Source organism: Acomys minous (genome assembly GCF_964271855.1).
Source record: "Acomys minous genome assembly, chromosome: 2".
Classification (NCBI taxonomy): domain Eukaryota; kingdom Metazoa; phylum Chordata; class Mammalia; order Rodentia; family Muridae; genus Acomys; species Acomys minous.
Window position 1 is genome coordinate 1,606,664 of NC_140484.1, and position 243,793 is coordinate 1,850,456.

Below are 243,793 nucleotides of genomic sequence, written 5' to 3' on the forward strand. Positions count from 1 at the left end.
GTGCAGGCAAAACACTCATAGACATAAAATAAATGTATCTGTAAAATATTTTTAAGTTAGGTGGCTGTAGCTGTGAGTTTGTTTCTCAGTTCTTTACTGCATTGGCGTGCGTGCTTGTTTTTGTTCTAGTTTTATCCTATTTTAGTCATTATGGCTCTGTAGTGTAGTTTGAAGGCTGGTACTGCTGCACTCCAGCATTGTTTACTTTTTTCTGCTGAGAGTTATCCTTCTGATACTCTTGATGTATCCAGATTCATACAATAGATTTTCTCTCCAGGTCTGTTTGTGCCCTTGCCCTTCCCAGCATGTTGTCTTTACTTCTGAATAGTGTTTGCTGCCTTGAGCAACAATTCTGAAAGTTTCTGAAGTAGGAGTCAAAGACACTACAGGTGTTCTTGTTCTGTCCCCAGGCTCATCCTTCTGGGAAAAAAACAGTTGAGGGGTAAAGATGAAAGAAGTGGGTTCCCTCACTCAACTTGGCCAGCATGGAAGAGCCTTCCTGAGGTTCACAGCTGGGCAACTTCATGTTCAAAGAAAGTGGAAGCTGGACTCTGAGAAGATTCTAGAGCCAAGGCTGGCGGGCCACATGGATGTCTCATTCACAGGCCAATACACCACCTCATGGTCAGAATTATTAAGGAATCACAGTGCTATGGCTAAACTTTGAAAATAATCTTGCTGGACACACATCCTAAAATTGTCACTATGGAAGATATATAAAGTCTGGGATTTGCTTCAAAATAGCCTGAGATGGAGAAGGCGTGGGAAAGGTAGACAGAGCAAGAACCAACTGGACCATCTGCATTATTACCTATATAAGATAGAGGAGCTAACAGGGTGATTTACACAACAAAATTTAAATATATTAAATATATTAAATATATTATTCTGGAGGCTGGACTCTAAGATCAAGGTGCCAATAGGATCGGTCCAGCTCAAGGAAAGGGTCTGTTCCAGATCTTGATTTGTAGATACGCATCCATAACTTCACATCCATGCCTACATTTCCTCCTGTCCTTTTCTCCCTGAGCTGAAGGTGGAGCCCAGAGCTTCACACACACCAGACAAATGCTCTGTGACTAAGCTGTGTCCTCAAGCCATGTCTCCCCTTTTATAAAGTCACCTTCTTCACATATGTATGCATGTGCAGTTGTGCATTCACATGTATGGGGCACACAGGTCTGTATACATGTGTACATGTGTCTGTACACATGCACACATGTAGAAACCCAGGGTTGGTGCTGGGCGTCTTCTTGGAGCATTCATCACCTTGTATGTTCAGACATAGTCTCTTGCTGTATCATGGACTTACTGATTTAGTTAGTCTGGCTAGCCATCTTGCTCTGTGGTGTCTCCCATCACTCATGCCCATGCACTGAGACCAAAGGCTGGTTGCTGTGATTTATTGGCTTTCATGTAGGCTCAGGGAATATGAACTCAAATAATTGTATGTTAAATCTCTTACCCAGTGAGTCATCTCCTCAGCCCATCAATGATCACTTTAAGGGCTGCATTTTAACATGATTACCCTTTATAGGCACTGTCTCCACATAAGGTCCCATCTGAGCTAACAGACGTTAGAGCTTCGGTCTACAAATTTGAAGAAAGGACACATTCAACTCATAGCATATTAAAGGTGGCTGTCATCTGTGTGCTGCACCATTTCTATGTTCATCATTTATGATGATTTTATTCATAGTAATGGAAAAGAGAAGACCGTTTGGACAATGTTTCCAATAACCACCATGTCACCTGTTTAAACTGCAGTGATAATGTAGGCATAAGGTTATTGTGTAGTTTAAATGTCTGGCTGCAAGCTTTGTTCTGAGAATTTACTGTCTAAATGTTGTGTAAACTCTGCTCCCCAGTTGCCCCCCTGGAGCATCAATAAAGCAGCTTATAGCCAGTCAATGACGAGGGGAGAGAAGAGGGCTGGGCTTCCGGTCAGCCAGGGGAGGAGGAGTTAGAAGAGGAAGTAGGGGATTCAGCCACAGGCAGAGGCGCAGGAGAGATGAGGAAGAGTCAGCTAGAGGAAAGAAAGAACTAAAAAGCTAGTAACTTGGGGATTTTGGCAAAGGTGGAGTCAGGATAACATAGAAGGTTAAGAGCAGACTTAAACTGCTCAAGATTCTTATAAACAAATATAAAAGAGTCTCAATTATTTGTGTGATAGCCAGGTTAAGAAATAAGCTAAGGGAAACAAACACCATTTTATAAAAATAACCACAAACAATTGATGCCCCATTTGATGTCACCTGTAGGCTTTGAACTTTTTCAAACCTACTTTATTTGAGGTTCTTTAATGCTTATATCTCCCTTCTAACCCACCTACCCTATATGAGTGAGAAAAGAAGTTAATGGGAACAGGAGAAGCAGACCTTTTTAGACTCAGTTCCTTGGAGCGATTCTACTCTTTGTGATCAGGACTTCAGCAGACCCATTAAACAGCAAACCAGCAATTCAGTAAAGGTGACTGCAACCTCAGCAGCTGGAACCCAAAGCAGCAAGCAGAACCTGGAACCTAACATTTCTTTCTAGAAGAGTCTTGAAGCAGCATGATGAACAGCCAAATGATAGAATGTGATGCCAAAACCCAAAAGCCCAGCCACTGGTATATATATATATATATCCTGGGATATATACATGTATACATATGTGTATATATATATGTGTGTGTGTGTATATATATATATATATATATATATATATATATATATATATCCTCTCAGAGTCCATACTAGTATGTTTATCAGCTGGAAAAGACCATGCCCCCAACAAGAAGCAGTTCTTTTTCTAGTAGACAAATATCACAAGTCTGTTTTATATCTCATTCTTGGGATCAAAACAAACAAAAAAGCATGTTTATATCCAATACAGAAATCCTAAAACTCTATCGCAGTTAGTTTTCTTTTACTGTGATAAGACACTAAGACTATGGCAATTTATATAAGAAAGCATTTAATTTGGGGCTCATGGTTCCAGAAAATAGTAGAGTCCATGACCATCATGGTAGGGAAGATAGCAACAGGTAATCAGGCATGGCTCTGGGGCAGTGCTGAGAGCTTACATGTGGAGACAATTACAAGGCAGAGAGAATGACAGAGAGAATAGAGGAAAGGAGAGAGAAAGAAAGAGGGGGGAAGGGAGGGAGAACTGGGAATTGGAGTGGGTTTTCAAAACATCAAAGCCCATGCCAGTGACACACCTCCTCCAAAAGGCCACACCCCCTAATCCTTCCCAAACAGTTCCGCCAACCGGGAACCAAGCATTGATATATAAGAGCCTATAACAGTCTCATTGAAACCACCACATTCACAGCTTTTTCAGAAGAGACAGGCAGCTTTGTGAGGTTCTTAACTTTTCAAAACTGAAGGCTGAATGACACCCCAGCACAGCCAGTTGGAGGTGCTTTTTGTGAGAATCCTTCTTGGGGAGAAAGCTGGGCTGGCCACACCCCTTACTAACCTCATGACACTTTGAGCGGTTTCCAGGAAAGAGAGAGAACTGGATCCGCTCACGGCTAACAGGACTAGGACCACCTAGGGCCTGAGGCTCCATTGGGGGGAACCCCACGATGAAGGAGACATTAGTATTCAAGAGGAACTGAGCTGCATCTTGAAGGGCTGAGGGAGATGGAAAGGCACACTCTTCTGCGTTCGAAACGGGTCCTCAGTGTACCTCTGCCAGTGTCCTCTGTGTCACACCCTAGACAGATTCAAAGCAAGTGCCGGCAAATATACACATCTGGTGTATAATCTCTCCTAGGCTGACATAGTCCGTGAAACTCCTTTTTTTTTTTTTTTAATGGATTAATATAGACATGTCGTAGGCACACTTTCTGCTGGTTGTTTTAACTGTCAACCTACAGCCTGGGAAGAACATCTCAATGAGGAATTATCTAAGTCAAGTTGGCCTCTGTTGTTAATTGGTGTAGGAAGACCCTCCTCCCCCCACTCCCGCCTACTGTGGGTGGCGCCATTCTCTAGGCTGGACCCTAAACAATGTAAGAGTGTAGAAATCATGTAAACAAGAACCCACCCGTGCAATTATTCTCTTTCCTCTTAACTATGGGTGTGAAGTGTCTAGTTACTTGAGTCCCTAGGGGTCTTGACTTACCCACTATCAGGAACTATAATCTGGAATTACAAACCAAATAAACCCTTTCCTCTCGCATGTTGCTTTTCGTCAAAGCACTTGCCACAGCAACAGAAATGTAATTAGAACAGCCTCCCATCTTAGACCTCCAGCTATGGGTTACTCTTTTAACTGATGTGCAACACCCATCTTGGCATTAAATGTTTCACCAGTTCCCTCCCAGTGGACATTTAAATAGCTTCAGGAATGTTGGGTGTTGTAGAAAGAAGGAAAGGAATACAGAAAGGATGCCCAGAGAATGGGAAAGGCAGATTTCCACCCTTCCTGGGTACAACGGCTTTCCTGATCTTGAGGCTCTTGTTGCCCTCCCCTGGGATGTTCTGTCACCCCATTGCTCTACTCTAGGTAAAGGGAACAACCCGGGCAGTGAGCAGGAAACCACAGAGTGAAGTTAGGCAGAAACAGACCTGAGGACGTACAACCTGGTCTCCAGTAGGGTTGGGGAGCCAGGAAAGGGGACATGGCTGTGAGGTGCTCGGCCATCTGGCTGCCCACAGAGACTCCTGGCCCACCTATTCCCTTCCCAAAGATCAAGAATCGAACTCTGTCTTCCAGGGCTGTACACAGAGAGCTGATGGAACTACAGCATCAACCTATGTACGCACATCACACGTGGGCACATAGGTAAATGCACGGCTTTCCTCTGCCACCCACTATAGTCTACATAAATAACTTCTCCTTTCAGCTGGGATAACCCGAGGTTTGGGGAAAGCACACGGTAGGATGGTGGGGGGGTTGGGAGGAGAAGAGGGCTCTTCAAAGTGCTCCAGCAGCTGTTCTTAAACTTCAGCATGGAACACACACACACACACACACACACACACACACACACACACACACACACTATCTAAACCCCCTCTGCACTGATCCTGTTCAACCAGTAGGACATCACCATCTGAATCCGAGTGGCATCATTTACTTAACAAAGAGGCAGCCTGCCACTTCAAGTGAGCCACAGTATTACATGCCACTTCTGGGTCTCACGGAAGGGGCATAATTGCAATCACTGAAAATGACAAAAAGGAAAGCCAAGAGGGGCTGAGGTGATCCCCACCACTACCACCACCAGAGATAGGCTGTCTCTGCTGAAAGGAGCACTGTGCAGTGTGAGAAGTTAACTGTACACCCCGTGAGCCTCACTGAGGCTCACACAAGCATGCTAAGCCATGACCCACCCCGTCATTACATCCATGTCCCCCGACATGTTCAAAACACTCACTTCTAATTATTCCTACGTACTTGCAGCTCAGCGTCTATATGATGCTCAGAAACTCTGAGGGTCAGGTGGTGGCAGCAGCTGCAGTTTAGAACATTCCTGCTGTGAGCAGGGCAAGGGACAGCCCTAAGCTAGGTGTGTACCAGTCCAGGTGGGACTTCTCAGAAGAGAACTGCATCTCAGTAAGCAAAGCACCTGCTGGGGACACCACACCCGACACAGACAACCCTTGTCAGTGCAGACTGTGCACTGTGTGAAGAGCCCGACCAAGGGGCAGGGGTTGGAGATTTGCTGAAACCCAGGCCACAAGCCAATCATCCACCCAGAAGAAAGGGCGGCTGTTTCTAAGCTGCACACAGATGTCATACAAGGAACACAAGGCCTCCATATACATGCTCACACAGGTGGCATGAGTCCCACATGCTCAGTGTTTCCTGCTGTACAAGCTTATTAGGGTACGGATACACATACACGCTCGGCCAGCAGCAGCGGGCAAGACATGCAGCAGCTGTAGGCAGGCCTTGAACCCTTGTCACCAAACTCACTTCCCAGAGACCCAGGCACAGATTTCCTCCTCTTCATGACCTGCACTGAAGATGATGCCACCACTCCATGGGAGGGTGCGGGGGGGGGGGGGAGGGTTTCATCACAAGTACCTAACCCTCCCAGAATCCCTCCCTGAGCACAGCACTTAGGGAACAGGCAGCTCCTCAAGCAAGCACACTCAATCAGCTTCCTCTCGCCTCATCCAGGGTGAGAACACTGCTGGGTAGACACTGTGGAGCCTGCTGCGTGATCAAGAACACATCGTGATCAGCTTTCGGTCATCAATGAGTGTAATTGTCTGGGAGAAAAGGGAAGTTCTTCTGGGGAGAGTCCTAGCTCTGAGGACCTTGCTTCTCCATTTTAGGAGGGACTGTCGCGGGATCCTGCTTACCCAGGGAGCACAGGGGAAGCACCCTTAAGGTGCTAGAGACACTGCACTTTAATGGCCTTCCTGGGGAAGCCGAAACTTCCTGGCCCTCCATGAACACCTCCCGTGTATCCAGAGGTAGAGCCAGCAGCTCGCTGGCTCTCCACACTGCACAAGCAGGTGCCCCACAGGCAGATGGCGATGCACAGGGGAAGCTGAGCCAGCCTAGCTGCCAACTACTACCCCACGGTTGAACCCGAGGCCACCAGTCTAGCAGCTCGCTGACCCCTCCAGCTCCTCCGATGGCTCTTCCTCTTCCTCTGGTTTGGGAAGGAGGAGGGGCGCCCACGTTCTCTGGGGAGTAGAGCCCCGCGAAGTGACCCCGTTTCACAATGAAATTGAGCTGCCATTTTCATCTTCTTCCCAAATGTCAGCAGCGCTAGATCAGATTAGGAAGTAATCTCTTGCCCAAATTCATTTCCTAACAGGAGAGGTGGCTGCGGGGGGGGGGGGGGGTGAGGTTTGTTGTTTCTTTCCTTATTTCCACCACCCGCCTTTCCCTCCCTGCACCCGGGGTGGGAAAGAGGAATACACGTAGAAAGGGAGCACTTGGAGGCCCTTGAGGGACCTTATGCAGGCTGGGGCGCCGAGGCAATCCCTCACTGGGGCGGTGGCTGTCATAAGGGCCTGAGCTCCGCAGCAGCAGAGGCGTTGGCTCCCAGATAGCTCCCACAGCGCAGACAGAGGGTGGGGGGACCCTTGGGGCGTCCATCCCTGGCTGCAGAGAAACGGAACCAGGGACCAGAGCGCTCATACCCCACCCCCCACCCCCGGGACAGTCGCTAGAAGTGACAGTGCATTACCATCCACCCTTCAGACTGAGGTCGCTCCCTGTGCCTGGCCTTGGCATCCCGTCATGTAGTCTCCCACCCCAAGGGCCAAGGTAGCAAAAGAGGAGAGAAAAGGCTTAAAGTAAGAGAGAGGAAACCAGCAAATAAACGGCCAAGGAACTGGTCAGTACCTTGCAGGAGCCCTCACTTGACGAGTGACCAGAACGCAGCCGTTGGCCTGAATACCTAATTACCCCCCCAAGTGAAAATTCCCCATCTAATTTGATATTTGGTTCTTTGCAGAAGCTATAGCCTTCGTAAATAATATACAAAGTAAGAAACCTAATCCCGCCTGCTAGAATGTTTAATTCATCATTATGCGAGCTAATTGGAAGGTGATTATATGGTAATTGCTCATTAGTGGTGTATATTTATCGCTGTACCTTATGTCAAGGCCATGGGAATTGTGTAGTCTGTTCTCTCATTTCAAGGATCAGTTTCAGAAGCAGGCATGAAGCAGGCAAGATCAAGTTCTTCCTGACGTCACGGTCCAGTCAGGGCTGCGGAGACCCAAGCTATATATAGGACATGGAGGTAGCTGGGGACAGGAGCGGGCCCCAGGTCCCAGGTCCTATATATAGGTTCAGTCACCGAGATCTGGGAGGTTACTGACAGCCAGTCTACACCAGCCAAAGCTCTCGCTCTTCCTTCTCGCTTTTTCCAAAAGCGACCCCATCCCCTGCCTAGGCACCACCGGGGGCCCTCAGGTGCGTCTTGGTCCTTGGATGTGTTCTGAAAAGTCCCACGTTGTCTCTAGGTCTCCTCTGGCCAGTGTGAAGAGGGGCGGTAAGGGTGGAGTTGGGGGCGGGGCCGGGGGCTCAGGTATGGTTTGGAAATTATGAGTGGGATGGAAGATAGCTGGGTTGGCTAGGAGATAGATAAGCAATTTGGAGTGATAGAGGCCTAGTTTACCTTCCCCCATCTGATCCCTGGTGCGCGCCCAGGCGATTCCCACTTTCCTGACTTGTGCCAGAATTTCTCTCCAGTCACCCCTCTTAGCGAAGTGGGGTGTCGGCTCCACCACAGGGCATTATAAGTTGCTATCTAGGGAGAGGAGAGCAAAGTCTCTAGGGAGGGTGGCAAGCCAGGGCAAAGGAACCGGAAGAACGAAGAACGGCTTAGTATGAGTCCTACTCAGCCCCACCGGCTGCAGCTGGGCTGGACTTGGATAAGGCTGGACCGTAGAGCTGAGGTCTCAGTTTGCAGGGGAAGCAGGAAGGAACAAGAACGGGAAACCAGAGCTTCTGCAGTCCCAGGACCAGGCCCCACTCTTAGCAACAAGCCTCCAGGAGCGCATTTTTGCACGTGGTTGTGATATTTGGCGCGCTCTGGCGCCCCCTCGGAGGAAGGCGACGGCTTTTGCCCTCATAGAGACCTCAGCCCGGGGCAAAGGCACCGGCCCCCAGCTGCACCAGGCACCCCGACTTGCAGCCGCGGGCCCTCCCAAGCTTCCCTGCTGGGCAACAGGCTCTAATGAACAAAAGGCCAATTAGAGGGTGGGGCGCGGCTGATGAATGGACTTTTCGCTTTCAAGCGTGGCACCGCTTCGGGTTTCCTGGCGCACAGGGTCGCGCCTGGAGAAGCTGCCTCCCGGAGCCGGGTCACTACTAAGGTCAGAGGGTTCTCAAAACTCCCACTTCCTCCTCGCTACGGGGCTGGTTGGGGAAAATAAATCAGGTAGCTGAGCCGCAGACTTCTGCATCCGGGCTCAGCATCCCGGTGTAGTGGCCCAGCACTGTGGGCCCGCATCCTCGACCCTGCCCGCGGCTGCTCCGAGGCGGCACCCGAATAAATCAAGCGCTGATTGCTGAAATAATAGAGACCGGCCTAGAAAAAGATGCTCGGTTACAAAAACCGGCTGTTGTTTACCGAACTCCGGGAGCTGGTGGTGCACTTAGACAACACCCCCAACCCAGACCTCTACTCTTCTCATGCGTAGACCCCAAGATACAAAAATGCGACTCTAAGTACTGGGCGTAGATGTTCATCGAAGGAAACACACACACACACACACACACACACACACACACACACACACACACACACAGGAAGAAGCGTCCCCACAAGTTACACACCACACCACCCTCTAAAATGCAAACAGAATCCACAGACATCTTATACAACCAGATTTGGTGCACAGATCTAATAAGCTATATGCTCACACCTTAGCAAATACTTCATTCGCAGCCCTGTGGCTGAAAGTTCTTGCCCTGACTCCGCACAATCTAGAGGCACAAGGAAAGACGGACATCTTGGCACAATCTATGCAGGGATCTCGAACCTCCTCCAGTTTCTGACTAAAGCCAACAATCAGCACCGATACTAACAGACTTGAGTCCTGGGTGAGACCGCTCCACTGAGTTTCCATAATCCACACTGATGAGACCAATACTATTGCAAATGTGCTATCACAGACCGCCAGCCTAACCTGCCCATTTAGCGACTTGCAACTGCCCACTTGTGGACATCCCAGACTGGTCCCTATCTTACCCAGAGCACGGCCCAGAGCCAGGCCTCCGAACCTCCAGGATCCCTCCCTAGCCCCGCAGTGTGTCCAGGACTTTGTTTCCTGAGACTCAAGGCGGGACGGGGAGGAGCCGAGGTTTCCCAAGCCGCGCGCAGGCCCGAGCCCCCTTTTTATCCCCGGGGCCGGCTTGGCTGGCCTCTCTAGTTGCTACAATCCGCCCCTACTACAAAAGCGGCCCGGCAGGTTCCGGGCCTCGGCCAACGCTCCCGCTCCGGCTCGGTTCGGCCGCCAGAAGCTGAGTCCAGGGAGCTGGAACTCCACACATGCAGAAAGTTAGCTAGGGCCGGCGACTGCAGCGAATCCAGGGTATCTGCCAGCACGAGGTGATTTTAGTTGCTTCAGGAAGATGCAGGTTCAAAGGAAGAAACACTCAGCTCAGGTTTATATCACAGGAGAAGGTAGCCCTGTCCTGCTTCCACTTGACCGTATTAGGAAAAAAGGAAACTGAAAACCTGGACTCCTGAACAGTCTTCTGGCACAGGGGGACACACGAGGTTGGGGGAAGCCCCGCAAATATGTCATCAACTTATAACCTACAAGTCACAGGAAAGATACGGGCAACCAGCATACGGTTGGCTGTCCTCTGGAAAGTAAGCACAGCCTTGCCCACCAGGCACATACGTAAAGAACCCTACCCAAAAGCAGCCAGGCCTGGCACCTACGGAACACGAGTGGGCACAGGGCTCCCGCAGGCTACAACCAAGCTCGAGCGCACAGTAAAGGGGACGGGACGCTAAGCACATGCGTCCCAGCTCACCCTGCCCCAGCCCTACGCCCAGATAGGCATCGTGGGATGGCATCTCGCAAATATTTATATTCCTCAGCGCCACGGCAGCCCGCGCCCACATTAGACGCTCTAATCCTGCCACTTTAAATAGATGAATTAATAAAGCAAGCGAGCGGCTAATAAGCTGACTGTCCTGCCTTTTTGAGGCGGGGGTGGGGGGGGAGAAGGACTCGAAAGTGCGCCAAATTTGTTTGCAGTGGATCAAGGCGAGCCGCCTCTGCTTCACTTTCTTTATCTTAATTCCGACTTGAAAAGATATAATTATCTAGTTTGAACAGAGCGGCTATCAAATCCTTCTTTGGGCCGGGAAGGGGGGCATTGGAGTGGATTGCGGCTCTCTGAGCCGCTCGGTGCAGCCGGAGATAGCGCGTAATGAAGATGTGGAGGCCCGAGATACAAAGGGCATTAACCTCATTAGCATGAAACCTTTTCTTCCTCCCATTGTGGGACCCTTTCAGCCGCCTAATCCCCCCTATTTTCAAAGCTTGGTTTGTAATAAAGCTTTTAGGTTTTTTTCCCCCCTCAAAGCTAATAGTATTTTCTGATGATTTTATTGCTGTCACACTGCATAGGACATTTAGAAAAAAAATTCCTCACCTCCCCCCTTTCTTATACTTAAATTTAAGTATATGGTTATTGCAAAAAGCTTTTTATCAAGATGGGACTTTTTTTTTTTTTTACGGAGGGGTCAGGATCAATTTTACCAAGACTATACTCTGTATTCAAGCCACTCCAGGTTTGGGAAGACGGACACAATAAAAAGGTAACCTTGTTCTAGTGGAAAAGGGTGAGGAGCAGCAACTGCCCAGCGCAGGCCCCGTAGGATTAACAGTCACCTGTGGTCCATCCCACTGCGGGCGGCCGCCTAAACCCGGTGCCTGTTTGTGGAGTTCCCGAGTTGCACCTGTCCCTTCCTAAGGCAAGCCTAGGTTTTCCTGAAACCTCTCTGCCAGGGATACCTACCGTACAAACTTCCCAGGAAGAGTCTTTGTGAGCTCAAAAGTATGTGAGCAGCCGATCTACCCAGGGACCAAGACCAAGGGGAGAAGGGTGACAAACAGAGATACGAGGTGGGGGGAAAGAGGGAGAGAAGCAAAGAATGAATGCTACTTTAGAGGAGGGAGGAAAAACAAAAAAGAAAAGATTCCATGGTGCCCTATAGTCCCCACACGTGCACGGAATGTCTAATCTTAACTTTTCAAGGCAGGATGTTAACAAAGCTTGTATTTTTGCCCTGCATTGTAACTTGGCCTTATCACAGTGTAAAGGGTGGGGGAGATTGTCCTAAATTATGTCCAGGCAGCCCCCCTGGATCCGTGGATTAAGAGATTAAAGGAGACCACTGGGCAAGGCCTTCTCTTTTCCCTTCATATTCCTGGTATGATAATTGCTTAAACTGATTTGCACTTTCACAAAAGCTCACAGGACGCTTTGTAGCTCGAACAGAACAGACGAGGTTTCTCTATCAATGGAAATAAAACTGATTAAGGCAGCCTATCAGGGTAGGGAGCAAATGAAGCATGCAAAAACAACCTCATACCCCCAGAAGGGGGGGGGGGCGAGGGAAAGGAGTGAAGTTTTCTTTGAGAATGGTTACAACTTTTTCTTTAATGTTAAAATCAGGAGTGGAAGGTTTCTCAGGACGCTGCCTGCCTTCTACGGCTTCTGGGGCCTTTGGTCTCATCTCCATCACTTTTGGCAGATTAGAGCAAAAAAGAGAAAGGGAAGGGAATGGCGAGAGAAGAGAGGGGAGAGCGGCGTGTCCTTAAGGGGCTTGAAGTCAGAAATGACGCTGGAAGCCTAAGAGCTCAGGTTCTAAGAGCTTTCCTGGGAGAATGGTCTTCAACTCATAACTACAATCTACATTGTGAAAAGGAAAGAAAAAGAAAGCAGGGGCTAAGAGAAGTAAAACATTTTTTCAAGTTTTTTAGCCTGATGTTTGAAACTAAACTCCTTCAGCAAAGTTGCTTGGACAGCTTCTCTCTTCTCTCATTCCTGAAAGAGTTTGGCTGTCTTAATCAACTCCTTCTCCACTCACGTCTCTTTAAAATACGTGCCCCCAGAAGCCACCAGTCTGCCTCTTTTGTGGGTGGGGAGCCAGGGTCTCTTGAGGCTCCTTGGAGAAAGCCCACATCTGATTTAGAAAGTGACTTTTTGTAAAGATCCACTTCAGTTTCCCAAGACAACTACTCTGCGGGCATATTGATAAATCTTTATTGACAAAATATTGACATTGACATACTTCTTGGAAGTATATAGTGTGTTAGAATTCTAACAAATTAACACAAAACACAAAAATATTTACATTCTGGTATAGAAGACACTAAGGAAGCATTTGTCACCCTCTTTAGTAAGTCTATGGTCCTGAAAGAAAGACTCTGTGCTTGAGGTCTCTCCCATGCCCTTGGCCACCATCATCCTGTTAACTACAGTTCTTCCTTCCACTTTTGCAATAGACAGACTTAAAGTTCTGAATGGCCATTAAGTTGAGTGGCTGGATCCAGTCAATTTCTCCAACCACTGAAAGGAAAAGTTGACTTGATGTGGTTTAAAGTCTGAGAATGTTAGAAAAGGAACTATTCAAGAAATGGAATTAATTTAGGTTCTTGTTGTTGTTGTTGTCGTCGTTGTTGTTTTACCCCCAGCATAAGCTCTGATTCCTCTCAGGGGCGCCCTCCCCCGCCCTCCATCCCCCGTGCTGCTCTCTCATATCTCTGTGAGAGAACCACTATCTCCCGAGCCTACTTCATTTAGCTTTCACAATCACTTTGACAATAGAAGGTATCAAAAAGTGTTTTTACAGACTGCACATTTCTCAGAAAAATAAAATTAAAAATACACAGAACCTGTCTCTTAAAAAAGAATAAAATTACAATTCATTTTTTTTAGACACCATTCGCCCAACAACTGCTACATGCAATTCAAGTTTTTTGAAACAGGTGTAGGATGGGGCTAGACATGGAATTCTGTATGTTATTTCTAATTAAAGATGAGGGGGAAGTGCAAACTTAAAAGTCCTGTGCCTTTTTTTTTTTCAAAAAATCATTACATTTCTAAATGGACTTCAATACACGGAATACCTGCCAATCATCTTGTTTCCCTGGTTTGGCAACTGACTGACAGCTCTCCTTGTCAGAATGTGCCTTAGCCTCACAAGGATCGGATCATATTCCCTCTCTCTCTCTCTCTCTCTCTCTCTCTCTCTCTCTCTCTCTCTCGTTCTTTCTTTCCCCTTTCTCTTCCTCCCAGTCTCTGTCTCTCTCACTCACTCGCTGCCTCTTTAGATGAGGGTTGCATGTTGGTGAAGGGACCTCCGTCCTCTGCCATCCCATGTGCGGTGCCCCGTGTCCGGTCCAGTGCCCTCTCTGTCCAGAGTCTGCTGCGAGGGAGCCAGCACCACTGCTCTGACTCCCTCGCTCCCTTCCTCGGTGAATGTGTATGCAGTTTGCTTTTGTTTTGTAGAGTTCTGTTTTTCCTTCTTCCCCTCCTCTCCCTGCCTCTCTTGCCCCATTCTGTCCATTTCTGTGGGGTTAGGTCTGTACTTTTAATCGTCTGAGGTCACATCTATTTCCTCCGGACTCGCCTGCTTGGTAGCAATTCTCCACCGGTTAATGTGGTGTGTCCCTTTTTTCTTCTGTTGAGAATCTGAGCCTTCTTCCTCTAGCTTTTGCCTTTTGAATTTCGTCCTCCGGTTCTGAAACCATACTTTTACCTGTGGGGAGAGGCGAGCAGGCATCATTAGATGCTTCACAGTGCCCTCCTATCAAACACCAAAGGCCTGTGGCAGCCCAGGCCTGATCCTAGTGCCCCCCACCCCATACCTGTCCTAAAGGCTGACCACCCGATGGTCCCCCTCTGAGAGCAGGCCTACTCTAGAGAAGCTTAGTCCCCTGTCCTTCCAAACTCTACCATGGATTCTTTCCCCAAGGGCCACAGCACCCGCATTGGAGCCATTTCTCCTACACACATCCCCACCGAAAGCAAAGGCTTTTTTCAAAGCATGAAAAACTTGGCGGGCGGGGGGGGGGGGTTAAGGAAGGAAAAATATAAAGAGAGGATATTGAAGCATTCCCTTGCTTGCCCAGCCAGTGAGTGCAGAAAATCCGTGACTCTGCCTAGCCTAATATGCTTTCTATTTTCTATCAGTCTGGAGTTGCCTAAATATAGCGCCTCCTCTGCCAGGCCAAGTTTGTGAGTTGAGTATGGGGGCGTCTGCCTATCCTCAGGCCTTGCTGGGGCACACTGGCAGGTAAGCCGGACTACAGAGAGTCCAGAGGAAGGCAAGTAGACAGGGCCCGGCCAAATTGAAACCTTTAGGCAGATTGTGCCAGAGTAAGGAGTAAAAGACACTGAGCAGGAGGGAGAAGGAGATGCCCTCTTTCCTTCGCCCCTGTCGGGTCCCCGAACAAGGTCCGCTCAGCTCTAGCCTCAGCCTTCAAAGAGGGTCTGGCAGCCTGGCCTCCCCAGAGCTTGCAGCTAGGAGGCTAGGCAGCAGTGAGGTTGAAGTCAGTTGCCATCAGTGGCTCCCTGGGGAAGTTGGGTGGTGGGCCCTGCGTCCTGCAGCACCCGCCCAAATTTGACCAGCAGCGCGGTACAGATGCTGAAGAGGTCCGGTGACTGTAGCCCCTGAAGCCCACAGCGGCCCAGTCAGAGTCCCTGGGCTCCTGAAATGCCACTCCACATCCACCTCTGAGACTACCACAGGGTCCTGCTTGTACTCCCTGGCGCCCCTGTCCCCCAAAGTGTCCCCCATGAAAAAGCAGAGTGGGAACAGGCTGATTTTAATTTGCTTTGGGTTTGCTAATTAAGGGGGAGGGCAGTTCATTCCTCCTACCCCCTGCATTTGCCCAAAGCGCGCCTCGGTGTGCTCTGGGCTTGACACGCACACAAAGACTCCAGGCAGTGTGGGCAGCGAGGCGGACAAAGACCACCGACCGCTGCCTGGGCTATCCAGGAGAAAATCAGGTGGGCCTTGCCCTGCACAAACCCTAGAGGCCCCCTTCGTTATCCACACCACACCCACCCCACTCCCGTGGAAGGGGAACTTTAAGACAAAAACAAAAACAAAATCCTCAATTTGAACTTCTGAGGGAAAAAAGTTACAACTTTACTCTGCCCCCAAATGTTACTCTTTACTGGGAACTTTGGCCCTGCCTTGTGACTGAGAGTACAGTAGCGCCTACTGGAGACCGAAACTCCCTCCCCGCCTTGAAACTAACCCAAGCCAGACCCTCCAGGCCGGTCAACCCGGCTGCGCAATAAGACCGTGTCCCCTAAGCCTAGCCCTCTCCGAAAACCTTCTAGTTTTCAGGATCGCCAGCTTGCCTGGCCACTAGCTTCTGACTCCCAGGCATTCCCTTAAGGGGAATAATCTGGTGGGCCCTGTAGCTTTTCAGAACTCTAAACAATTCCCTGCCCTCTCCAGCCTTGAGCCCAATTACCAGAACACCCCGCTGCAATTAGCTGCATCTAGGACCCCAGTTGAGTCTCCGTGATTCTCACTAAAACTCTCAATGAAAGTACAGAGGTGGCTTAGCTTGGAGTTGCAGGGGCCTGACCAGCGGAGCAGAAAAACCAGCTCATACTGCCTTGACCAAGCTGAGCACCTGCAAAGTTACTAATCCGGAGCTCTGACAAGGAAATAACTCCTTGGGCCCTCTCGGAACTCGGCACTGATGGGTGCGCAGGGCGCTGGCTGCCCGGGTCTGAATGGGGCACCCTGGTTGCTGGGCCACACTCACCTGAGTTTCCGTAAGGCTGAGGCTGTGCGCCAGCTGCTTCCTCTCTGCTCCCACCACGTAATGATTCTTCTCGAAGGCGTGCTCCAGCCTTAAAAGCTGGGACGGCGAGAAGGCAGTTCGAATCCTCTTCGGCTTTCGGGCCAGAGCGTTGTGCAAAAGGAAGCTCTCCGGGCTTGTGTCGTTCCCTGCGTGGGGCACAGGAGAAGTATCATTAGGGTGCCTGCCTCCCAAACCGGAGTCGCCGGCTTCTCTGCAGCCGGGCTAGCCCAGCATAGCTCCCTGGGCCTCTGCCTCGTCTGAAGCGCCAGGCCCGCTGGAGCTGGTAGCTCTCCCCAAGCTTTTGAAAAGGACACCGGTCCAGCAGCCAGACCCTGGCCCCGGGTGCTCCAAACTGGGCGGTAACCAACTAGCAGTCTTCTCTGAGGGGCCAGTCCTCAGGCTCCCGACCTTGGCGGGCTCCAGAACTGACCTGACATTGCAGGCCTGGATACCTCCATGCTGGGTGTTGGGGGCAGAAGACGGGCTGGGAGGTTGGTGCCCACCATATAATAATAATAATAATAATAATAATAATAATAATAATAATAATAATAATAATAATAATAATAATAATTCTCTATTTCCCAGCCCATTTTTAAAAATTGGCGCAAGAGTAGAAAGAACGGCGTGGCGCTACCCAGAGTTTTCTCGAGGATTTATTCAGGATTTTCTTTCCTCTTGTTATCTCTCTGGGAAATTGTAGAGGGTGGTCGAGACGTTGCAGCCCGGCGAGACAGAAGTCTAGAGGCGAGTATGCCCAGTTCCTGTGGCTGCTGCCTCCAGAGTACCCGGTTCTGGGGGTCCCCGGTTGCCGAGAGGCAGGAGAGGAGAATGAAGGAACTGAAGCCTCCGGGTGACCGAGCTGTGGGTACTCGCCAGGATGGTCTGCAGCCGCGAAGATCCAGGCTGTCCACGGTGTGGCCGGGGCGACCAAGAATGTGACTGGCACAGAATGAGGAAGCTGAGCTCTAAACTTTGAAAGCAAGGCTTGGGTATTTCTGCTTCTCGTGTTAAAGGAAGTGAATCTATTTACCAAAAGCCCAAACAATAACAATAACAACAACAAAAAAACAGCCGGTAGTCCCAGCGGGAATGGAAGCAAATTCAGTGCGGGACTAGAGACTAAGGGAGAATGGTGTTTTATTATTTTGGTTTGGATTTTGTTTGCTTTTGTTTTGGAGTGTATTATTATTTTTAAATATATAGTTATATATAATGGCGAGGTAGCATCTACCAAATTCTAGGCTCTGACAGGAATGCGAAGGGTTATTGAATGGACAAGCCCGTCGTTATCGATCGTGCTCCCGCCAAAGGTGGGTCTTTTACGAACTCCCGTCCGCAAACTAATTCGAACCCTTTTCCTAAAGTTTTAACTTTCCTATCAGCCTCTACTCAGAAGCGAACAAAATTAATAAAACGGGGGAAAAATGAAGACATTCAAACAGATCTTTCCTTGTCGGGCCTTCTCTCGATTAGGTTTTCTCTTATTTTTCTTAGTTTCTTTCTTTCTTTCTTTCTTTCTTTCTTTCTTTCTTTCTTTCTTTCTTTCTTTCCTTCTCAGGAAAAAAAAAACCACAACCAAACAGAAACCAGCCTTAACCCGTCTTCCTATCCGCGTCCAGCGGGTGCCCCAATTAAACAGGTCGCCCCAGAGAGAGCCAGCGGGGCTTTGGAGGTTTCCACTCGCTCAGTTCCCGTCCCTCCCCGGGCCTCCAGGACCGGAGGAAGAAAACAGTTTGCTCCGAGGTTTCCAGTGCCCCCTTGCCTCCGTAAAGGGGTTGAAGACCTAGAAGTCGTGGGTCTGGGTTGGAGGGGCGTGGAGTGAGTGTAAAGCAGAGTTGAACAGTCCAGTGAACCTGGCCATGTGGCCCGGCCCGAGTCCCCTAGAGGTCCAGGGAAATAGGATTCTGGGGACCTCGCGGCTCAGGGCTTCTTGACAGCGAACTTCGCCCGCCCTGCATCTTGTCCCAACCAGCCCGACCCCGGCGCGGCGCGTACCACGGGACACCTCGTTTGCTCCCCTTTCCAAAAGGCCAAGGGGTGGGCAAGTCAGAGTCTCAGTTTCAGAGACTAGGGACCAGCGCCACTCGGGCCCTCTGGCTGCCTGGTTTCGGAACCGAGCACGCAGGCTGACCCTCCGCCCAGGCCTCCAATACCGCCCACCCGGAGCAGGCCGGGCGCAGTGAAAAGAGGCTTCTGGAGCAGCCAGCGGCGCGCTTCAGTCCCGCGACGTGGCACGTACCTTGGAAGCGATGACCCAGATATCGGTAGCGGTGGATGAGCCAGGGGTAAAAGGTAGATGGGTCCCGCTGCTGCGAGGCGAAGAGGGGGTGTGACGAGTGCGAAGAGGGCAAGGGGTGGGCAGCCAGGGCGTGCGGCGGAGGCACCGGGTGCACCGGCACGGCGGGGTTGGGCGGGTGAGAGACCGCCTCAGCGAACACCAAGTCCGGGTTGGAGTAGACGCCCCTGCCCGCGGCGGCGGCGGCGGCGGCCGAGTGGAAGCCGTTGAGGAACGGATTTATGGGACTGGAATTGGCGTAGCTGAGCGCTGCGGGACGGATGGGATCCTCGGAGCGCGAGGCAGGCAGGGGACTGTCCTTGGCCACCAGCGACTCGATGGTGAAGCAGCGTTTGGGCGCCGGCTGAAACATGCTGCGCCGAGGAGCGGGCGCCCTGGGCTCCCAGCTCCCGGCGACCGCAGCGCGCTGCCTCCGCCGCCCGCTGCCTGCGGCGAGGACCGACGAGAATTGGGGACTCGTTTGTTTGGGGTGGGGGTAGGGAAAGGAAAGGAAGGAAAAAAGAAAGGAAAGGAAAAAGGAAAGGAGGGGGGAGGGGAAGGAAAGGCAAAGCCGAAGATCCCGAGAATCTTGCACCAAAGGCGCCCAACCTGGAGAAAGGGGGGAAAAATCCTTCCAGAAGAATTTGCAGGCGTGGATTGGGGTAATATTTTTTTTTGAGCGAGGTGGCGTGGGGTGGGGGAGATTGGAGTTAGAGGCAGGGAAGGGGGGTTCTCGGGGGAGGCAAAAAAAGTTTTCTCTCCTTTGCAAAAGCGGGCAGGGCGCCCTAAGTCCAAGGACAATCCATGGAAGTGCTCGCTTCTTCACTAGTAGTGCAAACGATTTGTTAGTTCATGAGCCTAATTAGTGCGGGGATCACATAAACAGCTTCCTCCGAAGCCTGGTAAATGGCTTGATGATTGGTCGCTATTACTCGCCCTGAGGTGGAAGGGGGGGAGACTCTTTAAAGTGCGTCAGAGAGAGGCGAACGCCTGGGAACCCGGAGGCCTGGATCCGGGCCCAGAATGGAATGGAGTCGGCGCTGCTTGCTCCGGCCGCGCCTCCAGCCGCCCGGCCGGCCGCCGACCTCTTGGTGCCTTCCTTCTGAGCTCCGGGCTAGCTCCCTGGCTCCCGCGGTGCCCGCTGCGACTTCTCTCCTCCTCCTCCTTCGCCTCCTTCGCTTCCCTCCTCTCCTTCTCTTCCTCGTTCTTCCCCTCCTCCTCCTCCTCCTCTTCCTCCTCCTCTTTCCCCCACCCCCTTCCCCCCAGCCACCGCCTCCTACTACACCAACACCACTCCCTCCGGGGCACCCGGGTCCCTGCAGAGTCTCCGGCCCGCTGCCTTTGCTGCGGACCCCTGGAATCCTAAGCCTGCAGCGCCGGAGCTGATGGAACTGAAGCACCGACGGACGCGCAGATTTCTTCACGCCCTGAGCTCCTCTGCGGCTGTCCCCTTCAGGCCCGCGTCCGGGTCACCGAGGTGGCTTCGGGGCGCCCGGCGAGGGTAAGCGGGCGGGGACTGGTTCCGGGCGAGGGTTAACCCGCTTCACTCATACCAATCCCCACCCCCACCCCCAGCAAAACTCGGGAGGCTTCCTAGGCGCGCGGGGCGGGGGGTCCTCCCACCCCTCCGACCAAGCGTAGCTTCGAGGGTCCAGGGTCCACGCGTTCGCAGTCTTTGACCGGGCTGGGGCTGGTTCGTTTGCAAGTTGAAACGTGAGAGGCCAGCTGCGCCTGTACGATTGCGGTGGGCTTCCAGCTCGCACCCTAGCGCGTCTACTTTTCCTTGTTGGAGGGCTCTCACTTCCTTCCCACAAACGCTTCTTTCTGGGACTTACGGGTGGGGGGTGGTATTTGGGGAGTTTTAGGTCCTAGGTCAGAAGCTGAAGCGGTGATTGCGTTATAGTTCTGTTGTCGTCGGTAGCGTTGACATTGTTGTCATTATTGCTATTATTACTGTACCTATTTTTATTCTGACATCTGTCGTCCCGGGGCTGGGTTGCTCTCCAAAACCAGGTTTCGCAACTAGGCGCTTAGGATTGCATCTCCGGTCCTAGGCCCTGTCCGCATTTTCGAGCTTGCCTTCGGTTTTGGGATGATTTTAGGGCCGACTTCTCTCTTCCCCATTGGCTCATGCTGTGGAATAATTATGATCACATCCCCCCCCCCCAGCCTGCTGGCGCTGCTCTCTGTTTATTGGTGGTTAAAGATCTATTATCTATTCATCAGCCGCCTCCCCCCACACCCTTTGCCAATTACGTTCTTCTAAAGTACCAGCAGGTATTTTGCACGTTTACAATTAATGATATTTTTTTTTCTGGCGTCCTTTAAAACTATTATTCCCAGGTCGAAGCCATTTATCTTAAGAGGAATACAATGTCCAGTGTTTTGGTGACTAGCTTGCCTGGGACTCCGAAGAAGCAGATCTGGAGAAGAAAGATGGGAAATCCTCTAGAGGGAGTGGGAAAGCCACCTGATTCCAAGGGTCTGGGCCTTAGCACTCCAGGAAATCCGGCAATCATGGGTTCCTTGCCAGCTCTCCTGTGTTTGCTTTCCTTGTTTTCATCTGCTGTTTAGGGTGTGTGTGTGTGTGTGTGTGTGTGTGTGTGTGTGTGTGTGTGTGTGTGTCTGTGTGTGTGTGTCTGTGTGTCTGTGTGTTTCTTTTATAGTGCTCATCTGAGAATGCAGACGCTCAGAGCCTCTTAGGCCTCTTAGGTAAAATGGAAGTCCAGAAAAGAGTTTCTGGTGTTGTCCAGGCTCCAGACAGATTAACTTGGAGACCACAGGAGCTATTTTTGCTGCCCCTTCACTTTGAATGCCCCCAATGGTATTCACACATGTGCAAACACACACAGTTAGCCCAACAGACGGGCACGAGCCTCAGCTTCACTCTCACCAGGGCATAAACTTGCCTTTGCCTCAGACTTCTGCACCACCAATCCTTGGGGCCTGGCCCATTTTTCACCTTCTATTCTAGATGGCCTTGATTCTTTGCCCACCCACCCACCCCTTTTTGGGAAGCCCCAAAATTGTTGGCATTAGATTCAGCCTGTGTAAAAGGGTGTGCATTTGAGGCCACACTCTCCTCAGGCCTGAACCATCCACAAAATGTAGCTAAGAAGTCTCTCCCTAGTCTCCCTCATGTGGGCTGTGGAAACAGAGACCAGGCTTCTGAAGCCTGGAGCCCAGTGAAGGGCAGAAGTCTCATCTCTGGCTGTGCCTAACCAAGCACGCTTCAGAAGAGCTAGGGATCAAGTGGGGGCCCCTGAAGCTGGAAACAGACACTCCTGTGTGGTCACACTGCAGATCTTCTTGGGGAGCAAGAAGGTGGGCCTGGGCTTTCAGAATGTGACTCCAAATTAGGGCCACTAAAAGCTTCCCTCTGGCTGTGGAGCCAAATGTGATGCACCCTATCCCCCCAACCCCCCAACCCCACATCCCACCCCACGCCGCCGCCAGGGTTAGCATTAGTGAGCTTGCCTGACAGTATCACAGCCATGGACTTTGAGGGCCAAGGAATCTAGGTCTGTCGGGGAGACTTGATTGAGACACCCTCCCCCCATAAAATGTTTGGCCTTGAGTGCTTAAGCTGTAGTTGGTATTTGTTTAACCCTTCACCTCCTTGTACCAGGATGCACTGGGGACGTATCCTGAAGGAGTGAGTGCTTAGCTTCAGACAAAGGACCTCCCACGCACCCAGTCTCTTGCATGAGGCAGGGACATTCCACCAGTTTTGTGGTATCTTCAGCAAGGCACCAGCCTCTTGCAAAGTGTCCTTCTACCACTAGGACTGCCCACCTGAGGTGGGCCCTGGGTGGTCAGTGCTCATGAGCAGCAGGTTTGGTCCCTGAAATTTGAAGGAAGCCAGAGCATTCAGCACTCGGCCTCGGTTACCTGACTCCTAGGGGGCGCTGTGCCACCCTCACCCCGCCTTCACTGAAGAAGAAGAAGAAAAGCGGGTTTCGGGTGAGTCAGGCCCCCGGGGCGGAAGCCAAGTAATCTATGCTAATTCATGCCCCCAGCCAGAGGCGCCCAGGAAGGTTCTGGCCTCCCCAGCGTGTAGAGGAATTAACTAGAGAGTAACTCATTAACCACACTGGCCAGCAGGGGCGCACGATGGCTCAGGGCTCTCAAGTCCAGGTTGGGACCCAGAGCTCATAGATAGGGACACTCCTGACTTCTGGCCTAGCAGAATTCACACCTTTTCGGGTCCTTAAGGACCCAAGAAGAGACTGTTTGGTCAAGTACCTGTGCACACAATTGAGCTGATACTCTTTGCCCAGTGTGCACTCCAAGTCACTGAGGGTTGGACGCCATGGCTTTTGTAGGCAGAGGACTAGAAGATTCACGTGAACGTTCTAATAATGCATTTGTCTCCACCTCAGTCTTTCCTGCCCTCGTTTTGTCATATGGAAAAAATACAGCCCATGTGCCTAGGAAGCAGACAGTAGCAGTGGCCAGCGAGTTTCTGGATGACCAGTGTGATCAAACAGTTCTTTTTTCAGAGTGAAGGTAATTACATGACTCGTTTTTCAAAACTGTGCAGTACAAAGTGGAATTTTACTATTTGTAATTATACCTGATATAACTGCCCCCTTGCATTCATAGCCTCACTATGTGGCCTCAGGCAAGCTAGCTACCTTCTTTGCCTCTTCTCTTCCTCCAAATGGGAATAAGTAATAGTACAGCAGCATTTAGGGTTGTTGCAAGAGATAAGCACAGTAAACTGTTCAGACACACAATAAAAACCAGCGCTTCTCATGGATGTTGCTGGTCTTATCAGCCCCGAGCCAGGGCATCACATACTGAACAATAAAGTTGTAAAAAGGCATTCCTGCTAACCTCACTTCTGCCATGCTCCCCTGTGGCCCCGCCAAAGGCCATGAATTTCACCCAGGAAGTGCTGGGGGGCGAGAGCAGTCCGGACTCTTGACTCTCTAGAGCCATCAAAGGGCAGAGATTTCTGGGGATCTGCGATATAGATAGCTTCCAACAAGCCCTCTCTGCTCTGTCTGCGGGCTTATCACAAATGGCTGAGGTCGTTGGAGTAGGGGAGTTTGGCTCACTTTCTGTGTTCTTTATATTTTCCTCGTTGTTAGACTAGTGTTTAGATGCTGTAGTGCCCCAGAGTGGTGAGCCCCATGGTGCATCAGTGACCCCGGCTTTGTGACCCTAGCTCTGGCCGCGAAGTTTCTCCGACTCTGCGATCCCAGTCCCTCCGGCCTCTGAAAGCTAGGGCGGCTGTGGGAAAACGAAAAAGGAGAATTAAGACCTTAAAAACTTTTTTTTTAAATTATCACGGTAAATCCCTTCCTGGCGTCCTCCCCAGAGTTCTTTCGTGGAGCAGGCAAGGCGGCCCAGGGCGGTGATCCGCGAGTGCGCAGCGGCGCCTAGTGGCGAGCGAGGCGAGCGGGCGCGACGCCCTCTGAGTTCGCTCGGTGTGCAAAGGGTTTGCAGCCCAGTACCACCAATCACAGTTCACACCGGAGGAGGACCTCTGAGGGAGGCTACGGGATAGGAGACAGCGACTTGATCTTGCGTCTTACCTGCTTCCATCGGCTTCTACTCAGGTCCGGAGTTCATCCTCGCTGGAATTTTCCCTTCTCTAGAAGCTTTCCTGTAAAGGGGAGCAAGGAGGGATGAATAAGTTCCGCTTTAACAAGGACTTGATGACAATGACCATCTAGCTAGGGTGATAGCCAGATACTATGCAAAGGCGGCCACAACTCCGTGCCTAAGGACCTGGGTGTCACTGCCTAACCTGAAGGGACCCTGACTGAGTGAGTGGCGTTGGAAGAACCGGAGTTGCCAGGTGTGGCCATCCTAGATGTACTCCCCCTTGCGGCGGGGCCGGAGGAAGACAGCCCAAGTTGGGGGCGGGGGTGGGGTGGGGGGTGGGGCACAGTTCTTGATTATTGCACAGGTGGCAAGTATCCCCACAAACCCAGGAGACAAGACTGGGAGGCAGCGATGGTGACCTGCCCTTGCCACTCAAGGACTTCATCTTTCATGGAGCAACCAAGCTGAGCTCTTGAAGTGAAGCGGGTAGAATCCGCATAGAATTTGCTGGAAACCCAGATGATTTGAAGAGGGATGTAGAGCATTACTGTTCAAAGTGCAGACTTGGGGGGTGGCATCGAACTCTGGAGAGAGGGTCTCACCCAGATCCTGGCTTCCGCTGCTGCGCCGAGTGAGTGCAGGAAAGAGGCATTCTCAAGGAGAGCCTGTGAGTTTTTGGATCTCTGGAATGTTTTGGTCCAAAGGTCCACACTACTTGGGAGACACAGCGAGATCTCTGAGCTCTACTGCCATCACCGAAGCCTGCCAGTCCTCGGCACACAGTCCCGATGATTCATTACTGAAAGCAAAGAAATCATCAAGAGGGGAGGGGCGCCACCGTTTCCTTCTATATCAGCTGCCTTCAAATGAGAGATGAAGGCCAAGAAAGCAGATGTTCTCATACACAAGGACAACGCAGGAGCTTGTCCAGGTGACTGCCCAGCAGGACATGAAACAGCTCTGTCCCCAGGCACCCTTGGGTGGTAGGAGTGTCCAGGGCACACATAGGTCCAGGATGTGGGGGCGAGGGAGGGGTCCTTCAGGCACCCTCCTGGGCTCTCTGGCAGCTGTGCCCCCAACTGCTTTTGATGAGAAGGCCACAGAGGAGCATGGATCTCCACCTGAAACGCAAGGAAGTGCTAGATGGAAGGAGCTGTGAACCGCTTTCTCTGGGCTTTTCTGAGCTGCCGCTTTCTCTTCTCTTTTTTCTGTAATTCCACACTTTTCTGGAGTAGAGTGCTGTGTCTAGAGATGGAGTCATGGATATCTGAGGGGGGGGGAAGAAATGTCAGGCTTTTTCTTTTGGACTTTCCTTGAAATCAGAAAGACATGGGAACAGCTAACAGTTCCTCTCCTGTGTGGAGTTTGGGCTTTAAGCATACCCGTCCACACCCGGGAGTCAGTGAGCTTTTAAAAGTGTGCTGACAGTGAGATGCCCGTTTTCCAGGTGAGGAAGGTTGTTCAGCCAGTCACTAGGCCCTCTTGCCATCTCCCAACTATAGATGCAGTGGTTAGTCCAGGAAGAAGGCTGGGCATCCCAATCTCTTTCCCACCCACTCTCCAGAGAGCACACTCCAGCCAACTTGAAAGGTCAGCGAAGAGTCCGCGCCCTCAGATGGGTCACCCAAACTGATCCTGGAAACGGGGCCTATTTATGCAGTCTTGTGTCGTTGTCGTTGTAATCCTAGCACTCAGTTGCTTGCACTGGCCCGCCATCTGTTCTGAAAGCCACATTCCCAGCCGGAGCTAGCAAAGCCTGGGAGTTAAGAGTCATGGATGTGGGTAGGGGCCTCTGCAGAGTGGAAGAGCGGCCCTTTGGCCTGTGTGTTCCTCCGTGTCTTTTTCCGTTGGAGTTTCAAAAGGGTCTTGAAAGCACTTCTAGTGGCCACAGAACATCAGCGCTGGGCATGAATCAAGACGGAGACTGGCTGGGGCTTTCTTGCCGCTTTAGTTCTGCTAGCACAGCTGAGAGATTACAGTGACGCTCCAAGAGGGGTGCTCACTCCCCGAAAACACCGTCTCTGATATCTACCCCTTACCAACAGCTCTAGACTTCAAAACCAGCATCTTTCTAGGGCTCAAAGCTATGGCTCTGGTGTCCAAGCTACCCGTGTGCCCCACGACAAACTCACATCGGTCAGGGACCCTGGCACATTACAAGCTGATCTCAGTAGGCCTGGCTTTCTGTTTGCATACCCTGTTGTCGGAGCGCTGGGAAGCGGGGAGCATGGTGCGGCTCTCTTCCCAACAAGCCTCTGGCAGTTGTGGGGGGGCGGGAGGGAGAGCTGAAGAGCCTCTGAGGGCAGCAGCTGCAGCCCACAAGAACCTCTCTGGCCCGTAGTGAGCACATACACCCGCCCCCCAGCGCTGAAGAGGCCCCGACCGCCACAACCCGCGCTTAACTGGGCCGCCGGCAGCTGGCTGGGGCTGCGCAACAAAGGGTGGCATCGCAGCGACGCGAGCAGGGACCGCATTGGTTCAATATTAGCTTTTCATTCCAGTCTATTGTGCCCATCTGAGATAATATTGACTCTGAGGTGACAGCTACAGACTACAGGGCTTGTCTAACACTCCGTCCGCCGCAGGGAGCTCTAAGAAAACCCGCCACCAAGAGTTAAAGTGATTGCAAATAAACGCTCCTCGCTCCTGCTACCGGGGCTCTGTCCGCAGCGAAGAAGGCCTAGGACTCCAGAGCCCGGCTTCGAAAACACGAAAGAGCTTTTGCCCAACACTCAATACCAGCTTTCAACTGATGTTGACGTTCCAGACCTGGGGGACCCCTGAGAAAAGTAATCCCTAGTATTTCAGGTTGCAAGCCCCATCGGAAGGTGTCCTTTCAAACGATGTCCTCCTTTGGGGTAACTTTCTGTGGAAGTGTGTCTCTACTTTCCCCTTTCTGGGGAAGAGCAACCGCATACAGCACCTAATAACCCGCTTTACTCGTGAGAGCTCCCTTAATATAATTTTTCTAGCTGGGCGGCAGCTTACTTTGCTTTCAATCTTCATCAACCTGACCAGGGACCAGACCTTGAAACTGCCTTTCCAACCATCGCGCCGACCAGCCTCTTCCAGCGTTCAGATTTTGGAAAGAAAATTCATTCCAAAGTTTAAACTGACTGTAAGTGCTACGTTGGTTAGCAGCACGTTAAACTGTTCTGTGTGTCTGAGAACGAACACTTAGACATAATCTCTAGATACCAGCCGGGCTTACCGTGGCCATGTTGAGTGTGCCCTCCCCTGTCGCTTATGAAATTTGCACCCTCCCCTCCCAGCTAGATTCTGACTCTTGTGAGAAAAACTGCAATTCCGTTATCCCAACAAAAAAACTGATTTTTTGGGGAGGATATTTTTATCCACCTTGAAGACAGTGTGCCTTCTGGGGAGCTAGGATAGGTGAAGGGTTAGGGGTGCAGCATGCACGGTGGCTTCTCTTCCCGCGGAAACAAAAAATTCCAATGCACCTTGTGTATTTCAGAAGAGGTTGTTGTATTAGGTATACAGGATCTACAACTTATTTTGTTTGCATTATATACTGTTTACTATATAATATGTATTTTCACCAAGTGTTGCTTGACTTATGGCATATCGTTCCTACGTTAACTTATATAATTATATATAGATATAAGATGTATAGATATATAATTATATATAGATATATAGATAATTATATAATTAGTTATCTAATATTTATTATATGCAGTATACATTGTTCTGGTATATATTTCTATGCTCTGTGTGTGTGTGTGTGTGTGTGTGTGTGTGTGTGTGTAGCCTTTACATTACTCTCCCTGTAAGCACATATTTGTTTGTTTGTTTTAATCTAAATTTACAAAGTCCTAATTGGAACCATTTTGAAACAAATACCTTGGGATCCAATTGTGTTTCCAGGAAGATGACTTGACAGTGCAGAACAGCAGGACCCCTTTGGTCTCCCAAATACTCCCTCCCAGGAGTAGCCTTCTCTACTCCGCTGAGACTGTAGGAGTTAGTTTGGTTCTGAGGACAGCTGTTCCCCCAAAGTTACATCATGAATTAAAAATTACTTAGCTGAGTGAACTGTGCACTCAGTTGAGGCATCTGGGAGAACAGGGGAGGCTTCTCACATCTGATTCCGTGTTCTAGGTAACACACCGCTGGGTTCCCATCCGTGGGAGAATCTGTACTGGTTCTGGGTTCCACTGTGGTCCTTCAGCCCTCTAGACCCCAAGCCAGTAATGCCAGCTGCAAACTAAACCCAAAGCTTTCCAATGCCAGGCAGCTTTTCATAGCGATTGAAGGCTAAAACCATGGGTTCGACAAGCAGTCGCCCTACCCCCACCTTCCGTCCCCACCCCACCCCCAAAACATCCCCCCACCCACCCTTCCTGCCAGTGCCAGGCCAGGTGGGCCCAAGGAAAATAAGTAAGGATTTCAGATGTGGGTGAGCTCCTTTAAAAGATTCATCTGGGCCTCTGGGCCGCGGAGAGGAAGTCAAGTCCAGCCAGTGAGGCACTGAGCGTGAGAAATGCCCTAAAGTTACAGCACAAACAGCAAGGTGGTGTTTTAGGGGCCAAAGTACTGCAGAGGGAAATTAGAGGGGGTGGCAGGAGGGGGTTAGGGGTGAGATGAAGACCCTCCCCAAAGAGCCACTGGGTGGGAGGGACTGTGTTAGCAAACTTGCTTTTTCTTAAAAGTACACCCTCTCCAAAATGGTTACCTGTTGCAAACGTTTTGTGCCAGGAAACAGTGAATTTGGCTAAATCCCAGACCAGCTGGCTTCATCTCCCCCATCTAGCAAAACCCAGGAATCAGAGAGGCCCTGAGCCTGCCTGGGAGACTTGGGGAAAAGTTTCTGTGGAGCAGAGGAAGGTTCTAAAGAGGCCCCTAGGTGTGTGCTAAAACGACTGGGGGGAAGGGAAAGGACTGTGACCTCTTGTTCCTAAAAACAAAAAGCCAGGCCCTGCTTCCCTAGGCCTGGCCCGCTTTGGAGCATCTGAACGAACATGCCTTCCAGATGAGGCGTGCTGTGTGGTGCCAACCATGTGGCTGAAGCTCTCCCCCAGATGGCCTCAGGCGTATCTGGCCCATTTTCTCAGTCCAGGTGATCCATCTTGCCCATGTCCAGCATAGTGGAAAACTCCGTTCTAATTGTGTAAGCATCAAAGCCCCTTGTTCTGAGCCCCTGTGACCCTGGCTTACAGGGCGTCTGCTCAGGTGTTGTGGGAAGGTTAAGGAAGAGTTGGTGCCTTTCTCCTCCTTGCCAGGGCACCTCAGATGAGAGGCAAGCCACTCCCCCGCAAAGCTCTTATCTCAGCTGCTGTACTGGACACAAAATACACGTAGAAATTCACTGAAGCTATATAAAGCCACATGAAAAAACTAAGGCTCTGTCATTCATACTGGTCCCAGGTCACACAGACAGTTATAAATCAGCGAGTTGAAATTTCTACCCAGCTCTTTATAACTTTTCTCCCCGCCTCTAATTCACTAACAAACGCCCCTGTTTCCCCAGTGAGAAAGTAAAAGTCATAAAGATGGATTAAACTTAAAGAAAGTAAACGTGATTCAAATCCATGACCCTCTCCGCCCACCGCCAAGTCAGTGATCCTCAGAAACAGAGCCTGGATCCATATCCTCACCAGAGCAGAGCACTTACTCCTGGTCCAGAAGAGCCAGGACAAATAGCACATGTCACTTTTATCACCTCTCCCACTAGCCATCATCGCCCCGTTTTAGAGAAGTGGAGACAGGTTCTCAGCTTGCCCACTGTCCGGCCAGTCCCCTGCCGCCTATGTCAAGCCCCCAGTTCTGGTGGCTGCTCCATATGGGACCATTTAGCCAATGGAGTTGGCCTCCCCATCCTGCTGAGCAGTCACAACACTGCTTTTCCTTCTTTGTGCTTTGAGTGAAGTATTTATGCCTGTGTCTTCGCTCCTTCTCGGCGTGTACACCCCTGTGTTGCTGAGACACAAGGACACAGGAGACGAAATTTTCCCTTACCCATCACAGATGATCTACAGAGGAAGTTATTGACATACAACTGTAATTTTTCCTCTACTGCCATTCGGCTCACACATACCACCCTAACTCAAGCGTACAATCAAGGCTTTAAAATATGCTCATGTATATATATATATATATATATATATATATATATATATATCCAAGTAAACAGTTTGAGGTAGGAGGAACGGAACCTTTTGGTCAAATGGTTCCAGGTTCAAAGGCAAAATCAAGAATGACAACAGGAAATGGACCACTCTCTGTCTGATCACAGGCTCACTTCCCCACAAAGCCAGGGCCCCTGAAAGCTTTATGCTCCCTTGTTAGTACAAAAAACTAGATATATAGTTTTATATTAAACAAGTCAGAGTGAAGAAATCATTAACAGTCCCAGAAGCCACCACTGCCCTGCATTTGGGGTTGTTAACATTATTAGATGCTTTGGAAAAGGAATTGGACTGTGTCTGTACATTTTTGCTGATGTTCTAGTGGGAAGGAAGGGAAAGGAACCAGTGGTTTTCTGTTTACAGGATGCGCGCATACCCAGTAAAACCTGTTGGTGTTGCAGAACTCAGGAACAGAGAGGGGGAGCTGGCAATGCTTTCTAATTCGTTTCCTTCTGGGAAGATAGCAGTTCAGAGATGCGGTCACCAAGATTTTTAAGATTTTTTAAAAATGCTTTACTGCAGATCTTTATACCTTGGCAAAAGAAAAGACTCTTAGGCAAATACTAAAGCAAAAGAAGACACTGGAGGATCAAAGAAGCTACTTAGGTATGACTGTTAACCCATCAGGTGCTGGGCTCTAACAAGCTACCCTACCTTTGCAATCACAGAAGGGTGGGCAGCCGAGACCCACCCCCACCCCCCACCCCCCCACCCCTACCCCCCACCCTTCAAAGGGGAAATCCCCAGCCAGTTGCCAGACTCTATCTCCTTTGGTTTCTTCCCCCAAACCCTCCACCCCACACTGCAAGGAGGAAAACAGAGGGACCTAACCGTCAGAGATTCCAGACACTTCTTAGTGGTCAGTGCCTGACATTCACAGTGCTGTCCTTCATAAAAACAAATTATATGAAGTTGTTAAGAATTCACTGCAGGCCCATTAAATATCTCCTTATAAATACAGAATTTTAAGCTTAACAGGAGCGTAAGCAAACTGAGTAGCAGGAAGAAGAAGAAGAAATATATATATATACATATATATATGTTTTAAAAAAGAAAGCAGCATTTTTCCACTCCCACCCCCACAATGTGTCTGCATGTGACAAGCACTGGCCAGGCATTTGGAATTCAAGACTCTCATGACAGCACCTTTGAGGAGCCTAGGGAACCCACCTGGTGCCTTGTCAATGCTATGCAACCCTACAGGTGGGAGACATCACTTTTTGTTGCTGCTCCCCAGGAGCGCTACAATTTTACCTTCTCCATCACTGCTGGGGTGTGTTGCTTTTGCATTATTTGAAAAGGTGGTGAGCAGGAAATTGCCACTGCAAAGGGCAAAAGAAAAAAAATACAAAGGCCATGGGAAGTCTGGCTGAAGAGCTGACTCTGGGGAAGAAAGAAAAATCCAGCCCCTAAGGGTGAGCCTGGCAGGGTGGCTGGGGCACTGTCTCAGAGCAGAGTGGGCTAGGAGGCCTTGAGCCCTCAGAAACACAGAAGCATCGGATACTTAAAAATCAGATATTTATAGAGGTTCCAGGTCATTTTCACGCCACCAATGGAGCATGCACCATTTACAAGGAAATTTGTAGTTGACCTGCAATTAACAAATTTAGTCAATCCCCTCAAGAGCTGGGGAACCAGGCAGCTGACTTAGTGGGATGTGTCCAAAAGAAAAGTGCTTGAAGGACGCTGCTGTGATTAGGGTTCCTGGAGGCGAAGGAAGGCCAGACCTCGGAAGACTCGCTAAGGAAAACAGGGAGGTGCTCCAGAGGCTGTAAACTTGGCAAGTGTGTAGGTGACTGAAGGACAAGTGGGGCCAAGGACAGATAGGATCAGCTTTTTATTGAGTTTTCTGGCCAAGAGGTGGTTGGTATAGACTGCCACATTTAGATACCATGAGCCCTTCCAAGGGAAGATGAGTGAGTGTGTGTGTAAGTGTGAGTGTGTATGTGTGTGAATGAGTGTGGTGTGTTTGTGTGGTGTGTGTGGTGCGATGTATTGTGTGAGTGTGTGTGTTTGTGTGTGTGTGCGCGTGGATGTGCATGTGTGTGTGTGATGTGGTGTGTGTAGTTTGTGTGGAGTGTGTGGTGTGATATGTGTGTATGTTATGTGTGTGATGTGTGTGTATGGTATGGTGTGTGTAGTGTGTATGTGTGTATTTGTGTGTGGTGTGTGGTGCAGTGTGTGTGTGATGTGGTGTTTGTATCTGTGTTTATATGGTGTGATGTTTGTGTGTATCTGTGTAGTGTGTACAGTATGGTGTGTGTGTAGTGTGTGTGTTTGTATGATGTGTATATGGTGTATGTATTGTGTGTGTGTGTGTGTGGTGTGGCATGTGTGTGTTTGTGTGGTGTGTGTATGTTGTATATGCATGGGTGGGTAGGTGGGTGTGTGCTGTGGTGTGGTGTGTGGGGGATGGTGTGTGTGTGTTTGTGTGGTGTGTGTGTGTGTGTAAGTATGTGTGTGTGTTCACCCTCCCTATTTTTGTGTGCTTAAAAATTGGGCCTGGGTGCAGGGAGATGGCTTATCTCATGAAAGTCCTTGCTTCACTAACCTGATGGCCTAAGTTTGAATCCTTGGACCAGCCAGTATAAAAACAATGCAGTGGTACCGGCCTCTGACCCCAGCATCCTACAGCAACGTGGGATGCAGACACCAGAGAGCCCACAGGAAGCTCACAGGTCACACAGCCTGGAATACGCAGCATAGTGGAAAACAGCCAGAGAAACCTTGCTTCACGAAAAGCAAGAACCAGCATCCAAGCTTGTCCTCTGATCTCCACATGGGCGCTGTAGTTTGTACACATATGCACACTCAGAGAGAGGCACACACAGACACACACATACACACACTAATACTAATAATACTTTTTTAAAAATAACAATAATTTAAGCCCACAAAGGTTAAATAGATTCTTTAAAGACTTACACAAAAAGTCTCAGGGCGAGGATTACAATCTTGACCTTTGCCTCCCAACCCCTGACCTTAGGCCACTGTTCACCAGGAGGTCATGACCCCATGAGGTAGTTCTGAAGTCTGAATATGATTAGGAAATCAAAATGCCTTTGTAAAGTGTGGGTCTTTGACAAACATTAGCTGTAAAAATATTTTGCAACCACACCTTTCTCGTATGATCAATTATTTATTCATCGAATACTTCCTGCATTAAAAACATCACGAGAGGCACATTTCTAGGCACTGGGGATGTTATGGGAGGAACTTCCTCCTGGCGTTCTGCAGCACGCCCGGCAGCTGATGCCGCAGAGAAGGCTACAGGACACCAGGTAGTAACTGTTTTAAATACAGAAGAAGTAAAAACAACTTACATGCCCGTTAATAGGAGATTAGCCTTGGGGAAAAGACGCTTTCTTACCTCAGAAAAGGAAGTGGCTTCCTGCACGATCATGGGGAGATGGCCACAACCCATCAAGGGAGGGGGAAAAAGCAAGTTCTAGAACAGCAGCTCTCAACCTGGAGGTCAGAGGACGCTTTCTCGGGAGCCACCTAAGACCATTGGAAAACAGAGATATGTACAGTACCATTCATAACACTAGCAATATAGAGTTATGAAGTAGCAATGAAATGATTTTATGGCTGGAGGGGGGCAGTCACCACAACGTGAGGAACTCTGTTACAGGGCCGCAGCGTTGGGGAGGCTGAAAAGCACTGCTCTAGAACAGCACATAATGACTCTGTCAGTGCACCATTTGTGTGTGTGCCTGCGTGTCCAGTTGCACACATAGACCCTAGGTGGAAACGTGGAGACACTTTGGGAGAGATTTTCACTGAGCTGGCCGCAGAGTGGCTCTAGGACAGGAAAGGAGACCTGGAAAAGCCCGCTGCGAACCGGGAGCTTTTCCTGGTGACGTCACGCACTTCTTGATTGTTTAATTGCTGACGATGAGAACACACTCCGGCCTTGCCCATGCAGTTAAACAAGGAGGCGCAGGCACATGACCAGCATAGTTACAGCAATATGGTTATGGACGGCAGTCGCTTCTCTTTTAATCTCCTTTAATGTTGCTTTAATGTGTCTACACAGTGATATAGACACACAGATGAGATGGTGCCAAGACATAAAAGGAGGAATTAGAACATGGCATCCTGGCTTGGGAACCTCGCCTCTCCCCGCCCCAGCTGAGGTTTATAGTGAAACCTTTTTTTTTTTTAAGAGCATCGTGGATTGTTGGACAGAAACCCTTGCTCTCCCAGTTCTGAGACACGTGTAATTACTTCTCAGCCAGGTAGCCTCAAGGATCTTTGTGATGGATATGACTTCATTATAAGAGCATCAGGCCTCTCCCGGGGTGGCTGAGCTGGAAGAGTCAATGTCAGGGGTTCTGGGATGAGGGGTAGTTCTCCCCAGGGCCCCCCGGCTCTTAACCCATGCCATCCCAGGTTTTCTGAGCTTTGGCTGATGTCTTCGAGCAGGCTCATACTGCAACCTGTGCCAACTCATGGTCTCTGCGGCCTCGGGCGAGCCGTTGCTGTTTCTAGGTTCCTGAGAGGGGACATTTGCACAGTGTGGCTATAAAGTCATTTCTAGCCCTACACTTCTGTTTTCAACTCTAGAAAACTACGGGAGGATTTCTGCACCCATACATTCATTCCTGGGCGTCTGCCACGGGCTGATGGGGGTGCTAGGAAGACAGACCTAGAACAGAACTGTCTGTGTGGTGTGGCATGGGTGTGTAGTGTATGTGTGTGTGTTGTGTGTTTTGTGTGGGTGTGGCTGGGTGGTGTGTGGTGTGGTGTGGTGGGTGTGGGGTGTTGTGTGTGGTGTGTGTGTGTGTTTGTGTGGTGTGTATGTGGTATGCTACAGTCCGCTACAACCGCGTCTGCATCCTTCCCACACACGTGTTTCTTTTCTCATGGCTGTGGCAAAATATGTTGAGCAAAATGCTCCTCAAAGAGGAGAAGACTTCTTCTGATTCCCAGCTGAGGGTACAGCCCATCATCGGTCCTGGGGAAGGAACAGGGGCCATGAGGGAGCAGACAGAGATGGATGCTGGCGCCCAGCTAGCTGTCTCCTTTAGTTTGCTCTTGGGTCCTGTGGAAGGTTGCAACCCATAGTTAGGGTAGGTCTTCCCACGTCGGTTCAACCATGTACAAGCTCCCTTGAAGATGTGCCCAGGAGTCTGTCTCCTAGGACGACCCCTTCATTATCTCCCCGTGTTGGTGAGTAATATCATCTGTCACAGTTGCCCTCTGACTTTTAGTGTCTTAGTGAAGTAAGCCTGGCAGTGCTCCCTGCCACGTCAGTGGCTTCATACCCTTAAAGACTGCATCACACCTGTGTTGCAAACAGGGCAGGGAAAAGGAGCCTCAGGTGGGAACAGAGATGCCCTGGGGTCAGCATGACGTCTGAGAGGACCAGACATGGGACTCTGGGTCTCTGGCCAGTCCGCAGATTCAACAAACTCCCCTATGACCACCTTCTGTGTGGGAACAGGCAGGCACCAAAGGAACCTCCAGCTTACAGACCAGTGTGTGGAAGGTGAACATCTTCCCAGGGAGGACAGTGCCCTCTGGTGAGAGTCTTCAGACCTATACCCTCCCCAGGCCACCAGAGGATTTGTCTTGCCAAGATTGTCTGGTAAGAAAGCCCAGAAATATCATACAGCAAGTGAGGAGCCAAAGCCAAAGGTCACTGTAGACTGTGGCACCTACATTTCCAGGTGTATAATGTCCTCCTTATAAATATAGCCCATTGAGGGCCTGGAGATGCAGTCTAGCGGGTAGAGGTCTTGCTTGGCATTCAGGATGCCTTGGCTTAGATTCTTAACATCATATAAGCTGGTTGTAGTGGTGAACACCTGTAATCCCACCATTTGGGAGGTGGAGACAGAAAGAGCAGTAGTTTAAGGTCGTCTGTAGCTTGTATAGTGAGGCTGAGGCCAGCCACATGAGAGCCGGCATCAACAACAACAGCAAAACAGCGTGTGAGCGGGAAAACATATGATGGAAGAACCAAAAGTCAAACCTAAGGTTACCTCTCCTGTCTGCTACTGCTGACAATTATGTATATAGACAGACAGACACGCGCGCACGCGCACACGCGCACACGCGCACGCGCACACACACACTTGTTAGACACTCTGAAATTAGAGTGAGCATAAATGTTTTGTTCTCGTTCTCACTTGGGTTACTGCGATGCTTACTGCTGCCCTATATTTCTTTTGTAGAAAGCTTGCTTCTGTCTTCCCAACATTTCTCTTGGAATGATAGTCTTTAGTTTTGGGGCTTTTTTTTTCATTTATTGTTTTGCTTTGTGGTTTTGTAACATTGGAAATAAACTCTGGGCCGCAGCCTTCTGATGGTTCTTTTATTCTAAAAAAAAATTCAAATTATAGTTTTAATTTGCTTACTGATTAATTGATTGTTTTGGGGAGAGCCATGAGCTCTTCCACTCCAGCATGTGGGCTCCAGGGACTAGGCATACGTACCTGACCCTGCTGAGCCACCTTGCATCCCGTATGGCCTTTTCTTGTTCTAAAATGGTGCTTTATATGGGGCTGGGGAGATAGTTCAATAATTAAGAATGCTTTCTGTTTCCAGAGGACACAGCTCAGGTCCTAATACTCACAGTGGGCTGCTCACAACCACTTGCAATCCAACTTCAGGTCTCTAGAGGCACCTCCACAGACGAGGCACGTGTGCATGTGCACACACACACTCACACACATGTACATACACACATACACTCATGTGTACACACACACTCATGCACTCACATGCATGCACTCTTTTTCTCTTTCTGTCTCTCTCTCTCTGTCTCTCTCTCTCTGTCTCTGTCTCTCTCTCTCTCTCACACAGGGACAAATATATATAGATGTAAACGTCTTAAAACAAGAGACATTTTATATGTGCAGGGATGGTGGCACACATTTACAATAAGCTCAGCACTTGGGAGGTAGGTGGATCTCTGTGAGTTCAAGACCAGCCTGGTGGACACAGTAAGTTCCAGATCAGCCAGAGCTACACACTGAGACCTTGTTTCAAAAATAAAAATTTTTTAAAATCATTTTTATATAATAAAACTACTCGCCGACCATGTGTCATAAAGACCGCACTTCCCCCTAGCATGTCTTCTCCACTCCACTCCAATATTTAAGTATCTCCCAAGCAAAGGTGTTGTCCTACTGTGCGGCCTGGGCTCTGTCTTTCTTCAGCTCCCAGTCTCAGGTCCTGGATTTATTCTGTCACTTAGCCTTTCTGCACTTTCCGTGTCTGTAAGCAACGTGTCCACCTCTAACGCACTTGGATTTCTTTCCTCTGTGAATGTGTCATGAAGAAGAAGAAAAAACCAATTTTTTCTTTCAAACAAGTAAACACCTATTCCAACACCATGTTGATAGTATCTAACCTTTTTCTATTGTAGGAAAACAACCTCTACTTGATTCTAGATTCCATATTTTGTACTGATCTGTGGTTTTTATTATACGTTCCCTTTTACGTGCTAGCATACCTGCTATCCCCACAACATTGTTTACTAATTACTTTCACTTTGTAATACATATTTTAAAGTCATCTAGGGAAGTTTCATCTCATTTTTCTTTTTAGAAAAAAAATTTCCTGTTCTCATGTATGCCTTCTCTGAGATAATTTTTAGAATCAACCTCCCAGTTACTGGAATCATAGCCTATACTGGAATCATGTGGGTTGTATAAACTAATTTGGGAGAGAGTTGTAGCCGTTACCATGGTCAAGCGTCTCAAGCAGAAGCAGGTCAGTCTCTTAGAGTCTGATACATTCATACTTTGGTCCTAACCAGGCCTTGTATACTTGAAGCACAAATGAGTCATTGCATTTTCAGTTCTGATGATGACTTACGCTTTGGTTTTGTTCTGGTGAAAGGGATGGTTTTCCACTCTGTATTTCTAAGTTGTTCATTCTAATTCATGAATAAACTTCTGTGAATTAACCAGCCACCGCCCTCACATGTTTCACTTAATAGCGGCTTCGCCTACACCAAAGTAAAGTGTGTCTTGTGTAGAAAATGAAACACACAGAAGTAACAAAGAGGAACCTGTAAAGTCCCATTCTTCAGAAACACTCCCTCTGAAAGTTTGGATGACCTCCCTCAAACATATATTTGATTTCAGTTTAAAAGAAATGTTTAGCCAGGCAGTAGTGGAACACGCCTTTGATCCCAGCACTCAGGAGGAAGAGGCAGCTGGATCTCCGAGTTTGAGGCTACCGGGTCTATAGAGTGAGTTTCAGGACAGCCAGGGCTACACAGAGAAACCCTGTCTGGAAAAAAATAAGAATGAAAAATAGAATTTATATATATGCAACATACAAAGTTTTCAAAGAGCAACACAACAGACATAATATCTTATTATGCCTACCTTCCCCACTTTGTGTGTTATAAATATTTCTCTGCTTTATTTGTAGCATTATCTTTTTCATGTCTGCATTAAGCATCTATATTAATTTATGCAATCTCTTGATGTCAGACATTTATATTGCCCATCTTTTGGGGATGAGAGGTAGGTGTTGAGACAAGGTTTGCCCATATAGCACCATCTGTCCTGGACTCACTTTGTAGACCAGGCTGGCTGCGATCCTTTCCGAGGGCTGGGGCTGAAGGTGTGCACCCCCATGCCTGGCTTAGATTGGTCCATCTCTTAACATTGTAAATAATTACATAGTGAACATTTTAGTAGCTCTACCTTTGTGTCTCTTCACAAATGGTTTCTTTACAAGAAGTTTCTTGAAGTGGAATTTCAAGGACGTAAGGCATCCAGCAATCTTGGGCGTTTTTGACAAGTTGACAAATAGCCCGTGAGAAAGCCGAGGACCATTTATTCTTCCACCTCCACTTTTTAATATGGATTTTTTTTTTTTAGACTCTGCCTTCTTCTAGTAGCAGTATTTCTATCTACCAGCAACTATGTTCTGGTCATCCACAGAAATAAACTCCAGAGTCCCGACTTTCCAACCTCAGGTCTATTTCGTGAAGGGTTGGGTCCTCAGCTCTGAGCGCTGACATCGAAGGTTGAACTTAAATGGTTAACTCAGCCTCTATCTTTGCTTGCAGCAAGTGTCTGAGCCCTGGGGAGATGTAAATCATTCCAGGATGGCTACATATAAGTACCAGAAGATCTGTCTGAGTTTTAAGTACAGTAAATAAATAAATAATGCCCCTTCTTTGTCAGTTTTATCAGGGAAAGGGGTGTCATATTCCCTTCCCCCACCCCCACCCCCGTCAGGTGTTCTCTTGGCAAGAAATGTGACTCATAGAGCAACACTCCCAGCAAGCAAGTGACTATGAAAACATCTGCATTGACAAGTTGAGACTTACATCCTTCTATGGTGTTTTTGCTCTTTTGAAAATGTTAATAAAAACTTAATGTGGAAAAAAAACCCAACTTTTTCCAAATATGTGTACCAGTGGGCCCAAGGCAACTCATACTTTCTTATAAAATAAAGTAGGTCACTCACATCAATCATGTTGTCTTAGCACATTTTTTCCAAATTAGGAATTCTCCATCCATCATCCCACAGTATGGCATCCCGTTTGCAAACATTTCCTTTTAATATGCTCTTTAACATGATAAGCAGATCTAATAGAATACATTAGTGTCACTTGCCAGTGATGGAGTGTTTCCTCCTGTTGCTGTCCCCCACGAGGGGCTTAAGGAAACTATGAGCTCTCTCCCTGACAGCCATCAGTTGCTGAGGCTATGACAGTAGACCCGAAGCTAACTGAGGCCACGTTTGAGATGGTAGCCTTAGGAAGGTCGCCAGCAGTCCTATCTCACCATCACATGTGTCACAGACATAGAAGCTCAAAAGCTACATGTGTGACTCTAAATAATGGGTCTGGATTCTGTACATGAGAAGAGTGCTTCAATTTAGCCCACGGCTTCAGTGATGTCGCACACCCCAGGCTCCATGTGAGAGTCACGTTGCCTGCAGAACACTTCAGAGTATCCTACATCCTGTAGAGCGAGAGGGCCCTTGGTCTTGCATGTGCGCATGTGAGCAGTTCTCCAGAAGCTTTCCTGGGTGGCCTTGGACCCTGTGTGAAAGGCATGCTCTGATTATAACCTATGTGTGGTAAATGTTAACACTGGCCCGTGTGAACGGCAGCATTTACCTGGCGAAAACAGGTATTTGTTTCCACGCAGATTTCTGGTTTCCCAAGTCATGTGTTCAGTGTTAGCAACTGAAGTTTTAGAGGAATTTCTTCTGGACTGGGTCTTGGAATAAAACATGAAGGCAAGTTGGGAAGGCAAAATGTGTGCACAGAAAGTCTAGGAATTCCACTGTCTTGGGCTTTCAGCCACCGAACAGGGAAACATCTGAATGAAGCAGAGAAAGAAATGTTTTCTGAGTGTGCAGAGTGTTGGGATCCTGAAGGCCCCTGCTTAGGTGCCAGCCCTGGTGCCTGGGGAGATGTCCCATGGGTGAAGTGCCTGCCCCCAAGTGTGAAGACCTGGTCTCATCCCCAGAACCCACACAAAAAGCCAGGCATGGTCGTGTGCAGTGTAAGTTCCGGAGCTGAGGAGAGACAATCTGATGCCAGAAGCTAGCTAACCAGCCTGCCTAGCACACATCTCAAGTTTCAAAGAGGCAGCATGTCTCAAGCACAAGGTGGGGCCAGAGAAACAACCCCATGTGTAAGGGTGCTTGCTACCAGTGCTGTGACCCAGTTCATCCTCAGAACCCACGTGATGGAAAAAGACAACCCATAGCTGCAGGTTGTCCTCTGTCCTCCACACATGTAGGGTGGCACCCCTCCCTCCCTCACACACATACACAGGAGAGAATGCCTCATCCGGTAACCATATTAGTTCTTCCTGTCCTGGGGGGGTGGGGTAGGGGCAGAGAAGGCATAAGCTTTGTCAGCCACAGCATAGAGCGCTGTAGCGTTAGGCCCAGAGCTAAAGACTTGAGGCTCTGAGATTGTGTGTCCTGATCAACACCATCAACAAAAAGGACTGTATGTTGGAGTCACAAAAATGAGCCCAGTGCCTGTCCTTAAAGTGTCTCAGAATCAGGTTTGTGTGGGAGGTGATGAGGACAAAGAAAAAGAGAGCTCCAAAGTGGGAGAAGCAACCAAAGCAGGGCACGAAATGACAGAGCACGACCTCCATGTCAGGCCAGTGATGACCGACAGGGAAGGGGGCTCCAAGCAGCCAGATGAAGGGCTGGCAAGGGACAGCATGGGGGGGGGGGAAGTGTGTGCAGCAACATACTGAGGACCAATGGTCACGCAGCTGCACAGAGAGGCACAGGTGGGAGCTAGGGAGCCCAGAGAGCGAAGCCTGCAGGGGCCACAGACGTCTAAGTGGCAAGGATGTTCAGCGGTGTCTCCATCCACGCCTTATCAGCACACCACCTGCTATGGGAAGATTGTTGGGGTCATGTGGCCGTGCATGAGCCCTAAATCCCGCTTTATGTGTATCCTCTTTCACAAGGGAAGTGCTGCCGCAGTGACGTGTCACCCACCTACTGTGGGTCTCACACCCTCAGAGACTTTATAGAGCATAAGGATTCTCCTGTGCAGGGGGTTCTCCATGAGTGGCGCAGTTTTGCAAAGGCTTTGCTTTTCCTGTCCGCCTTAGAAGGGATGAGGGACACAAGGCATCCATATGTACTCCACAATCCCCTGCTGTTGATGGGCACAGTGTTGGGGCTCCCACCTCCTGAGAGTTCGCTTTCTGGTGGGAAGACATTAAGAGAGCAAGAGGGTGTCCGACAGGTATAGAAGTAGAGGCTGGAGGCCGGAGGAGGAAGTGTGCACCAGAGAAGACAGGGGAGGCGACGTGCCTGCCACACCAAGGTCGGGGGAACAGCACCCCGGTGCCCCCAAGCAAGAGTCTGACAGGTGCAGGGTGATCAGAAGACACCCTGGAGAGTGAGGGGCAGAATGACAGCAGCTGAGGGTGGGGGTGGCAGGACACATTTGGGGTTTGGGGACTAATAGAGAGCCAGTGTGAGTTATGAATATCGGGGTTCCCACCCCCAGCCACCATCTGCTCCAACCTCGCCATCATGAACTTCTCTGCAAAGTCAAAACAAGTGTTCAGAGCGCATCAGCTTTTATTTCCACAGCAATCTTTGTGCCCAACCACCACGGCATTTTTAATAACAAGCTGGCAGAGAGTCAGACATCTGTACTTGAAAAAAAAAAAAAAAAGAGCCAGGCCAAGTATTTCTAAATGTTTTATATTTACTTGTAACATTAGAATAACCACGAGGTTGCTTTCTACATAATCGGAACCACTCTCATTAGGGTCCCACAGACCTCGTCCTCCGTGGGTCTGGGTGGTGGTTTTCATTACGGCAGTGACATTGATCTGACGAGAGTGAATCTCTCCTTGAACATTTGTGGAAAAAAAATGGGGACGAGGTTGAGAGGAGCCAGAGCAAGCTAGGAAAAAGAGAACTCGGGAAAGATAACCATCAGCTTGGCACTGGGGTAGCATCGAAGGGGTCCAGGCTTTGAAGTCCAGCAAAGCTGGGTTCACCATGCATCTAGGCGACCTTCAGGGAGTCACGTGACAGCTGCGGGCTTCAGGTCACCCAGGCCACTCTCAGGCCCTGTGTGGTGGAGCTGTGTTGACAAAGGACAGCACCAGTCTGATCCAACTATGCTCCTTGCTGACAACCTGCAGAATTACTGTCTCCATTAGATTGTATCTTGAAGTTTGTCTGAAAGACCTAACAAATAAAATACAAGAGTCTCAGTTACCCTGAAATTCTGGGTTGCAGCCAGCAATTATTTGGTGTGGTCGTGTCCTGTTGGAATACATTTAGGGTTATAAGAAGTACAGACGCATACTTATCAAAAAAAATTTAAATTTGACCAGGCACTTTGCCTGGAAACCTTATTCTAAAAGTTTAATTATGAAAAAGAACATCAAATGGGAGTGACTTTTGAGAGCTGGCCCAAAGTATGTCACATGCCAGGCTTCTGTGGTAGATGTGCTTCACAGCCCAGGCTGCACAGAGTGGGTCTGACATTGAGTGGACGCCCTGAAGACAGGTCCAGAAAGCAGCTCAAGGAACTTGTGGTAAGCCCGTCGGATACCCTTTGTAGACACACCACACAGGGGCAAAGTCCCCAAGAACCCTGGCGTCGCCAGACTGCACTAGAAGAAACAGAATCCTGAGCAGGAAGTCCCATATCCATCACCACTGCAGTCCACGGGCAACCAGGTCTGTGAGCCCAGGCTGTGAATCCTTCCGGACAACACAGACTGCAGGGCTATTTGCCACCTGTTTATTTTGTGCCTTCTCAGAAAAGGAGGTAAAACTCTCAAGTGTGGTGCGCACTCTTCTAATCTTCCTCCCGGCCCACGGATGGATGGAGGACGGTGGGGCTGGGAGCTGGGCATGGCTGCACACAAGCTGAGGGAAGCCAGGCCTGATCGCATCCCTGCAGGCTGTGAGGACTTCCCAGGAGGCCTGGGCTGGGCTTGTAAAGAAAGACCCTGACATCAAGAAGAGCAGCCAGCCAGTAAATTCCTACTTACCTCGTTTTCTAAGACTTCTGAGTGTGTTTTGAATTTTCTCTAAATTAAGATAATCATGAAAGGTTAAGATATTTCAACAGGACGCCACCTGATCCCGGGCTTGAATTGTACGCCTAATTAGTTCCCGAACATACGGTTCAGAACGTCTTATGGAAACAGGGTAATGATTTGGGCATCAGATGGAACGATGCTGAAAGGACATTCAGACGCATCTCAAAGCTTGAACCTGCTCTCGATCTGGCCTGGGACCTTTGTCTGACATCTGTTTCAAAGAGATACAGAAAGAAAGAAAAAAGGAAGGGAAGAAGGAAGGAAGCAAGCAGCAAGGAAGGAAGGAAGGGGGAAAGAAAGAAAAAAGAAAAAAAAAAACACTTTCAAATGGCCTAGTGATAAAACAAAACTCCATACGGAGATAGACATCAGTCATTAAAATACTTTGAATTCATCGCAGCTGGAGGAGTGCGGCCTGGGAACAGGAGCTGGGGGCGGGGAAGAGGGCCTAGGCCAGGGTAAGCAGATGCCCTCAGAATTCGTGGAGAAATAGGCCCCAAGAAAGCGAGCTAATGGGTCACAAATGCCCCGCCAAAACTTTTGTTCCATTCTGTGCTTCAGTTCCCAACAAGCACTGGGTGCACCTGTGTGTGGAACCTGGCCTGCCAGTCACCCCTACCCCCACCCCACCCCCAGTCACCCCTACCCCCCCCTCACCCCCAGTCACCCCTACCCCCCCACTCCCAGTCACCCCTACCCCCACCTCACCCCCAGTCACCCCTACCCCCCCACTCCCAGTCACCCCTACCCCCACCCCACTCCCAGTCACCCCTACCCCCCCACTCCCAGTCACCCCTACCCGCCCACTCCCAGTCACCCCTACCCCCCCACTCCCAGTCACCCCTACCCCCCCCACTCCCAGTCACCCCTACCCCCCCACTCCCAGTCACCCCTACCCCCCCCACTCCCAGTCACCCCTACCCCCCCACTCCCAGTCACCCCTACCCCCCCCACTCTCAGTCACCCCTACCCCCCCCACTCCCAGTCACCCCTACCCCCCCCACTCCCAGTCACCCCTACCCCCCCCACTCCCAGTCACCCCTACCCCCCCCACTCCCAGTCACCCCTACCCCCCCACTCTCAGTCACCCCTACCCCCCCCCCACTCCCAGTCACCCCTACCCCCCCCACTCCCAGTCACCCCTACCCCCCACTCCCAGTCACCCCTACCCCCACCCCACTCCCAGTCACCCCTACCCCCACCCCACTCCCAGTCACCCCTACCCCCCCACTCCCAGTCACCCCTACCCCCCCCACTCCCAGTCACCCCTACCCCCCACTCCCAGTCACCCCTACCCCCACCCCACTCCCAGTCACCCCTACCCCCACCCCACTCCCAGTCACCCCTACCCCCCCACTCCCAGTCACCCCTACCCCCCCCACTCCCAGTCACCCCTACCCCCCCACTCCCAGTCACCCCTACCCCCACCCCACTCCCAGTCACCCCTACCCCCACCCCACTCCCAGTCACCCCTACCCCCCCCACTCCCAGTCACCCCTACCCCCCCCACTCCCAGTCACCCCTACCCCCCCACTCCCAGTCACCCCTACCCCCCCCACTCCCAGTCACCCCTACCCCCCCCACTCCCAGTCACCCCTACCCCCCCCACTCTCAGTCACCCCTACCCCCACCCCACTCCCAGTCACCCCTACCCCCCCACTCCCAGTCACCCCTACCCCCACCTCACTCCCAGTCACCCCTACCCCCACCCCACTCCCAGTCACCCCTACCCCCCCCACTCCCAGTCACCCCTACCCCCCCCACTCTCAGTCACCCCTACCCCCCCCACTCCCAGTCACCCCTACCCCCCCACTCCCAGTCACCCCTACCCCCCCCACTCCCAGTCACCCCTACCCCCCCCACTCTCAGTCACCCCTACCCCCCCACTCCCAGTCACCCCTACCCCCCCCACTCCCAGTCACCCCTACCCCCCCACTCCCAGTCACCCCTACCCCCACCTCACTCCCAGTCACCCCTACCCCCCCCACTCCCATGGGATCCCAACTGCCATAGTTGAGTCTGGCAAGGCTCTTCCTAAGACTCCCCAGCAGGAGTGCCGTGCCACATGGGCATCCTCACCCTCTGATGTAGCGGTGGTGGGGGCATGCCAACCTCCAGTCCACCCCCAAAGAAGGAGTGTGCTGAATCCACGTTGTTTTAAGGATATGATTGGTCTGCACGTGACACGGTCCAGACAAGGCCCCTCCCTAGCTGACCTTTCCATTTCCGCACCAAAACCCCTCTTCTGTAGGCACTCTGGATCCATCCTATGTGTAATATCTGGACCAGATGTTGACAATGGCTGCCCAGGGACTGGGTAGATCACTCAGCGGTGTAGAGTGCTGGTGTAGCATGCACAAAGCCCTGGGTTCGGCCCTCGGCACTCACTCAGCACTTGGCATAACACAGTGTGGTGGTGTATGCCTGTAATCCCACAACTCAGGAGGTAGTGACAAGAGGTCATCCTTGGTTACATAGACATTTTGAGTTTTAGGCCAGTCTGGACTACATAAGATCCTGTCGCACACAAAAATAAAGAAAATAAGCGAGGGAGGGAGAGAGAGAGAGAGAGAGAGAGAGAGAATGAGAGGGAGAGTAAGAGAGAGGGTGGGGGGGGAGAGAGAGGGAGGGAGAGGGAGGGAGAGGGAGGGAGAGGGAGAGGGAGAGAAAGGCTCAGGTACCAGCCATCTCAGTCTTAAAAAGGCCTCAGAGGACATTGCCCATCCCTTTACACCTATGTGGCCTCAGGCCACCCATCCATCTACTCCCATCCTTTAGCTAAGGCCCCTCAGCATCTGTTGGGTGGGTTTGTGATACCTGAGAAGTACAGAGAAGGTTTCAGTGGAGAGGGGTTTGACGGTGGACCGGAGAAGGAGCATCATCTGAGAGCTGGGATACATCACAACGCAGCTAAGGCAAGAGGGACATGGCTCCCAGAGCGTAAATAGAGAAGCTTCCCAGGATGGAGTGTGTGTCTAGCTCTGAGTGGAGTACTGACTTGGACAGTGGTGGCTCAGGGTGACAAGGCCCTGTGGGGGTTTGGGGGGGCCAGTGGGGGGAAAGGGGGATGAAAGATGTGAACAAAATCCCCAAAGAAAGGAAGTCACAGTGTGGTCCAGGAATATGTTGTTCAGGTTACACCCAGCTACAGCTCACCAGCTCGACCTACCGTCAGGCATTCTTGTCAGGTAAGGCAGGTGTGGTCTGGTTTTGTTTGGTTGCTGTTTGGTTGTTGTTGTTGTTGTTGTTTCTATATAAATAGGAAAATAGAAATGCTGCTGCTCAGATGTAGCATGTCTAACATGCCTAGGAGAACTTCAGACAAGGGTCAGATTACAGAGGGCCTTAAGAGCGAAGGGAGGGAGGTGGGAAAGCTCTGGCAAGGAAGCTGGAGGAAGCGCCTATAGAGTCCCTCGGAGTTCACCAGAGCCAGACTGGACCAGGGGCCAGGGGAGGGAGGAACCATGAATGTAAAAAATGTAGGTAGAGGCCTGTGGTGCAGAAGGCAGGAAAAGAGCTCTCAGGACCCACTGCGGCTGCGCATGCAGAGGCTGCTGGCAGTCTTCCAAGGCAATAGCCAGAGCTCAGGTCATATTCACAGAGCTGGGAGCTCTTACTTACACATGCGATGTCACTGGGCCCTCTAACAACCCACAGCAAAACTGTTCTCACCACTGCCATCTTAAAGATGGGCAAACTGAGGCCCTAAAACATTAGTGAATGTAGCTGTTTCCCTCCTTGGCAGGAAACAGCTTCAACTGGAAGGTAACTAGACCCTCCCACCCAGATCCTGACTCCTCCGCCACTCTCTACAACCCCCATCACTGCACAACTCCGAAGGCCAAGGAGGCCATTTTCACTGACCATCAAAATCTGTCTACCTCGATTTCCCAGCCTACAAAGCCCTCCCCAGTTCCTTTGTTCCCCCCTGGGGATCTCAGAGAGCTCCTGCTGGTACAGCGAAGCAGGCAGGAGGTCAGATCTGAGCTGTGGTACTGTGAGGAAGTGAAACCTTGTGAGCTGGGGACCCATCCTGGGGCAACACAGCAGGAGACCTCCAAGCTGGGCCAAGCCGAGTGGGATGAAGATCAAAGGCAGCAGGGGGGGGGGGTGTAGGCTTGTGGCTCCAACAAGGAACAGAAGTGGGACTGCCTCCGTATCATTGCGTGTGACTGCACGGATGGACAGGGCTCTCTGGAGGGCCAGGACACTCCAAGTTGGGCTGCATGGCAGAGTCCTGCGTCCCCAGCCTGCCAAGATATCCTCACCCCAGGGCTGAAGATACAAGGATTGGGAAGGACTGTAAACGCCACCCTCCTTCAGCCAGGCCACTGGTGCTTTGCAGCTTCCTGGGGCTCAGCACAGGGCCTCGTTCTCCGGGAGCGCTGCTTTCTCCATCCTGTGTGATGCTGCATACCATATGCCTGGTGGCTCTGCCACTCACCAAAGTCTTCAGACATGCTTAGCAGGGCGTGTCCCTAGCTAAAGCATTGTCTAGGTGCTCAAGATCCCATGCAAAGCACAGTGACACTGATACACACTGAGGGATGCGAGACAGGGAGCATGGCTTCAGTCCTCCCCCCCAACCTGTGCCCCACCCCACCCCCCCCACCCCCGTGGCTGACCTGCTCCTGCAGAGCACTGGCCTGTCCAATCTGAGTATGTCAGGAAATCCCAGTTGCTAAGTATTTTTATTAAAGGAAGAATGTCCATCTTGTGTCCCTGTGTATTGTCCGTCTCCAGCAGTGAGTGTGGACTTCCTCTTTGTAGCTTATAACTGCCCCCAGCACCAACCACACGTCTTGGCAGAGGTTATGCCCAAAGGTATTTTGGAAATAAAGGGTTTTCCTGTCCTGGAGTGTGCGTTCAATTATTTGGTGCACGCGGTTGCGTGTGCATGCACACTTACACACCAAGAACTGTCTGCCTGACGAACAAGCGCTCTCTCTCTCTCTCTCTCTCTCTCTCTCTCTCTCTCTCTCTCTCTCTCTCTCTGCTCTGCCTTCCTGTTTTAAAAGCCAAGTCCAGTTGCTGGGCTGTCACTGGGGCAGCTCTCATCCGCCACAGCGGGTCCCGTCCGGCTGGTATCATATCACAGCATTCCAAGGGAAGGGGGCGTCAGGTGGGCCAGGCAGCCTCACTGGGAGCGCCCACACTCATACCATCCCAACACACACAACGGTCCTCACCAAGCCTGAAGGCTGCCCTGGATGGCACCATGTGGGATGGAAGGCCGAGGGAGGTTGGTTCCTTCTGGAGACTCCGTGGCAGATCTCTCTCTCCTAGCTTCTGGCAGTTGGTGGCATCCCTTGGCTTAGGACAATGTGGGTCCAACCTTTGCCTTCATTTTCACAAGAGTTTCCAAATTCTCCTCTCCTGAGAAGGGCAATCCTGTGATCCCATGGGAGCAGGACTCCATCTCCACAGGCTGTTTCCAAGCCGGGGCCCATCCATGGGTGGGTGGAAGCGAACTTACGGTAAGAGAGCTGCTGGGGACCCCAGAACTACATGTGGAACCAATAATGTGGAACCAGCAGCAAGATGCCTCTCTAGCCAGTGTGCTGCAGGCTTCTACCCACAATCCTGGGAACAGAGGCAGCAAGTCTCACGTGCCGGGCATGTCCCTCAGCATGCCCAGTCCAGCTCACTTGGCTGGTGATGAAGTTAGCACCAGTGTCATAGGCTGAGGCCTTTTGCTTGGAGGCTCTTCAGAGACCCCTCTGACCAGCACCACCTTCCTGTGATAACACTAAAGTCCTAAGAAGGACTTTCCTTAAGTTGCACTGTTGATGGGTGTCAGAACCAAACCCAGGGTCAGCTGTTGACTCTCTCTGGGTCCTCATATGTGGACATTACAGTTTCTAAAAGCACCTATGTATGGGTTGTTTGCAGGAGTCGGGGAAACACATTTCTCTACCTCCCTTCACTGAAGATACCTCAGGCTGCTCAAAGATAATAATGGTGTTATTATTTGACATAAATATGTTCACAGCCTTGTGAGAGGTGTGAATAAAGGCATCTTTGGAGAAGTGTAAATATATTTTCATTGTCACACAGGACCTAAGCTGATGCAATGGACACGCTCCTTCGAGTGTTACGGCTCCAGGAATAACCTCTAGGAACTCTTTCCATTTCCAACCAGATTGTCCCCGGGGCCACTACATGCCGCTGTTCTGGCAGAGTGATGATGCTGACCAGAGCCTGTGACATGCCAGGCTCTATTCCAAATGCTGGACACACCTTATCTCGTGTCCCATGCCAACCACCCTCTGGGAGAGGCCGTCCTTTCTCCTCCACCGAGGGGGAACCTGGGTCTGTGTTTACTCCACCGGTGTGTTTTTGTGCTTTTTCTCACCAGAACACCTCTGGGTTGGACAAGCGCTCTCCAGCTGCCACAGTGGCGTCATCCCTTCTCACCACAGCCAAACTCATTGCAAAAAAATGTATGGGACGGCTTCTCCAGCCACTTCGCTGGGACATCGGCAGGTCGTACTAGTTCCATCCGAAGCCCGTGTGAAAACCTTCACCGACCGGATTTGGAATTCTCTAGGAGACATGCTTCTGGGCATGTTGTGTCTGTGAGGGTGTTCCAGAGAGGGTTAGCTGAGAGTGGAGGTGTGCTCTGACTGTGGGTGCCACTGCTCCACGGACTAGTGTCCTTGACTGAATGAAAAGGAAAAAGAAGAGAGGCAGCTAAGCACCGCCATTTCTCCCTCTCTGTTTTCTGGCTGTGAACAGTAGCCTCTTTCTTTCCCATGTATTGCCTGCCATAAAAGACTCTATTCCTTCAAACTATGAGCCCAAGCAAACCCTTCCTTCTTCCATGAGGCACCTTTGTCAAGGTGTGAACCGGTGGTTTTGTCAAGCCTTGGACACGCTGTCACCCTAAAGAGAAAGCCGGTGCCAGGTACCAATCAATCCCGCTCCTGCCCGCCCTCGATCAGCCCAGAGCAACTGCCAATCTACATCTTATCTCTATGGAATTACCTGTTCTACACATTTCATAAAAGCAAAAGCAAGCACGTGACCTTTTGTGTCTGTCTTCTCCCAAGCTCATAAACATTGCAGAATGTATCCATAGGTCAGTGGGTGAACAACATTTCGCTGTGTGGATATGCCACATTAGGAGTGACACTTCAAAAAACCCTCCTCCCAAAACACAGATTGATATCTTTACTCAATAAATGATGTGTGAGTAACAAAGCCTCTTAAGGGACATGGTTAGAGGCCACCAAGGCTTCATTCTTTATGTCATAGCAGAGCCATGACCATAATTTTATCAAGAGGCTGTGCTGGGCCACACTAAGATTTTGTTAGTAAACTTTTCTTTTTATATGAAGTGGAAATCCAGAGTATAAACAGAGAAGTAAAGAATGGCTTCAGGCTTCCTCAGAAATCACAGACACAGGAACTGGGGAGAGATGTCAGTAAGGCTTTGCCAGAGCGTACACACACCTGTAATTCCAACTCTGGGCAAGCAGGGGGAGGCTGATCGCTGGCCTCACTCCATAGCAAGCTCCCAAGTTCCAGGTCAAATGAGAAGCACTATCTAAAAAACAAGTCAGGAGCCGGTGTGGTGGCCATGCCTTTAATCCTAGCACTCGGGAAGCAGGCGGATCGCTGTGGGTTCAAGGCCAGCCTCGTCTACAAAGTGAGTGCAGGACAGCCAAGGTTACACAGAGAAACCCTGTCTCCAAAAACAAAACAAAACAAAAATAAATAAATAAATAAATAGCAAGTCAGATGAAGCCTGAGGTACGACTCCAGCACATATGTGCACACATGCATGCTTCCATATGCAAAAAAACAACAGAAACAGGCAGGAGCTGTGAGGCAGGTTCCTGGCTAAACAGTTCTCTCAGGCTCAACAAACAGACTTACTAAGCAAGGCACTGAAAATGCCCTTACCACATATGCCGTGTTTCAGACCCACCCTTGGTTTCTGGGGCCAGAGCCCTGGATCAAGTTTTCTTTTGTGGAAATGTTGTTTTCAGCCAATCAGAAATTTAATAGAGCCGGAGATGAACTCCTCCCTAGCCTCCTAGAGCCATCCCAGGCTAAGAAGCAGCCTAGGGACCAGCAGGAGCGGATTGTAGAGGGAACCCTTGACCTAGAAACTTGAAAAAGCATCCCACAGTCACAAAACCCTGTTGTTCCTTCCCCAGGGGAACTCACAGAGGAGCAGAAATGTCTAAGGCGGGGAGACAAACCCTCATACCTTAAGCTGCTGCTGTCCTGGTGGCCTGTGATCCAGACATTGCGTGGGCTCCTGCAAGTGAGAGTGGGGAGTGTCTACTCATAAGTTTCCAGACAGACATTTTCCACTTCTCTCTAGTATCTTAGACTCCGCGTTGCAGGTTCAGGCCACCCCACCCCACCCCAGTTGGAGCCTCTGCAGCATCCATGAGATTCTACAGGAGAAGCAGAGTGTCAGTGAGCCTCAGAGGTTTGTGACCTCTGTGCCAGCTTGGACCAGCCTGGCTGATGTGACTGTGAAAGGTGCCGGGTGGCAAAGCCAGAGAGTCTAAGCTTGGGTCCAGCTTCCTAGCTGATCTGTGTCTGGCCTCTTACTTCTGGGCTCCTATTTGTCCTTCTCCAAAGTGAAGCACTCTGTTGGAAGGCACTCATATGCTGATTATGATACATTTAGTAGAGGCTATCTAGGGGGCTGTGCCGAGCAGATTTTTAGTCTGTGATCGATTATTAATGTCTGCCCCGGGCAAAGGCGACAGAGCGGGGCACCCCGACTTCCCACGCATTGCCATTCTGGGCATGGCTATCCAAAGTCATCTTGTGTGGTTTCATGCTTCCTCTTGCTTTAGTTCTTTGTCCCTTCCGAGAATCCATTTCTGAGCTGTTACCATCCACCTCTGTCAGCGGTCTACACGTGATAAGGAGTAAGGCTGTGCCATGGAAGCCAGGGGCAGCCCAGGAGAGAGGAGGGTAGATATACTAGAGATCAGAAAGGCTAGCCAACACAGAGCTAGATCCCACAGACCGCGGAGCAGCTGACACGGGCACGCCGCCGCGGACCATCGGGCTGTCTAGCACGGGCCAAGCACACGCTATTGCCTCCATCTACTGGGACAGGTCAGAGAGGACTGGAGGAAGCGGGGAGCGCCATAAGGTACCTGCCGTGCTGTGCAAGCACGGGGACCTGGGTGGGGGCCCTAAAACCTAAAACTTATGCAAAAATGTCAGGTGAGACGGAATGTGCTTAGAATCCCAACACAGGGAAGAAAGACAAAGACAAGTAGATCCCTGGGAGGGGGGCATTAGGGGAGGGGTTGCTGGCCAGAGGTCAGGAGGGGGGAGTGGGGGGGGGGCGGGGTTGCCGGCGGCTTGATTAGCCAACTTGGTGAGTTCCAGGCCGAGTAAGAGACTCTTGTTCCATAAACAAGGTGGACGGCACCCGAGGAAGGAAACCAGAAGTTGATCTGTGACCCCGGTGTGTACACACACACACACACACACCAACATGTGAACATACCTGTACATACACACATGTGCACTAAAAATGGCCTGAGATGTAGTAGCCCAGTGGTAGCAAGAATAGAAAAAAACCAAAGAGATTCTGAGGCAATAGCAGAACGCGCACCTGGCGTAACTCCGCCAGGAAAGAGGGTCTTTGAGACGCTGCATTGAGGACCCTGTCCTAGGGGCTTTGGGGTACCTGGCACTAAGGGATCCTGCTTCCTCAAAACAACCCAGCAGCATCCGGGTGCCGTCCTCCACTCTCGGTGCTCGGTGCTCGGAGGCTCCAGGCCTGGACCTGTGAACTGTTCAGAAACAGGGTGGGTGCCCCCTGAGCAGGGCAGAAGCTTGCTATCTCACCACGGAGGCCCCGGCGTCCACCAGTTCCAATAACACGATTAGTCATTTTTCATTCCTGAGATGTCTGCCCATGGGTGGGTGCCTGTGTGCATGTGTGAGGGTGCATGTGCCTTCCGAGAAGGGAAATCCATATTCTCTCTCTTCTGCCCGAATTAATCACATAAATCTTCTATAAGGAGCTGATAAATGAATCGCAGATGGCTCTGCCCTTTTACAGGTTACAGAAAGCACCCGTTACAGTCCTTTTAATTTATCAGAGGGAAAAAGATGCCGTCCTGTGCCCTTCCCTCTCGCAGTAATAATCAGAACCAGCCTATTTTCCGAGGGTCCGAGACTCATTTTCAAAAAATGTGTATCAATAGATGTAACAGTGGGAGGAATATTTTTGCCAAGTTCCAGCCTCCAGCACAGCAAAGGTGCCCTGGCTGGGGAGAGCGTTTATAAAACCACATTTAATAAAAGAGAGTGTTATATTAAGTGTGTTTGCTAGTGTATTTCAGCATATGGTTTCCATATCAGGCGGAAAGATGGCAAACACATGCTTTTACCTTCTTCCGAAGCTTTCTGCGAGGCGTCCCCTCTGACGGGTGGTGAGATGGGAGGGTTTTGTTTTGGGCTTTTTGTTTTGTTTTATTCTTTTTGGGTTTTTTGTTTGTTTGTTTTTTATTTGGGGGGTGTTTTTATTTTTTTATTTTGGATGTGAGCATGTTATTTTGTTAGGTTTTACAACCTAATCTCAGTGAAAAAGCGTGGGGGGATGTCCGCCAAGTGTGTGGAAACTTTTTCTACTTATATAATTAGCCCAGGAAGTTGCCTAGCTGGCTTTCTGCAGAGGCCCTTGTATCCTCCCGGATGCCGCCTCCTCTCCACAGCACAAGGAGCTGGCTGACCTGACAATGTGACTCCACCTCAGTCACACAGAGCTCCTGGATTTTAAATGCGAACTTTGCAATAGCAGGACAAACAAGCTCTGAGAGTGGCTGCTTAGTTTTGTGTCCTCAAAAGTTTCCGCAGAGCAACCACTCCCCTGTTCAGAGACCTGGTTGGCACGTGGGGCTTTGTGTGTGTTGTATGCATGTGTGTGGCTGCACTTGCCTGTGTGTCTATCTACGTGGAAGCCAGAGGTTGAGGTCAAGTGTCTCCCCCAGCACGATTCACCTTATTTTGGAGATAGGATCTTTCACTGAACCTAGAATTCATTGTTTGTGACAAAATGGCTGGCTAGCGAGTTCCCAGAATCTGTCTCTCTTCATCCCCAACACCAGGACTGTGGGCACATGCCGCTAAGCCTTATTTTTTATGTGAGCGCTGGGTATTTGAACTCAAGGCTTTGTGCTTGAGGAGCCTGAATCTTTTCCTACCACAACATCTCCAGGACTGGGGATTTTATCAGGTAGGACCCTGGAGTCAGAGGCATTTGGCTATGACTCGGTAAGCATGGATTCCTGCAAAGGCAGCTGGGAGCAACCTCTCTAGCCTACCTCCACAACACAGTCTAACAAATTCTTAATTCTAGAATGATCTGAGAGGCCAAGAGGCTATATTCTATCGAAAATGGGGGGGGGGGGAGGCCTCTGAAGCCAGGCTGGCTTGCCCACCCCCTCCCTACTGACCTGAGCAGATCTGCCTGAGCCAGCTATAAATCTACTGGTACCATTTCTTTTTCGTCACTTTCCTAATCCTGTGCCCTTGGTTTCATGTGCTGTAATTACTAACATCTGCTTTCTGAGCCCAGATCGCACGGAGTTTGCAAAGGCAGTTCTTGGTCCTGAACAATGGTCACAGCTGTTTCATTTAGCCTAGGGCCAGCACTTCCTGTTCGGTCTACATCTGCCCTTCTGTGTCCAATTTCGGTTTCGGGGTTGTGTTTTGTTTTCTTTTTTTTTTTCTCCTCCCATCATCTGACCTTACTATATGTTTAAGAAGAATTTTTAACTTAGCACTGTAGCTAGGATTTTTAACACATACGCTTATTCTGTTGGCAACAGGCAGAGAGAGACATGAGGGGATCCAGAATACGCCCCCAGCAGCTAACGTGGTGGGGGGAGCAGTGGAGCAGTGAAGAATTGGCTTGAGACCCTAGCAGCAGCCTCTGAAAAAATTCCTGAGGCCTGAAGGCAACCTCTCTGGAAAATAGGTACAGGAAAGATGGGCTAAGTTGATATGCCCCCTCCTACACACACACACACACACACACACACACACACACACACACACACACACACACGCTCATCTCCTTGGCTTCCTTCTTTGATGGAGGATCACCAAGCATCCTCTCAAGACAGAAGTTCAGTGGTGGCCTCTCACATGCAGAGGCTCCTCTTCTTTGGGCAGCAAAAAACAAAAAATAAAAAATAAAACACTCAAATAAGGAAAGACTTAGACAAGTCCAGCTTCACTTTTACCTTGCAGTCAACAGCTCTGTGCCTGACACCCAGGGAATCCCACAGGACAGACAAGGCAGTGTGAAATGGGCAGAGTAAAGGAACATGGCCTTGCATGAACTTCATGGGCCCCTTAGCATACGTGACTATTTGTGGATGTAAGGGACAAATAAAATGGGAACTATACCCACTCCTGCCCTTCTATACATTCCAGACATCCCATACTCAAAGTCTCTGGCCTGGCCGGCACACAGGTGTCATGTTGTTAATATGAGACCCCCACCACAAGCACCAGGCTAGGTGCTTTCATGCCTTGATGGATGATCATCACCCTGGAAGCGGGGAAACCCCAGTCTTCCTGAGGATAAAATGCAGGAAGGCACAAGTGTCCTGTGATGCTGAAGACAGAAAGTGAGAGTCTTACCGTCTGTGCTTTTGGTTGGATCCAGGGAGGGCAAAGGCCCAGGAGTTACCACTTCTTCCTTTACTTTCCCTAACAGGTGACAACATTGGGCCCCAGTAAGAAGAAGCTGTTAGTCTACAGCTTGAGCTTGTACGGCAACATAGAGCTGTGCAGAGGGCAGCTGCCTGCTGCTCTTCTCCCCACCTTGGTGTGGTGTCACTTTCCACCTTAGCTCTTCTCTGCTCTCTTTGAAAGGCTTGTTCTATCTTAATTACGTATATGTGTGTGTAGGTGTGTCCATAGGAGATCAGGTCCCTGCTGAGCCCTGAGGACTCAGGTCTCCTTAGAGCTGGGATAGCAGGTGGTTTTGAGCGGGTGCTGGGAACATTACCCAGGCCCTCCGCAAGAGCAGCATGTGATCTTAAGCACCGAACCATCTCTCCAGCTCCTCTTCTCCGACCTCCCCTCCGAAGTGGCTCTGAACCCTCTTCCCATGTAGGTAGAGTGAGGCAGCCCAGGAGGACCCTGAAGTTCAGCTCTTACGTCTGAAGCCCACTGTAATAGGCTGGCTTCTGGCTACTTCTGGAGAGCTGTCTCCAAGCAGCTCCCAAGACAAGAACTGGCTCAAATATATATCTGATGAATGGCTGAACTGAAAGCAGGCAAGAGAGCTGGTCCAAGCTAGCAGGCACTCCATAGGGCCCTTCCCAGCACTGGAATCCAAAGTGCAAATCCTAAGCTGTCACTGAGGCTCCTCCGCCTGCCCAACCGCCTGATCTGAGCTGGCCATGCCCAACAGCCATGCCCACTGCACCAGTCCCTGCCCCCACTCCTGGCCCTGCCTCCCCCAACACATTTCCTTCTCTTTCTCACTCACTCCTTTTCTTCTTAAAGTTAATTGCAACTTTTTTTCCTTAGCGCCCTGATCTGGATAAGCCACATCTCATTAGAAAAAGATTTAGTCGGAGCCAAAGCAGGCTGGAGAAGGAATCCCTAATCAACAGAGAAAAGATTTGGGTGTAATTGCTCTCTCCCGCCATTCTCACCCCCTCCCTCTTCCAATCTTTTTCTGCTCATTAATCTGAAAAGAAAGTCACAGGCTAATGTCTTGGTGTTCAAGTATGTGCTGCAGCAGCCAGCAAATCCAGGAGCTTGGGGATCGGGGGGGAAGGGAAGGGGTGTTGCTCAGAAGGCTGTGGTCCCCGGTGGGGTGCATCAATGCAGTGGTTTGTGGGGGCTGTTGAAGCATTCAAGTCGGGAGAGTCTGCTTGTTAGTTTATTTGTGAAATGCTGTTGTTGTTGGGATGTTATTATGATGGTTGTTGGTGTGGAAGTATGAAGTGGTGTGTGTGTGTATGCACGTGTGTGTGTGTGTGTGTGTGTGTGTGTGTGTGTGTGTGTGTGTGTAATGCCCTTTGGTTATTGATGTGGGTTTGAAATATTCTGATTATTAGGTATATAAGTATGAACCCCTTTGTTTTGCTGTTGTGTGTGCTTCCTTCCTTCTTTGGGCATTGTGAATTACCTAATGCATGGTCCCCTTTTGTTTTCTCAATGCTTGAGATATTCTGACAGGTGTGTAAATGTTGACACAGAGAGAGTGAACTAAGGAGCAAACGTCTTCACAGGTAGGAGTCCTGGTCTTTCACCTAGCAATAAAATAGCACCCTATTTTTATGTTCTCTCTCCAAAATTTGGAGTTTTCCCCCCAATAACAAATTATCAGTGGTTGAGGGAGAGTTGTATGTTTGAATTTTTGTTTATTTGGTTTTTATTTTTGTTTTTAATTGAAAAGGTAATGTGTGTTCAAAATGAAGAGAAAAAAAAAAAAACCAAAACCAAAAATACTACACTGCTAAAGTGTAGCTACTAAGAGGGGCTGAATCACAGAAGGTGTCTTCCTTGGCACCTAGACCCAGACACCTTCCTTGGGTCTCCTTCCTCGCTCCTCTTACCCATGCCTCCCAGATGTGGGCGCTGCCAGCTGGTGTTGTTTGTCACAGACAACCCTGAACGTGTCTCTTCAAGTAACCACTCACCTCAGAGGTCATTCTTCCTGAGCACAGACCTGGGCTCTGCTCTGGTTTTTAACACATAAAATAGTTAATTGAGAGGAAATAACAGGGTACCTCTTTTCTGACATGCAGGGCTCTGGGGAACCAGTTCTGCCCAGTGAAGAACAGCCATGTTAGCCTAGCACGATGCTAAGCCTTACGCTCCAGTTGGTGTTCAGGAAAACCCAAGGAACCATGCCCCCCCCCCTTATAGATGAGGGTACTGAGGCATAGACAGATCCTGGTCAGATGCACGTGGCCCACGGCAGAGCCAGAACACGAACCCAGGTCGTCTGACAACAGAACTCTGGGCAAAGAAAGGGCCTCCACTAACCTGAAGCGGTGCCAGCTGTCTACGTACCCCACGTGGTCTCACCCAGGACCCTCCCCTTGTTCTCACTGATGACCCCTTAGTCCAGCTCTGTGGCCCTGACCTTGGCCCCCTCCAGGAGCCCCAGAGATGGCTGCTGCCAGGAGAACCCAAGTTCCCACTACCTCCCATGCAGGTAGGTGAAGCCAGGCTTCACCTGTTTCCAAAGCGTAGACCGTTCGTCACTACAGTCTGTCTCCTTAGTAACTCTCAGTGGCAGGAACGGCCACAGAGGGCACATCCACTCCAGGCACGGAGCTGTCTGAAGCACCATGAGGCAAGCTCCCAAGGACGAACACCATTTACTGTCTCAAGGTGTCCAGGGTCCCGGCTCTGGGGCCCTGGGACCAAGCCCACCGCAGGGAGAGTGTGCTGCGGCAACTGTCAACCACCTCCTTATCCCAGCTCAGCTCACTGAACGTGTTAAAAAAAAATGACAGAGGACACAGGAAATATTTACAGAGACTGTGAAGCCCCCAGGAAGAAGGATTATCAAAGGTTGATGTTGGCCTGCTGAGAGCGAGGAAAAGCCTAGAACAGACTGACCACCTGGACAGTAGTAGACACTGGCCACGAGAAGCTGTGGAGCATCTGAGCAAGAGCCACAGTGAGGCCCATAAGAGCAGACTGCACCAGATTTTGAAGACGCCGTGTGAAATGAAGCCATGAGCGGACAGAGCACCTGGCCATTCACCGGACACCAGCTCGAGCGTTGAAGATGGGACATAAGACAACTTTTAAATAGCAGCGACGGTTCACACCGTGCTTTGATCACTCACGTGCCAGCCTGGCTGCATCCTTATGTGAACAGTGCTAACTGAGAACAGACACCGGAGAACCACTTCAGAAGGCAGGGGTCTCCTCACAAGGGCCCAGAGGCAGCCTACCAGTCAAAAGCAACAACAGCACAGGACTCCGACTGCTGCCTTGTGGCAGTGGTGCAGGGGAGGGCTCCTCCACACAGGTACAGACTAGGAGTCAAGCTTTGATTTGGTTTCATAGGCAGGATCTGAGGACCACCTTGAATTTGGGTTCTCCTGCCCTTGAGTGCTGGGCGTACAAACATCACACCCGGAACCCAGAAAAGCCTTTGAGTGGGTCTGACACGTGCGCCAGGGATGCAAAGTCAGAGGACCCGTCTTTGCGCACACTGCTCAAGCAGGCTGCAGGGTCTGGTGGTCAGGGTAAACTTGGGAAGCTCCCATCCACCCCGTAGGCCTCAGTTTCCCCATCTGTCAGAGACTGGGCTAGATCTATGTTCTCTCAATTTTGCAGGATCCATAGTGACGCCCCTCACCCCGACCCCCACCCCCACCGCGCAGATGCTTCCTCCCACGTGACTGAGGGTGAGCTGCAGGGGCGGCTGGGTCTCTTGGTGAGGGATAACCTCTCTGGTGTCGCCTGTAAATGAGAACAAAGGGCCCAGACTTTAAAACAGTGGCTCTCAAGTTTCTTACTGCTTCAACCCTTTAATACAGTCTCTCATGCTGGGGTGACCTCCCAAAAAACCCATAAAATTATCTTCCTACTGTCGTGAACCATAATGTAAACATTTTTTGGAAATAGAGACTTACTAAAGGGGTCGCGACCCACCGGTTGAGAACCACTGCTTTAAGGGTCTGCTGCTCTGGGAATTCGTGGAATGATGCCACTTACATATCGGTGAGTGTCTGTGGATAAATGCTGTCGTCATCAAAGCGGTGATAGTCGGACCCGCTGATTGGCCAGTTCTGGGTCAGGAGCTCTAGCGACGCCTACCCCTGAAGCCTCCAACCAGACACACTCAAATACTGAATTTGATCTAAGGCAGTTTCACCTTGAACTTGGCCTTTGAAGGTTTTGTTACCGCCACAACTCAATTCCCTGATTGAATCGGTAACAGAGGCACCGGGGGAGAAGGCTGACTGACCCGGGGTGGGTGTCGGGGCTGGTTCCTGGAACGTCATCTGCCGAGTGCTCAGAAGAAGACTAGAGACTTTACGCCTGGGCATGAGTTAGGGGCTAACTTCTTTCCCCAGATAGTAGAGGGCAAACGACATTTTCTGCCCTTTTGGGGGAGTGACGCAGATCCACTCCGCTGGCCGCCTCCAACCCCTCCTCCCGCCGTGGGAGCCTGCCTGACCTTGTTTCTGTTCAACAGTTTCTCAGATTTTTTACACCTGAATTTTGGTAAACAACCTCCTGTGCCACGGAGCCTTATCGGCTCCCTAGAGGCCTCCTACACCAAACGCTTTTGTTAGGGGCAAAAGCCTGCCTTAGAAGTAAGTGGGGCGGCAGCTCGCTCCTCCCGGCGCAGCTATCTGGCATTTGAGAGACTTTGGAGTTCAAAGCGCCGCCGCTCAGCGGTCTCTGGCGTTCCTCGGCTGCCCTCTTCTGGGAAGCCCTGGTATGACGTGGTCTGCTGGCAGGCAAGCTAATTCAGGAGGGGTGAGGCCTGGGTACTCACTCACTCAATCAAGAAACATTTATTGAGAAGAAATTGAGCATGCGTCATAGTCCTGGGCGCTTGGGATTTATCACTAAGCAAAACAGACACATATCTTGTTCTCCTGCGCCGTGGTTGTGCAAAAGCGATCAGCGGGCGAAGAGAAATTAAGCTTAATACGTGACAGGGGAGCTGGAAATAGCAGGTGATACAAAGCCAGCCGCAATTTATTTTCACAGTAAGCTTCATGGAGAAAGTGCCTTTGGACAAAGTACTTGAAGGAAGCAGGGGGCTCTGCTTTGAAAGTAGGAGTCTAAGTGGTAGGGAGATGCCAGTCTGCCAAGGGCTGGCTGCCGTGAAACGCCACGACCAAAAGCAAGTTGGGAATGAAAGGGTTTGTTTGGCTTGCATGGCCACTGAGGGAAGTCAGGTCAGGAACTCAGACTGGACAGGAACCTGGAGGCAGCAGCTGATGCAGAGGCCACAGAAGGGTACTGCTTACTGGCTTGCTCCCCGTCCATGGCTTCCTCAGCCTGCTGCTTATAGAAGCCAGTACCACTGGGCAGTGGTGGCGCACGCCTTTAGTCCCAGCACTCGGGAGGCAGAGGCAGGCGGATTGCTGTGAGTTCAAGGTCAGCCTGGTCTACAAAGTGAGTGCAAGACAGCCAAGGCCACACAGAGAAACCCTGTCTCAAAAAATCTAAATAAATAAATAAATAAATAGAAGCCGGTACCACCAGCCCAGGGGTGGCACCGCCCACAGTGAGATGTCCCGCCCCCCCAGTCAATCACTAATTAAGGAAATGTCCTACAGGCTTGCCTGCGGCAGATCTTATGGAGGCATTTTCTCACTTGAGGGGCTCTCTTCTTACATGACTCTAGCCTGTGTCAAGTTGACATAGAACTAGCCAGCTCGTTGTGTACTCATGCAGAGAGACCTGGGTTGGATTCCCCAAAACCCTTGACTTATATTGGAAAAGCCAAGCACGGTGGTACAGGCTTACAATTTCAGGCAGGAGAAGCAAAGCCAGGCCACCTGGGGTTTGATAAACAATTGGCCCAGTGAGAGACCCAAGGTTAACCTCTGGTAGAGCATGCATGCATGCACACTCACGCACATGTATACTCACAGCTATGCACACTCACACACATACACACTCACACACATGTATACTCACAGGCATGCACACTCACACATGTATACTCACACACACACTCATACACCTGCACACTCATGCACATGTATACTCACACACATACACACTCACACACATGCACAGTCACACACATACACACTCACACACATACACACTCACACACATGCACACTCACACACATACACACTCACACACATGCACACTCACACGCATGCACACACAAAAGAGTGAGATGGCAGAGAACGTGGGGCAAAGGCCCTTCGTTGAAATGTGTGTGGGATCCTGGAGTGTATGGAGGGAGGGAGTCGGGGAGAAGGAGCCAGAGGGGTGACCAGAGGGGAAACACCAGGGGTGGGGCCTCTTGGGCCAGCTTTGGAGGGCTGCCTCTATAATGCTACTCTGGCTGCACCACAAACACCACAGGTTTCGTGACTTAAACAACACACACTTAATTACTTGCAGTTTTAGGGGCTGGAAGTTCAAACTCAGTGTGCCAGAAGTTCTGCTTCTCCAAGGGCCCCCTTCCCAACATTAAGGCTGCGTCCTTGGGCTGTGTCCCCCGCCCCCCTGGAGCCTGCTACTGCAAACATGCAGGCAAGCCACAGTGCACATATAAATGTAGGGGAGGAACAGGCGCCCTCTGCCTACACGCTTTGGCTTCAAGGCTGTTCCAGGGGTGCGGTGGAGACCACGATGCCAAGACACTGGGAGACACTCTGGTGAGTCACTTCATTTACTCAGTGGTGACGTAAATAAAATGGGCCCCAAGTTCAAGATGGACTGTTCATGTTGAAAGTGATGTGAGGCACTGTGGGTGGGTGCGGTTTAGAGTTGTGAGAATGTGTCTGTGTGAGTGTGGGTGTGGAGGTGTGAGTGTATGTGTGTGAATCTAAGTGTGGATAGGTATGTCTATAGAGGGTGTGCACATGTCTGGGTGGTGGGATGTAGATGTGTGCCTGTGTGAAATGCTGATGGTGTGTATTCCCTCCTTTCCCCTCCCTCCCCTCCCCTCCCCTCCATCCCCTCCCCTCCCCGCCCCCTCCCTTCCCTTCCCTTCCTTTCCCTTCCTTTCCATTCCCTTCCTGAGCACTTTGAAAGGCCCCACAAATTCTTCCTCCCTCCCCTCCAGGTATCCCATTCCGTTCTGTCCTTCTGGGTAACATCATAAATGTCCCTTGGGCAGTGAGTCCTTGCTTCCAGTCCTGAATGACCTTTTAGTCCCCCCCCCCACACCACCAATTTGTTCTAGCCTTGAAGTCTCTGCCTGGTTAGACCCAGTCTCCCACCATTTTTAAAGGGAAAGTGACTGTGTTGTTTGTTTTTCCTAATGTCATCCATGACGATGAGAAACTAGGATAAGCCTGAAGTCTCCAGCAGGGTGTTCTTGAGACTAAGGCCTGGAAGCCTGTCTGGACCACCGAGCAGGTGCAGCTCACCCAGCAGAGTGGCTTTCCCAGACCCGCAAACAACTGTGCTGCAGCCCAAGATGGGAGAAGGAGGTCCAAGCCCAGGAACCAGACTGGAGCTGGGAGTCAGCCTTAGAATCTTCTATGATCTGTCTGTCTGTCTGCCTGCCTGCCTGCCTGTCTGTCTGTCTGCCTGTCTGGGAGAAGGAGGTCCAAGCCCAGGAACCAGACTGGAGCTGGAGTCAGCCTCAGAATCATCTATGGTCTATCTGTCTGCCTGTCATCTATCTATCCATTTATTTAAGCAACATGTTTAATTATTTTTTCTAGGTGTTGTAATCAACTCCAAATGAGGGGCTGGAGAGATGGCTCAGGGGTTAAGAGCACAAACCACTCTGTCAGAGGACAAGATTTAGTTCCTAGCACCAATATCAGGTAATTCTCAGTCACATGTAATTCCAGGGGATCTAACGTCCTTTTCTGAACTCTGTAGGCATGTGTGCCCACGCACGCACTCACGCACACGCACGCATGCACACACGCGCATGCACACACACACACACATGAAGAAGAAGAAAAAGAAGAAGAAGGAAGAGGAGGAGGAGGAGAAGAAGAAGAAGAAGGAGAAGAAAATGACTATCGTAGACAACTTGAGACTCTGGGGGAAATGCCATAAAGGACACTGAGACAACAACAGTGGTACCCTCCCCCCTCTTCCCCTCCCTCCTTCCTCCCCCTCCACCAGCTCCTCCCCCTCCCTCCTCCTCTCCCTCCTCCTTCTCCCTCTCCCTCCCTCCTCCTCCCCCTCTTTCCTCTCCCTCCCCTCCCTCCCCCTTCCCCTCCACCAACTCCTCCCCTCCCTCCCCCTCCCCCTCCACCAACTCCTCCCCCTCCCTCCTCCTCCCCCTCCCTCCATCTCCCTCTCCCTCCTCCTCCCTCCCCCTCTCCTCTTCCTCTCTCCCGCACACCCCATCTCCCATCCCCCCCACCGCCCACCCAGTCACACACTAATTCTAATTAAGCCTTGAAACTAGAATTAGAGACCAGTGGTACTTCCCACTGATTCACAAGTACTTAGACACCACATGTGGCCAAAACACAGGACGGGACTAGCAGAAGAGCCACCAAGCCGTCACAGTGACCTTGTGCATACATCACTGAGCCTTCTGGGACCAGAAAAGCAAAGACTGAATGTCTGCCCGTCTCTGCAGGGTACTCTGTGATCCTGAGTGTAGGATTAGACAGTTAAAGTCTGTCTCCATGACACATGCGGGCAAAAAACCTTCAGTCCTCTGGTGCCACTGCACAATGAGGGAACTGCCATGGGCAGACTGTTTTTCTTTAGGGTTCCATGCTATGGTTTGATGTTGGGGGGCTGGGCTGGACCTATGCTGGACCTGAGCTCTTAGCAGTCCACCTAGGTCTTGGGTTACAGGCAATAGACACCATCACACCTGCTTTTGCTTTGCTTTTTTAGAATAGATTGTGGTGCTCCTAACAGCTGTCCAACAAGTGTCTGTGTCTTGCTACTATTGGTGCAAGAAGTACATGGAAGACAATGGAAGTTTCTAAGTCTGGAAATGAATGCGGCCATTGGGAAAATGACCCAGGAGCCTTTGGGCTGAAAACACATGAGAATAAAGCCACCAGTGAGAGGTCAATCACTCTCTGTAAAAAGAAGTGAATTTTCTGGTCCTGGGGAGATGGCTCAGTCAGTAAAGTGTTTGCTATGCAAGCATAAGGACCTGAGTTCCCATCCCCAGCATCCATTTTAAAAAATCCCTACCTGCTTATACACATCTGTCACCCTAGCTGAAAAGGGTGGAGACTGGCCAGCAAGTTTAGCCAATTAGTGAGCTCCTGATTCAGTGGAAGACCTTGTCTTAAGAAATAAGGCAGAAGAAAGGGGTCGATATGATCAAATTATATTACATTGTATGAAATTCTCAAAGAATTAATAAACACTATAAAAATAAGGTAGAAAAGGATCAAAAAATAGTTATCCACTACACATGACCACACTTATTCACAAATGCACAAGCACACACACAGATACACATACTACACATACAAACAGTTTAAGTGAAATTTCTGCTGTTGCAGTAAATATGTAGGGAACGGCTTGTGATGAGAAAAGGTCTATTTTGGCTTATGGCTTTGAAGCTTCTAGTCTGTGTCAGGAGCCTATGGTAAGGCAGCGTATTGTAGCAGATCTAGTGGCAGACAAAAAGTGCTCAGCTGATGGAATCAAAGGAGAGAAAGAGAAGGAAGAGAGGAGAGGAGCAGGGAAGGGGGGAGGGGAGAGGGGAAGGGAGGGAGAGGAGAGGAGAGGGGAGGGGAGAAGAGAGGGGAGGGGAGGGGAGGGGAGAGGAGAGGAGAGGAGAGGGGAGGGGAGAGGGGAGAGGAGAGGGGAGAGGAGAGGGGAGGGGAGGGGAGAGGAGCAGGGAAGAGGAGAGGAGAGGGGAGGGGAGGGGAGAAGAGGAGAGGAGAGGGGAGAAGAGGAGAGGGGAAGGGAGGGGAGAGGGGAGGGGAGGGGAGGGAGAGGAGAGGAGCAGGGAAGGGGGGAGGGGAGAGGGGAGGAGAGGGGCGGGGAGAGGAGGAGAGAGGAGAGGGGAGGAGAGAGGAGGAGAGGAGAGGAGAGGAGAGGGGAGGGAGAGGAGGAGAGAGGGAGAGGGAGGGGAGAGGAGGAGAGAGGAGAGGGGAGGGGAGAGGAGGAGAGGGGAAGGGAGGGGGAGGGGAGGGGAGGGGGAGGGGAGAGGAGAGGAGCAGGGAAGGGGGGAGGGGAGAGGGGAGGAGAGGGGCGGGGAGAGGAGGAGAGAGGAGAGGGGAGGAGAGAGGAGGAGAGGAGAGGAGAGGAGAGGGGAGGAGAGGAGGAGAGAGGAGAGGAGAGAGGGAGAGGGAGGAGAGGAGAGGGGAGGGGAGGAGGAGAGGGGAAGGGAGGGGGAGGGGAGGGGAGGGGAGAGGAGAGGAGAGGGGAGGGAGAGGAGCAGGGAAGAGAGGGGAGAGGGGAAGGGAGAGGAGAGGACATCAGGCTCCTTTACCCACTGAGCCATCCCACCAGCCCTGCTCTAGTCCTGACACTTGTTTGGCTCTCTGTCCTCTGTCCTCCACATTACGGCTCCATCCATCCTCTCCCTGAATACCCTATTGAAGACTTCCTCTCCCTGGGGACCACATTACAGGTTCCTAGCTAGTCTGCCCAGTGGAGGCCAGGGAAGAAGGCTGGGAACGGGTCGTTCTTCCTGTCTCATTTCTCACAGTCATCTCAGGTTGACCACACCTACCACTCCCGCTGAAGGTTGGAGCTTCTCCCAAGGTCACCTCAGTCACTCTCTCCCCTTGTCCCTCAGGCCCAGGGGTTGCAAGAACCCCACAAGAGGGAGTTTGCCAGCTCTAGGCACTCATTAACAGCTTAGGAGTCCCCATCCCCTGTCTGAGCCTTCATAAATGGTCCTTGTATAGTGTGTACAGTACAGTACAGTTTCATCTCATCTGTAAGTACAGTATAGTATAGTATAGTATATAGTATATACTATATCCCATGGGATATATCATCTGAGTGGCCTTCTTGCCCACACTAAATGTAGTCATTTTCTTTCAAAGACTGTGGCAGGAGCGGCTGAGATGAGCTCTACGGCATCTTCCCATCCACCTATATTCTGCCTGGTTCACTTTTCTTGACTTTGCTGTGTAATGGAGGGTGTACCTGGTAATGGGGGATGTGTTGGCGTGTTGATCCTGAAGTAAAAAATGAGTGCTTACAGGGCTGTGCAAAAGCACAGGAGACAGGTGGTGGCTCTTCCACCCAGGACGAGCGAGGAGCCATCATTAGGGCCTGGGATTGACGACACAACTCTTGGCAAATCCTGGGGACACAAACCAGTCAAGATGTTGGGCCATTGTCCAGCTGATAAGTCCCTGATGCCCCCTAAATGGCATACCTGACACCAAGATTTTAATCCCTATGTTCAAATTGAACTTGGGGACAGAGGTCTAATTTCTACTGCTCATGGACTGTCTGGCCTGTCCTTTGAAATTCCACACAGAGCTCAGAGATGCTGCAGAGGGAGTTAGCACCCTTTGCCACCTGGAATCCCCTCTGGGAGTCTTGTGGAATACTTACTGCAGTTCTCCATTGATTGGCTGGTTTTCCAAATGGAAAGTGAAGATGCCTTGGGAGATTTCCAGGACAGCCATCACTTTCCCACCCTGAGCCCACTCCTTAGCTCCACCTACTCTGGGAAGGCGCCCCAGGAGAAGGCGAGCCCTGGAGTCCCAGAGTCCCCGGAAGTGACTGGAAGTTGAGACAATGGGTTGCAGCACACTGGGTCCCAGGAAGGTTGGGTTTGGGCATGTCAAGAAACAGAGCTAGAGGAAGCTTGGGCGGTAATTTGGAAGATTTAGGGGTTCTCCGGCCTGTCATCGGGTTTTACTGGCACTGGTGACATGCCTACGTTCTCTTCAGAGTAGTAAAGATAGGAAGACGAAAGGCCAGGTGTGCCTGTGTGCCAGCCTCCACAGCTGGAGGAGGGGGCACCGTGCTTTTGGAGGCTGCGGACACATGCTGGGGCCTGGGCTAGCACAGGCAGAAGCAGAGGGCCAATAAACTCCCTGCAGTAGGACTTGCCTTAACAACGCTCGTGGAAACGAAAACGCTCTTTTGGAAAACAAGAAAATGAATGCTGTTTCCATCCATCCCCACAAGGCAGAGAGGCGTCTCATTGTCACAAGAACAGCCCGGTTAGTGACAAGTGGCAGAGGAAAGGAACATGGAGGACAAGAAGAGACAGGACTGAACCGCCCTCCAGCCTTGCCACACTGGTCAGCTACTGGATACACACATGGTTTTGGCCACTCCCAAGAGCTGGACTTTCCTTCAGGATTGGCCCAGCTGCAGCTTCTTGGTGACACACCTGCCTGCTCCGGGGTCTTCCGGAGCAGTTGTGCAGTTGATTCCACAATCCTGGACTGAGACTCTGCCTTTTGAAGAGTCCACGGGACACACTTAGATAAGGAGCAAGGTGTCGAGGATACCAGATCTGGCTGGTGACATGCCTGTGCCCCTCCAAATCAACATGAAACCACAGCGCATATGAGTAATATAACTCCCCAGCATGGGCCATGCATGCCTTGGCCTTGCGCCATGTGGCTACTTAGAGAGCACCAGTCTCCTGCCTCAGCCCTCCCCCAAGAGACTGAGCACAGTGCCTACCTATCTCTGGTGAAGGCCGGGCCCCTCACTAGTACAAGCGGATAGGAAACCTCGCCTCGCCTTCCCAAGCTGCCATGGCCCTGGACCTATAGGCCCAGGTATGTGACTCGTCACTCATTAGCTCACCTAATCAGTCAGTCCTCACCCTGGGAGACTGTGATTAACAAGGACACCACAGCCCATCACGGAAGTGCAGGCCATCCTTAGGAGTAACTATAAAAACAGTGAGGGTGCTGGTGCGGGGAGCTCGTGTAAAGCCACTGCCCTGAGTGGCTTTCGAGGACCATTTCCTTAGTTCTCACAGCAGTCAGAGTGGCAGGTGCTGTGACAAAACCCACTTCAGAGTTGAAGCAAGCAGAGCTCAGAGGGCTTTCGCAGGAACATGAGGGAGTCAGGGGAGGCGCTGGGCTGAGTGGCAGGGCAGGCTGCCTCCACACCATGGGTTCCTGCTCCAGTTACCTTCTTTCCCTGTAAGCAAGCTCCTAGGATCAGAGAGGCAAACGCTGGGTGAGCTTGGAGGGAAGCCGTATCTCAGTTAATCTTGCTGTGTAACAAACTATCTGACAAACAACGCAAGGAAGAGTTTAGTCTGGGTCACAGTTTGAAGGTGCAATTCACCACAGCTGTAGCTTGAGGTGGCTGGTGTGTCGTATCCACAGCCGAGGAGCAGAGATCCTGAGTGCCTGGATCCCGGAGCATGAGATGTGCTGCCCATCTCACGGTGAGTCTTCCCCTCTCACGGAGACACACTCACATGCAGAAGAGCGTTTGCACGCTAACTCTTAGCTCCACCAAGTTGACAGTAAAGATTAACCATAGCAGAAGGGCTCGTTGGATGGCGTGTGTGGTAGTGGCCACAGAAGCACCTACCTCTTTACCTAAGATGACCTGACCAGACAGCCCTGCAGCACAGGTTGGTCTAATCTCTCACAGTCGGGGAAGGTCAAGGGCAGGGAAAGGTAAAGCTTGACTTGGTTTTGTCTTGTTAAGAAAAGGCAGTGTCTCCTTTTCCTTGGGACCCCTGGTCTATGCACTCATGTGCACACAGGCGCATGCATTTCCAATCGCCGCGGCAGTCTGGGCGTGTTGACACTGTGAATCGAATGAGCCAGTCTGACATTCTCTGCTCTGGGCCTACCATGTTCGTCTTTGATGACTCTGGAGACAATTCTATTTGCCTAAGCCCAGGCTCCAAAGGAGCCCCTCTGTGCAGTTCAGAATCCCTGTCCACTTATAAAGCCCAGAACGGTTCTGTGTGGCCACTTCCCTTGACCCCTGAAGCACACAGGAATGTTTGAGATGGTCTCGACACACGTAGATGGTGGTTAAAGACGTATTCTCCCAGGAGGTTGGGCAGTCTGCATCCCTCCCTCAGCACAAAGGCCAGGGCTACCTGTTTGATGTGCGGGTAAAGCCCTGTGCAGCTTACACATGCACACCAGGCTTGACCTGGGCTTGCTGTTCCTGCACAAAGCAGCTGCCCAGTGTATGTGGGGCCCTTGCAGGTAGCCAGCATCCTCTTACTGTGTTGGAGCCACCGAGGTCCATCCATTCTTAACCACATCAAATGGGGGGAACTTCTACTGGACTGTGTTTGGTCCAAGGGCTGCCTGTGCTGTACTCCAGAGAGAAGCCCCTTTGGGAGACCCGTACACACCAAACAGGCTGAGGTCATGCTGAACCAAGGACACTCTGTGCTAAGAGAGGACTTGCAGGGACAGGGGGGTACAGAGAGCTTTTGGAGGAGGTGGGATTTCTGGGCCTCATTAAAAGGCTTGGCTCAAAGTTCAGATGGTAAAGCACTTCAGCGCAAGCTTATTCAGAAGCAAGATCATAACAGACAGAATTAGGCTAGCCGAGGTCGTTGTTGGAGTACCAAGGACCCCAGCTCAACAGGACTGGGTGCCTAAAGGGGAGCTCGGTGACGGGCACACACCCTGGGAGAGAGCATCCCGAAAGGCAGAGGCAGGGAAGCTCAGTGACAGGCACACACCCAGGGAGAGAGCATCCCGGGAGGCAGAGGCAGGGAAGCTCAGTAACGGGCACACACCCAGGGAGAGAGCATCCCAGGAGGCAGAGGCGGGCAATGCTTCCACATGCCAAGACATGCCAGAGGCTGGGGTGCGCAAGGGACCCACTCTTCTTCACCACACATTCTATGAAAGGAGGGAGACTTATTGACCTTGACTTTGAGCTTCAAACCCCCAAACAGAGCTTACAGATGCCTGCTTAAATACCTAGCCTGTGACACTGTCCCAGGAGCCCTGGCAGTCACACAGCCTTAGAGGCACAGCCGGGGACTGACGCAGCGCCCGGAAGGAAATCTTGCTCCTGGTTGATGAAATTGGTAGACACTGAGTCCCACTCCCGCCACAGTCAGCATGTATGAGGGCCTGAGTTTGGCCCCCAGAACCCATGCAACAATCTGGGCATAATGGTATGCACCTACAAGCCCAGCACTGGGGAGGCAGAGACAGCCAGATTCTTGGGGAGCAGTAGCCGGCCAGCCTAGCTTCATTGGTAAGGCCCAGGTCCCAGTGACAGACACTGTTTCCAAAACAAGAGCAGCAAGAAGAAGGCAATGTCTCCTGGGCCCCTGAGGAATAACACCCAAGACTTGTACCTACACACACGCACGCACGCAACTGCATATAAAGCCAGGCAGAGAGCTTCTGAGCTGCAGAACCGGGCCGTCATCCATGTCTTTGCCGATGAGCCCCCATGGCAAGAAGAACCTGAAGGGGAAACCTTGGCTCAGTTCCCAGCAGCCTCCCTGGCCCAGGTGTGCTCCTTGCCAGCTGGCCAGACTCCCCACCACATACCTGGCTGGGAGTCAATGGGAAAACAGTGCGTGTTTGTCAGGCCCTGCACCCTGCATCGAAGGGCAGTAGATCAGTGCAAAGCTAATACATTAGGGAGGGAGAGGTGGGATTCGTTGGTTCACGGTGGTAGAGAGCTATGGAATCTAGTGAGCTTGGGGTCTTCCCCATCATCCAGGGCAGCCTCAGAATATGCCTAGGAGAGGAAAGTGCAGGTCTGGGTTGAATTCTGTCACCTGAGTTGAGGCTCTCAGCTGCAGGACTTGGCCCCATTGCTAAGAGGATTCGGGCAGGTAAAAGATTCAGGGCCCAGGGGCTGGAGAAATGGCTCAGAGGTTAAGGGCACTGACTGTTCTTCCTAGAGATTGTGAGTTCAACTCCCAGAAACCCACATGGGGGCTCACAACCATCCACAATGAGATCTGGTGCCCTCTTCTGTGTGGGTGGACACAGAGGCAGAACACTGCACACATAATAAATAAATATATTTTTTAAAAGATCCAGGGTCCTGTAATGCAGTGACCACCAGAGTGATGTATCTGCAAGCCAAGGGGAAGCCAAGGGGTGACAGACCTTGCTCAGCACCACCAAAAGCTGGAGAAGACAAAGAAGTCTTTCCCCATGCCCTCAGCAGGAGTCTGGCCTTGCCAGCACCCACCTGGCTTCTACCTCCAGAATGGGATGGAACTCAGTGCTGTCGTCTTCAGCTCTGCTCTACGGTGCCCTGAGGAGGTGTGGCCAGCAGTCAGGAGAGGCCTGCAGTCCACTCTAGGCACTAGCCTTTCTGTGCCTTCTGCCCTCCTCTTCTATTTACCTCTGCCCTGCAGAAAATCCCTTTGCCCCTCTGTGCCCCTGAATACCACTGTGGAGGATGGATAGTGATATCGTCAACCCTACCATGGCCTGAGAAAGCAGACTTCCACCCCACGAGTCCTCAGGCTAACACCCCACTGGGCTTCCTGTCTGCTTGGAGCAAAGAGACCAAGGGCTCCATACTCTCCTGTGAACACACAAGTTTTCTACCAGATTCCAGAAATACTCTCACTCCATGAGATCCAGGCTCCCAATTCCTCACCTCATACTAGCATGCATTTTAAAACATAGAAGTATTATAAACATAACTCATCTTCAATCCTCCAAGCAGAGGCCACGGCTCCTAGGATGGACCCACCTCCTGTAAAGGCATTCATTTGAGGAAGCCACTCTGATAACGGTGTCCAGGGCCCCGTGGAAGCACCCGACCAGGCAGGGCAGGGCTCAGCTTTGCTCCCACTGGGTGGGACTCTCCAGGGAGACTCCATGACCTAGATGCTATCATCCCTGAGGAAAACTTCACTCCAAGGCAAGGGGGAAAAGCATGCCTTTGTGGATTGGAAGCTATTTGGGTTCAGAGAGAGGGTTAAGCAGAGACCCTTAGGTTTCCTACGGCCCTTTGACTACAGAGGACGGACTGTCTCCCGAGAGCATGTCTAGCTGTGTCAGCAGTGGCTGCATCACAGCAGCTGAGCCTTCTGCAAACCTGTTTCTCTATGCACATCATGCATCTAAGGTGGAGGAGATGTGAGATGCAGAGATCTGGGGGACTGGCTGGACCTATGTCCTCTGTCACACTTACCCAGCCTTACACCTGTGTGGAGCACTAGGCATTCCCGGGGATGAGGTGGGCAGAGTCCGGTGGAGGAGTGTCCTGTTTTGACCCCTAACGTGCCAGGCATCCACAGAGCCCCAAACATATTCCCCATTGCTTAGAACACCGGGTCCTCCCCAGAACATGTTAGAGTTTTCTCCACACTTTATAACAAGATATTTTAAAAAATCATAGCATATGGAGCATTATGTTGGTAAATGTACAATAGCCTATGGTTCCCCTTTCCAAGTCTTTCCCTCTGAGAAAGACTGTGTATCATTGGTGTAGGCTTTTTTTTCCCCCTGTTTCTTGTTTTGTTTGGGGGTGTTTATAAATAGACATTCACCTGTCCGCTTCCCAGCCCTTCCCTACCAGACAAAACTATAGGACATATGGTCCTGAAACTTGGCTTGCAAAAATCTGACACTAAACCCCCGGCCCTTGTCCTAGCTTGTACGCGACGCAAACAGGACTCAGTGGGAAAAGAAGAAAAAAAAATCTTAAAGTTGGGTAGGTTGAGAAGGTAGTAAGAAGAGAACTCAAGGGCGCAAATACTTTCGAAATGTCTTGTGTGAAATTCTCAAAGAATTAAAGGAATTGCCCCCCCCCATGTTTGCCATCATCCCTGAGGGACGATGCCATCACCCACTGTTACACACGTCACATGCCGCTCACCACGGAAAACCACTGCACACCTCTGGGAGACCGGCAGGGAAGACATAGCTCTGGCTTTGTAGAGCTCTCAGACACCAACCAAAATACCTGTGTTTAACTGCTGGTCTGTTTAAAATGAGGGTGGTACCTCTGGTGAAGAGGATGCCAAGGGATGAGATGAGGTCATTGCACTGGGACGTCGTGTGTGATACAAAAGGTCACAGAAAGGGCTGGAGAGATGGCTCAGAGGTTAAGAGCACTGTCTGCTCTTCTAAAGGGCCCGGGTTCAATTCCCAGCACCCACATGGCAGCTAACAACTGTCTATAACTCCAGTTCCAAGGGGATCTGACACCTTCACACTAATGCACATAAAATAAAATTAAAACAAATTAATTTAAAAAGAAGAATCACAGAAAGGCTGGTGTCTGTAGGAAGAAAGATGGTCAACCAGCCACACACAACGCCCCCTGAAACTTGACAATTGGGCCCACAGCTGCATACACTCAGCCACCAATGAGAGCTTTTGGCCCTGGGTAGGGAAGCCTTCTGGAAGATTCCTGGGCTTGTAACAAGAAGGAGTGGTGATCTGAACACAGCTTTGCTGGCTGACAAGCCCAGAAAGTCATATCCTGCCCAGTGACATTCTCCACAGATCCTCCTAAGTGACAGCCAGTTTTTAATAAGGCTTATTTAAAAACAAAAAATAAATCAGCTTATTTTCAGTGTAAAATGGCTTGTATCTGCCCCTAATCCCCTTTGGTCAGGCAGCATTCTACCACTACACCAGCCGTCCAGGTCCCCACAGACTGCCTCGGTGAAGGTTATGTCCCTCGTCCAAACATCAAAAAGCAGAAACCCACTAACACATTCATTGCGGTGAAAACTTAATCCCAAATATAATTCCTGCTTAGAAGAGGGAAGTGAACTGGCTGAAGATTCAACTCAACAAACACTGTTTCTGAATTGAGGTCATCATCCCGGTAATGGCCCATTTCTGCTCCTCCGGGGAGCAGGTAACAGGTCAAAGAATGCTGACGGGTATCCCTTACTGGACCTGTGGGTCCCTCTTGGTAAGTGAAGGCAGTGGGCAGAGCCATGAGTTGTGCACTGCATGCCTGCAGATCTCTCAGGACATCTGGCATCAAGATCACTGGCACTGAGGTGTTAAAGATGCCCCACCCCCAAGCCCTGGCACCTTGGGAAAGCCTCTTCTGCGGGGACTCTTTTTCCAAGGGGATAACTGACAGGGAGGCCATGGGCCTATAAGGAGGACCCCAGACTCCATCAGCAAGGAACTGGGTCTACAGATGTCTGCAGAAAAAACAGCCAAGAGGCTGTCTGTGTGGAGAAAAGCTGATCATAAGGAATAGTCTTGGGCATTGGAAGGTTTGGTTTCCAGGTGGTGGTGCTGTTTGAAGAAATCCAGGTGGTACAGCCAGAGGAAGTGCATCACAATACTACTTCCTCTCTGTGCTCCAAGATGGCATTTGAAGATGTGAGCTCTCCATATCCGGTTCCAGCCACCGTGCCTGCCTCTCGCTACCATACATCCTACATTGATTGGCTCTTATCTCTCTGGAACCTTGAGGCCAAATAAAATCTTCTTTCTATAAATTTTCTTGATCACGGTATTTTATCACGGCAATAGAAAAACCGCTGACATGGGAGGCGCTCTCTTATACTCCAGGAAGGACAGCCATTTTGTTCTGTGCAATTGAGGTCCACTCACAGCAGGAAGACCACCTGCTCTTCTCAGCCTACCAATTTAAATAATTATATGTGAAGAAACACTGGCAGAGAAGCACAGAGGAATGGTCAGCCATGTGTCTGGGCACCCTATGGCCTAGTCAAGTACCCTGGGCATCTAAGGAAGAAGGGAAGTAAAGATGGCCTCCAGGTCAGGAGGGAAAATGGCACTTGGGGTGGGGCTTTGGGTGGGGCTTGGGGTGGGGCTTAGGGGCAGGGCTTGGGGTGGGGCTCTCCCTGGTGAGTTCTTCCTAGGGGTCATGAAGTGGAGGGAAACCAGCTCTGTGGGGCCAGCAGAGCCCAGAGCCATGAGCACACCTAACACTGGATGGCAGTTTCGCTTCCAACACTGGGATCCAGTGGACCTGTCCCCAGCTATGAGGCCCACTGAGGAGACAAGGCCATGTGTTCTCTGTCACCACTGCTGTCTTCACTCATGACTGTCTTAACAAGGCTGAGTCTGGCAGCAGTCAGCCAACTATAAGGGGAAGAAAAAGGAGTGAGGAATCAGAGAAATTCTCTATACCCCATTTCTCGGTAACTGCCTGTTGCCTCACTTAACAGAGGTGTCAGGGCCTGCTTGTTACTGACCACAAATTACACACGATAGCACCACAGTCCAAATAACTGTCCTTACGCCTTGCAATTTCAGTCATTCTAAGAGTTAACAACTTAACTGGAAATTCCCCTGAAGAGAGGAGCCGTTGTCCTTCTAGTCTCAGACAATGAGGTAAGACTCGCAGAAGTAGAGTGTCTTCCTCGGTCCCACAGCCCAAAGTGGGGCTTAGGGGAGGTAGAAGCCGTGTGAGCAGGAGGCAGGAGGAGGCATCCTGTGGGAACAGAAGCCGGAGGAGAGCCTGTCTGGGGGTTCCTTTGCCTTCCACACACCGCAGGCTGCTGTACCTTAATAAGCCCTGAAGTAACAGAGTCTCTGTCTCTCGCCTTGCAGCAGACCCCAGCGCCCTAACAGACCCCACCCCAGCCTCCTCCTCCTCCTCCAGCAGGCCTGGGGCCTCCCTTTTCCCCAAGGGAAGAGCTAAGCCTTCTGCACTCTCCTGTCCTGAACAACTGCTGCATTTCAATTCTGGGTTTAATTCTGCGTGTTGATCCGTGAGCCTGAGCCGCGAGGAGATGGATTAGCAGCCCTGACATTCAACTTCTCATCTTCATGAAAAGCAACCAAAGTTACCGCCCACCAAACACAGCCAGCCCTGCAGTTTCTCCCCATGACTTGGGTGGGGCTCTTGGGCAATGGCCACTCCACCCCTCTTTAAGGATACTTAGTCAAGCGGAGACAGAGGAAGAAAAGAAAAAAAGAAGGGAGGAAGTGAAGAAGAGGGGAAGGGAGAGGAGGAGAGAGAGCGAGAGAGAGAATTATCTCATTACCTTACACAACTAAGGAGGCTGGAAAATGCCTGTGACCCAGGGAGATCGGGGCTACCCGCGTCGGATACCAGAGCCCTCCGCTGTGATAAACACCGTGACCAATGCAACTTGCGAAGGAGAAGGTTTGTCTGGCTCACACATCCTGACCATGGTGATCATTGGGGGAAACTAAGGCAGGAAGGAGGCTGGAGGCAGAGACTGACGCAGAGGCCATGGAGAAAATGCCACTTGTGCCTTGCTCACCTCAGCTTGCTGAGCCTGCCCAGGAGTGGTACTACCCAGTGACCTAAGCCATGTCAGTTACTAATCAAGAAAATGCTCCCGCAGACCAATCCTCTAGGGGCCTTTCCCCCAACAGAGGTTCCCTCTTCTCAGATGACTTTAACAGAAAACTCAACCACACAACACCTACATGCCAGGAGAGCCACGGAGCAAGATCCAGAACACTGCCCACAAATCCCGAGACCCTAAAAGAGGTGACGTCTCAGATCCAGTCACAGTGAAGTCCACTGCCTGGCAACAAGCTTGCCTCTTGTTTCCCAGAGTTCTAACCTTTGAGCTCCGCTCGGTCTTGCAAGGGGCTGGAACAGGGCAAACCACATGAAAGGAGCCATCTCGCCATATCTTCACATACCTAGGACTTAGTGGCTCAGTCAAGTTGACACATGTCAGCTGGGAAAATGGAGGCACGGCATGATGGCCAGCAAAAGCCTGGCCATGTGGGCGCAGGCATACGTGGCTGAGTGAGCACAGCTGATGAGACATCAGGAAGGCCTGTGGGCAGAGGGGAGGGTGTGGGCGTGCACCAAGGACCGGCAGCTGAGCTGTGCGTGATTGGCTAATACACCCATCAGTGCTCTCTATGCTGGTGAAGCTACTTCTTACGGTTCTGTCTGAAAGACCTCCCCACAGGCTCACTACTAACATGATAAGAGATGCTGAAGCCATGTGTTCCTGCAGCCACGAGCTCCCGCAGCCATGTACTCCTGCAGCCATGTATTCCTGCAGCCCATGTACTCCTGCAGCCACGAGCTCCTGCAGCCAAGAGCTCCTGCAGCCAAGAGCTCCTGCAGCCATGTGCTCCTGCAGCCACGAGCTCCTGCAGCCACAGCCCCTGCAGCCACAGCTCCTGCAGCCACGAGCTCCTGCAGCCATGTGCTCCTGCAGCCACGAGCTCCTGCAGCCATGTGCTCCTGCAGCCACGAGCTCCTGCAGCCACGAGCTCCTGCAGCCACAGCTCCTGCAGCCACAGCTCCTGCAGCCACGAGCTCCTGTAGCCACGAGCTCCTGCAGCCACAGCTCCTGCAGCCATGTGCTCCTGCAGCCGTGAGCTGCACTATTAGTTCCCCTCCAGGATGGACTAGAACTTTGTCCCAGATAAATCTTCCCTCCATTAAGTTTCTCTATCAGGGAGTTTGTTGGAGCAATTTTTAATAAAGATTTATTTATTCATTCATTCATTGTACACATGCGTGCCTTGTTTGCATGTGCACCTGCATGCTAGAAGAGGGCATGAGATCACATTATAGATGGCCATGAGCCACCACGTGGGTGGGTGCTGGGAATTGAACTCAGGACCTCTGGAAGAGCAGACAGTGCTCTTAATCTCTGCGCCATCTCTCCTGCCCCCGTCAGAGCAGTTTTTGAAAGCAATGAATGTACTACTCATGCTGGTGCTTCTTTGAGACAAAGTATAGATGCCGTGTGCATGGAATCCTTGGGACTCTCAGCAACTCATTCACGGGTTGTTGTTTGGTTGGTTGTTTGTATTTTGTTTTTCTTTTCTTTTTTTTTTTTTCTTTTCTGGCAGCCACCAGTTGGGAGGCTCCTGTGTGAGAACTGCCACAAACACTCCCAGGGCCATTCTCATCAGAGTAATGCTCCCTAATTCCTTGGAATTTGGTTTTCTGTTGCAGACTTAGTTGCCTGGCACTCTAGACACACATCACTCCTGGAAACATGGTCTGGATATAGGAGACCCCTGTCACAGTGGCTGTCGTCACCTGCCTGCCACTGTGCTGCCACCTGCACAATTCTGTGCTGCCACCTGCCTGCCACTGTGCTGCCACCTGCACAATTCTGTGCTGCCACCTGCCTGCCACTGTGCTGCCACCTGCACTGCCACTGTGCTGCCACCTGCACTGCCACTGTGCTGCCACCTACACAATTCTGTGCTGCCACCTGCCCTGCCACTGTGCTGCCACCTACACAATTCTGTGCTGCCACCTGTCTGCCACTATGTTGCCATCTGCACTGCCACTGTGCTGCCACCTGCACAATTCTGTGCTGCCACCTGCCTGCCACTGTGCTGCCACCTGCACAATTCTGTGCTGCCACCTGCACGGCTACTGTGTTGCCACTGCACTGCCATTGGCTATTCTGGAGTGATTGGCAAGTGTGCCATTGCTCTCACTGTTCGTCCACTCGTCCCTCATTCTCCATGGCCTTCTCTGCCCTGACCACCTTTTCTGAGCTGATGGGGACAGTGCTCTTGGCTGGTTTACAGTCCTGCTGACTCACACTTTTTGCCATCTGGTGTGAGAGATTTCAATATTTTAATGAGATGTTGGCAATATGTTCCTAGTGGCTGATAAGCTTGCCTGGGTCACAGGGACCAAGGAGCACAGAAAAGGTCTGGAAAGAGAAATTCAAAGTAAAGGGTTTTCTCTATACAATCTCAAATGCCCACTGAGGAGTTCTAGGGTGGTCTGGAAAGAGAAGAGGAGCTGGGAGTACACACATGCTTTAGGTAGATAGATGACAGATGATAGATAGATAGATAGATAGATAGACAGATAGACAGACAGATAGACAGATGATAAACAGATAGATGATTGATAGATACATGATAGACAGATACAGATAGACTATAGATAGATTCTACATAGATTATAGATAAACAGATGATAAGATGATAGATAGATGATAAATAGTTAGATGATTGATAGGTAGATGATACACAAGTGATAGATAGATAGATAGATAGATAGTAGATAGACAGACATGCTGCCTGCACTAAGACCAGACCATGTCAAAGATATTCCATACTTAATTCCGAATTTTTCATATTTTCCAAAAATTTCTTTAAGGAATGCATTACCTCACATTTCACTTGAAGTCAGTGGCATTCAACAGGGATGTCTTTGGCTCCTCATTCACCCAACAGGTGAAGGTGTAGAGGCTGTACCAAGCACTGGTATTAGCTGACACACAAAGGCAAAGGTCCTGCCTTGATGGGGCCCAGCAAGACTGTCGTTAAAGAAATGCTCACAAGGTAATGTGCATCACCTTAAAACACAAGGGATCAACATCTCATTACTAAGCAAGCTGAGGGTACGGGGTTCACCAGGGTCACTTTCATGGTCAGATCTCAGGTGAGCATCCAAGGTCCTGCTGCTGGAACTCCCTCCTTGATTTGTCACATGGAGCTGTGGTGTTACCCAAAAGAAGTTGTTGATGGTCATGTTTACTGCTGCACTATTCAGTTGAGATAAGGAACTAGCGAAGCGGTCCATTAGCAGATGAAAGGAGGAGGGGAAAATGTAGCACATTTGCGTGATGAAACTTTGCTCATCCGCGACGAACAATAAGGTCAAAACATTTGTGGGAAAAGCGATGGAACTGGAGGTCAGTTTGCCAGAAAAGTAAAAGCTCAGAAGATTTCACATCCTCTCTCACAGGTAGAATCTAGATTTAGATTTACTTATACATATGCATGTGTGTATATATGTACGCACAAATGCAGGCGTGAACACAGAACTCTGTGAGGGGGAGGAGGAAGGTTAAAGGCAGGCTGTGCAGGACAAGGGAAGGTGATGGCGTGTTTGTGACAAGTGTCGGGGAGGAAGGAGGCCACCCAGAGCAAGATGGTGACACTTCACCAATGCGGAGTGAGACCTAGTATGAGCCCGGAGCAAGTGTTCTGCACAAAGTGCCCGGGCCCGGCATCAGTCATGGCCCCCTTTTCTAAGCACCAGCCGTGTGCTAGACACGGAATGGTGGTTTTGGAGGGGCTGCACCTGCTGTAGTCGATGATTTTTTTGCCCCTGTGTTCTTGCCCTTACCTCACCCCACTTGTGGACTGAGTCCACTTTTCCGTCTCTACCACTCAGCTCAGCCTTGAGACTTGTTCTAGCCAATGGAATGGAAGTAAATAAGGTGTCTTAAGGGCTTGCAATGTCCCTCAGCAGGCAATGTCTGGAGTCCTGGAGGCAGCTGCTGCCACACGGTCCTCAGTCTATTGTAAACTCACCAAGTACACTTGAGCCCCCCAGACCCTCTTCAGCTTGAAATGATTAAGTAGCCTGGCCAAGATTCAGAAACGTTTAAACTCCCATTCACTACTGTGCGCTCCTGAGACAGGGTGCTCAGTTACACTCTTCACCAACATACTTTAAAACTCCACCACTCCGGACCAATTGGAATCGGAAACTGTCTTTGAAGCTGTCCTGTCCTGATGAGGAACAGCAACTGGAGTGCTCGGCGCTGGAACATGGAGGGTGCAGGATGTCAGCGTCCAGCACGCTGAGAGGAATGAATGCTGTCAGGTCTGTCCCAGTGTCAGCGTCCGGTTCTTCCGAAAACATATAATTTCTCACAAGCATTATACCATCGTAAAATCATAAATGTATGAGGTGTGCAGGATGCACAAAACAATTAAGGCTGGTTTTCTGCTCTTTATATGAGCAGAAGAAAGACATCTGTAAATCTTCATTCATGCCATATGAAGAATAGCATCTAATAATAAGTCGCAGAGATTCTGTGACCAACAAGAAGCCTCATCTATCAATCACTGGTCTATTTTTTTAATCACAAGAATATACATCCTAGATGCAACAGATAGATATGATTCTACAGATAGATAAGGGCTTCAAAAACCTGAGAGACCTACAGAATATGGCACTTAAAGATCTTTTTATTATTTTAAAGATTCTATGACAACACGACAGGTTAACTCCTGGCAATACCCAGCCTACCTCAAAGAGAGTGATGAGCACCAAAGAACCTCCTTACAGAGATGGCTTCAAATGTGGCAAACCAGCCCTGGGCAAAATGTCTTCATTTCTACCACAGACAGAATTCTTCCTAAAAATAGGCAAGCTTAGATGCAGGCAGAGTCGATGGCCAAACTCTGCCAAGAAAGGGTAAGCAAGTCCTCAATAGGTCCTGCCTCACAAATATGTCTGTCAGATATACTGGGCCAGAAGTCTGAAGATGATGATTCAATGTTATAAAGAGTTTTGGGTGACTGATCAGGTAGCAAACTATCTCTGTTATCTTCTCATTTGGGAGGCTGCTAACCTGTACTCCCTGTATACTCAGGTAATTAACTTTATCCCTTCTCAAATCTCTGATGGGCTTGAAGACCAGATAGTTTAGTTTTACAATTAAGCTTAATTGTTTAGGGGTTAATATGTGTTTAGGTCTGGATAGATGTTTTAAGTTGATGATGATGAGATATGATAGATATTCAGAATTTTAGACTCACCAAGATAGGAAAGATGTTTTCTTCAAGGTTGTTAAATTCAAATAGCCACAGCATTATGAATGTAACATTTTTTATAATTCCTGGTTGTTTTGTGATTCTTCTTGCTGTAGGTAGTTTATTGTATTTATATGTAATAATATAAATGCATATATAAAAATAATTAGAATATATAAAAAACAAAACAAAACTCCACCCCTCTGAGAGGCGGGCATTGCACTCTCCCACTCATCTGCCTGCTGTAGACTCTGGTGTTTACATCCTGGCCTGCATCATACAATTAGTTAAGTGGCACAGTCGGGATTTAAATTCAGCACACTCCAGGAAAACCCCACAGTGATGCACACACATGTGACATGTAAATGTGGATGTGACATCACAACTGTGCCCTGGATCCCAGAGCTTCCCAGATGCACAGGGTCCTCCAGTCCTGTCTGCCACAGACTTCCCCTGATGCCCTTTGCCTTGGTGCCTGGGAGCTCCCAGCCCTTATTGAACAGCAGCTTTTACCATGTTACAATTAGATGAAAATCGAGATTTAATTTTAGCATAAGACCTTCGAGTGTGCTGGGAAAGGGAACTGGGAAAGGGAAACAGAGGAAGTAAGAGAAGCAGACTGTGATTTAGGGGCAAAGGCCCCAGAAAGAGCAGGACATGATTGATATTTGCTGCAAGGGACTGGCAGGGTATTCAGACTCCAGCAAGAGGGGGTGGGAGATGGAGGGTATGGGTGGGGTGCGATGGGGGTAGAAGTGGGGGTGGGGGTAGGGGTGAGGTGGGGTCAGGGGTGGGCTGGAGGTGGGAGTGGGGGAGGGGGAGGGGTGGGGTGGAGGTGAAGGCAGGGGTGGGGGTGGGGAATGAGTAGTGATCTGATCAAGGATGGGTCAGGGAGGGAACTAAAGACTGAACGATCTAAGACACAACCCAAAGGAATCAGGCAAGTTCAAGACTCCCCTGGGGTTGCTCTCCTCAGTTCCCCAAACATGTCCCTGTCCTTTCTCCCTCCTGGGACAGGAACATAAGGTGAGCTGTCAGTGGGGAAGGGAAGTTCCAGGGCCTCAGACACATCCTCGGTTGAGCAGAGGAGCCACTGACCCCTTCTCTCTGGGCTTCTGCAAACCTAGAGAGACGGAGGACAGCAGTGCTGGTCACAGCTAGGGCAGTTTGGGCAAGTTGGGCTTTTGTAGAGGCCATGTATGGGGAAGGAGCAGGCAGAGAAAAGGAATTTGGGTTGAACTATTTTGGATCTAGGCCTGGGCTCTTCTCTGCTCATGAACTAGAAGCCAGGAAGGCTGTAAATTCCCTCTCTCTCTCTCTCTCTCTCTCTCTCTCTCTCTCTCTCTCTCTGCTTTCTTTCTCCGATCCAGGCTGAGCTCCCAAGGAGGCCTAGGGGACAGGACATTCCACACCCTTGGTGTGTTAGGCTGTCTCGGGTGGCTGTAGGAGACTGCTTCTTACACTGTAAATGCTTCAAAGGAAAGACAAGGAAAACTGAGGACAAGTGTGTGGCTCACCACAAATGCACCCGGCCTCAGCCTGTGCCTCTCCAGTGCCAGCTCTGGCCAGGGTGGGTCGCCTCTCCCAGATCAGGCAGCTGGGTCAGAGCTTTGCTATGTGTTTGCTTCTGCACAGCCTGACTTCAGCGGTGACTAAGCTTGGAAGCTGTAAAGCTTGGTAATAAAGCTGTCAGTGAGGCTGTGGGCTAAGCCAGGATGCTGACCCTAGGTGTCTCCTGCAGGGCAGAACGCTTGGGTCCCAGTCTTCCCAGCACCCCAGCAACCCTGCCTGTGGTGCGCTGGAAGCCAGGTGCCTCCCAAGGTCTCCTGTGAGGCTGCAGCTGTTCCAGGTCAGAGAAGAGCCAGTGCGTTCTCCGACTTTGTCATTTAGTCAGAGTGGGCAGAGAGAGCGGCGGGGATCGATGTATGAACACGACCCAGACAGTCTCCACTGTTACTAGTCAACATGGCCTCGGGCACCTGAACTGCACCTCAGTTTACCAGCCTGAAAGGCAAGGACAGTGGGACTTAAGGGCGAAGGGACACTGTGAGCATCTCCTGGGGTCCCCTCGCTGAGGTGGACCCAGCCTGGAGTCAGCTGAATGAGAACTGGGAACAGGAGAGATCTTTCAATGAGGGCGGATGATTTTCAGCTCACCCCTCTTCTCCCCTTCCTCCTCCCTAGCTCTCCCGTTTTCTCCCCCCCTTCCTTCTCCTCCCCCTCCTCCCCCTCCTCCCCTTCCTTCACCTCATTCCACCCTGTTTCAAACCTCTCCCTTCTTCCTCCACCCTCTCTCACTTCTCCCTCTCTTCTCTTCAAACTCTGGAACCAGGGAGACCGCCAAGCCGCCTCCACTGCGTCAAGCCGGGCTCCCTTGTCCCCAGGAGGAAATTCAAGACAGGATCTGGGGGGATGCGTTTGGCCATCCCCATGTGCCCTGCTTGCCCCTGACCACACAGATCCAAGGAAGCTGTGGCATAGACCACTTAACAAAACCATACCCAATGCTCACCTAGCCTAGCCAATAGGAGAGCACGGAGAGGGCGGGGCCTAGCAGCTCGGCTGCCAGGACCAGAAAGAAACAAAATGGCGGGTGCGGGAGGGGGTTAAAAAAAATACCCATCATAGACCGGAAGAAGAGATTGTATTTTGTGTGTCTTCACCCATAACTGCCCGCTCCTCCCTTCTGTTGGGTGGGCCTGAGATAGGAGAAGGGTAGAGACTTTGCAGCAGCACCCCTCCCCTCCCGTCCCCTCCCCTCGGTGTCAGGACTCGGGGTCAAGGGGAGGCCTGTGGCTCTTGCCAGATCATCTGCATACAATAAGCACATAAATCGCTCACCACCAATGTTTGTCCTGCCCTGGTCCACCCAGCTGGCAGCTGGTCTGAGCTTTAAGCAAGGCAAGGGTGGGGCAAGAGAACTGGGCACCTGGTGACTGTGGTCTTGGAGCTGCCAGCTATCCTGCTCGGGGACACCTGGGGACACCTGTGTCCACGGCCACAGACAGGGAGACGTATTAGCCTCCGTCTGGCACCTAGAAGTGGAGGCCGGGTATTTCCTCAGCATAGCTTTCTACTGGTTCAAAAACAAGACAACAGGATCTGAAAAGGAGGCTAAATGGTTAAAAGCACTGGCTGCTCTTGAAGAGGACCCGGGTTCAAAACTGTCTTGCAGCTGCATGAGGGAGCCCTTGCCAGCTGTTCTGCCCCTGTTCCTCCCATTCAGCTCCCAACCTCACCCCCTCCTTTTTCTTCAGTCATGGCTTCCAAACCCTGCAGGGATCTGGAGCCTTCAGCCTTAGCCACAGACCACACTCTTCCTCCGGCTCCTGACTCTTGGCCTCAGCAGAGTTGATGTGTTAGCACCTGTGGATACGGAAGGCTCCAGGCAGCAGGAGACAGCTCAGCCTTGTGGACTATGCAACCTGAGAAATTCCACTTGGGGATGGCTGCTCGGGGTGTAGCTGGGATCTTCACTCACACACAGAGAAGAGTCTCAGGTCCAGGCAGTGTGAAGCAGAGTTGTGGTTTACCAGGCAGAGAGTGTGCACACTGGGCAGTCTCCAGAATGGGCTCTAACACATACACTTAAGTGTCTTGGTGCACTAGAGTATACGTAATACATTGTTTTCTGCCTCACTGTTCAAAGGATGCAATTCATAAGTAGGCTTAAAGTTTATGTAAATAAAGCTTTAAACTTAAGTTAAAATGAATTAGTTTGCTTGTTTCTCTTATCTTAAAGAATTTCCTTTAATGAAATTCAAATGAAGCTGTAAGGTGCCCTTTGGGGTGCATCGTTCAGGCTTGTGGTTGAGAGAACAACTCTGGTAAGATTAAAACTGAAAGTCACAGGGTTTAAGATATGTGTTTTAGCCTTAAGCACATTTCACTGGCTGCTTTAATATTCTTGTCTGAGATATTACTCCCAGAATAGATAGAGGCAGAGCCTGGACAGCCCAAACAAGGCTCAGCCATGCATCCGCTGTAAGCCAGTTAGATAAATGAGGAATAGTAAAAAGCAGGTGTAAAGAGAGGTGTTCTACAAGGCTGTATGGGCAAGGGAACAAAGAGGTCACACACACACACTCATACACACACTCACACACAGACATACACACAAACTCACATATACACTCATACATACACACACTCACACATACATTCACACACACTCACATACACACATACACACACTCACACACACTCACACACTCTCTCTCACAAACACACACACAAGCACGCACACACACACACACACACACACACACACACAAATAAATGAATTATCACAAGTGATCAAGACCCCAAAGGCCTCCCTCTCGCCCAGACAAAGTGTTTAATCACAACGTGACGTTCTGGTCTCTGGCCTTGGGATCTCCAGTTGATAAATGAGAACGGAGCAGCATCAGTCCTTGGCCCGAGAGAAACTGGTGCAGCTGCACGTTTTCTCCCAGTGAATAAACTGACCATAAGACCAGACACTCTCGGAGAATCCCTGGCCCATGGGGCCATGTCCATGGACTTAGCTGTGACTTTGTGATGTGGCAGTTACTTCCTGGACATATGTGAAGTGACAGCCACAAAGAAGAATGTTACTTTTTTTTTTTAAATAGGGAGCCATATTTTCTCTGCTGTCCTAGGTGTGCCTGTGTTCCGTTTCCGGATCATTTCTGGCTGGGACTGTGTGACGTCTCTTGAATCTGAGGTCACTTTATTACCGATCAACCCAGCTTAGTTATATTAAATACATTCAGTTTAGCTGTGTGTTTAAACATTTGAGCGAATAGCTGGGCTGTAGCTCAGCGCTAGGGCTCATGGTGCACGTGCACACGAGGCCCCAATACAAGGAGAAAAGAAGACAGGGGTGCACAGGGGAAGGGAGGGCGTGGAGGGCAGGAGGCAGAGATGAAGAAGGACGAAAAGGAGAAAGAAGAGGAGGACGGAAGAGAAAGGGGAATATTTTCCTCAGTTCAAGAAAGAAATGAAGATGCAAGAAATGCCGTTGCAGCTGGGGTAATGGTGCACACCTTTAGTCTCAGCACTTGGGAGGCAGCGGCAAGTAAGTGGATCTCTCTGAGTTCGAGGCCAGCCTGGGATACAGAGCAAGCTCCTGGACAGCCAGGGCTGCACAACGAAACCCTGTCTTGGAAATAAACAAAAAAAGAAAGAAAAGAAAAAAAGAAAGAAAGAAAGGAAAGAAAAGGAAGGAATGGCTTTGTTCTGAAGCTTGAGCTAAGAGGACAGCACCTACTGGATTCCCTCACACCACCCCCCCACCACGAGGAAATGAGATTGGATAATCTGGGGTGTCCGCTGCCACGAAACCCAGAAGTCAATGGGGACCTGCATTCAGCGCTTTGCCCATTTCTCTTGCTTTGAAGGAAGCTGCTGGTGGGAACAAGGTGTGGAAGATGCTCGTCCCGTGAGAACTTGCTTCCTGTTCACAGTAGAAACACGGGTGGAAGTTGGGCTTTTCTTATTGTGTCTCAACTTCAGCTGTCCTGCCTTAGGTTTCCCTTTTGGAAAATGGAATAATGCTGAAATGACCCCAAGGAATGTTGCAACCAGCAGCTGTAAAACTCCACTTAAAGAAGCCACTTTCTTCTCTGGGAGACTTGTCTCTGTCTGTACTGTCAGGCACCAGGCCTGCCCACGTATAGCCCAGGCTAGTCTCCAACTTGCCATCCTCCTGCCTCTGTATCCAGAGAACTGGACTCACAGGTGTGCACAGCTGAGCTTTCAGTGAGGTCTTGCTATTTCACTCAGGCTGGCCTTGAACTTGTAGTGATGCTCCTGCCTCTACCTCCAGAGCGCAGGAATCGCAGGAGTGTGCCACGGTGGCAGGCCTGACCGCCCTCTTCTATGGGGCAGCCGCAGCCCCCATATAGCTATCAGATCTGGTGGCCCAGCAAGCTCTGAACACTAAAACCCCAGAACCCAGCACTGGCTCTGACTTCTTTTTCCCCTGGATCTGGGCAGCAACCCCACTGCCAGGGTCCTCTCTGAGACTTCTGGAACAGTCCACGCTCTCTGTTTTGCTTTCATGCGGCCTCCTCCCCTCCCTTCACTACCTTCTCCTTACTGCGTCAGGCCGTATATATTTAGCTCTTTTAATCTTGTCTCATAAATCATTGCTATGTGTCAAGTCCCTGCAATGCCGCCAAGGCGCATCTAAAGCACTTCCCTTCTGGCCTGTGCATCAAGGTCCAGCCTGACCGAGCTGCCTCTCACCAGGACAGCCGAGGAGTCTGCAGGAGCAATGCTAGCACAGGCTGGAGCACTCCCAGGGCAGCCCAGGAGGACTCTGCTGGGAGCAGTGCTGGCACAGGCTGGAGCACTCCCAGGGCAGCCCAGGAGGACTCTGCTGGGAGCAGTGCTGGCACAGGCTGGAGCACTCCCAGGACAGCCCAGGAGGACTCTGCTGGGAGCAGTGCTGGCACAGGCTGGAGCACTCCCAGGGCAGCCCAGGAGGACTCTGCTGGGAGCAATGCTGGCACAGGCTGGAGCACTCCCAGGGCAGCCCAGGAGGACTCTGCTGGGAGCAATGCTGGCACAGGCTGGAGCACTCCCAGGGCAGCCCAGGAGGACTCTGCTGGGAGCAGTGCTGGCACAGGCTGGAGCACTCCCAGGGCAGCCCAGGAGGACTCTGCTGGGAGCAATGCTGGCACAGGCTGGAGCACTCCCAGGACAGCCCAGGAGGACTCTGCTGGGAGCAATGCTGGCACAGGCTGGAGCACTCCCAGGGCAGCCCAGGAGGACTCTGCTGAGAGCAGTGCTGGCACAGGCTGGAACACTCCCAGACTCCTTCTCTGAGAGCTGCAGAAACTGCACTGGAAGATCCTGGAGCCCTCTTGAGAAGTGTCACCTGATGGCTCTAGCACCAGCTCCAGCATCTGAGCTAAAATCTTCTTTATTTGCTGATGAATTGGGCCAAGTTCCTTAAATTCCCTGTGCCTCAATATCCAGAGTTAAAGGATGGGAGTGGTGTTTGCCTCGTTGAGCAGTTTCAAGAATTAAATGAGATAGTAGGTGTGTTAATATAATTCTCAGCATAGTGCCTGGTTCTTGGCAAATGCTCAACAGTTATTAGCTTGTTCTGGTGGCTTTCCTTGTGGTTTATTCATCATCCTTATTAACAAGACCCTGGGTTTTGTTTTGTTTTTTAATCATGGATGCCAACACATGCCAGTTGAAAAAATAACAATGAAAACTTTCTCTACCTTCTCTTCGAGCTGGAAGTCATCACGCAACCTGATTCTTGCCGAGAAGATGTCAGCTGGAGACTGGACCGCTTGTAAAGAGGAGGAGATTAAGTTGCTGTAGCCAACCTACACGCCCTCCTTCCTCCCTTTCCTAACCCAGAAGGAGAATGTGATGTCTGGAGCCTCGGCAGCCATTCCACACCATGCATCCCACTTGAAATTGGCAGTCATGGGCTCAGGGTGACAGAGCAGAAGGGAACGGGAGGGGACCTCATCTCCCAGGCTGTGCTGCACCAATCCTGGACCACCTGCCTTTGGAATCCTTGTTAGTGAATTAGTGAATAAATCACACACACACACACACACCGTGATTCATGTAAGGCTTCGTTGTCAGGTTCCTACGGCTAGCAATCTTTATGGTGAGTAATTATTCAGTTGGACGGGAGTAAGATAGGGAAATGCTTTGCACAGGGAGTTCTGCATGAGCACAGGGGTTCTATAGGGAGCCACTCTCAGACTGAAGATCAACAGGGCAGGAGTAAGGACTTTGCTGTTTCTGTCCCCCTCCCCCACCCCGCCATTTCACTCACTTTGTCTTAATGTAGTGGAGAGAGCTGACCTAGTTAGTGTTTATTCCAAAAACAGATTCTAAGCAAATAAATAAATAAACACAAGTTTAGGAAAAGATCCATTCTTGTCCAACCTTCTTGTTTTCCAGATAAGTGGCCTGGAGCCCCAGAGGGAGCTCATATTGTCCACTTAGCCAAGACAACAGGAGCCAGGACTTCCGAGCTTCCACACAGCAGATGCAAGAGCTCCCCTGTGCTGCCCAAGTCCCCAAGCCAGCCGCTCTGAGGCGCTGGCTGCAGGAGGGCAGCCCGTTCCGTGAGATGAATGAGGCTAAGCATCCCCTTCTTGGCCTTCTGTGCCAGCCGGCCCTACTGCTGGGACAGAGTTGGACCCGCTCCCTCTTCTGGCCGGGCAGCAGTTCCCTAATTGCTTGTTTGTTTATTTAAAAGCACACACTATGAATGTGTGGAGCAAAGGGGGTGGGGGATGCGAGTGCCTAGGGACATGAGGTTCTTTGTCCCCGGTTCTTGTCATCCTGCTCTGCAGTGGCCGGCTCAGCTGGTCGCTTATCAATGCAAGATCAATGGCTGCTAAGTCACAGCTGTAAACTCCACCTCATTCAAGGTCAATTAGAGAGCAAGGAAGCGTTTATTTTTTGTGAATGGGAGGGGAAGTGCTAGGGGCTTTTATCATACAGTCTGTAGTGAATGTCAGGAGGCCTTATCCTGTGGATCTGTTCTGCTAAGGCACAGTTGGTCCATTGGGGGGGGGGGGGCGGGGAGTGGCTGTTCATGTGGAATCACCAGATGCTGTGACAATGTCCACTATTTATTTTCAGACTTCGACTGGAAACCCTTTTTCCTTCCATGCCACTCTGTCCATCTGTCCAGTACTCCACCCATTTCTGTTCTTGTCGTTTTGGTTTTTAGAAGCAGGGTCTCTCTATGTAGATCTGGCTGTCCTGGAGCTCACTGTGTAGATCAGGTTAGGATCAAACTCACGGAGACCCACCTGCTTCTGCTCCCGAGCACTGGGATTGAAAGTGAGCACCACCACGCCCGGCTTTCCCTCATCTGTTTTTACAATCTATACATTCTAGGCCGGGTGTGGTGGCACATGCCTTTAATCCCAGAGGCAGAGGCAGGTGGATCACTGTGAGTTCGAGGCCAGCCTGGTCTACAAAGTGAGTCCAGGACAGCCAAGGCTACACAGAGAAACCCTGTCTTGAAAAAAACAAGAAAGCACAATCTACACATTCTATCCTTTCACTGACCCTGCTCATCTCCCCGTCCGTTTCGTCCATGGTTCTGTTGTACCCACCCTATCATAGCTACTTTTCTGTTCGTTCTTTTCATAAACCCAATCCATCCCACCCACCCACCCCTCCATTTTATTCAACCATGCCATCTGTCATCTATCTATCCGTCTCTTATCCATCCATCCATCCATCCATCCATCCATCATCTATCTACCTATCTTCTATCTTCCTATCTATTGATCTATCCACCCATCCATCCTAGCCCACACACCCATACACCCAGCAATACTAACTGAGCACCTATTCAACTGTCTAGGCAGGGCCTCTCCATCTGGGGGAGTAGGAGGGACAAGCGCACACAACTGAGCCTGTGCGGGCTGCCACCAGCAGGGGGGGGCTGTACACCCCACCCTATAACTTCTGGGCATAGACAAGACAGTGCAGTCCCAACTCAGTGCTCTGATTTGAAGAGCTAACTTATATCAGGTTCTGGACCTGGGCCAAGCACTTTCTATGAATTCTTCTACTTAACGCTTTCTGGGAACAGGCTTTCTTCCCCCACATGCCCCAAGAGAAGCCAAGAGGCCAGTTGCTCACCTGGGATGAAAGCGACAAGCAAGGACACAAGCTGCTGAAGGACTCTTACCTGCACATGCCCACTGCTCAGAAGAGCCAGCTGAACCAAGACTCAGCCTAACAGAACCTTCCATAATCAGCCAGCAGTGGAGGGAATCAGGGCACGTGCTAGACTTGGACTTTGAGGCCCAAGTTCAAGTCCTGTGGCTACCACCTTCCATGCTCTGATAGGCCTGGAACTTACGGAGGCCCTGTTTCTTGCCCTGTAAAATTCCCTTGCAGAAAGGGACATTCTGAGCACACTTCTTGCTTAGAATGGAGTTTCCCAGCTGGCAGATGCGCTGGGCTTGGAGGCTGGGAGACCTACAAGTGATTGAGAGGGTATGGGAGAGTTATAGGGCTTCTGACCTGGGGAGAGGACATGGTCCTGAAAATAGTGAAGACATTGAATTGCTAAGATCAGGGACTTGGCCACCAACCAGACACATAAGGACAAATGTGTGTGTGTGTGAAGGGAGGGAACCAGGGCCAGCACAGGATGTGCCAACCAAGATGGCACAGCAGCAGTTTTCAGTTTGAGAGACCAATGGGTAAGCAAGGATCTCAGGAGACATCTAGCATTGGGGCCTGTGGAAGTTGTTCACGGTGGCACAATGCCCACTGAATGATGGCTGCAGTGTGACAATCATTGTGTGTTGGTGACTATGGGATGACCACTGAGAGATGGCCACCGTGGGATGGCCACTGCAGGATGGCCACTGAGGGATGGCCACTGTGGGATGACCACCATGTGATGACCACTGCGGGATGGCCACTGCAGGATGGCCACTGTGGGATGACCACTGTGGTATGGCCATTGTGGGATGACCACCATGTGATGACCACTGCGGGATGGCCACTGTAGGATGGCCACTATGTGATGGTCACTACAGGATGGCCACTGAGGGATGGCCACTGTGTGATGGCCACTGTGGGATGGCCACTGAGGGATGGCCACTGAGGGATAGCCACTGTGGGATGACCACTGCGGGATGGCCACTGTGTGATGGCCACTACGGGATGGCCACTGTGTGATGACCACTGAGGGATGGCCACTGAGGGATGACCACTGTGTGATGGCCACTGTGTGATGGCCACTGAGGGATGGCCACTGAGGGATGGCCACTGTGTGATGGCCACTGTGTGATGGCCACTGAGGGATGGCCACTGTGTGATGGCCACTGTGTGATGGCCACTACAGGATGGCCACTGAGGGATGGCCACTGTGTGATGGCCACTGTGTGATGGCCACTGAGGGATGGCCACTGTGGGATGGCCACTGAGGGATGGCCACTATGGGATAACCACCATGTGATGACCACTGCAGGATGGCCACTGTGTGATGGCCACTACAGGATGGCCACTGTAGGATAGTCACAGTGGGTGGTAGCTGAAGTGAGGAACATGCAGGAGCCCTGGGAGAAGAGAGAACATCCCCTTCAGACAGCCACTCCTCTGCTCCTGTGAAGAATCTGGAAGGACTCACATCACTGACTCTGCCCCATACAACACATCCCAGTGTGAGCACTGGGCCAGCCCCAGATAGAGGACACTCAAAACCCTTTCTCAGTACTTTTCAGGGAGGTATGAGAAGGGGAAACTACCTTCATCTCAGGATCTACTTTATCTTTTTGTTGCCTGAAAAACAAACAAACAAACTTTGACCCAGGGAATATGGCCACAAATGCCTGCAGAACCAATACACACGTTTTCCTAGAGACACGACCAGTAAGGATATTCGAAACCATAAGCTATGAGGACAGGCAGAGATGTACACCTGCAATCCTAGCACTTAGGAGACAGATGCCGGAAGATCGTGAGTCTAGGGATCTTGGCCACATAGTCAGTTTGAGGCCAGCCTGGGCTACATGAGCCCTTATCTCAAAAATAAAAAAAGTTAAGAGAGAATTAGGGAGGAAAAGAGGGAAGAAGGGAGGGGAGGAGAAAGAGGGAGGGAAGACAAGAAAAGCCTTCGTGCTTTGGGTCTGGGATGTTTGCGATCTTCAAGTTTGACTACATCAGCACCCGTTTCTCATCCCTGGACTCAACCTATGAGGCCATCTTATGATCACGGTTGGTGACTCCCAAGCTGCTCCTAAGTCACTGCGAGGCCACAGGAAGTTCCCTGAGCTCCTGCCAGCTGCAGTTTCACTGTCTGTGGAGAGAAGGTATGGGCGTGGGGGACTTCTGGAGGTCTGCCAGCTCTGCTGTGGACCACAGGCCCATCTCTCTGGCTTTTGAACTTTGGCTGTCGGACAGCTACAGGCAAGTCCCCCAGGCACCAGAGAGGCCATGCTGTGGGAAGACGGTGGATGGCAACAAATGTCAGCTGCCTTCTTCAGGGACAGGAAGATTCGAAGAGCTTCTGGACAGCTATAGTCTAGCTAACTCTGGGGGGATTTCAGTTTCAGTGAAAGGCTCTTGTCTCGATGATGACGATGATGATGATGATGAAGAGGAGGAGGAGGAAAGACGGGAAGCCAGTGAAGAAGACAACCCCCGCCTGGCCTCCTCACACGTGGACATGCATGTACACATGTACCCACACATATGTGCCACAAACATAGAGAGCACTGGCATGGTGGGCACCGTCACCCAGCCATCTCCTCCTTTTAAAGATTGCATTTACTAGGGGGCTGGAGAGATAGCTAAGTGGCTAAAAAACACTGGCTGCTCTTTGAGAACCCACAGGGAGGCTCACAACCACCTGTAACTCCAGTCCCAGGGGATCAGAGACTGTCTTCTGGCCTCCATGAGCCCTACATGCATGCTGTGCACAGACACAGACACACATGCAGGCAAAACACCCACACTCATAACAATAAAATAAAAAAAGATTAAATTATTTAGGGTGTGTGTGTGTGTGTGTGTGAGAGAGAGAGAGAGAGACAGAGAGAGAGAGAGAGACAGAGAGAGAGAGAGAGAGAGAGAGAGAGAGAGAGAGAGAGAGAGAGAGAGAAAGAGAGTATGCCACACACACTAAGTGACTGGAGGTCAGGGGACACCTAGAAAAAAATCTCTTCTCTCCTTCTACAGTGAAGGTTTCCCAGGGACTGAACTCGTGTTGTTAGGCTTGGCCGCGGGCGCTTTTTCTGGCTGAGACACTCCTAACAGGCTTGTTTCAGAGCACTCCTCAGCCTTGTCCTACGGATCGGGAGGCACAGGTGAAGGCTCATGCCAGTCTACTCCTTGAATCCATACAGAACTTTGGGATTAGGTAAAACCTCAAAATGGTGTCAGTCACAGAGAGCAGACTGGGTTAATTAGCTCGTCAAGCTTCTGGTCGAGGGTCCTGACTTCAGATGCTAGAAACCAACTCTGCCTTGAAGAGAAAACATCAAAACCACAAAGAAAATGCAGGAACGCTCACGAGGTTCAACAACTAGCTTTGAGAGGAGGCAAGGCCACTGAAGTTAACAGTAGTAACAGAGTCATGTTTATGCCACAGTAAATCTCGGTTGAGATGCCACTGTTGGAAACACGGGCACTCAGCCCCGAGAACGCAGCAGCTGCCACCCTGAATAACCTCTACCTCTGGGTCACCCTATTGGAAACATCAGGCCCTTGCCTGAGTATAGGTTACCTGCTGCCCCCTGGTGGTTGAGTACAGACAGACAGCCTCCTCCCTGACCCAGCTTCCTCAAGTGGGGGTGGGGAGGAAGCACGACCCCCCTTCCGCGTCCCCCCCCCCCCGCCACATCATCCCCCTCCACCCCACCACCACTCCCCCTTCACCCACAGGATGTGGCAAATGCCAAGGGGTTTCACATGCCAAATCCTCTCAAAAAGGTTGAAGGTTCTTTCTATTTTTCCCCCTGGGTTGTTCGTGCTAGCAAAGATGTTTGGAATCTATTCGTTTGCCGCTTCGACCCCCAAAGGACTGGTTAGTAAGTCCGGGAACTGCAGCTACAATATAGACCTCCCAGGGCCCCCTTCCACCCTCTGCACTGTCCTGAACGCGGCGGCCGCCCTGTTTCAGGAGGCCGAGGGACAGGACGGTTGCTGTGACGACGGAAATGCACAGCTTTATCCAGGACAGGATGAATTTCTTGGACTTTCATACCGCTCCAAGGAGGGGTAAGTAATCACTCCCAGCTAATCTTTATCCCTTTGTAAACATAACTTCTAGATGAAAACACCGATAGCACCGCTAAACAAGCCTTTGCCTCGTTTCAGCGTCCCTGCATGCTCTTTTGGAGAACATGATTGCCACAGGGACAGGTCCCTAGGGGAGCACTTCTGTTTGAAGGCTGAATTGAGGGTCTCTGGGCAGCAGGACAGCAGGGGGCACGGTGTCTGTGGTGAGAGACTGAGGAGAAGGCAGGAGGGAGCTCGGGCAGCCAGGACAGAGCTTGCAGCTTCCAGAGTCTTCATTCTTGTTCCGCAGGGCTGGCGCGGCCGCTCTGTGTCTTGGCTGGACAGGGCAATTAACAGCTCCCCGAGATCCTAATGAGGAGTTTTCTTGAGGTTTAAGCTTCCTGCAGAGTTTCCCAAGGGAACTTGTTCCTGGAAGCCAGTCCCTCAGAAGTGGCCTCCCCTGGGTGCGCCCCGGTCCAGCTGCTTGGAAGTTGAGACTTGTAGGTCCAAGACCAGCTTGTAATTGTCACGCGCAGCACCAGTCTGCTCTAACACCAATTTCCCCCCTCTGGGGCAGCTAGGAGGCTTCTTATGAGACCCTCTCTGCCAAGACCCACCTGCTTTGTCCCTCACTCACCGGGGGATGGATGTAAACCATTGGCAGTGCCCAAGACCCCAGACTCTGTCCTATAACAGAACCTGAGCCAGCCTGACCATCTCCCACAAAGCTTCAAACTTGAGACAAAGGGGGAAAAAATCTCCTCCTGAGCAGTAGCAAGAAAAACAGTAAAAGCAGCTGAGGAGGAAGCGAGTCTGGACAGTAGAGGAAAAAGGCCTCCACGTGGCCACTTGCAAACGTGCAGAGCTTCCTCACAACCTACCTGTGACCTAAAACAGTCTGACCTGGAGGGTCCCCCACACATGTCCACATATGCACAGGGAGTAGTGGGGAGTTGTCACCTGACTGACCCAAGCCAGAGGGCTCCATCATAATTTAAAAAAAAAAAAATGCACCTTCGATTCTTTCTGACTGCGAAACAGCAAGGTGAAACTCTAGAAACAGCCAGTTCCTCAAGAGGGATTGGTCTTCTCTGGAATTCCATTCTTTGGAGTCCCCAAGGAAAAGCCAGAGAGGCATGTCTCTTCCTTCCTGAGAGACCTTTGGTTCTCTGGAAAGCATTGTCTTCCATTCCCAGAGGCACGGTCGCTGGCCTGTGTGTTTTGATGTGGCTGCTCCTTGCCCTGGGAAGCCCATTCCTGCCTCCTTCTGCAAGAAGCTCCAGTCACACCGTTGCTTCTGAGGTGCTATTTCCTGCACCCGTGGTCCTTGCTCCTCAAACTCTTCCTATTCCTAGCTATGCAGCCAGCTCCACCCCACCCTCAGTACCATGCAGTCTAAGATTATTTGGGTTGCAAGATGTGGACACTGGCTCAGATTGTTGGAGGTTCTGAGACAGCTTCCAGACGGAAGAGTTTATGCCTCTGACCAGAGGGGCCACTCAATAACTCAGGGGCTGTCACTCTTGAGGAGTGGTTCTCTTTGAGAGGTGATTTCCCACCCCTGGGCAGGGCACACTGACGCTACAGGCGGCCACAGGACGCTACAGGCGGCCACGGGGCGCTACAGCGGCCACTGAATGCTAGCGATGCTATAAACACTCTGCGAAGCACGCAAGCCCACTCCTCCCATCCCAGTAAGCAATGGACTGGCCTGAACGCCCATAGTGCAAAGTCCAAAGGGGAGAAGCCGGCACTAGAAGGGCTCCTGTTGCCGTGACTTGGCTCCATGATGCACAGCCTCTGAGACTTCGCTCAGAGGAAAAGTTGATGGGCTCAACTCGAGTGCATATCCACAGCCAGACACATCAGGTATGACCAGAAGGGGCAAGTCATGTGATGGAGGCTTAGATGAGGGTCCCTCCTCTCCGATTTTGCATGTTCCTTTTTTTTTTTAATGACTTCTTGTGTTCCATGCAATGGGCCCCAAATCACTGAGGTCAGAGGACAAGCAGATCAGCACCTGCCAGTGAAGACTTGGAAGCTCCTGGGTATCCTGCCAGCTGCACCCTGTGGGTCAAGCTAGTCGCTAAGAATAACCATATATTGATGGGTATGGGAAGTAGAGCACTTCGCACATGAGAGGTGTGGAGAGCCACAGATAGCAGCGCCCCCTGCTGCCTCACCGGCGCAATGTGCCCCCCTTTTGCGCATGCGCAGTGAGAAAGCCTTTGCACATGCGCAGTGCGTCCCTTTCTGCGCATGCGCAGTGCCCCTTCTTGTGCATGCGCAGTGAGTAATCCTTATGCGCATGCGCAGTGAGCAAGCCCCTTATGCGCATGCCTGAAGGCATGGCGTGAGGTGGCGTGATTCAAACAAGTCATAGCGTCAGGTGGTGTGATCTGACAAGGCATGGCGTGAGGTGGTGTGATCCGAATGCACCAACCAGGAGTGGCGACGTGGCGGTTTCTGATAGGACAGGCACACTATAAAAGGTTCTGTGGGAGCTTTTCCCGGGGTCACTCCAGGATCCTGAATAAAAACTGCTGCAAGAAGAGTTCCCGGTGTTGGTGTCTTTCCTGCTGGATGGGAGCGGCATCGGCAGAGAGGCAGCATATAAAAACAGAAAAGAAGCTGGGAAGTGATGGCACACGCCTTTAATCCCAGCACTTGGGAGGTAGAGGCAGGAGGATCTCTGTGAGTTCAGGGCCAGCCTGGTCTACAGAGAGAGTTCCAGGACAGCTAGAGCTGTTACACAGAGAAACCCTGTCTCAGAAAAAAAAACAGGAAAGAAAAAAACTGATGGTCATATCCTTAGGGAGTCTCACACAGTATGGTAGAGCGACTAGAAACATAAAACAGACAAATGTTTAATAGGAAACGTATTAGCACAATTACATTTACCCAATTGACAGAATAAATGAAAAATAATCTCATTAAAATAGCTTTCACGACTGTCAAATGCTATGAATGGAGTCTTTGTTAAGAGAAAACTTACTCTAATTTATACAGGAATGGTTGCCTCTCTTCCACACTGAGGGCTCTGATAGACATTATAAGTCAATTCCAGCTCTTTCCGATAGGTGTCGCACTCTCTCAGAATCCTTCTTAACATGACACTCCGATCTCACTAATTGATCAAAGTTGACAAGGGACTTGCGGTACCAACTGATTGTTTGAACCTTGGGAGGTGGGGCCTTGCTGGAGGGGAAAACACGCCTCCGGCTTTACAGCTGGGCTCTATTTGCTGTCCCTGGAGATGTTGGGCAACCCAGACATGCACTTTGCCACCGTGAACTCTGCCTTCCCAGCCTCTCAAACTCTGAGCCACTAACACACCTCTCCTCTCTCTGTTACAGTGATAAGAAAAGCAACAAACTGGAGAAGTTCACAAAAGGTTTCCAGGGTCGCTATAATTTTAGGTCAAGTTGGATGGTAGGAGCACGAATATCTAGCAAATTTCTCTTTAGTCCTCCCTGAATGACTGGAAATACTAATTTAGAAAATAATTTTCTAATATTATCAACCCAATGTTGACATCCAGTTCATTTGGCCCCTGCCTATTGTCAGGGTGTGGTGACACACACCTGTAATTCCAGCACTCAGGAAGCTGTGACAGGAGGGTCACAGATTACAGGCCAGCACAGACTGCATAAAAATATCTTGCCTTGAAAATAAATATTAACTGAGTAGTGGTGGCGCACACCTTTACTCCCAGCACTCAGGAGGCAGAGGCAGGCAGATCTCTGAGTTTGAAGCCATCCCGGTCTACAGAGCAAGTTCCAGAATATCCAGGGCTACACAGAAGAATTCTGTCTCAAAAAAACAACAATAAAAAACCCTAATGGTTAAAGTGAAGGTTGACCCTGTAATTACACTAAAATAATCAAATACTACACCTTGAATAGATAGATCGGATTGTCTGTGCCCTCAATCTCAACAAAGCCATCTTGTTAAGATGTAGCAAATGGGACCTAGGAGGCAGCGGACTGTACTAGCAGAGCTGCAGGTGGGTAAAAACGTGTCAGTATGAGGCCTGAGCGAGTGTGAGTCTATGAGAGAAACAAAGCAACAGCAGGGTGGGGCAGGAAGCTGCAGCCAGACAAGCGAGGCTGGAAGGAAGCCTCAGCAGGTAGGAAGCTGACCTAGAAGCTATGGGAGACATGGCCATAGGGCTTCACGCTGGTAAGTCTGAGTGGAAAGGAGACCAGACAGGCAGGTGCCAGGAGGCAGCTGGCAGGCTAGGGTGATGTTCCTATCACAGCAATAACCAAGCAACTCCCCCCACACACACACACACAGAGAGAGAGAGAGAGAGAGAGAGAGAGAGAGAGAGAGAGAGGCACAGGAAATATGGTGTCACATCTCTTTCACAACTTGTTGGCCTCATTACTGTGTCTCCCTCTGATTCACTGGCCCATAGCCTGGCCAGTCACCCTCACAGATGTTACCCTACTTCTGTTCCTATGAAATCCTTTTGCCAGGACCTGAGCGTTGAGCTGAAGATGGCTGTGAACTTTGAATATTGCACAACCTCTCTGTAAATCTGTCCATAGCTACAGCCTAAGAGTTAACCCTTTCTGACCCGCTGGCCAGGGAAGCCAAGGCTCTGCCACCTCCCTCCTCATGAGTGAAGCCAGATAACATGGCTACTCGGGTCACACCCTGAGCCCAGCTTACCAGAGAAACAAAGAAGGGTATCCCTGAAAGACCTCAGGATCCACCTCAACATTGACAGAAGAGGAAATGGGGTTTTCCAGCCCATTACTAGCTGTGAGAACAGGGTCTCCTCCTTCCTGGGAGTCCCACTAAGTAACCCTCTAGCACTTTGAGGAAGCCATCTGGGTCCACTCTGGAGGCCTTTCCAGGTCCTAGAATGGCTAAGTCAGAACGCACCAAGTGAGCAGCCTGTGGGGGCGGGGGTACCCCATACTGCTTAGTGTCAGCCAGTGAGGATAGAACCCTGGTGATGTGCATACCTGGCTGCTGGCCTGGAAGACTGCCCTAAGTAAAAAACAGAACAAAACAAGAAGGAAAAAAAAACCCAGCAAAACAAACCTCCCAGGAGAAGAGGTCTGGGGAGACAAGGCTCATGTGCCAGGGGACATCTGAGTAAGTGTGGGATCTCAGACTACATGAAGAGAGGCAGGGGGTCCTGGGAAATCCCCTTGGTTCACAGTTCCAGAGGGTTCAGGCCTGTTGCTTAGTTTATGTGCTTGGGCAGAATGCCAAGCCAGTGCAAGTGTGTGGCAGAGGAGACTCCTCATCTCCTAAAGGACAGTAGATAAAGAGGAAATAGCCAAGCCTGGAATAGCCTTCGAAATCCCAGTGACCTACTTTAACAGGTCTAACCTCCTGAACTTTCCACAAACTCCTAAAAATCCCCACAAGCCGAGGGCCAAGCTTTCAGCACATGAGCCTGTGGGTGACACTTGATATTCAAACTATAACATTTATTCTTAAAGATCAGGTCCAGAAGAGCTAGAGGAAAGAACAGTAGCCTGCAGAGACCGGGGGGGGGGGGGGGGAGGGATTGGGGGGGGCTGGGGCGGGGAGAACCAGAGAAACCCAACTGTAGCTAATGTTCACTTTGCCTCTGGTCCAGCTTCCTCTTGGATCCACTTGAAACCCTGGTGCAGTGGGCTCTGCCCATGTTCCACCAAGAGCTTCTGTTATCAAGCACAGATCAGTGCTGACATCCAGTGGTCACAGAGAGCCATCTGCCTGAAGCTTAGCATCTCTCTTCCAGAAGGCATTGGATGTTCAGATAAGGAAGGCGTGGTGGGTGAGAGCCGAGAGTGCTGTTCCCTTTGGAGAACTCTCGTGCCAGTGACCAAGACCAGAGAGCCCATCTTATGCCCAGATTGCAAGATAGCAACAGTTATTTGAATCCTGGCCTCAGATTCACAGGGTCCCATGAGGCCACTGCTAACCTAACAGGGGAGTGAGCTCACAGAACAAGCTGTGTGCCCTTCTAGAAGACACACTCAACTTTGACTTAGAAACCTTGACTCAGGATCTGGGGACAGAGCTACACTAAGCAAATCACTTAACTCTTTCTTGCCTGAGACAGAGCTGATGATGCACCTGCCCTACCAGGCACAGGGAAGGTCCAGTGAGAATGTACAAACAGTGTATTGTAAACTGTGAAGTGCTGAGCAGCAGGGGCTGAGGGGCTGAGGGGCTGAGGGGCTGAGGGGCTGAGGGGCTGAGGGGCTGAGGGGCTGAGCAGCAGGGGCTGAGGGGCTGAGGGGCTGAGGGGCTGAGGGGCTGAGGGCTGAGGGGCTGAGGGGCTGAGGGGCTAGTTGGTAGGGCAGGACAAAATAGAGCTGGGAAAGAGGTATTGAGAAGCACTGTGACTCTTGGGGCTTGGCAGGATGACAAATGACACATCCAGTTTCTAGGCTTATATTTAGGGACACCAAGAGCCCCACATTTTGTAGGAATGTCCCCATTTCAAGTACACATACCACTCACTATGTCCCAGTTTTTCCCTTTGTTGGCACTCTCTCTGTTCAAGGTTTTCTGTTCACTTCTTGATGAGCGTGTTGGTGCTCTGCTGTCCCCACAGACACACTGATTGCTTAGGGACAACCCTCACCTGTCCTGCTCATCACACGATCCCCAAACAGAACTGGCATGCAGTAACCACACAGCAATACTTGTTAAATGGCATTGAACAGAAAAAAGCCAGTGACTAAAGAGCTGTCCCTCCCTCTGTGAGGTGCTTTCACTCTGCAAGAGCCATAGCCCTTGAATTTAAAATTTTCTTCCCTATAAATCCATGAGTCATGTATTAACATTCTCCTCATTTTATAGATGAGGAAATAAACTCCCAGAGGCTCAGTGGTTTACCTGACATCATGTGACTAGAAAGGACTTCCAGCCTAGCGCTCCTCCACCCAGCCCAGTGCTCTTCCACCCAGCCCAGTGCTCCTCCATCCCAGCCCATCGCTCCTCCATCCTAGCCTAATGCTCCTCCAACCCAGCCCAGCGCTCCTCATCCCAGCCGAGTGCTCCTCCACTCAGCCTAGTGCTCCTCCAGCCCAGCCTAGTGCTCCTCCAGCCCAGCCCAGTGCTCCTCTATCCCAGCCCAGCCCTCCTCATCCCAGCCTAGTGCTCCTCCATCCCAGCCTAGTGCTCCTCCACCCCAGCCCAGTGCTCCTCCATCCCAGCCTAGTGCTCCCCAAACCAGCCCAGGCGCGTCAAAGTTAGGTAGAGAACGGGAGAGCCAAGGCTGCAACAGGGTTTCCGAAACATAGCCAAGTTGTACTTTGTTCGTTTGCTTCAGTGTGATCTAAGCAGGCACCCTTCAAAGTGGCTGAAGCCCACAAATGTTTCTTTCAGAGACAACGGTCTTTCTTGAGGTACAGGTGGAGGCAGCAGGGTTGAAGCCAGCTCCTGGTCTGCCAGGGGCTGAGGAAGGGTTTGTGTCTGTGTGTCAGGCTTGGATGGTTTGTTTGGTGCTGTTTAACACTTGCCTGTGTGCCTGGTGCCTGTGGGAAAGGCAAGAGGAGGACTTTGGAGCCCCTGGAACTGAAGTCAAAGATGGCTGTGAGTCACCAATGTGGGTGCCAGGAATCTAACCTGAGTCCTGGGGAGGAAGAGCCAATGGTCTTAGAACATGAGTCGTATCTCCAGCCCCTGTGGTCGGATCTTAAGTCCCCATCTCAAAAGTTCATGCGTTGAAAGCTTGGTTCCCAGCTGCTGCTGCTCCTGGAGGTGGGGTAAGGTGAGCCCCTGGAGTACACCCCTAGAAAAGACTGAGAACCCTGTTCTCTCTTTCCTCTCCCCCTCCCCTCCCCCTTCCCCTCTCCCCACCTCTCTCTCTGCTCCCCTACCCCATCCAGTCTCCCACTCCTCACTCCTCTCTCCCCCTCCCCTCCCTCTCTTCCCTCCCCTTCCCTCCCCTCTCCTCTCTCTTCCCTTCCCCTCCTCCCCTCTCCTCTTTCTTCCCCTCCTCCTACCCTCTTCCCCCCTCCCCCCTCCTCTCGCCTCTTTCTTCCTCTCCCCTCCTCCCCCTGCCCCCTCCCCCTCCTTCTTCCCCTCCCCTTCCCTCCCCCCTCCTCTCTCTTCCCTTCCCCTCCTCCCCTCCCCTCTCCTCTTTCTTCCCCTCCCCCTCCCCTCTCCTCTCTCTTCCCCTCCCCCTGCCCCTCCCCCTCCTTTTCTCCCCTCCCCCCTCCCCCTCCCCTCTCCTCTCTCTTCCCCTCCCCTCCTCCCCCTCCCCTCTCCTCTCTCTTCCCCTCCCCTCCTCCGCCCCCTCCCCTTTCCTGTCACCACAAGATAAACAGCTTTGCCCTGCACTGTGACTCTGCCTCATCCAGACAATAGTGTCAACGGAACACAGACTTCCACAGCCTGAGCCAAAACAGGCGCTTTCTCCTTTAGCTTTTACTTTCTGAGGCGTTCTGTCACAACACTGGAAATCTGGATAACATGTCATACTTCGGTCTGAAGTAACAGAAGTGCAATTTAAACAAGCTCAGACAAAAGGTGTCTCATCCAAACATGGAAAAAGGAGCAGCAGCTGAGCCATAGACGTACATAAGAGCGAAGGCTGCATTGTGTCGGCCTCAGGAGCTGGAGAGATGGCTCAGTGGTTAAGAGCCCTGGCTGTTCTTCCAGAGGTCCTGAGTTCAGTTCCCAGCAACCACATGGTGGCTCACAACCATCTATAATGAGATCTGGTGCCCTCTTCTGGCGTGCAGGTGTACATGCAAGCAGAACACTGTACATGTAATAAATAAATCTTAAAAAAAAAAAAAAAGATTTCACCAGCTGCCCAGGTGATTGGGAACATACTAGGCCACAGCTTCTAACCCGCTAGGAAGAAGTCCAGCTAGTTCAGCTCTGGTCAGGTGCCCCCCTGTGTGCCCGTCAGTACCATTGGTGTGGCACGAGTGTATGCCTGGGTTCCGCTCTTGGTATCTGACCCCGCACCCACCCCCGAGAAAGGGCAGTCTTAAGCTAACCATGGGAACCCTGCAGTTTGGTGCCTGCTCACCCTGTTGCCCTGTTGCCTCCTCAGTCACTTCCATAATAGTGCTAAGAGACTCCCGCTCTTCACAGATAAAAACGAACCCCTCTGAGTTCTCAGCCCTAAGTGGGAACCGTCGACCAATCTCTCGCGTCCCTGCTGACTCCGACCCATCTTGTTTCCAGGCGGCAGCCTCCGTGATTCCAAAACTTGAGCCCACCTCAGCTCTCCTTGCAGCCAGACATTTGGCCCAGAGAACAAACTTGCTGGGCTGGCTGCACAGTGGTCTGCAGGAGGAAATAGCAGGACTGCAAACACACCCTGAGCAAAGATCAGAGCCGCCGTGCCGTCACCTTGCCAGCCCAGAGCCGGAGGCTTCTCTGTGCTGGAAGGGGACTTCCACATGTGCAAAGTCCATCTCCTAAAGAGCACTACTTCCATCTCTCCAGGAAGAACCCCGTTCTCCTCCAAACACACCACTTCCGTGGGCTCGGGATGGACCTTTTGAAAGGTTTGGGCTCCACCGTCATTTCTGCCTTTGGCTCTGGGGAACAGAGACAGAGATGACACTAAGGAAGCAGTAGTTCCTTCCCACCAACAGGGGGCAGCACACAGAAGTTACTGCTGGGTCTTAAACTGAGAAACCCATTGTTCTGCAGAGATGCCTTTCTGACCAACCAAAGACTGAAACTCAGATGGGTGCCTCAGCAACAGGATACCACAGTCAGAAATGGGTCCAGCACTCACCGTTCCTAGGAGTTGCCCATATCCCAAGCACCATCTGTCATTGGCCTTGCTTTTTTTTTGGGCGGGGGGGGGGGGGGGGAGGGGGACGGTTCACAGCACTGAGATGGGTTAAAAAGTAGATGCCCGGCCTGAAGAGACGGTGCAGAGTCTAAGAATTCTGGCTGCTCTTCTGCAGGGCCTGTGCTTGAGTCCCAGCACCCACATGGCAACTAACAACGGTTTGTAACTCCAGTTCCAACACCTTCGAGATTGAACACCTTCTGGCCTCTTTAAACATCAAGCGCTCATGTCGTTCACGGACAAACATGCAAACAAGACACCACACACATAAGAATAAATTTAAAGTTTTAAAGATGAGGGGCATTTAGCAGCTGTTCCAAAGGGCAAACAAAACAGGATGTAGGGATGACATCAGAGGAGAGCTCCCCAGAACCGGGGCACAGAGTGAATGAAAGAGTTAGGACTTGCAGCAGCTATCCAAAGGGAAGAGGAAATTTTGTATAAGCCTGGAATACTCCGGAAAACTCAATCTTTGTTTTTTGGGGGGGAGGGTTGGGGGTTGTTTTGGGGGTTTTTTGTTGTTGTTGTTTTGGTTTGGTTTGCTTTGTGTTTTTTTGGTTTTGCTTTTGTTTTTGTTTTTGTTTTTTGTTTGGTTTGGTTTTTGGTTTTTGGTTTTTCGAGACAGGGTTTCTCTGTGTAGCCTTGGCTGTCCTGGACTCGCTTTGTAGATCAAGCTGGCCTTGAACTCACAAGGATCCACCTGCCTCTGCCTCCCAAGTGCTGAGATTAAAGTGTGTGCCACCATAGCCTGACAGAAAACTCAATCTTAACATAGCTGCAAGGTCAAAGGCAAGTTCGTGTTGACTCTGGATGTCTCCTGTGACATGGAGGTTCCTCCATCTTATAGTCTTGCTGAGGCCATTTTAGGTTTAACTAGAATTTGATCTCCTTAATGGAGAATCCCATGGAAAATTACCCAACTCTAGGAACCTAAGGTCAAGATGCTACCACTATCTTATCTTAGCTTCTGTTAAACTGCTGTCTTGCACAAAACCTCCCCCTGCAGCTGCCAAGTGAGATAGCAGGATATGTTTTCTCTCTTTAAAAACTGGTTATTCTAAATACCCACCACAACGCTTGGGTCCCAAATGCCTGAATGTAGTCCCAGCTGCGTGGAAGGTAGAGTTTCCATTGTGTGACTGCACCTGAGAGGTCATCTCTGCTGGGCTCCCCATAACAGATCTCATGGCATAGAAATGTAGGGCTTGGAAGACCCAGAGCTTGTATGCTGCACACTGTTTCCCTATAGTACCTGTCAAGCCCCACTGGTCCACAGCTTGCTCATTCCCAGCTTTCTTACCACAGTAGGCTGTGGCAGAAGTGAAAGAGAAGTCCAGGAAGGGCCCTGGGTGACAAATCCATGAGAGCCTGGCTTCGTCAGAGCTGCTGGTGCCAGACCAGGCCAAGATTAGAAAGAAAGAGCTCTTTGGGTCCAGAAGGCACAGTGCCTCCTCCAAGGCAGGCCATGGGCCACAGGGCCACAGAGCCACAGGGCCACAGAGCCACAGAGCCACGGGACCACACAGCCACAGGGCCACAATGTATCAGTCACACTTGCATCAGAGGAAGCCCCTTCTTTGCTGTCATTTGTACTCCCTCTTCTTGGGGAAGGTTTGGTATGGTTGAAAACTCATGTAGAGCTTCCTAGATACTTCTTCTTGGCAGCATGAGACCACAGGAGAATCAGGCCCCCAGTCAGAAGCCTCGTGTCCTGCCTCCGCCCCTCTCTTTAGCTACAGGCAGCTCTCCTGATTAATTTCTGGGTGCCTGTTATTGTCTCAGACTTGCAAACAATCTCCAGGTGTGGCAAGGAGCTTTCTATTTCCTTAGAATCGCTCACTTGTCTAGGCCTGCAGAGCCTGCAATCCTATTAGCAGGATTTGTTTTCACTGTGTTTGTAAAATGAAATATAACGAAAAGGCCACTCTCCAGTTCTCTGGGCCTCTGTGTCTCTGAATGCCACCATGTGATGTGGAATCTTAAGTCCTCTCTGAGGGGCCAGAGGCATCTTCTGTCTCTTTAGTGCTGGCTGGGCCTTGGAGGAGGCACTGCTGGGTCCTCTACCAGGAGCAGGCAAGTCCATTTTGCCCTCACTGAAGAAAGAATTCTCGTGGCTGAGAGGAAGAGGTCTGTGACAAGCCGAGTTACAGCCAAGAGACCTGTACACCAGTCAACAGAACCCAGAAGTGTTCAAGACACAGTTCTGCCTCTTGACGTGGTGACCTTGAAAAATGACTCAATTTTTCCATGAGTTTCATGATTTTCATTTTGCAAAGCGGGGGAAACTGTTCCTACCTCATGATGGAGACAATGGGATGAAATGAAATCTTGTATCTTAGGGCTGGAGCCTCAACCATTCCCCTGCAACCTGCCCTATGTGGCTTCATCTTCACGGTCCTCTGTGAGGAGAGGGAAGGTGGACATGGACACACACGGGTACGGAGAATGGGTGTGGGGCAAAGGGCAACCCTCAATGACCTTCCTCACGTGGTGCCCACTGTTGTTTCTTCCTTGAGACAAGACCTCTAATTGGCCCAAATCTTGCTGCCTAGGCAGGCTAGGGAGCCCCAGGGAATCTGTCTGCCTCGGCCTCCCCAGCACTAAGTTTACAACTGCACCTAACCACACTCCCCCGTTTTAAATTGAACATGAGTTCTAGGAATCAAATGCAGATCCTTGTGCTTGCAAAGCAAACACTTTACCAGCTGAGCCATCCCCACCCTCCACCCCCACCCCAGCCTGAGGTCCTCCCTTTGTTCTCTGTGTCTAGAAAGAAAAACAACTTGAAAATCTTGTAGTAAGCCAATAGGCATGTCATATGCTGAACAGAAAAGGCTATTTCCCTTCTTCCTTTTTTTTAAAAAAAGATTTATTTATTTATTTATTTATTTATTTATTTATTTATGTGTTTTATGTACATGAGTGATCTATCCTCATAAATACCACAAGAGGGCATCAGATCCCATTACAGATGGTTGTGAGCCACCATGTGGTTGCTGGGAATTGAACTCAGGTCCTCTGGAAGAACAGTTAGCTCTGTTAATGGCTGAGCCATCTCTCCAGCCCCGGAAAAGCTATTTCTAAGTAAGTAGGAAATACATATCTTACTGAAAATCCATTTCCATCCAAATAGCCCTATCCAGTGGTATTTTAGGAACAAGCCATAAAGATGCCTCACTGTCCTCTGGGACAGGTATAAGGTTTGATTTGTGAGCACATTTAAGTCTTTGGCATACCTGGTGGCTACATGGCCCTTGCTGTTCATGAGACAAGAGAGCTATAATCAGTAGGAATTGAGTAGAGCCTTGAAACTTAACTGTTCCTAGAGCGTTCGACGCTGGGGAGGCTGGCCTTCCACGGAGCAATCCATTCTTTTAAGTCTTTTCTTCCTGTCTCCCCCCAGGAGCAGCTTGGTTGGAGGCTTTATTTTCCTTTTTTTCCATTTGTGGGCTTCTATTAGAACTCATCTGCAAATACAATCTGAAATATTAATGGCACAGTGTCTGTTAAATCTGCGTTCAGATGCGTTGTCTCAGAAGTCTAGATGATGCTAAATGTGAAGTGCCCAGCAGCCTTCAAAAAACCGGTCTGCAGGCCTCCATCTGTTTGGACACTGAGAACTGAGGGTGGCCTTTCTTCCATCTCTAGAAAGGCATCGGTCCAAAACGGGAGCAATGGGGAGCTCGGTGGGGTGCATCTGAGAGCACCCACAAGGAGACAAAGAAAAGCTCAGACCAGATGGGGCCTTTCCTATTCCTCAGCAGCCAAAAGCCTGCCGGGAGCCTGATTGAGACTCCCCACAGACAGTAAACAGCCCCCCACAGCTCTGCAGGCCCAGCTGGAGGATGGCCTGCTCTCTAAGACATTTCCTGGTTGACCTTAGGCAAGAAGTTCCCCTTCCTTGAGCCCTGAGTTCCTCTGTAACAGGGAGGTACCTGTTAGGAAGACTTATGTAATCATGGCAGGATCATGATTATGTAAGAAAATACCCATAACTTTTAGAGAGACAGGATACACAGAAATGAAAGAATCTAATAATCTGTGGCTTGCTTTAAAATTCAGCAAAAATACAGCAGGGGATGATTTTATTCGTATCAAGTTCAAGAATAGGCAAGGCATTAATCTGTGGTGATAAAAATAAGAAAGAACGCTGATCGCCTGTGGCAAACAGCACCAGAGAACTTTCTAGAATATGGAAAGTGTTCTACAACCCAAGTCAATATGAATGATAACATGGTCGTTAACCCTTCTCAGAAGTCACTGACCCTACAAAGGGCCCATAATAATAATAACTCTCTGTGTTCAGAACAAACATGCTGGGGTTGGGGGTTTAGCTCAGTGCTAGAGCACTTGCCTAGCAAGCACAAGGCCCTGGGTTCGATCCTCAGCTCTGGGAAAAAAAAAAAAGACAAAATAACAGAACGAACATGCTAACTCTTGTGCGTCTATAATATATCAGGTAACAAGTGTGGTGAAAATGTTAACAGTTGGGGGAATTTTAGTTTCAGAGATAAGAGAATTCTTTGTATCATTTTTTCAGCTTCCTCTAAGTTTGAGACTATTTTGACATAATAAGTGATTTTAAAAGTCACCAATCCTGTCCCCTCAGCATGATGCACTCTCCTGTGTAGAGAAGATATACAAGGGAGCAAAGACGTACCAGGCTCAATCTTGGTAACTGTGAGGCGTGAGGGATAGACGCACGAGGTTCGTTACACACTTTTCTGCCTTGTTTGACCACTTCTTTTGTTACACGTAAGTGTTTCTGTTTGTTTGTTTTGAGATAAGGTCCCAGTAAGCCACTGTGGTGGTTTGAATGAGAGTGGTCCTCATAGGATCATAAATTTAAGTGCTTGGTCCTCAGTTGATAGAACTGTTTGGGAAGGATCGGGGGTGTGGCCTTGTTGGAGGAGGCGTGTCACTGGGAGTGGGCTTCAGTTCGCTCTCTTGCCCTGTGCTTATGGGTCAGGAACTGTTCTGATACCATGCTGGCTTGCTCCTTGTCATGATGGTGGTGGACTCGCCATCTTAAAGTGTAAGCCCCACTAAGTGTTTCTTCTAGAAGTTTTGCTCATGGTATCTTAGTACAGCAACACAGTGGTAGCTAAGACACCCACTCTGACCCTTGAACTGATTCTATAGCCAAGGATGACCTTGAACTTCCGGTCTTCTTGCCTCTAGCTCCTGAGTGCTAGGATAACAAGGGTGGCCACCATGCTGTTTCGTGTCAGCTGCAAGCACTTTACCACCTGAGTTATATCCCCAGCACTATATGCAAAGGTTTGTTTGTTTTCTAAGGAAATTGGTCAAAGAAAGTAAGACTCGTCCCTGGCTCCCCACCACTCTGAGAAAAGCTCCACCCGTTACCTACACCTTCTGTCTGGAACAGTCAACGTGTGACATATGCCATGCTACTGACACTAGTATCGCTTGTGGCCATTCTAGACCCAAGTGCGCCCCACGCTGTTTCCTCTAACCCTCGACTATCATAGAAACAATAAAAGATAAGAGTTTTTTCTAAGCTGGGCAGTGGTGGCGGCGCACACTTTTAATCCCAGCACTACAGAGGCAGAGGCAGGCGGATCGCTGTGAGTTCGAGGCCAGCCTGGTCTACAAAGGGAGTCCAGGACAGCCAGGGCTACACAGAGAAACCCTGTCTCAAAAAAACAAAAACAAAAACAAAAACAAAAACAAAAAAAGTCCTCCCTTCCAACCCCCCTACCCTAAATAGGTGAGAAAAGAGGCTAATGGGGACAGGAGAAGTCAACCTTTTTAGACTCAGTTCCTTGAGTGGATTCCACACTTTACTTTCAGGATTCCACTGGACCTGTTAAACAGCAAACCAGAAATTCAGCAAAAAGTGACCACAACCACAGAAGCTGGAACCTAGAGCAGCAGCGCAAACCCAGAGCCTTGAAGGGCTCTTTGGAGTGTTTCTCCCTTGGAGCCTCTCAAAGTGATGAACAGCCAAGTGACGTGAAGTAATGCGAAAGGGCGAACGCCCGCCTCTTGTTCTGGGCACATGCATCCCCTCGGAGTCTGTACCAGGATGCTTATCAGCTGGCAAAGACCGTGGCCCTGCACGAGGCAGTTCTTCTTCCACTGGACAAGCATCACATGTTCTCTCACAGGCCTGTTTCCGGCGGACAAACACGGCACGCCCTCACACACATCTGTTACACATCCCACACCTGGGATCAAAACAAAAACATGTTTGCATCCACTACGTAGGGATGCTGTTGGAACGGGGCATAGGCATGGAGACCTTGGTTCTTTTCTCACCTGATCACTGGTGATCTCTATATCCGTGGCCTCTTGCCTCTACTGAGGAGTGATTGCTTACATCAGAGGCACTCATGAGGACAGTCTGGCTTTGTAGCACTTGGAAGGACTCTCAGTCAAGCAGGGAGTGGGAACTGAGTTTCGAAGGCTTCTAGATCTAAGGCAGCAGATGACTAGGATACAAGCCAACTAGGGGCTGCCCACAGCCACCTTGTGTGGTCAGCAATCCAAAGGAAAAGAAGCTAAGAATCTAGATTTCTTTTTCCCTCCATACAATTTTCTCATTTATAAGTGACAGAATTTATTTTTATTTTTTTAATTTGAAGTCTTATATGAGTCTAACAAAAAACATCAGTTCTCAGGCTGCTCCCACCTGAGGTCTGTGAACTTTTCAGAATCAGAGTTATGGGGGGCTTAATGTGTCTCAGAGATCACAACCTCAAAACCGAAAATAAATGTTAGTGATAAACACTTTGACCTGTCAACTCTTAGAGAAAGGCCTTTGGAACATTTTCTGTGACCCACCGTAGAAGGTCTTTTCAGGCTGCAAGCGCCAGCGGCTGCAAACATTCACGCACAACTGTGTGTGAGACACAAAGAAAAGATTCTCAGCCAAGCGCTCCAACTACACGCAATGCGTGACGTGCTTTTCTAGTCATCCTACTTCACTTGAATACTGGTGGCAACAGCCCAGTCAGCAGAGTTCACAGACTGCAGCGGAAACACTGCTTTCGGATTCCTGTTTACTAACTCGCCCTAGAACCTCCTCTTAGCTTCCTTCTAAAGTAGGAATCATCAGCCAGGCGGTGGTGGCGCACACCTTTAATCCCAGCGCTCGGGAGGCAGAGGCAGGCAGATCACTGTGAGTTCGAGGCCAGCCTGGTCTACAGAGCAAGTCCAGGGCAGCCAAGGCTACGCAAAGAAACCCTGTCTCAAAAAACAAAACAAAAATAAATAAATAATAAAGTAGGAATCATCATCGCCGTTTCAAGGAATAGATAAATAAATCCTGACCTTCATCCTCTGGGTCCAGGTTTTCCTTTTCTTACTCTATTTGCCTATTTATTTACTGAGACAGGTTTTCATGCAGCCCACAGGTTTTCACGCAGCCCAAGCCGGCCTTGAGGTGAGGTCGGCCATGACCTCAAGGTCTTTATCCAGAAAGACAGGAAGGAAGAAGGAAGGAGAATTCAAAGGGCCACGTCACAGAGGAAAGACCCCAGAGGCAAAGCAGTCAAAGAGAGCCTTGGGGTCTGGGGCTTTAACTCAAAGGTAGGACTGTTGCCTCCTGTGCCTGAGGCCACGGGTTTGGTCTCCAGTCGCTGAGGAGGTAGGAGAGGGGGTGTGTGAAAGGGGGTTAGGGGAGAAAGAAACACTTTGGGAAGAACCAAGAATTCAGACAATGGGATGATCCCGTCCAGTGAAAATGAGGACAGTTGAGGAGATCCCTGTTGTAGATGTGAGGGAGAGCACAGCTGCAGGCATCTATCTGGAAGAGTCCAGACTGAGCTGGGCCAGTAGACTGAACCTGGCGGTGAGGGGGGAAGAGGGCTGAGCGAGAGGAGAGGAGAGGAGAGGAGAGGAGGGAGAGGAGAGAGAGAAGAGAAGAGAAGAGAAGAGAAGAGAAGAGAAGAGAAGAGAAGAGAAGAGAAGAGAAGAGAAGAGAGAGCCGGACGTGGTGGCGCACTCGGGAGGCAGAGGCAGGCAGATGGCTGTGAGTTCGAGGTCAGCCTGGTCTACAAAGCAAGTCCAACGGCAGCCAAAGCTACACAGAGACCCTGTCTCAAAAAATAAGAGAGAGAGAGAGAGAGAGAGAGAGAGAGAGAGAGAGAGAGAGAGAGAAGAGAAGAGGACGTGTAGCCAAAATGGCTGAGCTACACAGGAACCCACGAAGCTGGGGGAGGGAAGTGAAGTTCAGAGACTGGAGGGGGTTGGGGTAGGGGTGGAGTATGGCAGCCAGGTGACTAGCAACAGGTACCTTTGGGTAGGGGCGAGGGAGCCTAGAGGCTGGCGTAGGCCTTGATATGCTAATGGCACCACAGGCATAGGTTAGTGAAAGAGCCATGTATCCTGTAGCTGCCCTGTGTAGTGAGTGGATCCTACAGCTTTGGATCTGTAGGCCCAGCCCCTTGACATGTTCCAGCATTCACAAATGCGCTAGATGTGAGGGTGGGCCTACTCAACGCCCTGGAGCTGAGCCTGCCCGCCAGCTCTCCCCAGGACCCATAACACCAGGGCTATCTCATCCAGCGCCACAGCTGGCAAGGGACAGAGGCAGCTCTCCTGCTCTCGTGCCCTTGGTACTGGCTCACCTGTGCCCAAGGCAGTAGGGTGAGCTCTATTGTGCCACCCAGGTGAGGTGCAGGGCTGTAGCTTGTGTGTGGCAGGACCAGCTCTCTCACACTTGTGCTGTTGGGCCTGCTCACCAGCAACCCCTGCAGCCAGGGCCCCTCTACAGTGCCTCCCGGGGAGATGTGGAAGCCCGCTCTCCTGGGTGCCACAGCTTGTGAGGGGCGGGGCCAGCTCTCCACAGCCCTCAGACATCATCATGGCCCCAGAAGGCTGGCCAGACCAGAGACTTCTGCCTGGCGTTTGGTGGTAACCGATCCCCTCTGCTGCAGGCCCAAGGACGCAGATGAGGCTCTCAGCAGCAGCATGGGTCAGGATGTCACCATGGCTTTAGGTAGCATCGCCAGCAGCACCCGTCAGGCTGGTCCACGTTACCCGGTTCTGCCTCTGTTCATCTCATCGTGCGCACATCTTCGGCTCCTCTTTCTCTCCCCTCGCTCCACCACTTTCTTGCTCATCTTAGCGAGGCCGGGGCCTCTGAGTGTCTGGGGTCCTCTGAGGAGCGCTATGCCTCACCTGTGCCATGTGGCACAGGGCCCATGGTACAGGACTGGGGTCGTCTTAGGCTTGCTCTGCCCGTAGAGCTGGGAGGCTGAGAATGAGGACTTTTAACAAGTAGGAACGGTCTTCCTAAGTGCCCCCAGGGAATGCTGGCTTTTGTCTAAATGCCAGACTTCGGGAAATTAAATTTCTAACAACTGAGACTACAAGCTTTGGACCAGGCAACATGGGGGACACCTCCATGCTTTTGACTCTCTGCACAGTTCCTGTGGGGATTTTGATTGACATCTTCAAGGGAGATCGAAAGTTATTCGCGTGGCCTAAGGATGGTCAGAGAGAGCAAAGGTTGGGCCAAAGCTGAGAGGTTGCCGTGTTCAGATCAGTCAGGAACTGTGTCTTCAGGTCCCCGAGTTGTACAGGTGAGTAGTGGCTGCCGGGGAGGGAGATGAGTACGCGTCCCACCTCGCCTGAATGCTTATGTTTTCTTTCTTTGAATGAATGAGAGCAGCTCCTAATTAGACACAGTACAGAATCTAATGAGATTGTTTCTTTTCTTTTCTGTGTTTTTTTTTTTTAGACAGGGTTTCTTTGGCTCTTAGAGTCCCTTTGTAGACCAGACTGGCCTTGAACTCAGAGATCTACCTGCCTCTGCCTCCCTAGTGCTGGGATTAAAGGCATGTGTGCCACCAAGCCTGGCATGAGATTGTTTCTAACCAACTTTGTCACGGGTGCTCTGGGGCAGGGAGCTTGCCATCCCAAGTTGGCCTCCCCTGAGAGCACATTTGGATTATTCTGTCAGTGACCAAGTTTCTCCCTCTGTCTTTTTTTTTGTGTCCTTTGTCTCCAAATTTATAAAGAGAGTCAATGGGATATGGGGTGTGTCTTCAAAAACCCCAGCAATAATTTCAAGCACCAACTTTGATGCCTTTTTCTTTCTTCGAAGTCATGTGTTCCACTGTGGCATAAATAGTAGCTGGGCCATGTGGAAAGCCACCCTAAAGATTTATCTCACCCAGAGAAAACCATATCCAAGCCTAGAGAGGACTCCCTGCCCTTAGAGGCAAGAAAGGACATGGGGAGCCACTCTGATAAAGAGGATGTTTTCTTTATCAAAATGCTACAGGCCGTCCTGGCTAACTGTCACGGCTCCGCCCTGAAGCTGGCTTAATGACAGGACGCACTATGCAAGGAGGAGGTTTGGAGCCTCAGCTGCCTTTGCTGAAAGATTGCAACCTTTGTTCCCTAGATATTAACAGTAGCAGCAGCAGCAACAACAACAACAACAATAATAACAATGAAGAGGAGGGGAAGGGGGACGAGGTAAAGGAGGAAGAGGAGGAGGGGGGAACCCGTGTCCTAACCTGCCAGGGTTGGTCCCAACCGTGGAAGTTGTGCCTGTCTTTAGTGAAAGGGCATTCTCTCCAGAATGGTAATTGGAAACTGTTTCACTGAAATAGCAGCTGTTCTTGAGGAGGTCTGAATGCTGTCCCTCAGTGCTGCGTTCTTCCAAAGGGAATACTATTGAGAGTGAAATAGTGTCACACGTAAGTTCCAGAATGTTAGCGCAGACGCATTTATAACTGCTGTACAAAGTGTATGTTTAAGGTGGAAGGTTTTTTATTACATATATATATATATATATGAGAGAGAGAGAGAGAAACTTCCAGAGGCATCTGGAAAACTCCAAAGCAGAGGAGATTAGCGGGAGGGAGAGAAGGGGAGAGAGCAAAAGATGAACATGAAGAGAGTGGGGTAGGAGAGGTGACGAGCGGGGAAAGCAAGGAGGAAACAGCAGAGTGATAAGAATGAATAGGTAGGGGAGGGACCCTGCGAGCTGAAGAAATTTAGTGTTGGGAGGGGTTGAGAAGAGCTAGTGGTACTGAGGGGTCCTGGAGGCCAGCATGCACTTTGGTATGTGCAGAGCCACCAAAGACAAAGCCATTTGTCCCTTCTGCCGATGATGAGAGAAATGGTTCCTTTGGCAGAAAGGAGCTGATTCTTCAAGGCCCTGAGGAAGGCTGGCATTTGTCTAACAGAGAATTTGGGGAAGTGGGATTCTCTCTGGACCTGACAACCACTTATTCAATAAGTTACTCTGGACTGTGCACAAAGCGGTGGGGATACCTGTAATGTGACAATTCTATTTACCTAGGCAGCTTGGTTCAGCCTCAGAAGGTTTGGAGATGAAAACAGAAGGCAGATTGATAAGGTCTCTGGAGCTTGTAGGAAAACTGCCCTACAAGCACAAGGCCATGAGTTCAGATCCGTTGCATCTTCATGGAAGATGTGGGGTGCACCCCTTTGATCCCAGCACTCAGGAGGGGAAGGCAGGCAGATCTCTGTGAATTTGAAGTCAGCCTGGTCTACGTGGAAAATTCCAGGCCAGGCATTGCAATGTGGTGAAAGCCTGTCTCAAAAATCATCAGATGCCCTATAGTAGCCATGTAAAAGACAGGTGTGGTGGCATTTGTCTATACTTTCAGGGCTGGTTGGGGAGGGACAGGGAATATAGGGGGTAAAGTGGGGTGAGAGTGGGGTGCAGATAGGCAATCTCCAGCATCACTGGCCGGTCTAGCCAAATCAGTGAGCTCTGGGATCAGGGACAGCCTGACTCAAGAACTAAGGTGGAGGGCAACAGAGGAAGATACCTGACACCAAGCTCAGGCCTCCACACACGGCTGTACATACATGCAAGCACATCAGCACACACATAAACATGTGCATGTGCATATACAACACACACACACACACAAAAGAAAAGGTTTGTGTGCTTATTACTTCAATAAATAGCTATTGCCCCTTTAGCATGTGCCTGCCAGATGCTAGGCACTAAACACAAACTGAGAAACACAGGTCCCTCAGAGAACTCAGCGCCTGTTGGGGAGGCAGACAGGTAGCTAGTGTCTGCTTAGACAAGCAGGCTGTGATGGTGCTGAGTGGATGTTTCCTCCAAATTGAAACATCCCCTCCTGGAGGGAGGAGGAAGGCTCATAAGGCCCTGGGAGCTGAAGACAAGGTGCAGGATGCTCAGTAGGTTGTAAGACTTCAGAGGCCCTGACACAACACTATATAAACTATATTTTTTAAAAAATGTGGCACATCCAGGCGGGAGGATAACTGTCTCAGTGGAGCTGACTGCAAGTTGAACAGGAGCTCCAAAGGTGTAATTCTGTGGGTTGTCACTCGTGTTGCAGTGGGCCTTAAGGTGATAGAACTGCCTTAGACTCATCTGTGCTCCTGTCACTCAGAGAAGCTCGTTGGTTCTCTGAGCTAGACGGTCAGGTGGAGCCATTTGCTTGCTCTGTCACCAGTGTCTTATATGGGGTAAAATGGACATCTGTTCCCATCCTCCTAGGAAAAGTCGTACATCAGGTTGGGACGTGAGCCCAAGGCTCCCTGAACACAGGAAGAGGAGCAGTCCTTTGGGAATGGCCCAAGTGGTGTCCTGGGGAGAAGTCAACTGCCTCCTACTCTTAGCCTCTACTTTTTCCACATTGATTCCTGTGCCTGGGTGACAAACCTTTTCCTTCGCATGGCCTTGCTGAGTGACTGGCAGGCCTTGGGGTTTCAGGCGGAGAGAGGTCAAGTGGGGGAAATGTCGGCTGCACATCTCCCTGTGCGCTCAGAACCCCACCTGCTCCCTTAGCGATGAGGTAAAATAATGAGAATTCCTTTTCTCTCTGACGAGACCTACTACTTCCTGGCCGTTTGGCTCTTTACACAATCTCTTCATGCACCGTAGCTAATGGACCAGAGAGGGCTCTTGGGACACTACTGGTCCCAGGATTCCAGGGCCTCTTCAAACCCTCCAGGAAGATAGTCATGTGATTGGAGGCAAGTTGAAAGCCCCTTCCCCTAGCAGAACCCAACTGTCTGCTGCCTCATCTTTCATAACTCCATGGGTCTTCAGGGCTGTGTATTTGCATACTCTGACTGTCTGCCTGAATGACACAATGAATATTTATCTGCACGCAGTGTTCCTTTGACTGTAATGTCTCCTTCCCAGCCCCCACCTCCCTCCTTCCTCCAGTGAAACACCCACTCACCCTTCAGATCTCAGACAAGCGTGCCTTCCTTGGGTGCTTTCCTGCCCCCGGGGCTGTTGCCTGTGGTATTTGATCTCACCATGCCCAGACACCTGTCTGCCATGACCTTTTATAGCGTGCAATTACGAGTTGATCTGTGTCATTTCCTTTCATCTCCTCTTGCCTCTCCCAAGGTCATAAGATCCATGTGGGAAATAGGATGCGCAGCTGACTCACCTCAGTGACCCTTGCTTGTTAGCTCCCTGCCTAGCTAGCACTTGGTACACACTCACCGAGTTCTCGTTGGCTGGTGAATGAACACCTAAACATATACGAGCCCCTCCCTAGACTCTCACTGCGTCACACCCCAAAATGGCCTGTATTTCTTCCTATTTGCTTTAAAGTTTTGCCAATCAAAAACATTATAGTCAAAGGTAAGGTCCTTTAAACTTCCAACGTCTCAGACACCACTAGGCCTCAGGAAGCTAATGGAAAACAAGTGTGGGGAAAAAAAAATAATGAACCAGAAAATGTATTAAAGTCTAAGCCCTAAAGAACAAGGCAAATATTACACCAATCGTGGCAGCATGAGTTGTTTCCGGGAGGAGACAGGAATAGGTAGGAGTCGGTACTGTTTTCCTGTTTCAGGCAGGAAGAGCCTCTCAGTGGACTTCTCTCTGCTTCCCTTCACCAATCCTGGTCGGTGATAAGAACTTGCTCCTTGAGTAGAGCTCACTGTTCCCAAACCAACCAACTGGCCGGGCGTGGTGGCTCACGCCTTTGATCCCAGCACTCGGGAGGCAGAGGCAGGTGGATCTCTGTGAGTTCGAGGCCAGCCTGGTATGCAAAGCAAATCCAGGACAGCCAGAGCTACACAGGAAAACCTTGTCTTGAAAAACCAATAAATAAATAAATTAGATAAATAAATAAAACCAAACCAACCAACCGATCGGCTTCTCCCAGCCCCTCCCCCCAGCCTCGCCCTCTTTCTTCTTCCTTCCTCCTTCTCTCTGGAAATCAAGCTAAAGAGACATCTGTTGATCCAGGAGACACTGGAGATCGCATGTGAAGGCAGGTCTGGTTGAAGGTTGAGCTGGATGCCGAACCACAGGGAAGCAGCTCGCTGATAGGGGAAGAAGGACCAAAGAGAGGGCGGCCAGGTGTCCGCGAGAGAGAGCCACGCTGAGCTAGCTTTCCTGTGGCTGGAATAAAATGCCCTGACAAAAGCCAAGTGGAGGTCACCCATCCTTTTGGAATTAAAAGCACATAACTTTTCTGTTGCTTTACAGAGCCCATAGGTGACCCTGGGATGCATAAGAAGGCTAGCCAAGCACAAGCCTACAGCTGAGCCACCAAGGAGCGTCCCTCCATGCTCGCCACTATGCTTTATTGGCTTTGAGTAAATAGCCCCCTGGTCTGAGGTAAGTCTGTGTAGGAGAACAAACAGGCCTGACATCCGGTTCTGCTTGAACTCCTGCCTGGCTTTCCTCAGTGATGGGTTGTGACCTGGAAGAATAAATCACATAAATCTTTTGCTTCCCTACGTTGCTTTTGGTCAGGATGTTTTATTACAGCAAGGATTAGAACAGTCCAGAACCAGGAGATGAATGCCGGTGGGTGCTTAGCTCTATGTCTCCCCCCGCCCTTTTTTTTTTTATGACATTCAAGATCCAAGCCGAGAGAAGTGTGCTCCCCGCACTAGTGGTGGGGCCTCCAGCGTCACTTATCTCAATCTGGATAGCCCCTCACAGGTGTGCCCAGAGGCTCCGCTTAGAGACAATCACTACTAACCTTCACAGGCCATCCCTACCCGCCGAGGCTCCTCCAGGCCTCCTCCCGGGTAAGTTGCTGTGGTATGAAGCTGCTCTTGTTTGGAATGCGTGCCCTCTCCCCAGATCTCATCTCTACTCCAGGAGCTGTGGAGCTTTAGGAGATGGGCTTAGCGGTGGGGCCGGCAGCAGGCCCTTGAAGGTTGGACTCATCCTACTTCCGCTGGTCCTACTTCCTGGTCCCGCTTCCGGTGAGCAGCGGCCTCCTCGTGCTCCTCCCCCATGGGCAGAGCTGTGTTGCCATCCCATCCCTGCTACAATGGACTGAATCCTTCCCCAAGTACAGTCAAAATGAGCCTCCGCTCCTTTACGCTATCTCCGTCAGGCATTTTGGCCACGACTTTTGTCTTGTTTAATCCCTTACTGGGTGGTAAAGGAAGCAGGCAGGATCCTTTCCACATAAGTCGCCCACCCGGGGCTTCCCCATGAAGGCAGCAGGTCTTCCGTGCTTAGAATCCATCCCATCCCATCCAGCCCTCCCATAAGCACCTTCCACCATTTTTCTTCTCATCAGGTTTGGGTGTATTCCTCTTTCCTGTCTGTGGGTTTTTATGGCTGTCAAAACCAATTGCTTCAGACCACACTGCTCAGGACAACAGAAACTTTGGAGTCACCATTCCCTAGGCCAGAAGTCTGAATTCAAGGTGTCAGCAGTCGGGACCCCCTCCCAAGCCTCTAGGAGAATGCTCCTCTGTTTGCCTCACAGTTAGCTCCCCGCAGCTTGTGGCTGCGTCATACATACATACATTTGCCAGTGGCTCAGATGGACGCTGGGGGAGACCTCCTCCCCTGTCACCAGCACTCTGAAGGTAGGGCAGAGGCTCAGGGGGTCATGACCATCTTCTGGTATAGCAAACTTGAGGCCAGAGGAGGATGTATGAGATCCTGTCTGAAAGGAAGAAAGAAAGAAAGAAAGAAAGAAAGAAAGAAAGAAAGAAAGAAAGAAAAGGAAAGGCAGAGAGAGGAGCTCATGTTTTCCCAGACTAAACACTATTCATACAGGCTTAGTGTATGATCCCTGAACTCAGGGACAAAGCCATTTATGGTGGATTTTTAGTAAAAAATAACATGTATCCCTCTGAAGGTCCTTTGCAAAGTAGTGACATGAGAAAATTCAAGCAGAGGTTGCCTGACTTTCACATGCCACTGGCAGTGTGTTTATTGGAATGAACCAATTGCGTACAAAGCATGGTAGCAATTGTGTAATTGCCCTTTGTCAAAAAGACAAGACAGGAGAGAGTCTTCTCTGTGTAATGACGTTGGATGTTGAGGTCAATTGACCTCACGCCTTTAATCCCAGCACTTGGGAGGCAGACGCAGGTGGATCTCTGTGAGTTCAAGGCCAGCCTGGTCTACAAAGTGAGTCCAGGACAGTCAAAGCTACACAGAGAAACCCTGTCTCAAAAAACCAGAAAGAAAAAAAAGAAGAAGAAGAAGAAGAAGAAACACAGAAGGAAAGTCTGCATTGCTGAGCACTTTTGTGAATAGACCCCAACACCCACCAGCCTGGAAACACGCCCACAGCCTGAGGACACGCCCACCAGCCTGAGGACACACCCACAGCCTAAGGACACTCGATTACTCCCCTGCTGACGATGGGGATGCCCATAAAAGGGTGCCTCGTTTAAAAATGGAAGCATCAATCTTCTTAGGCTACTGCCAGGTCGCCTTTTAACCCAAGATATTTTGGTCTAAGCCAGAAAGTGAGACCGCATGCATAAAACCATAGGAAACCTGAAGTACCTTCAGCAAATGACCCAGAGGTGGCCGAGGACATAAAGTTCTCGGTGTGGTGGAGGAGAATGCCTTTGTGCAAAAGATACCAGAGCTATCTGAAGATGCATCAATTCCTGTAAAGTTGCAGGAAAGAATTTCAGCAAACACGGGTTTGTCTGCTCAATGAATCCAAACATTCCAGAAATTCAGGTCATGGAATGGATTTTCTCTCTCTCTCTTTTTCTTTTCTTTTCTTTCTTTCTTTCTTTTTTTTTTTGTTTTTTTTTTGTTTTTGTTTTTGTTTTTGTTTTTGTTTTTGTTTTTGCTAGCCTTGGCTGTCCTGGACTCACTTTGTAGACCAGGCTGGCCTCTGCCTCCAGAGTGCTGGGATTAAAGGTGTGTGCCACCACACCTGGCTCGGAATGCGCTAAGCTCCACGCAGCTGTTCTTAATAAACCAATGCCTACTAATGGTCACCAATTCTTCTCTGAAGTTTGAAAATCTACCTGCCAAAGTGCTTTTTATGATTAACGGCTAGACATTTTGAGAGTATCTTCTTTCCACAGGTCACATATGTCAAAGTGCCCAGATTATACACTCAACAATATTTTCTTCTTACTTGCTTGTTCATTTGTTTTGAGATACAGTCTCCTGTGTCCCAGGATGAATTTACAGGGCCTACAGTAGATAAGAGTATAGTCCCTGCTCTGAGAAGCCCAATTGAGTTGAAGCAACAAGCATATTAGCAAACAAGAGGGGTCTGTGGAGTGACAGAGGTAAGAAGAAAAGTATACACACAGGAAAAGTATGCACATAAAAAAGTATGCACCACAGAAAAATGAGGTCCACAGGAGAGGGGTCAGAGTGCATGGTAGGAGGCACAGCCTCTTCAAAAACAGAAATGGGGAGCTGGCTTGCTCAGTAAACTACTTGTCTGTCTGCTTCTCTCTCTCTCTCTCTCTCTCTCTCTCTCTCTCTCTCTCTCTCTCTCTCTCTCACACACACACACACACACACACACACACACACACACACAGTAAAGGGAATCAGTGGGAGAAAAGATAATGAAAAAGGCCCCCACTGTATTTATCCATCTTTTACTCTGTATTTTAAAACATAAATGGTCATAAGATTCCTGGGTAAAGATGGAAAATTGATCTCATGCACCCAATTCCCCTTCAATGAATGTACAAACAAACTGTATTCACATACAGTGCAGCGTTATTGGACCACTAAAGGGACCTGATACTTGTGCACTGTGGGGAACCTTGACAACACTAAGCTAAGCCCGAGAGGCCAGCCACTAACAACCACATGGATGGTGCGTTTTACCCGGAGCATCCAGATTCAGAAATCCACACAGACAGAAAGTTACAAAGCGCTTTCTGGGGTGGAAGAGACTAGGAAGTGACAATGTATATGGGTTTCTTTTTAGGGTGTTAAATGTGTTTCTAAATTTAGACTATGGGGATACAACTCTGAATATATTAAATACTAATGAACAACAGGTTAAATGGTGAGTTTTGTGGTACATAAAAAAAGTCTCAGCAAAGCTGTCTAGAAATCTCATCCATAAGAAATATATTGGCAAAATATAGCTGGTGTTAATATTTTTGAGACGCCACAACACATTTTCTCAACTTACGACTCTAGACCCTTAGTAGACCCTTAGGTACTTTTTTTTTTTTTTTTAACCTGCATGGCATGCTGGTGTTCAGGAGATCAGACAAGCCATCACTTTGTAATTAGAGGCTTCCTGAAGTTCAGCAGCCAGTGTTTCACTCAACAGGAAAAGTAGGTCAGCAGGCATTGCTTTATGATGTCTTCCGGCCTAGCTCTGCCAGGCACGCTTATTAACTGTTCACACGGAGTGATTAAGACTTATTTGTCTCTCGGGGTGAGCTCGAAGAAGGGGCAAGGAAGCTTGACGGGCCAGTGGTCCCTGCGAGGTGTTGGCAGTGGTCACTATCTGCGAGGTGTTGGCAGTGGTCACTACCTGCGAGGTGTTGGCAATGGTCACTACCTGCGAGGTGTTGGCAATGGTCACTATCTGCGAGGTGTTGGCAATGGTCACTACCTGCGAGGTGTTGGCAGTGGTCACTACCTGCGAGGTGTTGGCAGTGGTCACTACCTGCGAGGTGTTGGCAGTGATCACTACCTGCGAGGTGTTGGCAATGGTCACTACCTGCGAGGTGTTGGCATGGTCACTACCTGCGAGGTGTTGGCAGTGGTCACTACCTGCGAGGTGTTGGCAATGGTCACTACCTGCGAGGTGTTGGCAATGGTCACTATCTGCGAGGTGTTGGCAATGGTCACTATCTGCGAGGTGTTGGCAATGGTCACTACCTGCGAGGTGTTGGCATAGTCACTACCTGCGAGGTGTTGGCAATGGTCACTACCTGCGAGGTGTTGGCAATGGTCACTATCTGCGAGGTGTTGGCAATGGTCACTACCTGCGAGGTGTTGGCAATGGTCACTATCTGCGAGGTGTTGGCAATGGTCACTACCTGCGAGGTGTTGGCAATGGTCACTACCTGCGAGGTGTTGGCAATGGTCACTACCTGCGAGGTGTTGGCATGGTCACTACCTGCGAGGTGTTGGCAGTGGTCACTACCTGCGAGGTGTTGGCAGTGGTCACTACCTGCGAGGTGTTGGCATGGTCACTACCTGCGAGGTGTTGGCATGGTCACTACCTGCGAGGTGTTGGCAGTGGTCACTACCTGTGAGGAGTTGGCAATGGTCACTACCTGCGAGGTGTTGGCAGTGGTTACTACCTGCGAGGTGTTGGCAGTGGTCACTACCTGCGAGGTGTTGGCAATGGTCGCTATCTGCGAGGTGTTGGCAATGGTCACTATCTGGCCATTTTGAGTGAGATGAAGGGAATAAAGAACTAGAGTGCCTCATCGAGGACAAGGACAGTGTCTGCACACAGGTGGACAGGCCACCATGCTTAGGACCTACGCAAGCCACAAAGCCTCTTTGTGTGTCCATTCCCCACTCTGTAAAATGAGATTTTTTTTTTCGAGACAGGGTTTCTCTGTATATCCAGGTTCCACAGCGATCCACCTGCCTCTGCCTCCAGAGTGCTGGGATTAAAGGCATGCTTATTCCACTTTTTTAATGATAGCTTAGCATGTTGTCATGTATGTTTGTTTTTTTAAATCTCTTCATAGGCGTTTATGAGCTGTCTATCTTGGTGATTTTTATCCCTTGACTTTAAGAAGACAGTTTGGAACAAGAGATGGCTCAGTCGGTTAAGCCCTTGCTGCGAAAGTGTGAGAGCCTGAGAGTGTGCGCATGCGCTGTACTGCAGCACAGGGGAACCGGAGGCAGGCGGATCCCTGGGCCTGGCCCTAGCCTAATGTGTGAGCTCCAGATCCCAGTGAAAGACTCTGTCTCAAAAAAAACCATAATGAGCCGGCCATGGTGGTGCTCTCCTTTAATCCCAGCACTTGGGAGGCAGAGGCAGATAGATCAATGTGAGTTCAAGGCCAGCCTGGTCTACAAAGTGAGTCCAGGACAGTCAAGGCTACACAGAGAAACCCTGTCTCGAAAAATTAAAAAACAAACAGCCCGGGATAAAGCTCACCGGGCAAAGTGCTTGCTATACAAGTGTGACAAACTCGGTTCAAGTCCCCAGAACTCACATAAAAAAGCTTGGGTTCTTCAGAGCTTGCCTGTAGCACTAGCACTCCTGCAGAAGATGGTGGGCGGAGGCAGGAGAGCCTCTGGGAGCCTGCCTGGTGTTCGCAGCAGTGAACACTAAATGGCTCTGCCTCAAACAAGGTGGAGGGCCAGGAACAACTCCCCAAGGTCCTCTGACCTGCACACGTGCGCGTGCACACATGGAGTTGGCGTTTTTCTGGAGAACAGAATTTTTTTCATTAGTTTGGTTTCATTTTGATGCTTATTATTAAGCTGTTTGTTAAAGTACTCATCCGAAAGTGTCATCAATAGGTCAGGAAGTTAAGGACTCGAGTGCTTTTCTTTTCAAGTGTGGCTGCACTGCTTAGCCAAGTGCAGAGTCAGTTAGAGCTGCCGAGCTGCTGAACCTTCTTGCCTGGGTGTGTGTGGTGCCCAGCGACTGGAGCCAGGGAAGCAGGGGGTATTAGGCATCTCTTCACTTCCAAATTGTCTTCAAAGGCTCTGTTCATCGCAGAGTGTCTTGGAGGCTCAGTCATGTTTGCTGACAATGCCAGCAGATGCCTCAGTGACCATCTCACCCACCCAGGGAATTTCTTTTTATGTTTTCCCGGGTCTTGGGGACTCCACAAGCTCTGTCTCTGCCTCCCTCTCTCTTACGAGTGCGCACACATTAGAGGCCAGCATCCTATGGCACTGGCACCCGTTCCCGGATGCACCACTGCTCAGGCCCCCAGGTCTGTGGGTTAGTCCTGCCTCTGTCAGAGTTGGGCAACATGAGAGGACGCAGTGGCTGGAGAGGGAGGCATCCTTAGTGAGGAGAGAGGCAAACTAAAGGCCTGCCAGAGCCGACCAGGTGACTTTTGGTAAAGTTCAGGGTTATTCCCTGTAACACTGAGCATTTTTCCTCCTTATCTGTGATCTTTTGGGGGAGAGGTCCTAAATGCTCAGGAATTGGCATGTCCGCATAAGGTGCCTATAAGCAGCTGAGAAATACCCAGAACTATTTTTAAAACCCATTTTATTTAAACAAAGATAAGTGAAGGCACCACAGGAGGGACGCACAATTCTGGTTATTTACAGTGGCACCCAGATGAAGAAAATGCACACTAGAAATGGGATTTTTTTTTCTCTTCTTTTTCTGTGGACTGAGTCTCATTACACAGCCCCACTGGCTGCAAACTTGCAACCCTCCTTCATTCAGCCTCCTAAGTGCTAGGATTAGAGGCATGTGCCATCATGCCCAAGTATTCTTTTTATAAGAGTATTTAACGTTTTATTCCTCTGTCAGATGCTTAACTAATGGATTCCAAGACGGTTCAGCAGGTTAGGGCACCTGGCACACGAGCCTGGTGACCTGGGTTTGATTTCCAGAGCTGGAAGAGGGAAGAAACTGACTTCACAAAGTTGTCCTCTGAGAAGCAGCACCTCATGAAGAGCACCTGCTCACATAGATGTGTGCACAGAGGATGCACACACTTAAAAACTTAAAACAAAGGACAAACTTTAAGTTCAACTAAAAAACACAGCTTTATTCAAATAACCTATATTTCCATTTGCTGATCATAATTTCTACTTTGAATTTTAATGATAAAAGGAATTTCACATTTAAGACTTCTTTCTCAACAGGGCGGTGGCACCGGCCTTTAATCCCCCTCTGGAAGCAGAGGCAGGTGGATCTCTGTGAATTCAAGTCCAGTCTGGTCTACAAAGCAAGTTCCAGGATAGCCAGAGCTACACAGAGAAACCCTGTCTCAAAAAACAAAACAACAAACAAACAAAAAAGACCAAACAAAACAAACCTTTCCTCTCACATTTTTATAGAAATATGTTCAAATTTGAGTTATGAATATAATTACATCATTTTAAATCTTACAAGCAATTACTGTCAGAAACAGACAAATTATTTATATACTTTGATCTTAATTAGTAATATTTTTACTATGACAAAAATTGTGGCATGGATAACTCATGAAATAATGTCTTTATTTTTTAACTCACTGAATATCCCTGGGCATTATGCATATGCACAGTAAAATTTAAGTTCAACTGTCATTGATAGTTTGCAGAGTTTCGGTCATTTAAACACTGTAGTTTCTCATTGAAAGTATTTGCCTTTATAAAGTCATATTGTGTTGATGTAAAGAGAGAAAGTTTAACAGTGTGCACCATTGGTAAAGCACTTGCCTTTCAAGCATAAAGACCTGATTTCAATAACAAAGAGCTAGGCAAGACTTTGTAATCCCAGCTCTGAGAAGGTTGAGGCGTTGCTGGGACTCACTGGCCAGTTCTGCTTTGACCTAAATTCCAAGCTAATGAAAAATTCTCTCAGCTGGGCCAGTGGTTAATCCTAGCCTCAGGGAGGCAGACGCAGGTGGATTTCTGAGTTCAAGGCCAGCCTGGTCCAGCCTGAGTTCAAGGCCAGAGTGAGTCCAGCACAACCAGGGCCACAGAGAAACCCCATCCCCAAAACAACAAAACAGAAACAAAAGTCATGAAGAAAAATGCCGGAAGTTGCTTTCTGCGTCACCCTGGCCCCACCCCATATGCACAGAAATCACACTCACAAACAATCTGATGGTTCTGTTCCTAAAAAGCTAGTGAACAGCAGCCAGGCTACTGACACATGCTAGGCCTTATTCTAAGCACCTTCTCTGTGTTGTCAAATCCTCCCAGTAGCCTTATGTCACCACCCCACTTTACATGAAAGAAACTGAGCCTTGAGCATCTGTGAAACTTGTGCCAGTTTGTGTGACCATCAAGTCGTAGATGTGGGATCTGACCCCAGGAAAACTGACTGTCTTTGGGGGAAGACAACCTTGGAGGGGGACAGGGGGAAAACTATGACTCATATAAGGAGACATGTGAGGTCCTGGCATGGGGAAAACCAGGGGTCTGCTCTCCAAAGAACACAGCCCAGGTACAAAACTGAAGGAGTGCGAAAAGCAAGGCTAAGTGACAGTTTATGCAGTCTCTCGTTTTCTTTTCTTTTCCACAATGGGCAAGCAGGAGAGATACCCCGTGGTTGCTGCTGTTGACCACGTAGTCTTCTCCACCTCTTTAACAGGCAAAGGGGCTGATGTCACCCTGCCCTCCTTCCCCCTTTCTCTCCCTCCCCCTTCTTTCCTTTTGTCCCCTCCTTTCTATAAATCAAACTGAGCGGCTACTCTGCAAATAGCAGGACGTGAAGGGAGCTTACTGTACGAGGGGAGTCAGACAGCCGACATAGAGGCACAGGAAGCTATGATGAACACAGTGAAGGAGCTGCAGGAGTTACCCACTAAGTGCTTTTCAGGGGGATTTGCCTGGCTGCAAAAGTCAAGGAAGAATTTGTGAGAACATGGCACAGGAGCAGCGTGCCGGGTGTCCAGTGAGGGCTAACTGTATACACACTGGGAGACCATGCCGGCTGACGGAACTGGGGAGCCTGTGCTTTGGAGGGTAGTGAGTCTGGACATGTTTTTGTTTTTTGTTTTGGTTTTTTGAGACAGGATTTCTCTGTGTAGCCTTGACTATTCTGTACTCGCTTTGTAGACCAGGCTGGCCTCAAACTCGTAGCAATCTGCCTGCCTCTGCCTCCCAAGTGCTGGGATTAAAGGAGTGTGCCACCACTGCCAGGCGAGTCTGAATAAGTGTATAAGGATCTGTAAAGTGCAGATCTTTCTCTAGCCTATCTTGTTAAGTAAAGTTTTATCAGGACATAGCCACATCCACTTTGTTATACACTGCCAATGGCTGCCGCCTCCTGCTCTAACAGCCAAATTTAGTTGCTATGGAAATGAGAGATCTCAGACTAAGCAGTAGAAGTCAGTTGTTGAAGGCCTCTGGCCTTATTCTCACAAGAGTGGGACCTGCAAGAGTACGCAAAGACTGAAGAGGCTACGGAGGTAATGTGGCCCATTTCACAAGAAGCATGCAAGGGGCAGGTGTGTTCAAAGACTCCTGCAAAGAGCTGGGCACAGCAGCGCGTATTTTTAACCCCAGCACTCAGCACTTGGGAGCCAGAGGCAGGTGGATCTCTGCGAGTTCTAGGCCAGCCACATCTACAAAGTGAGTCCAGGACAGTCAGGGTTGTCTCAAAACAACAACAACAACAACAAACCAAAACCCAACAACCAAACAAAAGCATAAAAAAAACAAACCAAACAAAATCATAAAAAAACAAAACAAAACAAACCAGGCCAAAGCGAAGACTCCTGCAAAGAAGCAGTGCCACTAACCCTTGTAGGAATGGCCACTAAGTGCTCTCTGGGGTGTGAAAGCAGCCCCAACACCTTCTGCTTGACCTTCTGCTTGACCAGCTGTGTAGGTTACATTTGGTTGGGAGCAAGATTTCAGAAGCACGCGTTTGTCTGACAGCAGAGTAGGAGAGGGCGAGAAGAGAGCTGGAGGTGATTAGACCAATTAGGAGAATCAGTAAGAAATTAGGGACAAGATGTTCCAGACCAAACTGGTGTAGCTCCAGGGCGTGGACAGGAATGGACCTGCTTGGAGAACAGTTGAAGAGATACACAAAAGCTAGTTAAACCCTTGTCTGTTTTTTTTTTACATATACATTTATATTATTACATATATTGACAATAAACTACCTACAGCAAGAAGAAACATAAAACAATCAGGAATTATATAAATGTTACATTCATAGTGTTTTGGCTATTTGTATTTGGCAGCCTTGAAGAAAACATCTTTCCTATTTTGGTGTGTCTAAAATTCTGAATGTAAACCAATATCTATCATATCTCATCTCTGTCAACTTAAAACATCTATCTAGACCTAAACACATCTTAACTCCTAAACAACTAAGCTTAATTGTAAAACTAAGCTATCTGGTCTTCAACCCCATCACAGACTTGAGAAGGAATAAAGCTAATTACCTGAGTAGACAGAAGTGCAGGTTAGCAGGTTCCCAAATGAGAAAATGACAGAGACAGTTTGCTTCCTGATCAGTCACCCAAAACTTGCTATAACATTGGAGCATCATCCTCAGCCTTTTGGTCCAATATATCAGACAGACATATTTGGGAGGCAGCAACTATTGAGGACTTGCTTACCCTGTCTTGGCAGAGTTTGGTTATCAACTTTACCTGCATCCAAGCTTGCCCATTTTTAGGCAAAATTCTATATGTTGTCAAAAACAAGGACATTTCGCCCAGTGGCTGGTTTGCCACATTTGAAGCCATCTCCATAAGGAGGTTCATTGATGCTCATCATCTTCTTTGAGGTAGGCTGGGTGTTGCCAGGAGTTAACCTGTCTTACTGTCAAAGAATCTTTAAAATAATAAAAAGATCTTTAAATGCCATATTCTGTAGGTCTCTGAGGTTTTTGGAGACCTTATCTATTTTACCTTATCTATCTATAGAATCATATCTATCTGTTAAACCTAGGATGTATACTCTTGTGATAAAAATAGACTAGTAATTGACATCACCATGATTTGATAAACCAACTTATATTACTTAATTATCCTAAGCAGCCTGCAATATTACTTTCACAGTATTGGAAGTAAGTGTTGTATTATAATTGAGTTGTATGGGTACAACACTTCATATTAGAGTAGAAATATATATAATGTGTGAAGAATAATCTTAAATTTTAATTCTATATTAATGTATCAAAATTAAGCTTATTTTGCATCAATATACAAAATTCTACACCAGTGAATTAAAAATAACCTTGTGAGTAACAATTAAGGCATTAAGTTGAGGAGTAGATTCGATAATCTAATTTTTATCTTATCATCTCTATATATTTCTATATTCCCCCTTCTTCCTTTTCAGTCTATCTCCAAACCTAAGAAAGAAAGATAAAGGAAAAGAGAGACATCCCTGAGTCCAACCTTGTTTTCTCTCTGAATAAACCAAAAATAACGTATAACCAACTCCCAATGAAAATAAATATCTATAGCCCAAGAAAACAACCGAAAACCTATCCAACCCCCCCCTTAAGGAAAATGGGGCATCATTCTCTTAAGGTTTCTTCCTGCTAACCTGGGATGAATAATACCTTTGTAGGAGCTCAAATAAGAGTGGAGGAAACGGTTAAACATGCTAGGAATAGTATTTGTGGTCCACTTTCTAAATATTGAGAAATTCCAGGTTTAATTAAAGTCCTGTGTGGGGCTGTCTGAAATGCTGGACCAACTGGGCCCTTTGTCTGTTTTAAAAGGGTCTGATTGGAGCTGTCTGGGAAGGGGACACTCAAGTTGATGCTAGAAGTCTCACAACTCAAGTAGTTAAAGTGCAAAGCAGACAGAATTTAGTGCTATTGTTAGACCCTTCAAGATGTATTATTAGAAGCAGTTTTTCATTTCCACTAAGAAAGAGGAAACAATCCATCCAGTTCCCCCATTGTTCCTTGAAGTGTCCTGTGGTTCTGAGAGACTCAGACACCAAATCACCTTTTTATCTCCATCCATAAAAGCGTCCCCAATCAAAGGTGACAAACTTGTCCCAGTTTGCCCAGGACTTTTTGATTTTACCACTGAAGGTTTTGCTCCAAGAAATCCTCTCCTTCCAGAGCACACTGCAGAGTTGGGCATCTCACATGCAGGCCTCTTCAGGGAAGACTCTGTTCCTATCTCTAGCCACAGAAAGGCTCAGCAGCTTTAAAGGGGCGGTTTCTCTTGGCAATAACCAAGTAGAGAGAGTGTGTTTCAAGTCTGGCCTTTCTCGGAATTCTGCAGTCTTGTGTATGAAAGGAAAGAGTTCAAGAAAGGGGGAACAGTCCATATTGTCAGGGGTTCCCCAGAACACTGATGGATTCAGCCATGAAGGAGTCTCCAAGAACAGGCTCCTGGAGGTGGGGTGTCCTTGTTTCATTTCTGTAAAACCACCCTGACACCCCCCAAAAAAATTCAGGGGAGGAAGGATTGATTTGGCTTCATATTCCAAGTCACAGTCTGTCATTTTGAGAAAATCAGGGCAGGGAAAGAACCACTCCCATTGTGTCTCGGTCAAGAGCTGAGGCAACAAGAGGATCCATGTTTTCTTGCTCAGGCAGCCTAATCTATACAGCCCAGGGCCCCAAACCAGGCCTTGGCACCTCTCACAACGGCTGCTACTTCTTACATCGATAATCAAGAAACACTCCCCGCCCCCAACCCCCACTCACAACCTACCCACAGGCCAACCTGGTCTAGATAATCGCTCACTGAGCCTCTCTTTAGCCTGGTGATTGTGGGTTGGTTGTGTCAACTCGGTAGTTAAAATTGGCTAGCACATGGGAGATACTGTTCAGACGGAACTGGGGGCGCAGTGGAGGAACGGATGGAGGGAGCTGCAGTCAGATGGAGCCTGGTCCTTTTAAAGGGCTTGACTGTAGGTAGGAGAGGGGAAGAGGGGAGTTGGGGAGGTGAAGGTAGGACGATCTCTGCGTCTTGTCAGCCTGGAGGAAGTGGTGCCTGTACTGATGAGGGTGAGGAGATGGAGCTGCAGGAACAGGGGCCACAGCACAAGCACAGTTTTGCTTTATTTTGTCTTGTCTGTTGCATTCAGGGATGGGCGGGTGGGGTACATGGGCATATTCATGTATACGCAGGTACACATGTGCATATACGTGTGGAGGCCAGAGGACACCTCACATATCATTCTCAGGGACTCACCACTTTCTCAAAACCAGCTACATGGTGGCGGGGCGTAGGGGCCACAGTGTGAGCATGGAAGTCAGAGACAGCTCGCCAGAGTTGGGACATGGTTCTCTCAGGCCAGGTGTGGTGTCGGTACAACATGCTTTTAATCCCAGCACTTGGGCGGCAGAGGCAGGCGGATTTCTGTGAGTTCTGGGCCAGTCTGGTCTATAGAGTGAGTTCCAGAACAGCCAGGGCTATAGAGAAATGCTGTCTTGAAAGAAAAAAAAGTTTATTTTCTCCTTTCACCTTGTGAGCCATCTCACTAGCCTTATACCATGGCTTTTTGGTTTTGGTTTTGTTTTTTCAAAACAGGGTTTCTTTGTGTAGCCTTGGCTGTCCTCAAACTCACAGTGATCTGCCTGCCTCTGCCTTCTGAGTGCTGGGATTAAAGGCGTGTGCCACCATGCCCAGACTTATACCATGTTTTTTGAGACAAGGTTTTTAACTGCCCTGAAGCTGGCCAAGCAGCCTAGGCTGTGATGTGTGCAAGGGCGTTAGTGTCCAGAGGGGGTGATGTGATGAGGGCTGTGATGTGTGCAAGGGCATTAGTGTCCAGAGAGGATGGTGTGATGAGGGCTATGATGTGTGCAAGGGCATTAGTGTCCAGAGGGGGTGATGTGATGAGGGCTGTGATGTGTGCAAGGGCATTAGTGTTCAGAGAGGATGGTGTGATGAGGACTATGATGTGTGCAAGGGCATTAGTGTCCAGAGGGGATGATGTGGCAAAGGCTGTCATGTGTGCAAGGGCCTTAGTGTTCAGAAACAGTGAAGGAAGAATGATGCTTGGTGATGGTTTGTCCATGGTGGGGTGGGAGGAACCTTGTTGTGATGCCCTTGCTTAAAAACCTTTCAACACTACAGTGTCAGCGTGACAGACCTGGACCTCTCCCTGAGGTTCCACTGCCCCAACGCAGCCGCATCACTTTCCTACCTGGCCGTTGTCTCTGGCCACTCTGGCCACCCCACCTCTTCCAGCATCCTGCCCCAATTTCCCTAAAGTACGCTGGGTTTTCAATGTGGAGTTTTTCTTTCCGATGAGAAAACTCCAAGCACCAGAAGGAGTTCTATCTGCCCCAACGCCGCCCTACCGCGTACCCCACAGAGGGAATCCATTTCTTGTTCTCTAACCAGAATGGCTCATCACTTTCCCCCGGGGTGATGGGGTGGCGGACAGGCTCTTTGTGTAAGAGAGTATGGATATCCTGGAATTCATTTTGTAGACCAGGCTGGCCTCGAACTCACACAGAGCTTCCTGCCTCTGCCTCCTGAGCGCTGGGATCAAAGGTGTGAGCCATCATGCCGGCAACCCATCATTTTCTTACTCCCTCTTGAGGGAAGTTGCCTCCCTCTGCACTGGCAAGCCCAAGGGCACACACGAATGATTTATTCTGACCGATCAGGTGTTCCCTCCCAACGGTGAAGACTGAGCTACGAGGGCCGCGCAGCACCAGATGCAGGACTCTATTTGGGTCAGAGTTTATGCTTTCTAAGCTGTTTGCCTGAGCCTAGGGGGGAATGGGGGAACTGAGAACAGACGAGTATTGCACCAAGATAACAAGGTAAGGACACAGAAGAAATGAGGCAGAAACTCTCTCAACTGAAGGTTCTATGCAAGACTCAAAGGAACATCTTACAGCTGAGCTTGAGGAGGTATTTATTCTATTGCCACGAATTAAGTGGCAGTGAAGTTAGCCCCAGGCAGGTTCTGTTCTGTTCTCTACCCTTGAACTAGAAGGCTCTACTCCTGCAGCATCTCCAGTGTGCCTCTGCTAGAGCAGTGGCCTTCTTATCTCTACATTGTGTGTGTCTGCCCGGGCCTGGCATCCCTGAGGACAGGGACTCTTCTCTCAGGTATATGTTGGATCCTCAAAAAAAAAAAAAAAAAATAGCTGTTGGATTGTTATCTTCACAGTCCACAAAATGACTCAGTGTATCATTTCTTAGCGACTACTCTAAACTTCTCTCTGCTTTGCCCTTAGATTTGCTATTGTATTACTTTTCTGAGTTTGTGACAAATACCAGATATAAGCAACTTAAAAGGATGGGTTTTAGCCTATAGTTTGAGATGTCAATCCATCATGCCAGTGAGGGTGTGGCAGAGCAGAGGCAAGCTCATGTGTCAAAGACAGAAATCAGGAGAAGAGCCAGAACCTGTCCTCGGGGACTTGCTGCAACCCGGTCCCACCTCCCAGTAGTGTCATCATATTATGAGCCCATAAAGGGATGAATCCACCCCTTAGGCCAGAGTCCTCAGGCCCTAAATCATTTCTGAAACTGCCCTCATACACACTCCCAGAGGTACACTTGGGCATTTCCTAGGTGTTTCTCAGTCAATCTAGTTGACAAGTCTTGCATTATTTTACAGAATTTTCATCAAATTGGCTTTTATAAGATCCATCCCCCCCCCCCATTGTCAAATTTCACAGGCTTTAAGTTTCTCCTATTTGGAATTCAATATAAAGGGCTCAGAATATAGTGATGTTAGAAAGCCCTGCTTCCCTCTGACGGTGAAGTTGCAGGTATAAATAGAAAACCTGTCTTCCAATTGTCGAAGCCTCTGAGATGAAAGCTGTTGAGGCAGCTTGATTTCCTTAATTTTTTCTTCATTTTTTCTCTTATTAAAGAGATTCTTTTCTCATACAATATATTCTGGTTATGTTTCCCCTCCCTCTGCCCCTCTCAGCTCCTCCCCACCTGCCCTTCCCTCTGGATACACTCCTTTTCTCTCCTTAGAAAAGAGCAGGTTTCTCAGAGATAGCAAGAAAACATGACAAAATACAATATAACAGAAAAGCCATCACATGGAGGCTGGACCAGGCAACCCAACAGAAGGAGAAGAGCCCAAGAGCAGGCCCAAGAATCAGACCCATTCGTGAGCACAGGGCTTCCCAGGATCACAGGACTGTGCTGCTGTACCCAGCTTTTAAGCAGACTCTGGGGATCCAACCGCACGCTGATGGACCGTTTCAATACCTCCGCGGTGTGAAGAACTCCCCACCCCCTTGTGCAATGTTTGGGACGGTGGTGTGAGATATCCGGTGAAAGTTGAGTTGAGCCAATAGAGAACTCGAGAAAGCCGCCCAGAAGCAGAAGCAGAAGGTGACCGTGAATACAAAGTTGTCCGAACCGTCTAGAAATGTCATCTAGGTCGCTCAGCAAACACCTGCCTCGCAGAGGTCTTATCGATTCAGAAGCCATTCTGGTCTCAGACCTGGCCGTGACTAAGAAAGATGAGATCAGATTGATTACAAAACTCTTAGACCTGGCCCAGCTGGGTCAGAACTCTGGTTTAGTTCTCAAGTCAGTCAAGACAATCCCTGGCTTGCATATTCCCAAGGGCTAGAATGATCCCTGCACTGATATCTCAGAGCCAAACCGAATCCGCGGGACTTTTTATACCGGGGTATCTGACCTCCCTAGGACTAGAAAAGTTGTGTCCACTCTGAGGGACCTAAGCTGTGATGTAACAACTGAGGTAGTCTGAGAGCATATTGGGAACACTGTTGCCAGGAAACAAGAAGGCTTCTAGCTCTATTGGTACCCTGGGTGAAACCTCCCCTGTCTCCGCATCGCTAACTCTCACCGGGACCTGATCAGTTGTTTTAAACAGCTCCAGCATGCTCCGTGTTAATTGTGTCAAGTAAAAACCAACAACTCAGGGCTCCACGACGTGACTCTAAGCAACTTCTTTAAGCTATGTCAGCTAGTATTCCGTGAAATGGGCGCGCTCTGAGAGTGACTGCCTCCGGGATGGGCTCAGTGAAGGGAGGAGGCGGGGCGGGAACAACAGTTCGGAGGGGAGTCACCAAGGCACCTTGCAACCTGCGGGCAAATTCAACCCAGCCCACTTGCTCCTGCCAGACCTCATAGACGCTTCCTTCCCATTTAAAGTGAATATCCCCCGGAGCGGGGAAGTTAGTCCCCTCCTCGCACGGTTCCTCTCGGTCCCTTCTCAGGCCCACTCTCTCGGTCGGTGCCCGGTTAGCTGTGGCGGTCTCCGACGCAGTCCGTCCTCTGCCCGGCTCGGGCAGTGTCCCCGCCGCCTGCGCCCCGGCTCTCTGCGGCGGTAACCCCGCAGGGATGGGCAGCAACACACTGCGGGAAGAAGGACGGTCGCGGCGGGTCCGCGGCCAGCGCGGGGGAGGGGCGGGCGCGAGATAACGGACCGCTGCGCCCGGCCCCGCCCCGTTATGTCCCGCGCGGACCGCCGCCGCCGCGGGGGGCTGCCGAGTGCAGGCGGTGGGGGGCGCGGCGCTGGAGGAGCGCCCAGCTGCTGGGGAAGGACCCGTGCACGCGCACGCACGCCGGCGCCGGGGCGCGCGCGCACGCCCTGACGTCACGCGCCGCTCGCCCAATGAGCGCACGCCCTGCGGGGAGGCGCCGTTCCCGCCCTCGCCCGGCGCCGCCGCCGCCGCCGCCGCCACCGCCGCCGGTGCGCCGCTCGGGCCGCCCCCGGGGGAGCGTCTGAGGAGGCCGGCAGCAGCATCAGCATCTGCGGCAGCGGCAGCGGCGGGCTGCGGACGCCCCGTTCGGGTCCGGGGAGCCGCTCATCCCCGACCGATGTCCTCAAGATGGAGGCGGCGGGGGCGACGGCGTGAGGAGGGCGGCGCGGAGAGCGCGGGATCAGGCCGGCGGGCAGCGGCGGCGACGGGATGGGGCTGCTGCTCATGATCCTGGCGTCGGCCGTGCTGGGCTCCTTCCTCACGCTGCTCACACAGTTCCTGCTGCTCTACCGCAGACAGCCCGAGCCGCGGGCGGACGAGGCGGCCCGCGCGGGCGACGGCTTCCGCTACCTTAAGCCGGTGCCGGGCCTGCCCCTCCGGGAGTACCTCTATGGCGGCGGCGGCGAGGAGCCCGCGGCAGGGTCCTCCGAGGCCGGCCCGACCCCCGACAGCCCGGCCCCGCCGACGCGGGAGACCTGCTACTTCCTCAACGCCACCATCCTGTTCCTGTTCCGGGAGCTGCGGGACACGGCGCTCGCCCGCCGCTGGGTCACCAAGAAGATCAAGGTGGAGTTCGAGGAGCTGCTGCAGACCAAGACTGCCGGCCGCCTGCTGGAGGGGCTGAGTCTGCGCGACGTGTTCCTGGGCGACACGGTGCCCTTCATCAAGACCATCCGGCTGGTGCGTCCCGTGGTGGCCTCGGGCACCGGCGAGCCCGACGGCCCCGACGCGGACGCGCTGCCCGCCACCTGTCCCGAGGAGCTGGCCTTTGAGGCGGAGGTGGAGTACAACGGCGGCTTCCACCTGGCCATCGACGTGGACCTGGTGTTCGGCAAGTCCGCCTACCTGTTCGTCAAGCTGTCGCGCGTGGTGGGGAGGCTGCGCTTCGTCCTCACCCGCGTGCCCTTCACCCACTGGTTCTTCTCCTTCGTGGAGGACCCGCTGATCGACTTCGAGGTGCGCTCCCAGTTCGAGGGCCGGCCCATGCCCCAGCTCACCTCCATCATCGTCAACCAGCTCAAGAAGGTCATCAAGCGCAAGCACACCCTGCCCAGTTACAAGATCAGGTGAGGGGTGGCGGGGGTGGGGTAGGGAAGCTGGGGAGGGGGGCTAAGGACAGGGGAGCTGAGGCTGCCCGGGGGGCGGTGGCCAGGGAAGGGCCAAGCAGATTCTCAGCATGACCCTGGGCTGCAGTTGGCTTCCACCGTGGACACTTAGCGTGCTGCCCAAGGCAGCAGTGGGAGCTGGCTGCTAGAAGCCTCCGTCAGTGTCCCTGGCCAGGCAGAGCCTCTTATCCCCCCCAGGAGTCTCCTGGGCCTTTGGAAACACACTTGTGTCAGTGGTTGCTGCACCCTTGGCGGGGGGGGGGGGGCAGCGGCTATGTCACTGCCTTTGCAGCATCTGGACCACGTGGAAAAGTTGTTCCTGGACACACTGCAGGCCCGAGGGGTGTGCTCACAGCCCAGCGCTCTGCTGTGCGGCTCTCCGGGCTAAGGCAGGGCTTGCTGTAGACGGCTGTGACTTGGAGGTCTTCTGCCTGTGGTCTTCTCTGTGAATTTGGAGTAACTGTCATCTGCCCTTGGGAAGCAGGATCCGCATCACAGCCGGACTGTCCACTACTCGGACGTCTGCTTACTCCCTGTGGCTCTTCCTCAACCCAACACGTCCAAGTCACCTTGACGATGATGTTTTAAAGATAGTGATTTTGAGTTTTTCAAAGTTCCTCTGTCTGTGATGACCTAGTTTTATGTGATACACTTTTGATTAATACATGAGCTTTCTTAGGCTGACATGGAAGTGGAAGGGGAAATGAAAATTTGGATGCTCAGAGGCGTCATATTTAGTCTGGGAAGGCTTGTTTCTTTTAAAACAACCAACTTTTTAACTTCTCTTTTTTCTGTTAACTTTATGATCACTAGATGTAGATTGTGTTCTTTACTGAGAAGTCATCAGTCGCGTATATGGTATTAGCTTTAGTTACCTCTGCCCTTTAGTGGAGATTCAGTGTCCTGGACTTATTTTCTACCACAGTCTCGTCACATAGTGCAGCAGTGCAGATTTGGGATGGAGTTTTGGTTTGTGGAGCTTAGATTTTACTGGTTATGTTTTGTTAGGTGAATGAATAAATGAAAGTTAAAAGAATTATTGTATGAGGCACATATTCCTATGGATTTGTGGGGGGATGGTGCACTGGCCATTTACTATGTAGCATCTGTAGTTCTGCAAAGTTGATACAGTTTATGAAACCTTTTTACATGTCTGCATTGAGTTGTGGTTTTTAAGCAGAGATGTGTTTATAGCAGTGTGTTGCTAAGAAAGCCATAAGCGAAACTTGTTACAAAATTTTGATAATCACAATTCATTGATCTCAGAAACTACTCAATGCGTAGATAGGTTTTGGACGTTTATTATTATATCCTCCTTACCATTCTCAGTGCTCAAGAGTCAGCACCAGTCAGGAGTGGAGAGACTGCCTCCACCTTCCTGAGTTTCTTGAGAATTGATTATAGTAGCATTTAAACTAAGGTGGAGTTGATGGCGGGCTGAAGTTACTAGAAAGCTGCTTTTAGATTAGTAAAAGGAAACCAGGGATGAGAGGATGAACAATGCTGCCTGCGCAGGTGCTCACTTGTTTGTGTACCCACTTCTCCAGAGTGTGCCACACTGTGATACTGTGGGGCTGAGTTCAGAGAAGAGAATGAGTTCCAACACATTGAAGATGCGTCCTCATTCTTACAAAGAGGAAGTATTTATCCTGATTTATTGTTGAAGGAATGAAGCTCATAGTAGTTAAATAACAAGCCACAAGCTGCCAAGGGGCGAGACTCGCGGCTGGGTAAAGTGAGGCTGCCTTCTTAGTTCTTTGTTTGAAGGAATTCATTTCACCTTCACTTACTCATTATATTTTTTGGATTGAGAATTATCCACCAATAAAAAATGCTTATTGAAAGCTGGGCGTGACAGTGCATGCCTTTAATCCCTGCACTGGAGGCAGAGGCAGGCAGATCTCTGTGAATTCAAGACCAGCCTGGTCTACAAAGTGCCAGGACAGCCAAGGCTACACAGAGAAACCCTGTCTCGAAAAGCATAAAATAAAAATAAAATGTTTATTGAGATAATCTTTTGCTTTCCTGTTCGCAAAAAAAAAAAAAAAGGAAAGAAAACGTATAAATCATTCTGATTAAATGAACAAAATACAAAAAAAATTATTTTTTGCTTTTAGAAGTAAAAATAACATTTTACACAGCCCAAACCTTTAACCTCAAATCCAGAATTAAGTCCCTTAAGTGCATCAGAATGACTCCATTTAATTATCTTGATTATTAGTAATTTTTAAAAAAGGATAATGGCTCCTACAGCGGGACAGACTAGTGAATGGGAGAGGTTGCTTTCTTTGGGCACACAGAGTTTTGATCTTGTTAAATGTTAACTTGCCACCACTGTGCTAGGAATAGAACCTGGAACTTGGAGTGTGTTAGGAGAGCATTCTGAGCCTCACCTCAATAGTTCCATTGCCCCTCTTTTTTTCCTTGTTCTTAAATGATTTTTCTAAAGTAAAGTTATGTTGTCAGGCTAAGTCTTTGGGTGTTTGGTGCTCTGCACAAAGATCCTTTTTTAATCCCCCAGATTGTGTTTCTTCATTTGAATGTCTAATCTTCTTAGTAAGAACTAAAATAGTAAAGAAAATCATATTGAGTCTCTGGTTCTTTGCTGCTTTAATCATTACATAACAACTGTCTTGTTGGTGAACATTGCCACCTCTTTTTAAACCTTTGTTTCCCCTTTTTCATACTGCTGAACTGAAGTAGCCTTTTACAACTGCCAGGCCCCAGTGTTTGACCTGAAACAGTCAAGCTTCCTAAGGACTCTGATGATAGATGCTTGAATTTACCCAACTAAAACAGCTTATAAAACAGTAGATTTTAAACATTAGTTGTAATATGCTGAAAATATGTCCTGCTGCATTGAAGTTAGGAGTAGTTTCTTAATTCAGCCCCTCATAGTTTTAATCCTTTTCCCCTTAAAATGTGTACTTAAAAATAGTGCATACAGTAGAGATCTTCTTTGTCACTGGCCCTCTCCCGTGCATGGGGGTCTGCCTTCACGGTGAAGTCGGCTTACAGTGCTGTGGTGGCAGGCAGGCATCTAGGAGTCACGTATTTGTGGTTCTTGCTAATGCAGCAGATTTTAGGGTAACGCTGTGACCCTTTAATACAGTTCTTCACTTTGTGGTAACCCCAACCATACAGCTAGTTCACTGCTGCTTTATAGCTGTAATGTTGCTACTGTTATGAATTGTAATGCAAATGCAAATGCCAGTAGTCCTGGGTGACTCCTGTGACATCCAACTCAGAGGGCACATTTAGTCGCAGGTGCAGGTGCTACTGCGTGGCCTGTTCTGGTCCCCAGTGCTGACAGGTAGGGGATTTTCATGAAGTGAGTTTCCTGTTTTCCATCCCTGCATCCCTTCCAGCAGCAGCAAAGGGAGCTGTGGCAGCAGCTCAGGGCTGAGGCCATGTGTAGGCTGTACCCTGCCCTCCATAGTCCCGCTCACCTGCCCCGTCACCTGTCACCTGGTTACCTTGGAGTCATGCGCATTTGAGTCCCTTCCTGGAGTGGTGACTTAATGAAGGGTGATTGTTTTATCCTTTTTAAGCTTTATATTTTTGGAAGAACTACCATTGAGAAAATCTACTTATAACAGAGTCTATATGATGTTGAATTTTAACAACTCACTCTGCCACAAAGTAGAAATAAAAACCTTGATATATTTCCACTTGACTTACTGAGTAATAATTGCACATAGTTGTGTCTGCTTTTGTTTGAGTTTGGATGGTATTTTGCTTGAGTAGATTTGGCCAGCAAAAGAGGAAAAGTTACTTAATAGGCTTTATATTTGAGTTTATTAAATATGGAACACATGGGGAAATCATTATAGGTATTTATAGATATCTTTTAAGCATGGTTTTGTTATAACTAATTATTTTGTCCTGTCTTCTTATTCCTGTAAACATCCTGAAATATATTTGTAGAAAATTTTCACATGTGCTTGGTGGCTGGAAAGCAGAGAAGACCATGTTCTGTTATTCCTGCTAAGGTTGAGGGACAGGACAATAACATCACTATAGTAATGTAGACACCATTGATTTCCTAGAACTAAATTAGGCATGGTCTGTAAAGCCTCCTACTTTATACTGTAGTTTATACATAATTTATTGCTTGGTCTAATGAGATGATGAAGAAGAAAAGCATTTATTCTTAATGTCAATATATTTAAATTTTTTCCTGATTATCTGAGGTAAAGATGGCTTTAAGAAGAAATCCATGCTCTCTTAGAAACTTCCAGAGTATATTCACAGAACACTGACAGGCTGTCTGGGAGGTAGAGTGTACTGTACTTACATTTCATGCTTTTCTATATGTATATAGATGACCCTAAAATGGTATGTTCCCTTTAAGGTGGCTACTAAAACTCCCCAGTGACTATAGATTATAGGTTAGCTTTACTCACCAATATTACCTGGAAATGTGACTAAGCTTTGGTATTTCAGGATACTAGAAACAATGGCACTGATGTGTTATTCTAGCCATCCTGAAGTAATGATGTAATGTAGTAGCTAGTTTTCGTCTGCTGTGCCTTTTCTTGTATTATAACTTAGAGGAAATATGTTTTGATGTCTCTTTGTAAATGGAATTTCAAGATCATTTTCTCAGATGAGTCAGTCATGAAGTCATTTTAAAAAGTCACTCATTTTTCACTTAAGTGCTGATCCCATACTGCATTTACCTAGTTCTTTGTTGGGAAGGCAGGTGATAAAAATAGTCGTAAGGTATTCATGCTCTCATGCTGCTTGTTTTCTAGGGCAAACAAAGTTAATAATAGTGCCATTTGGATATACTTATGACTTCAGTTTGTGAGGAACAGGAAGAGATCAATATCTCTGCTTAAGCAATCAGAAGACTACTTACTGTTATATATAGGTGTGGTATGTCTAGGGAAAACCTTTCTAGATAGGGCTCAGTGCTGTTCAGCTTCATGTGTCCACTGCAGAGAGTACGTGCCCTCGTGTGTCCACTGCAGAGAGTACGTGCCCTCGTGTGTCCACTGCAGAGAGTACGTGCCCTTGTGTGTCCACTGCAGAGAGTACGTGCTCTCTAGTTTCGTGATAGTTTTACTTCTAGTACGTTGGATTTCCTGAAGATGCTGTTGCTATGGAAATGTAGTGATAAATTTCCTTTAGAAATCTGAGGGTAAAAGTGTATGAGGAAGAAGTTAGGCTTTAGTTAGTATACATGTATTGGCTATCCCAGAGAGCCAGAGTTTGTTCCTGAAATAAAGCATATTGTTATGGAAGAGTATCTTTATTAAACATTTAATATTGATACATAAGTATTACTAACAGTTCATTAGATGGTCAGTAAAATAAATTTTCTATAAGTGTCTGCCAGACACCTAGGCAGTCCATCAGGCTCAGAAGGGATCAGTGGCTTTCTCAGAGTCCTAAATAAATAAATAAATGAAGTAACAGGAAACAACCCAGGAATCCCCCAGTGTTTCTGTAGCAGTGAAACCGTCACCACTCTATAAAGTTCAGAGGGATGTGCACTAGATGCTGTTAGGCCTGCACGCTTCAATTGGTTTTTGTGTTTTTAAATTTTTAGAAGATGGGGAAACTTATCCGTACCTCAAAATCATGAACTATTCACTGCCTAGCCTTCTTCAGGAGGACCCTGATCTTTTTCCTCTTTAAAAAAAAAAAAAAGACAAAACTAACCTGATTCTCCCCCCAAAATGCATCTCAGCCTTTGTAAAGGTCTTTTTGGTTTTGTTGGATAATTTCTGCAGAAGAATACAGAAACAGACTTTTGTTTAATTTCATGAAATTAATTAGTTCTTGGACTTTAGGCTACAAAGAAAACAGACAGGAGACAATTTCATTACCATAAGTTCAACTAAAGCTAATAAGCTAGCACACAGAGATGTCACAGCCTAGCTTACCTTCCTAAAATGTACCCACGATGGTATGGATCAGACATTTCTAACAAACTTCTGTATAACACAGTGTTCTCCTCTCTCTTTTCTCCCCCCACCCCCCTCTTCCTACTTGGTGAAATTTCCCTACAGCTTGCTTGAGGCATCTGATGCAATAATAGTTCAACACAAATAACGATGCCTTAACTTCCTTTTTACCAATGTCATTGGGTAAATGCCAGACTTTTTTGACAGTATTTTGCCAGTCTCTTACAGATATTCAAATAGTGTTGAGTAGTTAGAAATACTTGTAGTTAAAAAATCTATTATTCCCAAAGTTATTTTGGAATATACTTAAATGATCACGCAACACACACACACACACACACACACACACACACACACACACACACACAGTCTGTACGCTGAGCAGATGCCCCTCAGTCGTCCTAATAACACAGCAGTGCAGCACAGATGTGACCCTGCAGGTGTGTCTGTAGCCGACGGCTTCCCGACAGCGCGTGGGTCCAGCTGTGAGACCCTCCACCCTGCATCTGCTCACTTGTCCCTGCCCTGTATTTGCCCTTCTCCTTACCTGCTTATTGAGACTTGGCTTTCCTGTCTAGCATTTCCCCAGTGTTTGTCCAGCTTTAGCCTGGCGATAACCACCTTGCTGGGATGGATGCCCACATGGACAGTTGTGCCATTAGCCTTTTCTCGCTGTATTTGTTCAGTGTAGATGACATATTTCTTCCTGTACACGTGGCCTTTGTGGTGTCTTCAGACAACCTGGACGTCATGGTCCTTTTGAGTGGATGTAGATTGAACATATACTCCTGTCTCAGCTCTTTGGAAAGAGGGGAAGATATGATCTCCCATAGAATCTGAGAAGGTGCATTGAAATGCTGCTTGCAGTTCTTGCTTTGGTTGGAAGTCACTAAGGGATTGAACTTTGTTTTGGCTGCAGTGGATCCTGTGATGGCTACAAAAGGGAAGAGAGCCTGCCCTTTCCTTTTTAAAAAAAGATTTATTATGTATACAGTACTTTTGCCTGCATGTACACCTGCAGGCCAGAAGAGGGCACCAGATCTCATTACAGGTGGTTGTGAGTACCATGTGGTTGCTGGGAATTGAACTCAGGACCTTCAGAAGAGCAGAGAGTGCTCTTAACATCTGAGCCATCTCTCCAGCCCCTGCCCTTCACTCTTGATTATTCTCTTTCTTCAGATTTCTTAAACGGAATATATGGAGTGTGCTTACACACTACCACCCTCTTTAAAGAAGGGTGTGTGTGCGTGCGTACATGCATACACTCACATGCCAGTGCATGTGCTGTGTTTCTGCTCAGTTGCTCTCCACTTTATTTTCAGAGACAAGTTCTCTTACTGACCTTGGAGCTTGCGGATTCAGCTAGACTGGCTGGCCATCCCAGGGGTGGTCCTGTCTCTGTCTCCTAGCCTTAGGGTTACATACAGGCCCCTAGTCTTTTATGTGTGGGTTCAGGGGATCAAATTCATTTCCCATGCACATACAAGCACTTACTGATTGAGAAATCTCTCCAGCTCTAACTTGCTTTTTTTTTTCCCTTAATGGTGAAGGAGCTAGAAAACTGCCCTTTCCGGCACACTTAGTTGTTGTCGTATACTTAGAGACACTGTGGCCGTAAGCTGGGAGGCTTTATTCTTTTGCATTAAGTACTGTCTTCACTACTTTTCTATTGCTGTGATAAGATACTATGTCCACAGGCTTACAGTTTCAGTCTGCAGCCGTCATGTCAGGGAGCAAGGCATGCAAGGCACTGATACACAGCAAGACCCAGGAACACATTTCCTCTAACAAGGTCACAGCTGCTGATCTTTCCCAGACAGTTCTACCAACTGGAGATTCAAGTATTCAAAATATGAGCCCATGGGGCCATTCTGTGTGGAACCACCACAGGTACTTAATGTGTTTGCTTGAGTCATTGTGAGATAGAACCAGTTAAACAGGCAGCCATGACTTAGGAACGATGCTAAGGAGGAATGTTGCCACCTCTACAGCGTAGTTATGTGACTACAAGATTTTGCTGGGAGTCTTTTGTGGCAGTAGTGACTCTGTGGCACACGTTTGTACTCGTTGCACTTGGGAAACGGAGGAGGAGGTTGTCTCCAGCTGTGTGGTGAGCCTAGGCCACATGAGACCATTTCTCAACCATCCAGCAAACCAAGGTCTTAGGTAGCAGCAATGAGCTAGTTTTTTCTGTTTAGTAGCTGTGAGGACCAGGACTCTATATCTTGAAAATTAACTTGTACTCTGTTGTTAGACAACTGTTGCATGCAGATGTGTCTAGCAAATTACCTATATAGTGTTTGTGTTGTATGTTAATGTTCTCTCTGTTTCACAAATGTGTTTCTTAAAAGTCTCTCCCCACTGTGTGTGTGTGTGTGTGTGTGTGTGTGTGTGTGTGTGTTGCCTGTACGTGCGTGTGTCCATGCTGTGCCTTGATGGGCACATGGAGATCAGAGGACAACATGCAGACTGGTCTTCACCGTCCCGCTTGTTCTGAGAGTCTCTTGTTTGTCAGGCTGGCCTGACAGCTCCCAGGGATTCCCATCTCACCACAGGAGCACTGGGGTTATAACCAAGTGCTGCTGCATCCAGCCTGAGTGCTGGAGCCACGAGTGCTGGAGCGGCGCTGAGTGTCTGGCCCACTCAGCCTCGGCCCTCCCTTCCCTGTACTGGCTTCTCGTGCTTCAGGCTCAGTACCAGTCAGTCTGAGGATGGTTACGGTTGCTGACGACACAGTCTTACTGTAGTCATTGGTAACGGAAGAAAACCACTCTTCAGGTCTTCCAAGTCTCTGTAATTTGCTAGAGTAAGGCATTCTCAGAATGGCTGTATGAGATTTATTTTTAGAAGGCACTGAAAATCTTTTATTCTCACTATTACTGATAGATACATTTTTTTTCTGTAAAATTTAGCACTTCAATATTTGGAAAGAATATTCATTTTTTTTTTAAATTATTCATTTTGAAGATAGGGTTTCTCTGTGTGTACCCCTGGCTTCCTGGAACTCTGTAGATCAGGCTGGCCTGGAACTCAAGATCCACCTACTTCTGCCCTCCCGAGTGCTGGGATTAAAGACGTGCACCACCACTGCCTGGCATGATTTTGATTTTTAAGCAGGCTACAATAGCAAATTTTTGACATGGGAAGAATCAAGTTAAAAATTTGCAGTAAAATGTTTCCTTCTGTTTACTAATGTTGGTGTAGTTAGTAGTATAAACTAAATTTAGTTCAGATATTTGAAGATGAATAAAGAGAAAATTTTTGATAATCTTAATTTGTAATAAACCTCTAAGTACAATATATCTATGTTATATAACCTTTTTAAAAAGTATAAATTACTAAAAATACCTAAATACCACTTTAAAAATTTGAGTAAGCAAAATAGCTGAGTAAATTACTCAGAACTTGAACTTCTTAATAATTTCAGAGTTAGGATTTGGACTCAGTTCTGAGACTCTTAGAAGTCAATGAGAATTTATTTATTGAACCAGACTCTGGTAATCATTGTTGGAACTCAAAAAATGTCTGTGTTCCTAAGGTTTTCTTGAAAGTCCCTCAGCCTCTAGCCCTGCGTGTGTGTTCTATTTCTGTATTACTATTGATTTCCTGACTTAGTTTAACTGAGAACAAATCATGCTGCTTATAATTGTTGAGACCAGATAAAAGAAAATCTAGTTTTTAGGGTTGAGGAAGAAAAAGAATTACATGATTACATGACTCAGCATTTGCTTCCCTGTTCCTAGGGTGAACCCTAGAGGAGACTTCATGTAGACTTCTCAAAGCATAGACAGGAGAATTGTTAATCTTACAAGCATTGTTTATTTAGTTATGACTTGAATGTGATTATTATAAACAGGCATAGTGATATAGGTAATATTAAAATCAGTTATACTTCAGAAAATATTTTACTTTTACTTGAGAGAGAATACTTTTAAAAATATGGGCAGTCAATAGGCTTTGAGTATAATTTTCTCCTCCTTGCTCTGTTGAAATCTCTGTGCCTTCTTATGTAAGAGTGTGGCTTGTTTTCTGCCCTGGTGTGCCTAGACTAAACTGCCATAGTCACACTTCATAGTCCCTGCCTTTTCCACAATTGGGAGGTGGCAATTTTACCTTAGGCTGTTTTCTCCCCCTCCCATCCCACAAGACTTCAGTTCATCCAATAAAATTTAAATGCTGCCATGCCAAGGGTACTGTGCAGCCCAGACATAGATTGTAGTGAAGGGACTAAATGAAAATAGTCCCTTTTTTGAACTGTTTTTATTTTTATGTTTTTTAAATCTAGTAGTGAGAAACTGTAACTAGGTAAAGTCTGTCTAGTGCAGGAGTGAGGACCCGAGCGGGATGAGCGTGGTATTCAAGTGCCTGTGACTCCAGCGCTGGGTGGGGGTGTGGGCGGGATCCTCAGAGCTCACTGGCCAGCCAGCCACTGAGGCACTGAGGCCCAGGGCTGGTGAGAGAGGCCGAGTCCCAGCACCCTGGCAGGACTCACGGCCGACTGTAACTGTAGTTGCAAGGGGTCTGATCCGGGCCCTCTCTGGACTCTGCAGGCACCAGGTGCACATGATGCATAGACGTACAGGGAGGCAAAATCCCGTACTCACAAAATGAAAGTAAAAGATTAAAAAAAAAAAAAAAACACTAAGGTGGGGTTTGATACAAGAATACACCTAACACTGACCTCTCATCCACAGCTGTGTTTACCTATAACACACACTATAACACACACAGGAGTCCTAGTCTTAACTCTTCAAAATGGAGCTGAAGGCGCCCTTTTAGCTGACTCTCTTAGACCTTTATACGGGGGCCCTACCAAGTCAAAGCTTTACTCACAGTAATAAAAAATGTAATTTGCCTTTCTCATTTAGTCCTTTCTGTTATATTGTGATGTCCTTACTCTGACAGGCAGTGGAATGCCAGTTTCTTTCTCATGGGTACTATTAATAGATGTCATCCCCATAAACAACAGCTCTTTGGAGTCCTTAGTCACTGAGAACCACACATGAGGATCTTAAGAACAAAGTGTTTGCAAACCACTAGTTTAACTTGAGGTTTTCACCATCTATAAAGGAACTGCTGTTCTTGTTTGTTCCTTTCTTACTCGCCTTTGATGACTATTGGATATAGACAGTATTTTTAATCGCTGTTTAGTACTGCTAGTCCATGTTGATGGTGCCAGACATACAGGAAGGAGAATGGGTCGGCTGCAGCTTTGACTGTGCTATGGTGCAATGATAAGATAATTAGTGTGTCATTTTAGTCTCTACTTGTAGAAAATGAGGCTTATTAAGTCCATACATTTTTATTGTGCTGTACTTTGGACTCTTTATTGGGTTCTTTTATCTATCACCCTTCTCCACCCTTATCCTTTCCAACACCCCCATCCCCTGCCGTGCGCACGCGCACACACACACACACACACACACACACACACACACACACACATACACACACAAGGTGGGAGAGAAGGAAGGTTAGAGGGGAAGGGGATGTTGATATCATTAGACACTTCCTGCTGGTGACGGTATCGAGTTCTTTGGGGCGAATTTGATCTTCCTCATCAAGATATCTGCAACCAGGAGGAGGAGCAGCAGCAGGGGAACAGCTGCAGCAGGAGGAAGAGCAGCAAGGGAGCAGCTGCAGCAGGAGGAGGAGCAGCAGCAGGGGAGCAGCTGTAGCAGGAGGAGGAGCAGCAGGGAAGCAGCTGCAGCAGGAGGAGGAGCAGCAGCAGCCTCTCCAGCTCCCAGGGCTCTAGCATTTTTATATCATCTCAAGAGTCCCCAGAATACCAAACATAAACTATCTGTAGCTGGCAAAGTTATGTCTCTGCCAGAGCACGAGTCAAATCATCGGCAGCTGCTGTGGACAGTCTGAAGCAGCCCCATATCCCACACCTGGGACTAAAACAAAGACATAGTCACATAACGTTTCTCCATATTTAAAGAAACCAAAATTGTCACTACAGTTAATAGTTGCCAGAATCAAGGATACATATGAAAATACAGTGTGATTTGCAGAAGTGCTAGGACTGTATCAAGTGACACTTTTGTGTTCTCTTATTCTAAGATACGTGTTAGAGGGACATAGAAGTATAGATTTGCCAACCTCTTTGCTTTGTGACAGCTGAAAATTTTAGACTTTTATAAAGGACACGTTAGTATTATAACTATTTAGAAGTACTTTTTTTCTTCATAGATGTACAGAAATTAATTTCCTGTAGTGTAGACTTGGTCATCAGTGGTACACACCAGGAAAGTCCATGAATAAAACAATCCTCTGTACATTTCCTTAAGTCATTTTTAAAACATAAATGTGGCTCTAAAATTTAATGGCTAGGAATACTAAAATGGGGAGGCGTGCTGGCTGCTGTTGACTTGTTCCCTTACAGTTGCTAGTTGATACATGGCGTGCAAGGTCGGGTTCTGAGACAGTTATGGGCACCGCATCAGGGCCCCTGACATCTAAAGCTTCGGGGAGAGAAGTAGCCATGAAGGTAAACGCTGTGAACGGTGCCGTTCTGAAGTGCTTCGTTGGGGAGGGGGAGGGGAGGCCTGCTCTCTGACATGTCTGTAGAAGACCAGCCTTAACACATAGTGCATAGCTCATAGAAAGCATGACACGGAGTATTTCTAGAGCATACCGCTGTGCCACCTGCTGTATGAGAAACTGCTCGGCTTATTCTTCACACACTGGTACCGGATGAATGCTATTGCTGTCTTATAAACACGGAACCCGGGGCTCTCAAGAGCTGAAGTAGCTTGCCTAAGAGAAGGTCTCAAACCTAGGAAGTATTAGAGCCAGGGTCGAAGACAAGTACCGAGCACTGCTTGAAATTGCCTTGTTAAAGACAACAGCAAACCAGAAAGGTCGAGGGAAATCATGGAAAATCTAAGAGAAGGAATTCAGAAGGAAGGCAAGGATAGAAACTGTGGGCTCTAACGTGGACATGGAATGCATCTGCGGGGGGAGGAGGGCCAGCTGTGAGCAGAGGGCTAGTGTCCATTCACAGGGAGCTGACGTGAAATCCTGAATCCCGGGGAGAGACGTCTGAGATATGTCTAAGTTTCCTTCTCCTTCTTGATTAAGGTAGTGTACATGTTGTTTTGTTATCACACTAGTCTAACGTGCTTCTGCCAATGTGTTGAAGAGTAAGAACAACTTACCTTCCACCTACAGTTAGCAAGGCCATCAGTCGGTCGGTTCAAACACAGCCTTATGATGCTGAAAGGAGCACTGGCCTTCAGCGGAGTGTGCCCCTGCTTTTAGACTTGGCAGTGTCCCCGTTCTCTTTAGTTTCTAATGTTCTTCTTTACATATAGGATATTTGTACATTCATCTTTCACATACAGTGTTGTGTAAAATAAGTATTTCGGAAGTTTCTGTTATTTTCAGGGTACTTTTTGAATTGAATGTTACGCATAATACAGGCTATGTTTTTAGCCAGTTGAAGACTAGAAAGAACTGGGCGTGGTGGCGCACGCCTTTAATCCCAGCACTCAGGAGGCAGAGGCAGGTGGATCGCTGTGAATTCAAGGCCAGCCTGGTCTACAAAGCGAGTCCAGGACAGCCAAGGCTACACAGAGAAACTATGTCTCGAAAAACCAAAAACAAAACAAAAAAAAAAAACCAAAACCAAACAAACAAGAAACTAGAAAGAAATGCTGTTACACGTGCTTAAGAGTTAAGTAAGTTACACTCGGGAAGCAGAGGCTGGCGGATCGCTGTGAGTTCGAGGCCAGCCTGGTCTACAAAGCGGGTCCAGGACGGCCAACACTAACACAGAGAAACCCTGTCTCGAAAAACCAAAAAAAAAAAAAAAGAGTTAAGTAAGTTATAATATAGACAAAGCTCATAGAACAATGCCTCTCACTTAAATGCTACCTGGGTAAGAAGTGGGACAGACTTAGTTGTTGTGATAAAAGTTCTAATAAGCTAGTTATGCAGGCAGGCCACCTTACTTTTCAATGCCGTTGCTTCCCTGGAGAAAATGAGGAGGCTACCCCAGATAATGTTTAAGGTTTAAACATCGCTCCTGTTTGTTGACTGACAGTGTTCATATTATTTTTGATTATCATGTAGTAAGAAAGTTACTCTTAAATAAAATGTGCTTTCTTGCAGTCATGCACTGAGATCTATGCCAGTGTGTGGATGCAGAAGACAGAGCATGTGCTCTTTGTAAATACAGAGCAGACTTGAAGGGTGCTGACCAGTGCTTCAGAAATGACTTAGAGCCGCACTTGAGGAATTCTGTTTGGCAGGTAGCACTTATGATACCTTGCAGGTTAGAAAGTGCTAGCATTAAAAAGTCTTCATCTTCTCACAGATGAAGTATACAACCTTTCCACTCTTTTGAGCAAGACAGGGAGATGAAAAACCTTACTGAAATCATATGCTCTGTTACATAGTGTAGTTGAGAGCCATATATTTTGTGTTTTTTGTTTTTTTTCACAATACATGGCCTCCTTGACAAGTTCTCTGCTTGCCTTTGCCAGCGTGTTTCTAGAGGTGGAATTCTTGCTCTGCATTGAAAGGTTGTGTCATTTTTTAAATTAGCTCTAATTGTTAGTTTGCCTTTTACTGGGCTGAAAAATCTAGTAAATTTGTCATCCAGGAAAGAACACAAGCTGACTGAAGTCATGTAGCTCTAGACCTCAGCATATTTTTATACAGGATTTGTAGTAAACCTTCTATAAAGATCACAGTGTTTGCAAACAGTGTTTCTGCTGCCATGTGATGGAGATGTCACCAGCTGGCACTCAGGGCGTTGTACAGAACAATCTTGAACAGAGAACTGAGAGTAAAAACATATTGTAGCTGTTACAAAAGATGCTGCCATCCAATTTGAGAAGAAGGCTTAGTTTCTGTAGGTATAAAATTTTAATTGTACATTTTAATATATATTTAATATACTAAAGTAAATACATATTTAAAAATAAAACTTGTTTCTTGTCCTTAAACTAATTGAAGATTTAACTTACCAAATGAAAAATTTGTAATCGTGACAGTTTAGCTCAGAGCTTTGACAAGATGAACAGCCTTAAATCCAGAGTGAGGACCGGGTGTGGTGGCACACACCTTTAATCCCAGCACTTGGGAGGCAGAGGCAGTCGGATCGCTGTGAGTTCAAGGCCAGCCTGGTCTACAAAGTGAGTCCAGGACAGCCAAGGCTACACAGAGAAACCCTGTCTCAAAAAACAAAAACAAAAAACAAAACACATAAAAAAAACCCCAACAACAACAAAAAAGCCCCAGAGTGAGGACCTGAATTCAGACCCCTAAACACACATAAGAGATGCGTGGCGTGATGATGTGCTTTAATATTAGTGCTGGGGAGTGTGGGACAGGAGGGTATTTGGTAAGTTTCAAGGCGATGGAAAACACTCTCAGCGTCCTCACTGAGGATGACAGCCAAGGATGGCCCTGGTGTCCACACACATGCACACCTGCATGGAAGAACACGTGCACACATACAGAGAAACACATTAAAAGCAACCCCGTCAGGTGTATACTATGTACTCATCCTGCTTGGCCTAAAAGTAACCACTCTACCTTTTTTCTTATTTTTTCTTATTTTTTAACCTTATAACCTTGAATCATTCTGTGTGTTTGGTTTGGTTTGGTCTAGTTTCTTTGACTGAATGTTTGTGCATATAGCTGTAATTGTTCCTTTTATTTTCTGTAGACAATACCTCTGCAAGTACGCTCAGTGGACAGATGATGGACAGTTGATTAGTGTTGTTAGGAACAGCCTTACACACATCTCTTCACGAGCACCGTGTACATTGCTGTTAGGTTTTACTTGGGCTAGAATTGCTGTTTGTCATTTCAAATTTAATATAGAATGATACTTTTTCTAATTAAGTCCATTTTAGCAGTTTCACATCCCTAGCATTTGGTCTTCTCTCTCTTCAATTTAGTTAATGCATAAGAATTAAAAGCCTGGCCCACACCTGTTACCCAGTACTAGGGGAGGCAGAGGTAGGCGGATGTGGTAGGCCAGCCTGGTGTATAAAGCAAGTCCGGGACAGCCAAGGCTACACGGAGAAATCCTCTCTTGGACGCCACTCCCCATCCCCACCTCCACCCCCTACCCCCCCCCCCCCAAAAAGACAAATAGAACAGAAGGATTTAGTTAGGTGCTGAGAATTTACCCCAGGACCTGCGTCACCACTGAGCCACAGCTGAAACAGAAAGAGTTTATAGAACTTAGCCAAGGTACTGCTGTCAACCCTGCTTGGCTGCCCTAAGGCCCACTGTTTAGGAGTGACCGCTGGTGCCTATTTCTCTTCTTAACAGCTGCAAAGTGGTGTAGTTAAGGTAATAGGCTCTAAAGACAGACTTTCAGAATCTGGCTGTAGCACTGTCTAGCTGTGCATATTTCCCTTGAATAAGTTATTTAATCTATTTGTGACTCAGTTTCCTCATCTATACAATGAGTGCTAGCTCCATGCCTGTCTAATAGAACTACTGTAGAAAGGAGTTATAATACAGACAAACGTTGGACGGACGCTTAATCATAGCCTTGCTTCCGTTTTCCTGAGTAATGTAACTACTTTTTATTTCAATTGTAATGTTCTCTACTGTTTAGCTTTATAAGATAGATTTGACTCATACCTTTTCTTCCCATCTTTTTGTTTTTCCCAGTACATTATATCACTGCTTTAAATTGATAACGGGTATAGTTAAACACACTTGTTTATTATCATTATTATTATTATTTATTACTTTCATGCTATATGGATTCTATTTTCCTGTGTGTTCGAATGTTTTGTAATTTTTTTTTTAGTAGTAATTAGAAATTTAAGTTAATACATTATAGCAATGCTTGGGTACTGATCTCTCTTACCCCAGTGCTTATAACTGCTTTGTTTGTCTTTGAGACAGGGTTTTTAAAAATGACATTTTCATACATGCTTGGTTTTGGTGTACTCTCTCAGTTCTCCAGCTCCCTGTCCTGCACCCCTTAAACAAACCCTTTCTCTCTCAGCTTTTGTCCTCTGGCTTTCTTTTCACATGTGGTCTCTGAAACAGGATGTTACCCTGTAGTCCAGGCTCACCCTCCCTTAAGGTCTGTGCTGTCTATAGGTGTGTCCCAGAACGCCTAGCCGTTCGCTGGGTTTTTAGTTACCTCCTAGATGATTCTAGCGCACTGTGCATCTCCTTTCAGTGCTGAGCTTCTGAGCTTGAGTCTGTAGTTTCTGACAGTGCTGTGAAGTGTAGATGGCTGTTGTACAAAGTCATCAAATTAGAATGTGGCTCGGTCCGCAGTGGTGTCTTTGGTTAGTTCTCGATATTTGCTTGAAGCTAAGAGAGATGCTCCCCACTCTTTTGCGTCCTGGTTCCCTCTGAGCTCGGGAACCCTAGTCTGAGGGTTGTGTTCCTTTAAGCGCGTGCATTTTCGATGAGTCTCCATAGTCTGTTGTGCACCAGGTTGGCTTTGCAGATAGTTTTGACTTGCTCTATGCATCCTCTCAACACAGTATCTGTGCCAACATCCTGAAAGCAGTGATGGAAAAGAAACCTTTCTCTCTGAGCAAAACCCCAGTGGGCTGTCAGGACAGGCTGATGTGCCCTCACTGTTTTCACCATGGCACGGGGCGGGGCTGCGGGGTGGGGAACAGGCAGTCAGGGCCTCTCAGTATGGTCTTCTCAGGGTGCTGTACCCAAGGCAGACTCCACAGATCAGGGTTAGGCTGCCTCTTCACTGTGCTGTCTAGAACTTAGCCTTGGAGCAGGTAGCTGGGGACTGGCAACCCCGCGTCTTCTTCCTTGTAGAGACAGCCCTCCACCGCCTGGAGCAGAGCCCGCCTCCCTGAGCTTGTTGACAGAAAGGGAGCCATCTTGCTTCAAGTATCAGATTTGGCTTTCTTGCTGTGTTTTGTAGAATTTTTTTGAATAGATGTTTCTTCATTTACTATTTGCCCTTAGGACTTTTAAGACACTTTGTTTTGGTTTTAATTTTCTCTTAAAACTTTTTTCACAGATTTACTGGGGAGCAGGTTAGATGATCCCCTTATACTGTCTGTCTCTCTTAATTCCAGTTGTCCTAAGGTTAGTATTCACGTTTTCTACAGTAAGAGGAAGTGCAGGTACCTTGCTAAAGAAGACTAATTTTCTGTGAGCCTGAGTAGTAAAATTAACTTTTGAATTGATAGGTTGGCAGGAGATGGTCGGATGTGAAGGTAAGGCAGAGTAGAAGCAGCCTGCTTTGTTGCTTTTGGGCTTCCTCGTGGGTGGGGAAAGGCGTGGCCTTACACAGTTTTGAAAACCAAGTGTTCTTAGAAGTGTGAATATGTAGATTCTTTTGACTGGCTTGCTGGACGACAGCTCCATCCTGTTTAGTGTATTCATCTTAAGTGCAGTGCATACACTTTCTGGCTTCAATGTGTTTTATGCATTTGTATTTATTTAATGTATTTTATGCATATGCATTTAATTTATTAATGCCTATATTGTTTTCCTAATCTGTTTAACTCATGTTCTTTTGAGAATTTTTTTGACAAGAAGAATTGATTTTTAGAACAGCTGTGATTTAGTTAAATAACTTGAGAGTATTAATGCTGTACTTTCTAGAGAATGTAGTAATACTTGTAATTTTTTAAGAGTTAATTGATTTTTATATGTTCTTCAGAAACTATAAGGCTTATGTATTCAAAGCTCTCAGGTATAACATTGTACTAGTATGAAAATACCATTTCTGATCATTTTTTAAATCTTCAAAAATGTGGAATGTGTCTGAATCAAATGGCTTTAAAAGCAAATTAGTGTAATATTTTGGAGAAACTAACTAGGGGTGCTTTGTTTTCTATGCTAGTTTAAAACCAGGAGAGAACAGTGAGCAGTTCTCTGTGTTCCTACTTGTACTTTCTTCAGTATCTTTTCCTTTACTCACACTTTCCCTCCTTGTCAGCATCCTTCAAAATAAACCGTAGTACACTATTGCTGTCCTCCAAGCGTGTGATTTTTTAGTGCTTGGTTTTTATAAATGAGCTCAACAGCACTGACGTTTGGATGTGTGAGGCCCCGGCAGGTCTGTGCGAGATGAGGCCATGCTGGAGAATCCCAGTCTCAAAATCTCTCTTGGACTCAGTGCTGTGTTACCTAGGTGATTTTAAACTCCTTGGTTCAAATGACCAAGAGGCCTTAACCACTTTAGTAGCTGGAATTACAGATGTATGTCACTACACCCAGATTTTGTTTTGTTTCGCTCTGTTTGTTTGTTCTGTTTTGTTTCGAGACAGGGTTTCTCTGTCTATCCTTGACTGTCCTGGACTCACTTTGTAGACCAGGCTGGCCTCGAACTCACAGTGATCCTCCTGCCTCGGCCTCCTGTGTGCTGGGATTAAAGCCGTGCACCACCATGCCCGGCCTGCTCTGTTTTAAACCTTAAACTTTCCTGAACAGGTAGTGTCGTGGCTAGTGCAGACTGTCCTTTGCTTTAAGGAGGAGTGTGAGTTGTGGCTCAAGTTGAAGTTTTGGTCCTTTGACAGCTCAGCAGAGGCATCTGCATAGGGAAAGGTTCTTGGTGAGGAGCACACAGTGCTCCAGCCAGTCATAGGGCGGTGCTGGGACACGGTTGGGTGCTGCTGACGTCAGTCCAGCTTGGATTCTGGTTGGGTCGCTGCTGCGTAAAGTTGAATCAAACCTTTAGGGTCCTTTGTAAGCCTCACTCTCCGGAGAGGGGAGTGCACAGAGCACCCCATCTGGAGTGTGAGCACCAAGACGACTCCTGCAGAGCTGTCCCCACTGCCGGCAGATGGCATCTTCAGTAGTGGCCTTTGCTCCTGCTTAGGCTGTTGTTGTCATCATTACACACTGGTCACTGTCATTCTGCGTCCACTGACGGTGCACTCCGAATTCTGATCTGTACAGGAGGAGATGCTTCTCGTCCGATCCACAGACTATCTCCATCCAGACTTTAGGCCTCCTAGGTTCCTCTGGTTTCCCTGTACTCCTGGATGATGCTGAAAAGGCACCATCTCCTTCCAGCTGTGCAGTACCAAATGTCTTGAGTCCTTGGTTAAACGGGTAGGTATTCATTATGCTCTAAACTATGGTTATCATTCAGAAATTTAGACTTATCTTTACTTTTATCAGGTTTAAGCCGTTCTTTCCATACCAAGCCTTGCAAGGATTTGAAGATGATGAAGAGCTTATCCATATTCAACAGTGGGCACTTACTGAAGGCCGGCTCAAAGTCACACTGTTAGAATGTAGCAGGTATGTCCTCTTTACTACACGGGCAAGAAAGTAGGAGAGAAGTGAACTTAAGGACTGTCTGTTTATTCTGCTTTTATGCTAGTTTATGTTGTATTATTTTTACTTATAAATAACTTTAAATATAAATTTAATGAAAATACTCTTTTCCAGTTTGCAAATATATAAATCATTTAGAAAGTCACTTGGAAGCATTTATTTTGAAATAATCCCAAGGTTTTAGGTGAATGGTGCTGTGCTGACATTTTTGTCTTAACTTTGCCTATTAGAGAGCACTCCTAGCATAGTAGTTTTGAGAGTTATGGTTAGTAAAAATGCTCACCAAAGTGACTAAATCAGACCTGAACCCTGTGCATTTGGAAGTAATCTTTCCTAGCCTCAGTATCTTAACCACCATAGTCCAAGCTATGTTCATTTCTCACCTAAATTAACAGCCAGAATGACCTTTAAAATGCAAATCTAATTGTCACTCTCCAACTTAATGCACAGCAGCTTCCCTTTTATTGTACTCCCAGGATGCTGTGCAGATCTTCCCTGATCTATGAGGGTCCTTTTCTCCAGCTTCTTTTTCACTACCTTCTGTTCAGCCCTTAACTCATGCTGTGTCAGCTACCCAGGGCTTCCTTAGAGAGGGCTGACAAGATTCCCTCCAGAAAGCCAGCTAGCACATGTTATGGGCACTGGGATTTGGCCTGGTGCCTCCACCTCCCCAGCTCTGCTGTGTACTGCAGAGCCAGTCACAGGCAGTGCATAGAGGAGTGGGCCTGGATTTCACCTGGAGCTTTGTCAATTTCAGTTAAGTTTTTTGTGTAATGAAATGGTATTTTGATTCTTTTTAAACACTTCACATAAAACAGGCAGCTGCCTGGATTTAGGCCACCATCTGCCACTTTTCTGCCTCACTGTCTTAAAGGACAAGCCCCTCACTCCTGTCATCTGCTTTCCTGACTCACACTGCTAGAACATGTGAAAACTGCCTCCTTAATGTCTGCTCAGCACTCTAAGTGTCCTTAGGCTGCACTGCTGGGACACTTGATTGTACCACTGACTACTTTCAATCTTTATTTCTAACTCATAATACAAATAAGGTCTTGAGTGCTAGGGTTATATTTTGTACCTAATACACTTGAGCCTTTGCAAATAGATAATTCTGACCATGCTGATTATGCAAATCCTGTGGTAACAGAGGATTATGCTTCATTCTGTCAAAAAGTCTTGATAAGAGTCTTTCATTGGGGGAAAAAAAAGAGGCCAAATACGATGTTGTATCATAAAAGGACCTATGGTGTACAATAAAAAGATGTGTAGGTACAAGGCTGGGTATTTAGAGAGAGTGAGTTCTCCTGCCGGAATGTTGCTAGAAGGCCTGAGTGTTGTTGTGATCCTGTTGGCTTGTGAGCATTCACTGAGCATATGCTCATCCGGTATAGCATGCTTCAGAGTAGGCATACATTATAAAACTACTAAATCAAGGCAGTCATTTTCCTAAGAGCCACATATTTTCTGATAAATTCTAAGGGATTCATCATATTGTGATGTGAGAGACCGGGTGATGTGATGGGTATGTTGAGGGGCGAGTCTATCAACCACTTATACAGTCTGAGAAGAAGCTATGAACGTGTCAGTGAGGTGAGGGCCATAGAGCTTTGTTGAGCGGAGGCTGCACTCCAGGGCATCAGCTGCTCACTCTAGGTGGATGATGTTAATCAGGTCAGATCTTCACTGAATCACATTTGTTCTGTCTAAGCCCTATATTTTCTCAGCAGCTTTTAGGGTGTTGTTTTGTTTTATCTAAAAATACATGTTTAATTTTTTTTGTTTTAGTGTTAAGTATAATACACACACAAACATTCACAGACATTGACATTCTCTATCCCCAAGTCACCTCCCTTTCCTCCATTTATTTCTTGTCATTGTGGTCTCATGACTTCTGGTTTTTCTCAACACTTTCAATTTCTTACTATCTCTCTTGCTTACCTTCTTGTTCCTGTGCTAGAAAGCCTGACAAGAGCAACTTAGGGAAGGAGAGGCTTATTTTGGCTCTCAGTTTTGAGGGTACAGTAGTCCTTTATGGTGAAGAAGGGGTGTTTGGTGGCAGGAGTGAGGGTTATAACACATGACAGTGGGAAGAGAGAGATGGATGAAGCTGCTGCGCTCCCTCTCCTGTGGCCAGGACCCGTTCCCATTGGTGGCAGCTGCCCATATTTAGTGTGGTTTTCCCATCAGCTAACCTCACCTAGGAGCTGCCACATAGATGTAGACAGAGGCTTGTTTCCATAGTGATTCTAAATTCTGCCAAATCTAACAATCAAGATTAGTGACCGCACATGTACTTCTTGTCAACTTGGCATTCAAGCACTGTTTAAGCTATAGTCTTACCTCTGGTCTCTGTAGGCCCCTGGTCATCTCACAGTGCGACGTGTGTTCAGTCCAACTTAAAGAGTCACTCGTCTTTAACACTCCAGCACTGTTTGATGTCCAAAGTCTTCTGAGTGATTGCCAAAAAGGTCTGAGTTTTAATCCTTAGCACTTACTCCAGAGCTGGGCATAGCTGCATAAACCCACAACTGCAGCATCGCAGCAGGATAAGCAGATCTTGGAGCTGAAACCGAGCTGCAGGTTCAGGGAAAGAGTCTGTTTCAAAAAGAAGACGGAGAGCAGCAGACGATAACACCCAGGACTGTCCTCCAGCCTCCAAATGCTTGCTCCCAAGTATAAGTACCTGCATACTCACGTGCGGATAGTGCACACAGAAGGGGGGGGGGTATGAAAAGCTCACACAAATTCACCGAGCCCCAGCTGCTACACAAGTGTTGGGTATGTCTTGCTTTGGTCAGCCCTTACTCTGTCTGGGCTCCAAAGAGCTTGGGTAGCTCCATCTTTTGAGTTCTGCTCCCCATGGCACATACAGTTTCTCTCTCGGGCCAGCTCTACTCCTCGCCTGCAGTATTTCTCAGCAGATGACCTATGGTTCTAGTGTCTGCAGTATTCTAGAGTGTTCATTACAGCTTAGTCTTTCCCTCACAGCCACAGGCAGTGTCCTCTTTACAGATGCTCTAACTGCCACATATTGCCTGGCCTCAGCAGCTCACTGGAACCATAGTGCAAATTCTGTTAAACCCCCTTAATCTTCCATAGTTGAAAAATAAGTACCATGCGGCTCACACTGCCAGGCTTTACGTTGAGCTGAGATGAAGCCTGGTCCCCTTGGACCACAGTTCCAGCTGTCTTTGTGTCTGACCTGGGAAAGCAGGTCCTTAGGCAGGGAGCCCTTTGGCTGCATATCCCTTTTAAACCCTTTTCACAGTAATGTAGTTTTCACAAGACGAAGCCTCTGGTGCGTGGACACCTTTTCTCTTGTCCCAGTATAGAGTAATGTTTCTTTTTAATGGTGCTAGTAATAGTTATATCTGGTTTTGAACCAGCCTTGTCTTTAAATTTGCTCACAGTTTTCTAACTTTTTACGGTACTTTTTGCTCTTTTTCACTGTACACTTGGATGAAAGCAGAAGTAATAGCTATGACAAAGCATGAATACTCTCCTGTCTTGACATCTCCTCTGCCAAACAAAATAGTCCATTTAGCCTCATTCCTGTTCTCAGGATATTGGCAGAGTGCAGCCGCACGCTTTACAACGTGTAACACACATGGCCTGTAGCGCTGTCCCTGGCAAGTGCTCTCGCTCCCCTTTTGAAATTCTCTGGTCCAGACCTCTGCCGTCTGCAGTAGTCTAGTCTTGCACATTCCTATATCAGAACAGCGCATTAACTCTACTTTTCTCACCTAGTGTTTCAAACTCCTCCACATTCCTCCTTCAGACCAGTTCCAGAGGGAGAGGTGGCTCAGAGGTTAAGAGCACTGGCTGCTCTTCCAAAGGTCCTGAGTTCAATTCTCAGCAACCATATGATGGCCCACCCCGTCTATAATGTGATCTGATGCCTCTTCTGTCCTGCAGGTGTGCATGCAGGCAGAGCACTATATGAATGAATGAATGATGAATGAATGAATGAATGAATGAATCTTTAGCTAGGCGTGGTAGTGCATGCTTTTAATCCCAGCACTTGGGAGGCAGAGGCAGGAGAATTACTGTGAGTTCCAGCCCACATGGTCAAGTTTATCACAGTTACAGTTCCACTTCTTGGCACGAAGTCTCTGTATTAGTGACTTTTCTTGCTGCTCTAATGGAATATCTGATGAAAGCAATGAGTCACAGCTTGAGGGTACAGTGCGTCACAGTACAGCATCCATATGTCAGCATAATGCACATAAGTATGAAGAATTTGTAAATCATGGGTCCCCTGCTATGTCCAGGTTTAGTCCATCCTGATGAAATTGTTCCTTTCCTTGCCTCTTCCCCCACTTCATATTTCATGGCCCTCAACAGCGTCAGCCCTTGATCCATTTGTTTAGTCTGGTAATAGATCTCGAATAGTTACAGGCTTTATCATATAGACACAAAAGATGCTATAAAGGCGCTAGAGTCATTTGCTGCAGTTGTCCTTGCTTATTCAAGCTTGAGGGCGTTTTTGCGGGTCTCCTTGTACTTGTTTTCTTAAGCCTCCAGGGCCTTGTGCTCACTCCGTGCCGCTCTCTCCAGCCGTAGCGCTGAACTAGTCAGGTTGGACAGTGTCCAAAGACTAGAAAAACAAAAACTAGCAATTTTTAAAGATAAATTATGTTAAAGCAGGCCTGTCTGCCTGTTGGCGTTCATTGCATGCCTTTCACATTCTTTTTACCCAGTTGTTAACCACTGAAGCATTAGGAGACTTTCATTGCTTTCACATAAAGTACTCACTGGCTTTGCTGTAGCTGCCCTACTTGCATATTGTGATTTTTAAGGGGGAGATTTAGAGTCAAGTTTTTTTTCCCAAAGATTTATTTATTGGTTATGTATACAGTGTTCTTGCCAGCATGTACACCTGCACAACAGCTCTCATTAGAGATGGTTGTGAGCCATCATGTGGTTGCTGGGAATTGAACTGGGGATCTTTGGAAGAACAGATAGTGTTCTTAACCTCTGAGCCATCTCTCCAGCTAGGTCACCACTCTCGACAATTCCTAGAACCAATAGTTGTCTTAGTTTGTTTTTATTTCCATTTTTTATTTATTTATTTATTTATTTATTTTCATTTTCATTTTTAAGCAATTTATTAGTACCCATACCCTTAACATGAAATTATGTGCAGAATGTCAGAAACATTTATATATATTTATTGAAAAATGAACTAGAATTTGGCCACTTGTTCACAAAACATACTTTTAAAATCATATTAAACAATTCCATGCAAACAGTATGGAATGAATAAGGCTATCTAGACAGTTTTATCTAGCTATGGATCTAGATTAAACATTACCTCACTTATGCATACTTAATTAATGCAGAGATCTGGTGATTATTAATGTTTCCAACTCCAGAACACATAAGCAGCTGATTTTTCTATGCCCCAGGGACGAGGCACGGCCCAGGGTTCTGCTGGGAGCCAGATCCTACTGGCGTCTCCCCAACACCAATGAGCATTTACACGAAGAGAACCCTAATTTAGCTGGGATGAAGCAAGAAGTTCAATTAAAAACATTTATTTTCTGAAACTCCTTACTACCAAGGAATGGCCTTCTGACACTGTGCTGGCCGCTGGACAGTAGCTGAGGGTTTCTCTTCTGTAGTTTCTTTTTCTTCCGAGTCCCACTATTTTATTCACTTGAAGAGGATGTTAAAGGAAATGAGAGCCCTTTGATCTACTTACTGTTCTTCATCCTGGGTATCTGCTGCTTGGCAGAGAGCAGCCTGGCTACCTCCATGTGCTGATTTTTCTTTTAATTGCCCCCAAATGCTCTGCACCACACCCCTCAGCCTGGAGTTGCTGGCTCCGTTGGTCTCCTTGTGGAGCTCCTGACCCTCCAGGTCCTTCCATCCCCCAGCTCTTCCATAAGACTCCCTGTGCTCCACCCTGAAGTTTGGCTGTGTCTCAGCATCTGCCGATGGAGTCTTTCAGGAGACCTCCATGGCAGGCTCCGTCCTGTTCCTTCCCTTCAACTGCTTCTGGTGCCTGTTTGCCCTTCTGAATGAGAATTAAGCATCCTCCCTAGGGGCCTCCTTGTTATTTAGCTTCTGTAAGTCTGTGTATTGTAGAGTGGTTATCCTGTATCGTGAGGCTAATATCTGCTTATACATATATACTATGCATTTATTTGCAAGTGGTTTTTTTGAATAATAATGCTTAAAAGATAAATAAATAAGAATGTAAACACAGGCCCATTTTATCTTCAGAAATTATAATGGAAAAAAGAGAAACAGTTTATTCTTTGGCCAGCAGTATGTACTTATTTATGGCAAAATGTTTAGTTCCTCGGGGATGCCTGCTCATACAGAATTCCAAAACTCATTTACAAGAGGAGTTGGTTTAGATGTTAAAATTCTATCTTGCATTTGTTTGTGAATCCCCCAAGACCATTGAATAGAGGAAACAGCACCTTTTATGGTTAAATTTTTCATTTTTAAAAATGATGTTAAATATTTATGCTAATATCTTTCGGTATTTTATTGATTTTCATTTGGCATTTATTTTTCTGTATTTTAAATATAGTCTTACTTATATCAGATAAATATTTAAATCTTACTGAAATTTATCTTGTCTCAATATTCTAATGGAACACATCTTTTCAATGTTTGACACATTTTCTGACCTTTCTTAGAAAAGTGTTTATTTGTTGTTATAATTACCCATTATTTATTTTCTCTAAAACAGCTTTTTTGAGATATAACCCAGGTAGCCCGCAACTTGTCATTCAGAGTTCAGCCTTAGTGTATTTTACATCCATCATTATCACTTTACTTGGCACACTTTCTTTCTTTTTTTTAAGAATTATTTATTTTATGTATATGAGTGCTTTGTTTTCACGGAACTCAGGACCTCTGGGAAAGCAGTCAGTGCTCTTAACCACTGAGCCATCTCTCCAGCCCCTGCTTGGTACACTTTCATAACCTCTTGTGTTGTTGTTATGCAGTCCATCTCCAGTCTCTCGTTTTACCACTTCCTAACTAACTATGAGTAACCACTTGTCAGAAAACAAAAGAATGTCAAATTTCGTTACTGATCCAGTTAGCTTTTATTTGCAGTTCATTAGCTATAATTCTATATAGTGCATGAGCATGCCCACTGGACACTAGCTGAACAAAGCAATACTGAGAAAAGCTGATCAGTTAGCATCAGGTTACTTTTTTCAAGTTTTGTTTGTTTATGTGTGTGGCATGGAGGGAGGAAAGGAGAGAGGAAGGAGAGGAAGAGAAGAGGTGGGGAGAGGAAGGGGAAGGGAAGAGGGAGAGAAGGGAATGGGCACCCGAGGGCGGCCCAAGCAGTGTGTTCCACTCCCTGGAGCTAGAGTCAGCAGGTGCGGGTGCTGGGAAGTGAACGGGGGTCCTCTGGAAGGGCAGCAAGAGTTCCCAGACCCCCACTCACCTCCAGGCAATTTCCCAGCTCCAGGCTACTGCTTTGTAAGGGTTAAGACAGATGGGGTTTGGTTATTATGCTGACACAAGTAGGCTGAAATTTGTTTTCAGGACAGATTGGTCTGTTTGGGTTTTCGTTTGCTTCCTTAAAGTTTCAGATCATGTGACTGTGTGTGTAGGCGGTAGGGTGAACATTGGGCGTCTTCCTCTATTACTCCAAGTTACTTAACTTGGGGCTCAGTTCACCGAGGGCCAGTGAGAAACCAAGCTCAGATTCTCATGCTTGCGTGGCAGGTGGCTTAGCCGTGGAGCCACCTCTTCTGGCCGGTGTGATGTAACATTTAGCAGGAGCGAGTCCATTTTAGTGTAACAGTCTGTTCTTTTGGGGTCCATTAAAGGAACTCAGTTCAAAACACTGGCATCCTATAGTGATTCTAATTTTTGCCTACAAATTTACTTATTCTAAAAATTTAACTTGAGTGGAGTTAAGTGTTTATTTGTGACTGGCCTCTCTGACTTAGCATACTTTCATATTTCATCCATATTGCAAAATGATCTAGTAAGTACTTCATTTTGTTGTCAAATCGTATTCCTTTGGAGTAAAATTGCTAAGATAATGTTCACTTTTTAAGCAACTGACAAACTAGTCTCCAAAGTGACTGTAACATTTTACATCTCAGTAGTAATGTACAAAGATCCCAATTTCTCCATAACCCCACCAAATGTCTCATGTTGCCTTTTTAAAGATTATAGCCAGTGTAGCAGGCTTGCAGTGGTCTGCGTTTCATTATTCTCACGATTAGTAACAAGCGCACCATGTGCATGCAGAGCCTGTGGGGCCCAGAGGCCTTCCCCACGAGCAGAGCATGGCCTTAGTTTCTGCTCCATCTCTCCAGCCTGCCACCATTGCCTCTTTTAAAATCGTGTAGTTTCTGCTTTATTGTTACATTGTAACTTTTTGTTTCTCCTAAATACTTGGCCTGATCAAATACATTTGAGAATATTTTCTTCTATTCTGGGGATTTTTTTCTCATTTATATGATAGTACGCTTTGAAATAGAAAAAGAATTTATTCTCTTGGGTTTTTTTTTTTCCCCCTCTGTGCTGGGACCTATCTCAGGACCTTGTATCAGTTAGGCAAGTGCTAGGTCTATTTTTAAAAGTCTTTTAAGTTTTCTTTTGGTGCTTATTCTTTGTATCATAATAAAGCATAGCTTAGTCTAGGGCAAGATTTATTTATTTTTCTGAGTTTTGTAGGGTTTTTTTTTTTTACATCTTACATTTAATAATATGACTATTTTGAGTTAATTTTCTGTTCTGTGTTATACCATTTTAAAAACATATGAAGTCACTAGCACACCTGCCTGGGCCCTGGGGCTCCAGCTGGGGAGCCTGAGGCAGTTCACTCTCTGAGCAGATGGTGGCAGTAGAGCTGCAGAGAAAGAGAATTCTGGTTATTCTAAAAAATAGCATTGCTGAAGTTAAGAATTTTTAAAATGCGTTTGGCTTGTCTTTTTGGAGGTAAGTTAGTAGGCACTAAGTTTAAAGTCTTTTAAAAGATTTTTAATGTTTAAATTTATGGGCTTTGCCGCCTACCCTCACTCAGGATTCTCAGTTCACCATCCCAGTTTGTGAGATGTGGATAGGGTCCTGGGGATCCGTGTCTCCAAACTTAGGACACAATTTTCTCAAATTTCCATGGTGCATTTTTCCATTTTTCTTTCATAATTTCATTGCTTCCTTTTATGTCGTGATAAAGTAATAGAGTAACAGCTAATATGCTGTTAAATGTTAAAGCTGTTCATTGGCTGGGTCTGGAGACAGACTGGCAGGTCACGGTCCATTATGAGGGCTGATAATAGAGGCTGGACACATGGAGGATGCCCTTTCTGTTCTCCAGTAATAAGAGGTCTAATGTCCTCTCAGATTTAGGCCTCCTTTGTAGACTACTCAGCATGGATCGAGTGTTTCTTTTGTTCTGTGATGGTTGTTTTCAACATAAGGGTCTGGAGAGGTTGCTTGGTGGTCAAAATGTTGCCTGTTCTTTCCAGAGGGCCCTGGTCTGATTCCCAGTCTTACACCTATTTGTAACTCTACTTAAGGGCATCTGTTGCCCTCTTGGCACCAGGCATGCACAGGGTGCACAGACAGACAGAGAGACAAGACATTCATACTCTTTTTGTTTGTTTGTTTGTTTGGTTTTTTGAGACAGGGTTTCTCTGTGTAGCCTTGGGTGTCCTGGACTCACTCTGTAGACTAGGCTGGCCTCGAACTCACAGCGATCTGCCTGCCTCTGCCTCCCAAGTGCTGGGATTAAAGGCGTGCACCCCCATGCCCATCTATACCCCCCTTTTTTTTAAAGGAAATAAATAACAAACATTGAACATGTATTGTTTAGTACTGTTCTAATAAGTACTTTATGATTATTATCTTCTAGTTTTAAAAATAGTTCTTCCAAAAAGGTAATGCTGGTTTTGTTCTACAGTTTCCATAGAGGGAAACATTAGAAAAATAAATAATTTAACTAGGCTCACATTAGGTGGTTGCATCCGTGTGTGTGCTCATATTCAATTGCAGTATCCTTCTGCATATTAAATTGTACAGAAATAATAGACCTATATGCATCACTCTGCAGCTAGCTTTGGTTTTGAATTCAGCAGTCTGTTTTGAAAATCTCTGACTTGCTTACTACAACGTAGAGATCTTTAGCCAATTGTTTTACCTCATGCATACATGTTTCTGTTTAACTCAGCTATTGAAAACCAGCTGCCTAGGAAACCTCTAACTTGAGCCTCACTTGGCTTTTCCACTAGAGGGTGTAACAAATGTTTCTTTTTTTGTTATTGTTATTAAAATAGTAATAAAATAGTGTACTTTTCCTTATAATTATCAGAAAGGAAATACTTATTGATATAACTTTATTATATCTTTATTTAGTTATATTTATAACTATATAACTAGTTATATCTATATAACTAAAGTTATATCTATATAACTTTATTTTTTTGATATTGATTTATTGGTATAGTATTCTGCCTGTTCTTTTTCTACAGGTTACTCATTTTTGGATCCTATGACAGAGAAGCAAATGTTCATTGCACACTTGAGCTGAGCAGTGGTGTTTGGGAAGAAAAACAAAGGAGTTCTATTAAGACGGTAAAATGTGTACTTTTACATTTATGTAAGAGTTATTCTACCTTTTAAAAACTGCCTTTACTAGTATTTCTATATTCTTAGATGTATTGTTCATAAGCAAGCAGTTGTTATTTTTTTAGGTAACAGTACAGCATCAATAATAAAATAGATCACCTGGAACTAGTAATGGTCAGACTGCATAAGAAACAGTCTGTTCAGCTTTCTTTTAAAATTTTGACATTGTCTGATTTAAGGAATCAGAGGTCATAATTTGTGTTAGTGTTGAGGTGTACATGTGGGGGACACCCCACTCCCCCATGTGAAAGCCAGAGATCTGTGCAGTTCCTTATGTGCCATCTACCTTTGTTTTTCTCAGACAGGGTCTCTCACTGGCCTGGAGCTCACTAAGTCAGCTGAACTGACTGGCCAGCAAGCTCGGAAATCCATCTGTCTTTTCTCCTCTCCAGTGCGACCATGCTTGACTTACAAAAGGGGAAGGGGCTTCTAGGAAGTCTAGCTAGATTGCTCGTGTTAAAAGGCTTTGCTGACTTTACTGACTAAGCTATGGTCCTAGTCTCTAGAAGGAACTAATTTTATTGAGTGCCCCTGAAAGCTTGTGAGTTCACAGAATGTATTTACTCAGTGGTGTTTTATGAACAGTAACTGTGCTAGGTGCTGTTTCTGATGCTAGAGAAACAGTTCCTGTGGGACCAGAGTCAGCCAGGAGTGTGGTCGGGTAAAGACAGAAAAGTGAAGATAGCCATCTCCAGAGCTTGACAAGATTATAACATGATGCTCTTTAGAATTTACTGACTATTGGGAGAACCGTTAAATTTAAAAGTGGGTGGCATAAAATTTTCTTGGAAGAAATAAAATAATTTTAACTTGAGTGGGAAATAGAAATGAAATTAAATTGGCAGAGGAAGATGGCCTGACTCAACTTGATTATGAGAAAGTCACAAGAGTCGATGAAGATTGTAAATGTGGTAGAATAGAGGGTTAAGTCATTGTCTCCCCACCCCGGCCCCACCCCGGCCCCGCGTCTGTGTGTGTTTCTCTGTGACCTTATGTTTTGAGACAGGAGATCTCAGTGAACCTGGAGTTCATGTTTTGGCTGTCCCAGCAGGCTAGGGAACTCGAAAGGACCTAACTTTCTCTGTCCCATCCTGTCCCCCTCCCACTCCAGCACTGGGGTTAGAGATTAGCGCTCTGCCTGCCTCTGCCTCCCAAATCCTGGGATTACAGGCCTTTGCCACCCCATTCCCACCCCAGCTGCCTATGCACAGCATTTATGTGGATGCTGGGGACTTAAACTCAAGTCCTTATGCTTGTATAGAAAGCACTTTCTCCAACTGGCCGTCTCTCCAGCCCAAAGTAGGTAGGCAGATGTCTATGTCTATGTCCCTGTCTCTCTGTCTCTGTCTCTGTCTCTGTCTCTCTCTCTCTCTCTCTCTCTCTCTCTCTCTCTCTCTCTCTCTCTCCATCTCCTTCCCTCTCTTTTCTTTCTTCATGGTCATTATTCCCGTCCCAATTTTAGGTTAATATTTTCTTTTCTTTTTAAATAAGAGGTTTATTTAAACAAGACACTTGACTTGAAGGAAAACTAACAGGATCATTTTGCTCAGGAGTATTTACCCCTACTTAAAGACAGATTGCTCTACATGTAACAGCTATGTACTACGTACAAAAATGTTATAAACTTGTCATTGGTTTTACAATGATAAATGAGAAACACTAAAATTCTCCAATTGAACAAAGTATGCAAGGATTTATGTTGTTGGGTTCTTTTGTTAAAACAATGAGAGAAAAATAACTCACTGGAATATAAAGATAAGAGCTGAATGAGCGTGCCTCTGTGGAGAAGTGGGGGGGGGGGCGTTCTCACAGAACCAGCACTTTCCCCAGACCATCTCCCTCTGACGTCACCAAAACAGAACGTTGGCCATTTAGTTTAAAAAAGAAAATAAAAGCAATATGTGTGTGTGCACCTGCATCAGTTACTTTATGTACAATAAAGAAGCGAGGACAGGGAAACAAGAGATAGAGAAAACTACAGTGCGGTAGTCAGCAGGGCGGGACCATCCAGTGCAGTAGTCAGCAGGGCGGGACCATCCAGTGCAGTACTCAGCAGGGCGGGACCATCCAGTGCAGTACTCAGCAGGGCGGGACCATCCAGTGCAGTACTCAGCATGGCAGGACCATCAAGTGCAGTACTCAGCAGGGCGGGACCATCCAGTGCAGTACTCAGCACGGCGGGACCATCCAGTGCAGTAGTCAGCAGGGTGGGACCATCCAGTGCAGTACTCAGCACGGCGGGACCATCCAGTGCAGTAGTCAGCAGGGTGGGACCATCCAGTGCAGTACTCAGCACAGTGGGACCATCCAGTGCAGTACTCAGCACGGTGCGACCATCCAGTGCAGTACTCAGCAGGGTGGGACCATCCAGTGCAGTACTCAGCACGGCGGGACCATCCAGTGCAGTACTCAGCAGGGTGGGACCATCCAGTGCAGTACTCAGCACGGTGGGACCATCCAGTGCAGTACTCAGCACAGTGAGACCATCCAGTGCCATACTCTGGTCCTTCCTTGGGTTGCTCACTGGCCATGGTGAGCGCAGCCCCCTCTGCTTCACAAGCGGCACCAGCTGCCAACTGAGGGAGCAACAAGCAGCAACAGGAGTGACAGAGGAATGAGACGTTTACATTTTCAATCAATTTGAAGTAGCTTCTCTGAGGAATGAAGTAGCCGTTTTAGACTTTGTGCTGAAATATATAACTTTGTGAGAGAGATTATTGTTTTGTCTTGTTAAATGTTGGCTTCACTTTGAGCTGCTCATAACATGCCCTTGCTGCAGGCATTTTCCATGTCCTTTGTTTTATTTTCAAAGATATAAGATTAGACAGCTTTAATATTTTATAGCAAAGGTTAGTAAGACTTTTAATTATGAATTATTATTTTAGATTCTAGCATATGTCACAAATAGTTTTCAAGAAAGGATTTTAGGTTAGTAACCAGGAGTTAAAAATGTCAACAACCAATAAACTGAAATTTTGTGTATTTAATAATTCTAAGAGGGCAAATTACTATTTCCCATGGCAATATAAAACATTAGAAAATAAAATTTGATACTTTGAGATATATTAGAAATTAGAGTACTAACTCTCACACCATTAAAAATAGATATGCTAAATCATTTAATGGTCTTAGGAAACAACCTATGTGTAAACACAATGTTAAAGCTTAGATCCATTTTTAATAAATAATCCATTTATTTAGTGAATTTGGTCAATAATTACAGTGACTGTGAAGACTGAAAAGAAGTCACCCACTTTTGTGCCCCAGCACTTGGGATTCAACCCAGGATGTCATGCTAGACAGATCTCCAGGACTGAACTTACCTCCTACCCTTGCTAAGCTCTTACTCTGTCATACGCTTTCTCTAAAGCTGGACTTGAACTTGCTTTACCCTTCAAGAAGCTGGATTACTCGTCTGCTCCCTTTGCCCGTCTCTTGTCTTCCACAGTTTAGCATGCCTTTGAGTTTTACAGCTGCCCAGGACTGTAGCCAAGGACCCTGGCTGCCCCTTCATCCTTACTGTGAAGTGTCTAATGCACCCTAAGCAGTCATTTCACAAGAGGAATGGTGAAGTCTGAGTAGAGCACCAGCCAAGGTAGTGGTTAGGGTTGTGCTGGGGTCTCTGTTTTGTTTTGGGGTGCATTCAGGGAGGAGACAGCAGTGCGCATTCTGGTGAGCATAAGTGCGAGCTGCTTCAGGCACATGTGTGCCACAGGGCACAGGCTGGTTCAGGCACATGTGTTCCACAGGGCACAGGCACAGGCTGCTTCAGGTACATGTGTGCCACAGAGCACAAGCACATGTGCCACAGGGCACAGGATACAGGCACAGGGCACAGGGTGTGGGTACAGGCACAGGGCACAGGCACAGGGTGCAGGTACAGGCACAGGGCATAGGCACAGGGCACGGGTACAGGCACAGGGCTCGGGTACAGGGCGCAGGTACAGGCACAGGGCGCATGGACAGGCACAGGGTGCAGGTACAGGCACAGGGCATAGGCACAGGGCGCGGGTACAGGGACAGGGCACGGGTACAGACACAGGGCACAGGCACAGGACGCGGGTACAGACACAGGGCACAGGCACAAGCCTTGAGTGTTGTACTCCCCTTGTCTCCCTCTCTCACTCTGGTGCACGCGGTGAGATTGACTGCCTGTGAGCTTCTGGATCCTTCTGTTCTTGTCTCCATCTGACAGAACTACAGACTAGCACCTGCCGCTATGTGGGTTCTGGGGCAAACTCCAGGTCTTTGCATCTGCAGCCAGTGCTTTACCAGTATCTCCTCGCTAAGTGCTTTTCTAGACCCTATTTCCGAGGATTTTTACCTAACAGCTCATTGGCAGAACTGAGTCATTGTAGTATGGGGAACGTGTGTCTGTGTGTGCCTGTGCCTGTGCCTGTGCCTGTGTGCTTGTGGAGCTAGAGGCCAATCTCTAGCTTTATTCCAGGTCGTCCACCTTCATATTTTCAAGCAGGATCTCTCCCTGGCCTGGAACTCACTGAGTAGCTGAGGAACACTGAGCTCCAGGGATCTAGTTGTCTCTGCCAGCTCTGCCTCCTCAGTGGTGGGCATGAGGGTGGGATTTCATTTGTTTGCTTTTTGCTTTTTGTAATGTGAGGGTCAAATCCATATCCCCCATGCTTTCACAGTAAGAACTTTACCAACTGGAGGATAGAACTGTGAGTGGTCTTTAGGTGGTAGTTCACAAGAAAGCAGTCCTGTTTGATTACGTTTTTTAAGTTAATAGAAATAGAGGGGGTGGGGCAGGTCTTCCAGAGGTGAGTGTGTGCTAATGGTCTGGAGAGGCCTAGACCCCAAAGCACTGGGCCTGAGGCGTAAGCCCTGTGGGAGCTCCTGCCCCAGCACCAGTCTTCTAGCCTGTAAGTCCCAGCCTGTTTGCCTGCCTCCTCGGTTTCTTGCATGTGGCCCCATGGGGAGATGCTCCCGTCTTCTGCCAGTTGGTCGCCTTTGTGTGCTGATCTTGATGTTGCTTTCTACAGCTCTTACTCTTCCTTCATGCACTAACCATGTAAAGATAAATGCATGGGCGTCAAATTAGTGAAGAGATGGTGAGGTGAGCGGTGAATCAGTCTGTGGAGCTGCCAAGAGACACCCCTGCCACTGGTGGCTCACACTAACAGAAAGCTCCAGAGTCTTTGTCATCACTGCAGCTGCACGCAGCTGGTGCATAGATGTCAACGTGCTGCTTGTGCCGACTGTTTTGTGATTCAGTGAGTGAATGTCCTGGAGAAAAGAGTTGCCTGGTAATCTTTAAGATCTCATTGACAAAAATCATCGTGGCCCACTGCTCCAAAGATAAAGGCAGACTCCTGGGTACCTGCTAAGCCCGGTCCTGTCCTTTGTCCTCCTTCCTGGCCTCACTTTGTACTACGCGTCTCTGACCATTGTGTACCCTTCCTACACTGTGGCATGTGCTGACCCAGTGTGTTTCTCCACATATGTCTATATTCAGAGTTCTGCTTGTGCCAGGTCTTAGTTTGCTTGCTTGTTCAGGTATGTTCCTGGACTTTTCTCCTGTTCCATTTGGTGAGGGCTGATGTGGGAAAGATTAAGCTTTGTCACAGGTGGAAGCAGTCTTGGTGGGCTTTACCCTTGGGGCACACCATGAATACCTTGTGAGAGACTGTTTGGAGCCTTCCTGGGCTTGGAATTCAGGAAGCCTACCTGGGAACCCCACCGTGGCTATTGTTTTCCTAATTGACCCTCGAAGGGAGAAGGAGACCTCCCTTTGCATGTGACTGGGAAGGTGGTGGGAAGAAAAACAAGAGGTTGAGAGAAGGCAAGGAGAGAGCGCGGAGAGAGAGGAACGGACCGGACCAGCTCGTGGGTCAGAGAGACACCTAAAGACCTATCCCATGGAACGGAGACTGGAAGGTTCATTCTTCTGTCCCTTTAACCTTTTTTCCTTCTTGTGTATGCTAGTTGGGTTGTATAATAAAGTTTAATTGTTAATAAACAGAGCCAACAGGCTGACCTCAGTCAGCTGTTATGTCAAGTGGGCAATGTGAAACACTCACAGGAAATGAGAGTGGACCAGAGAAAACTGTATTCTTCTCTGTCCTTAAGCCTGTCTGGCAGCTGCGCTGTCCTCCTTGGCCCATGCTTCTCACAGGACACTTGCCTCTACCCTTCAGTCTGAGGTTGATAGTGACCTCTTATTTTTGCTAGTATCTGAGTTTTATCTTGTTACCCTGTTTGGAACTCAGTTCTTCTGTCACCAGCTAGTTACTCCCATTTGTAGATTACCTTTGCTTTCAATATTTAGCAATTTTCACTTTCCATATGAGTGTCATCTGTGTTATACTGTAGCCCTTCTGGGAAGCCTGTTACTTCAATACTTGTCACAGCTCAGGTACAGTTGTATTTGTGTGATAATTGGATCTGTGTTATCTCCTGCAGTATCTGCTATTATAGTGAGATACCTTCACTGATTATGTTCTGCATGTTCAGTAAATATTCTGGGAAGACTATGCCTAACTAACTAACTAACTAACCCCTACCAAATTTCTCCAGACCATCAGGGTTTCAAACATGACTTTTAGTCATGCTTTGATCGCCTTTGTCCTTCCCTGAATATTTCCCATCTCTTTAAAGCTAATAAAAATATTTAGCTAATAAAAACATCAGAAGAATGTCTCCTGAGAGTAGGTCAGCATAGCTGAAATAAATGATTTGGTATGGTTTAAATTTGAGCTATTTTCACTTCCTTTTTAGTTTTATAGAATTTTAGAAGCCTTGTTGGGTAATAATGAATAAAAACCTACATTTCCATATCTGTCTACATAGTATTAGTAGTCCCTACAAAGGATTTAAAAGGGCTCTCTGAAAAACTGTAATTTTAAGTGAGAACATTTGAGCTAAGAGAGACAGACTTTTAAATACATTAGGCCAGATGCCTAGGACTTGGCATTTTGGTGTGTTTACGTAAGGCCCCATGCCTGGTAGGTCAAATTTTGGTGTGCCTATTTAACCATTTGCCATTTGCAGTCTTAATCTTATCAAAAGGAAGAGAAAGATTAAAGCAAATAAAGCATTTTTGAAAATGTCAGTCTTTTATGAAAACTTTGGTTTAGTTCAGCTTGATAACATTTGAGAATACAGTAGGGACTCAAAGAAATTTTAACCATATATAACATTTTATAATTGGCTTCTTAAATAAAGCAAATGCCTTTTGGCTCTAATAATAAATTCTATATAACATTTCCACTCTTAAAATTCTTAAAAATCATCTTAGTTAAAAATAAGGGATGAAGTTCTCTATCCTAGCCTTTATACTTTGGTATGATTGTGAAATTCTGCGAAGGAGTAAGAACTTATGTTAAAATGTTGTTTGTTTCTAATCAAATTAGTCTAATGTACCAAGAAGGAGGCGTCTAGTACACTAAGAAACAATGTGAGATATAATTCATTTTATGACCCTTCTTGTCAACAGAAATAGGTCAGCATTTTGATGTGCGTTGTGTATTGCTGTGAGTAGTTCAGAATAGTCACAGTTTCAGAGCAAAAGTACTGTGACCTGGTGAAAGAAAGCGCAATCTTAGGGGAAAACTAGAAAATGGTGTGTTAAAGAGGTGATAATGAAGGAAGCTTCACGGCACACAGGGAGCGGTCAGGGTGGAAGACATAGTGCAAATCCCCAGAGAGACAATCTGGACACTAGTGAGTGGGGTACAGTGAGGTGTCCAGGTTCACTAAAAGAATATGGCAATAAAGACAGTAGAACTATGGAGGCTTTTAGAGTAAGTGTTTTAATCAGCCCCCCACCCCCTGTTTGTTTTTCAAGACTGAGCTTCTCTGTGTTGCTCTGGCTGTCCTGGAACTCACTTTGCAGACCACGCTGGCCTCCCAGCTTATGATTAAAGGAGTACACCACTACAGCCCAGCTCACAAACTCCCTAAGGGAGACTAAGAGTGGCATTTGAATCCTAGCCAGGCCTTTTTGGCACCCTGACTGTGTCAAAATCTAAACCCATCTCATCTGTACTTGGTTATTCTGTAAATTAGACTGAGACTGCACCAAGGTACAGCACCGTGGCAGGAAGCAGGTCATCAGTAATATGCTCCTTGTATCTGAGTAGAGTCCAGGATGTGGTCTGGCAGGGGGAGAAATTGAAACAGCAGGCTGGTGATGATGGAGATGGAAAATAGAGCCAGCATTGCTTTGGGTATCTCTGGGAATGGAAGAGTTTTAGAGAAGAAGCCAGAAAGAACAGTTTTGAGGAGGCAGAAGAAGAAAAAGTAGATATTCTGGACAACTTAGGTTTGAAGTGATATTGGCCAACAAAGGGCAGACAGAGATGTTTTCTTTTGGTTTGCTGTTTTTGTTGGTGGTGGTGGTGGTTGGTTGCTTGGTTGGTTTTTTGAGACAGGGTTCTCTGTGTATCTTTGGCTGTCCAGTACTCACTTTGTAGACTGTCAGCACTTACAAGTCTTTGGGTGCTATGAATAGGCATGTCATCATCTTCATTTCATAGATGAGGAAACCAAGGTACAAAAAATGAAAGCAATGCCCAGTTAGCAGGCAGCAGGCATTCTGCAAACCCACACTGAGGAACCCATAGCTGGCCTCTGTTTAGCTATTGATGTAGAAAGAGTAGGTTATTCTGGGTCAGATATGAATGGCTGTGACCAGGAAACATGGATTCAGGTTACTCTAATTGATACATTCTGCCACAAAAGTGGTAACACAAACTTTTACAGTTACAAATCACGAAAGGGAAGTCACACGTTAGCATAGGTACCATTTACATTGGTAGGAAATGTCAGGCATGAGACACAAGTTGGAGGAAAATTTATTCTGTAGACTTGAGGTGTTACAGTGCACTTGGCTGTGGGGTTGGTTGATGCTAGTGCTCTACTAAACTCACTGACACATTCTAAGAATATTAGGCTAGATACAGAAATTAAGACGGTTGGCTAACGGGGCCTTGGAACATTGCAACATTGCATCCTAGCCAGCCAAAGTCAAGCAAGCAATCTGTGGGCTATGTAGCATAGATGCAGCTCTTCAAGGGGCCTTGCCTCACTCTGTTATATCATCTCCACAAATGGCATCCAGTGTGCCTGGGTTCAAATCCACATTCCTCCACTCTAGTTCTACGATGGTTAACACTTTCTTTCATCACCTCTAGAGAAGAGGAGTCAAATCTGCCCAAGTCCTTTGCCCCATGCCTTCAAATTCTTCCTGTAACAAGGTAAGGAGGACAAGAAAATACTTCTTGGGCCATGAGAGAAAATGGTGTTTTTTTGTCTGTTTTCAAGATAAGAGATCAAGGGCTGGAGAGATGACTCAGTGGTTAAGAACACTTGCTATGCTTGATGAGAACCTAGGTTCAGCTCCCAGCACCTGGTGGCTGTGATGGCTTAAAACTTTCCATACCTTCAGTCCAGATGTTCAGGTGTTCTGATCTCTCAGCATGTGACTGTTGAGTCATATACATGGTACATAGACTTACATGCAGGCAAAATATTCATAAAATACAATCTAAACTGGGTATGAATTAAAACCTTTTTAAAGGTAAGAAAGCCAAGTGGTGACTCTAGTGTAAGAAGGTTTACTGTAGTAGGGGCAGCTTCCTCGGGTGCCCTCACTAGGGAACACTTAGCAGCCAGGGAAGGGGATCATGCCTGCTGCACCCTACTTTCAAATGATTCAGGAAAAGTGTGTGCAAGAGAACAGCAAGTGTGGTGAAGCACTAGTCAGGAAGTACGGCTCAGGGTAAGTAGGAAAAATTTGTAACTTTTCTGTTATTCCTGAAGTTATTTCAAGATAAAGTTATTTTTAGAAAAGTATATTTAAAAGTTTCTTTCACTAAAGCTCCCTGCAGACTTTGTAGAACATGAATCACTTTGCAGAAGTCCAGGTTTAATATGTAAAGGTGAAGGCTGCCTTGGTGACTCAGATTAGGAGCTGTTTCTCTTTGACATCAGCATTCCATGCTGTTGTTTCCATAACAACCCTCAGCCTTTGCCTACTTTTCTTAGCTTATTTCACTAATTTAAATGTTTCAAATCAAAGCATTGATAAAGGCTTTAATCAAATTTAAAAAGAAGAGACCTGAGGTGTCATGATTATTCAGATGGAATTATTTTAACAGCCTTTTGAACGTAAGCAGAAGACCATTTTTTATACCTTAGATTACTGTCTCTTTGTAACTGAAGGATGCAGTCCTCATTTACCATTCAGTTTCTTTAGGAACTAAGTTATCTGATGACCAAGCTAGCATTCTGTTTTGAGAGGGCTTGTTTTTCATCCAAAGGAAAGTCTTTCTGAGGAAAGATTATGGAGGTACTCGATTTATGTTTGACATTTATGCCCAGTTTCATTTATTTAAGCATGACAACAGCCCAGTGTGCTCAGAAAATGTCCTCTTCACTGTGACTTGGACACGGGTTGTTTCTCCTGAAGGTTAATGTGTTAGAAGTTTGCTCCCAGTTTGGCAGTATAGAGGATGATAGAACCTTTAACAGACAGCAAAGCCCTGAGGGGAGGCCTTGAGTCACAGCTATGCTCAAGAACAGTTAAAGCAGCTCTCCTAGGATTGCTCTGAGGGAGCCCAGCTGAGTCACTCCCGCTTCCTGTGACACTGTGTGCTCTTCTCCTGCTCATGTTCTCCGTGGAGTAAGACAGACCTCTTGTTACAAGGTCCTCAGGAGAGCTGACCTCTGTCACACCAGTGAACCTCCAAAATGTCTAAGTAAACCTTTTTTTTTTCTTCACAAATATTCTGCATCTGGAATTATTTTTTTTGTAACAAATAAGAACTAATATATTTTCTTTATAAATAAATCCCACCAGTCAGATGTGGCTGTACATGCATTTAGCCCTAGCACTGGGGCCGGAAGCAGCTGGATGTCTGTGGGTTCCAGGACAGCCAGGGCTACACAGTAAGACCCTTGGAAGGAAGGAAGGACGGAAGGGGGGAAGGAAGGAAAGAAGAAAGAAAGGAGGAAGGGAGGGAGGAGGGAAGGAAGGGAGGGAGGAAGGAGAGAGGGAAGGAAGGAGCCAGCAAACAAGAAACCAAATAAGTCCTATAGGGCTAAATCACTTTTCCAGTTTGATAAAACTAATATGTAGAACCAGAACCAAACCCAGTTGAGTTAAAAAATATCCTAGCTAACATAATTTTTTTCAATATGTCATAACTATTGGGGCTTGAGAAAAGGGTAATTTCATTGGATTTTTAGCTCCTCAGTGGAAGTTAAGTACTAAAAAAGCAAACATCATTCTGGTCACGAAAATGTTTACCTGTATGGTCCATGTTAGAGAATTTAATTTAGAATTTATTCTTTTTCATATACAGATTTACCTATTTAAAAACCATGGCATGTGAGTATGGTGTGTGTGTGTGTGTGTGTGTGTGTGTGTGTGTGTGTGTGTGTGTGCGCGCGCGTATATGTGTATAGTGGGAAAGAGAAAGATTATTTCCATCATCACTGAGACAAGGATTTAAAATTTTATTTCTGAATAACCAACCTAGTCATAAACTAGGTTAAACTGCAATGACAGGTCTTTGAGCCTTCTATTGGCAATTTAATTCTGGATATCAGGTACTCAGACAGTTATCATTAGTATATTAATTATTTATGTCCACGCTCTGAGTTGTAATTGAGAAGTCAAGATTTCTAAGACTAGGGCTGACAAGATGGCTCTGACTGAGACCCAACACCCTAAGTTTGATCCCAGGACCTGCATGGTGCAGAGAGCTGACTCTTTGAGTCTCTAACCGTGTACCCATATGCACACATACGGGGAATAAGTGCAGTGAGAATAGGTTTTGAGAATTTAAAAACTATAGCCTTTTTTATTACATAGATTTAAATGTTTGCAAGGTAAGCATTTATGTGCTTGGCAGACAACGTTGTTAGCAATGTGACTGTTGTCATGAATACCAGTTGTTGATTCAGTTTGCTTATGACTACAGAGCACACATTGCTACCAAGCTAGGAAGTAACTGCTCACTGTCTGTCCGTACAGTAAGCAGCGTGCCTGCTAGAAGATCTGTACGGGCACATTTTTAATACGATTGCCTTTAAAATAGTCACAGCCATAATGGACCCACTAACTCCATTAGTACAAACGTGTTCTTCTCTGTGTTGGCTTTCTGCAACTCCAGGACACAGGGTTAGGATAAACAGGAAACATGATTTGGTTACCAGTGGCTGACCTTTAGTGCCATCACTTCATTCTTAATGAGTTATAATTCTGAGATATTAATAAAAATCAACTCTTACAATCTATCATTAAAAATGGTAACATAATGAGTCTTCCAGGATCTTTCTGGTGTTGATCTCATCTTCTTCTAAGCAAACACAGGCGGGAGTGCTGCTTAGTTCCCTAGGCCACCTGTCAGGGCAAGTCAGTGGAGCGGTGCTATGTGATGCGCACTTCCGTGTCTCCTACAGCCACCTGTAGGACTGCATGATGGCAGAGACATGTCCCCAAGCAGGGAGGACTAGTGTCTGCAATAGGCACATAATGAGCATTTAATATTTTATTTTTTTTGTCTTTTAAAAGCCACAAAGTAATATTTCAGAAACATAAATGGGTAGACTTTTTCTATTCCGTATATTTTTTGAAAAACAATGAACTGCAGGATCTTGTATTAGGTAAACAGAATTATAGAATTGATAGGTCCATGAAGTGCAGCAGCTTTTCTCTAGTCAGACCAACTCTTAAAGTCCGGATTGCAGTTTCAGAGAAGTCAGCTGATACCATCCGGGCAATTCTAATTTCCCATTGTGCTCTGGCACCGTCCCTCCCTCCCAACAGTGCCACTACTGTAAGGCTGAGTGACAGCCGTGTCGGTTCCAGTGTCTCGTGCTCTTAAGACGTAACCTGCCCCAGGCCTCCTGTGGTGCCTGCCCTAGACCACGCACTCAGAGGCCGCCATTCCTTCCTCTCAGTCCCCACCCCACCTCACCTGTGCACGTCTGTGCCACCAGGAGGTGCTGCCAACTCCTTGTGCTCTCAACTGTCTTCTATCATCACAGACTTGATCTTGAGGGATTTGACCTGAAATTTCCAGACAGATTGCACAAATGTAGCATCCTAGCCAAAAGCCGAGGTGGGTGGTGCCTGATGTTTGCTCGGGACAGTTGAGGAAACAAGGTCTTCAGAATTTTCTAAGAGACAAGAAAAGGCAAACTTCCACAGCCTGAAGGGGCTTTGAACAAGGCATTCTGGTGATGTTAACTGCCTTGCTGCATTGTTTGTAGTTTATCTCTTTTCCTTTCCTTGTCTGTCCTGGAGCTCACCAATTTGGTCAGGCTAGTCTCTGGGGGCTGGAATTACAAGCCACAACCCACTGTGCCTCAGATGGTTTTTTTTTTGGGGGGGGGTATGTTCTGGGGTTGAACTTAGGTCATTGTGTTTACAAAGTGAGCAGTATGATTGAGCTCTTTCCTAACCTCGTGTGTGTGTGTGTGTGTGTGTGTGTGTGTGTGTGTGTGTGTGTGTGTGTTTGTGTAATATTTTGTTAACCACATGTAGATGTCTTACAGACATACACAAATCTTTAGAAGTTTGGAAGTTCTAGTCTAATTATAAAAAACTTAAAATGCGTTTTTGTGGCTTTTTTGCTTTTGGTGCAGTGTTCTTTCATCTAACTGTGTCTGGGTTAACCCTGAGGGGATCTGAAATAGTGCTCTGTGAATTGGGTGTCTTAAGACAAAACTGGCACATTGGGGGATTGTTCCTGTCTCAGGTCTTGCTACCTGCACGTGACAGGTGTTCTCCTGTCTTTCCAGCTGTGTCCTTCCCCTTCCCTTTGTTGTGTGTGGCCCCCAGGATAATGTTGAGGTGGTAGTGGAAATGTTCTGTCATTCATGTAGGAAAAAAACTCTCTCATCTTTGAGCTTTGGGCTACTTGCAGATTTTTGTAGTTCCCCATATTCAGGACTAGGAGGTTCCTTGTATTTTTCGCTGGCTGAGGATTCTTGGGTTTTGGTGTTTTGCTTTGTTTTGTTTTTCCCAAGATAGGGTTTCTCTGTGTAGCCTTTGGCTGTCTTGGGCTCCCTTTGTGGCCTCAAACTCAGAGACCCAGCGGCCTCTGTCTCCCAGAGTCCTGGGATTACAGGTGTGCAGCACCTCACCTGCCTAGACACATGTTCTTAAATAGCAGGACGGAGAGGTGCTGGCTAAAGAATAGTGCAATTATCCTGACTGTAACTGAGCATCACTTGAATTGCTGTCGTCTGGAGGGATGTGGCATCTTCTGTTCTTTTCCCTTGTTTTTTTTTAATCAGCAAGTTGAATGAGAACAAATTTAATATTGCTGTTATTTTAGTTCACAGGTGATGTTAATCAGCTGTATACATTCCTGATAAGTTGAATGACAAAGTGACAGATTTAGTTAACAAAGTGCTCTAAATGAGATAAATGGCATCTCATTCATTAGATAAGTCTTAGTAAAGTATATTTGTAAACTCTCTTTACAGCCTTACAAAAAAGAAAATTCAGCAATACAGTCATCACTGCAGCAAATGAGCTTTGCTCCTAACTCCTCACCCTCTCGGTCCTCAAGTCCCACAATATAAAATGGCATCACATCTGCATTTAGCCTCTGCATTTAGCCCTCTGTATACGTTAACATCTTCTCTACGTTACTTACAATAATCGTCATAGTGTGTTGTTTAAGGAATAATGACAAAAAGAAAGCCTGTATACTATCAGTACAGATGCAGTATTTTTCTTTGTTATGGACCAGGCTGGCCTCAAACTCTCAGAGATCCCCTTGCCTCTGTCTCCCAAGGCACATGCCATCATGCCCAGCTTTAAATATCTTTAAAGATTTTATTTTATGTATATAGGTGTTTTGCTTGCACATAGGTCTGTGTAGCACATTTGTGCATTATCTGCAGAGGCCTTTGGGAACATTAGGTCTCCTGCAACTGGAGTTACAGACAGCACCATGTGGGGGCTGGGAGTCAAACCCTTAGAAAAGCAGCCAGTGTCCTTAACCACTAGGACAGCTTTCCAGCCCTCTTAATATTTTTGATGCATTGTTGCTTGAAAGTAGAAGTCCTATTCTATACCATAAAAAATGGAGTTCCAAAGTGCATCTAGAACAGATTATTACAAGAGCCATGTCTGCTGGTACAGGCCAACAATCTTGGCTATTCGTAGGTCGAGGCAGAAGGATCACAAGTTCATGGCCTGCTCATGCTATTGAGTAAATCTGAGGGCATCCTAGGCATCTCGGAAAGGCCCTGTCTCCCTAACAAAAGCAGAAAGAGAGCTGGGAATTCATCTCAATGGTAGATCGCTGGCCCAGAATGTATAAGGCTTTGGGGTCTTCCCCCAAAATTGCACAGATTAAAAATAGTTAGAAACTTGAAATTTTTTCTTCTGAGGGCCAGCAAGATGGCTCAGTGATTAAAGATGCTTGCCAGCAAACCTGATGACCTGAGTTTGATCCTTGAGACCCACAGAGTGGGGAGGAAAGAACCAACTCCCACAAGTTGTCCATTGACCACTACAGGCACACACTGAGGCATGTGTGCCCTTGCACAGAAAATAAGTAAACATAATAAAGAAAAATCCCAGAGGCTTAAACCAAAGTGAATTGTGCATGGCGAAGTTCTTGGGAAAAAATTCAGTATTACATTCACAGTGTATGATTGTATTCACCATGTCTCAGCTTTGACACAATTCTCAATTTTGTATTAAAGTATAAGCAAATGCAAATTCTAACAGTAGTTCTAGGTAATATGATTAGGAGTAGTTTTCTTTTGATTTTGTTTCTTTAATTCCAAATGTTTTACTATAGGTGTGCTTCCTTTAAAAAGACATATTGAACACATTGTGTTTAATATTTTTAGAATATTTTTGTTTGGCAATTTCATACCTGTATAAATTTTGGTGTTTGATGTATATATTTTGATCATATTCAGCTCAAATACTCTGTCCTACTTCCCTATGGGCCTGTGACCCTTACACATCCTTCCTTCTCACATCCGTATGTTCTCTCTTTTTTTGATATATTTTTACTCTGAGAATTTTATACATGTATACATGTATTTTGATCACACTCTCTCCCCACTCCCTCCTCCAATTTTCCCTGACCCTCCTTAACACATCCTTTCTCCCAACTTCATATCATCTTTGTTAATTTTTAATAGCTCACTAAGTCCAGTTAATGCTTATTATAAGTGTGTGGGTGTGGGGTGCTCTTCCTGGAGCATGGAAGAACTACCAATGGTGGCCACACAGCCAAAGAAAAACGACCCTCTCCTCCCTGGCATCTAGAAGCTCCTCAGCCAGGCTGCCCTATAGCGCCTTCCTCTCCTTACGTCCTCCTTTGTCCAGTTGGTGTTGCGTATGTGCTCATGGGTACACGGCCACGCACTGGAGCACAGGCAGCCCACCTCCTAATCTGAAAGTGCTAGTCTCCGTTGTCATGGTGACAGCTTCATTTCTCATTTATCTATAATTATAGTCACAGTGCTTCAAAAGTCACGGCTGACATTTTCTCATGTATTACTGTTATCTCAATGTTTTCTTTCTTTCTTTTTTAAATCTTTTATCAAAGGTTGAATTAATAAAAGGGAATTTACAAAGTGTTGGACTTACACTTCGTCTTGTTCAATCAACTGATGGGTATGCCGGACATGTTGTCATTGAAACCGTGGCCCCAAACTCACCTGCTGCCATTGCAGATCTGCAGCGAGGAGACCGGCTCATTGCTATTGGAGGTAACCACTACACACCGTGGCATAACTTAGTGTACAGAGAGGCTACAGAACAGGCTGGAGGTGGTTTTTCTCTCTTCCTTCTCCCTATTTCTGAAAGAAGCATCTATTAGTTTTATAACAGAAAACTTTCATTATAATAAAATTGTAAAAGATGCCTTAATATGCTTGTAAAACATGTGCCAGGTTAATCCTAAGCTTGGTGTCTTTAACATATTTCCTCTTTAAGCCACTTTATTACAGCATCTCTAATTTTCTTTCCCTTCCCATCGTCTCCTTTATGTTTATTATTGCATATAAGATTAAGAGCAAGTTAACAGTCCCTTCCTTCATGTCCGTCACTGCCATGACCCTGAGTATTAGCACAGCTCTTGTGGTGTGGGACTAGAGAGTGAGGTGGAGAAGAGGGAAGAGACACCACACACTGCCCCGCGGCTTGGCAGCGTGCTGTTCCTCAGAGCCCAACCTGAACCTCTGTGGTAAATGCTGCATACCTTCCTTTCAGCTGGATTGTTGTAAATAATGAAAATTAAAATTGAGGTGAGTTATTTGCTTGAGTGTATGTACATAATAGTAGGGCTCAACTGTACACAGCAGCACAGAAGTAATGCAAGCCCTTTTCAGTCTTCAGAGTACCTAGCCCACCTGTTGTACGCTTTGAACACATAAAACTGGATATAGTTAATCTTTAAAGAAGAATATGGTGTAATTTTTTTCCACAGCTAAGACAATAAGGCAGAGCAGTTCCTAACAGAAAATTACTTATCAGTGGGTATGTCAGAGAAGCTCTGTCTTTGATCCAAATCCATCTGGACATCAACATAATGAGATAGTTGTGCACCTGGTGGCCAGTTAAATTAGCATTTTCCTGTGGAAATCCCTCTGATTGTGGTATACACAGTATCTTGCACACCACAGTCACCCAGCAGTAGCGCTCAAAAGTTATTTAGAAAAACTGGAGCGGAGAATCTGCATTTTATTTGTTTGCTTTTTGGGGGGTTGGTTGTGTGTCCCCCCCGCCCAAGACAGGGTTTCTCTGCAGACCAGGCTGGCTTTGAACTCAAGAGATCTGCTTGCCTCTGCCTACCAAATGCTGGAACTAAAGGTGTGTGCCACCAGCTCCTGGCAAGAATCTGCCTTTCTTTCTTTCTTTCCTTCTTTCTTTCTTTCCTCCCTCCCTCCCTCCCTCCCTCCCTCCCTCCCTCCCTCCCTCCTTTCTTTCTTTCTTTCTTTCTTTCTTTCTTTCTTTCTTTCTTTCTTCTGGTTTTTCAAGATAGGGTTTCTCTATGTAGCCCTGGCTGTCCTGGACTAGCTTTGTAGACCAGGATGGCCACCTGCCTCTGCCTCCCGAGTGCTGGGATTAAAGGCATGGGCCCCCACGCCTGGCAAGAGTCCACATTTCTAACAAGCTCCCCAGGTCATGCAAGTGTTGCCAGTTCATGGATACTTAGGAGGACATGAAGGAGGCCTCATCCACTTCATAGCACTTTACAAATGCAAAGAGTTGGTTTCCTTCACCCAGAACATGGTTCAATATCGATGTTTTTTGCATTTAATACATAACCTGCTTTGGTCTTACCTACAGCTATTTTTTTACTACTACTATTACTACTACTACTACTACTACTACTACTACTACTACTACTACTACTACTACTATTATCATCATCATCATCATCATTATGTTTAAATGTGCCTTCATCATCATCATCATCATCATCATCATCATCATCATTATGTTTAAATGTGCCTTTAAAGCTCTGTTTTCAAATACACAAATAGCAAATACCTATTACCCGAAATAAATAAGTCTAAGCCATACAAATCTTTACAGAGGAAAAAGCAAAAGTTACATTTTCAAGATATCCAGCACTCAAAAGTACTAACAAGTTTTATTGATTGAAAAGTCAGGTTTTGTACACATTTCTTGTTAAAAGTTTCAAACAAAACAGAAAAGCCTTATTTTTTATTTAATGAGTATGCATGTTTTATATGTATGTCTGTCTGTGTACCACATGATGCAGTGTCTACAGAGGCCAGAATAGGATGTCACCTTTCCTGAGACAGGAAGTACAGAGGGTTATGAGCCCCCTGTGGATGCTAGGAACAGAACTCCTCCTCTGAGAGATAAGCAGTGCTGCTGACTGCTGAGGCTCCACACAAACACTGGTTCCTAGCTTCCCTCCCTGTATAAATAAGTATATCGCTTGTCTCCACTCTGGAACACAAGTTCAAGTCCTACTGTATATATTTTTTTAATATGTCATATACTTTGCTTTTTCCTTTTTCTTTTTTCTTTTTTCTTTTTTTGGTTCTTTGAGACAGGGTTTCTCTGTGTAGCCCTGGCTGTCCTGGACTCACTTTGTAGACCAGGCTGGCCTCGAGCTCACAGCGATCTGCCTGCCTCTACCTACCTAGTGCTGGGAGTAAAGCCGTGCGTTACCATGCCTGGCAACTTTCCTTATGTTAATAGATGTTTCTTATATTTATAGTTGTAATTTATTTAGATTTACAAAAGTTTTAGTAATAGGAGATTGGTAATAGAGAAATAAAATTGGCAAAATGTTATTTTCAGATTCAGTAATAGCATTAATTTTGCTGTTTTCTAAATCTCTGAGCATGTTTGTAATATTCTGAAACAAAAATCCAGATGCCAGACCTTGATGAATAAACCCTGATATAGAGACCACATAGAGACCACCTCCACAGACCGCATAGAGACCAACCACCTCCACAGACCACATAGAGACCAACCACCTCCACAGACCACATAGAGACCAACCACCTCCACAGACCGAATAGAGACCAACCACCTCCACAGACCTCATAGAGACCAACCACCTCCACAGACCTCATAGACACCACCTCCACAGACCTCATAGAGACCAACCACCTCCACAGACCTCATAGAGACCAACCACCTCCACAGACCACATAGACACCACCTCCACAGACCTCATAGAGACCAACCACCTCCACAGACCTCATAGAGACCAACCACCTCCACAGACTGCATAGAGACCACCTCCACAGACCTCATAGAGACCACCTCCACAGACCTCATAGAGACCAACCACCTCCACAGACCTCATAGAGACCAACCACCTCCACAGACCACATAGAGACCAACCACCTCCACAGACCGCATAGAGACCAACCACCTCCACAGACCACATAGAGACCAACCACCTCCACAGACCTCATAGACACCACCTCCACAGACCACATAGACACCACCTCCACAGACCTCATAGAGACCAACCACCTCCACAGACCTCATAGAGACCAACCACCTCCACAGACTGCATAGAGACCACCTCCACAGACCACATAGACACCACCTCCACAGACTGCATAGAGACCACCTCCACAGACCTCATAGACACCACCTCCACAGACCTCATAGAGACCAACCACCTCCACAGACCACATAGAGACCAACCACCTCCACAGACCACATAGAGACCAACCACCTCCACAGACCTCATAGAGACCAACCACCTCCACAGACCACATAGAGACCAACCACCTCCACAGACCTCATAGAGACCAACCACCTCCACAGACCTCATAGAGACCAACCACCTCCACAGACCTCATAGACACCACCTCCACAGACCTCATAGACACCACCTCCACAGACCGCATAGAGACCAACCACCTCCACAGACTGCATAGAGACCAACCACCTCCATAGACTACATAGACCTCATAGAGACCAACCACCTCCACAGACCACATAGACACCACCTCCACAGACCTCATAGAGACCAACCACCTCCACAGACCACATAGACACCACCTCCACAGACCTCATAGAGACCAACCACCTCCACAGACCTCATAGAGACCAACCACCTCCACAGACCTCATAGAGACCAACCACCTCCACAGACCTCATAGAGACCAACCACCTCCACAGACCTCATAGAGACCAACCACCTCCACAGACCTCATAGAGACCAACCACCTCCACAGACCACATAGAGACCAACCACCTCCACAGACCTCATAGAGACCAACCACCTCCACAGACCTCATAGAGACCAACCACCTCCACAGACCTCATAGAGACCAACCACCTCCACAGACCTCATAGAGACCAACCACCTCCACAGACTGCATAGAGACCACCTCCACAGACCTCATAGAGACCACCTCCACAGACCTCATAGAGACCAACCACCTCCACAGACCTCATAGAGACCAACCACCTCCACAGACCACATAGAGACCAACCACCTCCACAGACCGCATAGAGACCAACCACCTCCACAGACCACATAGAGACCAACCACCTCCACAGACCTCATAGACACCACCTCCACAGACCACATAGACACCACCTCCACAGACCTCATAGAGACCAACCACCTCCACAGACCTCATAGAGACCAACCACCTCCACAGACTGCATAGAGACCACCTCCACAGACCACATAGACACCACCTCCACAGACTGCATAGAGACCACCTCCACAGACCTCATAGACACCACCTCCACAGACCTCATAGAGACCAACCACCTCCACAGACCACATAGAGACCAACCACCTCCACAGACCACATAGAGACCAACCACCTCCACAGACCTCATAGAGACCAACCACCTCCACAGACCACATAGAGACCAACCACCTCCACAGACCTCATAGAGACCAACCACCTCCACAGACCTCATAGAGACCAACCACCTCCACAGACCTCATAGACACCACCTCCACAGACCTCATAGACACCACCTCCACAGACCGCATAGAGACCAACCACCTCCACAGACTGCATAGAGACCAACCACCTCCATAGACTACATAGACCTCATAGAGACCAACCACCTCCACAGACCACATAGACACCACCTCCACAGACCTCATAGAGACCAACCACCTCCACAGACCACATAGACACCACCTCCACAGACCTCATAGAGACCAACCACCTCCACAGACCTCATAGAGACCAACCACCTCCACAGACCTCATAGAGACCAACCACCTCCACAGACCTCATAGAGACCAACCACCTCCACAGACCTCATAGAGACCAACCACCTCCACAGACCTCATAGAGACCAACCACCTCCACAGACCACATAGAGACCAACCACCTCCACAGACCTCATAGAGACCAACCACCTCCACAGACCTCATAGAGACCAACCACCTCCACAGACCTCATAGACACCACCTCCACAGACTGCATAGAGACCACCTCCACAGACCTCATAGAGACCACCTCCACAGACCTCATAGAGACCAACCACCTCCACAGACCTCATAGAGACCAACCACCTCCACAGACCACATAGAGACCAACCACCTCCACAGACCGCATAGAGACCAACCACCTCCACAGACCACATAGACACCACCTCCACAGACCTCATAGAGACCAACCACCTCCACAGACCTCATAGAGACCAACCACCTCCACAGACTGCATAGAGACCACCTCCACAGACCACATAGACACCACCTCCACAGACTGCATAGAGACCACCTCCACAGACCTCATAGACACCACCTCCACAGACCTCATAGAGACCAACCACCTCCACAGACCACATAGAGACCAACCACCTCCACAGACCACATAGAGACCAACCACCTCCACAGACCTCATAGAGACCAACCACCTCCACAGACCACATAGAGACCAACCACCTCCACAGACCTCATAGAGACCAACCACCTCCACAGACCTCATAGAGACCAACCACCTCCACAGACCTCATAGACACCACCTCCACAGACCTCATAGACACCACCTCCACAGACCGCATAGAGACCAACCACCTCCACAGACTGCATAGAGACCAACCACCTCCATAGACTACATAGACCTCATAGAGACCAACCACCTCCACAGACCACATAGACACCACCTCCACAGACCTCATAGAGACCAACCACCTCCACAGACCACATAGACACCACCTCCACAGACCTCATAGAGACCAACCACCTCCACAGACCTCATAGAGACCAACCACCTCCACAGACCTCATAGAGACCAACCACCTCCACAGACCTCATAGAGACCAACCACCTCCACAGACCTCATAGAGACCAACCACCTCCACAGACCACATAGAGACCAACCACCTCCACAGACCTCATAGAGACCAACCACCTCCACAGACCTCATAGAGACCAACCACCTCCACAGACCTCATAGACACCACCTCCACAGATCACATAGACACCACCTCCACAGACCGCATAGAGGTGGGATTGGGATGAAGCTTTTGCCTACTAGAAGAGCCCATTAGATGATGCTTCGTTGTGCATATGCCAAGCTACAGTGCTCCTGGGGTGTAGTATTGTTAGATAGAAGTAGTAGAAGTTATTAGGCTAAATGCGTCAGGAAGAGCCCTGTGAAGAAGGTCAGAATTCCACTGATGTTTGTAAACTAGTGGTTTCTTAGCTGAAACTGGAAAACCCAGCAACATGGTCTTTAAAGCTGAAAAGGTGTGATGAGAGACAGCTAAAGGCTCTTTACGACTCTAGTTAAGGCCGGTGGGCAGCAGGCAGAAGATCAGAACACCAAAGACCACAGAAACGGAGTTCAGAGTTGGATTGACAGCTGTGGGAACATGGGAGTCAGCTGTCTGCAGGGCTGGATTAGGAGGAAGGTAGCAAGTTGATTTATAGTCAGGACAAAACGATGTGTATTGTAATCAACATGTTTAACTTTAAAGCATCTTACCTTTAATTCTTTCTTTCTTAAAAAAGTTGATCATCATTTATGGGTATGGACAGGGTCTGTGAAAGGGCCTGCTCCCTACAGCATTGCATTTGCTACATATACTTTGGACACTGGTTTCTAAATGTGAATCATTTGCTTGCAAGCCCTGGAGTTGTTTGAGGACTTCCTTCAGTGAAATGTCAGCTTCCCATCACTTAGAGCGTGCTGTGTCCACTAGTAAGCCTGTTCAGATAGGCCTCACTCTGCTCACGGCCACAGTTCAACTGAGACACAGGTTTTTCACGTCAGGAGGGAATGGGAAGCCCTTAGGAACTAGCAGCTGCCTGGGGGCTTTTGTATCATTTAGGTAGTAGAATATTTCCAAGGCACCATGTGCTGATTAATTCAAATTCAAGGAAATTATTTTTTTGCAGTTTCTTTATTGCTCTTCCATTTAGTAAGTCATCGGGAGGTAATGGCAAGAGAAGAGTTTTGTTGCAGTAATTTACATTCTTCTCATTTTGAATCTTAAACCAGGTGTGAAAATCACATCGACACTGCAAGTGTTAAAGCTCATCAAGCAGGCTGGGGACCGAGTTCTGGTGTACTACCAGAGGCCTGTCGGCCAGAGCGGCCAAGGGCCGGTGCTGCAAGACAGTGTGGGCCAGCTGGAGGAAAGCTTTCTGCCAAGCTCCTGCCAGCCAGGTTTTGAAGAGGAAGCTGCTGGGCTGCCAGTGGACACTGAAAATAGAGACCTTGATTCTGAGTTTGAAGACCTGGCAAGTGATGTCAGAGCACAGACAGAGCTCAAAGAGGACGCACAACCGTTAAGTCACAGTCCCAAACGCACTCCAACAACACTTCCTATTAAACCCCTTGGCCCTATATCCCCAGTTTTAAATCGTAAATTAGTTTCAGGAATCCACCCACCACCACAAAAACTTCCATCCAAAGAAGGAAATAAACCATCAACTCTAAAAACATCAGAGGCCACAGAAGCAGCCCAAGTGTCCAAGCCCCAAGGACCCACTTTCAAACCACCTGTGCCACCACGACCACAGGTGAGAGTGCCTCTGCCTACCACTGATGCCCCAGCTCAGGCCGACCCAGATGCTGTGGAAAAGCCAGACAAGGTGCTGCTTGCTCCTCCTCCTGCAGAGAAGCCTTCGGAGAAGCCAGTGAAGAGTGGGGATCATGGAGAAGACGTGGCAGCAGGAAAGCAGTCATCAGCAAAGCCGGAAGTGGTGAAAGATCTTTCTTCAGAAAGTTCTGGCCCAGCTAAGGATACTTCAGATGACCATCAGATGTGGGAGTCATCAGAGGTTCTTTATCGTAATAAGGTAGGAAAGTGGTCAAGAAGCAGAGCGTCCTGCGTGTTTGACGTAGAGGCCGGCCAAAGGTACCTGAATGTCGCGCTGTGGTGCAGGGATCCTTTCAAGTTAGGAGGCCTCATCTGTTTGGGGCATGTTAGTTTAAAACTTGAAGAAGTGGCGTTAGGGTGCCTGGCTACGTCAAGCATGGAGTACCTTTCAAAGTTCAGGTTGGAGGCCCCTTCACCCAAGGCCATGGTCACGAGAACTGCACTCCGCAGTCTGAGTATGCAAAAGGGCTTCAATGACAAATTTTGTTTTGGTGACATTACTGTTCATTTCAAATACTTAAAGGAAGGAGAGTCAGACCACCACATAGTTCCTAATGTAGAGAAAGAAAAAGAGCTCCATTTGGTTGAGGAAGTTTCTACACTCCCTAAAGATGAGCATTTTGTGGGACAGATGAGTCTGTCAGAAAATAAACATAGTTTCCAAGATACTCAGTTCCAAAACCCAACGTGGTGTGATTACTGTAAGAAGAAAGTATGGACAAAAGCTGCTTCCCAGTGCATGCTCTGTGCATACGTGTGTCACAAGAAGTGTCAGGAGAAGTGTCTAGCTGAGACGCCTCTCTGTGGGGCAACCGAGAGGCGGATAGACCGGACCCTGAGAAACCTCAGGCTGGAAGGGCAGGACCCACTGTTGGGCCTTCCTCCTCGTGTTGAGACAGAAGCGAGCAAGTCGGTCACTAGAACAGCAGGGCTGACCAGGCACATCATCAATACTAGCTCTCGTTTGCTAAATCTGCGTCAAGTCTCTAAAACTCGCCTTTCTGAACCTGGAACAGATCTTGTGGAACCGTCACCAAAACACACGCCCAATACATCAGACAATGAAGGCAGCGACACAGAGGCCTGTGGTCCAAACAGCCCTTCCCAGCGAGGGAACAGTGCAGGGGTGAAGTTAGTGAGGAAGGAGGGGGGGCTGGATGACAGTGTTTTCGTTGCGGTTAAAGAGATCGGCCGCGACCTGTACAGAGGCTTGCCGACTGAGGAGAGGACCCAGAAGCTGGAGTTCATGCTGGACAAGCTGCAGAATGAAATTGACCAGGAGCTGGAACACAACAACTCCCTTGTTAGGGAAGAAAAGGAAACAGCTGATGCAAGGAAACGGTCACTGCTTTCTGCTGCTTTGGTTAAATCAGGAGAAAGACTACAAGCCCTGACCCTTCTGATGATCCACTACAGAGCAGGCATTGAAGACATTGAGACTTTAGAGAGCCTGTCTTTAGACCAGCACTCGAAAAAAATAAGCAAGTACACCGAGGAGACAGAAGAAGACCTTGATAGTGAAATAAGCCAACTGATAGACTCTCAGCCATTCAGCAGCATCTCGGATGACTTGTTTGGCCCATCTGAGTCTGTGTGACCAACAAGCCATTTAGACTTTGAAAGGATTGGGGACAGGTTGCATGTGGAGTGCCATGGGCACAGCCACGTCCAGTTCTCGCACGGTGCGCCTCGGCCTCTGCAGCTGCTTGTGTAAGAAGGGAAGGGTGGCTTCTCCAGCAGAAACATGACCAGCCCTCCAAAGTGCTTGATTCAGGCTGTGCTTATAGTTAGTGGGGTTTTTTTGGATTTATACTGGGAATTGGGTTTTATTAATTTATTTTTAATCTTTTCTAATTATGTAAGCTAACTTTTTGTGTTCGTGTTATGTCTCACTGTCATATTTTCTTCCTGTTTTTTTTTTAAAATTAGTGTTAAATAAGGTCCTGACCAGATTCCTGAAATATTTTCATTCTCATTTTCATCACGGTTATAACAGCAGATTTGTTGCATGCCTAAATTGACAGCAGTAATCACTGAAGGAACCAGTTTAACTTTTCTTCTGTGTTTTCAGGTTTAAACAGCTGTACTTGGCTTGAGGTTTTTGTTATGGGGTTTGGAGATTTTTGTTTTATTTTATTTTGCTTTTGTTGTTGTTGTTATCGTTGCCAAATGTAATGAAAGCAGACCCTACAGCGGATTTAATTTAATTATTTACATACATTGCTTGCTTCTTATGCGTCTATGATACTTTTAAAGCTTTTATGCACTTGAGGTATCGTAAAATTATAGTAATTAACTAGAAGAGGTTGCACTGAATAGAGAATAAATGCAAAACCTAGTTGGTGAAGATTTTGTAGAGAGGGTAACAAGATTTTAGTCCTGAAGAACAGTGACCAGCAGGGCTCTGAGGTATCTTTCAGATGTTGGTGCTCTCCTTTTAAAGGGGAGCTAGGAACAGTTGAGATGGTTTTTCATCTTTGGTTCTCCCATAGGAAATAAAGCATGTACAGGATATTTAAATTTTCCAGGACTTGTTCTGAAAGTGACTGCATTGATAACTGGTTTTTGGTTTTTTTGTTTTGTTTTTTTGTTTTTGTTTTTTTAATGTTAATGTAGGTATATGATGTGGAGGGCAGTTATACAGGATGTGTTTACTACATCACCTGGTGTCTTGTGGCCTTATGGGAAGGTCGGCCACTCTGAATATGTAGTAGTTCAGACTGTCTCCATGCATTGCAAAGAGAAACAAGAACAGGCAGCACACGGTCCTCTGAAGAGGGGGCCTGCTGTGGTGCTGAGCCCATCTAGTGGATGCTGTGACAACAGAGCAGTATGTGGTCTTGACCTCTGTTGATGATGTATCTTAAAGATCTGCGCCTGCTATACTTGTAGAATAGAAAAGTGTTTTCCCCTTTACAGGTAACTACTACGATAACACATAAACCAACTCAATTTAAAACTATATGGAACAGTTCTTTGGCTGCAGGAAAATGCATAGTATAATAGTAAAAAGATCAGCCCAGTCTGTAACCCACACTCCAACAGGAGTTTAAGGTGAAGCTCTTTAGTGAGCTCTGCAGCCTCAGGCAGGTCACAAAGGGCCACGCAGCTCCCCATCTGCAAAGGTACTTACTCTGCCTCACAGGATTGCTGTGAGGAAAACAGGAGCAAAACTGCAAAAGCGCTTTGAACAGTAAAATGCTGTAAGAAGAAAAGGTATTACTGAGACGAGAAAAGCACTGTTGAGTGTAGAGGAGTTATCCCGTCTCCACTCAGTCCCAGCTCTCATTCCCGGCATTAAGTGAGATGCTAGGCACAGACCTCCTTCCCGGGCTATAGAAAAGGCTAAATCTGCCCAGCCTCTACCACACCCCTGGTTTTGACTGTTTATTTAAGCATGCTCACAACTTAAAAGAACACCACAATAGACTTTCCACAACAGATCCCAGAAGCTAAAATGTTGTTTCACGTCTTATGCTTGAAACGATCTGCTTGATGTGTAGCTATGTTTCATCTTGTGAACAGTGACTTGCCGTTGCCACCCTGAAGGTGCTGTGTCTGTCAGTGGCTGGCATGTTTATGGATCAGACCATGGAAGTTTCCTGGATGCCCAAGCTTGCTCCTGCACTGATGCATTTGAAAGAGCTGCAGCAATTCTGCAAAGCTTTATAGTTCTGAGACTACTCATGCTTTAAAGTATTTATCTCTGTAGAACCACAGCCATGGAAAGCTCAACTGTGCTGCTAACGATGCCTGTAAAATACACCTTTAATGTAGTGCAATGTGCTTCTGTTGGGAGAGACAGTGGAGGCATCCCAGCTGCGCTTTAGAGCAGAGAAGGGGAGGAACTAACTCCTAGGACCGAGAGCAGAGTAAGGTATAGGCTTCAGTTTAAAAAGGTGTATTGTATTACATTACTCATGTAATCTTGCTGCCATGCTATGTTATCAATAGCTAAAATAATAAAGACTACCACAGAAAACAAGAATATCTTCATTTGATGACATCTAAAACTAAGGTGCCTGGGTCTTCTCTGGCATTGTTGCCTGGTGTAATTTGGCCATGCAGATAAGCTCGCAATCTACTTTTCCTAAACAAATATGAAGAAGCATTCAGATTTTTACTGTTGCTTCCTTACCTTTTGAAACAGATAGATGGATTTTTTTCTAATGCTATATAATAATATATTATTCATAGTCAGACCTGTCTCAGAAAAGAAAAATTAGACTATTGAAAGTGTATTCCCTCCACTGGTATCATATTGAATGCCTGGATTAAGCAAAATGAACAGCACTTTAGTATTGTTTTGCAATCATAATATGCTATATTTATTTTTTACTTACTGTGTTGGTTTTGTTTGTTTTGTTTTGTTTTGTTTTGTTTTGTTTTGTTTTGAGACAGAGTCTCTCTCCATAGATCTGGCTGTCCTGGAACTCCCTGTATAGATCAGGCTGGCCTCAAACTCCACAGAGGTCTGCCTGCCTCTCCTCTCAAGTGCTGAGATTAAAGGCATGCACCACCATGTCCACTGTGCTGGACTTCGTTCAGTAATACTAGAACATAGTGTGTAGACACTTTCTCATTCTAAGAACAGCCTAAAACTTTGAGAATAAAGTCTACCTTAAAAAAATTTTTTAAAGATATTTTGAACATATTTGACTCTAATAGTAAGACAATAGAGTTGAAAATTTTAAGTGCCCTAAAGTTTTGAAATCACTTCAATTTTTAAAAAAATGTATTATCTTAATTTCTAAATTGAGGTGATGATTTTTGTTCTCCTCCCCCTCAAAAAGTAAATAATTCTTAAAAGGGGGTTACATCATCCTTTTTGATCCCTTAATGTTCCTTAAGGTCTTAGTAAAACAGCAGGCCACCCTAATCCTGGAAACTACCACATGTATCCCATTCAAAATTATGCTTGTTTCTAGGACGCTTGGAGCCTGTTCTGTCAGATGGCCAGGTATTACAGCTCTCTCAGTCAGATAATTACCTGTTCACAGCCATCAGAACAATTCATTTGAGTTACAAGTCCAGGGCGACTCCCTGTTTTTCCACACTGAGAAGATATAACAAGTCATATATTTCATTTAAAGGAAACAGTGGAAAACCAAAGAGGATGGTTCACCCTAGCCTGGAATGACTTTTGCCTGATGCCTGCAAACGCAAAGAATACTTTTAAATTAAATATCTACAGCCAAAACAACGTCTGTGTATCTTATTCCAAAAACAATGTTAATGAAATGGTTCATGAAAGAATACAGGCAGGCACATCACAGTGTTCAAGAAAATTTATTAAGTAATCTAGCTAAAGTGCAACCAGAACAGATACACTTAGCAGTCAAGAGAGTTGAGCATCCATTGCTACCTCACTAAGATTTTTGTGTCTGAATTACCACGTACAAACAAAAGCCACCTCTACTTAAAAAAAAAAAAAAACATCCAGGGAGCTATGCATTCTTTGCTCTGGCACATGCACAGTATTTTTTATACACTATTTTCAGTCTTGTGTACCCAGGATTTTAGTCATATAAATGTCTTTACTTTCCCCTCAGAAACAACTTGTCCTCTGCTCTACAAGTAGTTCTGAAATGTCTCTTTTATCTTTTCCCTGGAGACCAGTGACAGGCGTGCCTTTGCTGTCATGCTTACTGAGGCTGAGGCCTCCACAGCAGAAATGACACAGGAACCAATGGCCGTATATGGTCTTGTGGGCACGGAAACTATAGCACTCTATCCACATTACTTCTAAAGCTGTCCTGGAGAAGTTTAAGCCCCAGCTTTTTACTCTAGCCGCATGACAGTTCCTTCCTCTACAGCCATCCTTCAGAGTTGCAGCTCTGTGTAATTGTCCCTGCCAGACTTCACGTCACCAAGATCGCACGGAAAGCTCCCTAAAGCAGAAGAAGCAGTTGCCACGTTCCTGAAGAATGTGTAGTAGCTAATGGGTTTGAGGGGTGGTTGTCCTAAAGTTCTCTTAGTGTCCAAGGTCACACAAGCACAGTTCAGCTTAGCAAAACTCACAGTTTTGTTTGTAAATGATTACAGGACTGCAGGATTAACACATACTATTTGAGATATATTCCATTCTGTGTTTGCATTCCAGAAGATTGTAATCTCATACAAAGCAATTACAAGTGCTGTTCACTAACAGTATTAGCTGGCACACTGAAAAGGTATGTCTGTGTTGTCATGCTTAGAAAAATTATTCTACCAGCACACAAGTTGATACAATAACACATACACATTTGTAGATATTTTTTTCTGCTTCAGAAAGGGAAAGTGTCCTGACCACCCTATTATCTTTCTTAACAATTATGTTAGACATGAACAATTTCATTCCTTCATCTTTCTTTGAAATTCATTTCTACATTGGTATCAACAACTTTTAGGAGTTTAAAAAATAACAGCAACTCAAAATTAACAAATCGCTAGAAAAACACTTGGATCACCTGCAAGCAGGTGAAAGATGTACCAGTCTGATTTTTCACATTGTAGCAGCTTGATAGCCTTGTTTCCTTTTCCAAAATGTGAACTAGGTTTGATGAGCTATATCATGCTTAATTCTGACAGTGTATAAAGTGCATAAGTTTTTCTTTTCACCCAATGAAACCATCAAGTATGTATCTTTAAAAAGAAAGCGTACGTGGGTCCTTTCCTCTGCTTTCAGAACATTCGCTCTTTACAAATCTTTGTTGGCTTTCATGATTGCTGCCGGTGATATAGACACAGAAGACAAAGTTTACAACCATCCCTTTCCAGATGGGTGGTTATCAGAAAACTAATGCCAGCAAAGGTTTATGAATAGCTCTGAAATATGGCTGATACAATTTCCTGTCCTCTGCACTTGAGACGGCTAGCCTTTAACTCATAAATACACTGACGCTAGTTATGACTAGCTAGGTGGCACGTCCAGTGTTGCTGCACAACGCGCTGTCTTACATGATTCTGTTTGTCAGACTTGTAGTTTCTCGATGGCGAGTCTCAGATAATGTGTGCTTTAAACACTCGTTACCAGTACTCAGAAAAAAAATACAAGATTTTTTTTGTCCAAGTGTTCGTGAATGTAAGTTAAAAAATTATATTTGATTTGGATTCAAATATTTATACATTTACAGTATACCTATTTCGTCAAAATATATTGTATAATATTTAATAAAAGTCAAATAGATAAAATAAAGTTTTGAACACTATTTATACAAACCCCTAGAAAAGCTGCTTTTTCTTTATAAGGCTGTTGGCAGTCGGTCATAACCATGGAAAAGAAAGTATCACCTTTGGTTGTTTCATTCTGTGCCAGGAATGGATGCTGTGACTAAGGCAGTTCTGCATGAGTCATCTCACTGGAAACACTTGGACACAGTTAAACATTTGGCGATTTAAGAGGGTCTCAGTCACTCTCAGATTCTTCATCTTCGCCAATGGGATATGACTGGACATTATTCTGAGTGTACATTTTTGTTTTAATGGGGCAGTTGTGGTCCATGAGGATAGCCTGAAAACAGAATGCAAGTACATTAGCTTGTTTTATAAAGATAAGATTATTTTAACCTACTGCTGTTAAGGATTACTGTTCGGAAAGCTGTATAGTCTGTTAAATAGACAGTCATTAGCACATTAGCTAACAGTCATTAGCATGTCTTGACCTTGAAGGTCTGGCATTCCTCACTCAGCAAAAAGCTTCAGGTAATAGGCAAGAAGTAAAGCGGTCTCTAGGATGTTTTCATTGGAGGTAGAGGTTGAGTTTTGTGATTCAAAGATGGGTGGATTGGGTTTAAGAAAAGTTAAGCAGAATTTTGTAAGGAGTGGGAACTGTGAGCCTCATTGCCGCCAACTTGCGCTTTACAGACTGCCACAACGGGGCACTTCATGAAGATGTTTGAAGGGAGCTCTTGTTAGAAATGTAAGGATGTCTGAACTAGAATCCACTCCATTATTCCCAGTCATGGATCTTGCTCTAGTGCTAGCCATCTACACGACTGTTTTACAATGTTAAAACCATATTTTGCCGTGGCCTCTTTTTTTCTTAGGTCAAGTATCCCCAGGGCTTTGTTCACAGGTGTGATATTCATACGTCTTTCTCCATATTCTGTCTGCTCTTTTAGCACAAGTGCACACATAAAAGCCCTCTGCCCTCTTTTACTGTTTCAGAAAAACCAAAAATAGTGTAACTACAAAAAACAAAAACAAACCTTTATGCTTTCTTTTTAAAGCATCCTCAACAAGAAGTACTCATAGACAGCCTTCCTGCTGACAGTGTGCCTAACTGTGCAGTAATCTGATAATCTAGCTGACATCTTTTCAGGAACATAGCTACAAGTAGACAAAAGCCTCAGCTTTCACAGTGAGTCTAGGTGGGAGGTTGGGCACAGAAGCTTAAAGAACTTTGGCCAAGGAGAGCTGTGGGCCTGGTTCAGGAGTTGAGCATTGGCTTCCCTTCCAAAGGACCCAGTTCAATCCCCAGCATCTACATAGCAGCTCACAACTGTAACTCCAGCTCCAGGGGACTGGAGAGTCTAAAACAAACATGCAGGGGAACAGAAAACCTGACCAGATGATCAATTCCTTTATGTGGAATAGCATAGAACATATATCTCCATGTAAATTTCAAATCAGCTCAATAACTCATAGTCCCCGACATAGTGTGTAGTGTAACTAAGGGGTGATTAAAAACTATAGGTTGGTACAGATAATTGGTTTCTGGTTATTTTGGATTCATAATGGTTGGTGGTGAGTGCAAAGAACAGCGAAGAGTGCAGCCATGATGGTGCATGGCAGCCCAGGACAGATTGCACTTTTTAAGCATCGGTGGCAGCTGGAGAAGTGCAGTGTGAGGCCGTGTGCCAACCAAATGGATCAGGTGTGTCTGCGCAGTCTCCTTCCACAGGAGCCATCCCCCCAAGATGCCCCCCACCCAGCCCCGTGGAGTCTGCAAGTCTGCCCGTGGCAGCCGAGCTTGATGTCTGTTAGTTACCATTCCCAGCAGATGTGCTAAGACTACACTCAGTGCTCTACCCTTGTATCGCTTCCCAAGAGATTCTCAGAAGACCTGCTGTGTGACACAAGGTAACTGCCAGCTTCAAACTCAACTCCGTTTTCAATCATGCTGCTTCCTGGGTGAGTTGATAGTTGTACTTTAAGAGTTTGGTTACTAAAATAGTTGAGGCAACAGCCATTGCACACTTGAACCATTTCCTTGTGTTACACGAAGGTTTAGGGCATTGGAAGCTAAGGTAGTCTCCCCAGATTTAGTGATGCTTAAGGAAACGTGCCAAGATCGCTAGAGATGGAGCGGGGGTAGAGTGGAGCTGGTTAAAAATGAAGCCCCAGGTTCCGACCTTCTCAGCACTGTCAACAGCCTCCAGAAACATTGCTATAGTTACATTGTGTAAGACTAGCCTCCACCTGCCGACATGAATGTCTTGGGCACTAACTATGTCTGTGTCCTTACCCTGAAAGTCCTGTGCCAGCAACTTAACTCCAAAGGTACGGCCAGGTACCCAGGGCTACGGGTGGAGGACTCACAGGAGGTAAAAGGTTAACAAAAGGTCTGCAGAGGACATGGGAGCTTAGGTGAACCCTGGAGGATAGGAGGATCTGCAGGAGACAGGTTTGAATAGGCAAATCATAGATGCTGGAGGGCATTAGGTAACGTGCACTACACCAACACAGCTACCAGGGGTCGTACTAGGAGACACCGGTTGGAAAGTACCACCAACCCTGGCAGCATCAGGCTCGAGCCTTGACCTCTACTTGGCCCACAGGGAGCAAGGCCACATGGGAAAAAGTGGCCGCCATTGTCTTAGTCACAGTCACCATTTCACGTCTATTAGGAACTTCAGGACAAGACAGAGAATGCAGATTCAATTAATAACTGTTCTGGGAGTTGCTGCACACCTTTCCTCTCAGGAGGCAGAGGCAGATGTATTCCCCTCCCCCCCACCCCCGAGTTTGAGGACAGGCTGATCTACACAAAGTTCTCAACCAGCCAGGGCTAGGTAGCCAGACCCTGTCTTTAAGGGCTGCACTGGGCTTAGGGAGACAGTTTAATGGGTAAAGACAATGATTGCCTTTCAAGCATGGAGACCTGAGTTTAACCCCTAGAAGCCACATTTTAAAAACTCACGATGGTGCACACTTGTTATCTCTGCACCTGGAGAGCTAAAACAGAATTGTACTTGCTGGCCAGCCAGGTTTGCCTGCTCGGTGAGCTCTAGGCCAGCAGGAGACTTAAGGCAGACCGCCCTTGAAGAGCACCACCCAAAGCTGTTCTTGGGCCTCCTATGGGCACACGTGCACGCACACAGTTCATTTTTACTATCATGAAGACATAAGTCGTCAGAACTCAATAGTTGATGGCCTATGCGTTTCAATATATTCCACGTCTTCAGCAGCCGAATTTCATTCCCTCTCTCAAAGGCGTTACTAAGCGGTAGTTTTACTTAAAAAAAAAAAAAAAAGTTTTACATGGATAAATAAATCAGAAGGTGTGCCATGAAGAAAAGAGGCAACTCTGTCTCAAAAAAATAAAAAATTAAATAAAAAAAAAAGAAAGAAAGAAAAAAAAGAAAGAGGCAAACAGCACTGAGCAGGTTAGGCAAGTGCAGGAAGGGCAGCTGCCCGGTGGCTCACGAAGCAGGCGGGGGATTTATGCTAGCACTCCACACTGCTGTGGAGAAGAACTGGAGAGAGGGGGGATGGGCACCGAAGTCACAGCCGAGCTGCTAAGTCCCTCCCTCCCACCACTGTACACAGAACAGAGCTGGGGCCTCCAAGGCGGTAACAATGAAGTAGAAAAGTAAGACTTCAGTGCTGGGCTGGTAAAACAGTAAGTGCACTTAGAAAGTAGGCGCTCCAACCTCAGATGTGAGAAGACATGCATCCTAGTCGAAAAAATTTATTTTTAATATAACTAGAAAAATTAAAAAGGAATCTACCATGTAAGTGTGTAGAAAAGTGAATAGTAGATTATAATGTACGCCAGCTTCCCGTCTTTACCCAGCCCATGACACCCAAGAGTAAGAGTCCTTTGAAAGAGTGTTTTATGTGTGATGGGGTGGTATACATGCACGTGTGCGTGTGTGCACGTGTGTGAAGGCCAGAAGATGACGTCAGGTGCCTTTGTGCTTCCGTTTTTATATTTTGAGGAAGGGTCTCTCATTTGAGCCCAGAGCTTACCAATTTGGCTAGTGTCACCAGCCAGCTTGCTCCAGAAATCTGCTGCCTCTGCCCTCGTTGCTGAGATTATAGGTGGGCCAGGACACTTGCCTGAACTTTACGTGGGTGCTGGAGACTTGGGTCATTGTGTGGCAAGTGGTTTTCTGAACTGCCTCCTCAGCACTGAACTGGGGTCTAAGCTAGAAGGACCTTATACAGCCAATCACTGAGAGGACTCTGCTGCCCGCAGACCACCTCCCTCCAAAAGCATGCCCTAGCTTTCCAACCAATTCTTTAAACCTTTGAAAAGCAAAACCCATCTCAGAACTCAGTTTTTCTCACCTGGGTGTTTTGAGAGGTCAGGGTGCTGTGTCATTGTCTTGTGGGGACAGTTTTCCTCAAATGGCAGTGTTGATATGCCTTACACTTGTGCAGAGACTGAGATAGATCAGAAACTATATCCGCTTTGCCTTTATCGGAAACATTATTTTAGAAAGAAATCCAAATGGGATAATAGCTGTGATGCTCACAACCAATTCACAGCCAGCTATTGATTTATAATCCACAAAACACCGTTGCCTAGGCCGCTCCCCCACCCCCACAGCAGCAGGGCAGGTACCCTGTCACCAAAAAGTACTTAATGAAGGAATTCTTTGCTTGGGGTGGAATGCCCGCTGCCCCCATGTTCTCTACATTTGGTGGCCGATGATCTTGCCCGGGGTTTCTCAAGCAGATGGTGGTTCTCACTACGGCACACATCCTGCCACAAGCACCTTTGTCAATAGAGGCTATGGGCGTCCACGTCCACCCACTTCTCTGTTCTGCTTGCACAATGAGACAGCACCAGCTGCTGCGTGCCACCCTCAGGTGCACCGCTGTGCCGGTCAAATGGCATTGTTGCGATTATGGGTGGCAGTGGTAGGCAGAGAAATGCACATCTTAAGATTTAATGATTATCTCAATAGGCACTGGCTAAGGGTTGTGACGTTTTATAATGAAGTGACCTTCTAGAAACCTGTCATTCTTATTCTTTGCTTTTTAGGGTTTTCTCCACTTCCCTCAGTATTTTTTTTTCAATGAACTAAAGCACTGGTTTAAATGAAAGACCGCCTTTCTACCATCATTTTTCAAAATGCTGTGCCAGCTGACTAGACAAATGCTCCCCACCCCCAGCACCTCCTCAGTAGTCTTCTGAGCTCTTTCATTTCCTCTACTAGCGGATGCCATCGATAGCACAGCAGCCCCCAGCGCCTGCTGACTGGGTGAGGGCCGCACACCCAGAGAGGAGTCTGCATAGCAGAAGCTCTTGCCTTGACGAGTGACGATGTTTGAGTGCTGCTGAGTGAGCAGAGCACGCCAGCGCTTTCTAAAAGGCAGGAAGGATGGGTGGGTGGCGTTGGCGACAGTGACCCCCTCACTGTGACTGCCTGGGCTCTTGCTCAGCTCTCACAACACTTCTGCCAGGTGTTGTCATTCCCAGGGCAGTGGAGAAAACAGAATTCAATCGTCCGTGTGTGGGGAGCCTGGCGGCTGCCTCCAGACCCTTGCCAGCCCCTCACCATCTCTAACAGTCTTAACAGTCTCCTGGGTGACAGAAACATTTACTGCTAATTCGATTTCTTTGGTCAAAAAGGTTGGGAGTAACCTTCATTTGGCGTTAATCGCATTATTGATAATATGGCCACAGAAGGAGTGCTTTCCGGCAGTGTGCTGATGCTCTTCTATCCCCTCTGAGGGGTATGGGCTCAAGTCAGCCTAACAGAGGTGCCGCAGTGAGGCACACAACCAAGGCTGGAAGCAGGAAGTCAGAGAGGGGTGCTGGTTTGACCCAAGGGTCTCCACAGCACCCCATAGCAACCCCCCCGGGAGTCCACCATGAGAAACTCTGAAGTCTCTAGTCAAATCCTGCATGGCTCAAGACAAAAGGCCAATGGCCAGAGGTCAATGTGATTTTAAAATACAGTAAATAGATGGGTGAATGTAAAATGCCTCAGACAAACACGTTAGACAGTCTGAATTTTAGTTCTGCTGGGAAAACCATCAGAGCAGTTCCAGAAATGATAAAGTATTAAGACCTGTTCAGTTGGATGTCAGAAAGCACTCTGCGCTGGCTTGGTGGCAGGAGCCACAGTGCTGGCTCCCTCAAGCTGAAGCAGGAAAACCCTGACTTCACAGCCATCTTGTCTCTTACAGAGTAAGTTCAGAGCCAACATGGGCAACCTAATGAGACCTTGTCGCAAAATAAGACGTTTTTAAAGGTGAAAAGAGGGCTAGAAGTGAAACTCAACAGTACAGTGCTTTGCCTGGCACATGCAAAGCCCCAGGCTGAATCCACATTATCAGAGAGGGCAGGAACTCAGAGATCACTTCAGGTCTACTCCAAAAGAAGACAGCAAAGAAGCGCTTGGATCCATCCCTGAGCACAAGCCTACTACCCATGGGCCTCCTGTCCATCCTTAGCCCAGACAGATCCCTTTCAGCTGAACAGTACCAGCATCGGACACTTTAGTCAGGGCCACTGCTACCAGGGCGGATGTGAGCAGTGGCAGTGCACTTTTTTTGGTTGGGTAAACCCCTTAGGAAGGGCCCAAGCCTCACACATCTCTCACTTAAGACTTACAGGCAACAATTTGGACTTGCTCAAAAAAGAAGTACTTTATTCTGTATAGCTTCCTATGGCATGCTTTTCCAGTCATGAAGGCAAGAAGTAGTTCTGTGTGTTTGCATGTCTGTAAGACAACCAACTATATCCTGAAGGCAGGAGAACTTTCCAGAACCATAGATAATTGAACTGAATTATCCCAGGGTTATATTTGGTCGACAAGAGTTATACAATGCTAGTCTATGTATGAAAATAATTTCCTTCTTTCAATTCATGAACATGAATGAGGCTTGAAAGAAATGACTGTGAAAGTTACAAGAGTAAAATAAGTTACTGTCCTGTTAGTGACTAAAAGGGACTCTTGCTGCTTCTGTTTGGAGATTTCTATTGGAAAGCAGAAGTTGTTTTAGAATTGAACTATGCAAAAACTATCCAGATAGCCATACCAAAACGATCAGAAAGGGCTTTCTTACCATTTTCTCTTCCTTAGCAGGTGGACTTCGAAGAAAAAAGCAGAGCGGAGCAAAAGCGATATCAATTATCCCAATAATTGTCATGAGCCACGGAAAGCCAATTGCTTTTGCAATGGCACCACCAGCGGAGGGACCTTTGGGGACATAGGAAGCATTTCCTCAAACATCTTACTGGCAGAAAACGTGAAGATTTCTGTATTTCTAGGAGGTTTAAGGTGGCATTCTTACCGATAGCATACCCCATACAAAAGGCCACGTCTGCGATGGCGTAGACGCTCCCGTAGACGGACACGTGCCGCAGGTCAACCAGGTAACCCATGACGGGCATCATGGAGGAGTCCACCATCCCTGTGGACAGTCAGGGGTCAGTGTGTGGAGAAGCGGTGTGAGCCAGAAACAGTCTGAATGCCGGGGCCTGTGCCCTAAACACAGAGGGAGCTCTTTGCCTCTGCCGTTGCCACTCGCTCATCTGTGACAGATGACTCCGGACAGCAAACCTTCCATTGTAGGCAGCAGAACGGTTCGGAGAGGAGTGGGACCCAGGTTCAGGGTCCCTTGTTAGGCTACCATTTGTAGGCTGCCTGGCCTCACCTTGTCATCTTGTGGGGTAAGAGGAGAGTACCCAGTCCTATTCCAGGCCACTAGCTTGTACCTTACACACACACACACACACACACACACACACACACACACACACACACACGTGTGCCAGTTTACTCCAGTTGATGCCACCCAATGTTCAGCATCTTTATGGACCTAGACTATGGCTTGTTCCTAAGCTAATCTCAGGACAGCCTCCACAGGACAGCCTCCACAGGACAGCCTCCACAGGGCAGCCTCCACAGGGCAGCCTCTACAGGGCAGCCTCCACAGGGCAGCCTCCACAGGGCAGCCTCCACAGGGCAGCTCCATAGGGCAGCCTCCACAGGGCAGCCTCTACAGGGCAGCCTCTACAGGGCAGCTCCACAGGGCTGCCTCTACAGGGCAGCCTCTACAGGGCAGCCTCCACAGGGCAGCCTCCACAGGGCAGCCTCCACAGGGCAGCCTCCACAGGGCAGCTCCATAGGGCAGCCTCCACAGGGCAGCCTCTACAGGGCAGCCTCTACAGGGCAGCTCCACAGAGCAGCTCCACAGGGCAGCCTCCACAGGGCAGCTCCACAGAGCAGCTCCACAGGGCAGCCTCCACAGGGCAGTCTCCACAGGGCAGCCACCACTGCAGCGTCTAGAAATCTGGGCTCTTCACTCTGTACACTCTTCGAGAAGAGAATCCCCACCAGAGGAAATGCAGTCCCAAATCGAGGCACAAGGCCCATGTGACTTACCAATTGCAAAACCTACTCCAAAGTTGGGAGCGATGAGTCCATAGATATTTTTTGCAAAAGGAATCTGTAAGAGGAAATTAATATGCTAAAATAAAAGTTGCTGGCTCTAATACATCATCTTGGAAAAGGCCCAGAAATATCTTTTATCTGGGCCTAAAGACCTGTTTCTTTTTGAAAAAAAAAAATGGGAGCAGAGACAGGATGAATCACGCCTTTAATCCCAGCACTCGAGAGGCAGAGGCAGGTAGATCGCTGTGAGTTTGAGACCTGGTCTACAAAGTGAGTTCAGGACAACCACGGCCACACAGGGAGACCCTGCCTCAAAAAAATAAAAAAACAAAAAACAAAGCCATCTTAATCTTTAAAAGCCAGACTAGGATTGAGGGTGTGGCCGGTGGCCAGTGCTTGCCTACCATGCACGACACCCCGGGTTCAACCTCCGGGAAACCAGCCAATAAACGTGTGTCGAAGCCTGAGATGTAAATTCCGACTACTGTGAAAACTTAATTACATGGCTGCCCTGAAGGACCGCTCCATACACCCTCAGCCGTGACAGAGAAGACAGCCACATCTGAGGAGATACTGGACTCTAAAGGATGTTTATTCTGCAGCGACATCTCGCCATTGTCCAGGGTAGCTGCCTTAGAGTATTTAAGATGCTGTAACGTTTAGTGGCTCATGCCTGTCAACCTTAGCACTTATAAGAATAAGGCAAAAAGATTTGTCATGAGTTCTAGGTCAGCCTGGGATATATAATGAGACCTAAAGAGAAAAAAAACACCAAAAATTAAAAAAAAATAAACATTTAAAAGTAAGATAGTACTAAGAAAAATAACTTGGTAAACCACATAATAAAAGGTAAGTAACATCTGACCTAAAATTAAATAATATGGCCACTGGAGTCTTTCCAGAAATGTTTAAAATTACTTTCAAGAACTGGAATAAAATGGAGCACATAATAAAACTGAATATTAAGAAACCCAAACTGCTGTAAAATATTGCCTGGTGAGTACCACCCAAAACAAGAGTTTCAGTCCCATATGTGCCCCTCCCCCAACTGCCTGCCAAATGCAATCTCTTACTCACACATAAAATGCTGATTCCAACAATTATCATCCCCAGGAGAGCACAAAGCCACCTATCAAAAGAAAGGGCACGTCAATAAGTACACAATACGTACACACTTATCAATAAATACACACTTATCAATAAATACACACTTATCAATAAATACACACTTACAGTGTTTCCCCCAAGACACAGCTTCAACGAAAACCACAACTACTTGTAACAGCTAAGACAGAAACACTGAGTTTCTTTAAAGAACCATATCATTATCAAAACAATTGAATGCTTTTATAATATCTTACCTTCCCATTTTGTGTGCGAGTATACCAAAAATATTGGTTCCAATGAGATAAGAGATACTTGCCGGCAAGAAAGCAATGCCTGTGAATTTATGAAAAGGACACGTTATCAGCACTGTGGGAGTCACCCGCCAGGAAAAAAACTAATATTCACAGACACCACAGTGCTGATTCCAGAAGATGGAATGAAGTCCTCGGCCTGCACCCGGGCAGCTAATATCCGGTTTCAGTCTCGACCCCATGTGGCTTATCCATCCCAGAGGGCTGCCTAGATGCTCCAGAAAAGGCAGCCATTTCTCTATCAGTGGCTCCATGTCACCTCAGCCTGGTGGCAGTGTTGCACGTGGACCTACAGAGACAATCCCAGCTGAGGGAGCCTAGCAATGGCCACTGTGAGGTTTGGACATTTACATATTTGTCCTCCTTACTTTCTCAATTCTGGACACAAGGCACAGTCACTGAAAGAGTTAAGGGAAACTAGGACCAAATGAAAAGAAAGCAGTTGAGACCATTCAAAGCCCACAGTTGCTCCCTCTTGTAAGTTTACACACGTTATGTGTAAACACAAGGCTTTGTCACACAAACAAGATTCTATCACACCTATTGTTCCACACTCTGCTTTTCTCAATTAACTGTGAACATTTTCCTATCTGATAGAGATGAGGGGAGTGGAGAGAGGGCGGGAGGGAGAGACAGAGAGACAGAGGTGGGGGGGCAAGAAACACCTACTTGCTCATTTTTCTTTTATTATTATTATTATTATTATTATTATTATTATTATTATTATTATTAGGTTTTTTGAGACAGGGTCTCTCTGTGTGAGGCTTGGCTGCCCTGGACTCGCTTTGTAGACCAGGCTGGCCTCGAACTCACAGCTATCCACCTGCCTCTGCCTCCCGAGTACTGAGATTAAAGGCGTGCGCCACCATGCCCAGCCACTTGCTCATTTTTCAAGGTGGTACCTCATGTCCAGGACTTAGTGGCTCTCTGAGAGGAGAGAATACACCAGGAGCAATTTCTAGCTGGCAAGAGCAGAAGTTGCATTCAACATGGCCAGCACTGAACAAAAGGCCCATCAAGGTAAATCATATGTGTATGCACCTGTCCATCAAGGTAAGTCATATGTGTATGTACCTGTCCATCAAGGTAAGTCATATGTGTATGTACCTGTCCATCAAGGTAAGTCATATGTGTATGCACCTGTCCATCAAGGTAAGCCGTATGTGTATGCACCTGTTCACCTCATTGCTAGGATGATCTCTTGACAAGAGACTACGTTTCAATTTCTTAATTTCAGTATTTTTTAAAAATCAGATATACTAGACTAGATTCCCAGCCTTGTCCTCAAATACTAAGAGCCACTTTGTTCTCAGCCGTCTGTGTATACTAGCTGTGCATGGTGGGTGGTCAACAAATGCTGGCCTAGGCAAGCATGGTCATGTCCCTTCAAGAAGAAGACCCTAAGCCATTAAACCCTGGGAGAAGCTGCGGGAACCCTGAGCCTCTAACACAGTGAGAATTTCAGGTTAATGGGTTCTATGATCAGAACACAAAGCAGAGTCATGCCAGCACCAGGGTGTTCCTACCACACCTCGCAATACGATACGCAGAGACCGAACAGTCACCCCATACGATCTGATTTAGCAAACATTTACTGACAGCCATGTGTCCGGTGCAACACCAGCCAACAGCGAGGACAATGGAAACCCGAGTCCTGTCACGGCGGGAAGTGACTTTGAAGGAAACAGTCAGATGGTGTTTGAACTGTGACACGGCTTGCTGAGAACGTGAGACACAGTCCTGAGAACCTGCGTCTGCCACTTCCCACACTCTCCAGAGCACATGGTATTAAACCCTGGCCCCACCGAGCATGCGTCAGACGTCACGCACTCTGCAGACCAGGGTGGAGTGAGTCATAGAAATCATGTTGACTTTCATCGCTTGGCGCCAAGGGCCATGGGGGTATAAATACAAACGGTGAGAAAAAGAACATCAGGACAAACAGAGTCCGACGTATGGCCTCAGGGCTAGAGAAGCAATACTGCAGGGAGCCGTCTACGGCGACTCGCAGGCCAGATCTTGTCTGACTGCAGCCCCCCTGTTAGAGGAGATAGGCTGTAGAAAAGATGGAAACAGATTTTGGGGGCTTTGGGGGTGTTTGTTTGTTTGTTTGTTTGAGACAGGGTTTCTCTGCGTTGCCCTGGTTGTCCTGGACTCGCTTTGTAAACCAGGCTGGCCTCGAACTCACAGCGAACCGCCTGCCTCTGCCTCCCAAGTGCTGGGATTAAAGGCGTGTGCCACCACGCCCGGCTTGGAAATAGATTTTTGCATGAAATTTTTGAATAAGATTGCGTTAAGATGGAATGTTAAACATTAATTTAAAGAACAAACCCGAAAGGCCCTCATGTATACCATCGCTGGCTGTGCCAGTCAACCAACTAATCTGCTTGACCTGGGCCCACAGACAGTCCTTGGTGACTCCTGTCAAAGAAAATAGCTCACGTGGCCCAGCTAGGATCCAAGGACTCTTGATGCATCCTGACTCGAGCTAGAAGCCCACGCAGGACACAGACTCCTCAAAAGCCAGTGAGCAGTCCTGCCATCTCAGCTCGAAAGGGGTCGGGGGCTGAGAAACACAGCTGGAACACAGCTGTTGCAGGAACAGGGAGGCCTCTACACTGGAAAACCCCACAAGAGTCTCAAGCAAAATGCACCAGATTAGAAAGCACAAAGCAAGGTGTTCACTTGAATTTAGAGCTTGCTAGCTAAACTTAGCGAGGTTCAAACCCCTCGAAGCACCGTGCCAAGCCATCACCCCCATCCTGTGCACTCAGGTGGATGTGAGCATGGGGTGGCACATTGTGTCATATGGCTGTGACCAGCTTTTCCACACTGATTTCAGTGCTCCATGCAAATCTCATTTTCCTGTTTTCCACCCTGCCCTGCTGGCCGTCCCCACACTACAGTAAGCTGCCAGCAAGCAGGAACCTCCTCAGTTTCCCCACAGCCTGGCTCCATTGTGGCAGGCAGGCAGTGTCCCACAGCATGACCGGCCATCAAGAGAAGAGGTCCTAGCTGGGTGTGACGGAGAACGCTTTTAATCCCAGTTCTCAGAAGGCAAAGGAGTGAGTCAAAAGCCAGTCTGCTCTAGGTGTCCGGAGAGACCACTGTCCCTCAAAAACAGGGTTTCCACAGGGGTGGGGTCACAAGCGGCAGCTGGCTTTTACACCTCACAAATTTCTATCATCAACAAAATGACTATAGCTCATCCTAGGACCCCCCCCCCCGACCTGAATGAGAGGTGTTGGTTGCACCTAACATACATATACACACAGCATCCAATGTCATATGTGTGTCGCTCTGACAGGACCCTCCACAGGCTCCTAACGTCTCCAGTCACCCATAAAATCCACCACAGGGTCCAGCCCACCCCAGCCCTGAGCGGCAAAACAGGGAAAGTCTTGTGCTCTCCTGAAGCACCATGGAAGCTGACGCTGGCCACCTGGGCTGGGGTGACCGCAGCAGAGAGTTCTTGAGATCCGTCTGAGTCTCAGACAATCCTTGCCTGGTTGTTGCTCCTGGCTGATGCAGAAGCTAGAACGGAACACTAGTTTCTTGTTGCCCTGGCCCTAACAGAAGTCTGCAGCTCAGGCCCTGGCGTCTAAGAAACACAGGCCGTCAACAACTCAGCTGGAATAACCAGCAAGAAGACTTTGGCTCCAGCCTTGTCTGGGGCTGTTATGCAGGGCCTAAGTCTCCCTTGGCGGGGGGGGGGGGGGGGGGGGGTGTGTTTACAGGCCTCAACCTGAACTTTGACTCTAAGCACTGAGCTGTAGGGGAGAGGTCATTTGACTTTGAACTCAAGGTGAAAAGGAAACAACAGAAGGATTCTATCCTCAACAGCTCCACCTCAGGACCTGCTCCACGCGTGACCGAGGAGGTCCTGGGAACAGACTCCAGCAGAACAGGCAGGGGCATTTGCCACCTCTCCCTTCCCTAAAACTACAACAAAGCCATCATGACAGCAATCACATGTCAAACAGCTCACAGGACAGCTAGGCTCTGACTTCCGGCCTCTCTTGGAAGATGACAGGGAAACAGAGTCATTGCAGCTCCTTGGCCGCCAAAGGCCAAATTTCGGGGGCAGCCCCGGGACAGGAACCACTGGCTCCAGACATAAAATCTTCCACCCTATGCATCCCACTAGTTCCAAACTATGGAGACCACTAAGGGGAGCTTTGCTCTCACACTGAAGCTGAGGCAAGAAGGACAATTAGATTCCCTCCAAGACAGACAAACCTACCTGTGAGGTGAGCGGAGGCAGAGCCCCGGGTGAGTCAGCTAAACACCAGGCTTTCATGAAATGACCTTTTGCTGACATCAAGGGGGCTTGAATTCTATCTCATGTGGCCCTGGGGCTCCTGGTTGACCTTAAAGACTTTAAATAGAAAGCCTCGGGCTGTGTCTGGAGAGGACGTGAGCAGAGCAGCCTAAGTGCCCTGCACATGGCCAGGACACATTCAATTAGGTTTATAAGCCAGTTAAGTGGAGACACTGGCTGAGACGTGAAGGAAATGCGTGGTGCTTGACCACGCCATCCCCAGCTGGACAGATGGCATCTCCTGAGCACACCTGAGATGCAGATGCTGAGGACCAAAGGGAAGGAGACACTAAAACCTCCCAAAAGGGTTGGCTGCGTCCTCTCACAAGACAGGACTGTCAGTTTCTCTCCAGCCTGTTCGCACTAGGAGTAGCAGAAAGTCCACCCAACAGGCTGATTTTGATTCCATAGATTTTCTTGATGGAAAAAGAGGGAAATTGTCCTCTGACCTTCTCACATGTACCTCTCTCTCTCTCTCTCTCTCTCTCTCTCTCTCTCTCTCTCTCTCTCTCTCTTTCTCTCTCTCTCTCACACACACACACACACAGGCATAATGAAGTCAGAACTAAGAATCTCCATATGAAGATATCCATGTGAGTTGAACAACCTAATAAAATAAAATAAATCTCTAAGACACATAAAAATATTTAAAAAAACTGCACATGTATGGGGACCAGCTTTCCTGAATGCTTTGAAGCTACAGTGACTCAAGAGAGGGTCGTGACACAGGGACAATGGCAGATCTGTGAAAGAGAAGAGAGAGCCCGGGAGTGGACCCGAGAATGCATGGCCACCCAGAGAGAAACAGAGGCGGGGGACCAGATGCTCCCCTGGAGACATGGCCCTGGGATTGTGGCTGGCCACACCTTCATCCCAAAATTAGAGCAAAATTAATTCCATGCAAACCTAACATTTTAAATGCAAAAATCGTAAACTTATTAAAGGAAAGTGGGCTATTTAATTTCTAAATGATCTTGGCAAAGAAGCAGCCTTTCTGAGCTAGACAACAGCACACACACAGGAGTCTGCTGAATCTGACAAGCAGCATCTTCAGTGTTCTGAGAGGCAAAACATACGCCTCGTAAAGTAAAAGGACGCAACAAAGTGAGGGCATTGACTGTAAAACTTCTCGTCAAAGACTAATACCTGATAAATGAAGATACTTAATCAGTAAGAAAAAGACAAACAACTCAGAACAAAGATTATTAGAGGCTCTCAGCAAGAATCTAACCAACTGCGGTACACACCTGCCGTCCTGGTGCTCAGGAGGCTGAGGCAGGAGGATCAGGAATTTGAGGCCAGCTTGGGTTATATAGTGAGAGAATGTCACACACACACACACACACACACACACACACACACACATTCACGCACAATTAAATCTATGAAAAGAGGCTCCATTCTTATCTATTTGAATCCAGTACCTGTGTTAGTGAGAAAAAACTTCTAGGTATTAAAACTGCTCGGCTTGGGGAAGGAGCAGTAAGAAATCTGTCTAAACATGAGGGAAAGGTGAGAGTACTGTGCGAATGGCTCAGTGGCAAAATGAACTGTCACACCCTTCAACAGGGACTGCCTGAAAACACATATCTCTGGGATGGGGTTGTGGGTCAAGCCATACGGTGCTTGTTGCACAAGCATTCAGTCACCAGGATCCACGTAAAAAGTCAGCACGGGGGAAAAGGGAACAGAAAGGGAGTCAAAGAAGATGCCCAGATGATGGGGAGCCAAGTCCCCAAGTCACTGAGACTGGGGGTCAGGTACCTCAGCTCAGATGATGAACATGTGCACACTGAGAGCATCATCATCTCAGCCGGAGGAGACTCGAGGAATGTGTTTACAAGTTACACAGAGAAGCGGGAAAGGAGAAGGCAAGCTAGCGACTAACCCAAGGAAAAGTGACTTAGAGAAAGGGTAATCCGTCAAAGTACACTACAGAGCTCAGCTTGGGGACAGTATTCACCGGCCCAATAATGTCAGTATAAATGCCAGCCTAACAAAGACTTGTGGTGCGGTTGTAAGAGTCTCCCAGTATCTGTGGAAGATACGTTCCAAGACCTCAGGAGAGGCCTGAAGCATAGCACCCATATTTGGTACCCAACTCTATGTGTATATACCTATGTTAAAGTGTAGTTTATGACGCAGGCACTAAGAGATTAACAGTAACAGTGAAATACAATTCTACGTCCTGTAATAGAATTGATGCGGATGTTCCCTCTCTCTCTCTCTCTCCTCAGTATCTAATTGTGCTTTACCCTTTTAACTTGAAGCATAAATCAGAAATGATTAAAAGAAAAAAACTGGAGCTGAAACTGATCGCAAAGTCCATTTCAGGCACTGACTCCATGAAGAGGCAAATAGAAATGATCACATAATCACCGTCCTGTGGGGGTTTGCAGGGCAGGCGTGACCGTGTCATCGCCATGCTGGGGGGTGGGGTTTGCGCAACAGGCATGACCGTGTCATCGCCATGCTGGGGAGGGAGGTTTGCGCGACAGGCATGACCATGTCATCGCTGTGCTGTGGGGGTTTGCGGGGCAGGCGTAATCGCATCATCATCGTGCTGTCAGGGGTTTGCGGGGCTCGCACACAGATGAGACCCATCCCAGTCCTTACCCAGCTGCCACTTTCGGGAACACATGGTCTCCATCATCCAGATGGGCAGGGCGGGCTCCAGCATGGCTATCCCCATGTTTGCAAAGCAGATGGAACCTGCACGAGCAAGAGGAAGCATGTTAGGGTGCCTGTGCCTTCAGACTGAGTGTCTATGACCACTGCAAACATAGACGCACACGTCCCAGCTCGGAGACCTTACTTCCGGAAAATGGAAGCTAAGCAGCGAGCTGGGAGGGTGGCAAGCAGTTTACACCACACCCAGAGTCATAACGTCTGTAGCTGGTGGGAGCTATTAAGTTCTTTTGGTTTAACCCATCCACTTCACAAATGAAGAAAAAAAGCCTTCTAGTTCATTAAGGACGGGAGCCGCATGAGGCAGCCAACAGGCAGGCGGCTATCAGGCCACACACCACACAGGGCCCCCCGAAGCTCCCAGGACTGGCTTTCACTCTGCAGTGAATGGGCTTGGATATTTTTCATTCTCCGAGGTGTCATGGTGGGCACTGGGTACGACTGTGCTGGGGACGGGTGTTTTCCTAGCCACGCCCACACAACGCATCCCATACACATCTTCACCATGGACCTTTGAACCACGCTCTTTGTAAACATAGAGCCATCTGGAGAAAGACACACGGAATGGCCCTCTGTCACTCTAGAAATCTCTTGTGTTGTGCTCTGTGGAACCTATAATTTGCTAGAACAAATTCGAAGAAAGCTGTGCAGTCATGATGATGGTGTGCACATTTCATTCCTGGTGACATTTAACGGCAGAACATACAATCGGTTGGACTCTCCTCCCCTTCTCCTCCATCCTAACTTCCTCCACCGCCACTGCCACATGTAACACTAGATCTGTGACTCTCTCTTCACCATGGAGCCTCCAAGAAGAAGGAAGGGCCACGGCGACACTAACTGGCCCATATGCGCTCAAGGTTCAGAGAGTCACATTTCTAGGACCCCGCCCTCTCATACCCTTAATTTCCACCTCAGCTTGGCTCTAGAATGTTTCTTGAACCCAGTGCATGAAGAGGTTGGGGCACTGGCTTCCCAGCCCTTAGCCTGGGTGCTGCCCTGGCTAATTCCCACAGCAGAAGAACTCTAAAAATAGCCCAGAGCTTTGATTGATTTTGTTTTCTTTCCTTCCTCCTTCCCCCCCTCCATCCTCCCCTCCCCCACCCCCACCCCCGCCTCCATGCTGCCCCCCCCCCACCAGACAAAGTTTTGTGCAGCCTAGGCTGGTCATTCCTACATAGTCAAGGGTGACCTTGAACTGGCATTAGAGGAACGATTCACCAAGCCCAGCTTATGCAGTGCTGGGGGTCGAACCCAGGTTTTGTGTGTGGTAGACAAGTTCTATCCACTGAGCTACAGAAGACAACACCCAGTTGTCTCAAGTACTTGAATAGCTCCCTGCAGCGAGGGAGACTTGCTTAGACACACCTTTCCTTCTAGGGTTGAGCTACACTGCAAGCTTGGCCTGAGAGCATCAAGCCTTGGCTCCAAGGCTACCAGCTGGTCTCAGCCTGTGTCTAGGCGCTGGGAAGAGAGGCCCAGGCCCAGCAGGGCCGTGAACTGCCTCCCCTGGGACAGAGCCCCAGAGTTTTGTTTGTTTGTTTGTTTTGAGTCCATCTGGATCTCAAGTCCAAAGGCACAGCATCTGGCTCTGCATGCAGAGGTGTCCTCTAGGGCTCGGCTTTCGCTTTCTACTCTTGCAGGCCAAACACCCACCCAAGACACCTGCAGTGAGGCCAGCAAGCCCTTCCAGGAAGCTCAAGACCACATAGCGATGGCCCCTGACACAAGGGCAAGAAACAAGTGAGGATGAGGCAGGACGCCCCACGTCTCTGACCACGTATCCCCACTCATCCCCTTAGAACTACCCTTATCTTTAAGGCCTGAGGAGCCCCACCTGCCGCGATGAGGATGTACGGGTCCTTCAGCAGGGTAGTGAGGGGTGTCCCCTTCTGACTCTGTCAGGCAAAAACAGGAGGTTAGAAAGAGGTACCTGGGCCACTCTTGGGCCCTCAGCTCCCAGCCGCTTACTTCTGGCTGCACGCGGGATGGCCGGAGCACAAAGAGCTGGATGGCTACAAGGGAAAAAACACAGATGACGCCTTTTTAGAAAGCAGACATGGCTCAAGCACACTAAGGCCAAGACCATAGCCACTCACCTCCATCCAAGAGCACCAAGGTGGCAAGCACCAGGAAAGGAGCTGTCTTCCCCACAAACTCATAGAGCACACTTCCGAAGGGGGGTCCCACTACAGGAAGAGAGAGGCCCACAAGACAGCCACGGTAGATGGCTACCTCTCCCCACAGGAGAGCCACCCATCTGATGCTTGTGTTTTGTTCCCTGAAAGACCTGGGTTGTCCATCCTACATTCAATTTAATATCATGTTGAACTTCTTCCTGGGTACAGTTTCACTTGAGAAAAAAGAAGAAGACAAAGGACCCTCCAAGGCCAAGGGCCTGAACCAAAGACTCCAGCACAGGACGGGCTACAGATCCGTCTCTCTGCTACCAGCAGATGTGGGAACCACCAGCTACCGAGCAAAGGAAAATGTCAAACACGGAAAAAGATCCAACGCTCCTTCAGGGAAAGTATCGGTCCCCTGGCCTGGGATGTCAGCCTGGGCCGGGGTGATGGCAGATGCAGAAGGCTAGATGTTTGCCTTAGATTATAACTCAGAACTTTCCAGAGGAAGGAATATAGCAGACTATCTTTCTCACACCTGTGCTTTATATTGGAGCCGAAGAAGATTGGGGACAGAGGCCAGGGAAGACCAGATTCCCCCTGCAGGGGACTCTATCCCGAAGGTTCCGTGGTGGTTAAAAAAAAATAGAAAGAGGAGAGCTGGGTGTCTGCTCACAGGCATGTGCTCATGGGCTCGGTATGGCCAGGACTGATGGACAAAGACCATTGTAACCCAACACCCAAACAGGTCCCACCTGCACAGTGACTATTACGTACCGAGGACCCCCATGGCCAGGCCCCCCAAAGCAATCCCCATGGCGTTACCCCTCTCTTCATCATCTGTATACACGCTGGCCAGCATGCCCATCCCTAAAGAGAAGAAGAGCCGGTCAGTGCCCAGAAACATCATCCGTGGTAGCCCTCACTCCCCAGCAGGCTAAAGATCTTCCTGGGCCAATGAGGCTAACTGAAATAGGAGGCTGGGCAGACTCCAACAGGAAAGTGAGTGCCTTCTGCAAAAACATCCCAGTGCCCCACCTACCCCGTGCTCCCGCCCACTGCTGTCTTCACGCCTACCAGCCACGGATGAGCAAGAGGAGCCGATTCCCTGCAGGGACCTGGCGATCAGCAGGAAAGCATAGCTGCTGGAGAAGGCAAACACTGGCAAGAGAAGAGGCCCAGGCCCTCAGATCGAGGCCATGGACCAGCCCACAAGACAGGGATGACCCAATATTGTGTGAATCTGAAACCCTCCCTTCAACTCACAAATGTGTCCATACTTAGGATTGTGGGCTGCTCCTGCAAGCCTGCCCCCCCTACACCCTTCCCCTACCCCTTCCTCCTCCCCCCCTTCCCCTCACTCCCCTCCCCCCCACCGCCACCACCCCTTGCCTTTCTGCGCTGTTGCAGTACATCCCTCCTCCCCCAGGGGGAGTGATTCCCAGCTCACCGGGGACAGGGCTCCTTCCAAGACCCTCACACAGAAGGCAAACAGAAGATACTTACTCACTGTTGAGATAAACATGATGCAGAATCCAGCAAACATGGGAATTGGGTAGCCAATTCTGGAAGACAGAGACACGAGGAGCGTCTGGTGATGGCCGCCTGTTTTTGTAAGGCTTTATATTGATTTTTCTAGCCGTTATCCGTTTGGGATCAGCTGGATAAGTGTTCTGTCGACTTGTCTAGAAATTCATATGCTCAGAGCTTCCTACGTGACCTTTTTTGTGTTTGACTGTCTCAGAGCAAGAATACACTTACGGGCTGCCACTCTGAATGGAAATTTCTCTGGAATAAATGTTAACACAATGTTGGCAAGTAACCCCAAATGTATCTAAAACACACACAGACCCTGTTTCTGTCATTATTGTTGTTACTGTCATATTTGTAGTCTTTGCTGGAACTTCCCCAAAGGGACAACTGCAATAAAATAGCTTTGATAAAGGGCCATCAAGTGAGTCGCCCAGCAAAAGGAACAGCAGTGCCATGTCTAAGAGGTGTTAGAAGCCAAGGTTTTTAAATCTGCCTTCTTGCTGACCATAGTGAAGCCAGCTTAGAGAGGCCTTGTGCCTTATGCAAAAAGTCTAAGTCCAAGTCCTAACCAATGCCCACTGAGAATCCTGGCACCGGCCATATTGTATCGGAAAGTTATGTCTGTTTAGATAGCTACCCTTCCCCACCCCAGGCAAGTCTCGAACCCAGACATAGAAAAGTGTGCATATGCAACTGTCTACCAAGGAACCTGAAACAAAAATAAATGCCTTTAAAACTTCATTTGCTCCCTCACTCGTGTGTGTACGAGTGTGTGTGTGTGTGTGCTTCTCTCTCTCTCTCTCTCTCTCTCTCTCTCTCTCTCTCTCTCTCTCTGTGTGTGTGTGTGTGGTGTATGTAGGCTAGACTAGCTGACCAGCAGCCCCAGGAGTCCTGCTGGATACACCTTTCCAGCACTGAAATTACAGTTGCGTGTCACCAGGCCCAGCACTTTCACACAGGCTCTAGAGACCAAATTCAGGTCTTCACACTTGCAAGGCAAGCGAGCCAACTCTGACTGAGCGTCCTTCCGTTATTCTGCTATGTGGGAGCAGGAGCTCAGCAGCGGCTTCCAGACACCTCTGCCCTGAAGGGAAGGCCAACCCTGCCTGTGCCCTGTGGCTCACAGCTTCCCAGGCCTCTTCTCCCTCCACCTGGAATCCCAGGAACTGGGAGAGGAACCAAATGGGTCCAGAAAGAAGAAATCCAAGCGCACCAAGACCAGGCCTGTGTAGAAGGGGTCTTCGAGTTCAGACCATAATGCAAAAACCTCTTGTCAGCACCTTCCTGTGAAGGTTTTATTCCCAGCCCCATGAACAGTCGCACAGCTGGCTCGGTGACTTCCTGAGAGTATCGGGCCTCCTCCTTGTTTCACAGATGGGGAAACTAAGACGTGAAAAGGTGACTTGTCAAATGGCATGGGGCTAACTGCACATGGGCTATGCTCTCCAAGCCAGGGCTTTTCCTTGTAAATTTGACCACCTCGTTGTGAATTTGAACATAGCCAGAGGTCATAGATGTGACTGTGAGTGGGATCTTTGCAACAATTCTTTTGTTATAGATTGTGTGTGTGATTTTTTTTTGTGTGTCATTTTTATGTGTGTGATTTTTGTGTGTATATATGTTTTGTGTCTATGTCTATGTTTATGATTTGTGTGTGTATGTATGTATGTGTATGTATGTATGTGTGTGTATAAGTTTGTGTGTGTGATTTTTGTGTGTGTGTATATGTGTTTGTGCGATTTTTGTGTATGTATATGTGTGTGTGAAAGTTTATCTGTATGTGTGTGTAAATTTGTGTGTATATATGTGTGTGTGTGTGATTTTAGTATATGTATGTGTGTGTGAGTTTTGTGTGTGTGTAAGTTTATCTGTATGTGTGTGTAAGTTTGTGTGTATGTATATTTGTAAGCGTGTGTGTGTGTGTGTGTGTGTGTGTGTGTGTGTGTGTGTATGTGTGTGTGTACCCACAGAGGGCTCAAAGGAAGATGTCACGTGTCCGTTCTATCCTTCACTGCTGTGTTCCTTTGAGATACTCTCTCATAAAACTCAGTGCTCACCTTCTCTGCTAAGGTGGCCTGCCCTGAGCTCCTAGGATCCACCTGTCTCTTTTATGGAGCCCCTGGGACCCCACAAGCATCCATGCAACCACCTGAGACATCTGTGGGCCCTCTGTTGACTACAGGTAGATGCTTTTGGTGGATTCAGGGCAAAAGCTGAGAAAACACAACAGCCCTCGTCTGAGGTTCAGAGCACCAATGACACCACACCTAGTCTACAGCCTATCCGCTTGCTCAGGCCACCTTTGGGGGCATGTCTGCAGGGGCATGGGAGCCTGTGAGACCCTTCTTCTAGTGACTGTACCCAGAAATCTGGTGGCCTGAGGTTCTCAATGCTTTTCTTGAGGTTGTATATACCAACATTTAGGTAGTCAACACTGGGCTCAGGGCAGCTAAGAAAAAAGGCCGACACTGAGGGCATGGGTATACTGAGGCAAGACAGGGTGACAGGGACAATTACAGAGATGTGAGAAGGGAAAGGACCTTTTTATTGCAGAGTCCAGCTGAAGGCTCTCCACAGCCGAGAGTCAATCCCAGCACAGTCAACATTTGCCCTGAAGGTTGAGGACAGAGAGAAAACATTCTTTCTATACAGGGAATCTCTGACAAGAATGTGACAGTAGCCGAGCTTTTACTCCTTTTTCAGACATAAGCTTGAGGTTGTCTGGGACCCTCACACACACAAAAGATGATAAACTTTTGTTCGCAGCATAAACGTCTTGCCTTCCTGTGCAACACTAGCGAGCTAGGGTTTTGCCCTACCAGCTCTCACCCCAGCCAGGGTACCCAAGGAACCTACAATTTCACTTAAGCTCCTAAGCAACTTCTTGAGAATTCAATTGCAGAACTTATCAAAATTGTGCACAAGTCTGGGCATGGTGGCGCACGCTTTTAATCCCAGCACTCGGGAGGTAGAGGCAGGCAGATCTTTGTGAGTTAGAGGACAGCCTGGTCTACAAAGTCGTCCAGGACAGCCAAGGCTACACAGAGAAACCCTGTCTCGAAAAGCCAAGAATAAATAAAATAAAATAAAAACTTGTGCACAGGCTATTGTAAAGACGGCTGACTGCAACTCTCTCGAGCACCCCACAGTCACCCCCACTAACACGAGTCTTTTTCTTCCACCTCTTTCCCTATTGAGCTTAAATCTATCTATACAAATTCTTCTTCATGGGTCCCAATTGTGTTTTATTCCAGCTCACCGTGAAATTCTTTTCTGTGTCAAAGTCAAGAATCCCAAGGCCACCTGAATATATTCTGCTTAAAGTTCTGCAGGATGCTGGGACAACAACGTGGAACGCTGTCCCTGTATGCACCCTCCTGCTGCTGACGGCCCTGCTGCCCACTGAGGCCCTAGGGAAGGTGAGTCTCAAAGGCTGACAGGATGGAGTGTCCAGGCTATCACTACAACCCTCAGGGCTATGTGCCTCCACCTTGGTCTTTTCACCAAGCTTGGAGCTATCGTGTTGTTTTGTTTGTTGGCTGGTTTTTAGCAACACTGCAGCTGCTGTCTGTTTAAAATTCCTTCAGGATTTAAGCAAAGCAAGCAGTGGATGAAAGAATTGCCAGCCTGGAGGGAACCACAAAAGCCAGCTGTCCACTCCAAAAGCTGTGCATACACCAGGGCTGGGGGTGCCCTGTTTTCTTTGCCCAACACACATGTGTTCCACACTCCTCTGCAGTGGCCAAGCTTGGGGCAGAGTGGCCAAAGCAGTCACCTTGGCAACATCCTTTCCTGGCACTCCGTCCCAAGTTAAGGGAGATTGAAGGGGCACCTGCGGGACTCTACCTCAGGCTCTGCTCTCTGGACATACACCCCTCAGAAGAAGAGCTGTTCTGTGCTCAGGCCACTGAGCCGAGGAAGTGACAGAGCAGCCTGCCCCCTTCCCCACTATGTCTCTGAAATGGACAGGGACTCAAGTGACATTACTCATAACTGGCTGAGTTTGCTATCTTGTCTCAACTCAATGCCATCTCAATTACAGCATTGCCAGCAGAAGAGATCTGATTCAGCAAGCTCATATCCAAATGGGCCGTTACTAACCCCTCGTGAGTCATGCCAGACCCCAGTCATTCTCTGCATAATTAATCCAATTTGAATGCGACTAAAAACCCATATATTGACTCCCCCCCACCCCCACCCCCTCACCCACCCCCCGCCACGGCCGCCAGAAAACGTCTAGAACAATCCATGTTATACTGGCTGTGGGCATCACAACCAAAAGCAATTTGGGGAGGAAAGGGTTAATTTGGCTACCAGGCCTCAGGGACCATAACTCAAGCAGGAGCAGAGGCAGGAAGCATGGAGGAACATCTTGGCTTGCTCAGCCTGCTCTCACAGCTGGCTCAGGACCAGAGGTGGCATGACCCACAGTGAGCTGGGCCCTCCTGTATCAATCACTTATCAAGAAAAAGCCCTCACAGACACTATCACGGACCAGTTTGACGGAGACAACTCAGCCTCGGCTCCCTTTTCCTTGTAACCGTAGTTTGGTGTGAAACAGACAAAAAACTAACCAGCAGGCCCCTCCGACAAATGATAAACGTATTCTGTTCCCTTTTTTTTTTAACCAGAAACACTCGGGCGGACTCTTCTCAGTTCACTGAGGCCATAGTACAGTTCCCTCAGTCCCTGTGTGACAAAGAAGAACTGTAGCCTGCAGCCTGTCGCCAGCAGAGGCACAGTTTCAATAACCTCTGTGCACTCCTAAAAGGTACAACAGGAAATGAATGCCGAGAAAAGGAATATCTTAAATCCACTCCGCTATAACAGGAAGTTTGTTCAGCGTTTAGGAAATGAAATTCTTAAGCCCGGCCCTTGGGGCTGTTGGAGTTTGGGTTAGGTGTGGGGGGAGGAACCTGCGTGGACAACAGACCTGCCTGTGCCTGAGTCCCTGTGCTCGCAGGGGAGCGTAATTCTGTTCCCGGTTCCTTCTGGTTTCAATGTGACAAGCCCCTTGTGAGCTCACTGTCCCCTCCCCGCCAGTGCCAGAGATGTTGAGGATGGGAGAACCCTCTCCCAAACAGCTGGTTTCCCTGTCTGCAGATGAAAAGGTCACTGCTTTCTACAAAGCCTATTCATACCAGGCAGCTGAAGCTGGAGGGGGAAAAAAATAAACCCAGAAGGTTTCAGAAAGCTCCCGTGCCCTGTGGCTTCCTGCTTGTCATTCAGGGTTAGCTAAGATCTGCGAGGAAAAACAACTGCTTTCAAATACACTAGGTAACTATGGAAATAAATTAAGCCTCTGACACTTGGCTTGATAAGAAGCAGACCACCCAGACAATGACAGGCTAAGAAGGAAGTGAAGGGAGCTGGCTCCCAGGCCATCTGCTGGCTTGAAGCTGCTGTTTAAACTGGGTGCTGAGCGTTTGAAGACAGGCCAGCTACGCCTTGGCCAGCTACGCCTTGGACTGAGGGTGTAGCTGATTGGTCGCTCACGCTTGGCTTCTGAACTTTAACCTGTGCACTAACCAGCAGAGGGGAGGACAGAGGGCCAGAGAAAGAGCAAACCTTTGCCTGGTGTATGAGAGAGGAAGGGACTGGCGCTTTAATACTGTTTGTTTTTCGAGAGCACTTGTGCACGTTCATGAATAAAGTCACTTGTTAGATCAAATGGTGACAGACGTCACTAGTAGAGTCGCACTGCCTTCTTTGATGTATGGTCACTATTATGGAATGAATATTTCAACTAGAATCATAAAATAATTACATGAACCTCCACGAGGGAAATGGACCAGTCCCTTGACATGTTAGAAAATATTACTGAATATGTGAAAGTAAGTACATGCTCCAAAATCAGGCATCCTTCCTTTTCTATCCTGTCACACAGTGGCAGCAAATATACAGTAACCCAAATATAAATAAAACAAGAAAAATGTGTAGCCAAGGCTTGCCCAAAATGGTCACCTCGTGTTCTTAAAGTCCAGTATGAGATAGTATCCCAATATTTCAAACAACAGACAAACAGCCAATTACCTTATATCATCACATAAAAGCCACTGTGCTGGCAACACTTTGGTCGTGAGTACAGAAACAGGAGTGGAGGTTGACTGTGTGATGTGGGCGCAAAGTGGGTCCCTCGGCTAACACAGGGTCGGTATCAGAGAGGAAGGCTCCCACCAGCCAGGCTCTAGAGGTCCCTACATCTTTGGAAATGTCTAAGCCTGGACCAGCTCATACTGGGAGCTGAAAAGAAACTATTTTTCTAGAGCTGGGGAGGGTCTCAGCGGGAAAGGCTCGGGCTGTCTTCATCTTTAAGTTCTCTGCCCACTGAGTTAAAAATGTGCCTTCACCCATTCACAGTGGCATTATATACCTGTGTTCTTTCTTTTGAGTAGCTAATGCCACAAACTGTATCATAGAAAGCAGGAAAGAATTGGAGGGGAAAGAAGAAAGTTTAGAAATGAAATCTGTCCGTGTCTGGCCACCCATGCTGTCACACCACGGTTGTGTATGAGCACTTTTTCTGTAAACCCCTTAACCTCTAAAGTTCTAAGACCGGCCCAAAGGCGTCTGAAAAAGTCTACAAGCTCTTTTTATGGCTTTCTAACCCAGGAATCTAGGAGCTGCCATTCAACACCATTTAGGCACGCATGTTTACAACACAAGATGTGAGTTATGCGTGACATTTTTAGCTCTCTAGTCAGAAGTGTCTGTTAATTTTAAAAATGCTGTTTTAAACACATTTGCTTACAACACTGAAAATGTGAATCATTTGTCTTGTTGGTAACTGAAAGGCGAATCAGAACAAATTACACCAAGATTGTTTGCAGTGCCTCCCAGGGAGACTGGGGGAGCTACCCAAGTGAACTTGTCCTTCTTTGCTAGTTGCCTTTATAGTCATCGAGGCAGCCGAGCCTGCAAGTGACCAGCAAGTCTCTAACTTTGCATCTCCTGGGCATAGAACGTACTAAAAAAAAAATTACAAACCACAATTGTGTTGAAGGGAGAACAGAATTCACCTGAATGCTCTGCGTCTGTCACTATCAAAATATTTGCCTTTCTGTGTTCCCAGGCAGCCCCAGAAACAAAGATAAGTAAATAGATAAATAAATAATAAAAATAAATAACTTCTTAGTTTTGATGCAGAGCTAGGGCAAACAAGGGTTTGTTCTAGCTCATTTCCAAACTGGAGCCCTAAGATTATAGACTACAGCTCACGAACCCCAAAGCAAAATTAGGATTTTCTTGGAGACAGTCTGAGCCACAAGCCTGAGAAGCCACACCCACATCCTTACGGCTCTAGGGGATGTTTAAGAGGGGAGGGTCTCCCTGACTTTAACAAGCTGCTTCTCAAAGACTTAAATAGAACATTAGAAACAAGACTGGGCTTTTCAAAGAGCGACTTGCCTCTGACTCCCACTTGGAAGATTGGAACATTCACCTCATTTCAGCGAGTCTTGGCTGAGTCTCACCCAGTGACTAGTCACGTTCCCGCCCGAGTGATTGACAGGGCATTATTACGATAATGTCCTCAATTTTCCCATATAGCATTTGAGCTGTTTGCTCTGTCAGAACACAAAAACCCTGAGCAGTTTTCCAGTAATTATACCAGGCACGTTTAAAGAAGTGCTCTTAGTCTCGGAAAAAAGGAAAAGAAACAAGCCTTTGACTCCAGCGTTCTGTCTGGTTTTGTGCTGGCGAACAGGGGGACAGCAGAGTGTCACCTCTGTAATGGGGCTTCTCGGTGAGCGCACAATTGGCCGTGCCTGGCTTCTTTTGCTTACCGAGCTTTGTATGGAAGACAGGAGGATTGGCTAAGCCTGGGGCTGTGAACACAGGCTCCGTGGCAGTTCCCAGGCCACAGGAGTCGAGCGCCCCGTGGCTCGCTGTGAGTACACCGGCAGCAGCCTACATACCCAAGCATGGCTGGTGCTGGCGGACACCAGGACTGGCTGTACCCTCTCTGATCCCTCTGAGGTCACCCCTCCTTAGGGCACAGACCCTGCACCCCAGAGAGACACAGGGCTCCATTCTTTGCCCCCCTTGCTTAACTCCATGTTGTATTTGTTATCTTCAATTGTTTTTATAACATTTTCCACTTTGCACTGTAGCCCCAAAACTATGTGGTCGCCCCTGCTCCCTACTGGTTGGCTCACAGACTCTTCATTGGGGCTCTGGGATCTGAAATAACTCCCTGGCCCCCACAATCAAACCCTGTGTCTCTGGTCTAGCACGTGGAGCCTTGAAGCGTCCCCTAGGGACCCCTCCCCTACCACGTCTCAGTTCCTCCCTCTTAGCATCGCCTCATCCTCCAAGCTCTTTTCCTTGCCTCTTCTCGTCTGTGATACAGCTATGAGCCTGAAATGGTGGTCATTCCCTTCTCTGCCATTTTTTAAAAAAAGAGACAGAGTCTTGCTTGTGTAGCTCAGGAGTGACTACTATTTACTGTGCAGCCATGAGCAGCCCTCATCTCAAGGCGGCCCTCCTGGATCAGCCTCCTAAGTGACAGAATACAAGCCAACTCCACCAGCTCTCACTCCTCCCACAAGCCGGGCATCCTGGGCTTTGAGTACAAGGCAGAACCAGGCCACCTTGGCCGTAGAACACTTGCTGGGTGGCTGCCAGCAACAGAGACGAACATGCCAAGCCAATCGGAATCTCCAGCTTAACTCAAAGCTTCAGCAGCACCGGTTCTCAGACACGTACCCGCTCTCTTCCCTTGGAGTGTGTAAACAAACGAGAGACGGACAGAGTGGAAAGAACTTAGCCCAGAATCTGCACACCAGCTCAGAGTTCAATCCACGCAGCAGCGTCACCGAGCTCTCCACGCTCCACCTGGGCACCTGCTGTGTCTTTCACCATGCTGGTTCTAAAATGCAGCATCCTGGCTTTCAGCTTTCTTTCCTTGTTTGATGTTTGTTGTTTTTGCTTTTTCATTTTTGTTTTTGTTTTTGTTTTGTTTGAGATAGGGTCACGTGTAGTCCAGGCTGGCCTTAAACTAGATATATAGCCAAGGGTGACCCGGAACTTAGCCTCCTACCTCTACTCAACCCAGGGCTTCATACATGCCAGGCAAGCATGAGTGTGTGTGTGTGTGTGTGTGTGTGTGTGTGTGTGTGTGTGACAGAGAGAGAGAGAGAGAGAGAGAGAGAGAGAGAGAGAGAGAGAGAGAGAACACTAGAGCCCCAGCCCTAATGTTAGTTTTCTAGTTTTCTCTAAGCAGTGGCAGAGGTGGAAAGCTGTCAGACCCTGATGGCTGGGATCACTGAAGAGCTTCTGCCACCCAAGAGTGACCATGACAAATGTACATATAAACCACACGTTTGGAAGAACCCGTGCTTTCTTCCTTCTTCTGTCACATTTCCTACCTTAGTACCTTTAAGGCAACAGAGGGAAGGATAGGTGGGGCACATGTGGAATTCTGGTTACCTGTGATGAGGACAGCGGCCTCAGGTGACTTATCTCCCTGGCCAACTATCCACCAGTTCTCCACACTCTGGCCAGAGAGCAAGCAGAGGATACAGAGCCCGCCTGAGGCACACAGCCTACCTGTTGGTCAGAAGTCCTATGAATGGGTTGGTCAGGAGCTGGACAGTGGCTTTGGAGGCAAACAGCAGCCCAACTTGCACATTTTCATTCAAGAGGTCTTTGTCTTCACTGGGACAGTCGGAGGGGACAGTGGATGTGTTGGTCACCATACGCTGTGTGGTGGTAACCTTGTGTGGCTGCCCACCTGGGAGGTCCCCAGTGGCATTCCCAGTGACTATGACAGAGTTGTCATAATAAGAGAAGATGTTCTGGAAGCTTCCAGGGGTGGAGGTTGTGAGCGCTGGCCCAGTGGTCTGGATTTCCGTAGTATTTTTCTCATGTTTAATGCTGTACAGGTAACTGGGGATGATGGGGACTGGGGACAAAGGCAGAGAGGGAAGTAATGGTCACACGAGAGCCTTCTCTGAGACAAGAGCCATCACAATTAAGGTTGTGCGAAAAGCCAAATCAGGGGCATGCTGGAATAGCTTTACATTGCTTAGTCAGAGAGGTAGAGGGAGAGAGAGAGAAAGAAAGAGAGGGGAGAGAAAGAGAGGGAGAAGGAGAGAGAGGGAGGGAGGGGGAGAAAGAGAGGGAAAGAAAGAGAGAGGAAGAAGGAGAGAGAGAGAGACAGAGAGAGAGGGAGAGAAGAAAGGGAGGAAGAGAGGGAGAGGGAGAGAGGGGGAGAGAGAAGGAGAGAGAGAGAGAAAGAAAGAGAGGGGAGAGAAAGAGAGGGAGAAGGAGAGAGAGAGAGAGAGAGAGAGAGAGAGAGAGAGAGAGAGAGAAATAGAGAGAGAGGGAAGGGAGAGGGGGAGCTCTGAGAGTCCCACCATATCTATGTGGTAGCAGCTGTGCCCACACGACTGGTTACAGAGATGTCTTTCATTTCTAGGGTTTCCCTTAGAGCATTCTCTCAAAGGAATATGCCAGAAAGGCAAAACACTGTGTGAAGTAAGTCAGTGCTGACCTGGGGTCCGAGAGGCTCAACTGGCTTCTAAGTGGATAAAGCAATGGGCACCTGAACCTCATTATGTACTTGGGAGAACAAAGACACACCCATTGCAGGCAGTGGTAAACCGGGCATTCTCAGCAGGCCAACTCTGCGCTGTGCGAAAGCAGCCTGCGGATTTTCATGGCAGACACTGAGGATCCTATAGACTTCTAGCATGGAAAAGCAAAGCTGCTTGATACTATAGAAGCCTGGACACACAACTGAGACACCCCACCCACCCACCCCCACCCCAGCTGGCTCTCCTGAGCTGGAAATAACACTAAAATGCTCCCAGACTCTGCAAAGGAGGAAGGAGGAAGTGGCTGTCCACCCCAAGGGTCTCAAGGAAAAACACATCTTTCTGTTCATTGTAAATTTGCTTTCAAAAAGAGCATGTGGAATACCTTTCTGTTTGAGGGACTAAAGGGCCTGGTTTTGAGTCATTTAGTGTGAACTTGTTACTTTAGGACATTTGTACTTGTGCTGTCCCTGGGTCCTGCTTCTATCACGAGGCAGTCTCAGATCAAACACTCTCAAATGTCACTTGCTTTACTTCAGAAGTAGACGGCAACTTGCTCTTTCAGTCGTCCACCAATTATTCAAACCCACTTTTCAATAGCCTAGTAATGATGCTAAGGGGCAGCAGCGCTGAGCAGCAAAGACTCAGGCGCCTTGCGCCACTTTGACAGAAATCTTTTTCATCGCAGTGAAAGTGGGCAAAGGGAAGCGGGCGATTATCAGGAGGAAACACAACTTCTGGGGCTTATCGGGAAGTCACTGGCTTCGACCTGACCTCCAGGAAATCGAAGCCACAAGTTGCAGCTCCCAGGAGCAGGGCAAGGCAGGTTTGGATTCAAGGATGGTTTTTGTTTTGTTTTATGCACATCGCATTCTTCAACTTTTTGGGCGGACAGAGCTGCTTAGATAAAGTGGGGGTAAATGGGGTGTGGAGGACACGTTGCCCCGGAAGAGGCGCCTGGTTCCGGTAGCTGGACCCGGGATGCTAGGACCCGAGGGGGCGGGCTATATGATGAGGACGAGGTGTTGGGGACCCAGTGCCAGGACCTGTGCCGAGGATGAGGTGCTAGAGACCCAGTGTCACAGACTGGGATGTCGGGGGAGCGAACGGCTGGTGCGCGCGGGCTATACATACGTACCTACCACGGTGAGCAGCATGTTGTCCAGCAGCAGCGCGAGGAACACGATGAACAGAATCAGCTTGCGCGAGTGGCTGCTGTCCCGCAGCCATCGTAGCGGCGCCAGCTCGCTCAGGGCCATGGCTCTGCTGCGCTGTGGGAGCGGGTGCGGTCAGGGGCTGGGACAGCCAGGAGTCCCACGCCACCCGGAGCGCAAGGAGTCTCGTCTACTAGAGATGTCCCGGGACGACAGGGAGCTGCGGCTCTGTTCGCGCACAGGTGTTAGAGTCCCCACGAGCGCCTCCAGAGCCGTCGGGGACCAAGACCTGGGACCCAGGGACGCCGCCCCTCCCTGCCGTGGCCAAGGTTTCGGCTCTGCCTCAGTTCCGGGATCCCCGGAGCCAGCCCACCGCCGTAGAGGATCCCGAATGGTCTCGTTCTCCCCATCCTTGCTTACCTCCGGGTCGCCTGCAGCTGCCTACGGAGTTCTTGCGCCACAGTGCCGAGAGCGTCCCCACCGCTCCAGGTCGCCTTCTCCGCCCCAGCGTCCCAGAGCCCTGCTCTCTTTACCTAGTCCGGCTCTGACGTCACGGACAGCTCGGAGTGGGGGTGAAGGGGTGGGGGGGCTGGGGCGCTGGCCTCCGCCCACCCAGAGCCGCCTCTTGTCCCCAGTCTGGGCTGCCTCACGCGCCCACCCTAGCGGACCCTGGGGACCTGTGCAGGGGAGAAATAGAAAGGGGAGTTGTGAAGGAAGCCTCAGGGCTCCAGAGGACAGCCTCAGGAGCCAAAGACAAGGGAGTCAAAGGAGTCAAGGCCACGGGAGTGTGCAGGCTTTCTTCTATCCCCAGGAGTGGCCAGAATGCTCAGAAGAAATTATGTGGGTCTTGTCCGAGCGGCCATGTCCATAAAGTGGCCCAAGAGACATGACTGAAGGCGGTGGGGTGTGCCCCAGGAAAACGCTGAGAACCAGGGACAGACGCCTACATCACACCGTGCTCCCTTCTCCCACCTCAAGACTAGTCCAGGTCAGAGTGCAGCTGCTAGAGGCTTTGCCCACCTTCAGGTGAGATGGGAACAAAGGGAGCATGGCAGGGACAAAGAGGGAACAGGCAAGTAAAGACCCCCAGAGTTGAGGCCGTGCTTAGCCAAGTGGAGCAGCCAGCTTGGGACTCTGGAGACACCAAGGGCACCTGCATGGGCAGGAGAGCTTGGAACCAGGCGAGTGTATGGCAAAAAAAGGTTTCTGGCCTCTTCGCTATGCCTGAGGTATGATTGAGTTGGTTAAGAGTGGCAGAGCGTCTAAGCAACTCCCCTGCTCTCTGCATGATACCTTCAGTTAGGATTGTATCTGTGATAGACAGTTAGAAACATCGGAACACACACATGCACACACACGGGTGGGGCGTGCTTTTGAAGCCCTTCTGAGGTGAGAGGGTGAGAGCCGTGTCCTTAGCCACTTAGCGTCCCTGTCGCAGGCTCTCAGCAGCAGAGTCTGGCCTTATTTTATTAATGTTTGCCCGTTGTCAGCAGGAGCCTGCTTGGAGCAGCCTTGTGATCTGCGATCTTCCCCACTCTCTCCACTTCTCCTTCCTTTAGAGAGAGACCCCCTGCCAGCCTCACTGCTACCCCTCCCCCCATGATAAAAGATGTGTGGATGGGAAAAGTAGGTCAGTGACAGGGTCTCTGAAAACCTCAGAATGTGTGTAACTTAAATATTAAACAGGGAGGGAGATGGAGGCCCACTCAGGAGGAGAAGGCAGATGGCAGAACACTAAGGTGGCTTTGGAGGGACAGAATTAATGGAGACCCCCCCCCCCAGCCCATCGGCTCTGGGGCTTCCGAACCCAAAGGTTCTGACCTGGGCCACAAGGTCGGTGGGATGTGTCACATGAGCACTCTCACCAGATGCCAGGACCCCAGTCTGATATTTCTGTGATCACTGAACTCTGGCAGGTTACACAGGCTTTCCCACCGTGCCTCTCCCAGCTCTGCAATGAGGCTGTCCGCCGGACCTCCTGCTGGGGAGCAGTGAGGATTTCTGGTATGGCATGCCTGACTAGCTCCTGGCACCACGTGTGGCACACATGGGGAGCCCAGGCATCCATTCAGCCAGTTGAGTGCTGCCAGTGCCAGCTAGCACCATGGTGGAAGCTGGGAAGCCATTATGGAGCAGAGGAGACCAGGTCTTCCCATTCAAGTATTTATAACCAGTAGCCACTTGATGGTGGGGAGAAGAAACAAGAAACAACAGAAAAACCCAGCCCAGGAGAAGGGTGCCTCCAGGGAGCACACCAGACCCACAGGCCTCCACCTGTATGGGGGCTTCAAATTTCTTATATCCCCCCAAGATCACTTTTAAAGATTTAAAAAAAATTTTTTTCTGTCTATGAGTTTTTTTGCCTACCTGCAAGGATGTGTGCCACACACACTTGTGGTACCACGAATGGCCAGAAGAGGGAATCAGATCTCCTGGAATTGTACCTAGTGAGCATCAAGTGTGTGCTGGGAACTGAACCAAATGCTCTCAACTGTTGAGTTCTAACCCCAGTGCCCCAAGAAAATCCTTAGGAAAAAAAAAGTTAAGCCCAGCATTCGGGAGGCAGAGGCAGGTGGATTGCTGTGAGTTCGAGGCCAGCCTGGTCTACAAAGTGAGTCCAGGTCAGCGAGGGCTATTACACAGAGAAACCCTATCTCAAACAACAACAACAACCCAACAACAACAACAAAAATTGACTTATCCATTTTTTAGCTGGTATCTAAAACAATTTCCTTAATCACAAATTAAAATATTTTGGGATATATTATAAATATTAGCATTTACATATAAAACTATCATACTGATTTGGGAGTTTGTTTGGGGGGTTGGTTTTTTTCTTTTTTCTTTTTTCTTTTTTCTTTTCTTTTCTTTTTTCTCCCTTTTTTTGGTTTTTTGAAACAGAGTTTCTCTGTGTAACAATCCTGGCTATCCTGGACTCACTTTTGTAGACTAGGCTGGTCTCAAATTCACAGTGATCTACCTGCCTTTACCTCCCGAGTGCTGGGATTAAAGGCATGCACCACCACGCCCTGCCTGGGGAGTATAAATATTAGGAAAGTGTAAAACCACTCAATAGACTGTAAACATGTTTCTCTTTAGCAGTTAAAAATTTACATTGTGTCTTGTGTTGGTTACTTTTGTAAGTGAGACAATGTAAAATCTCTCCAGAAGGGAATTGGAATTAAAAATTTTTTTTACCTAAATTAGGGTGGCCTTGTTGGCATGGCTGAGGGTAGTCTTGACTCTGTTGAGTGGGTAGGAAGAAGACTCACCCATGTGGGCGGAACCATTCCCTATGCAGGGGACTCTGGAATCATTGCTCTTTGACCTTAACTGAGGATGTCATGTGACAGTTGATTCAAGTCCCTGCTGCCTTGACTTCCCCACGGTATGCACTGTAACCTGGGAAGAAGAGCCAAGCAAACCCTTAAGTTGCCTTGGTCAGAATGGTTTATCACAGCCTCGAGGGGAACTAAGATAGCATATGCATTACAGCTTCAAAGTGTTCTTGCTTGCATTCCAACAAAATTGCGTCTTTGATGTTTCTGAAATTTAATTCCATTGTTAATCACCTCATATATTGTATGAACTGAAATATATGAATAATGCATTAACTTTAATTTTTTTTCTTATGGCCATAAGGCTCGAAACATCTTGTTTCTCTTCAGGATGGCATCATTATAATTATTAGTTGTTACTGATTATCAATGGCATTCCACATATAATACAAATATAATAAATAACTATCAAGCATACAAAGAAAAACTGAACTAGCGGTGCATTACCCTGGGCATGTGTGGTGGGGCCCATCTGAACTCCCAGCACGTGAGGGACTGAAGCAGGAGACCCAAGAGTTCAAAGACAACTTTTGCTACTTTGTGAGATCTACCTCAACCTCAAACAAACATAACAAAGCAGTAACAATAACAATAAATAAAGAGTAGTGTCTTGATAAACAAGACACCAATGTTGTCCTTTTTTACTTAGTGTCCATAGTACTTTTTTTTGTTTTGTTTTGTTTTGTTTGTTTGTTTTGTTTTTCTTTTTTCTTTTTTTATAATTTGTTACTTTATAATACTTACTTCCTTATCATTACCCCCTCACTCATATCCTCCTGTTCCCACCCTACCTCCCTCTTCCTCCCTACTCCCCTCCCTTAGTCCTCGAACAGGAGAGCCCTTCTCCTCTACCATCTGACTCTAGCCTCTCTGATCAAATCTCACTAGGATAGCTTGCATCCTCTTCCTCTGTGGCACCACAAGGCCACCCCCCCAAGGGGAAGAGATCAAATGACAGGCACCAGAATCCATGTCAGAGGTGGTCCCTGCTCCCCACCCACATGGGGACCCACATGGAGAATGGGCTGTCCATTGGCTACATCTGAACAGGTCTAGTTTCCCTACATGCATTGTCCTGGGTGGGTGCATCAGTTAGTGCAGGCCTTGGGTCCAGGTTTGTTGGATTTTATGGCCTCCTTGTGGAGCTAAGGTTCCCATTTGGGTCCTTCTATCCGTCCCCCACTCTTCCATATGACTCTCAGTGCTCTGCCCAGAGTTGGTTGTGGGTGTTAGCACCTGCCTTGATGCCCTGATGGGTAGAATCCTTCAGAGGACGTCTATGTTGGGCTAATATCCACGTATAAGTGAGTATACACCATGCATATGTCTTTCTGGGTCTGGGTTACCTCAGTCAGGATGATTGTCTCTAGTTCCATCCATTTGCCTGCAAATTTCAAGATTTCCTTGTTCTTGATAGCTGAATAATATTCCATTGTGTAAATGTACCACAGTTTTTTTTTAATCTGTTATTTGGCTGAGGGACATCTAGCTTGTTTCCAGATTCTGGCTATTATGATTAAAGCTGTTATGAGCATAGTTGAGCACATGTTCTTGTGTAGTCGAGCATCTTTCGGGTATATGCCCAGGAGTGGAGTAGCTGGATCTTGAGGTAGCACTGTTCCCAGTTTTCTGAGACAGCACCAGATTGATTTCCAAAGTGGTTATACAAGTTTTCACTCTCACCAACAATGAAGGAGTCTTCCCTTTTCTCCACATCCTCCCCAGAATGTGCTGTCACCTGAGTTTTTGATCTTAGCCATTCTGACTAGTGTATGATGGAATCTCAGAGTTATTTTGATTTGCATTTCCCTGATGACTAAGGAGATTGATCATTTCTTTAAGTGCTTTTTGGCCATTCTGTATCCCTCTGTTGAGAATTGTCTGTTTAGCTCTGTACCCCATTTTTTAATTGGATTATTTGGTTTGGTGGTGCTTAATTTCTTGAGTTCTTTATATATTTTGGGTATTAGCCTTCTGTCAGATGTAGGATGGGTGAAGATCTTCTCCAGTCTGTAGACTGTAGTTTTGTTCTGTTGACAGTGTCCTTTGCTTTACAGAAGCTTTTCAGTTTCATGAGGTCCCATTTATTATTTGTTAATCTTAGAGCCTGAGCTGTTGGTGTTCTGTTCACGAAGTTGTCTTCTGTGCCAATGTGTTCCAGGCTCTTCCCCACTTTCTTTTCTAGTAGATTTAGTGTCTCTGGTTTTATGTTGAGGTCCTTAATCCACTTGAACTTGAGTTTTGTGCAAGCTGATCAATATGGATCTACTTGCATTTTTCTACATGTAGATATCCAGTTAGACCAGCACCATTTGTTGAAGATGCTATCTTTTTTCCATGGTATAGTTTTGGCTTCTTTGTCAAAAATCAAGCATCCATAAGTGTGTGGATTTATTCCTTGGTGTTTGAATTCCATTGGTCAACCAGCCTGTTTCTATGCCAGTATCATGGTATTTTTATTATTGTTGTTCTATAATACAGCTTGAGATCAGGGATGGAGATACCTCTGGAAGGTCTTTTATTATTGTTGTTGTTATTATTATTATTATTATTATTATTATTATTATTATTATTATTATTGGTTTTTTGAGACAAGGTCTCTCTGTGTAGCCTTGGCTGTCCTGGACTCGCTTTGTAGACCAGGCTGGCCTTGAAATCACAGCGATCTGCCTGCCTCTGCCTCCCGAGTGCTGGGATTAAAGGCGTGCACCACCACACCGGCTGGAAGGTCTTTTAGTGTACAGGATTATCTTAGCTATTGGGGGTTTTTGTTTTGTTTTGTTTTGTTTTTCCATATGAAGTTGAGAATTGTTTTTTCGGGGTCTGTAAAGAATTGTGTAGGCATTGAATCTGTAGACTGCTTTTGGTAGGATGGCCATTTGTACTATGTTAATCCTATTGATCCATGAGCATGGGAGATCTTTCCAACTTCTGATATTGTCTTCAATTTCTTTCTTCAGAGACTTGAAGTTTTTTTTCATATAAGTCTTTCACTTGCAAGGTTAGAGTTACACTAAGATATTTTAAATTATTTGTGGCTATTGTGAAGGGTGTAGTTTCCCTAATTTCTTTCTCAGTTTGTCATTTGTATACAGGAGGGCTACTGCTTTTTTTTTGTAGTTGATTTTGTATCCAGCCACTTTGCTGAGGGTGCTTATAAGCTGTTGGTGTTCTCTGGCTGAATTTTGGGGGTCACTTTGGGGGTCTGTGAATAGCAATCCCTTGAGTCTCCTTTTGTTGCCTTGTGCTCTAGCTAGAACTTGTAGAAGTGATATGGAAAGAGTGAGCAGCCCTGTCTAGTCCCTGTTTTACTGGAATTGATTTGAGTTTCTCTCCATTTCATCTTACGTTGGCTATAGGCCTGCTGTATATAGCCTTTATTATGCTTAGGTATGTGCCTTGTATCCCTGATCTCTCCAAGACTTTAAACATGAACAGGGGTTGGATTTTGTCAAATACCTTTTCAGTTCCTAAGGAGATGATCATGTGGGTTTTTTTTTTCATTCAGTTTGTTTATATGACAGATTACATTGATGGATTTCCATATACAGAGCCACCCCTACATGCCTGGGATGAAACCTACTTGGTCTTGGTGGATGATATTTTTTATGTGATATTGCATTTGGTTTTCGAGTATTTTATTGGGTATTTTTGCATCAATGTTCATAAGGGAAACTGGTCTGAAACTTTCTTTGTAGGGTTTCTGTGTGGTTTAGGTATCAAGGTGACTGTGGCCTCATAGAATGAGTTTGGTAAGGTTTCTTCTGTTTCTATTTTTTTTTTAAATAGTTTAAAGAGAATTAGTTTTAGCTCTTCTTTGAAGGTCTGGTAGAACTCTGCACTGAAACCATCTGGTCCTGGGCTTTTGTAAGTTGAGAAACTTTTAATGACTGCTTCTATTTCCATAAGGGATTTAGGACTATTTAATTTGCTTATCTGATCTTGATTCAACTTTGTTAATTGGTAGCTACTTATCAAGAAAATTGTCCATTTCATTTATATTTTTAAATTTTGTGGCATATAGGCTTTTGAAGTAAGACCTAATTATTCTTTCGATTTCCTTGGTGTCTGTTGTTATGCCTTCCTTTTTTTTTTTTCAAGACAGGGTTTCTCTGTGTATCCTTGACTGTCCTGCACTCGTTTTGTAGATCAGGCTGGCCTTGAACTCACAGCAATCTGCCTGCCTCTGCCTCTCAAGTGCTGGCATTAAAGGCATGTGCCACCACTGCCCAGCCCCCTTTTCATTTCTAATTTTGTTGATTTAGATAGTGTCTCTATACCTTTTAGTTAGGTTGGGTAAGGGTTTGCCTATCTTGTTGATTTTTCTCAAATAACCAGATCAGGGTTTCATTGATTCTTTGAATTGTTCTCTTTTTTTCTAATTTATTGATTTCAACTCTGAGTTTGATTATTTTCTGCCATCTACTCCTTTTTAGGTAGTCTGCTTCTTTATTCCCAGAGCTTTCAGATGGGCCATTGAGCTGCTTGTATGAGATGTTTCCAATTTCTTTATAAAGGCACTTAGTGCTAAGAACTTTTCCTCTTAGCATTGTTTTCATAGTGTCTCATAAGTTTAGGTATGTTTTCCCTTTATTTTCATTGAATTTTATGGAGTCCTTAATTTCTTCTTTGACCCAGTTGTCATTGAGTAGAGAGTTGTTCAGTCTCCATGTGTGTGTAGGATTTTGGTTATATCTGTTGTTGTTGAAGTCCCTCTTCGGTCCATGGTGGTCTGATAGGATACAGGTATTATTTCAATCTTTTTATATCTGTTAAAGCTTGCTTTGTGACCTACTGTATGGTCAGTTTTGGAGAAGGTTCCATGGAATGCTAAGAAGAAGGTAAAATCTTTCATGTTTGGGTGAAAAATTCTGTAGAAATTTGTTAGGTCCATTTGATTCATGACATCTGTTAGTATCATTATTTCCACATTTAGTTCCTATTTCCTTGACCAATACTTTGGTGAAAGTGGGGTGTTGAAGTCTCCCACTACTAATGTGTGGGGATGGGTGTGTGGTTTAAGCTTTATTAATATTTCTTTTACAAATGTAAGTGCCCTTGAATTTGGGGTGTAGATGTTCAGAATTATGATGTCATGATTGAATTTTCCTTTGATGAGTATGAAGTGTCCTTCCTCATCTCTTTTGATTAATTTTGGTTGAAAGACTATTTTATTAGATATTAGAATGGCTACTCCAGCTTGCTTCTTCTGTCCATTTGCTTCCAGCCCTGTACTCTCAGGTAATGTCTGTCTTTGTGGCTGAGATGTGTTTCTCGTGTGCAGCAAAATGTTGGGTCCTGTTTATCCATCCAATCTGTTAGTCTGTGTCTCTTTATTTGAGAATTTGAGGTCACTAATGTTGAGAGAGATTAATGACCAATGACTGTTAGGTCCTTTTCTTTGGGTATTGGTTGTGGTAATGTGTTTATGTGCTTGCCTAATTTTTATTTGGCCAAAGTGAAGTTATCTATTTCCTGTGTAGTTAGCCTTCTGTAGTTGGAGTTTTCCTTCTAGTATCTTCTGTAGGGCTGGATTTGTGGATAGGTACTGTTTAAATTTATTTTTGTCATGAGTTATCTTTTTTTTTCCATCTACAGCTATTGAAAGTTTTGGTGGGTATAGCAGTCTGGAATGGCATCTGTGGTCTCGTAGGGTTTGCAAAACCTCTGCCCAGGCCCTTCTGGCTTTTATAGTCTCTGTTGAAAAGTCGGATGTGATTCTCATAGGTTGTCCATTGTCCGTTACTTGCCACTATTTCTCTTGCCACTTTTAATATTTATTTTTGTTTTGTACGTTTAGTGTTTTAAGTATTATGTGGCAGGAGGATTTACTTTTCTGATGCACTCTACTTGGTGTTCTGTAGGCCTCTTGTATGTTTATAGGCATGTCTTTCTTTAAATTGGGGAAATTTTCTTCAATGATTTTGTTGAAAATATTTTCTGGTCCTTGGAGCCAGGAATCTTCTCTTTCCTCATTTCCTATTATTCTTAGGTTTCATCTTTTCATGGTGTCCTTGAA

The 243,793-nt window shown here is 47.9% G+C and overlaps 3 protein-coding genes and 2 long non-coding RNA genes across 10 annotated transcripts; 3 read left to right on the forward strand and 2 right to left on the reverse strand.

Annotated features, from left to right (window-relative positions):
* Positions 1 to 12,680: 12,680 nt before the first annotated feature.
* On the reverse strand, positions 12,681 to 19,750 carry EMX2 (empty spiracles homeobox 2). Of its 2 annotated transcripts, XM_084759893.1 has the most exons (3): positions 18,511 to 19,715; positions 16,230 to 16,414; positions 12,681 to 14,200 (listed from the first exon to the last, which is right to left on the reverse strand). In XM_084759893.1, exons 1-3 carry the CDS (start codon positions 18,917 to 18,919, stop codon positions 14,033 to 14,035), a joined length of 762 nt encoding a protein of 253 aa, XP_084616019.1. In that variant the 5' UTR covers positions 18,920 to 19,715; the 3' UTR covers positions 12,681 to 14,032. The 2 variants fall into 2 exon arrangements, with proteins under 2 accessions (XP_084616019.1, XP_084616020.1); XM_084759894.1 differs by lacking the exon at positions 16,230 to 16,414 and having other exon boundaries at positions 18,511 to 19,750.
* Positions 19,751 to 19,922: 172 nt separating this feature from the next.
* On the forward strand, positions 19,923 to 65,483 carry LOC311585107. Its single transcript, XR_014775098.1, has 3 exons — positions 19,923 to 20,047; positions 64,153 to 64,257; positions 65,300 to 65,483. It is a non-coding gene; the product is annotated as an uncharacterized lncRNA (long non-coding RNA).
* On the forward strand, positions 22,177 to 24,095 carry LOC311585109. Its single transcript, XR_014775101.1, has 3 exons — positions 22,177 to 22,509; positions 22,929 to 23,055; positions 23,873 to 24,095. It is a non-coding gene; the product is annotated as an uncharacterized lncRNA (long non-coding RNA).
* Positions 65,484 to 138,742: 73,259 nt separating the features above from the next.
* On the forward strand, positions 138,743 to 200,539 carry PDZD8 (PDZ domain containing 8). Of its 2 annotated transcripts, XR_014777574.1 has the most exons (6): positions 138,743 to 139,733; positions 159,785 to 159,907; positions 170,404 to 170,506; positions 187,114 to 187,276; positions 194,498 to 199,465; positions 199,499 to 200,539. XR_014777574.1 is itself a non-coding variant. In XM_084774043.1 (5 exons), exons 1-5 carry the CDS (start codon positions 138,877 to 138,879, stop codon positions 196,696 to 196,698), a joined length of 3,447 nt encoding a protein of 1,148 aa, XP_084630169.1. In that variant the 5' UTR covers positions 138,743 to 138,876; the 3' UTR covers positions 196,699 to 200,539. The 2 variants fall into 2 exon arrangements, 1 of the variants encoding a protein (XP_084630169.1); XM_084774043.1 differs by having other exon boundaries at positions 194,498 to 200,539.
* On the reverse strand, positions 197,002 to 235,105 carry SLC18A2 (solute carrier family 18 member A2). 4 transcript variants are annotated; one of them, XM_084774047.1, is made up of 16 exons: positions 234,857 to 235,105; positions 234,425 to 234,548; positions 232,294 to 232,648; positions 222,718 to 222,776; positions 222,289 to 222,372; positions 221,989 to 222,081; positions 221,188 to 221,277; positions 221,060 to 221,103; positions 220,926 to 220,986; positions 219,017 to 219,112; positions 212,023 to 212,101; positions 211,739 to 211,790; positions 210,653 to 210,716; positions 209,559 to 209,678; positions 209,331 to 209,464; positions 197,002 to 202,593 (listed from the first exon to the last, which is right to left on the reverse strand). In XM_084774047.1, the coding sequence occupies exons 2-16, from the start codon at positions 234,510 to 234,512 to the stop codon at positions 202,489 to 202,491; spliced, it is 1,524 nt and encodes a 507-aa protein (XP_084630173.1). In that variant the 5' UTR covers positions 234,513 to 234,548; positions 234,857 to 235,105; the 3' UTR covers positions 197,002 to 202,488. The 4 variants fall into 4 exon arrangements, with proteins under 4 accessions (XP_084630173.1, XP_084630172.1, XP_084630171.1 ...); XM_084774046.1 differs by having other exon boundaries at positions 234,425 to 234,553; XM_084774045.1 differs by having other exon boundaries at positions 234,421 to 234,548; positions 234,857 to 235,104.
* Between the last annotated feature and the right edge of the window lie 8,688 nt (positions 235,106 to 243,793).

Excerpts from the sequence above, each read along its gene's own strand:
- SLC18A2 (XM_084774045.1), bottom strand. The coding sequence starts at position 234,541 with ATGGCCCTGAGCGAGCTGGCGCCGCTACGATGGCTGCGGGACAGCAGC. Across the intron at positions 221,104-221,187 it reads CTTGGTGCTCTTGGATGGAG|CCATCCAGCTCTTTGTGCTC; the intron begins GTGAGTGGCTAT and ends TTTCCCTTGTAG. Across the intron at positions 219,113-220,925 it reads GTACATCCTCATCGCGGCAG|GTTCCATCTGCTTTGCAAAC; the intron begins GTGGGGCTCCTC and ends TTGCTCGTGCAG.
- PDZD8 (XM_084774043.1), top strand. The coding sequence starts at position 138,877 with ATGGGGCTGCTGCTCATGATCCTGGCGTCGGCCGTGCTGGGCTCCTTC. Across the intron at positions 139,734-159,784 it reads CTGCCCAGTTACAAGATCAG|GTTTAAGCCGTTCTTTCCAT; the intron begins GTGAGGGGTGGC and ends TACTTTTATCAG. Across the intron at positions 187,277-194,497 it reads CCGGCTCATTGCTATTGGAG|GTGTGAAAATCACATCGACA; the intron begins GTAACCACTACA and ends ATCTTAAACCAG.
- EMX2 (XM_084759893.1), bottom strand. The coding sequence starts at position 18,919 with ATGTTTCAGCCGGCGCCCAAACGCTGCTTCACCATCGAGTCGCTGGTG. Across the intron at positions 16,415-18,510 it reads TCTGGGTCATCGCTTCCAAG|GGAACGACACAAGCCCGGAG; the intron begins GTACGTGCCACG and ends TGCCCCACGCAG. Across the intron at positions 14,201-16,229 it reads TCAGCCTTACGGAAACTCAG|GTAAAAGTATGGTTTCAGAA; the intron begins GTGAGTGTGGCC and ends CTCTCCCCACAG.